The sequence below is a fragment of the Kogia breviceps genome, chromosome 3 (assembly GCF_026419965.1).
Source record: "Kogia breviceps isolate mKogBre1 chromosome 3, mKogBre1 haplotype 1, whole genome shotgun sequence".
Classification (NCBI taxonomy): Eukaryota; Metazoa; Chordata; class Mammalia; order Artiodactyla; family Physeteridae; genus Kogia; species Kogia breviceps.
The window spans coordinates 110,039,107-110,327,464 of NC_081312.1; the positions used below are offsets into that span (position 1 = coordinate 110,039,107).

The following is a 288,358-nucleotide window of genomic DNA, read 5'->3' on the forward strand; positions in this document are numbered from 1 at the left end:
AAAGTTGGACACATCCTCTTTTTTAAAAGACACTATTGTGGGACAAACACCAATGGGATTATCTATGAGATGCTGAAAATGAACATCTCCAGCTGCAGTATGCCTGTGCCCTTAAAACCAGTCCCCACGTGCTTGGCATCACCTCTGAGAGGATGATCTCCTTGGTGAAAATGTTAATCCCATAGCTGGACGGTGAGAAGTGTCTTGATGTCAACGACTGAACGTGTCCAAAGTTCTGGGTGCTGGCATTAGAAACACATGGTACTACACATATACATGGACAGGAACATTATCATGATATACACTGAGGTCACTTAGATCAGAGGAAAACGAGTGGGTCATGGTATAGACAGTGAAACCCCCTACAGTCCTGGAGCTGGTGAACAAGAACAATACTTGTTTTAAAGATTACTCCGTGTTATCCATCTTTCTCTGTCGGGATTTTATGTAGTAGGGCTCTGGGATTGTCTTGAATATACTTATATTTGAATATGGGTAATAAACTCATAACAAGATTCTTCTGTATGCTTTGAGCCCCTGTGAAGCATTTTGGAAAGACAGGGCTATGTAGAAAATCAACTTTTTATTACGTTCAGTTGTTGAGAAAGAGATACCATTAGATTCCAATTTCAACTTTTCTCTCCTTACTCAAGAGGTCTGGACAAGGGTAACAACCACCTCACATTATGCCAGGGGTCCACGTTCAGATTCATCAGTATACCACACTCACTGGCTCCAGGAACTACTGTGCAGTAATGAAAGGGCATCGTAATAGAACAGAGAGCCAACCTCGACTCTCTTCTGGCAGCACAGAGTTCTGCTTCTCAACATTTCTCACAGCTTTTAAAAATGGAGAAGCTATAAAATAATTTTATTAGAAGAAGAGTAATTTTCTTCTAAAATGGAGTAAAGCAAACACATACCCAAGGATCTCAAAAAGGTTTTTTTTTTTTTTTACAGAATATATGTATGTAATTGTGTGTGTGCACGTGTGTGTGTGTAGTTACAAACACTATAGTATAGCTATTATGTTTAACGTCATTGCAGTGTCTACAAAGTTGTGGATCCCAGTCTCGGTGCCAAATGCATATAAAAAGCTCAAAAGCTATTATGACTATACCATGCAAATTTATATCCAGAAAATCTTGGGACGTAGACTGCAGTTCTTCTGAGCCCCATGGGGTCTCTGCTTTTGACAGTTGGGTACCTCAACTATGCATCAAAAACATTTTGAATCACTTTTCTCCCAGAAAGAATTAATGTCACAGTTCTGAATATATAAATTGTACATTTAAATCAACCGTTGACACTTTTGTCCATGTTCATTTGCATTTTGGGGTCCCTCTTCTGCATGTGGAGCTCACTCCTTGAATCACTGATACAGAAGAAGATACCTGAAGTATTGAAAGGGATAAGGTCTTTACAATGTCCTTTTTTTTTTTTTTTTCTTTAACATGTTAACAATGATAAGGCCACTTACAAGGTTTTTCCCAATCTGTTTAACTTTTAGGGTTCCCCCATTGTTACCCATGAAAAAAAAATTGTCAGAAAAAAGCCAAGGAACAAGAAGTCACTGGCTAGTCTCCAGATAAAAGTAAAACCAGAGAGCAGAGGTTGGGAGAAGATGCTGAAGAAGGATAAGAATGAAAGAGGGGAAAGGGTATAAAAATTGGTCACTGCTTCTAGCATGAGACTTTGTGGTCTGTGTATTACCTGATGGTGGGTTTGACCTGTTACAAACTCTTACAAATTAAAGGTTGTCATCAGCCACCAAGGTAATTCAAGTAGTGGTCAGCTCCTGGGGATAGCCCACAGCACATACACCCGCAAGGAGGGTGGTGCCCCTACCAGTGGGGAAAACTGGGGTCAGCTCTGAGAATACTGGGCAAGACTCTGGTCATTGGTTTTGGACAGAACAGAGAGGGTGAGGCATATGTGGCATTTGGGGATAAAGTATTAATTTAGCAGTTCTTTCCTGAATATTTTGCTTTTTTGTTTCTCCAAATGCTTAACTTCACTGTGACATCTGTTTGCACAACTGTAGTCATTTCAGTTTATGGATGCCTGTGATAGAAATATTGTTTACAAAAAATATATCATCTCTTTTTTTTTCTTTAGAAAGATCTCATCTAAATAGTAAGTTAAGGTTGCATCTATGAAACCGGTGCACCTTGTCTTGTTTCTACGAGCTTTAAAAAGTCCAAATACTGATGAGGCTGTGGATCAGAAGGAACCAAAAGTGACTGTGTTTGTTGTCATGTTGCTCTCCTTTGCCTCAAGAGAACGGTCATGGGTCCCTGGGTGATGCATGGTGTGGACTGGTCATGTTCCTGCAGCATCCTAGTTACACTAGGAGTAGTTGGATGTGCTTGTGAAATATGTCAGATATAGAAATAAAGGCATGAGGATGTTTCTTGGTTTCTGAAATTGAACAGAAATGTTTTTGTTTTGATCTTAATTCTAGAGAACAGAAAGTAGTTACATCACAGAAAGAAAATATGACATCGCATGCTGCCATGATAGCGAGCGTAAGAAAGAAAATCTTGGTAAATATACATATATATGCATATTATGCAAATATATTTGATATTAACATACAATGTTATGAGTGATTGATAACTTAAAGACAAGGGGGAAAATCATCCTAGATGGTTTTACCTTAGAGTAACAAATAACCTGAGACGTCTAAGCTTTCCGTTAGATACCAGGCCTAGAAATCCATAAGAGATGTAGAGCACGTGTTCACTGATTAAAATGTCAACTCAACTTTGCCAAAATGTGCTGCCGTGTCCCACATGATGCGGAAGCTGGATCCACTCCAAGTGAGCAGAGAAATACACTGTACAGCAGAGTACTTACAATGAGATGCCATCCATCCCTGATGGGCTTTCAAAAGATGGACGTGCAGACATCAATGTGGGCTCTACCTATGTTTAAGAAACAGGTGAGCGCATACCAGAGGCTCACCCCACCCACGGAACCAGTACAGAAAAAGTCTGCCCCACAAAAACAAATCCCATTACTGAGAAAGCCGAAAAGCCTTCACTTAATAAACTGAAAGAGAGGGTATGAAGTGTGACTGGTTTTAAACTAGCAATACCATTGTATGAGTTTTCGAAGAATAACTAAGTTTCTTTCTGATTTTTAAACTAAAACATCTAACTAATGATAGTAAAAGACACATTTTGGGATGATATTGTGTTTCACGCCCTCATTCTCAAGGCATAATATTTAGACGATGCTTGTCCCTTTCAATTAAAAAAGAAAAAACTATGACTTTCTTTAATATGCATCCTGTGTTAAATTGTCCATAGCTGCAAAATGTATATATGTATGTGTATTTGTTTGACATACACATGGGTACTTACACCTGTGTGTATAAACATATACACATACATCCTCATATACACGTGTATTTTATATATATGCTGAGAAAGTTCACATATATATACAATTGCGTATGTATATATGTGTGTCTGTGTGTGTGTGTCTGTGTGTGTACAGGTATAAAAACTTGACAGGCAGAGTAATATTTCACTCAGTGTTAAATGAAGTCTTTGAAAAATCAAGTACAGTCACTCAGTTAACATAGTACAGCCAGTAAATTAAGTTGAAAAGAGAAAAAGTGAATGGAAACACGATCCGGGACCATCTGTCTATGGCATTCACATCGGTTAGATCAGGGATTTTAATTTTGAGCTGTGAAGACCTCCTCCGTAGATGGGTCTTCTTGTGCGGGATGCTTCTGTCCCCCATGTGTCGCCCATGCCCTTCCCGAGGCATGCTCTGTTTCCTGTACTGGATTCCTGAGTTGTCAAAGGATATTGCTGAATTCCTGGTATCACCAATGCCACCTGTGACCTCATTCATTTCATTGTGAACCTCTAGCGATGTTAACAGAATATTTCCATGAGCATCCACCTAATTGGAAGAAAACACACATTATTAGACAGCTAGCATAGCATGCCAATAAGTCTAATTTCTACATACAAACCCAGGACAGACTTACATCATGCAGTCATGTCACATATAGTATGAGAAATTGCACATCTGTCAAAGCCAGCACTCTATTTTAGTGGAAAGTGTCATTTTGTGGGCTTAACTTCAGGTTAGAGGGGTTTTTTGTTTGTTTGTTTGTTTGTGTGTGTGTGTGTCTGTGGTATGTGGGCCTCTCACCGTTGTGGCCTCTCCCGTTGCGGAGCACAGGCTCTGGGCGTGCAGGCTCAGTGGCCATGGCTTATGGGCCCAGCCACTCCATGGCATGTGGGATCTTCCCGGACCGGGGTATGAACCCGTGTCCCCTGCATCGGCAGGCAGATTCTCAACCACTGCGCCACCAGGGAAGGCCTGGGTTAGAGTTTTGATTTCCTTGATTTAAAAATTCCCATGTAGAAAATTAGATAAAATAAGGGGGCCCTTTTCAAATTGAAATTCCACATTATGGGTACAAGTCCTTATTGAAGACAAGATTAAAGTACAAATGTCTTTCAAGATGTTAACAGGTATTATAACCATTTTTCACAACTATACACTGGATAGAAACTATACTCTCCCATTCTTCTTTGGAAGCCGATTTGTCCCCTTTTCTGATGGTACAAAAATATCCAAATTACCACGAAGAAAGAAATGAGTACTGTGATGAATGGACACACCTGATGACCTTGGTGGATTAGATAAAGACCCCCACCCAAATATGATCTCCTCACTCAATCCTGCTCCTGGCAGGAGACCTCCTTTTCAAGAGCTATATTTAAGATAGGCTAAAGTCCCTTCTTACATTGGAGCCAAACTTTAAAATAACATTTTATTCTGTGCTAAATACAGCTTCAGACCTTTCATGATGACACCAATGGTCCATTTTACTTATTGGTCTGCCACTAAACTTTCATGGAGCATGCCTGAGGCTAGGCCTTAAGGTAGATGTACAGGAGATGAGGTTGGGAGAGAAGACTCCCAACATGAAGAGTAGGGGCCTGTGCAGATCTCTGAATGGTGTTAGGACCACAGGTAGGATGGCCCCAGACATCAAGGTTGTCTAGACACAGGAAGGGCTGCCAACATCCTGGGACCACTCAGGCTCTGGCACAAAGGCACCAAAAAAGACTCAGAGGTTCCCCCCTCCTCTACCATGGTTTGAGAATACCATTCAATTACACTTGGGGAAGGAAAGGTGTGATCATCAGGATGTCACCCCTTTCTCCCAAGACCTTTGAGTATGTTAAGCAAAAGGGACTTTGCAAACATAATTAAGGTCATGGACTTTAAAATAGAGAGAGTAGCCTAGATTATCCAAGTGGACCCAATCTAATCACAAGAGACCTTAAAAGCAAAGAATTTTCTCCAGCTCGAAGCAGAAGAGAACGTCAGAAAGATGTGGCAGAAATTGAAAGCCAGAGGAATTTGAAGCGTGAGGACTGGATTCACCCTTGATTGAGAGAACTTCAGGGAAGGCCTGAGAAGAAAGGGGCAGCCTCTAGGAGAAAAGATGGGCCCTGGCCAACAGCCAGCAAGGCAATGGGGACCTCAGTCCTACAACCACAAGGAAACATGGTACCCACTGAGCTGGCCCCACTATACCCAGACTTCTGACTGACCCAACTGTGGGATAACATTTGGGTGTTGTTTTAAGTGTTAAGTTTGTATGGCTGTAATCAAAACTACTACAGGACAGAAAAGGGAAGATTTCAGAGGGGTGATGAATTTGAACTGGGCCTCAAGAATGAGTAGAAATTTCTCAGGCAAAAAGCCAGAAAAACATACAGACAAAGCCTTGAGGACTGGCTGAAGTGTTTTGAGAAGGGCAAACTAGTTGAGTGGGACTCAAGTCCTGGAGAGAATGGATGCACACGCTCAACTCCTGGCCCATACTCAGCTGGAGATAGAGGAGGTGACTGTCATTCTCTTCCCTGTCATCATCTACCTATCACCTTATCATTACAGGAAAGAAAACCTGGTGGTGAATGGGAAGCAGATGAGAGTCAAGCCATTAAAGGAATTTCACCTTTACCCTTTAGGTAATGAGAAATAAAAGTGATTTCTAAGTGAAATAGTGACACATTTCTGAAACCCAACTTAAGTGGCAGAATAAAGAATAAAAGATGGATTTGAAGGGAGAAAGTGAAGAGACAGGCCCAAGTTGGTGTGCACTGCACTGGTCTCTGTTCCTTGAGGGCAGTCTGGGAGTGAAATGCCAGGAGGTGGTGAGTAACTGCTCCCCACCAGCTGCTGCAACCCATCCCAGTATTTCCTCTAGGCCACGCAGGACACTCAGAGATGCTTCACCACCACCTGGTCATTTCTGCATCTCTGCAGTTAAGAAGGTGGGAAAGGAGTGGAGAGAGAGTTACTCACCTTGCTCCCACCTGGCCTCCCGGCCCTTCCTGAGCTCCCTGAAGAAATACTTGCCATGTGGACTCAGGGTGCAGCAGCTGGCCCATGTTAGCCTGGGTTGGGCTCAGTGTTCATGTGTGATGAGTGAGAAGGGCCAAGGTGGGATGGACTGTGGTCTATGGCCTCCTGAGAATGGAAGACAGCCCACCTGGGGGTGCCGGGAGACACGAATAGACCAAGATAATACCATACATACTAGGGAGAAGGCTTTTCATGGAGACCCATTATTGGGGAAGGAGCAGAGCTCTGCCAGAAGAAAATTAAAGTTTTATTATTGTTTTATTCTAAAATGGAGGTAAAAATTCTAATGGGGCTTGTATCTCAAAAGTACCAGGAATAGTAGACCTTTATAAGGACTTGTGTTCTATATCTGTTCTTTCCACCATCTCTCCCTGGAATGATTGGCAGTAAAATCCTTACAACAAAAAAGTCTATTTTCCTGTTTAGGGGATCAATGAGGCATCCATCCAGTGGTTTGGAGTTGAGTCATGTGGGAGAAGCAGCCCAACAGGTAAATGAAGGTGTGGTTGAAACAGGAGGAGACAGCAAAGGAAAGGCCAGCAAGAGACTGGGCAGTAGCATGTCCTCCGTAGAAACCACCTAGGAACTGGGGGTGTGCTGGGGCCACTGGAAGTCACCACCCTCCCTAAGAAGGGGGTGATCTGGACCTGCTTTGGAAGTTGTGGGCAGTTGGCACTAAGGCAACAAGGAGGTGAGGGTGATGGGTCAGATTAGCTGTCCTTTACTGAGATGCATGGAGGAGTAAGAGAAGGTCCTTGCCCTCAAGGGGTAGAGCAGGTGAGAGCTTCAAATAATCAGCAAATGCATTTTAGAAGGTACTGCCTATTGCCCTTAAAGCACATTTTAAAATACATGCCAACAATTCCATCTATTTTCTAGTTATCAAAAATGCCATATGCAAATTTCTTTTATCAAAATCTAGGGGATTATGATGAATGACTTTGTAGAATAAAATACCAATAAAGGAATGTCTATTCTTAAAGAAGGAAAGGAGTATTTTGTGATATGTTTATTAGGTAGAACTTTGATGGTTTTAATGATGCAGAATTTCACCTGGCTTTAAAGGTATGTTTATATATTTTATATATAGTAGCGTGAAGTAATAACCTATAAGGGAAAAGAATCTGGAAAAAATTCTTATGTATATATACATTCATATATGCATGTATAACTGAATCACTGTACAGTATACCTGAAACTTACACGACATTGTAAATCAACTATACATCAATAAATTTTTTTAAAAAAAGATGTAGTTCTAATTAGAAAAAAAAGGTACATTTATGAACCATCCCCCCCTTCCCACTAGAAGAGTGAGAAAACACGTGGCTTCAGTGGAACCAAACAGATGACAAATACTACTCATTCATGGACACACATTCCCTGAGCCCTTAGCACATCCAGCCCCAGTGTGCACCTTTTGGTAGATGCAAAGAATGGGACGCTGTCTAGGACAGAGGGCACAGTGGCCACATGAAATGTGACCTGCTATCTATTTCCAAAGCATACAGCATGTGCCCTGGAGGTTAGAAGAGGGACAAGACCACGTGCTTGGAGTGGGGATTGTCAGAGGCAGGATGGGAACAAGTGGTAGACAAAATCAGGAAAACATCATAGAGAAGAGCATCTGAGTTAGGTCTTGAAGGAGGGGAAGATGTGGACAAAAAAGATGGATTCTAGGAAGAGGGAATCAAAGGCAAAGAGATAATAAGGTGTATGGTGATTTCAGGAAGCCCACAGGGAGAGTGAAAAAAAACATAAGAAGTAAGGTCAACTGGATGTTGAGTTGATTTTTCAAGATTTAATGACAAATCTGTATGAATCAGTATACTGCCTTCCCTTATCTCTTGTGGCCAGTTTTGTGCATTTGGAAAAGAACTTCGGAGGGTGGGTCTAAGTCTGCACTCTTGGATTCCAGTGAAGGAAACCCACCCTGAGGGAAGTCGAACCCGATATTGTCAATGTTTACAAAGTTGGTGTGCCTGGGTGCTCTGACACCTGTGGCTTCCTCAAAGCTGTTTGAGAACCAATATGGTTGCATCGCTCCATTTCAGAGTGGGGTGAACAGATACAATGGAACAATCATGTCAAAAGGAACTTGAACACATACATGGAATTAATACGAGCTTAGAGTAAATTAGTTTGGCTGCTTTTGACATAGTTTTACATTTGCATAGTTTTCATTTAAACGTGAACCAGTGTGTAGAAAATTTACACTGAAACTACTAGAAGGTATATTTTTTTCTGCAAGAATTAAAGGGTTACTAAAATCTATTAAATCTTAGAAATCAAACATTTAAACAAATATTTCCAGAAGAGATGCTAATCTTTTCCTATCATCTAGAATTTATATCTTAAAACAGATGGGATTGTAAAAATGTCCTGTTTAGAATGACAGTGATGACTTGTAATTTCTGAAGCATTTCATGAATACTACTTATTTTGAGGAGTTTGTCTCATATCTACTATAATTAGATTCATTGATTTCAATGTAGTTTTTCTTCCTGCTCCATAACCTGGACAGGCAGAAACATTCAGAGACGAAAAACATCTCATGTGGAATGTATCCTAGAGGGATTTTCATTTTTTCCAAGAATCTGTCACCACATTGGCACACTGTTGACAGCTCGTTCTCTACTTACCTTCAATCTTCAAAATAAGTAAAATACTCTAGTTTCAGGAAAATAAGGAACTATTTATCATGTGAGAAATGAAATCTTGCTCTTTAGTAAGAGGAATGATGTCAAGCCTGCAGCTCTGATTCCTTGGCAAGACTTTCTGCCACTTCATGAAATTTAAATACCATTTGGTCAACTTGCAAAATATCACAAGGCTTGTAACCATAATACATGCATTACAACCAAAGACTAACTCTTGGGTATAGAAATAACTCAGGAACAAACAGAGGTTAAACACAAATAAATTAAGGTCAGGATTTTCATTGTACCACTGGTCTGAGGAGAAACTAAGTGACTATGTGAACACTGCCACTAAGTTAAAATAGAGTTCAATCACTAAATTTAAGGAAAATCTCATGGTCTGACATTAGGTTCAATAGCGTCATGGTCATGTTGGTGGCCTGCAGAGCCCCTGAGGACACCACCCTGAGATCTCTAACAGGACACAAGCAAAGACAATGACAGTACAAGTCCTTGCTGTCACCCAGTGTCCATCAGTCCAAGGAAAGCTTCAGCCCCCGAGCCTCTTGGCTCCCAACTATGACAGAGGGGCTCCTTGAGGCCATTGCTGGCCACACTGATAAACAATCCCAAGAGATATCACTGAAAATGAATGAGTGAAAAATTATAATTACAAAGGACTCTTGAAACTGTTGGCCTGTGCATAGTGCCATTTCTGTTTTGCATTACTTTTTTTATTTTTTACTTTCTTTTAATTCATTCAGATCATGTGATATGAACTTTTGGGAGGTGCATTTCTACTTTAAAATTATCACTAAATTCTTAGGTGTGGTCAGCAACAATTTTTTAAAATTGAACTATAGTTGATTTACAATGTTTCCATTGTATAGTGAAGTGATTCAGTTTTACATATATATACACATATATATGTATACACATACACTCTTTTCCATTATATGTTATTACAAGTTATTGAATATAGTTCCCTGTGCTATACAGGTTCCTGGTGGTTTATCTATTTTACATATATTAGTGTGTATTTTTTAATACCAAATTCCCGATTTATCCCTTCCCCCACTTTCCCCTTTGGTATCCGTAAGTTTCTTTTCTATGTTTGTGAGTCTATTTCTGTTTTGGAAATAAAATCATTTTATCATCCTTTTTTTTTTTAGATTCCACATATAAATGATATGATATTTGTCTTTCTCTATTTGATTTACTTCACTTAGTATGATACTCTTGGGTCCATCCATGTTGCTGCAAATGGCATTATTTCATTCTTTTTTATGGCTGAGTAATATTGCATTGTATATATGTACCACATCTTTATTCATTCATCTGTCGACGGGCACTTGGGTTGTTTCCATGTTTTGGCCATTGTGAATATAGCTGCTATGAACACTTGGGTGCATGTATCTTTTCGAAATAGAGTTTTCATCTTTTCCAAATATATGCCCAGGAGTGGGATTGCAGAATCATATGGTAACTCTATTTTTTGTTTCTTAAGGAACCTCCATACTGTTCATCATAGTGGCTGTACCAATTTACATTCCCACTAACAGTGTAGGAGGGTTCCCTTTTCTCCACACCCTCTCCAGCATTTGTTGTTTGTAGATTTTTTGATGATGGCCATTCTGACCAGTATGAGGTGATAACTCATAGTTTTGATTTGTGTTTCTCTAATAATTAGTGATGTTGAGCATCTTTTCATGTGCCTGTTTGCCATCTAGTCAGCAATAGCTTTTAATGTTTACCTTTAAGAGCATCAAATATGCATTTAAAACTAGCATACATGCATTTGTATGTATGAGCTGATGTCTATAATTACAGATTTTTTAAAGCCTTAATGCAAAGGCTTTAAGAAAACTGCTGGGAAAACAGAAACAAATTTTCAGAAAAGCAAACAGTAAAAATGGACTCATGAATTTTCCTCTGCATCTGATTTATAATATATTATTTCTACATTCTGCTTAATTTCATCTGTGGATTTAGAGATTTGGGGGATTTTGTTTCTTTCTGTTTTAAATTTTAAGCTTCACACTCAAAAAGATATTTCTGTAGCAAAACAATTTAACCTTTCTGAAGAGCGTCATTTAGAAGAAAGGAAATAAAATTTAAATCTGTTTAAATTATGAGGGAATTTGGAAAAACAGCATTGTATGTGTCTGCGTGTCTGTGTAATGGAAAAAATAATGATGTGATGAATTCTAGTTTCCTTGGAAACAGTATTACCAAAGTATATTGTGTATGCATAATATATATAGGATATGGACTAATTTAGAAACACACCAGTATGGTGCTAAGTATACTTTCCAGTAAGAAATTCAGGGTCATGTTCCCTGTGGAAGCCTGATTTTATTCACAGATCCTAGTTTCTCTGACCAAATCTATTTATGTGTTGCTGAAAGGACAGGAGCCATTTACAGTCATTTACCTTCACTCATTCATGAACATCTGGGGACCTATTCTGGGCCACTGGTAGGCCACGGGCACAGCACTCCTCCAGGGAGCTTCTGCATCCCTATGAGCAGCTTGGGCCGGCAATGCACCAAGAGCGCCAGAAAGAACAAGGAAACCTCACAAGCTTGAGAAATAAGTAAGTTTAGTAAGAAGAATTTAAAAGTAAAGAAATATAGGAACAAGTCCAGTATGTAAATGGGTGGAGGTATATTTTTGAGGACTTGAAGGGATGCAAGGGGTAAAAGGATAAAGATAAAAATTTTATAGAAATGACAATGTGCTTTCACTAAAATAGTATTTATAATTGCAATAACATTGCTTTTATTAAAAAAATAAACTGAAATGACATCTAACTGCAAAGTTTGTAATTGGAAGGATCTAAGTGTGAGATGAGGAGGGCTGGAGAGGGACCTGATTGGTGCCCTCTCTCTGGGTTCAGAGCCCACGGGTCCTAGAGCAGCTCCCTGATTGGCCCTTGCTGTCCTGGGCTGCTTATCTGGCATTTTGCAGAACACAGACAGCAGGGCTGGGCCAGGACAGATGCACGAGACCCCTGGGACAATGCACTGCTCCTGCCCTGCACTAGGGACCCTGAACCAGGGCAGATGAGAGAGGGGGCTGTCCACCCCATGCAAAGAATAGCAGCACGCTGGCTATCACATTTGTAATCTGACCACTGAAGGAAAACTGCAGCATTGTTGAAAATGCTTTTGCCTGTCAAGTTCGGGCCCCACACTCCAGAGATCCATTCATTCCGATATCTTTCCGTTTCTTTTCACAGGAAACTGGGAAGCTTTTGGCTTCTCCAACTTCTGCACCAATTTTGCTTTTCTATAAAATTCAGTGACTTGCAGACGTCACCTTTCAGGCTACGATCAACAAGCCTGCATCACTCCTACTCAAAGGCCATGATGCCACGGGGTCTGTGGGTCTGGGAAAGGCAGAGTGGGGGCGGCCGAGGCCGAGAGGCCTACCCGGTTGCTGTCACCCTTTGAACGGTCATTCTTTGCCTTGGCGGTCTTTTCCGCAAGCTTCTTCTGCCTTTGAGGGCCTCTTCCAAAGAAAATGTAGTTGACAAAGGCATACTCCAGAAGGGCCAGAAACACAAAGACAAAGCAGCCCATGAGGTACATGTCAATGGCTTTGACATAGGGGATTTTGGGCAACGTCTCCCGAAGATGTGTGTTGATGGTCGTCATGGTCAGCACAGTGGTGATCCCTGTAAAAGAAGCGGGAGCGTGAGAGGCTGCAGGTCCACTGCTCAGTTCCTCACTTTCCACTTTCCTGCTTTATTTTCTCAAACAATGTGAAGTAGTTGAAAATCATGGTTGAATATTGTTGGGTGATCGAAACACAACAGAATATAGAACACACAGTTTGGGCGGCAGGTCACACCTCCGGCTGGGGAGTTAACACTTCTTCCCTCCCCGCCCCACCTGGGAGGTGCCTCCCACTGCACCTGGCCCGTAGATGGAGGTGGATGGAGAGGGGTCGGGGACAAGGCAGAGGCTGCCCTGCATGAAAGCTGGAAGAAATGAAAATAAACCCGGAATTTATCATAAAACACTAAGTGTCTGGGTGAGAAGCTTCTAGGAAGAAGAATGAACCTGGGGAATCTAGGAAGGCCATCTGTGGCCGCTGGTGAAGAAAATGATTCTTAGCACAAGGCGTTAAAGCAAAGGGAATGAGGCAATGACTTAAAGCTGCTAAGGACGGGAACCAGTTCTGAGCTCAAAGAGAGGGAATGTTCGAGTGTAGCTCCGGAGAACAGATTACCTCACATAGCAACTTCTCGCCCCAGCTAAGAAAGAGGCTAATAAGCTGTGCAGCACATGCTGACTGTGGGCAAGGGCTAATGATTTTACCCAAAGTATAGTATCTTACCATGCTCTGGGGCAAGTGACCAGATCTCTGTTGGGTTTTTTTTTTTTGGTTAAATGTCATTATTTTGAATTCTTTAGATACTATCAGGTGAATAATACCATTTTCCCCTAAAGGAGCTAAGTTTAGTCTCTAAAAACATGTAAGGACCATATTTTGTAATTCTCCCATAGCAGTGGGCATGTTCTTGGTGTACAAAGTTTCCATATGGGATGATTTGAAGCCACAGAGAGAAGGGGACCCATTGGCTCGTGACATGACCAGAGCTGCTGAGCTGAATGAAGCTACATGTGTGGGAATGAACTGCATTACTCACTTCTCAGTGGCACGGGCGTTACTGTGGCTGACTTGCTCTCTTTGAAACAGTACTTTTGAAATATTAAGAAGCCTCAGAAAAGTAAGGCAGCTCCAAAGAGCCAACTCTTTTCTACCCATGTGACTGGTACCAAGGAATGTGATTACTCATGTGTGTTCCAGGACCCAAAGGAGAGGGTCGTTGCCACATGAGGACTTCTCTCAAGGAGACTTGCAAGGTGAGAGCCTCAGCCATGGTCCTTCAGCCGCAGTAACCCAGAAAACCAATGATGTCCCCTAGACCAGCAGGTGGTGCAAGCCCAAAAAGCTGACCACCCAGACACATCGTCCCACCAGACCACTTCTCTGACCCCACTGGACCCCCACTCAACTCTCTGGGGAAGGGGCTGGGTTTGTTAAGCGTCTTAGTCTGATGCCCTCTGGACTCCCATCCCATCCTTGGATGAGTGCCAGAGTGTAGGGCTCCCCTCACTAGTGACCACCTGGAGAAGACGGAAGAGAGCCCAGGCTTCCACCTCACACATGCTGAGCTGCTGTTAGCAGGAGACGAGGGAACCGAGGAGCAGAGAGCCTATTTTCATGTCTGACTGCAAACCAGAGCTGATGATGAATATATGGAAGTCAAAGATGTCAGGATATTTTAAGACTCCCCTTTAACATAAAATTCAGGTGTACCTGGGGACTTTTAAAATTTGAAAATGGCAATGGGATAATTACAGTTTACAAAGAAGTGCAAAAACACCATGCAGATGCTACAAAATTAGGTGTTCTCACTATTATTCAAAAATTTTGTATTGTTGCCACAACTTATTTTTTTCTTTCTAAATGGACTTTGGAAAGTGCTCTGCTTTAGTCGTTGCTTTGGCTCTCCAGCTGACTATTCTGAATGGATGTGTATAACACAGGCCTCAGTAGATGTCCCCAGAAAATGGGCTAAAGTAACACAAAACAGGGACAGCCAGCACATGTCAACGAGCACTCAGCCTGGCAAAGGCGAGGAAAATGGGCAAGGATGCTGGCTCCAGGCCCATCAGTGCCAGCTCAAGGAGTCCCTTAAGAGTAAGGTTTTGTGGTGAGTGTTCCCTGGCTTTCCAGCTTGGGATCACATGACCTCTTAGCTTGAAAGGCCATGCATTCTCTAATTCTTTGTATCGTTTTCCTTCCTATCAAGGTAACTGTGGAGAGTGGTGGATGCAGTGGTTCACGGCCTGGATAGTAGAACCACATGGCCCAGGCCAAAAGTCCCACTCCACCACGTCCCGGCAGCAGGACCTGAATGAGCTTGATAGGTCCACAACTCTTGTCTAAAGGTGTTGTGAAGTCTAAACACCACGGTGATGGGCTACTGGTAACTGGCATTAACACTTGCGACAACAGATGTTATTGTTATCAGTATCACAGAAAAATACATTTTCTGGTAGCCTCCAGTTTCTTGGCAGGAGACCCAGATCTGGCAGCCTCGCTTTGAACTTCTGATCTCTAAAGAGGACCCCATCCAATGGCAGAATGGGAGACTGAGTGGTGCCTTCTGTGTTCTTCATACATTTACCAAGCTGTTAAGTCTTGCTAACTATCAGCCTCAAATTATTTCTCACTTATATTAAGGAAATATTATGCTTGAAAAACTGCATTTATAAAGATGGTTGTGAAGTAAAAATAAAATTTTATCATTTAATCAAAAAATATATTTAATTTTTCTTCTTTGTGACCCAAATAATGTGGCTTAAATTATTTTAGTGTAATTTTTCATTTTCAGAAGGACCAATACTATTATTCACTGATAAGTGGACTTCGGGATTTTTGAGGAAGACCATGTAATTACAACTCCCAACTTTGTAGTCTGGTGGCTTCTAACACTAACAGTTCAACGGATGTGGGGGTCAGACCCTGGGTGGCAGAAGCATAAGATCCTGAAACACACAGAGCATCTGTGCAGCACAGCTGGGTAAAGAACCAGCGTTTCCCTTCTCAGCAGAGACAACCCCTGACAATTCCAGGTCCAGCAGTGTCTTGAGCTGGAGGGACATGCCAAGGAGGTCTTCACTGAGCACCCTTCTGTGCAGACCCACACCTCTCAGACCTCATTTAGAAGTGGGGAGAACTCACCACTGTGCAACCATTCAGGATGAAGGCAAACAGCACTCTAAGCATTTCAAAGGGTGTAGTTCATGACAAGACACATGACGTGAGCTGGGGGAGGGGGAGTTCTCCAATTAAAGCCCCCCAAACCATGGCCATATCCTCTCCAAGAGGCACTGAGCATATTAGCATCTTAAAGGTTCTGAGAGATTCCTTAATAAGAATGGTTAATAATAATTCTTGCTGAGCTTTTAAAAAAATCCATCATTTTTACAATGCAATAGACCAAAGAACCCTTCTGTGTATTGTCTATTGACACTGTAGAAATCACCTGTAGTGGTTAAGGGCCCTGGAGTCAGACAAACTGGATTAAAATCTTTCTTCTGACACTTAATATTACCTGACTTTGCACCAGTTATGTAGCTTCTCTTCACCTCACTCCGTTCTCTGTAAAATGGGAAAAATAACACTGCCTATTGTGCTATGGATCTTCTGCACCATGGATCAGGTAACCACTTTCCAATGACCTTGCACAGAACTTAGAACCTGAGTATTTGGTAGGTTTCAGCCTTAATGATTGTTGTTGTTGTTGCTGTTATTTAGGGTTCATGACCCGATGATACACTTTTCCTTAGCCAATTGGAGCTGCTGTGCTGTCACTTCCCAAGTCCTGCAGACCCAGGCTCAGAGACCATGTCTTATGCTGAAGCTGGGAGAGGAGTGAGAGGACTGGGGTCCCACGCTGAGAGCAGGACCTGCTGGACGTCAATCTGGCGTCCCAGCTGCCTTCTCGACCTCCAGGCCTCAGGTCCACCCCAACACTGGCAAATGCCTTCAATTCTGCCTCCCAGACTTCTGATATCCATCAAAACCTGCACACCTCCAGTGGTAACGCCTTAGCCAGTCTGGACAGACCACTCCTCTATCCCAGCAAAACATGAAGCATGAAGTATGTTCATGTTTTCATGAACATGAAAACATCCTAGAAGCATGATTGAGGTTTATAGTAACAATACTGGGTTGACAAGAAAAAGTGGAATCTACTTTCATACGCTGTAATGAGGCTATGTTGACTCTAATCCACTCCAGATAGATTATCTATTTAATATTGTGGAAGATGATGTTTACAATTTAGGAGCTATAGCATTTGGATCATCCAGAAAATTGAGAAATTTGCATTTTCAGTACACCTCACTTCTGATGATGCCAGATAATTCTGGTTCTTTGGTACTCATATTTCTCTAATTACCTCAAAAATAACAGATTCTCTGAGGCAGATTCCCTGGAAGCTCATGAAGCTTCAGCTTCTGATCTTCTCTAATACAGGCCTCTTACAGGATCAGGAGGGGTTCCGGAAATTCTGTATTTATGTATTTTATATTCTTTTTCTTAAAGAGAGCTCCTGAAGTTGTATAAGCTAGCAGCTCCACGAAATTTGGATCTACCCTAGCAAATTCATTTTAGCTGTGAATTTTCCAGGTGAGAAGAGAAAATAGTTTAACAAAGAGCAATCTAGTAACAACAAAAAAGGCAAAACCTACAGAAAGGACTGATGTTACAGGGTAACCTCTGCAGGTGGTAAAAAATCCTGAAGGTTTTTTCGAGAGATTTTTCCTTTACCAAGCCGATTAGAAATAGATTAACAGCATTTTTGATTTTTTGATACCTTATTCTGCTCAAAGTGTTTTTACATTCACCTAACACTTTAGAGATAACTACCTAAGTTTCTTAAGTCACTGTTAAATGTTATTTCATGAGAAAAGAAATCTAATCTTGAATCAGTGCGAGTCAGTCACCTGTCTTTGCGTCTAAACCAGATGTCCACTTACGCACATGTACACACATTCTCCCGGAAGCATGATGCTAAGCAACTTATATTCCTGGGAAGAGATGGTAAATAGAAAAAGTAAGAAAGAGGGACAACCAGATCCCTGAATTCTTATGCTTCTCTGCAGGCTTACCAGCAGATGTGCTGTAATTCTTTCCTATCAATTTTGAAAGGTATTATTGATGGCTTCACTCCCAGGAATTAAATTCAACCCTACCCAAAGAAGGGATAAACTGGACAATTGCTCTTCAGCTCTAAAAGCTCAGTACTTACCTAAAATGTATTTAAATAATTATTTTGTCCATGCAGTTTCATAATAATTAGTTCAGTTAAAAATAATGTTTCTGAAAATATGCCTTCCCTTAATAATTAAAAGATATTAGAAATCATACTGGAACATATAATGTATATTGTACGTCAACTAATAATCCAGTTGTCAAGTGACCAATGGCCAGAAGAGATCACTAGAGTTCTTGGGAACCACTGAGAATTTAACATCACATATTAATGCTCATTAATTTGTGTAATTACAATTATATGGTATAACATTTGACTATTTTTCTGACTTAAAAGAGAATGCACAATTAATCAATCTTCTTTCTGGCCATAGAATAATTTTGAACAGGCGATGTTAATCCTTGCTTTAAAATTAGTGTCAAAAATAGTTTTATTATGCAAATATTCGGCAAGCATATTTTCCCTTTCATGGGCATGAAAATTCACATTTGAGCCTTATAATTAAATTAACACATCAAGAGAATCATGCATGAAATTAGTGTTTCAAGATAAAAAGTGGCTATATGGGCAAGACTGGTGTCATGATGTCAAAAAATTGTAGTTGAACTATAGTCTTTGAACTCCCTTAATATGGTAATGATATGGTGACTTTACATTTTAGGTATCATTTAAAAATAGCACATACCAAGGGCAACTCTAGCCGCAGATGCATCATAATTGATCCAGAAGGACACCCATGAGAGAATTGTAATTAGGATAGAGGGCATGTAGGTCTGGAGAATGAAGTATCCAATGTTTCTCTTCAACCGAAAGCTCAGTGAGAGCCGAGGGTAGGCACCTATGGTAAACAGACAGGAGTTACAATGGAGATCAGACACAGCAGACAAAGAGTTTGCTTTGACTTCCAGGGGTCAACAGCATGCATTTGAAAAGTCCAGAATGGAGGGGTGGTCCACAACCATGCAATCTGCCTCCATGTGCCTAACAGTACCCATTGAGAACTTGGGAGAGGAATGATTTTCAGTCTATGTATGAGGTCATGACAAGGATACTCTTCTAAGGTTAAATACTCAGCTGAGAACTGTCCCTGAGAAAACTTTGGGGGAAGTCTTTAGCTTAGAACACAGAATAGTGCCAAATATCTCATTTAGTTTTCAACTAATGGTCCCCTTCTTCTCCATTGTAGATAGGGGAGATTTGGCTCAAGGCTTTACTGAGCAAAATGGTTTTTATCAGTTATCCCCTGTCAGTCTATCTAGAGCAACAGTGCACTGACCCTGGAACACCTGGGATAGCTCAGGGACCCCCCCCACCCGAGGGCTGGAGAGGCACAGAGGGCAGGAGTGTACTCTGAGATGCTCTGCTCCAACCACAGGAAAGGCATCAAGGAGAGCTGAGGAGAAGTACCCAGTCTGCTTTCCTGTATTTGAATCCCAGTGCTAACCTCCTGATGTGCACATCCCACTTAGACGGCCTTGAACCCCACCACCACTGCCAGTGCAGAGTGAGAAAAAAGCCCACTGCTTATGCCACCTATAGCTATATATTTGCCTTTTCTGTTTGATTTTGTTTCTCTTGGAGCAAGGCAAGTGTGGCTTCCATTTCCTCCTGTCCATTTCAATAGCCCACTTTATCAGTTTCAAACTTCTTAGCTCTTAATTTTCTGGACTCAGCTGAGGTTGCTGGAAGGTCAACCTTCTCTAATCATCAACTTCCTTGTTGCCTCCTCTCCTGGCTTCACTGATGGGTGGTGCTCTGTTCCAGAGATTCTTCCAACCAAAGCTTCAGGAGGCCTCACTTTTCTTGTCTACCTCCTACTCCAAGCCTGACAGGCTCCTGTTCTCCTCCTGCCTCAAAGTATATGCATTTTCCTGACTTTACTGCACATCCCTTTCTGGTTTTGTCCCTATATTCTATCCCTTTTCCAGTCTGATTCATTCGTATGACAGTTTCTTCTACATAGTAGATGAAAGACTTTAACCTCTAGGCTCCTACTTTAGCATCAACCACATTTTCAGCCAAATTATATAAAGGAGAAAAGAAATCACCTAATGGACCCAGCATTTAAAAGCTGACAATCTGGAAATTTCCTCCAATCTTTTATGTGCTTGTGTGTTTAGAGTTTCTTTTATATAACTCTGATCAAATGCATATATCGTATTGTCACCATAGCATAAACATTTTCATCCTTATTACAAATTACTTATAAATACAATTTTAAATTTTTCCTAATTTTCCATCAAATACATACACATGTATTCTATAGATTATAAATACATTTTCCTGAATGTGATACATTTAGAGTATTTCCATTTTTACAAAAATTTAAGTAATATTCTTAGGGATACCTTTGAGTAGAGTCCTTTCATTATGTTTAAACTTACTGCCTTAGGATGAATGTGCCAACAGAGGAATTGCTAAGCCAATATTGAAGGCTTTTGATACATATTCCCAAATTACTTTGCAAAAGAACCACACAAGCATACATGCCACTATAAGTACTTTATAGAAGTGCCTATCTCATTTTGTAAACATAACAGTATTACATAGTATTTCTTAAAAATAACTTTTGTTAATTTCCTTGGGAAAATTTGTCCTTTCAATCACTTTCTTTAATTGATCACTTCCTAAATGTTTGTTTTTCCCCTGATTTTAACTTTATAAATAATCTAATTATACTATTCATTCATCTTTCCCATTTTTTGTTCCTCTTACTGTTTTTACCTGTTCATTAAAGTTCTTTTAATACTAATACTTGCTTGTATCCTCTGCAAGCATTTTCCCAGTTATTTGTTTAAAAACCTGAATAGGGTAAAGTGGGGGACATATAAAAACAAGTTTTTGTATGTAGTTGAGTCTATCCATTTTATTTTTTTCCCTGTGATTTTTAAAACCTGTTTTAAGGTTTAGATAAGTTCACAACAGAGAGCTAACCATAAACCTATTTTGAGGGTTGGCAATTTGATATGAAGTGAACATGCATGTTGGTTTTTGTTCCACAAACAATGAACCAAGTTTTCCAACACCTCTATGAAATAAAGCTTCTGCTAACATAGATTTGATACACTCTGTTGTTTTATAGTACATTCCATGTCTATGGACATGGACATGTCCATAGACATGAGCCAAGTCAGAGCCCTGTCTGGGCTTTGACACCTCTGGGTCCCCGACCCATATGTTTCAAAAGCACAGTCATCCCGTGTTCAACAACTTCTAAGGCTTCATATAAAGGTCAAAATAGTGATCCAGGAATTTTAGTTATTCCAAAATGTTTTCCCAATTTAACGTTAGTTTTATTTTCCACCATGTCTCTGCATTAAGCATAACATTTTCTAGCCAAGAAGTATCCTCATTGCCTCAAAATAATTGTCCATATTTCTTGCCTCTGCTGATTCACACCCACTGTTCTCCCCTTAAGAAATGTCTTCCTTTAACCATACTTCAAGGCCTTGGTCAAATGCCACATCTTCCATAAATCCTTTCTTTTTTTTCCCCTCCAAATGTAAGTAATTACCCTCTTATGCCTTTCCTCTTTAAAGTTATAATTATTAATATTTACCAAGGTAAGATCTTCCTTAGTAAGCTGTACATACCCCTAGGCAGAGTTTGTGAGGTACTGTATTTTTCATATACTGTCATCTGTGTACTGAAAGAAAACAGGCATATTTGGTTTATTTATGTGACTCTTTAGCAAGTTTAATACTCAAAACAGTCAGTAACTCTATTAAATATTAGTTTGAAATCCCATAGCAACTTCAACATTTTTTTAAAATAAATTTATTTTATTTATTTATCTATTTATTTTGGCTGCATTGGGACTTTGTTGCTGCGCGCGGGCTTTCTCTAGTTGCGGCGAGTGGGGGCTACTCTTTGCTGCGGTGCGCGGGCTTCTCATTGTGGTGGCTTCTCTTGTTGCGGAGCACAGTCTCTAGGCACATGGGCTTCAGTAGCTGTGGCACACGGGCTCAGTAGTTGTGGCACATGGGCCCTAGAGCACAGGCTCAGTAGTTGTGGCCCACGGGCTTAGTTGCTCCACGGCATGTGGGATCTTCCCGGACCAGGGCTTGAACCTGTGTCCCTTGCATTGGCAGGCAGATTCTTAACCACTGCACCACCAGGGAAGCCCACAACTTCAACATTTTTACTGAAGTAACTTCAAAATCAGATCCTAGTTTGCAGTTTCATGGCAATCTCATGCCTTACTTGTCATTTGCTATTCTATGCTCCAGATATTTGTCACTATATCCACTCTACTTGGAATGTTGTTTGATTCCATCAGGATAGACTGGCTCATGTTGTAGTAGCAAAAGACCCTTCAAATCTCAGTAGCTTTACAACAAAGATTTTTTTTCTTTCTTGTGCTCCATAGCCACTTAGCTTCCTCTATCTGGAAGAGAGCTGGACACTGTGGAAGAAGTGTCACACATACTTCCCGTCACATTTCATTGTCCAGAGCAAGTCTCACTGTCAACCTTTATGTCCCTGGAGTAGGACAGTTCAGTCCTCTCCCAGGGAAGTGCAACAAATATTTTTTGAATGATAATGCAATCTACCATATTCCCCAACTTTCCATTTTCTGAGTCAACTTAGCTTTTTCCAAAGTACATCTTCTTTAGGGAAACTGTTCCCTACAGGGCAAATATTGATACTTATGCAATGAAGTACAACTGATACTCTTTTGAGAATACTTGCCCCAGGCAACATGGGGACCAATGATACAATTGCATAGTCAAACACTTGGAAAGTCATTAGTGACCCTGAAAAAGGGAATATTACTCAGATTTCAAAACTATGTATTCACCAAGGTACTCATTAACACAGAACATAGAATTAAGAAAATACACTATTTTCTTATGTATTTGTTTAGTAAATACATTCTATTTCTTAAATGTGAAATATACCTTCAAATCAACAAAATTTTTAGGCATTCACCATGTGCCGCACCCCCAATCCCAATCTCTTGATCCCACAGGTGGGAATGTTAGTGGAGGAAACAACAAAGATAAATAAGAGGATAGTCTATGCTCTCAACTAGCTCCTAATCTGTCAGAGAGACTCATACAGAACTGGCCTCGGTAAACCAGAGGGAAGGGCTACACTGGATATTCTAGGGCACAAGTTTAAGAAAGGTTTCATGGTATCTGAACTGAGATACTACTGGTTGAATAAGAGTCTTTACAGGCAGAGAAACAGAATAGCCTTCAAGGTAAAAGATCCACCAGGGCCAAATGAAGAAAAGCCTTTCAAGACACCATGAGACAGAGAACTCAGAATGTTAATAAACAAGAATCTTCAGAGGTGTCAAGACCCATTCTTCTAGGCAAAGACTTTTGCCATTTGGTGTGCATCTTCAAGAACACATAGAGTCTTTGTGTAGCTCTGTTAGATAAAGTCCTGACACTGGTACAACAGATGTCCTGATGTATCCTGTATCTATGGAGAAACTCCTCAAATGATCATAATGAGTGACTGGTAACTTAAAGTTGAGAAGTAGTGAGTCAGATGCACCAAGACATAACCTTCAAAAGAGCAATAGAAGCTTACAAATTACAACAGAAAGGCACAGAAGCCCTAAAGTCTGTGTGCCAGTGCAGATGTGGTCAGGTCCACAAGTAGATGCTGAGTAAAAAGACAAAGGTACAGTCCCTAAATACAAGTGCATTGTTCTGGTTCAGGGCTTCCTTGGCAAAACTATCTATCGAAGATGCTGATCTCAACCCTTTCTCCCCAGGTGCACTAAAAGTTGTAGCCAGAAACAAGGCTCTGGATCTCTCCTCCAGCCTCAATTAATAGCACTTTCTAAGGCATTAATATTGTTGAAGAACTCATAAAAATGTGTATGCAGAGTATCATGTCACCTTTGCGGAGTGATAAGAGCCACTCAAATGTATCTATAAAGTAACAAGCTGATATTTTAGCAACTGCAGCAGAGCTGGCCTATGTACATACACCTGTCCCCCTCCAAGGCGGCCACTGTGGGGGCTCTCCCACAATTGCCTAGGAAGCTTTGTGAGCTCGGTGCTGCTCTTGGGGTCTTTATGATGCTGTCTCATGCAATATCTACCTTTTTACTTTATAATACAACCTAAAGTTCAAAATGGTGTTCCTAATTTTCTCGCCTGCATTGCTAGTCACCTTAATTAATGTATGTTCAAAAATTCCATAAAGGAAAGGAGATATATGAAATAGGAAAGAGAGAAAGAGGAAAAACAAAACTTTTTCAAAGACTGTCTCAACCAGGCAATGATTCTTTTTCTGATCCTCCACAGCAAAGCCAGAATGTTCTATCCTATGATTCTGAAGCAAAGAGCAGGGGCATCTGAGTGATCCAGGTTCAGGCTCAGGGTTTATTTGGGATATTCCTTTAGGAAGCTGGCTATCCTCTCATACCTTTAGTTTCCCTGTGTGTAAAATCAGGGCAAGAATATCACAAGTGAAAAAAGAAAAAATATAAATTATACTCCATTGATTATAAACTATTATTCTGAAAAGGAAACCATCAAGAAAATGAAAATACTGTCCACAGAAAGGGAGAAAATATTTGCAAATCATATATCTGATGAAGAACTTGTATCTAGAATATATAATAAAGGTTTACAAAAAATACAAACAGCCCAATTTAAAAATGGGCAAAGGACTTGAAAAGATATTTCTCCAAAGAAGATAAGACCAGTGTCTAGTAAGTACATAAAAGATGCTCAGCATCTTACTCATTAAGGGAATGAAAGTCAAAACCACAATGAGACGCCATTTCATACTATTAGGATGACTACGATAAAAAAGAGAGACAATAATAACACATGTTGGTAAGGATGTGGATAAATTAGAACCCTCATGATTGCTTATAGAACTTAAATGGTACAGCCACTTTAAAAAACAGTTTGGCAGAGCTTCCCTGGTGGCACAGTGGTTGAGAGTCCACCTGCCGATGCAGGGGACACGGGTTCATGCCCCAGTCTGGGAAGATCCCACATGCCGCAGAGCGGCTGGGCCTGTGAGCCATGGCCACTAAGCCTGCGTGTCCGGAGCCTGTGCTCCACAACAGGAGAGGCCACAACAGTGAGAGGCCAGCGTACAGCAAAAACAAAACAAAACAAAACAAAACAAAAACAGTTTGGCAGTTCCTCAAAAGGTTAAACATAGTTATTGTATGACCCAGCAATTGCAATCCTAAGTACATATGTAATGCAAATGACAACTTATGTCCACAGAAAAACGTGTGCATGAATGTTCATAGCAGCTTTATTCCTGATGAGCAAAAGGTGGAAACAGCCCAACATTCATCAACTTTATGTATGGTTAAACAAAACATGATATAGTCATACAATGGAATATTATTCAGCAATAAAAAGGAATGAAGTATTGATAAATGCCACAAGGATGAACCTTCAAAACATCATGCTGAGTGAAAGAAGCCAGACATATAGGACAATATAGTGTATGATTCCATTCACATGAAATGTACAGGATAGGCAAATCCATAGAAACAGAAATTAGATTAGTGGTTACCCAGGGTTAGGGCTGGCAGATTGGGGGAAATGGGGAGTGACTGCTAATGAGTACAGGGTTTCTGGGGTGATGAAATATTTGGAAATTGATTGTGGTCATGATTACAAAACTCTGTAAATACACTACAAACAATTGAATTATACACTTTAAATGCTTAAATTTTAAGGTATGTAAATTACATTTTAATAACTCCATCATAAGAAAAAGAATACTTATTATGTGTACTTTACTGGAAATTAAATGGCTTAATTCATTCATATCAAGTACCAAACATACTATCTGGCCCAATAAAAGCAAGTTCCTTCTTCCTTTCCTTTCTCTCTGCTATGGTGACTTCTGTGCTCAAGATTCTGTAATCTAAATATTTTTACCATTGAGCATATTTTAAAAATTGTGTGGAAGTCTTAAAAGCAATTCCAAAAGATGAAGGTAGATGAGAGTTAGTTTTGCAAAGGAGGTGTGGGACAATGAATTTCTGAGGAAATCTGGCTTCTGTAGAGAGACACTTTTCATAGGTCAGGAGCCCTTAAAGGAAGATGATTCCACAGCAATAAGATGAGATAGTTAAGCTCTCCTTTGGCACTGAGAGTAAGTTTGCTCTAGTTCTGCCATTTTGCACTGAGAGATTAGTAGTATTTGGCTAGTAAGCACAGGTGACTTGTCTCTAAGGATATTTCTGAAAACAGTCGATGGGGAAAAAAGAATGGGAATTTGTCTCTGGAATTTAAAAGACAATGAGATATAGATGATAATTCCTTCTTATAACCTTTCATATAATATTGGCTCTAGACCTATAGTAGATGTTATTTAGAGACCCAATGAGTAACAATTTTATCACAGGGCTTTACTTCAGGAAAAAACTAAAGCATAGAGTTCACGAATGGACTCTAGAGAAAATTAAGTGCATGTATTAAGGGTGTGACATGCAGACTTTTAAAAATTTTGTAATTTGCTTCATAATCATAATTGAAAAGCAAAATAGTATTTTGAAAGTTGATTTTTGAAGAATAGAAAATTCAGGTATCTAATAGAAATGTATCATCATCATTTATTTTTAGAATCTTTTCTTTTTCTTTCTTCTAATCTTGGCAGAAGTATTTTGAAATGAAGTCAGAATGTATCAGTCCAAATGTACCCCGGAAGAAAAGGAGAGAAATAAAAACATCACATAATTAAAGAGGCATATTAAGTAACTTGTTCTCCATGAATTTATCAAAAATCTCAGTCTTTTGGCTCAAAGAAAATGAAAAAGTTAGGAGTAAATTTCAGATTTGGCAAAAACCATATATACCAAAGTTTGTGGGTCAGCAGAAGTACATTCAAGACCAGTACAAAAGCTGAAGTCCCAATGAAGTGATCCTGTGTCCAGAGTGATATTTAAAGGGCTCTTTGATTGTTAGCTGGATATGCTTGTTGAAATAAATTTAACACAGTATTTCTTTTAAACTAATTCTCTTACTATCTGCCATTGAAGTGCTTTGCTCACATTTTCACAGCTTTGTATTGCTGCAACCAAGGACCCAGATCTCCTGACTTTGAGCTTTACAGCACTTTCCTCAATAGTACACTATTATGGATAAGTGTTTCCTCTCTATAATGTTATCGGAAAAATACTGAATTAAATGATTTATATTTACTGAACTGTGATTATAAAAAATATATCCCAAATTTTCTTCTTTTTTACTCTCATGTAATTAAGTCCAAGCTAAATAAGAATTAAATATTGAAACAACTGTAAATTTTTCTGAAAAAATAAAGAGGAGTGAAAAATAAGCTATGGTGTTTGAGTATTGTGGAATAGGTAATGCTTCTATTGGAAACAACTGGGAAAAATGGACAAAACTTAAGATACATCTCCTTAGAGGCACAGGAGGGATAACAAGCCAGTAAGAATCTGAGCTAAGGTTTGGGAGAAAAAGTAAATTGGGAGGGGTGAGCTCCATGTTTCAGATAGCTTTAGTTTCTATAACAGAAAGATGAGAAGCTAAGTAGAACATCTGAGAGACTCATGGAACAAAGGGAGTAAAAACTGGAGATAGACACCATCAAATAGGGATTCCAAAGAGCTCTGTCCAAGATATAAAGATAAATCAGAAGGATTCAAGCATGCACAAGGAATGAATCTGAACTCAGCATTATCCAAATCCCAGAAAGTAAATGAAGCTTGTTCTAGATTACTAATGCCTCTAGATGCCTGACAGAGGCAAGCATAAATTCTCTCTGAAGAAAGAAAACATCATCATAGATTCTGAATTATATCTATAATTTTCCCATGTACAATAGTAGCAGATTAGACACAGATGAAGAAAGAATTGTTGAACTGAAAGATAAACCAGGAGAAAATTTCCAGAGTGAAGCATGAAGAGAAAATAAAAAATTCAGAAAGCAAGGTGAAGATATAGTGACAAGATAGAAGATATAGTGACAAGATCCAATGTTGGAATTGTCAGAATTGAAATTGGAACCCTCAAAGGAGAAAAGCAGAGAGAAAATGGAGGAAAAGCAATGGTGGCTGACAGAACTCTAAAACTGCTGAAAGATGTCAAGCCAAAGATTCAAGAAGATCTACAAACTCCAAGAAGAATAATTAGAGAGAAAATTATATCTTGGTACATCATAAGTACCACTGAAATCAAAACAAAGAGAAAAATTATAAAAGGATCTGGAGGGGGAGGAAAAACAGATTAATTTGAAAGTAGACCAATTAGACCAACAACTGTCTTCTCAATGGAAACAATGGACACCAGGGAAAATGAAGTCATATCTTCAAATGGAAAAAGAAAAAATGCCAACCTATCTTTCTGTAACCAGCAAATTTATCCTATAAGAATAAATATGATATAAAGTCATACACAGGTTGTTTTTTTTAAAAAAAAAAAAAAAACCCTAGAAGAAATTTGACCAGGAGACTCACACTAAAGAAAATATTTTAAAAATATTCTTCTTTAGGCAGAAGGAAACATTCACAGACAGACTTGGTGGTAAAGGAAAGAATGAATAACAAAGAAAAGAGGATTATTTATAATTCCATCTAAGTGAAAATTTCCTGCATCTAATAACAATAATAATATGGTACAGGGTTTAAAATATACATAAAATTATAATACATAATGACAATAGAATATATGTCAGGATGATGAAATATGGAATCCAAATGTACAAAGGCCCCTCCAGTGCTCAGGAATAGGTAAAAATACCATCTCAGATGAATTAATCGAAGTGATAAATACTTTAGCAAGGTTGTTCAATACAAAATCATTGTGTTCTTATATACCAGCAACAAATAAGAAATTATGTTAAGAAAAATTTACCATCTATAACATCAGAAAATATCAAACATATAGAAAAGTTTAACAAAGATGTACAAGTTTTCTACACAGAAAACTCTAAATGTTATTGAGACAAATTAAAGAAGACCAAAATGAGAGATAAAATATATACAGATTGAAAGAATTATAACAAGGTCACTTTTCATTAAATTAACTAATACATTCCCAATAAAAAGCCAAACCATTTTCTAAATGAAAATTAATGATCTGATTATAAAAGTTTTATGGAAATGTAAAGGGCCAAAAATAATCATCAATAGTAAATAAAAAGAAAGGGAAGGAAGGATCTGTTCTACTTAAAAGCTACAGTAATCCACACAGTGAGGGAAGTGTACAAAGATGGATAAATAAACCCATGGCACAGAATACAAAGTCCAAAAACAAATCCATGCACATACAAACAATTTATGACAAAGGTGTTGCTGCAAGAGCAATGATGCTGTGGAAAATAATGAAACTTCCATACCTTTCACCAAAAAATGAATTCCAGGTGGACTGTAGGTCTCAATGTAAAAAGTACACTTTGTAACACATTATAACCTGTATAAGCTTGCATCCAGAATTTATAAATAACTCCAATAAATTATTGACAGGAAATTCACAAAAAAAGACTTGCATAGGTAATTCACAAAAGAGGATCTCTAAAGAGCCATTAGGGAAAGATGCCCAGTCCCACTAGCACTCAGAGGAATGGAAGTTAAAACCACAAGACATCACCCAACACCCGACAGGTGACTTCCATGTGAAATATTAGCAAGGTTGTTGTGGGGCGAAAGGAACACTCAGGCATTACTGCTATGAATGTAAGTTAGTAAAACCACTTTGGAAAACAGGTTGGCATAATCATTAAGCTTGAACATTCACAATTACACTTTTAAGCATATTCTCAACATTTATGTGAGCATTTATTCACAAAAAAACAAGTACAAGAATGTTCACAGTGGCATTACTCATAAATCTCCACCTGCAGTAGACTGGAAAAATAAATTGTGGTGTATTTACACAGTAGTATAGCAAGGAAAATAAATGAACCATAGCGATACTGATGGATTTCACAAACATAATGTTCAGTTAAAGAAGGTAGTCACAAAATAATTTAAACTCTACTATCCCATTCAATAAAGTTCAAAAACACAAAATTAACTATACTGTAACAAGATAGTGGTTTCCTTTGAGAAGGAGGGATGTAAAGAAATTAGGAGGGCTCATAGTGTGGATCTTGGGAGTGCTCACAGCATTCTACTTTTTGACCTGATGGCAGTTACACGATTTTCATTTTCTGATAATTCACTTAGTACTATATTTATATTTTAAATATTTTTCTGCATGTACACATACAGAAAAGTTATAAAAATTATCCTTAAAGTCATAAAAATCTATAAGTCTTTGTATTAAAAATAAAGCATGAGAAAAATTCTAAACCTTCCTAGGAGTGTCTTGCTTTAATTAATTACATTCTATTAGAAGGTCCACCAACTGCTGTTTGACAATTTACATAAAATTTTCACATATTTCTTAATGAATTGAGATCTGTTTGCTTTAAGGTCATTCAACTTGATATTTCTGGCACATTCCAAGTACTTCAGCAACACATGTATATTTATTATGTTTAACTAAGTAGAAATTAGATAAAAGAATGAAAATATTTCCTTCATTGAGATTCTGCTTGAGTCACTGGCTTAATTTCAGTAAGCAGAAAATAACGATATAATATTTGCTTTGCTAAGTTTTTTTGAAAGACGTTTTCAAACCCCAACATTTAAATAATTACGGCTTGCCTATCTAGAACAGGTTTAAAAGCTACGTTCAGTAAAAATTTCTTACATGATTCCCAAAGCTTGTATAGAAGGACAATATCTTTTCAGGTTTCAATCAAAAGATTTCAAAGACTAATCTCAACTTGCACTTATTTTTAAAAATACATTTTCAGTATTTCCTGAAATTCAACCATAAACCACTAATGAGTCATACAGAACTAGATTGCACTTTAAAGTAGAAATCTGTGAACTGCAGTAAAAACATACTTTATTTGTAGGGTTAAAGCAGAAATGAAACATCGGGTAATCTCACATCTAGGTGACAGCAAGCTGCTCCCTTCTTTCATTGTTTATCTTTAATCTGATCTCCCTTTTCCTTCTTGGAAAGACTTCCCCACATGTGTTTTCAGGTTTGGCTTAATTCTGTAGACTGTAGGTGCTAAAGGATGATCTGAGTATTCACTTTATAAACTCTTTCCTTAAAACATATAGCTCTGAATCAAGAAGGAATATTGGTAATAGATTCAGGACTTTCCAAGAAATCCAGTGGATTTAAATAGTGAATGATATACCATGGATCTTATGAAAGCTTTCTTTTTTCTCTTCTCTGTTTGACTTTCAAGCACAATCTGTAATTGAGTTTTCGGTATTTTGTGGGAATCCTGAACATATGGTTATGAACAAATGAATTAATTCAGAAGATATTAAATGAATGCCAGATGAGAATAATAACATATGACAATTGATAGAGGAATGATACAGTCAGACTGTGACTCAAAGCTTTCCAAAGGAAAAGGATAATTGGAAGAGATGCTCAAGGAAGGCCAATCAGAGGTGTTGGTGTTTAAACTGTCCATTGGTGAATGTACTGTATATGAATAGAAAAAAGAGGAAGAGAATACATCAAATGTGGGCTGTAATAGGAGCAAAAGTCTTTAGGCAGCATGCAGGAGTGAGTGGAGGAGAGAAGAAGAGCTGAATGCAGCAACTAAAACAAAGCTTTGTGTCGGGGATGTTTGTGAGCTAAACTGAAGAGGAGAGGTTAGAGCTAGACTTGGATCCACATTGAAGAAGACTGGATTCCTTGTTGCTTCAGGAAAAGGCAAGTCATCACAGGTTCTGGAGCTGAAAAGTGGCTTCATGAAAACAGTGTTGCATGACCACTATTTACAATAGCCAAGACATGGAAGCAACCTAAATGTTCATCTGTCCACAGATGAATGGATAAAGAAGACATGGTAATCTATCTATCTATAGATATCTATAACTCTACACACACACACACACACACACACACACACACACACACACACACACACACAGGAATATTACTCAGCCATAAACAAGAATGAAATAATGCCATTTGCATTAACATAGATGGACCTAGAGATTATAATACTAAATGAAGTCAGACAGAGAAAGACAAACACCATATGATATCACTTACATGTGGAATCTACAATATGATACAAGTGAACTTATTTACAAAACAGAAATAGACTTACAGACAGAGAAAACACACTTATGGTTACTAAAGTGGAAAGGGGTTAAGGGAGGGACTAATTAGAAGTCTGGGGTTAACAGATACACACTACTACATACAGTCCTACTGTATAGCACAGGGAACTATATTCAATATCCTGTAATGAATCATAATGGAAAAAAATATGAAAAAGTATAAATATATAACTGAATCACTTTGCTGTACACCAGAAACTAACACAACATAGTAAATCAACTATACATCAATAAAAAATAAAAAAACCAAACAGTGTTGCATAGCTACTAATTTGCCAGCAAAATGCAGGATGGACTGGAAGGCAGAGGCATATTTCTTGCCATTAAGGATTTCTGGACATTGGATGAATCAATTCTAGGTCCCTGGATTAAGAATTTGGAGGCCTCCAATCCTGACATCTGTTTTTAGAAACTTTCATAAAAGCACTGCTCATCAAGAATGTACAGCCCATAGGAACTTCCCTGGTGGCACAGTGGTTAAGAATCCACCTGCCAATGCAAGGGACACGGGTTTGAGTCCTGCTCCAGGAAGATCCCACATGCTGTGGTGCAACTAAGCCCATGTACCACAACTACTGAGCCTGCGCTCTACAGCCCGCGTGCCTAGAGAGCCTGTGCTCCGCAACAAGAGAAGCCGCTGCAATAAGAAGCCCACGCACTGCAACGAAGAGTAGCCCCGCACTGGCCGCAACAAGAGAAAGCCTGCGTGTAGCAACAAAGACCCAACGCAACCAAAAATAAATAAATTAATTAAATTTTTTAAAAAAGAATGTACAGCCCATTAATACTGGGAGGTAAGGGAAGGAATGACACAGATGCCGTGGACAGGCACAGTAGACATTGTTTGTCATCCCAACAGTTACATGCTGTGTAACAACCCTTATAACATTAATATATAAAAGTATGGAAAATAATCATTTAAATAAAGCTTAAAAATATTAGTTTTTAAAATCTTTGTCAAAAATATATCAGGGTTTCCTATTTGTCAGGAACCTTGTGGATTAATTTCTGTCCTTTCTAGTTTTACTGTGTAAATTTGGTCAAATCATTATCATGCTTGAACATCAGTTTTCCTATACTTTAACTTGGGCTAATTTATTTGTCAAGTACCAGTCTCCCAGGGACATTAGTGAAAAATCTCGAACACAAGGTGCTATGAATTATAATGTAGCACGCCATTGTTATGGTTAGAAATCACAGTGAGTAATAAAGTTTTACTTCATTTTCTTTCGAGTTGTAAGGGGATCGAAATATTTTTTCCAAAACCTATTTGCTGAGTCATGGCAGAAATGGAATAATTATTTGTTGAGGTGAACTAACTCAGTTATTTCTTTAAAATGCACTCATGGAACAAAGCTCCCTCCTTCTGGGCAAAGGCATACTTAATTTCCTCCCCAGGTACAAAGAGGTTTTATGTGGATTTTTCTTTTTAAAACGTCATATTTTGGTACATTAAATATTTGAACATATAATGTTATTAATTTATATAGTATCTCTTTTGCAGAAATGATTCATTTGATTAGGGTTGAATACATACTTAGTAATGACAGTCAAACTTCCTCTTGTAATTCAACAAACATGCAGTTTTCAGACTATTCAGTGGGCTAGATGCTGGGATATGTATTAGGGATACAAATATGAACCCCAAACAAGCCCTATTCTTAAGAAACCCTCAGATAAGGAATTAGGAGTCAGTTACATCATGCTCAATAATCCAGGAGAATAATGTCATGCATTTTCTAATATTTAAAGCTCTGGGCAGCCACTGGAGTGTCTATTCTCAGACTCCTCAAAATATGCCTCATTCCTGGACCCACACAATTTAATTAATGAAAGCTAATCAGTGCTCACCCTATTCTAGGCTCTTTATTTATATTAACTCATGTAATCCTCTACAATCCTACCAAATAGATATTATCAATGTCCTCTTTTTTTCAGAGAGATCACCACGGGTCACCCTGCTAGAAGGTTCCAGAGTCTGGACTTAAGCTCCGGCAGTTCTGGCTCCAGGGTCTGAGTCTTTAAACCTTGTACATACTGTCTCTTGAACTCGAGCTCTCTTATTGTGGCTCAATTCCTGCTAAACACCCCACTAGGTAAGAGGCTACCTGATGTCATCCAGGGCACACTGCTGAATGTTTGCAGGGTGTGAGCAGTCCCACTGGACTAGACACTCCCTGTTCCCTCTCTGACCCAGGGTTCAGCCCCATGCCTAGTTCATGCCAGTCATTGAGTGAATATTCATGACTCCTTTTGTATGTATTCCCTGCCCTGCAGCCTGCAACCTCTTGTTACCCAGGAGATGGATTAGGACTCTACACCTTGGGAAACCACAGCAAGAAGCCATTCACAAGGTCCTCAAAGAGGCAGGACAAGGGACAGATGGGCCAGCCACAGAATTTTGCTTGCATGACCCTGAGAAGGAGCATCTCCAGAAAGCTCCAGAGTGTTGTGTCTTTCCTAATCCCTTTTCTGAGAATTCTCTTTCAGGCTAGAGAATCCTTCAGTCCAGTTTACTGATTGAAATCTCATTAATTCAGAACACTTGTGTAAAGGAAAATAAATTAGTATAATATTTAATTTTGAAATAGTTTTGTAATAATGTGGCTTATGACGTTTCTACATAAGTAAGCAAATTAGAATAATTTTAAAGCGCAGGGTCTTTGAAGGATGGGAGGTTTATAACTGAATGATACGGAGCTCCTGGTGACACCCTGCGAATGCAGAAACTTGGTGAGCACAGAAAAGAGGACTCAACACTGCATTCTGAGGGCATGATCACTCTCAGCAGAGTTTAAGTGTTTGCACCCATTTCTGCAGCGTGTATCTTCTCCAGATGTGTTTAGGATATGTTCTGCCATATACATAGTTAAAAGAAAGACAGAGACTGCACCTAGAAAAAAGTGGCTCCAGTGCTTTTGAGCAAGAGGATTCAGGAAGGCCATTCTATGTGGTTGCAGTTTCCCATGGAAGCACCACACCCTCCACAGATGCCTCATCAGGCTTTCAAGGAGGTTGCATGAAAATGCAATAAAAGGGCCTCCTGGCAGTGCCCTAACAGCCCTATCTGCAATATTCTAGACAAAGGCAGGCATGGGCAGGACTCCTACACCAAGACAAGACTATCCCTATGTTCTGAGCAGACCTCTGCTCACATCATTTGGAGCATGGAACAGTTTGAAACCCAGTTTTAAAAGCAATAAATCATTTTCTGCAACACATCACAGGGCAATTTTCTTGGTTGTGGAAACTATTCCTTAGTGATAAGCCCATGTGCCTTTTGGCCACACCGCCCACCGGAGGTGAGCACGTCTTTGCGTACTCTACAGACTGCAAGCATATTTGCAGGACGTCTTGCAACACAGGAGAAGGTGGCACCGCATGAAGATGGACCTTAAACATTCAGGCTTCTGTCTCTACTTGCACGTCCCTTTGTTCTTGAGGCTGAGGTAGAGAGGAGAGAAACTGGCCCAGTGCGGACTGGCTGCATGCCCGCAGCATGGCAGGCATCCCACAAGGAGGGGACGGGGAGTGGGGTCAGCCGTGCCCAGGACAGGCCTCTCCTATGGGAGGGGTCTCCTTGAAGTTGCAGGCACTGGTGGTCAGTGTAGCACTGAAGGAATGCAGAGCTGTCACCTAAGCCATCCTGGTGAGGCAGTGTGTGGGTAGAGCAGGGGCCAAACCTTCACCGAGGAAGAGCATTTTGATTAAGCTGAAGAATGAGTAGAAGGTGGCCAGGTGAAGGGATTCAAGGTGGCCATGGGTCACAGGCATTCAAGCTAGAGGGTACAGGCAGAGAGTGCAGGTCACGGGCTTCATGAATGCTGGCACAGGACCAGGGCTAACCATCACCCACTTGGTGTGGTTTAAGCTACATTGTCAGGAGAAAGCCAAGATGGGAGATCCCAGCTCTTCTTTCTTGAGAATTCTCCACCCAGAGTTTGTGGTCTTCAGAATACCCTACACTTTACAGAGAGCTTTTGTTTATTCTCTCAGCTACAGCACAGCATTCAGTAAGAACACCAAGAAAGCACTACCTATTGTGAGAGACATGGTTGGAACTTAATAAAACCTCAGCAAGTACAGACAGGAGAGTAGAAGATAACTACTCTGTCTTTGGACAGTTGAAACAAAGATGATGATGAAACCCAGGCCAGGGCAGCCTCCTAGATGATATTAGGAGCAGATTACCATGTCTGAAGAGGCATCACTAACTGTAGGTGCCCAGGTTCCTGGACCAAGGCTGACTGCCAGCCCAGAAGTGGGGAGAAGGTCTCTTACTTTTGACAGCACAGCATTTGCCTCCTCGAGTCTTCCTCTCTCTCCTTCCTGCCTGCCTCCAAGGCCATCAGTGACCTCTTGTCTGCCCAGAATGAAAGCTGCTTATGTTCTCAAACAAGCGTTGGTTAAATTCACCCTCAGTCTTTTAACCTTTCAATAACCAGTACAGAGAGCATCTCCTGGTCAGGTGCTCCTTCCCACCCATCAAAGCTTATCCATCCCCTCTAGATACAAAGAAAAGGGTACAGAAAATGATGAAATATTGATGATAGTCCTTTTTTGGATGACCGATCACTGTGAATCAGCAGCAGTGTATTTCACAATGATAGCATCATGGCCAGGCAGCCAGTATCCCTCCAGGGAGTATGAGGGGATGCAGGACTCACCTGTGGCAAAGACAACATTCCTGGAGACCAGACGATGCTCCACGATGGAGAACTGTGGGAGCTCAATTCTCTCCACTCCAGTAACAGCCTTATCACCACCGCGCCAGTAAAATTCAATGTCATCTGTGGTGTAGCCATCTGCCAGGAGACAGAAGTAAGGACATGGCAGAAATGAACTACTATTTTGTCTAAAGAAACTGTCACTAATAAAATGGAAGTAACAACTTGCCCATGTTTGAAGTAAATTTGTCTGATGTGCTTGTCTATGAAAGGAAGCATCATCAAAGAACTAACTTTCGAATATTCTGTTACCTCTGCTGTCTGATTTGAACCAGGCTGAGAAACTGTGGAGGCAGAGTGCTCTGACCAAAGTTCTGTCTGCAAAGCCTAATTGTAGGGCTGGCCTCGACTTTGCACAGAAATGAATTAAAAACATATTCATAGCACTGAATAAGATAGTTGGAAGAAAAAGTAAGAACTTGAGTATGAAGAATTCTGGAAAGGCAGCTCTCTCAAAAACTATTAAAAAGTTAAAACACTGAGGGTAAATTTGACCAATCAATGTTTGATAAAATTAGGCATTTTTGGATGGTGTCAAGAGGTGTTCCTGGCCACGAGCTTGGCCATCCTTAGAAATGCCTTTTGTAGGGACCCTCTTGGCCCTTAGAGATTTGAGCAGTGGTCTCAGCAGAAAGAGGAGTGGTCACTTGCCAGATTATAGCTCCAAAGCCAACTCTTGGCATGGTCTCATGCTCGCTCGGTAATTAATCAATGCTTCTTGAGAATGACTAAATAGGACAATAGTGTCTGATGTTATTTGTAGCACCCAGGAGTCTTCTAAAGAATTAGGTCAACTTTAGCAGTAAGGAAAATTAAAACTCACACCTGTAGAAAAATAGCCTATGAATATAACAGACTTTTTGATTTGAACATATAACACAACAAGAGGCAGATACTAAATATCTGACATTAGACAAACTAATAGACCAAAACTGTGGGGATGACTGCCCCCCACAGCCCCTGCTGGCTCCCTGGTCCCATCTGCTGTCCTACCTCCAGGATCACGGTGGGCACACCTTTTGTCTCTGCCCTTCCCTCCGACTGCTTTACACTCCATTCTCACCTAGTCATAGCGATCGCTAATAAAACACACATCTTACCAAGTCACTCTTCTGCTTAAAGCCCTCAAATGTTTCCCAATGCAATTAGCAAAACAAGTCCAAAGTCCTTAATAGGACCCCAAGAACCCACAAGACTGGTCACTGTGTGCGCTGTTAAGTACATCCATGCCCACTCCCTTGCCAACCCAGTCCAGCCCCTCTGGCCTTCTGGCTGTAGTTCAGATCAGCATGCCGTGCCCAGTGCTTACATGCCCCGCAGAGGGACATCCAGATCTTCAAGTGGCTAACTCTTCCATACATTTGCATCTTGACTTTAATAAAAACTTTTGCACACGTGTATAGTCAGGTCACCAGAAAACTGGGAGAATCCCTCTTCTGTTTAACTGCTTTAATCATGAATTCTCTGAGGGGGAGGGACCTCACACACTGAGGAAATCTCTTTGACAACGGACCTTCCTGCCCATCCTCCACCTTGGTTAAACATCAAGGAAACAGAATCTACACTCTTCAACACCATTCATTACGGCTCACAGTTGGAATAGGGGCTGCTTCCTCACTTAGATCCCAAATTTGCCTTCCTGAAACTCTCATCAACTCATTGGAGTTGTGTCCTCTGGCCACAGAGAATCTACTTAACTTCCTAAAGTTAAATTAATACTTCCTAAAGTATTGGGAAACCATCATCTTTCTCCTGAGCCTTCATACTAAATATCCTATGCATCATGTCACATGATCTCACGTCCCTCAACTTCTGGAAAGCACAGCTTTCAGAAAGCAGGGCTGTGATACCGTGTGAAAGTGAGGGGCACAGTGAGGGGTCTAAACACTGGCTTGCCACCAGTGCAGCTTCCCAGTGTGTTCATTCACCAAGGCGTCCACTTCTCATCATACATGCATCGAATGCACTGCAAAGTCAGTCATTTGCCATCCCCCCAAAATTTAATAGAAATACCGACAACCCGAAATCCAACTGAGGCTAATGATAAACCAGTCTACGGTGGGTCATGAGAAGATACTACAGCAGCAGCCACATACGGATATGCCAGGACAGCAGGTCAGGGAGCAGGACATTTGCTTCTTAGATTACGTGGCTGCGGCTCTTGTCCCTCACAGAGAAGTATCACTCAACACTGAATTATCAATAAGGCATCTGAATGTTCTTCAAATTGAAGAAAATTGCCAAGATGTAGAAACAGTTGGCTTGTAAAGCTGAGCTCCTAATGGGAAATGAGGTTTACTCCAGCTGCAGAGGGTCCCAGGAGTACAGCCACTTGTGCCTGATGAAGCACATCGTGAGGGACTGCCTCTCGGAGTCTGCTCTCGTCTCACTGAAGGGGTCGAGATGGAGAGCATTTGTCTTCTTTTATTTCAGCAAAGCAAACAGACTCTCATAGTCAGATCAGAGTGGAGGACTCTTTTATACTGAGCCTCTGCCTCTGTCTCTCTCTTTCTCTTGCCCTCTCTCTGTCATGAAAGTGATATTTGCAGAATGGAGGATTTAAACCTCTAATCTTTAGGATAGTTAAAAACTATGTCAAGAAAATTATATATGCCATGCCAAATAATAAGAAGGCCTAAAACACAAAGTGGATGAAAAAGAAATACAGATACACACAGCTTTCAATCTCCAGAGTGCAGTTCTGCTCATCCAAAGGGTATCTTCTCAGGTCCATCATGCATGCTGCGGTCGTGGTGATTCTGAAACACACAGAGTGAGGGCAGATATTAAAGATGGGATGAGAAATACAGCCGAAAAACCGCTTCTAGATAAACACTGAGTAACCCTCAGGTAGGACCCCTTCCCCAAAGCACACCTGATTAAACATATTTCATGATATATACTAAATGGACAAGTTTTCATTATACTGTAGGCCAGCTTTATCCAAAAAAGCAATACATATATAATTTTAAAATTATTCATGCAAACTTGTTGACTTTGGATAATCAAGGGCAGAGAAAGGGGCTTCTTAGGAAGCTCTTGTCTTCAATTTTTATTCTGCTTCCTTGTCTAGTGACGCTCTAACTTTTGTAGCCCAGAGAAAACTTACCTATGGTAACAATATTGATTAGATTACAATTGAATTCTTTGACTTTCAGTGTGAAGTGTTCAAGTAGCTCCCAATCCACAGGCTGCACTCCTGAAATGTGAGCCAAGCTTCTACTTGATTCTATTTTATTATAGTTGCCTCTTGGGCTAATGCTCCAGGGCTTTTCACCACAGGATCATCTACTTTTTCAAAGAGAATATTTGGTTTCTATGTTATTGATTATGAATCAAAACTGATTGGGTTAGCTTCCCTTGAGGTCAGCTGCAGCTATGGAAAGAATTTATATCATGGCCTAAGGAGAGTTAAGCCTCTGCCATGCAATGGTTAAACCCACTGTACATGGAGATAAAACACTTCCAGAAATGTCAAGTTCATGCCTACTCTGCCGAAAGCCTCATTTTAGGGAAACCAACCTACCCAAAGCCTCTGTTGAAAATGCAACGATTAGGGTACCATGTTTTATTCTCTTTCTCAAAATCCCATCCCTTCTGCACCACAGTCCCAGCTAACCAGACTGGGCTGGGTCCCTGAATAAAGCACAGCCAACCATTAGTTGATCAAGAATATAGGATGTGGCCTGAGTTAAAAGGTAGAATGGAGCTAAAGGGATTCTCTTCCATGGGAATGAATTAAAGATGAGAATGGAGATAAACTTGCAAGTTCATGAATTAGAGGCTTGTGATGCCATTTTCAAACTGGAGAGTCAGGCATGAGAAAGCATAACAGAGGTGAAGACAATGCAGAGAGTTGATGGTTTAGGAGACAGCAGAGCTAAGGCTGGGCCACAGCGCACAGCCTTGCAGGACATGTACGACACATCTCAGGGAGCAGCATCTCAGAGCTGATGTGGAAGATGTGTAAATGGAGGCCCGGGCTGTGCTCATTAAAAGGTGAATCTTAAGAAGGAAGAAGTGAGAATGTCTTCTCCTGAGATCCCTAGATTTACCTTGAAATACCAGCCACATTCTAGACTCCACCCTTCTCGAAGCCCAGTATTGAGCTTTCTACAGACAGCTTTCCATGTGAACATTCACAACAAACCTTCTACCACTCAGGCAACATGAGTAAGTTCTGCTCCAAAACACCCATCAGACACCAGTCATGTGCTAATTATGTTGGACTTGTCTCATTGAACCTAAGTGCTGGTGCCAAAGGAATAGGAGTAAAGCATGCCCTTCTATTAGCATTGGGTTAAGCTGCAGGTTGAGGAAAGTTCTACTTTTCAATGGCTGAGAAGAACAGTGAGGGAAAATGTCAACCTATTTGCCAATCATGGGACAATGCTAATTTTTTCTCTGCAAATAGCACGCAAGTGCCGTGCAGACATATGCTATAAGATCCACACCAGTGATGAAACTGTGTCCTTTCCAAATGTCGTAACACTTCCAATTATCATTCCAAAGAGTGGATTACATTCTATCCAAAGTCAACACACAGCTCTTTGGTATATTTTTCTACATCATCTGACTTCCTAGCCAACTGAAGAACCAGCCACACACTTTGAAATTCTGGCATGTTTTATGGCAGGTGGTCAACCCAACATCCATACAAGATGCCTATAAGGCAAAATTAGAAGAAAGTTCTGCTAAAATTACAAATTTTTGTAAATAAGAGAAAAAGATCTCTACTGGAAATGTTCAAAATTTTAAATTTTCCTACATGTTTTAGTACCTATTCACTTGAAGACTCAGTAACTGAGATCACCATTTTTTGTTTGTTTTTCCTTATTTATTCCCAATTATCATCATTAAAATACATACACACAAGTGCACACACACACACACCCAAATTGTTTGGAGAATTACATGTATTGTGATATTATGTAGAGTATTTCATAGGAATCATTGGAAGTGGGAAGCATGAAGCTAGTAGAATTGGTGAGTATCTTTAGTACAGCTGCTGTCCTGTCTTCTCGTTCTGGTATCATACTGGCTATCATATGGAGCCCTATTCCTATTGACTTGAGGAATAAGGTATAGACATCTATGTGCTACCTCTTCTTCCTATGGAAGAAATACACAGAAAACCCTCTTATGGTGGAAAGTAAGTCATAAGAGCCTACTCATGACACAGTGGAAGAAGGAAAGTGGTCTTTTTGCCACTGAGACAGAAAGGCAAGAAAAAAAGAAAGGGGGAAATAAAGAGATCAAGAAGGGGACAGCAGGCCAGAACCCCTCCCTGAGCCACAAGGCCATCATTCACATTGGCTAAGCTCATGACAGGTTTGGGGACTGGACCTTCTGAGTGAAATGACCAAATTTTGCACCCCTGAGACTTTGTAGAAACCATAGGAGGGTATTTCATAGTCTGCAGAATGAGAACTCAAGCCTAGTTAATGGAGATGGACCAAGGGCAGGGAAGCCCCAATGACATTTGAGCTCTAGTTGCATAATCCCCAACACGCACACACACACCTTTTGTATTTTTTTCTAATCAATTTTATTTGTCCTGAGAAAAGACTTTAACCAACTTCTAGCTCCAATTCCATCTGAAAGCTGAGAATTCCACTCCTATTTCTAAGAAATAGTGGCGAAGTCAATAAATATTGAGTGAGGAATTCTCTCCAGTAGATCCATTGTTTTTAGTCATAGCATGCAGTCACATCTGAACTTTATGTAAGGCTGGTTGTGAGTTTGCTTTGGGCCCAGCTCCGTGCTCAGCACTTGAATACTCATGCATTTAATCTCACAACAATAGAGAAATATGTTATATATATATACATATATGATATATATGATCACACATATATATACACACAGAGATCATATACATGTATATGTCTCATATGTATGACAAATTGGAAATATACTTTGTAAGGGGAGAAAATAAATATTTTAAGGCTACACTTGCTGCAAAAGTAGTGATATTTTGCCCATTGTGGAATAGGGTAGAGTTTAGTAGGTAGTCCTGCTATTATAAGTGATATATCACTAAAGATATGTTTAAGAGTCAAAAGTATGAAAATTCAAGGAATAAATGTGAAGTTTATAAGGGCAGCATCATCCCAACAAGTTTAAAATCCTATTATGAGACACCTGCCATCTTTGGACACCATCTACAAACTACTCCTGGGAAGAATGGCTTTTAGCAGGTCAAAGGGTTCTAACTTTGTCTCAATTATATCAAGCTTATGAGATGTACTTTGGTATCAGGACTTCCATTTAAAAATTTCCACCAATTAAAAAGACTATTAAGGGCAGATGCAAACTCTTTGTGTCATCCCACAAACACAGATTTCTCCACAGACCGCCTGGAGAGGCTGTGGTGGAAATATCACTTTTGGCTGCTCAGGAACACAGCTACTGGGTTGGGGTGGTATGCCTGCTTGTCAGCCAAGGTTTGACAGTGCTCTCTGTCCTTGCTGGGAAAGGGGGACTCTGGGCAGAGCCTGGGACCCAAGCTTACAGTGAATCACAAGGCAATGCACACACTCTCTTCCCCACTTATACAAATATTTTAGATTCATAGTAAATGCCAGAGAGAACAGAGGTTAAAATGCCCTTGACTAGCTTTCTCAGAAGCCTTGTAGAACTAAAGTATCTCAGCCCCACTATCTCTCCTTTCATCACCCATTTTAGTATTGTCATTATACTTAGGACCATCTACCCTTGGAATGTCCTTCCATTTGCTGACCTGCACGCCCTTTGCTTGTCCTCTGGGGAGCCTGGGGCAGGGCTTGGTCCCCTGCAGTCATAAGGGCCTAGAACCGCAGCCACGTGCACATGGCAGGTGTCCTGGACTAACAGACAGTGTGGAACTCAAGCAAAATGTGGAAAGGAAAAGAGGTGGCTTGGCCCTTCTTGGTTTCAGTCCCCCAAATCTAAGAGCTAGAGGGGATACCCACCCTCCTGCAAGCACTCCCAGCAGGAGATCTCACTTTGAATGTTTACTGATCTTCTGAGAGCCTCCCTGGGCTCTCTGGTCAAGATGCTTGGATGTCACTCTATGTGCTAATAGCCTGGTGGTCTCTGAATCCTTCCACTGCAGAATGAGTCCTCAGCAGGCTGAGGTTGATGCCCATAAGCTTTACAGTTTCCATGGCTGTGAGGACTGCCGTAAAATGCAGCCATAGGCGGCGTTCTGGACCTTTGATCACAATCTTGTCAAACTAGCAGGACCGGGAGCAAGTTAGCAGCACCTCCTGTGTGACTTCTGGCTTGTGCTGGGGATGTCCAAATGTCCGAGAACCCTGGGCAATGGTTGTTACCCATGGCCCCAGGACAGCAGCAGACCTGGGGTACTGCCTTTCAGGTAATCACTTAGCCCTCTGCAACTGCTCCCAGGTAACTTACACTCATCTCCATTCCTGGCTTCACCCCAGGTGTACCAGGCAGTGGAGGTATCTATCATTTTTCCAAGAATAGAAATTCAGATGCTAGGATTAAGGACCTAATCAAATAATTCAGACTGACCAAGCATCTTTCTAAAGCAAGTGCTTATTATTCAATGTGGAGAGGGCAGAGGACATAAGCCAACATTGAAGTTGCCCCAATTTTTGTTTTATTTTACAATAAATATAAGAAGATACATGCACAGAAATGTCCAAAGGCCTCTGCTATGCAGATTCATTGAGGATGTTGCTGGGAAAATTGCTGTAGAAAGTTGATTGTGTTGGCAGCCCCATTCCTTCATCTTCCCCAGTATCCACTCTCTTTGCCATGTCATTTGCAGCTCTTCTCACTAAAGAGGAGCTGTCTGCCCCCTTCTGAACATGGGCCAATTTTGTGCCTTGCTTTGTCTGATAGAATGTGTGTACTAACAGTCCCAAGCTTAGCCCCAAAGTGACATTCTGTGTTTCTGGTCCCCTTGTACTTCTGCCTTTGCTGTGAGAAAACCACGCTCCTATAAGTCTGCTATTTCTAGGAGGAGTACGGACATAAGGGGCAGAGACCACCCATCCCTGGGCCTGTGGGTGAACAAGCCAGAATCTGCAGAGGTGCTGATTAATCACCCAGATTCACAAGCAATGAGCACTTATTATCATTTGACATTGAGGCTTTCCAGCTGTTTGTTATGAAGCAATGTTGTGGCCATAGATAACAGATACAACAATCAACACAAGTAACTACACACATAGAAAAGCATAAATTATCTTATAAATGGACATCACAACCTGATACTTCTTAGGGGTGCCATAAGATAGCAAAGCCCTTAGTAGATAGTGTTTTCCTACAACAGGAGCATTTACTTCTGGATTTCAGCATAAATCCACTAACATTATAGGAACATAAATCTTGGTGAAATGAGTAGTCACATTAGGCAAATGAGACGGGCCACCTCCTGATTTTCAAACAATATGGTGATAAAGCAATTCAAAGGCCAAAACCAGCAATAATGCTAAAAACCAAAACCAAAAGAAAAGCATGTGCCAGATCCTCAGCATCTGACAGGAACAGAAATGTCAGGGTGGATGACTGAGGGAGTCTCAAGGAAAATACTTAGGTTCAACTGTCTAAGAGGAAGGATGGAAATATTTTGAAAGAATCAAAAAAGTACTTTGAGACTTTGAATCTCCCCTACCATCTGGATCTAATGATGGTACTTGGGAGGTGTGTGGGGGGTTTATATCTAGAAAAGTAGCCACTAGCCACATGTGCCTATTTATAATTAAATTTTAAATTAATTAAAATTAAAAATTTAGTTCCTCTAAGGCACTAGCCAAATTCTAAGTGCTCAATAGTCATCTATGGCTAGTGGCTATTGTACTGGATGGTACAGATTTTAGAACATCTTCATCACCACGGTAAGTTCCATTGGAAAGGGTGAGAAACAGCGTGAGCCAGACAGGGTGACAGACCTGGCCCTGCCTGCTAATGCAGCCTGCCAGCTCCTCTCCCTCCCTAACTCTCTCTCTCCTCTCCTTTCCTCCCCCTCCCCTTCCCTCTCCCCCAGCCTCCTTCTCCCTCCGGCCCCCTCAACACCATAGCTTTAGAGGACACACTCCCTAGTTGAAAGTGGCTGGGCGACACAGTCAAATGCACACAACCCATCACCTCAAAGAAAAGCCACTGCAGCCAGAGGCAGATATCCACAGGGCATGGAAACAAGCAGGCCAGAGTAGAAGGTGTCATTCAAGACTATTCAAAGTATCATATCATGAATTTGACTTCATGGCTCAGTGGCTTAGCCAGCAGTCTGAGGGGAGGACCTACCCTAAAAGAATGGCAGTTAGGGATAACAAAGGGAATGCATTAACCCAATCCTCAGATTTGTATCCTAGGGATTCAGGCTTCCAATGTGAGCGTGAGACAGAAGGGGACCAAGGTTGCCATATCCAAAGTCTCATTAGAATATCACTTTGTCTCCGCGGATCAGCTCATCTAAGGATAAACATTATGAATAAAACAAAGAGCTGTTCTATGAAAAGTATGCAAGCATGCAAAACGAAAGTTGAAAACTTGGGAAGATGTTGGTCTGGTTGTCAAAAGGCATGAATTCTTTTTAAAACAAGGACAGGAAGACATAAGGAAAGAAAAACCTGAGATGAAGGCATAGACAGATTATGTAAAACTGAGAAAAGAATGCGAAGAATCCGAGCATAGGTGCTGAACTGAAATCTGTACTGAACACAGAGACAGCAGAATTACACAACTGAAAATCATTTAATGATGTGAATGACTTTGTATACTCTGAGGGGACACAAGTTACTGAGGGATTTTGTTGAAATGCAGATTCTGAGCAGGACATCTGGGGTAGGTCTGTAGTTCTGAATTTCCCAGATGATGTTGCTGCTGCTGGTCTGGGGACCACAGCCAGAGTGGGAAGGAGAGGGCCAACTTGTAAAACCTTCCTAAGGGCAGAGGAAGAAAACAAAGCTTTGAAAACACAGAGAAGATGATAGGTACAGGACAGAAAATCGGTATGAAACTGAGCTCTATTAAACAGAGCAATAACAAACAGCATCCAAGTAAACAAAATAGAATTAAATATGAAACAAAGAATTTTTTTAGTTAAAGTAAAATATGCGTAACACAAAATTTACCTTTTTTCACTATTTATAAGTGTACAGGTCAGTGGTATTAACTACATTTCACAACCATCACCACTATCCATATTCAGAACTTTTTCATCATCTAAGAAAAACCCCACTATACCCATTAAACAATAACTCCCCATTCTCACCTCCCCCAAGGACTTGGTAACCTGGCAACTTCTATTCTTACTGATACTAGGTATTTCATATAAGTGCAATCACACAACATTTGTTCTTTTATGTCTGGCTTAATTCACCTACCATAATGTTTTCATGGTGTAGCATGTACCAGATTTCCAAACCTTTTTTTAAGGTTTAATAATATTCCATTGTATGTATATACCACATTCATGTTTTAATGGACATTTGGGTTGTCCATTTGAGTTTTATACTTTTAGCTCTTATGTTCTACATCTTTGATCAATTGCAAGTTCATTTTTGTATATGGTATAAGGTAGGCATCCAACTTTACTCTTTTACATAAGGATATCCAGCTTTCCCAGCATTATCTGTTGAAAACACACTCCTTGATGCATTGAATAGTCTTGCACCCCTGATGCAAATCATGTGATCATATACTCGAGAGTTTATTTCTAGGCTTTCTACTTTATTCCATTGGCCTATGCATCTGTTCTTATGCAAATATAACATTATTTTGATTACCGTGGCTTTATAGTAAGTTTTGAAATAAGGAAACGTGAAACCTCCAACTTTGTTCTTCTTTTTCAAGATTGCTTTGAATATTTGGGGTCCCATATGATTACATATGAATTTTAGAATGGAGTTTTCCATTTGAAAAAAATATGATTAGGATTTTTAAAGGGAATGCATAACAACTGTAAATCACTTTGGGTAGTATTGTCATCTTAAAAAAATATTAATTCTTCCAATCAATGAACATAAGATGTCTTTTCATTTGCTTATGTATTCTTTAAATTCTTTCAGCATGTGGCCTCTATCCTCAAGGTCATCTCTTGATTCAAAGTGGCTGCTGCAGCTCCAGCCATTATATCTACCTTCTACACAATCAGACAGAAGAAAGTGAGGAGCCAAAGCTCGCTTACCCCCTCCCTTTTACAGAGATATCTTGGCAAGAATCCTGCCAAAGTTCCTTTTATAGCTCTTGGGCCAAGTCATAGTCACAGGGTCTTATAGTTTTATAGTTTTACTCTTTCTTTTATACTTTTAGTTCATAAGTCTTTTGCCTCTATCATTAAATTTCTTCCTAAGTATTTCATTCTTCTAGATGTTACTGTGAAAGAAATTGCTTAGTTTCCTTTTTGTATTGTTAATTGGTAGTACATAGAAATGCACCTGATTTTTTTTTTTTAAATAAAGGTTGTCTATTATCACTTTTTTCTCCATATCTCTAAGGATGATATTTTAACTGAAGTATTCTTGACGTATAATATTATATTAGTTTCAGGAGTAAAGCACATTGATTCAGTATTTTTACAGATTATACTCCATTAAAAGTTATTACAAGAATATGGTTATAATTCCCTGTGCTATACAATATATCCTCATTGCTTATCTATACATAGTAGCCTGTATCTCTTAATCCCATACCCCTAACCTACTCCACCCCCTTCCTTCTCACCACTGGTAACCAGTGGTTTGTTCTCTGTATCTGTGAGTCTATTTCTGTTTTGCTATATATACATCATGGTGTATGTTTTCTTTTTTTTTTAGTTTTTCTTTCTGGTAGTTTATTAATAGTGTATAGAAAAGCAGCAGATTTATCTAGCAACCTTGCTGAATTCATTTATTAGCTCTAATACTTTTTTCAGTGGAAACTTTAGGGTTTTCTATGTAAAGTATCATGTCATAGGCAAATAGTGACAGTTTTACTTCTTCTCTTCCAATTTGGATGCCTTTTATTTATTTGTCTTGTCTGATTCCTGTGGCTAGGACTTTCAATGCTATGTTAAATAGAATGGGCATCCTTGTCTTATTCCTGAATTTAGAGAAAAGACTTTCAGGGCTTCCCTGGTGATGCAGTGGTTGAGAGTCCGCCTACCGATGCAGGGGTCATGGGTTCATGCCCCGGTCCGGGAAGATCCCACATGCCGCAGAGCGGCTGGGCCGGTGAGCCATGGCCACTGAGCCTGCGTGTCCGGAGCCTGTGCTCTGTAGCAAGAGAGGCCACAACAGTGAGAGGCCCGCGCGTACCACAAAAAAAAAAAAAAGACTTTCAGATTTTCACTGTTCAGTATGATGTTAGCTGTGGAGTTTTCATCGATGGCATTTTTTATGTTGATACATTTTTTATGTTGATACATGTGGAGATACATTCCATCCATACCCACTTCAATGAGAGTTTTTGTTATGAACAGATGCTGAATTTTGTCAAATGCCTTTTCTGTGTCTCCTGAGATGATGTGATTTTTATCCTTCCTTTTGTTAATGTGGTGTATCACAGTGATTGATTTGTTAATGTTGAACCATCCTTGTTGCACTGGAATAAATACAACTTTATCATGGTGTACGATACTTTTTATATGTTGTTGGATTTGGTTTGCTAATATTTTGTTGAGGATTTTTGCATATATTTTGCATATGTATTCCTCAAAGATTTTGGCCTGAAATTTTATTTTTTGTAGTGTCTGTCTGGTTTTGGTATCAGGGTAATGGTGACCTCATAGAATGAAGCTGGGAATGTTCTTTCCTCTTAATCTTTTGGTATAGTTTGAGAAGGATAGGTATTAGTTCTTTACATGTTTGGTAGAATTCCCCTATAAAGCAGTCCAGTTCTGGACTTTTGTTGGGAGTTTTTTTTTTTTTTTTTAATTACAATTCAATTTCACTTCCAACACTTGGTTTCACTGATCTTTTCTATTGTTTTTTTCATCTCTACTTTATTTATTTTCTCTCTGATCTTTATTATTTCCTTCCTTCTGCTCACTTTGAGCTTTGTTTGACCTTCTTTTACTAATTACTATAGGTGGTAGGGTAGGTTGTTCATTTGAAATTTTTCTTGTATTGCTATAAGCTTCCTTGTTAGAACTGCTTTTGCTGCACCCATAGATTCTGGAATGTTGTGTTTCCATTTTCATTAGTCTTGAGGTATTTTCTGACTTCCTCTTTGATTTCTTCACTGATCCATTGGCTTTGCAGTCACACGTTGTTTTTTCTCCACATTTGTTATTTTCCCATTTTTCTTTCTAAAATTGATTTCTAGTTTCATAATGTTGTGGTTGGAAAAAATGCTTGATATAATTTCTACTCTCTTAAATTTTCTGAAAGTTGTTTTGAGGCCTAGTATGTGACTTATCTTGGAGAAAGTTCCATGTGCACTTGAGAAGAGTATATATTCTGCTGTTTGGGATGTAATGTCCTATAGGTACCATTAAGTTTAACTGGTCTATTGTGTCATTTAAGACTGCTGTTGCCTTACTGATTTTCTCTCTGGATGATCTGTCCATTGACATCAGTGGGGTGTTCAAGTCCCCTACTATTATTGCATTTTGTCAGTTTCTCCCTTCATGTCTGTTACTATTTGCTTTATATATTTATGTGTTCCTGAATAGTGCGCATAAATGTTAACAACTGTAACATCCTCTTCTTGTATGATCACATTATCATTATATATTTATATCTTTGTCTTTCCTTAGAGACTTTTTTTTTTTTTTGTGGTACGCGGGTCTCTCACTGTTGTGGCCTCTCCTGCTGCGGAGCACAGGCTCTGGACGCACAGGCTCAGTGGCCATGGCTCACAGGCCTAGCCGCTCCATGGCATGTGGGAATCTTCCAGGACTGGGGCACGAACCCGTGTCCCCTGCATCGGCAGGCGGACTCTCAACCACTGTGCCACCAGGGAAGCCCTAGACTTTGTTTTAAAGTCTATCTTGTCTGATATGAGTATTGTTACCCCCACTTTCTTGCCCTTTGCATTTGCATGAAATATCTTCTTCCATTCCTTCACTTTCAGTCTGTGTGTACCTTTAGCTCTGAAGTGAGTCTCATGAAGGCAGTATATGGAAGGGGACTTTTTTTTTAATCCAATCACCCATGCTGTGTCTTTTGATTGGAGCATTTAGTCCATTGACATTTAAAGTAGTTATTAATAGGAATGTACTTATTGCCATTTTATTACTTGTTTTCTGGTTGTCTTTATAGTTATTCTCTATTCATTTCTTCTTTTTGTTTCTTTCCTTGTGGTTTAATGATTTTTTTTTTTTAGTAGTATGCTTACATTCCTTTCTTTTTAGTTTTGTTTGTATCTACTATAGATTTTTGATTTGAGGTTGCCATGGGATTCACATATGTGGACATACAACTGTATTTACTTGTTTTAAACAGATAGTCATTTAAATTCAGGCACATTCTGAAAGATTTATGTTTTTACTGCTCTCCCCGAAATTTTGTGTTTTTGATGTCATATTTTACATGGTCATGTTTATCCCTTAACTTTATTGTACTTATAGTTGCTTTTACAATTTTTCATTTTTTAATATTTTTACTAGGTTATTTAAGTGGTGGATCCTCAGTTCTTACTATACAATTGCCTTTCTTAGTGGGATTTTCCCTTTCCTATAGATTCTAACTTCTTTTCCACTTAGGGAAGACCCTTCACATTTCTTTTAGTGTAGGTTTAGTGTTGATAAACTTTTAGTTTTTGCCTGTCTGTCTGGGAAGTTCTCTCTCCTTCTGTTCTAAATGATAATCTTGCTGGCTAGAGTATCCCAGGTTGCAGGTTTTCCCTTTCAGCATGAATATATCATGCTGATATATTCATATATATCATATGAATATTGATATGATATTGAATATTGAATATGATATATGATATTCATATATCATATATTCATATATTCTAGAACTTCTGGCCTGCGAAGTTCCTGCAGAGAAACCAGCTGGTAGCTTGATGGGGATTCCTTTGTATGTGACTTTTTCTCTTGCTGCATTTAGAATTCTCTCTTTATCTTTAACTTTTATGAATTGAAGTATGATATGTCTTGGTGTGGCTCTGTTTGGCTTCATCTAGCTTGAGACCCTCTGTGCTACCTGTGCAGAGGATATCCATTTACTTCTTCATGTTTGATAATTTTTAGCCATCATTTCTTCAAATACATTTTCAATCTTTCTCTCTCTCTTTTCTTTCTGGGAGCCCCATAATGCAAATTTTGGTATACTTAATATTACCTCAGAAATCTTTTAAATGCTTTCAATATTTAATTTGTGTTACTTTTTGCTGTTCCAATTGGGTGACTTCCATTATTCTATATTCCAGATCACTTATGCCTTCTTCTGTATCTCTTAGTCTGCTATTCATTCCTTCTAGTGTTTTTTATTTCAGCTATTGAACTCTTCATTTCTAATTGGGTCTAATTATCACTGTGTTCATCTCTTATTTTCCCTAGTTTAGTTAGCCAACTTATTATCAATGCTTTGAATTTTTATACGGTAAATTGTTCATTTGTTTCATTTTTATTTTTTCAGTGGTTTTCTCTTGCTCTTTCAATGGAGAGTAAGTAGTTCCTCTGCCTTTTCATTTTGCTTAACTTTCTCTGCCTATATGAATTTAGCTGAAACAGTTACCTATTGCAGTCTTAAACGGGTGTTCTTATGTGAAAGCATCCCTATAAAGACTGTGTACAATGCCTTTGATGGGAGAGCTGGATTTGAGCTGGGTGCAAGGCACGTCTTTCCTCAGGGCAGGGTGTGCTGGCAGCTATCATCTAGGTAGGTGGTGGGGTCAGAGATGGAGGGACTAGAGCTGGCACTGGGTGTGTGGTGGAACTTCCCCTCTACTCAGCAGTCATCACCACCCTATCAGGGGCCAGCTCAGATCCCAAGTTACTGGAGCGGAAGCCCCAAGGGTCATACCTGAACTAGCTCTGTTTCATTTATGTGTGTGCGTTTACCTTTTCTTGCACAAGGACCTTTGCTCCAGAGCCAGGTAGTGCTGAAGCAAGTAGGGCCCATGCACAGACAGAAATTCAATATGTTGCCTGTGCTCTGCTCAGATGCAGCCTTGTGTGCAAGTCCCCTTTGTCCCTCACTGCCAATCACTGTCCCTAGCTTCTGCCACCTCCACCCTCTTGTGGAACAGCTCCACAGGATTAGTAAGGCCCATGTGGACTCTCAGGTGTATGGAGAGGTGAGCTGTGGTAGAGGGGCCACCATCAGAGATCTGCGCTACTTCTGATGCTCTGCTTGAATAAGTGCAAACAATGGTTGCTGCTGCCCCACCCAGGCTCTTCCCTGGGACAGGGTTACCTCTGCATCCCACAGCTGAGTCTTTTCCCAGTCATGGCTGCCCCAGATCCAGTGCCATATTGCAATATGGAAAGAGGGGAGCCAGAGTGTTCACTCAACTAGGAGCATGTGTCTTGGCAGTTGCAGGAAACCCAGCAACCACTAGAGCAGATCTCTCTCTGTCCTGCCTTGAGAGCAGGCCAGCATACGAGCTCCTCACAAGTGGAATCCAGGCTTCCCACCACTTTCTTGTTAGTCCCAACAGTCCTCCAACCAGCCAAGAGGGCTTGTCTCCCCAGCATAGGGCCCCAGGACTGGGACACTCAATCTGTGGCTTGAGCTGCTCACTCCCCACGGTGGATGTCAATGGCTTTTCTTTCCTTCCTACCTGATTACGTGTGTATCTTTCTTAGTCTTGGTTATACAAGAGTCCTTCTGCCAGTCTCTAATTAGTTTTGCATGAGAATTTTCCACATATAGATGTATTTTTGATGTGTTCCTGGTGGGAGATGAGCTCCATATCCTCTTACTCTGACATCTAGATCCTTCCCCAACCCCCATACTCTGCAACTGATTTTTCACATGTTGATTTGGAAATCTGCAATTTTATTGAATTTGTTTTTTAGATGTAACAGTGCTGGGGTAGGGGGGTTGTATGGAATCTTTAGGTTTTCTACATAAGATCATATTATTTGCGCACAGGCAATTTTACTTTTTACTTTCCAGTTAGAAAAAATATGGCATAAGCAGGAATCCTTGACTTGTTACTGATCTTAGGTGAAACCATTTAACATATTCACAAATGAATATGATTTTGTATGTTTTTCATATATAGCCTTTATCTTATGAGGAAGTTTACTTCTATTTCTAGTTCTTTGTGCCTTTTCATAATAAAAGGGTGATGAATTTTGTCAAATGCTTTTTCTGCTTCAATTGAGATGATCATGTGTTTTCTCCCCCTTCATTTTGTTAATGTCCTTTTCCCATATTGAACCATCCTTGCATCCCAGGGTTAAATCCCACTTGGTCATGGTGTATGGGGCTGATTTCATTTTCCTACTGTTTTGTTGAGGATTTCTAAATTAGCATCTGTAAGAGATATTGGTCTCTGGTTTTCTTTTCTTGTAATATCTTTGGTTTTGGTATCAGGGTAATGTCAGCCTCATAGAATGTGTAAGGAATAATTCTTCAGTTTTTGTGGAAGAGTTCAAGTTTGCATTAACTGGGTTTAATTATTCTTTACATGTTTGGTTGAATTCACCAGTGAAACCATTTGGTCCAGGGCTTATTTGTTGGGAGGTTTAATTACTGACTCAACACACTAGTTATATGTCTGTTCAGATGTTCTACTTCATTATGATTTAGTTTTGGTAGGTTGTATAATTTCTAGGAACTTGTCCATATCATCTAGGTTATCCAATTTTCCAGCATATAATTTTTCATAGTATCCTCTTATAAAGTTTTTTATTTCTATAAAATTGGTAGAAATGTTCCGCTTTTCATTTCTGCTTTTAGTTATTTGCATCTTCCCTCTTTTTCCTTCATCCAGCTAACTAAAGGTTTGACTATTTAGTTGGTCTTTTCAATGGGCTAAATTTTGGTTTCACTGATCTTTCTACATAGTTCTATTACTTTATTTTATTTATCTCTATTCTACTCTTTATTATTTTATTCTTCCTGCTAGCTTTAGGTTTAATTTAGTCTTTTTTTTTTCCAGTTCCTTAAGGTATAAAGTTGAATTATCGTTTTCAATGGGTGTGTAGACAGGTATAAGTTTCCCTCTTTGCACTGTTTCCCAGCATCTCATAAGTTTTGGTATTATTGTAGAACTGTCCATTTCTCCTTTCAATTCTGCAATGTTTGCTTCATGTATTTTGGAGTTCTGACGTTTGGTGCATATATGTTTATAACTGTTTTATCTTCTTGTGGAATTGACTCATCAATATATGATGTTCTTCTTTGTCTCTTATTAGTCTTTGACTTAAAGGATATTTCTTCCATATTAGTATAGCCACTGCAGCTCTCTTCTGATTACTATTTGTATGGAGTGCATTTTTCCACCCTCTCACTTTAAATTTATTTGATCTTTAGATTTTTAGATCTAAAGTGAGTCTCTTATAGATAGCAAAGAGATAGATCCTGTTTTAATTTTTATCCATTATGCCAATCTCTAGCTCTTCTATGAGGAGTTTAATTCATTTACATTTAATTACTGAAAAGCAAAGACTTCTGCCATTTTGCTATTTGTTTTCTGTATGTCCTAGAGCCTTTTGTTCCTCCATCTTTGTTTTCTTTTCTGTTTAGTTGAGTTTTTTGGTTTTGATTCCCTTTTTATTTCCTTTGTGTATATTCTATAGATATTTTCTTTGTGGTTGCCATGGGGATTATATATAACACCCTAAATTTATAACAATCTGATTTGAATTGATACCAGCTTTACTTTAACCACATATACTCAATTTGCTTTGCACCTTCCATGTTATTAACATTACAAATTGCATCTTTATACATTATGTACCTAATAGGATAGATTTATAATTATTTTTATGCACTTGTCTTTGAAATAATGTAGAAAATAAATAAGTTACAAACAAAAATTAAAATAATACCAGTCTTATTCACCTGTACTGGAGATCTTTATATCTTGATACAACTTCAAGTTACTGTCTAGCATCCTTTCATTTCAACCTGAAAGACTCCCTTCAGCCTTTCTTGTGGGCCATGTCTAGTGGTAATAATCAGCTTTTGTGTGTGTTTGTTTGTTTTTAATTCCTTGCTTGGGCCTTCCTTTTTCTTTTTCTTTTCTATTGAAGTATAGTTGATTTACAATGTTGCAAGACTTTCAGGTGCACCCTTAGGTTTTATCTGAGAATTTATGAATTCCTTCTATTTCTTATATTGAAGTATAGTTGCTGTACAAGTTACAGGTGTACAATATAGTAATTCACAATTTTTAAAGGTTATACTCAATTTATAGCTATTATAAAATATTGGCTATATTTCCCATGTTGTACAATATAGCCTTGTACCTTATTTTATACCTAAGAGATTGTACCTCTCACTCCCCTACCCTATATTGCCCCTCTCCAATTCCCTCTTCTCACAGGTAACCACTAGTTTGTTCTCTATATCTGCTCCTCACTTTTGAAGGACACTTTTGCCAGATACAGAATTCTCTCTTGACAGGTTTGGCCTTTCAACAGTTATTAAATATTTAATCATACCACTGCCTTCTGGCCTCCAAGGTTTCATATGAAAAATTGGTTAATAATCTTTTGTGAGGCTCCCTTATATGGGACAAGCTTTTTCACTCTTGATGGTTAAGATTCTCTCTGTGTCTGTGTCTTTTCACAGTTTGATTTTATGTGTCTTAGTGTGGGCCTCTGGTTTCATCCCACTTGGATTTCACTGAGCTTCTTGGATTTGTAGATTCATATTTTTCATCAACTTTGGGAAGTTTTTGGCCAATATTTCTTCAGATAATCTCTCTGCCTCTTTCTCACTCTCATCTCTTGGGACTCTCATAATATATACATTGGTGCCCTTGATGGTTTCTCACAAGTCCCTCAGGCTCTATACACTCTTCTTAAATCTTTTTTCCCCCCCTCAGACTCAATAATTTTAATTGTCCTATCTTCAAATTTGCTGAGTCTTTCTTCTGCCTGTTCATATCTGCTCATAAACCCCTCTGGTGAATTCTTCACTTCAATTATTGCATTTTTCAGTTTCAGAACTTTTGTTCCCTTTTGTAATTTCTATCTCTTTATCTTATTTTGTTCATTTTATTCATATATCATTATCCTAATTTCCTTTAGTTCTTTGTCTATGTTTTCCCTTAGCTCCTTTAGTATAATAAAGATAGACAATTTAAAGTCTTCATCTAGTAAGTCCAATGTCTGGGCTTACGCAAGAATACTTTCTGTGAACTTATTTTGTTCCTTTGAATGGGTCTTGTTGTCCTATCTCTTTGTATATCTCGTGATTTTTCTTAATTGAAAATTGGGCATTTTATTATTATAATGTTGTTTAAATCTGGAAATCAAATTTCCTCCTTTCCCCAGGGTTTGCTGTCTTTTTTGAAGGCTTTAGTAGTCCACTTGTTTTGAGATATATCTAAACTTTTTTAAAAAAGACTATTTCTTGTCAAGTGTAATCAGCAAAGTCTCTGTTCCATTAGTTCATGTTCAGCTAATGCTTTAACAAAGATTTCTTTGAATTTCAGGAGCTAAAACAAAACAAGCCCCCATCCCCCCAACAACATACACACAAAAAACAAAGAAACAGAAAAGAGAGAACAGCTACCTCTACCAGTCTTCCAGTGGCACATTCCTTTACCACTCAGATAGGATAGCTCTCAGCCTAGCGATCAACCAAGGCAAAAACTTAAGGTCTACTCAGGACTTTTCTGAGCATCTGTCTTGCCTTGCCATATGCATGGCTTTCTAAATTCTTCTGTATCCATGGTTGCTTTTTAAAAAATTTTTATTGGAGTATAGTTGATTTACAAAGTTGTGTTAGTTTCAGGTGTACAAGAAAGTGAATCATTTACACACATATATATATCCACTTTTTTTAAAGATTCTTTTCCAGTATAGGCCATTACAGTGTACTGAGTAGACTTGCCTGTGTTACACAGCAGATTCTTATTAGTTACCTATTTTATATATAGTAGTGTGTATATGTCAATCCCAATCTCCTATATTATCCTTCTCCACCCCTTATCCCATGGTAACTATAAGTTTGTTTTCTACATATATGACTCTACTGTTTTGTAAATAAGTTCATTTGTATGCATTTTTTTAGATTCCACATATAAGCGATATCATACAATATTTGTCTTTCTGTGTCTGACTTACTTCACTCCGTTTGACAATCTCTATGTCTATCCATGTTGCTGCAAATGGCATCATTTTGTTTTTTTCTTTTTTAAGGCTGAGTAATATTCCATTGTACATATGTACCACATCTTCTTTATCCATTTGTCTGTCGATGGTCATTAGGGTTGCTTCCATGTCCAGGCTATTGTAAATAGTGCTGCAATGAACATTGGGGTGCATTTATCTTTTTAAATTATGGTTTTCTCCAGGTATATGCCCAGGAGTAGGATTGCTGGATCATATTGTAGTTCAATTTTTAGATTTTTAAGGAACCTCCATACTTTTCTCCATAGTGGCCATACGAATTTACCTTCCCACCAACAGTATAGGAGGTTTCCCTTTTCTCCACACCCTCTCCAGCATTTATTGTTTGTAGATTTTTTGATGATGGCCATTCTGACTGGTGTGAGGTGATACCTCATTGTAATTTTGATTTGCATTTCTCTAATAATTAGTGATATTGAGCATCTTTTCATGTGCCTCTTGGTCATCTGCATGTCTTCTTTGGAGAAATGTCTATTTACATCTTCCACCCGTTTATTGATTGGGTTATTTGTTTTTTGGATATTGAGCTGCATAAGCTGTATATTTTGGAGATTAATCCCTTCTCGGTTGCTTTGTTTGCAAATATTGTCTCCCATTCTGAGGGTTGTCTTTTTCTTCTGTTTATGGTTTCCTTTTCTGGGCAAAGGCTTTTACGCTTAATTAGATACCATTTGTTTATTTTTGTCTTTATTTTCATTACCCTAGGAGATGGATCAAAAAAGATCTTGCTGTGATTTATGTCAAAGAATGTTCTACCTATATTTTCCTCTAAGAGTTTTATAGTATCCAGCCTTACATTTAGGTCTTTAATCAATTTTGAGTTTATTTTTGGGTATGGTGTTAGGGAGTGTTCTAATTTCAATCTTTTACCTGTACCTGTCCAGTTTTCCCAGCACCACTTATTGAAGAGACTGTCTTTTCTCCACTGTATAGTCTTGCCTCCTTTGTCATAGATTAGGTAATCATAGGTGCGTGGGTTTACCTCCGGGCTTTCTATCCTGTTCCATTGATTTATATTTCTGTTTCTGTGCCAGTACCATACTGTTTTAATGATTGTAGGTTTGTAGTACAGTCTAAAGTCAGAAAGCCCGATTTCTCCAGCTCCGTTTTTCTTTCTCAAGATTGCTATGGCTATTTGGGGTCTTTTGTGTTTCCATGCAAATAGTAAAATTTTTTGTTAGCATTCTGTGAAAATGCCATGTGTAATTTGATAGGAATTGCACTGAATCTGTAGATTGCTTTGGGCAGTATAATCATTTTCACAATATTGATTCTTCTAATCCACAAACATGGTATATCTCTCCATCTGTTTGTAACATCTTTGATTTTTGGGTCTATGTTCATCAGTGATATTGGCCTGTAGTTTTCTTTTTTTGTAGTATCTTTGTCTGGTTTTGGTATCAGGGTGATGGTAGCCTTGTAGAATGAGCTTGGGAGTCTTACTTCCTCTGCAATTTTTTGGAAGAGTTTGAGAAGGACAGGTGTTAGCTCTTCTCTAAATGTTTGATAGAATTCGCCTGTGAAGCCCTCTGGTCCTGTACTTTTGTTTGTTGGAAGAGTTTTAATCACAGTTTCAATTTCATTACTTGTGATTGGTCTGTTTGTATTTCCTATTTCTTCCTGGTTCAGTCTTTGAAGGTTGTACCTTTCTAAGAACTTGTCGATTTCTTCCAGGTTGTCCATTTTATTGGCATATAGTTGCCTGTAGTAGTCTCTCACGATCCTTTGTGTTTCTGCAGTGTCAGTTGTAACGTCTTCTTTTTCATTTCTAGTTTTATTAACTTGAGTCTTCTCCCCTTTTTTCTTGATGAGTCTGGCTAAAAGTTTATCTATTTTGTTTATCTTCTCTAAGAACCAGCTTTTAGCTTCACTGATATTTGCTATTGCTTTCTTCATCTCTATTTCATTTATTTCTGCATTGTTCTTTACGTTTTGTTTCCTTCTACTAAATTTGTGTTTTCTTTGTTCTTCTTTCTTTAGTTGCTTTAGGTGTAAGGTTAGGTTTATTTGAGATTTTTCTTGTTTCTTGAGGTGAGACTATATTGTTATAAACTTCCCTCTTAGAACTGCTTTTGCTTCATCCCATAGATTTTGGGTTGTCCTGTTTTAGTTGTCATTTGTTTCTAGGTATTTTTAAATTTCCTCCTTGATTTCTCCAGTGATCTCTTGATTATTTAGTAGCATTCTGTTTAGCCTCCATGTGTTTCTATTTTTTACTTTTTTTTTCCTGTATTTGATTTCTAATTTCATAGTGCTGTGGTCTGAAAAGATGCTTGATGTGATTTCAGTTTTCTTAAATTTACTAAGGCTTAATTTGTGACCTAAGATTTGATCTATCCTGGAGAATGTTCCATGTGCACTTGAAAGTGTTTTCTGCTGCTTTCAGATGGAATGTCCTATAAATAACAATTACGTCTATCTGGTTTAATGTTTTATTTAAGGTTTGTGTTTCTTTATTAATTTTCTTTTTTAAATTTAATTTTATTTATTTATTTATACAGCAGGTTCTTATTAGTTATCTATTTTATACATATTAGTGTATATATGTCAATCCCAATCTCCCAATTCATCACACCACCGCCCCCCCTTATTAATTTTCTGTTCATTGGTGTGAGTGGGGTGTTAAAGTCCCCTACTATTATTGTGTTACTGTTGATTTCCACTTTTATGGCTGTTTGCATTTGCCTATAAGGTGCACCTTATATTGAGGTGCACCTAAGTTGGGTGCATATATATTTACAATTGTATGTCTTCTTCTGGGATGGATCCCTTGATCATTATGTAGTGTCCTTCCTTGTCTCTTGTAACAGTCTTTATTTTAAAGTCTATTTTGTCTGATATGAGTATTGTTACTACAGCTTTCTTTTGATTTCCATTTGCATGGAATATCTTTCTCTATCCCCTCACTTTCAGTCTGTATGTAGCCATAGGTCTGAAGTCGGTCTCTTGTAGACAGCATATACACGGGTCTTGTATTTGTATCCATTCAGCCAGTCTACGTCTTTTGGTTGTATCATTTAATCCATTTACATTTAAGGTAATTATCATTATGTATGTTCCTACTGCCATTTTCTTAATTGTTTTGGGTTTGTTTTTGTAGGTCTTTTTTCTTCCCTTCATCTTTTGTTCTCTTCACTTGTGTTTTTTGCCTAGAGAATTTCCTTTAGGATTTGTCATAAATCTGGTTTGGTGGTGCTGAATTCTCTTAGCTTTTGCTTGTCTGTAAAGCTTTTGATTTCTCCATTGAATCTGATTGAGAGCCTTGCTGGGTAGTGTGTAGGTTTTTCCCTTTCATCACTTTAAATATATCTTGCCACTCCCTTCTGGTCTGCAGAGTTTCTGCTGAAAAATCAGCTGATAACCTTATGGGGATTCCCTTGTATGTTATTTGTTGCTTTTCCCTTCTTGCTTTTAATATTTTTTCTTTGTATTTTATTTTTGTTAGCTTGATTAATATGTGTCTTGGTGTGTTCCTCCTTCGGTTTATCCTGTATGGGATTGTCTGCACTTCCTGGACCTGCTTGACAATTTCCTTTCCCATGTTAGGGAAGTTTTCAACTATAATACCTTAAAATATTTTCTCAGGCCATTTCTGTTTCTCTTCTTCTTCTGGGACCCCTATAATTCAAATGTTGTTGTACCAGAGGTTGTCCCAGAGGTCTCTGAGACTGTCCTCATTTCTTTTCATTTTTTTTCTTTATTCTGTTCCATGTCAGAGATTTCCACCATTCTGTCTTCCAGGTCACTTATCTGTTCTTCTGCCTCCATTATTCTGCTATTGATTCCTTCCAGTGTATTTTTCATTTCAGTTATTGTCTTATTCATATCTGTTTGTTTGTTCTTTAGCTCTTGTAGGTCTTTGTTAAACTTTTCTTGTATCTTCTCAATCTGTACCTCCATTCTTTTTCCAAGTTCTTGGATTACCTTTATTATAATTACTCTGAATTCTTTTTCAGATAGATTTCTTATCTCCTCTTAATTTAGTTGGTCTTCTAGATTTTCATCTTGCTTCTTCATCTGTGACATATTTCTTTGTCTTCTCATTTTATTAAAAATGTGTTGTGGTCTCTTTTCTGCAGGCTGCAGGATTGTAGGTCCTCTTGCTTCTGGTGTCTTGCCCTTGGCGGGTGAGGTTGGTCCAGAGGCTTGTCCCATTATCCCCTTGATAGGGGTTTGATTTGTGTTGTAATCACAGCCTGCCCTGGGTATTGAGCGGGGCTTCCCCTTTCCCTGTGGTTGTCACTGACCTCTCAGGGGCAGAGTCTGCTCCCTAGCTGTTGGGGTAGATGCCCCTAGATCTGTTTCTTAGCTTTGATTCTGATCTGCATTGTGATTTAGGCAGGATTGGAGTACTCCCTCTGGGAGAGAATCTACTGTGTATTCCTCCTCTGCAGCTGTTCACCTGTGAATGTGCTCTGTCGTGTCCCCTTTTGCTCGTTGTGTGGGCTCACATAGTATAGTGCTGCTGGCACTGCTCTTGGTCCCACCTTAACTGTGGGTATACCACCAATTGGCCCTGGTGACTCTCAGGAATTGTTTTCACCTGACCACCAGCACAGGTCCACTGAGGTCAGGTCCCAGGACTGCAGTAATCACGCACCTGGACCCTCTGTGGGAACAATGGAGGCAGCTCAGACTCTGCTCTGGCCCAACTGCCGTGTGTACATGCCCACAGAGCCCACAGCTGCTAAATCAGGAATCCCAGCTGTAAGAGCATTTGTTGTCCTTTGGACGTTTTGCAGACACTGAATTTAGGAAGATGTCAGTGGAAGTGTACCTCCACAGTTCACACAGCCGAGAGGAGAGATTTCAGCTCTTCTTCATTAGTTACACAGCCCCTGGGGCTCAGCTGTAGTTTCTGTCCCTCTTCTGGGCATATTTACTAGTGGGGAGAGCTATCTGAACCCTCCCAGGACAGCGGGGTGGGTCCCTGCATCCACTGGCAGATTTCCTAGTAGTGAGAGGTTTCTGTGCACTCCCAGCACAATGGGGCAGGTCCTTGCACCCACTGATGGATTTCCTAGGTGTGGAAGCTATTCATGTCCTCTCAGGACAGTGTGGGCAGGTCCTGGGGCTTGCTGGCAGAATTCCTAATGGCTAGACCTGTCTGCGCCCTTCCGGGTCAGTGGGGGCAGGTCCTAAGACTCACTGGCATTATTCCTCAGTGGCTAGACCTGTCTGCACCCTTCCGGGTCACCGGGGGCAGGTCCTAAGACTCACAGGCAGTATTCCTTAGTGGGAGAAGCTGTCTGTGCACATCTAGGTCAGAAAGGGTGGGTCCTGTGACCCGCTGGTGGAATTCCTAGCGTCAGGAGCTGTCAGTGCCCTTCCAGGTCAGCAGGGGCAGGGCCTGGCATCTGCCTGTGTGCCTGGAAGAGTCAGCCAGTGCCCACCTCTGTAGCCCAAGATGGCGGTAGCGACTTGTGCCTGCCTCCCGAGCTCCTGTAGGCGGTTTCCTGTTGCCTGAGAGTGCTCATAGGGAAAGAATTTCTTATGGTGGGCCTTCCCCTCTCCTTGTGTGCCTCCCAACAATGGTTCCTTGTCTCTCTGGCAACCCCAGGCTTCTTTCTAGTACACCCTCAGTTGCCATGGCCCAACCTCTTCAGGCTGTTTCTGCACCTAACCCTGCTCCCCTCTCTGGGACTGAGCTTAGGAGTCTGAGCTTCAGCACCCAATGCCCAACCTCAGTGACAGAGGAGTATCTCAGGTTGGAGAGTGCAGGGTGGCAGTGCCGACCCTCTGTGCAGTTTACTCTCTGTTTTGCCTTTCACAAACCAGTTGCTGCTCTCCCCCTCTTAGGTTCTGAAACTCCCCCTTTCCAGTCTAATTTCTCCACTGGTGAGGAGCCTTCCCAAGGTGCAGCAACCTTTCCTCCTTCACAGCTCCCTCCCCAGGGTGCAGGCCCCATCCTGATTCCTTCTTTTTCTTTTCCTTTTGTCTTACCCAGTTACGTGGAGGTTTTTGTGTTATTTTCGATGTCTGAGTCTTCTGTTGGCCCTCAGTAGCTGTTCTGTGTGAATCGTTCCACTTGTAGATGTATTTGCAATGTTTCTGTGGAGGGAGGTGAATTCTGCTTCCTACTCCTTGGCCATTTTGATCCTGACTCTGCATGGCTGCGTTTTGAATGACCTAATTTTCCAAAGAGTCTCATCCTAGCTTCTCCTTTGGGCCTCAGATGCTCTATTGTATATTTCCACTCAGAATCTCTTGCTTTAGATATCTGTGGATCTGCAGACACGTTGAAGTCTTTATGAGTAGTACCTGCCTCTTTTCCTGTCTGCTTTCTGAGTCATGCAAAATAGAGATGAGCATCTTTCTTCAGTCCTTCAGGTAGTCTCCAGACAGTTTAGAACAAATGTATATAATGCTTCATAAATAAGGTCTGTTCTGCTTCCTCCAGTGCCAGAGAACTGGTAACTGAGCTGCCACTTGCTCAAGATAAAAACTGCCCCTGCATCAGGGAGGGGATGGGGAAATGGCAGGGGAAAATGCCACAAAACTTTCCTACTGTTTCGAATATAGATTTTTCTTTATTTGGCATTTGGTTGGCTGCTATAAGCCTTGGAATATTTTCTAGAGCTCCTACAAAGTGGTTCAGACACCTTCTGCTTGTTTTTTGATGTTTCTGTGGGGAAATAAGAGCTTAGAGCTTCTTAGGCTGCCATTTTTCTGACAACACTCCCCAATAGAGAGCTTTAAAAGCAAGAGGAGGATGTTTATGAAGATAAGGCAGAAATTAATTAACAGAATTATGATATAAAATTAAAGGATAGCTCTTTAAAATATATATATATATAATAGATAAGTATTTCTTGATGCTACTGAACAGAATTATAAATGAAGAAGGGAATGTAACAATGTATTCTAGAAGGCAATGCATACATGCATGTTAATGAATTAGAATGTCTAGATAAAAAGGATGTTTTCCTGAAAAACATGAATTTTCAAGATTGATATAAGAAGAAAATCTAGAGAGACCTGTAAGTATAGCAGAAATTAAAGCCATGTTTGCCAGAGTGGAAAATGTCATTCAAGAGCCTATTCAAAGTCCCATGCATCTATAAAAAACATTTTATGTATAGTACAGTTGACCCTTGAACAATATGGGTTTGAAACATACAGGTCCACTTACATGTGGATTTTTTTCAATAAATACATACTATAGTACTGCACGATCCACAGTTGGTTAAATTCACAGATGCTGAACCAAGGATATGGAGGGACGATTGTAAAGTTATATGTGGATTTTTGACTTGTGGAAGGTCAGTGCCCCTAACCCCCCACATTGTTCAAGGGTCAACTGTATATGTCTATAGGTAAATTTTTAAAATACTTACAGGAATATCAACTCATTCTAGGAACAGATATTTACTATATGATATAATCTATTACAGAATATACAAAAACACACAAAAAAGATCAAGAGAAATCTTCTTGATTCATATTATGTCAAAACGCAGAGAAATTTAAAGATAGATATAATCTATTAATATATTTAATAGAATCTATATGATATACACCACAATTGTGTAAAAGGGCCCTACATTACCACCTCACCATTGGATAATTTACTAGTGAATTTCATTGAATTGGTTCATGGTTCTTGGAATCTTCAGCCAAGTTGTGAATGTTAATTCAAGTCAGAGTAATGAGAGAGAGGGAACTAACTTCAGGATAGATTCTTAGTAGAGTTTCTAGCCATCACTAAGGGAGATTAACATTTTTCAGCTGGGTCTCTAGGAGGAATGGTAGATGCTTCACACCTGGTGTGCAGGTGGCGGCATAGTGGAGACTGAATAGGACTTGGATGTTAGACTAGGAATACAGGCAGATTTCCTGTGTATCACACACGGGCCCCATGGGAAAATGGAGGACCTGCAGATTTCTTGGATCCTCTACACTAGGGCTGCATGGATGGGTGGAGAGATGGAATGTGTCCATGAAGGATCGAGTCCTAGAGCTAAGGAAATTGTTCCAAGGGACTCCATGGAGAAACATATCCTACTCTCCCACTCTTCCCATCCCCAGTGCCGGTCAAGGGGCCACCTGGAGAGAGCTGCCTGATGGTGAAAGCTCTGAGAAGAGCCAATTCTGCATGTCTTTGAGGTCCAAAGAGAATGAAGCCACCAGGAAATGTTACAGTTCAAGTAACACTTTTCTTACTTATTTTCCCTCCACCACCCAAAATAAACCTTCAAAACCAGAGGAGATCATATGTAGGCCATCAAGATGGATTGGGAGGGGGTAGAGGAGAAGCAGAAGCACAGAAGTTGAGAAGTCAGCTACACTTCCTTTGCCACGATGAGCTTCCAGCCTGAAATAGGGCTGGCCTGTGGAAGGGAAAATATTAATTCTGTATCTGCATTTAATATTAGACGTTGAACTGAGAATTCCTGTGTAACATAAAAATGGAAAAAGACTACTATTAAAACACTGGCAGAAAACCATGAAATCTGCCCAAATTTTTACCCAAGGCAAAGAAATTTCATACCTCACTTAATAGTGTTTAGGGGGATAGTGGGGGACAAATAAGATTGCATTGACTAGATCGCAAGGTATGTTGATTACCAATAAACCGGTTGTCGACAGATTTTTAAAAGAACAATTATAAATTAACCATGAGCAAAGCAAACTTAATAATTTCTTAAGAGTATTGCCCACCATGATAAAATAGGATTTATCCCAGGAATTCAAGGATAGATTACAGTAGGAAATTAATACATCATAGTTACAGGTTAAAAAAGGAAAATGAATATATAAAGAGAGGTTGAATCAACAAAATCTATTTCTATTTCTGATATGTAAAAAAGCCATCTAGGGTCAGTCATCTGATTTATAATTAGTTCCTGAATATAAACTCCATAAATTGGTGATATCTGTTATTCAACTCATGCCACAGTTCCCAGAAAATGATAGTGTGTATGTATGTATATATTTAAAGGAAGTAAAAGAATGAGTCACAACTACATAAAAACTAAGAGTGCAAATCATCCTTCATAGTGGGGCACAAGAAGCACTCTTACTATAATAAAGAACTAGGGGATGCTGTACATTGTTATCCCTACTGTTTTTCATTTCCTGTAAGTTGAAACCATTGCAATAAAACAGAAAAAAGAAATATGAATAAAACCAATAAAAATGAAGATTAAAAAACCATCATTATAAGCAATATGATTGTAAGACTAAAATCCTCAAGAGTATTAACTAAATTATTAGACATAGTAAGAGAATAGCCTGGCTGGATATGATAGTGGACAAATGCATAAGCAAAGACAGCCATAAACAAATACATCAATAGATTCCCCATGTATCAATGAGAGCTAGAAAGATAATGTAAAAAATCCCATTCCTAATGGTACCACACTTATAAAAGACAGGAATAACCTTATCAAGAAATGAGCGGTTGTCTATGAAGAAAATGACAAACCTTTACTAAAAGCCATGACTGAAAACATTCATGAATGCAGATGTGTCACGGTTATGTAGGAAAGACTGAATATCATATAGCATTTGTTCTTCTCTTAAGTCATATTTCTGAGCAAAACTCCAACATCTTACATTATATTTTTAGGAATTTGATAAAACAAATGTTTCTAAAGCTCATATGGAAGAATAAACTTATGTATTGGAATAAACAGCTAACCATCTGACAAGAAAAACACTGGACAGCTACCTTACATTGTACACCAAGATAAATTCTGATGGATTAAGACTCTAAATAGAAAATATGAAAATAAAGCACTATAGAAATAAGAATTGGAATTTAAACTTAATCCTGATACAATACTTTTTCCTTGTGTTCTACCCAGCACTACTCTAGATTTGAGGGAGGTAATAATAAACAAGAAACAGGTTCTTTTCTCAGAGAATTTATATTCTGATGGTGGCCTCCCCACCATCATGGATGGGAACAGAGTCAATAAATTAAGAAATGCAATAAAATGACAAGATCATGTCAGATCTGGATAAGTGTTATGACAAAAATAAAACAAGAAGGTGTAATAAAAAGGGAATAGGTGATCAGAGCAGGACCAGGTGAACTGTCTTCAATTACATAACTACACTGTGATGCTAAAAACATGAATATCTAGAAACAAAGTATTGCATCCAGCAAAAAGCATGTGCAAAGGCTCTAAAACAGAGACATCCTTAACTATTTCTGAAGTGCAGAAGGAAGGTATGCATACCAGAAGCATGGTGAGAGAGGAGAACAGTGGTAAACAGAGAGGGGTTAGAATTTCAGGAGCCAAATCCTCAAGTAGAGAGAGGATACCAAGGGGAAGCTGACTCTTGAAATGCTCAGGGACACACTTTGCACTTTGAGAGAAAAGGCAAAGTATGAGTAGCAGGTATGTGGAATGGTCTCTTTGTAAATAGCAAAATGAAGAAGTTACTGTGTTTTCAATTAAAGTATAAGGTAATATCATCAAATGAGAGTGAAGAGAGATGCCTGAAGTGAAGGTGTGAAAGAGCTCTTAAAAGTATGGGAAGAATGAATGTGACTGGGGAGAATAGAGGATTTTGTGAGCCTGAATTTAAAGTGAGACAGGTGATTTTCGCCAGCCTCAAAAGGGATGAAGTAAATAGGTTATTTACAGTAGCCTAAAAAATGATGAAACCCAAAGCAGGTGTCACAACCCTGAAGCTAATATGTAATATATTGCTGTGGGAGTAAACATTGGCATAATCCTTTTGGAAAGCAATTTATCAATATGTTTTTTACTTACGTGAAAGTAATTGGGAGGCAGTGACAAAACAAGAGTTTGGGAGTTAAACACACCTGCACTCAAATCATGTGGGCCTTATTAATTCCATGAGCTTACATCTTTTCTGGGGGAAAAAGGTGTTTGGCCAGAACCAACTTAAAAATACAGTTTTGGAAAAAGATGGCAGCCAGACCAATTAGATGACTTAATTTGAATCTTCTGAATGAAGTTCTAGGTTCATTTTAATATTGCGTCAACCATTTAAGTATGGGAATGGCAACTTTAACAATTTCAAGCCATTTTTGACAGCAAGTGGGAATTTTACAAGATATTTTCCAACAAATTTTGCAGTAATCTTCTCAGGCACGTTGTTTTGATGAAGATGACTCAACCTCAGACTTCCAACTTCTTTTTGGAGCAAATCAAATACTATTTTGTGAACCCATTACCAATTCCTAGCATCAGAAAAAAGGTCCGAAGACACAAAATTCATGGCCTGAAGATCACATTACAAAGTATCCTTAGTGGTGCAGGTAAGATATTCAATGATATCAGGTGATTGGCTGACTTAAAAAGAAAGATGGGAAGACAGAATAGGGACAGACAGCAGAAAATTTCAGCCTGGCACCAAAGGAAACAAAAATGCTGTCATGGGAACAGGACCAAGACTTGTGAGCCTCTTAGGCAGCCAAGATCTCCCTACTTCCTGAAAAGATTTGGCTGCCCAAAGGAAATTTTCAAAGAGCCCATTTTATTTCAAGATGGTGTATATGCTCCATTGAGAGCATTTTCTTACACCACACGGTGACTTGGACCTGTACAAGAAGCTTGGTTCACTGTCTCATTCAGCCGAGCCCAAGCAGGTAACATCAAGCTAGTGTTAGCCCAAGTTTCATACTCAGGGGCTGTAAGAATCATTGAAAAAAGAGTTTGTGATTTAAAACAACCTTTTATCACTACGTGAACATGATCCCTCTCCAGCATCTTTATGAGCAGCCATCAACCACTTCTGCAGAGTCATCAGAGTAATGGATTAATGATTTCCCAGAATAAATCTGAGATTATGTACAAACCTACATCATGGAGAGCTCATCCCCAGCCAGAGATCCTCATCTACTCTTGATAAAGCAAAACCAACCATTGATCCTGTACTGAGATGGCTGGACATGCCTGGAAAAAGTAGCCCAGAAGAGCTAAATGGTGACTGACCTACCAGTGTGGGTGACTGCATGATACTTGGGGTGAAGGCCAATCCTAGTCTCCAGTGGTGAGACTAATTCGACCATAAGGTCCCAAGGACACAGCCAGGTCAGCTAGCATCTTAAGGATACAGCCAGTAGGAAAGTAATCTCTGTTGGGTTTAGCCATCATGAGCAATATCTTACAAGCAGGAGACTGACAATGACCCCAGTGCTCCATGAACATCCTTGGGGAGTTTAACACACTTAAGCTCTCAGCTACACCAGATCCCCTCCAGGCCCAGGCCCTGGTACCTATTTACCAAAAGGATACAATGTATCACTGAGGTTACTAACACTGGCCATCCTTGTCTTGCCCTGTCACCAACATGATCCAGCAAGTACAACAGTAAAACAAGAGCAGAGGGAAGGTAGGGTTTGGGGCCAAGGGGAGGGTGGAGGGTGGCACTCATACTTTGTTATCAAAAAACACAATACATATAGTGTGCGTGTGTATATCTTGTGGAATATATATAAATGGTACTTCAGTTCACACAGAATGACACAGAATATGTATTTATATGAATTTAATAAAATTACCAGTATTTTGAAGCACTAATGTGCTTTTTGTCCAAAAATTCAAATTACTTCAAATTCAAATTAATCTCTATAGCTATGTGTGGGTTTTTTTAAATCTGAAGGCAGAAATTTCTAGAATAGCTAATGTCAAAAGGAATTCAGATGGCACAGTGTAGCTGATAAGCACATGTGGAATATGGTCTGCTATTTAGATTTCCTTTCTGACAGCTTGTCCAAGTCCAGATGGAAGAATTGTTTAAAAAATATGAGGTTCTTGGGACTTCCCTGGTGGTCCAGTGGTAAAGAATCCGCCTTCCAATGCAGGGGACGTGGGTACGATCCCTGGTCAGGGAACTAAGATCCCACACACTGTGGGGCAATTAAGCACACACACTACAACTACTGAACCTGAGTGCCTCAACTTGAGAACCCGCATGCCACAAACTACAGAGCCCACGCGCTCTGGAGGCTGCACACCACAACTACAGAGCCCACATGCCATGGAGCCCTCACGCCACAACTAGAGAGTGAAAACCCGCACTCCACAACTAGACAGAAGCCTGTGCCGCAATGAAAGATCCTGCATGCCACAACTAAGAACCATGCAGCCAAAAAAAAAAAAAAAAAAGAAAAAAGAAAAAAAAGTTCTAAATAAAGATCTAAGGGGTATATTGAGACAACATTTGAATAAAAACAGCTACTGATTTAGAAATTCATTTACTGATTTAAGAGGCTAAGATGTATAATGAATATAAATTTCGTTAGAGAGATTCTTTTTTAGATTATTGTACAAAGGTTATTATTAAAAGTATTCCATAGCTTATTATTACATTATTATTTAACTTTTATATTAAAATTTACAGTCAGAGTATTAGCTAAGTTAAAATGATACAGTTTTAATCTCTTGGTTTCTCTTATTCTTGCCTGTTTTATGGTGTGAAATCCAACACTTTCAAGTGGAGTTTGGAAATTTATTTTAGTTCTTTCATTCACATTGTATCATTTTGTCTGCTATGGTCCAAATGTTTAAGTCCTTCCCCCAATTCATATTTGAATATTTGAACCCAAATGTGGTGGTGTTGGGAGGTGAGGGCTTAGCTCATGAGGGTGAAACCCCATGAATGGGATTAATTAGTGTTCTAGTAAAAGAGACACCACAGAGCTTCCACCATGTGAAGACACAGTGAGAAGGCACCTGCCATGAATGAGGGCACAGACCCTCCCTGGACAGTAAGTCTGCCGGCACCTTGATCTTGGACTCTCAGCCTCCAGAGTATGAGAAATAAGTGTCTGCTGTGGGTTTTTGCTACGGTGGCCCAAGCGGACTCAGATGCTATCCTAACAGAATGAAAGCTCTTTGTCTTAGACAAACTAACATACTCTAACTCTGGTGAGAAAATAAAGAATGCAAAGCTAAAAAGGGAAAGAACCCAAATAGCAAGTTTTGTTTAAAAAGCCAAGAAGGGGCTTCCCTGGTGGCGCAGTGGTCGAGAATCCGCCTGCCGATGCAGGGGACACGGGTTCGTGCCCCGGTCTGGGAAGATCCCACATGCCGCGGAGCGGCTGGGCCCGTGAGCCATGGCCGCTGAGCCTGCGCGTCCGGAGCCTGTGCTCCGCAATGGGAGAGGCCACAACAGTGAGAGGCCCGCGTATCACACACACAAAAAAATAAATAAATAAAATAAAATAAAAAGCCAAGAAGGCCTAGCCTAGTTTTTATTGCTATTTGCTTCCTTTTCCTTCGCCCCCACTATGTGCATGCACACACACACACACACACACAAACATACACACATTTCTATTCACTTTTTTTGGGGTGGGTAGGTAAATGAAGGACCTGACTCCTCATTTTATGCTCACATGGTCTCTGGATAATCTTTTTTTTTTTGTGGTACGCGGGCCTCTCACTGTTGTGGCCTCTCCCATTGCGGAGCACAGGCTCCGGATGCGCAGGCTCAGCAGCCATGGCTCACGGGCCCAGCCGCTCTGTGGCATGTGGGATCCTCCCGGACCGGGGCACGAACCCATGTCCCCTGCATCGGCAGGTGGACCCTCAACCATTGCACCACCAGGGAAGCCCTGGATAATCTTTTGAACAACCTATTTTTGTACTTCTCAGAACTCCAGATCTTTTCAACCACATCTCACTTCCAGGAAAAAATACAAAATGCTGAAAACATCCCAAGGAAACATCATCTAGACTTTTTTCAGAGTAACACCATGGCTTAGTTGACACGTGGCACTTTTTTTCTCTTACAGTTAAAAAAGTCTGATTTTTGCTAAAATTCCAACTCTCATTCTATATGCTGCTGTTTTGAGGAAGTCACTTAACATTTTCCACTTAAGGCAATGTTAAATAATTCCCTTTACTCTCCCTGAAGCATTAAAAGTTACAGTGGTGTGTATTTAAGCTTACATTGTTATGATTACTCTTTAGAATTGTAGGAGTCTCAGTTAAAGATTCACAACATTTTGAGATAAACCTTTTCTCTAAGATATCCACCTGTGCCCCACTCCAGACTGTGAGCCCCTCCTGGGAGGCCTCTGGGCACTTTCAGGCCAGGAGATCAAGAAAGACACAGACATACTTACTCTAAAACAAAACAAAACAAAACAAAAACCAGTGCTAAATCAACACAAGAGACAAAGATTGCTAAGGCTGCCGTTCAGTGAAAGTCAAAATCACTAACCACCAGCAGTGGTGGAGCATCATGGGAAGGCCTAGTGGTTTCCAGTGTAACCAGGGAAGCCCAGGGCCTCCTTAGGGTTCCAGACAGCAGTCTGGTTTCCCAATTCATGTGCCTTCATTATGAGACCTGGTGAGAGATGATTCTCACCAGGAAGCCTCACATTTACTCATTCCCATAAATATTGGCAGCACCACCTTATAAAGCTCCATGGAGACTATACTATATGTCGGCATAATTAGACATTTTTTTCAACTCTGCAAATGGCTTTGGGAAACTTCACTGAAAGCCTCTGAAGTACCAGGGTGATATTAATTACAGGCCTTTGTGGCTATGATATGGGAAATCCACCCCAAGAGAATCTGTGTTCTTAGATACAGCAGCCCAATTATATCAACTCAATACGAGGAGGCTGTTTTTCACTTGTTTGATGTCTATGTATAGTAACAGTAATGCCCCAAATCTTAGATTTATAAGATTTTTTTTTCTGCAGAGCTCCAAGTGTTCCATGGGTATCTCTTAACTTAATTTGAGGACACGGCCTCACTTACTGTAATCACCTCCAGTGAAAACTCAAGGCCAGTGCACCATGCAACCATGAGCCCAGCCCACAGGGCAGACAGACCTGAGCCCATAGAGCACCGTCCCGTCTGGGTGGAGGCGGATCATGCGGTTCTTCACTGTCACTCCATGCACAAATGACTTTTTGTCATTTAAGAAATATGTGTCAGGCACCCAGAGCTGGTCAGCCACTCGATTGTCCAGTGTGAGGTTGAGAGGGATCCCAGAATAGGCGAGCCTTTTATCTCTCCAGTATTGTTGAAAATACATGGTCAAGGTGTAATCCTGGGGAAAAAAAAAAGAAAAGAAAAAAATGAGTTTGTGCTCAGCCACAGGTCTGTTTCCTCCACAACTGGCCCAATTCAGGTTGGAATCCAGGAGAAATGGATGTTATTTTCAGATAGAGTTAGGAAGCAGTGGTTGCTTTCTTGTAAAACACAAATACCAGTTTTAATAGGTGTACATCATGTCTATAAGTTCTTTGTTTTATTTAGGTAAGAAGCAGACTACACAAATTGGCATTTAAGAGATAACCTAAAAATAAAGGCCCCCAAAAAGTCGTCATAAAATCAGGGTGCTAGCAGAGAACCCGTGCGCTGGCCTAGGTCCTCCTCCTCCCACCAGGCAAACCTAGGCCTGAGCCGCCCACGACAGGCCAGGCCTGGCTACGAATTGTCTGCAGCTAGACTCCTCCTCTCTTTCTGCCCTCCACACAGCTGTAAATAGAAAACCTCTGGAATAGAAACACCAGTTGGAGACGCCATGGCCTGTGGGGGGGGGTCTCTATACCTCATGCATCACATTTTCCTTTCCTTCTAGGTTACCATTTTACACTACACAGCCATTTCTACATGAACTGGGACATTCATCACCTCTAGAGGATGACATCTAGAGAAAATGGGACTAAAACCGGATATGGGAAGAGAGGGTCAGGGGCAATTCAGCCCCACAGGCTTGCCAATGAAATAAGAGCAAAACAGGCAGATGACCCCATGTTTTTGTTTTGCAGAGAAGTTAGTGCAGTAAGAAAGTGGGAAAAAAGACAAATCAGAGGCTGAGCATGGAAATTCTATTTTTAAATTTCTATTCTTTTTGGCAATCACTGTTCAAGTCTAGAACGATCAGGTCTAAAAATCTGGTCATAGTCACTGGACATCCTAAACCCTGTCGTGGAAGGATACAAGCTGAAAATCCAAAGGTGAGGTGGTAAACTCTCCAACCAGGGAAGGAGAAATCACTGCTGTTACAGGCAGGAGCGCCTGAGCTCACACACCAGCAGAGCATGTCTGCAACACCCTTGCTTTTCATGCAGTGAGAGGCGGGATGACAAGTCAGCTAAAGAATCCATCCCAGACAGGCAGACTCTTCTTGCTGCCTCACAGGGCAGTTCTCAGAGCTTGCTAACCCAATAACACCCATCTGTTACTGATTGCAAGAGTGCTGGGGCACAGGAGCCTCCAAAATGACAAAGTACACTTGTGCTCCTCTCCAGGTGCTGTCACAGACAAGGAAGTGACAAAACCAATACGTACTAAACAACTACAAACAAAAGAAGTTTTAAGCTATAGGGCCCATAAAAAATCAGAGAGAGGGAAGCAAAATATGCAAATGGTCTGGGGAGTCTATTGACATTTTACCTGCAACTTGAAGGAGAGGCAGCATTTGAGTGGATGAGAAGAAACGGGAATTTTTTCCTAGTCACCTACATGGCAGAGGTCTGTGCCTGGTATTAACTGTGTGAAACCCCCTACACACAAAAAAACCCCACCACCAATTAAAGATTCTCACAAAGCAGGTGGTATTGAAGATAGGCCTTGGTCAGCTAGACACAAGGTAGGGGCATGAAAAGTCATACAAAGACCATTGTTTTTACTGAATTGACAAGGAACCCCAAGGAGTGCAGTTTTGCTGGAACTTGGTGTGCAAGAGGAGGAAAGTAAAGAGTTGTGGGCAAGGCAGTACCCTGTGGCAGTGACCATAAAGTGGAAACACTCAAACACCAGCTCCAAAGCCAATGAATACTGAAGGTTTCCAAGTAGCAAGTGACATAACCGTGTGTATTGAACATGTCATTTATTTTCTGATTTCTCATGCTTTAATCTCTGGGCCCTGGAGGGACTGCCTTCCCTCCCTCTAGTTCCTAGAGAGAGCAAACAACTCTGCCAAGCGCTGGATTGTACTTTTCATATGCAAACCAACCACCCCAGAGCTCATACCCCTAAATGCCTTCTTTATTATGTTCTCACACTCCAGGCCAGTACCTCATTCCACGTTCAGGTACTAGGCAACTAAGGATAGACTAGGTCCCAGGGCCTACTTTAATTATTCAAACTAGCCAATCCTAAGCCTGCTTACCCAGCCTGGCCATGCCCATTCTTTCCATGGAAGCTACAATAAAGGCTCACTCTCTGTGACCTGCCCTAGTGCTTCCCCAGGCATCCCCTCCACCATGGCATGGCATGCCCCCTTCTCTTGGGGTCTGTGGGTGACAAGCTCTCTTTTCATTGGCTGCTGTCTCCTGATCTGTTGGCCTTGCCATACCTGAAGAGTAATAAGACTGTGTTTTAAACACAAAGCTGTAGGTGAGGAAGATCAGTTTTGCAATGGTGAGTTCAATGGGTAAGACGTATGATGAGCAAAGGCCTCAATGAGTGGGACAGCTTGTTGATTGGTGATGAGGGAGGACAGAGAAAAGGAGTGCTGGTTAGGAAGCCACAGATAGTAGGCTTGATGTAGACCCTTGGGATGCAAATGGCCTGTAAAGTTCGAAATCATGCCCCCCTGCATTACCATTAACAAGTTAATGTAGGTGATGCATTTTAACAGAAACATGCAAAGTTTTGGTGGCATAACAAGATGGAGATAAATTAGCAGGAGCAGCTAAAGGATTTTCAATTTAAATATAACCCTCCAAATTGCATTCTTATTGAAATAGAAGAGTTTCATCTTTCTCTCCTGGTTTCTAAGCTCTCATCCTACGCCCGAGTTGTGAAGTCTAGCACTGCTCTCCCATCTCCCTTCCAGCTGGCATTCACATGGGCTGCCATGAGGGTGGAGGTACTGCCGTGTGTCAGTTGGCCCTGGGAACCCAGTTGTCATTCACAGTCTGCAGCTCAGGATCAGGGTCTAATTTTGGATTCTGCTGCTCTCCACAGCATCAGCAGCACCTCTCAGTTTTGGTCTTGGGTGTTTGCTGAGTGACTTGAGTGGACTGTGGTAGGGGAGAGCTTAGGTAACAGAGAGAGAAAAAGTAGTATTACTTAAACCCAAATCTGCTGCATGGGCTGTGCCTTGGAAAGCAAGGGCATCATGAAATCAGTGGGACACTAGTCAGTATCCCACTTCATTCTCCCACAGAGAAAGAAAAGGCAGATGAAGGAAAGGTGACTCTATAGGAACAAGCCCCCTCTGTTCTCTTGTGCAGTTGGGGGGCAGCTAATGGGAGACTGTGCCACTGGGGGGCCACGGTGCTGAATCCTGGGAGGGGTAGTGAGAAGCATCGCACACACTACCAACAGCAGCTAATGTGGGCTGGCAGCAAGTGCCAGGCCTCATGCTATAATCATCTTATTTAAATACAAGGCAGAGATTACTGCTGTTCTCATTACCATCCCCAATTAATGAAGAAAGAAAAATTTAGAGAGCTCAAACAATTTGCCTCCCCACCCCCTATCCCATTAAACACAAGTAACTGGGGGATGTGGGGTCTGAAGTTGAGGCTGCCTCCCTCCGGGAGCAGGTCTCAGCCTCACAGCTCTAGGGCGAGGTTTTATGCAGCCAAATAAACCAGTCTGGTGGGCGAGGTCTGCAAAGATGCCCCTGAGAGTGGAGGATGCAGCCACGTACAGTGACGTATTTTTGAAGGGGAGTAATAAGAAATGTGGCACCACCAAAGCCCCTCATCCTTGCAGACACTGAGGACAGCTACTCTATAGACAGATGCCTTGTGAAGGTCTGTTTCCTCCAAGGAATCCCAGACAAATTGCTGGTTTACAGGTTTGGAGTGATGTGGCGGGGACCAAGGAACACAGCCATGAAGAGATGCAAACTGTATGGATTGGAGAGTATGCCAGGGTTGGATTTGAGTAAGTCCTCAGAAAAAGAAGAGACCTTGAGACTGTAAAATTTCCAGGAATCCACCGAGATCTATATGGCAGTGGACTAGGGGTGGAAAGCAGGAATCCTGGACTCCTCAGGGAACATAAGGTAGAGGTGGGGAAGTAAGCTTTTTGGTCTTTGACCTTAGCACTGGAGGTGGACTCAGGTGCCATCTGCATGGAAACCTGCTGGTATGAAAATCAGCAGAGAGATGAGACAGGGCTGCGAGGGGTGGAGCCTCTCAAATAACAGCCAGGCAGAGGCCCTGTGCTGCTGGAGCTCGTGCTAGGGCACTAGACACCAAGATGGGACAGACGGGGTGCTGCTCACAGAATCAACCACCACACCACCCAGTGCTAGTGGGCCCCAGGATAGCACAAGGGGAGGAAGAGGCAAAGAAGGGGGTGGCCCCATAGGGCCATCTTGAGCCTTCCTTGCCGTCTTCCTTGGGCGTCACCCCCAAACATGGTGCAGCTGAGGGAGACTCGAGAGGGAAAGAAAGGGGACACAGCAGAGACCCTGAAGTGGCATTTCTCAAAGAAAGGGCTTTCGGGGGCTCCAAGCGTCCTAGGGATTAGAAGCAGGCAGCACTGGTTTGATGGCGATGGTGAGGATCTCCATTCCTGGGCCTTTGTTGAGCTTACTGTGTCCCTTTCATCTTTTCTGCTCTGTGGCGTGATCCACCTGGGTACAGGGAGGAGTCTGCAGGTCCACGGCATGTTGAAAGGGACACCAGGTTGAGAGGAGCTCGTGCTTGTCCCCTCCTTCCCCACCTCCACCCTTTGCAGGGAGACTGCAGCTCCAGTAGAGACAGTGGGGAGGAGCAGGGAGTATGGAGGAGAGGCATGGGGGAAGTGGAGGTCTGGGAGGAGCGGGCAGGAGTGGGTAGTGGGCATTGAGAGCAGTGGGTGCTGGGGACCAGCAGGCCCCTCTCTGGTGCCAGGGGCTTACTTAGATTCGCACACACAACGAAGAGACAGTGGTCTCCATGTACTGATTCTTGGCTGTGGCACATCCAGCCATATCAGCAAATCTAGACAGAGTATGTTGGCAGAAGAAAGAGCAGGTACCAGCCCAGAGATCAGGGTTTACAGAAACAGCAGCTGCCAGTGGGGCTGCAGTAACAGGGCCCTGTGTCCCAGAGAAGCAGAATCTCCTCTTTTGCAGGTGGGACCCCCATAACCTCCACTCCGCACACCACCCTCACATTCTTCACACCTGCTGCAGAATCTAGCTCACAAAGCTCCTTTGGTTATAATCTGATATCATTTGATTTTAGAAGACTGTGCTTTGGGTGAGGGTTGAGATTTGTAGTACTTCAAGCATTTATAAAACACCCTCCTATAAATTAATTAATTGATATACTGGTTGTATGTGCACGAATACTGACTCACACCCACTGTGTTAGCAGATGTGTCAACAGCCCTGGGCACCCTGAGAACACCCGGCTTCTGGTTTAGGTGCAGATCCAACCATGGAATGGGGCTGGCACCGGGTACGTGGGAGGCCCTGAGTAAAAGTGTTGATTTCCTAGGAGATGGGATTCACTGGAGAGAGGTCAGGCAGTGAGAGGGAAAATGCAAGTGTATCTTCATCCAGAATTCTCCAGGCCACCGACAACTGGGACTTTCTGGGGTATTATGCAAAAACGTGTTATTCAGTTAGAATTAGTTTGAACTAAGATAGTTCATCAAAATCACTAGGTAAGATAAAATGCCTGGAACACCTCTCTCTCTCTCTCTCTCTTTCTCTCTCTCTGTATTATAAAAGGTTTAGGATGAACTTGGAATCAGCATGAAGAAATATTCAGGAATTGTATTCAAAACAAAGAACCTTTCTTAAAAAGAATCTCACAAACAAAAGCATTCAATTAAAGGGCCATTTATTCCTGGGGCTTCTCTTAGGGATGGTAAAGCTCTTTGATAATTAAATGAACTCAGGGCCCTCTCCACTCTCTCCCTCTCTTTACGTGTGTGTATCAAATCAAACAGCATGAAATTCTGAAGTCCAGTTAGGCCTGTCCCTGAAGTCTTTACAGTGCCTTCACAAAGGGACAGCAAATACTAGTAGGTGGGGTTCCATATGCTTGTAAGTCATTTGTTTAAAATTTGTGTCATATTTTCTCATTGAAAAAACATGACACAAGGGTTGCTAGGTTTTATGCCAGATTACAAAATTCCATTTCATGCAAAAGTCAGACAGCACAGTTTCTGGGTAAGACACCAGCCCAGCCCAGGGTCCCGTGGTTGGGAGCCAGTGGGCTGAGGTAGCAGAGGATGGGGCAGGGAGAGATGAGGGGCAGGCAGGAAGTCTGAGGCAGCTGGGAACAGGCATTCTTGATTATGAGGCATTCAGGGGGCCAAGCATTTATGTATAGGTGACTGTCCTTTTAAAATCTCCTGAGAATATACGAACAGCAGTGGTAACAACAAATAACAACAAAATAAAACCTTTAGGTGTATAACTCAAGCAGCTCAAATAAATTTCAATAAGAGATAAACAATAACGTTTCTTGCTGCTTGTGGAAATTTGTTGGTATTTATCGCATTAAAATGACAAGAATACATATTCGAAAGTGGAAACACTGCTCATTATTCTGCAATTAGGTAATTGACTAGATTTCCTCAACACAGGAAATGAAAAAATTTACTAACCCTGAGAAAGAAATGCAATCTCCAAGCCAAATTTAAATATTTAACTGCAGCTGTGAAAGCCACAGGACACCTGCATTTGCTTCTGGTTCAGCAAGTTTAGGAGACAAAAACTCACAGGTAAGTTGTTCTCAGGTCAGGGAGGACAGAAAATTATTTTGAGAAGCTTATATAAGCCCTGGATGGTGGAGGCTTCCTTTGCAGGCATTTCTGCAACTAAAATTAGGCTGAGGGAATCTTAGCACTTCTGTTAACAAGATTTATTTAGAAAATCCTAATCCATTCCTTTTAATGGCCTAAAAATGAGTATCCAACACTGCATCCATCTCCCCTCCTACAACAGACTTCGCTGGTACCTAGGTTTCCATTTGCTGAATCCATGTGGTTGGAACCCAGCAGAACCCTGCAGGCCACCCCCCTGCCGCACCAAGAACAAAGGCTCCTCTGCGTGCCCTGCCTTTTGTTTGTAGAAAAAACGTACATCTGCCAGGCCACCCTGAGTCACAAAAGAGCAGGCTCAAGCAGTTACTGATCAGGAAAATAGAGTCACAGAATCCTTCAGTTTCTGATGCACATTTCTGAGTTGTTGTAGAGATACTATAACTGCCACCAGAGGGAACAAGCTAACTGCATGATGACCAGACTGTAGCCATGACATAAGCTGCTCATCTTGAGCAGTACTAAATCTATGGCTATCACAATTCCAAGAACTGGCCTTAAGAGAATGGGATTAACATTATTGCTCATAATAATCTACATCTTTGTGGGCATCAAAATATTATAGCTTGTTCTGCCCATATATGTAAGCAGGCAACTAAAATTGTCAGTAAAGAGATTGTACAGGGCTTCCCTGGTGGCGCAGTGGTTGAGAGTCCGCCTGCCGATGCAGGGGACGCGGGTTCGTGCCCCGGTCTGGGAGGATCCCACGTGCCGCGGAGCGGCTGGGCCCGCGAGCCGTGGCCGCTGAGCCTGCGCGTCCGGAGCCTGTGCCCCGCAACGGGAGAGGCCACAACAGTGAGAGGCCCGCGTACCGCAAAAAAAAAAAAAAAAAAAAGAGATTGTACAGACCCGTGTCTCGACATCCTCCACTCTAAGAATACAGCACCCTATGTCAGCATGAAGAAGTTACAGAAGACAGACCTTCATCCCTAATCCCTTAGAAATGGAATGATGTCTGACAAGTGGAAGCAGCTCTTTTGCTCCTTTCCTGTTTGCCCATTTCTGTTTTCCTCAGGCCTTAATTATAAAAATGAGATCACTAGGTAACATTTAACCTAACTCCTGATTTTGCTCTATTGAAGGTATACAATGCCTTGCCTAATCTGTTGATTACTTTCCTGGATTAAATGGAGTAAGAATGAAGAATTAAGTAGTTAAAGAATGACTGACTCGGGGCTTCCCTGGTGGCGCGGTGGTTAAGAATCCGCCTGCCAATGCAGGAGACACGGGTTCGTGCCCCGGTCCGGGAAGATCCCACATGCCGCAGAGCGGCTGGGCCCGTGAGCCATGGCCGCTGAGCCTGTGCGTCCGGAGCCTGTGCTCCGCAACGGGAGAGGCCACAACAGTGAAAAAAGAATGCCTGACTCTTTGCGCCCAGCTTCTCCCTTAGCAAATTTGCAGGCGGACCACGTGGGCAAGACAGCTTCCACAGGAAAATCAGGAGAAGTCAGCAGCTCTGCACACAGCGGAAAAATGATGAAGAATCTGACCTCCTAACTTAATGATTAACTGTGATTTTTTTCCCCTTTTAACCTTTAAAAATTGTCATGACTGAGCAGAATCTTTGGAGTTGGTCTCAGAACATGAGTCCACCTTCTCCCCAGATTGCTGGCTTTTCTGATTAACTTTCCTTTCTACCAACACTTGCCTCTCAATTATTGGCTTTTGAGTGGCAAGCATCCGAACCTGAGTTTGGTAACATGGTGATCTATGAGAATAAAGCAGGACCACCTCCTTCTGATCCCTTCTCCTCCTCCCTCCCTCTGCCTCAAGCCTTCATTGAGTATCTACTACAGGCCAAGAACCTTGCTGGGTGCTATGGACCCAGAGATGAGGAGGATATCATTTGTACCTTTAAGTAGCTCACATTCTGGTGGGGTATTCATCAAATCAAATCAAGTAAAACTAAAGTGATTAAGAGAAGGCACTTTGCACTCAAACATGCCCAAATCTCAAGTCTACTTCCTGTTGGCTGGGCAAAGGTAGGTGAACATTTTCACTATAAGCCCATTTACCCATCTGGGAAGTCTGCCTGTCACACACTCTGAAGTGATTAGCATCACAGAGGGCACACATGAGGAAGTGTACAACAATGCAAAAGAAGTGTTTATTTAAGGAATTTCTACTGAGTCTGTAGCTGGCAGGGAAGGAAGCTGGTGTGCAAATGCAGAGGAAGATTGCTGAGGCTTTCTGGTCTTCATATAGCTATTATAACTGCCGAAAGGCTCATAGTCTGTAATTTTTATTCATCCACTTAAATGCTAAATATATTTAGATGAACTAGTCACCCCTGTATGAAATCTGGATGGGCTGCTGAAAATAGTTACAAGTTCCCCAGTCCTCTATAGCCATCTGAAAAACTGGCATAGGACATAAATTATTTTGAAAATTTGGCTTTCTTTTCATGTATGAAAAGATACCATAGCTATTTCTCTGGAGTCCAGTGAGTTTGAAATGCAAAATGATTATACTGACCTACATTCAAAGGACAAAAAACTATGTAGTATAAGAAAAAATCGAGAATTCAACCTAAACCAATGAGAACCAGGAAAATTTAAGAGAGATGTCCTTGGCTAAATAAATCTCCAGCAGGGGCTAGTTTGCAGGAGGTGGTGCAGCAGGACACTTTAGACCACCAGGTCAGCTTCTTGCCCTGTGCCTTACCTGGAAAAGTTACCTAATCGCTCCGAGCCTCAGCAACCTCATGTGGAAAAATGAAACTAAAAATGCTCATTTTACAAAAATGCTCTAACAATTAATTGAGCTAACAAAGCTTAACACAGTGCTTGACTCATAATAGGCATTTGGAAAATTATACATTCTCTTCCCTCATCCTAGAGCAGCTCCAGTCATCCTCCCAAAAGCCCCACAGCACCTGATGAAAAAGGATCCTCTTTATCAGGTGGGCCCCCAGCCCATTGCTCCATGCCAAGTACATGCCAAACTGTAAAAACAACAAAAAAAAACCCTTACTGTTCTCTATTATCCCAAGATGCCAGAAAGAAAGACTCAGCCTAATACTTTGGTGTAGAATTCTCAACACCACCTGAAGCAGGCCTCACTCTTTGCTTCTAAAATCCCAAGTTCCATCTTCTACTCAGTATCCAAATGCAAAAGATTCAAGATTGTTTCCTGAAATGTATCAGGTTACTAGATTTTCCATAAAACATTTTTTCTGTTGTGAAATATGTTGAAATTACAAATTTAAATTAAACACAAATTTGTAAAACAGCTACAGCACTAATAAAAATAACAAACTAGTCACCCTGCCAGGCCTGATCTGCTGTGGCTAATCTGACCTTCAGGTGCTCCAGGGCTTACCTCCCACCTACCCCTCCCCATTTTATAATCAATTGACGACTCTGTATACAAAGAACATTTCACTAAGTGTCCCTGCACAGCCCCCTTTAACTGTAAAGTTGATTCTCCCAAACTGAGCATCAAGGAACCAGGAGCAAGAAGCATCTCCTATTCTTAACTCCAGCCTCCAGGTTTTGTTCCTCCATCAGTGTCTCTGGCCTATTTCACTTTCCTGAGATGTCCATGTATGGATCCAGCACCTTCTGAATCTTTCCATCCAGATGCCCTACATGTAAACCAAGTTCAATGTGTCTAAAATTAACTCATTATCTTTCTACCCCAAATCTGTTCCCCATTCTCTGCTAGCATCTACCCATTTCTGAACCAAACCAAAAACAGGCTATACACCCAGCCTCTTCTTTCTTTCACATCTGAAATCCAGCATTCCTTCAGTCACTGGGTTCTGTTGATGCTATTTCCTAAATACCTTCCACATTTAGAACTGGATCATGAGTCAGCAGCAGCAGTAGGAGGGTGGGCAGTGTTTCCACTAATGTCCCCAGGACAATGGATTAGAGATGAGCTCCTGGACTCCCAAACTGCACCTCAGAAGAATGCTTACCTATGGTGTCTGGAGTACGCTGAGTCCAACACCAGACCTCAGGTATATTATGGGTTAAATAGAAGAATATACAAGATGACCAAATGTCTCACACTCCATATGGGAACAGATGTTCGAACTCAGCACAAACATTGTATGAATGAGCTTTTGGAATGTATTATAAACTGGGGAGGAGTCATTTCATATTCTGCTTTATTTTAAATGAGTATTTATCTGAATAACATTCATTAAAGACACCAAACCGTTCAGGAAATTATACACATATATAATATATATATATATATATATATATATAGTCTGCAACATGTGTGTGTGTGCGTAATCAGATACATAGCTTTATTTTCCAGCAACTATCTTTTGTTTTGTTTTGTTTTGTTTGTTTTTTGTGTGTGGTACGCGGGCCTCTCACCGCTGTGGCCTCTCCCGTTGCAGAGCACAGGCTCCAGACACGCAGGCTCAGTGGCCATGGCCTATGGGCCCAGCCGTTCCGCGGCATGTGGGATCCTCCCGGACCGGGGCTCGAACCCGTGTCCCCTGCATCGGCAGGCGGGTTCTCAACCACTGCGCCACCAGGGAAGCCCCTCCAGCAACTATCTTTGATTAATAGGTTTCCAAAGAGGATGCAATGACTCAAATATGTCATTTATGCAAAGGTGCTCCAAGAACTGGCTGTGAGAAACAGCCATACTCCTTGTGCAAGCTGCCTTCAATACCTTTATATTTGAAAGATACTCAAACTGGGAGAATATTACACCTGGAGATGTGAGTGATTTGTCCATGTTCTGGTTGTGTGGCATTTCTCAAGACTCTGTGCTCTTCCCTTGCTTGAGCACAGTGCCTACGATGACCATGAGGTTAAGAATTCTACATCCTAAAATAGTCATGGTCATCTCTTGGGTTACATGGCTTATAGAGTTCTCATTATTAGACCTGCTGAACTGAGTGTCACTCTGAATCCCTTCAAGAGAGCAATAAGGCCAAAAAAAAAAGTTTCAACAGAAAAAAGGGTATCTATTTATCATAAAATAGAGGATGAATATTTCCATTTTAAACCAAGAACCCCTCCTATAAACTTAAACTGTGGGTATTCAAATGCACTTTGATTTTATACATGTACCTCTATATCAAGATTTAACACTGGATTTCCCCTCCTCAAAGACAAGTCATGTGGACTAATGATGCCACAGATTTTAAAGTACTTTCAGTTTCTAAGAAGACATGCTATTTTTAGATAGCAAGTCCATTCATTTATGAGATGATGTGTATTTCTGGTTTCTACCCAGAACTTGTTAGGTTATTGCTATTAGACAAATCACAATATTAACAACATCATACTTCATATAACTGAAAAATATTGGCTTGATAGGGTTTTTTTTAATTATTATTAATTTCAACAGAAATATTTGGAAGGGCATCTCTGCAAGGAATTACATGAAGAAATCCTATCCTCTGGGATATTATAATCATAGCCTGGGTAGCTGGAAAGAAACCATAATGTAGGGTTTCATACAATTAATGAAGTATAGTGCCCAAGGAGGGAGAAACCAAGTGCTATCCTTTAGATAGGAGACAAATGACACTTTGTTCCTGCTTTTTTTAAACTTTTTAAAAATTGAGGTATAGTTGATTTATAATATTATATGTTTCAAGTGTACAACATAGTGATTCACAATTTTTAAAGGTTATATTCCATTTGTAGTTATTATAAAATATTGGCTATATTCCGTGTTATACAATATATTCTTGTTGTTTATTTTATACATAATAGTGTATACCTCTTACTCCCCTACCCTTATCTTGCCCCTTCCCACTTCCTTCTCCCAAAGGGTAAACACTAGTTTATTCTCTATATCTATGAGTCTGCTGCTTTTTTATATATTGACTAATTTGTTGTATTTTTTAGATTTTACATGTAAGTGATATCATACAGTATTTGCTTTTCTCTGATTTATTTCACTAAGCATAATACCTTCCAAGTCCATCCATGTCACTACAAATGGCAAAATTTCATTCTTGTTTATGGCTGAGTAGTATTCCATTGTGTGTGTGTGTGCGTGTGTGTGTGTATGTGCGTGCGTGCGCACCACATATCCTTTATGCATTTGTGTTCCTGCTTTTTGCACTGGGCCCCACAAATCATGTAGCCGACTCTAGTTGTGAGCAGTCAACTGTCCTTTGTCTTTGACTCATGAGATTCGTGTCTTCTTCCAGCATCCATGAAAACTGTGGGCAAAATCCCAGACCCATCACTGCTTTTGACACACACTCTCCTGCTTTTCTCCTGCCCAACTGGACTATCTCCTTTGCTACTCCTTCCAATTCTTCCTTTTCTTCCTAATGCTAGAGAGCCCAGGACTGCTCTCCCTGTGCCACCATCTACCCACTCACTTGACCACACCCTGGTCCCTCCTCTTCTCTCTGCACTCACTTCCTTAGTGATCTCTTCTAGCTGCATGGATTTACATTCTACCTATATGCTTAGAATTCCCAAATTTATTCTCCAACCCAATTTTTAAATCAAACTCTAGAATCAAGTCAACACATCCAGCTTTAACTGCTAATGCTATCCGTTTTGAGGGCAAAACGATCCACTTATAATCTTTCCCATTCACTTGGTGCTATTCTGTCCTTACAGTTACTCAAGTCAAAATCTCCAGTCATTTTCACTCATCTATTCTCTCACATACTATATCAATCTGTATGAAATTCTGTTGACTCCACATGAAAAGCAGACTGTGGTCCAGCTACGCCTCATCACTGCTGTGGCTGCCCCCCTGGTCATACACCCTTCCCTGGTAGCCTACAGACCAGTTCCCTGCACCTGTGCTCTCCAATGCTCCAATTCTCAACAGGTGACTATTTAACAATTTAAGTCAGATCATTTGCTTCTGTGTTCAAAACCATACAATGGCTCCTTATTTTATGGAAGTAAAGCCCAAGTAGTTGTGCTCTGGCCCACTTACCACCTCTCTGACCTCATCTCCTTTGCTAACTTCACCTCAGCAAGAATACCCTCTTGGCTGTTCCTCAAACAACCCAGGCTCTATCCCACCACAGGCCCTTTCATTAGCTGTTCCTTCTGCCTGGGACTCTCTCTCCCCAAATAACCTTCTGGCTGACTTCCTCACCTTAGTCAAGTGTTTACTCAAATTCACATTTTTAATGAGCCTTCTCTGACAATGGCAACCTTCCTCCCTTGCACCTTCCCTTCCTGTCAACCCTGATTATATTATATTTGATATATTTATTTATTATGCTTACTTCCGTTCTCCCTTGCTAGAATGTAGGCTGCATGAGAACAGGAACGTTTGTCTGTTTTATTCACCGATCTATTCCCAGTGCAATGCTAGGACAGTGCCCAGCACATGAGAGAAATTTCATAAACACTTGCTGAATAATAAGCTGAAGTTCTATGTAAACTGGGTTGTCAGTGTGTCCCTTTATAAAAGATCTGCATGTGCTTTCATCCAGTGTTCCAGGTTGGTTGATAACTTTGGATCACTTTCAGTGAAAATTTCTCCGCAGTTTTAAGTCAAACCCCAAATCGAGATTAGTACAGGTATACAATACAAATTCTCAGGGCAGATGTTTTCCATGCTAACTGAGGCCCAGGTGAGACAGACATTTCCTTATCACCGTTTGATGGTTGGGGAATTTTTTTCTAGACCACCCTTCCAATGGGTGTGTAGCCCCTGAGTGTGCTGCTCTATAAAGACTCAATTTTAACTCTCTGCTTTGTGGAATTCTTTAGTCTCTCTGTTTCTGCCTGACCACTAACCTCAAGCCACTTGGTTACATAGGGCAAATGACCCAAGGTCTTCAAGTGCAGCTTACAACACTTTCATCCTCAGCTTTCTCTCCAAATTGAATCTCTGTCCTTTTTTGTGGCTCCTGGGGCTTTCTCTTATTTTTCTGTGAATTAAATGACACATTTAAATGATGTTTATTATGATTTCTTCACCCTTTCAAATGGTTTTATACTGAGAGTTCTTTAGAATTTATCCCTTCATCATTCACCTGGGACTTGCTTCCATCTCCAGCCCGGTCCCAGCAAGGTTGCCTAACGACCTCCAGAGGGCACTCTTTTGCCCTCATCTGACTCTATCTAAGCAGCTTGCAGCAAGGCTGAAGCCCATTCTCGGGACACTGTTCAGCCTCTGAGACTCTCCTGGCCTTTCTACTGCACTGGCTGTGGGCTCAGGACTCCAGTGCCAGCCCCCTTCATCCACGTCTCAAGGCTCGCCTGCCTAGGCTCATCCCTGCCCTGCCCCCTTCCTCCTCTCTTCCAGGGTGAGCTCATTCATTCCTAAGATGTTTAACTCTTCATTTTTACCTGCAGGCCGAGTATTCCTCTGAGCACTGACTTTCTCCTCAGCCACCTGAGCTCCTGACTTCTCCGTCTGGTTGTATCTTGTCATCTTTATTCTTTCTCTTTCTCTTTCCTTATGCCCCATCCAATTCCAGGGCCCACCCCAGTTACACTGAATCAGAATTGCAGGAGGTAAGACCCAGTGCTGGTAATTTTAAAAAGCTCCTTGTGCAATTCTTATTTTTGCATGTTCATATTCTGATCATTATTTTGACTTAAAAATTATACTGAACCTTTTAATTTCATTAAAATCAGGAAACTCTACTTCTATATTTAGAAAGCAGGCACGTGTGTACTAAAAGGCAGTGTGTGGACAGGGGAAGCGGCCTTCTCCCATGAGTGAAAATGTTAGGGAACTAAAGGCAGGGGCCGTTCTGGGAACTGGATGACTTCTAAAAACTGGAGGATGAGCATGGGAGCAAGGCCAGGGCCACGACAAGGGAAATCAGCACTGTCCTTTGGTAGAGAGCTAGGGCACGCACGGCCCCAGCACTGGGACTCACCAGGGGCCTAGTGATATTCTGTGTCCTCACACCCCTTCTTTCCCTGGGAGACTGGAAAGGCTCATTTTCTTCAACTCCCCCTACCCTGCCAACTCTGGGACTGAGAGCTTCCTTGGCTTTCTTTGTGTCTTATGTGTTTCTGTATATTAAAGCAAGTGATTTTAAATGAAAAAAAAAAAAAAAAAAAAAGAAAATGCACTACTGTGCATTTAGAATTTATGCATGCACATGGAAAGCAGAGTCTGTGCTGGGCCAACTGCAAGAACACAATCTTCCCACGTGCTTTCAGATTCAGGTGGATGCTAGGACAGTCTCACTGCAAACCACTACAAGAAGATCTGAATAAAACCCAGCAACTCCATGGCAACAGCTGACATGACAACGGGGAGATATGGGTCAGGGCCCTAGAACCACAGGTCTCTGACGGGGCTGCAGCATTGGTGTCTGAGGGCTGCCTCAGAGCATGGATGTTCTGCCTTGTTCCAGGCCCTGATGCCATAAATAACTACAGCCATCAACCCAACATGTGCCATTACCTTCAAACACCACACTGGCGGGCTGTTCAGTAAATTAATAATAGAAATGAATATTCCCGAATACTTATTTAGTACATGTTAAATTTGCTTGCTATTTATATCATTTAATGAAAGATCTTTTTATGTCATTTAGTGTATTCACACAGTGATACATTCATATAGTGTATTTATATAGAAATTTATATAGCACTCTCATGATATTCAGACATTGTCATATATTGAGTTTTTTAAGCTGTTTTGTGATGATTATGCTTATTTAAATTCCTTTAATATCTGCTCCTGGTAAATGTAAACAGATGTTTCTAATTATTCCCTTTCAATGCTCGTGCACACAACCCAGGCATGCACGTGGAAGGTTTAGAATTAATGAAGAGAAGGTGAAGTGTCTATGGCGCCAACAGGAATCGTGAAAGGGTGGTTTTGATTGTTAAAATGCCCATGTTTTGCTTTGGAAGTTGGTAACTAAATAGTAAATAAATAAGAACTCTTAAAGTATTCCTAAGGAAGAACATTGTTTGAAGAAAGCAAGTGCTCTCCCTCCGCTGGCAGTGTGATCTTGTTAAACATAATATCTGACACTATTCATATTCAAATGAGTCCAAAGGAGTCATGACACAGAGCTGTGTAACAGCCAACCTGACTCTAGCCATTGAAAGCAAATTTTTTTGTAGCAGCCAGATGGAGATTTAAAGTAGCAAAAGGTCTGTGTTCACCAAGGTGCTGGTTAGAACATCAACTGTCAAGTTAATTGTACATTTTCCTGATTTTGTGAGTAATGTTGGATATTAAAATACAGGTTTTCCATACGTGACTTGCTCATGTTGGATAGCATCTAGACTATTTTTAGTGCGAGACAATAAGTCTAAGTGTCCTTTATGTTCCTCTGCAGGCTTTCTCAGAAATCCCACAACTAGGATTCGGCCACTATGTTACACAGCTTGTAGACATTTTTCCTTCCCAGGAGTTTGGAATTGTGCGTGCCCAATTCAGGTATAACGTAACCAAAGATGTCGATCAATTAGTTGCTGTGTTAATCAGAATTCGAGTTTATAATTTATAACTGGCAATATAATTAACAGCTGGTAATTTAATCAGTTGTGATCCACTTGCTTTACATTCACCTTTAAAGCTGTGAAATTGTTGTCACTTAAAATGTACAGGGTGTGATGTCACAAAAGCTACTCTCCTTTTGGTTTTCTCCTGCTATGTTCTAACTCAAAATTCAACCCCACAACCCAAAGAGGCCATCTGCACCAAGTTAACCAGAACAGTACTGTGACCTAAAAGATCCTTAGACTTACTTCTCAGCCCATTATCAAATTTACCTTTATGAATGACTACTGTGATGATCTGAGTGCCTTCCAGTGAGGACAGGAGCCAGAGAACTAACATCTGAACTTGGTCTCTGCACAGGATGACTTCTCAGAACTGCAGCGGGTCTCAGGAGGTTCTGTGGAGCATCTTGACAGAGCCATCAAGCGACCTCACTTTTCAGGTGTTCCTTCCCTCTGGGTCTGGCCAGATGAGGGTAAGAGAGTAAAGAAGGAGGAAAGGAAATGGGCATAGCTGAGGTTCAAAGATTACGCCAAAGGACAAGGGCACTGGGGTATAGGGCCAGAATGTCCTGTGGAATACAAACTGGTGGTCAGAATTAAGGTTTCCAGAATTATATTTTTGCCCCTCAACTGCCCATGACCAAAACCACTGGATCTGTGAGGGAGTTCACCTCCCCTTCTGGTCAGTTTCATCAGCACAGGCTGGGAGCCACACCTAAAGAGCCCAAGGGTGGGTGACGATTTCTTCATCCTACTTGTCCACCAGTTCATGGCAGGGCCAGTGCAGGTGAACTTAGCCTCCCTGGCTGACAGAGAACAGCTGACAGCAAGATGCACATACAAAAGGAACAAGAAACATAAAGGACACTTTGGATCACTAACTCACACTAAAAATAGCCTAGTTGTTATTCTATGTCTATTTACATATATATGGATGTGTCCCCCAAAGCAGTAATAGATAGCCATACCAATATGTAATTTTTAAATATTGTGGGTTATTTGCAAGAAAGATTATCAGTTAGTCAGTGGACAGGCATTTATTAAATCAATTCATTTATTCATAGAATTATTCAGTCACTGTATTCATTCATTCATCATTTATATTCATTTATTTATTACATTTGCCTCATCAAGCTTATAAAAATAAATAGTTATGGATTCAGTTCACAAGACATGCAACATTTTTATTTAGAGTCTCTGTTCAAGCCCCATCTTTTCTCTCATCAAAATCTTTCAACGGTCTGTCTTTCCTTTTCTATCCTTTAAAAAGAGATGGCCAGCCCATTGTGAGCACATCCACCAAGCAACCCTAAATCCTTAAGCACAGAATCACTCATTAGAGCAAACTCTGAAAACAGCAGCTTTAGGACTCAGCCAAAGTGTAGTCTTCAGCTGTGGGCAGGAGTAATTTTCTTCCCATGGTGTCTTCTAACTCCCTCGCAGTACACTGAGGTCAGTGCTGTTGCCATTGCACTCCCGCTGAGCATGGGGACATGCTGGAACCAACATGGGACCCAACACACATCCCCTGGGTCTAATGATGACCAGCAAGTGTGCTGCGGAGGTTCACCCCGCAGGGATGAACAGGCTGTGGGCTGGGAGCAGCCTGTGGGTAACTCGGTCTGGACTCCAAGGTACAACTTTCTCACTCCTTTGTTACTTTTTCATGTATTTATCCAACAAACATTCCTGTATGACACTGCCCATACACAGGAGAGGGAATTCAAAAGGATAATAAGACACTGTCAGTGTCTAATATAACTGGTGCCCTTATAAAAAGGGGAAACTTGGACACAGGGGGAACAGCTGTGACCATGAAGGTAGAGACGGGGGATTCTTCTACAAGCCAGGGAACACCAAAGATTGCCAGTAAACCATGAGGAGCTAGGAGAAGGGCATGGAACAGATTCTCCCTAACAGGCCTCAGAAGGAACCAATCCTGCTGACACCTTAATCTTGGACTTCCAGCCTCCAGAACTGTGAGACAATACATTTCTGTTGTTTAAGCCACCTGGTCTGGTCTGTGGTGCTTTGTAATGGCAGCCCAAGCCATTACAAGCAGAAAAACATACTGCCACAGTCCATGAAGGATGGTGGTGATGGCAAGACAAAATTATGAATGCCATTAGAATACCCATTATTTAAAAAAATGAGATATCAAATGCTAGCAAGGATGTGGAGAAAAGAGAACCCTGGTGCACTGTTTGTGGGGATGTAAACTGGTACAGTCACTATTGAGAATAGTACAAAGGTTCCTCAAAAAATTAAAAGTAGAACTACCATATGATCAAGCAATCTCACTTCTGGGTATATACCTGAAGAAGATGAAGTCAGTATCTCAAAGAGGTATCTGCACGCCCATGTTCACTGAAGCATTATTTATAACAGCCAAGATATGGAAACAACTTAAGATTGAAAGATGAATAGATAAAGAAGATGTGGTGCACACACACGTGTGCACACACACACAGGGTAGAATATTATTCAGCCATAAAGGAGGAAATCCTGCCATTTGTGACAACATCATGGACCTTGAGAGCATTATGCTAAGTGAAATAATTCAAGACAGAGAAAGACAAATACTATAAGGCCTCACTTATACGTGGAATCTAAAAACTTTGAACTCATAGATACAGAGAGAGCAGACTGATGGTTGCCAGGGGCTGAGGGATGGAGCAAATGGGGAGATGTTGGTCCAAGGGTACAAACTTCCCATTATAAGATGAATAAGTTCCAGGGATCTAAGGTACAGCATGGTGATTTTAAAGAATAATAGTTAATAACACTGTACTGTGTACTTGAAAATTGCTATGAGAGTAGAGTTTTAGTAGTCTCACCACCACAACAAGAGAATGGTAACTATGTGAGGTGAAGGATGTATTAACTAACTTTATTGTGGTAAACATTTCCCAATATATATGCGTATCAAATCATCACATCATACAACTTAAACTTACACAATGCTATATGGGGAGGAAAAAGTAAATATCCCCCGGCCATTTTAAATACACTTTTAAATAAACAAAATGCCTCCCCCCGCAAAAAAAAAAAAAAAAAAAAAAAAAAGAAAGAAAGAAGTGAATGTGTTTGGGAGAAATTTAGGCAATAAAACAACAGCATCTTCGTGATGGTTTGTATGGGGTAGGGGTGGGGTGGTAAAGGAAGCATTAAGTAGAAGGCAGGCCAACAATGAGAGGCCATTCTGTCTAATCAGCTTGTGATGGCATCTGCAAGACAATTTTAATCTATAGATTTATAGTAAAACTAGAAAATGAGCTAAAAAGGAAAAATTTAAAACACCTCTGATATCTCCAATCAAATGTCACGCTTGGTCACAACATTTTCATCAAACAAGGAATACATAACTGCTTTATGTGTGTTTCTATTTTCTTTTAATTACTATTTTATATTGGGGTATAGTTGATTAACAATGTGGTATTAGTTTCAGGTGTACAGCAAAGTGTTGTGACCAGAGGCTTGCAGGTACCTAACCTCTATTTCCTTTAGGATCAGTGGTTCAATATTCACTAATTCAGTGTTTGTGGCAACTTTATAGAAGATAACTACTGTGAATAATGAGAATTGATTGCATTTTCTTTTTCTACTTCTTTATTTCTCCAATAAAACATAAACTTATGAGGACAAGAAAAAAAGTCACCCTTGTTTCTCTTCTGAGGCACAGACTCTCTGTTGTTCTTCTGCTCTGGAGTGTGTGTTTGTGTGCACGTGCGCGCGCACGCACGCACATGCGAGGATGTGTGTACCAAAAGATAATTACTTGTTAACAGAAACTAAACCACATTTACACACCTGATATTTTCATTAAGAATTTGTTTAAAGTTTATTTCCACATTCCAAAATTACCCTACCAAATAATGAGATATACTTTAATAGCTTTAAGTGAGATATAATTTACATACCAAAAAATGCACTTGTTTTAGGGTACAATGAAATATTTTTAAGTAAATTCACAAAGTACACCACAGTCTAATTCTAGAACAGGTCTGCCATTCCCAAAATAAACCATGCGCCCATGTGTAGTGGCTCTCTATTCACAGTCTGTTACCCTAAGCAGGCAATAATCTACCATCTCTATAGATGTGCCTGTTCTGGACATTTCATATAAATGGATCCATGCAATGTATAGTATTTTTACCAGGCTTCTTTCACTCTTCATGGTGTTTTTGAGGAGCATCTATGTGTAGCATGTATCAGTGCTTCATTTCTTTTTAGTGCAATTGAGGAGCATCTATGTGTAGCATGTATCAGTGTTTGATTTCTTTTTAGTGCAAATATTTATTATAAGTATGGATAAGCCAGTTTGTTCATACATTTATCAGTGAATGTTTGGGTTATTTCCACTTTTGGTGTATTATGACTAGTGCTGCTATGAACATTCATGTACAAGCGTCTGTGGACAAATATTTTCATTTCTCTTGGGTATATACCTTGTAGTGGAACTGTTGCATCATATGGTAACTGACATGGGAAACTGCCCAACTGTTTTTCCAAAGTAGCCACATTGGTTTACAGTCACCCCAGCAATGCAGGAGGGTACCAATTCCTCCACATCCTTGCAAACATCTGCTATTTTCTTTTTAAAAATTATTGACATCCTAGTAGGTACAGAACAGCATGTCATTGTGATTTTAATTTGCATACCCCTAAAGATTAATGATGCTGACTGTCTCTTCTTTGGCTTATTGGCCATTCACTAACTTCTTTGAGATAGGTCTGTTCAGAATCTTTGCCAATTTTTTAAAGTTTGTTTTTCTTCTTCTCATTAGGATATAAAAATTATTTATGTAGTCTAGATATAAGTTCCATGTCACTTACATGCTTTGCAAATACTTTTTCCCTGGCTGTGGATTATCTTTCGTTCTTGTTGTAGTATTTCAAAGAGTGGAAGTTTTAAATTTTGACTAAGTACAAATTATCAGTGTTTTCTTTTATCACTTGGATTTTTTATGTCACATCCAAGAAATCTTTACTGAACCCAAGATCAGGATGATATAGTCCTATGGGTTTTTTTTTTTTTTCCTCTAAATGTTTTATAGTTTTACCTCCTACCTTTAGGTCTAGAATCCACATGAGCCCATTTTGTATGCAAATCATATTTGTATAAATTTGCTTATCAAAGAAAGGAGAAAGGGCACTCATTCCTGGTAAGGAGAAGTGCAGGTACAAAGGCTGGGCATTCTACAGAGGCAGTATAATTTGAATTTGGGGGATGCAACGTATAGGGCAGAGATGAAACCAAGACACAGGCAGGAGCCAAAAAGGCTGTAAGGAAAGGCAGGACACATTGTGCTGGCTGGGCCAGCAGTGGAGCCACAGGAAGGAACCTAGGAGCTCAAGTGCCTCCACAGTGCTAACTGGGGAAACTGGACAGCTGCATACTCAACATGGAGACCAAAGGAGTCTTCACCACTCAAGAAGTAGGTAAATCAGAAGAAGAAGATCCCACAGAGAGACCAGGTGCATGAGAACTGTAGTCCTGTGACCTGACCTCAGTGGACCTCCGCCAGTGGCTGGGTGAAAACAATACCTGAGAGTCACCAGGGCCAATTACTGGCATACCCACAGTTAAGGCAGGACCAAGAGCAGTGTCAACAACAGTGTACTTTGTGAGCCCACACAGCGGGTGAAAGGGGACACAACTGAGCACATTCACAGGTCAACAGCTCCAGAGGAAGAACACTCAGTAGATTTTCTCCTAGTGGGAGTGCTCCAATACTGCCTAACATGCAACATAGATCAGAATCACAGCTAAGAAACAGATCTGGGGGCCTCTACTCCAACAACTAGGGAGCAGATGCCACCTCTGACAGGGCAGTGACAACCACAGGAAAAGGGGAAGCCCCGCTCAATATCCAGGGCAGGCTCTGATCACCACAATGCCAATCAACCCCCTTATCAAGGGGATAATGGCACAAGCCTCTGGACCAACCTCAGCCACCAGGCAGCAGACACCAGAAGCAAGAAGAACTACAATCCTACAGCCTGTGGAAAGAAGACCACAAACACAGTAAATATGACAAAATGAGACAACAAAGAAATATGCTGCAGATGAAGAAGCAAGATAAAAATCTAGAAGAACAGCTAAATTAAGAGGAGATAAGCAATCTATCTGAAAAAGAATTGAGTGATGATAGTAAAGATGATCCAAGATCTCAGAGAAAGAATGAAGGCATAGATTTAGAAGACACAAGAAAAGTTTAACAAAGATCCAGAAGAACTAAAGAACAAACAAACAGAAATGAACAAGACAATAACTGAAATGAAAAATACACTGGAAGGAATCAATAGCAGAATAACGGAGGCAGAGAACACGTAAGTGACCTGAAAGACAGGATGGTGGAAATCTCTGCTATGGAACAGAACAAAGAAAAAAGAAGGAAAAGAAATGAGGACAGTCTCTCAGAGATTTCTGGGACAACATTAAACATACAAACATTCAAATTATAGGGGTCCCAGAAGAAGAAGAAAAAGAGAAAGGGCCTGAGAAAATATTTGAAGAGATGATAGCTAGAAACTTCCCTAACATGGGAAAGGAAATAGTCAAGCAAGTCCAGGAAGTGCAGGCAATATGATACAGGATAAACCCAAGGAGGAACACACCAAGACACATATTAATCAAACTAACAAAAATTAAATACAAAGAAAAAATATTAAAAGCAAGAAGGGAAAAGCAACAAATAACATACAAGGGAATCCCCATAAGGTTATCAGCTGATTTTTCAGCAGAAACTCTGCAGGGCAGAAGGGAGTGGCAGGATATATTTAAAGTGATGAAAGGGAAAAACCTACAACCAAGAATACTCTACTCAGCAAGACTCTCATTCAGATTTGACAGAGAAGTCAAAAGCTTTACAGACAAGCAAAAGCTAAGAGAATTCAAAACCACCAAACCAGCTTTACAACAAATGCTAAAGGAACTTCTCTAGGCAAAAAACACAAGTGAAGAAAACAAAAGAGAAAGAGAAGTAAAAAGATCTACAAAAACAAACCCAAAACAATTAAGAAAATGGCAGATGGAACATACATATTGAAATTACCTTAAATGTAAATGGATTAAATGCTACAACCAAAAGACGTAGACTGGCTGAATGGATACAAAAACAAGACCCATATATATGTTGTCTACAAGAGACCCACTTCAGACCTAGGGACATATTACAGACTGAAAGTGAGGGGATGGAAAAAGATATTCCATGCAAATGGAAATCAAAAGAAAGTTGGAGTAGCAATACTCATATCAGACAAAATAGACTTTAAAATAAAGATTGTTACAAAAGACAAGGAAGGACACTACATAATGACCAAGGGATCCATCGCAGAAGAAGATGTAACAATTACAAATATATATCATAGGTGCACCTCAATATATAAGGCAAATGCGAACAGCCATAAAAGGGGAAATAGACAATAACACAATAACAGTAGGGGACTTTAACACCTCACTTACACCAGTGAACAGAAAATTAATAACTAAACACAAACCTTAAATGACACATTAGACCAGATAGACTTCATTGATATTTGTAGGACATTCTAACCGAAAGCAGCAGAATATACTTTTTTCTCAAGTGCACGTGGAACATTCTCCAGGATAGATCACAATTTGGGTCACAAATCAAGTAAATCTAAGAAAATTGAAATCATATCAAGCATCTTTTCTGACCACAACACTTGAGATTAGAAATCAAGTACAGGAAAAAAATGTAAAAAAAAACAGAAGAGGAGGAAAAGATGTTCTGGGTTGTTTTTTAAAATCATGGTATAATAAACTTAACATAAAATTTACCAGCTTAATTTCACAATATATACATGTATCAAATCATCACAATGTATACCTTAAACTGACACAATGTTATGTATCAATTATATCTCAATAAAGTTGGAAAAAATTTTACCAGCTGACCCATTTTTAAGTTCAGTAGCATTAAGTATATGCACACTGTTGTGAAACCATCACCACCCCCCATCTCCAGAACTCTTTTCATCTTGCAAAATACATTAAACACTAACTCCTCATTCCTCCCTACCCTCAGCCTCTGGCAAATACCATTCTGTTTTCTGTCTCTATGAATCTGACTCCTTGAGACCGCCTATAAGTGGATGCATGCAGTATGTGTCCTTTTGTGACTGGTTTATTTCACTCAGTATAATGTCCTCCAGGCTCATCCATGTTATAGCACATGTCAGAATTTTCCTCCTTTTTTAAGGCAGAATAATACTCCATTGTAAGGACATTCTGTTTTGCTCATAGAAATCTGGAAGTGTTAGTGGGGCAAGGTGGTGAGGAGCAGTTAATATGTCATGGAAGAAAGTGTCTAAAGCTTAATCATTAAAGCAGGTGGAGATTTTGAAGTAGATGAAATAACTAAAGAGAGGGTGTGAAGTGAGAGCTTTCTGATCCCTAAGAAAGGGGCAGAGAATAATCAATCAATTAGAAAGTATGAAAAAGACGCTCTAAGAAAGCAGCAGGAAAGCCAGGAGGTGGAACTTGCAGGTAGTCAGGAGTTTATATAGCGGCAGAGAATGTGAGGCAAGGTGGTCTGGAAAGAGGCCATGGGTGTGGGGAGCCCAGAGAACATGGGCCACCACAATGATAACAGCTTCTGCAGAACAATTAGGCAGAAGTCCAAAGGTGCCCTGGCAGGTTGAGGATGGAGCGAGACCATGGTTCCTCTCTGGGCAGGAAGGGAAGGACAGTGGCTACTGGGCGGAAAGAAGGGAGGAGCCTTCAGAATGAAGGAAATTGATGGGAGGTACCATAGAAAGACAGGAGCTGTGTCCTGGAGAAAGTAAGAATGGAAACAGAGCAGAGTAAAAGAGCTAAGAGGCAGGAGAAGATACAGGAGTCTAGATGGCAGGGAAATGGCAGAACTGTCAACTTCTCTCTCTTTTCAGGGGTCTTTTGACAAGATGAGAAGCATGAAAGGAGGTGGCTTAAAGAGTGAGGTTCCCCAATGGCCACTATAGCAAAAGGTGATGAGGAGAAAGGGAAATTTGCTGAGTCCACAGAAGGAAGAAAGATAAAAGACTGTATGTATGAAAAATACAGCTAGATACGTACATATAGACATAGATATAGATACATATATACATACAGAGATAGATACATACATACATAGATATATAGATATAGACACATACATACATATAGAGATATAGAGATAGATCAATCAATAGATATGAGAGATACATACATGTATACATATATACATATAGATAGATAGAGATAGCTAATACACTAAAAATATGCTAAAATGCAGAAATATCGGAGTATTGCTATCTCTGTGGGGGGGTGGGATCACAGGTTTTTAATAATGTTTTATAATTTCTAATTTTTCTATAAAGGGTTACTTTATTAGCAAGATAAAACAGTCCAATTCTATGTTTAGAGATAACTGGGCACAAAACCAAAACAAAATGCTGAGCAGTTTGGAGGATCCAACAGAGACTAAAACTATACATTTGTCGTAGAGCCAGTCAGCAGGTTTCTATGGCTTTTTTCAGCTACCCTCAGCAGTCCAACAGTGATGAACTTGGAATAATAACTCCACCATGACTGCACATTTCTGAGACACTCATCATTTCAGTTACTTTCCAAGGCTCACACTGTTGTCATGCCAACTCTCAAAGAAAACTGAGGCCTGGGTTAATGAATCTGCTTAATCCTAAGTAATTAAAAGGCAGCACCAAGTAGGTCCAATCCCAACGCCGTGCCCTTAAACCCTATCAGACAGACAGGGAAGGATAGGATGGAGGGAGTGAGGTCAAGGGAGAGACTGAACCTGGGAGGAGGGAGAGGTCAGGCCTAAAGATACAGCGGGATTGAGGGAGAGATAAAGGTGGAAGAGAATGGAGAACACAGAGATGCTGGAATTCCTGATTCAAGACTACAGAGCAGCGTCCTGTGTTTCTGGGGTATCTGATTGTTCTCACGGTTCAAAATGAAGTATATAAAGCCTTTACCTGTATTTCAAGCCTAATTAATATATTTATGTTGTATTCATGCTTATAGTCAAGCTTAGTTTTCTTAAAATACTATCATTATTACAGGACTTCCTAAAGTCACCCTTACTGTTTATCAAGTCCAAATCAGCAGAGTATATACTAACACAATATTGTAAAGGAACTATACTACAATAAAAAAAAAGAGAGCTTAAAAAAATCATTTATTTAAGATACACTCAGGTTTAAGTCGAGACTTCAGTTCTTCATTTATTTCTATACAAGCCTTTTCTCCCTCGGGACTCACACTGGATAGAGGTTCTCCATGGTGGGGAGAGACTAACACTAGTCAATCACCATGGGAACTGGGGTAACTCATCGGTTGATTAGAGCAGAATAAATGGGGGCGCTCTGGGCATGGCTCCTTGCCCTCTCTCCTTTGAAGCCAGTTTCTAAAGCCTGCAGTTTCCCACTGCTTTTGTGGCTGGGAGGAGCATGAGGAAACCATGAACCATGCCTGCAATTCAAAGACATATTCTCTATGCTATGTCTCACCAGTAATAAACCTGATATTTTTATTTCTACCCCGTTGACTTTATCTCTTTCTCAATTGGTTTCAAGAGGGGAAAGGGGGATGTTTTATTGACCTCTTAATCCCTTGGTAATATCTGAACCACCAATTTCACATGGCTCATACATTTCCTTACATCATTACTCAGTGTGTGTGTGTGTGGGGGGGTATTTGTTTTATCCTCACTATTACTTTCTATTCTCTGTTTCCTCTCTTCCTTAAAATATGCCTTTTTCCTTATTGCTCAAAGTGATATTTAAGAAGTCAACTTGGGGAGAAAATCTATGCAAATGCAAATGGACTCAATACACAATCCTAAAGAACTCTTTTGGTCATTGCCCTAGAAAAGATAATCCTGTATTTACTCAACATTGCTCCAAGAGCCGGGGCTCTGGGGTTAGATCACATGTCATGATTTCATCACCTCTAAGTCAGGAAACTTGAAACATCTACCTCTATTTGGATGCCTCCAACTGCAAGCCACATTAAAACCTATCTCCACTGGCTTGTTACATAATTAGGAAAATGACATCCTTTGGTAGACTGTGCTGTTGCTCCCAATTTTTCACCCCTCAGTGCATCCATATCCTTCTTCATATGACTCTGCAGAGACTTTCACCAGGCTTCACGTGCCAATGGATGGTGGGCTTGGCCATGGCTTGTTTTGGCCAGTGTGACACTAGGGACTTGGCATAAGAAAAGACGTGAAATGTGTTTGCATGGCTGGGCTTGCTCCCATGCACTTCTGTCCTCACATGCCCCAGCAAGTACAATTGCCCAGGGGATGAAAGATACATGGTATAAATCCAGACCAAATTTGCTGCTTGAAGCCAAACCCACCTAAGCACAGTCTAGATCAGTCAATACCCAGAGAACCTGTAGACATGTGAAGTTGAAAAAATGATTCTGGTTTTGAGCCACTGCACTTCAGCATTTAAACTGAAATATAGTTAATTTATAATGTGTTAGTTTGTATAGCAAAGTGATTCAGTTATAAATATATATATATTCTTTTTCAGATTCTTTTCCATTATAGGTATTATAAGACACTGAGTATAGTTCCCTGTGCTATACAGTAGGTCCTTGTTGATTATCTATTTTATATATAGTAGTGTGTATATGTTAATCCCAAATTCCTAATTTATCCCTCACCCCAACCTTTCCCCTTTGGTAACCATAAATTTGTTTTCTATGTCTGTGAGTCTACTTCTGTTTTGTAAATAAGTTCATTAGTATCATTTTTTAGATTCCACGTATAAGTGACACCATATGATATTTGTCTTTCTCTGACTTAGTTCATTTAGTGCAAGTTCATTTAATGCAATAATCTCTAGGTCCATCCATGTTGCTGCAAATGGCATTATTTCATTCTTTTTTATAGAGCTGCTACTGTATTTTAGGCAGATTGTTATGCAGCATAATAGTGGCAAAAGCTAAGTGATACACCTCCAAAAGAAGCCTTGAAGTAGGACTGCTTCAAAATTTTTTCATTTAGTGGCTCAATGATATCATGAAAAGACCTGAGATCATTTTTTCCCATAAGTTGCCTCAGGCTAGCATCCCTTGGTTGCACTGTGGCCATGGAGAGCCAGACATCACACCACATATGACACACAACAGCTTCCTGTACAGTATGGTATCTTCTTCGTGACTCATGTTAAAAAGACAGACAAATTTCCCAGGCCACCCATCAGACTGCTCACCTCTCTGGTCAAAACTGGATCATGTGGTCACCATCTAACCAAACACCAGCAAGGGGAATGGGGTGCCATTACTTCAGAATTTATACTTGAGGTGAAGACCGAGTTTCTTCATCCAAGTGGATGAAATGAACAAAACTGGGATTCTATGAATAAATTAGAAGGGGAGGGAGATGCTGCTGGGTAGGAGCCAACACTGACACCTTCACATAGATATTGTGAGAATAATACATGCTGAGTGCTTAGAAAAGTAGCTTGCACAAAGTAAGCACATACTATAAGCCATTTTTAGTCCTTTCGTTAATTCTAATAATGAAATATGATAGAGAGGGCAAGTAAAGACTAGACATATAGTAAAGGGAGCTAGCTATAATGGGCAAGAGAGCTTGTGTAATCCTTGAGTTGCACTGACTGCCTTGTCAACCAGCTGCCTCACAGCCTTACATTTTGTGCTGTACAATTTGATATACAGTCACAAGACACCAGGGGATATACGCATCAAAAAGCATGTTACTTTTGATACATATATCTGTGTGTGTGTGTGTGTGTGTGTGTGTGTGTGTGTGTGCAGGTAGGTACACACATATGGAATATGTATTTATATATAATATTATATATTTTATATATAAATATTAAGTACCTTCCAAATAAACCTGTAACATGCTTTTGTCACTTAATGTACATGAAGCATATATTATATGTATACATAAATATATAAAAATTAATATATGATATTATATATACACAAGTATATATGCTTATAAAAATTAGTATATATAATTATATATAACAATATAATACTGTATATAAATTAATATATATTATACAGTAAAATAATAAAGTATATATGCTTATATAAAGTAGCATATAATATAATACAAAACATCATATATAAATTAATATAATAAATAATATAATATACAAGTATATATGCTTATATAAAATTTTAATGTACAATATAGAGTATCATATTTTATATACTGTATAATACTTTATGTTTATAATATGTATAATATTTTACATATATTTACATACATATTCATTTATATATAAATATGTTGTATATTATATATTATAAATATGTATTTTTACATATAAATACATACATATATACATGTAAATATATAAATATAGATTTATGCATATATCAGTTTTTTTAAAGCTACTTACAGGTTGCTTTGGAAGGTTTTCTTAATTTCACAGTGGAAGTAATCACAGATGTGAATTGATGCTTAATTCTGCTCTTTACAGATAGTTCTCAAAATCCAAACATGAAGTTAATATGTGAAATTAATATCATCAGCGGCTAGTTTAGTTGTCATACTAGTGAAGAAGTAAGGCTCTGGGAGTAAAAAAGACTCTTTTCTGAGCTGCTGTTCTCATAACCATATTAATTCAGCAACTGTGCTGGTATACTCTCCTAGTTCACCACGATCCCTGTCTGCAGGGAAGATAAATCCCATCACCCCCGGAGCACCTGTGCAGACAAACTACAGAGCACAGAGCCAATCCACATGCAAGAGGTCCAGGGGACCAACTCCTGAATCAAAGCAACCCCGGTCTCCTTGCGTTCAGGACATCTCCTGGCTGATTCTGAGCTCCTAGGGGAGACCCCACGCAGCCCCCCACAGAGCAAGCTTGGTGCTTGGAGGAGGCTGGCCAGGACCAAGCCACATGCACAGAGGAAACTGGGGCTGGGGCTGGAAAGGAGCTCAGAGTGAAACCAAGAGGAAAGAGAGCCACTCTGGGTGGAGAGAACTCTGACCACAAAGTCATCAGGGAGAATGCTGGGCTGTGAACAAGCACAGGGGCAAGGCCGCCACGGGCACCACTGTCCCAGCAAGTAGCTTCGGGTGGCCAGGTGGAAATCAACCAAGCCAGGTGAACCGCACCTGAGGCTGCGAGACATTGGCCAGCCGGAGCCGCACAGGAGAATGAAAATCAGGCACAAAGGGGTAGTGGCCCCAGCGGTGACCAAGAATAGGCCATGTCCAGCCTTATCCTCAGAGATGTATCCCACTGTGGTCTTGCCATTTGGCTGGTGTTCTGCTTAGAAAGGAAGGAGAGAAAGGCAGCGAAGGACTGATTCAATGCTGGAGGTAAAGGCCTGTGCTTCTCAAACTAGGGTGCCAGCCAAGTCACCCCTGTGCCTTCCTCACTCACTTCTCACACCTGCACAGCTTGAGTCCGGCCTCCTATGCACTCCTCCACAGAGATCATGAACTTCACAGCCCCAAGTCCACAGGGTGAGTTTCTGTTGTTCCCTCACTGGTCTTCTTGGATGCATTTTACTGCTGCACACACTCTCTGTAGTATCAGGTCTCCATCAGGCTCTGTGACCTCTCTCCACCTCCTCTCTGCCTCTTCTCAGAGACCTCATCTCTCTAAGTGCCCTTAAAGATGGATGTTGCCCAAACACATTGCGTCCCCGATGCTGTGCTTGGATCACCAGTCCAGGACCCCACACCACCCCATATTAACAGACACTTATAACAAGTCCACACTGACCTCTTCCGAGAGCTGGACTTCCCATCCCCAACAGACACAAAGATACATATTTGGATGAGCTAGATACACTTAAAACACAACCTCACCAAAAATGAAGCCACTGCTTGCCCTGCTGAATTAACTATTTTCATCAGTTAACTACTTTCGTTAGTGGGATACCACTTGCTTCAACCACAATTTCAAACAACTAATTCTCATGAGTTTTCCCCTTTTCATTTAATCCAATCAAGTCCTTCTCTTCCATACTTCCTCTGCGCAGGCCCCTGCCGTTTTCACCTGGACCACTCCCAGAGCATTCCAGTTCACTGCCTGAAACAACATCCACCCTCCACACCATGTCACCATGAGCTTTCTCAAACAATAGTTGAACCGGTTTTCCTACTTAGAACCCTTTCACAGTTCCTTATTGACCAAGCTCTACATCTGTACCTGCTGCAAGTTTCTGAAAACCCACCTTCTTTTCCAACTCAAAACGTTCACTTGTACTCTGCCTTCTGCAGGAATGGCTCCTGGCTTAACTCTGTATAGCTAACTCCCGTATCTCCTGTGAGCCCCAGCACCTCTTCAAGATCATTCTTAAATCTCCAGTTCAGTTAGGACCCTGTTGTTACCTCTGGCAGCCCATGAGTTTTGGACCCCTTTCCCAGCTGGTGATTATACAGAGTACTTTGAACAATGCAGGTACCTCAGCTCCCACTGTCCACGTTGCTGGACACCCAGTCTGTTCCTTGGCTTGGTTACTTCCCAATCGTCCTGAAACAGCACAGCATCTTCACTCCCAGGACTGTTTTTCCAAAATCCCAGGTTGGACTCAAGGGCCTCTTTCCTTACTCCCTTTTCTAGAAACTAGGAAACACCCTATGCATATCTTGATTATTGCATTTGGCACATCCTTTGAACTCATGTGTTTGACGAGTCCCTGAACTGTGAATTCCTCCAGGAAGTGACTGTGTATTCATCCTTTTAGGAAGCTAGACCTAGCACAGTGGTCAAGAAATGTGTGTTGGACTCAAATGATACTCATGGGAGCAGCAGTCCTCAGTTTCATATCATATTTTGGTGGTGGTCCAGGCATGTCAGTGGTTACAAGATGAGCCTGGAAGAATCCCACATTCTCAGATGCCCGCAGAAAAGCTCCAGGTTAGACCTTCAAGTCACAAATGTCATCTTGGTGTCTGGCACACAATCTGTCTGACACACAATTTTCACCTCTGCTAAAATAACTCATTCTGCCCAACAAAGAAGACAGGGCAGCAGGCACATCATACTCTCCAGGATGAAGGCCCTTCAGGAGGGGTCACATCAGATAAGGGTCAGGTGGGGCGATACACCCGAGGTGTGAAGGTTAGGAAAGAATTGCTTCAATCAAGTCAGCATTCCCAGAGGTTGATAAATCTGAATTAATGATGAGTAGGTGGTGCTTGCAGCTCCAGGGATGGGGGGTGGGGGATGGTTATAGGTGTCATAGAAAGTATATGCAGGTAGAAGAAGAGAGCTGAAATGGAAATGGTATAGATCTCTTTTTTCACTAAAGCTCCCCTTTCCCACTGTTTCCAGAATGTAGCCACAGTATTAACAATGATCTCATTTACTGGTTATGAGCCATTTACATATATTATCTTTAATTTTTATAACACTCTGCAAGGCGAACCTTATTATTATCCTCATTTGCAGAAGAGAAAACCAACTATGACAGTCACATAACTTGCTCAGGGTGGCCCAGTCAGTCACCGCCAGAGCCAGAATTGAACCCCACTCTCCAAACCTCCTGTTCTTTCTGTTCCAAGATGCTCCCCATTCACAAAGTCTGAATGGCTACAGCATCCATGTGCAGAGCGGAAGGAACTGTGGCCATAATTTTTTCTCAAAGCAAAGTAGGGACATGGTCTCAGTGTATTTCAAAGTTAAGTGTGAAGATGTGGCTAGGAATCTACCCTAATCATATTCAGACAAGCAGCACAATAGGCCACAGTAACTAAAAACAAACACAGATACAGAAAACAACTCAAATGCCATCCCACACTGCTCACAAGGCAAAAAAGACTTTGGGAAAGGAAAACAAATGTAAATATTCAAGTTTAATGAATATTCCTGTGATGAAAAGAGAGCACTTTCAGCAAGTAAAAGTGACCTCTATTGGGCCAAGGGCACATATAGGAATGATGCTGAAACACGGCAAAACCAAGAAAGAGGCAACCAACAAGTTCACTGCCAAATTCCTGCAAAGCCTCAATCAGCCCAAATAAGTATTGGCCATAATATAAACTTTTTTCTTTTATGTCAACAAACTGCCTTTAATAACTACAAATGTCTCATGACTTGCCTCCTTCTAATCTTTCTTAAGACTTGGAGTACGTAATGAGGTCTATGACATTAGGACTCTTTAAAGTGTTTTACTGAGGTATAACTGATATAACAATAAAAATGCACAGTTTGATGAGTTTGGGCATATATATATCATATATATATCATATATATATGATATATATTGACCATAAAATTATCACTACAGTCAAGATAATGACCTTATCTAAAATCTCCAAGTGCTTCCTCATCCCCCTTTGTAACCCTGCTCCCACCCTGTATCCAGTTTCCCATGATGGTTACATTTGGCAAAACTATAATTTCACTACCTGGATATTGACACTTAAACAGTCAAGATAATTTAGCATCTTTACTTTATATTACTCCCAGTATACATCCAGTCTAACTTACTTTCATCACACAAGGATGTCTCACATCAAGCCCTTTGATAGCTTTCCATGCCTCAATCCCCCCACCCTGTCATTCAGTAATCTGTTCTCCAAATCTATAATTTTGTCATATAGAGAATATTATATAAACACACTCATGCAATATATAATCTTTTGAGATAAACGCTTTTCACTCAGACTGATTCCCATGAAATCCATCCAAGATATGCATATGTCAGTCGCTTCCTCCTTTTTATTGCTAAGTAGCATTCCAAAGTATGGTTATATCAGAATTTATTTAACCATACACTCACTGAAGTACATTTAGGTTGTTTCTACTTTTTAAAGCTATGATGAATAAAGCCTATGAACTGGTTTCTTTGTGAACATAATTTTTAATTCCTCTGAAATAAATGCCCCAAAGTGCAATTGCTGGGTTATATGGTAAGTGCATGTTTAGTTTTTATTATAAGAAACTTCAGGGCTTCCCTGGTGGCGCAGTGGTTGAGAATCCGCCTGCCGATGCAGGGGACACGGGTTCGTGCCCCGGTCCGGGAAGATCCCACATGCCGCGGAGCGGCTGGGCCCGTGAGCCATGGCCGCTGAGCCTGCGCGTCCGGAGCCTGTGCTCCGCAACGGGAGAGGCCACGACAGTGAGAGGCCCGCGTACCACAAAAAAAAAAAAAAAAAAAAAAGAAACTTCAAAATTATTTTACAGAGTGGCTATATCATTTTACATTCCCACCAGCAATGTATGCATGACCTAGTTTCTCCATATCCTTGCTAGCATTTACAGTTATCATTATTTTTCATTTTAGCCATTCTTATAGGTGTGTAGCGGAATCTCATTTTGGTTTTAATTTACCTTTTCCTAATGGCTAACATTGCTGAACATCTTTTCATGAGCTTACTTGCAACCTATACATCCTCTTCAGTAAAATGTCTGTACATGTCTTTTGCCCATTCTGTAATGAGATTTTTTATTATACACACACACACACACACACACACACACACACACACACACACATCTTTTGCTAGATATTTGGATAGCAGTGTTTTTCTCTTGGTCTATATTTATAATTTCATCCTTTTCACAAAGTCTTTCATAGAGCAAAATTTTGAATTTTGATGACGTCCAATTTATCATTTTTTTCCTTTTATGGTTTGCACTTTGGTTTCAAATATAAGAACTTTTTGTCTAGCTCTGTCTGTGAAGACTTTCCCCTTTGCTTTTTTCCTAAAGTTTTACAGTTTCACATTTAAGTCTGTGAATGTGAAATGTGAGATACTGTTTGTAGAAGGCATGATATTTAAGCAGATTTTTTAAAGTTTATGGATATTCAATTGCTCTAGCACCATTCGTAGAAAAAAGCTATCAATCTTCCATTGAATGGTTTTTGTACCTTTGTGAAGAAAGTTGGGCACATTTGTGTGGGTCTGTTTCTGGGTTCTCTACTCTGTCAAAGATCTATGTGTTAATTCCTCTGCCAATACCACACAATCATGATTGCTGTAGTGTGTGGTAGGCCTTAATACTGGATAAAGTAATTCTACCACATTATTTCCTTTTTAAAGAAAGGTCTGTGCATTTCCATATAAATTTTATTATGTTTATCTATGTCCACAAAATACCTTGCTGATAGGAATTGTTTTAAACCTACAGAATCATTTGAATGGTGTTTACATAGTCACTGTGTTATCTAATTCATGAAGACAGTATGTCTTTCCATTTATTTGGATCATCTTTGGTTTCTTTCCTCAGCATTTTGGAGCTTTCAGATGCAGATCCTGTATGTGTTTTGTTAAGCTACACATATTCTGCTTTTTTTTGAGTAATGAAATCCAAATGATATTCTGATTTTATTTTCAGTTTCCATATGTTAGTTCATATACAGAAATGAGATTGATTTTGGACGTTGTATCCTGTGACTTGCCAAACTCACTTATTAGTTGTAACAGAATTTTTATAGGTTCCTTGGGATCTTCTACATAAACAATCATGTCATTTGCAAATGGGGACAGTTTTATTTTGTCCTTTCCAACCTGTATGACTTCTCTTTCCTTTTGTTATTTTATTGCAGTGGCTAGAACTTTCGATAGTATGTTATAAAAGAGTAGTAGGACTAGATATCTTTGACTTGTTCCCAATCTTTTTTTTTTTTTTGGGGGGGGGCTCTCACTGTTGTGGCCTCTCCCGCTGCGGAGCACAGGCTCCGGACGCGCAGGCCCAGCGGCCACGGCTCACGGGTCCAGCCGCTCCGCGGCATGTGGGATCCTCCCGGACCAGGGCACGAACCCGTGTCTCCTGCATCGGCAGGCGGACTCTCAACCACTGTGCCACCAGGGAAGCCCTGTTCCCAATCTTAATAGGAAATCATTCAGTCTTTTACCTTTAAATATGATGTAACCTGTAGGTATTTTGTAGATGCTCTTTATCAAGTTAAGAAGTTTCCCCTTGATTCCTAGTTGGCTGAAAGATTTTATCATGAATGAGTGTAGAATTTTGTCAAATGATTTTTTTTACATCATATTATATGATGTTATGATTTTTCTTCTATACCCTGTTGATATGGCAGATTACACTAATTTATTTTCAAATATTAAACCAGCCTCGCATAGTAGGAATAAACCCTACTTCATCATGGTGTCTAATCTTTTCTATATATTGCTGGATTAAATTGGCTAATATTTTCTTGAGAATTTTACATGAGAGTTCATGAGAGATATTGGTGTCTAATTTTCCATTTCTCTCTCTCTCTATCTCACACACACACAAACACACACACACACACACACACACACACACACACACTTTTTCTGGTTTGGGTATCAAGTCAATACTACTCTCATAAAATGAGTTGGGAATGAAATAGATATGTTCCCTCCTCTTCTATTTTCTGGAAGAGATTGTATAGAAGTGATGTTAAATTTTCTTTAAAGTTTGGTAGACTCCTCTGACAAAAGCATCTGGACCTGACAATTGGGGGGTGTACTCCTTACTACATATTAAGTTTCATTGGTATTTACAGGAGTATTGGGTTGTATATTTCACTTCAGCTGAGTTTTGGTAGTTTCTGGTTTTCAAGGAAAGTAAAGTTGCTTGTATTATTCCTTTATCATCCTTTTAATAGTAGCAGGATCTATAGTTATATTTCCTTTTCATTTGTGATATTGATGGTGTGTGCCTTTGTATGTTGGTCAGTCTTGTTTATCAGTTTAATTGATATTTTCAAAGAAACACCTTTCTATTTCATTGATTTTTCTCTATTTCTTGTTCTCTATTTCATTGGGGTTTGCTCTTACCTTTATTATTCCTTTCCTTCTGCTTGTTTTGGGTTTATTTTTACTATTATTTTTTTTTTTTTTAGCTTCCTGAAGTAGGAACTTACATGTTTTTGTGATGTAAGCATTTAGTGCTATAAATTTCATTCTTAACACTGCTTTAGCTGCGCCCTACATGTGTCAATATATTGTTTCATTTTTATTCAGTTCTATGCTTTATATTTCTTTTGAGACTTCCTTTCTGACCCATGGATTATTTAGAAGTATGCTGATAAATTTACAATTTGAAGATTTCCCCATTATCATTCTGTTATTGGTTTCTAGTTTGTGGTCAGAGAACATACTCTGTATGATTTCAATTCTTTTAACTTTGCTGAGGTTTGTTTTATGACCAAGAATATGGTCTACCTTGTTGAATGTTCTATAGGCACTAGAAAAGAGTGAGCATTCTACTTTTGCTGGGTGGAATGTTGTATATATGTCAACAACCATGATCATGTTGTTCAGTTCTTCTGTATCCTTGCCAATTCTCTGTCTAGTAGTTCTACCAACTATTGAGAGTGAGGTGTTGAAGTCCCCAACAATAATTGTGGATTTGTCTGTTTCTCCTTTTTGTTCTGTCAGTTTCTGCTTCTTATATTTGAGGCACACACATTTAAGAGTGTTGCATCTTTCAGGAGGATTGATTTTGTAATAGCCTTCTTTGTATCAGATAGTTTATTTCCTCTAAAGTATACTTTTTATTATATTAGTATAGCAAATCCTGTTTTCTTTCTTTATTAATGTCTGCATCATATATCTTTTCCATCCTTTTACTTTCAACCTAGCAATGTAACTATATATAGGAAACAGTGAGTTTCCTGTATAGAGCATATTATTGAACCATATATTTTAAAAATCCATCCTGTCAATTTCTGTCTTTTAATTGGTTTATTCAGACAATTTACATTTAAAGTAATTATTGATATGTTAGAGCTTAAGTCTGCCATTTTATTATTTGTTTTCTCTGCTTCCTGTTTCTCTTTTTTTATTCTCCTTTGAGTTATTTGAATTTTTCTAGCATTCTATACTGATTTATTTATAACATTCTTGAGAATATCACTTTGTATTATTTTGCTAGTAGTCGTTCTAGATATTAATACGTAAATGTAACTCATCACAGCCTACTGGTGTCAACATTTTACCACCTCAGGCTGAGTGTAGAAACTTCAGTTTCATTTAGGTGCCATGATTCTCCCACTTTTAAAATTTAATTTTCTTCAGTATTTATATACATTGAGCATCATATCAAATGATTTACAATTTTTTGCTTCAGCTATCTAATATGATTTAAGATAGTAATGACAGATGGGATAGTCTATGTTCTCTTCCTTCTGAATTTCCATGACTTTTGTTATCATTTCCTTTTTATTTCAAGAATTTCCTTTAATCATTCTCAAAGGCTAGGTTTGCTAGCAACATATTCTCTTCGTTTTACTTGGTCTGAGAATGCATTTATTTCTCCTTCACTACTAAAGGATATTTTCACTGGGTATAAAATTCACAGCTGACAGTTTTTCTTTCAGTACCTAAAAACTGTTGTACCACTTCCTACTGGCCTACAGGGTTTCATATAAGAAATTTACTGTCATTCAAATTGGTGTTCCCCTATAAGTAATATGACATTTCTCTCCAGCTGCTTCAAGATTTATTTATTAACTCTAGTTTTCATAAGTTTAATTATGATGTGTTTTAGCATGGATTTCTTTGGGATTATTATATTTGGAGTTGGCTTAGTTTCTTGAATACATACATTTATACCTTTTGCCAAATTTGGGAAGTTACAGCCATTATGTCATCAAATACATTTCACTTTCTCTCCTCTCCTCTTCTGCTGTTCCAATGATATGAATGTCAGTTCCTTTGTCATTGTTTCACAGGTCCCTGAGATGCTGCTCAATCTTTTTTCTAGTATAGTTTCTCTTTGTGCTAAAGCTAGGTAAATTCTGTTGAATTATTCTGGGTTCACTGATTCTATCTTTGTCATTCCCACTCTACTACTGAGCCATCTAGCAAGTCTTTACATTTCAGTTATTATATTGATCATTTCTGTAATTTCTACATTTTAATCATGTGTTTCTTTGGTTAGCCTGTCTATTTTCTCATTTGTTTTAGAGTGTCTGCCATTGCTCCCTGAAGCACTCTTATGATAGTTGCTCTAAAATCCGTTTTGGCTCATCTCACTATTTTATCCATCTCAGTATTGGCAACTGTTGATAATCTTTTCTCATTTAAGTTGTGATTGTCCTGGTTCTCAGAATGATGAGTGATTTTTCCATTATATCCTGGATATTTAGTGCATTATGTTGGGAGACTCTCGATCCCATCTAATCTTTTTTAGAAGGTAGTCCCCATGTACACATATAGCTTGAAGCCCAGATGGGTGTGAATGTTCAGTTTCCCTCTGGCCCCACCTACAGCATCCCAACAAAGGTACTGAGTCACACTGCCTCATCAAGGGTAGATAATGGTAGCTGTTCAGCTCCCTCCTTGGTCCCACTAAAACCTTCCTGGGGGAAGGGGGGAATGGAGTCACACCACCTCATCACTTCTGAGTTGGGGTGTAAAATCAGAGTCCTGCTAGGACCCAATGACACTAGGCAGAGGGAAAGCAGAGGGCTCCTCAGTTTGCTTTATTGTTATAGGGTGGATGTGGAAGCTCAGCTTTCTAAGCTGAGAGCTTAGGGGCCCCACTGGCACAGTGTGGGGAAGAACAAGCAGCAGAGTGGCCACTAGCCTTTACTCCCATAACCTTGTTCTGTCTCATTGATGGTCTCTAGCAGCTCAGTCTCTTCCTTCTACCTTTCAGAGCCTTCCTAGGTGTCTTACAACCAGAGACTTTTAGTTGTGATGGGGAAAACCTGAGAGGAATGGGGCTGCTCCAACTTGGTCAGAACCAGAAGGCCTATAATAACTGTTTTAATATACTTGTTTGCTGATTCTAACATCTGTCTCAATTTTGATGGATCAGTTTCTCTCCTTATTATGGCTCTTATTATCAGGCTTTTGTCTATTAAACTGATTGGATTCCAGACATTACAAATTTTACCTTGCTGGGTGCTGGGCATTTTTGTTTTCCTATAAATACTCTTGAGCTTTGTTCTGGAATGCTGTTTAGTTATTTGGAAAAAGTTTGAGGCTTCTGGATCTTACTTTTATTATTTAGTAGATGAGACCAGACTTGGGTTCATTCTGTGGCTAACCCAGTCAACATTGTTGAAAGTGAAACACTCGTCGACCTGATGGTACTGTTCCTGACACCCCATAAGTCATGAGATTTCCAGTCTGGCTGTACGAACAGGCAGCTCCCAGCCCTAAGTGAGTTGGGAGGCTCCTTTTAGGCGATTCCTCCTCCAGCCTCAGGTAGTTTCCTCACATGTACGCACTATTCTGAACACTCTGTTGAATGAGGGGGATCTTCTGTAGATTTCCGGGCTTCTCTCTGTGCAGCTCTCTCCTCACTGGTACTGTGTCTTGCGAACTCTAGTCACCTTGGTCTCCTGCCCATTCTGCCCCCAGGCTCTACCTGGGCTCCCATCCCAGCGTTATATCCTGCAGGCTCCCAAGACAGCAAGCTGGGGCAACTACAGAGCTCCCTCCTTTGCTTCTCATCTCTCAGGATCACAGTCTTCTATTGTTTGACATCCAGTGTCATGACTTCAAAATATTGTCTTACATATTTTATTTTTTGGTTTTTGTGATAATGAAGGACACAAAAATATTTGTTTCAGATGGAATGGTAAATCTTATCCATGTTATCCCTTCTTGTCTATAACCAGAATCATTATAATTTAATTATGTTCTTCCTATTTTTAGCAGATTCTGCATTTTCTCCAAACAGTTCTCTATTTTCCATCTGATCTGATTCCCATTATCACCTGTGAGGTTAGTAAAGCAAGTGTTTCACAAGTGGACAATGCCATGTCTCACTCCCCACTTAACAGTCCTAAGGGGGCAGGCTTCACTTTCCTGCCCAGAACACAGTCATCATCAATATTGTCTCTGTACTGTTTGATCACTGTGTATAAAATGTAAGTAACTGTTTTATACTTTTTATAATTTTCCTCAATCTTCTGACTGGATCTTAGTATTTCCAAGTTTTTCACCAAGTGACTTACTCATTAATTTATCCTGCTAGGCACATGTGAGCACTCATTGCACGCCTTTCAAGTGTATATTATAGACGAACAAAAAAAGGGACTCTCTACAGTAAAGTCCTATATTTCTAGGTATGGAAGTTACCCTGTTTAGAGGAAACTAAGCATCTCTAGGAGAGAAGAGTTGGGAGAGGGCTGCCTGGTCTACCCCATTCCCTCACACATTCCACATAAATGGACAAGCTGATAATCACATTTCCATAAGCATCTATTTTCTTCAGTCAAACACACTATTTAACGTTCTGTTTAGTATTAATGATCTGAAATCACCTGGCTTACTTATTCAAGTCATTTACTATTGGCCAATTTATATTAGGCCAAATATGTACACTATCCCTTGAATTTGGAATTGTATGATTATCTTTGAAAATCACTACTCAACTTGGATGTTGAGTAAAGACAACCATTCTCAGCTTGCTTTCTTTTTTTCAAATAATTGTTTTCAATCTTTATGTATTCTTTTTTTTTTAACATCTTTATCGGAGTATAATTGTTTTACAATGGTGTGTTAGTTTCTGCTTTATAACAAAGTGAATCAGTCATACATATACATATATCCCCATATCTCTTCCCTCTTGCATCTCCCTCCCTCCCACCCACCTTTTCCCACCCCTCTAGGTGGTCACAAAGAAACGAGCTGATCTCCCTTTGCTATACAGCTGCTTCCCACTAGCTATCTATTTTACATTTGGTAGGGTATATATGTCCATGACACTCTCTCACTTTGTCCCAGCTTACCCTTCCCACTCCCTGTGTCCTCAAGTCCATTCTGTAGTAGGTTTGTGTCTTTATTCCCATCCTGCCCCTAGGTTCTTCATGACCTTTTTCTTCTTTTTTTTTAGATTCCATATATATGTGTTAACATATGGTATTTATTTTTCTCTTTCTGACTTACGTCACTCTGTATGACAGACTTTAGGTCTATCCACCTCACTACAAATAACTCAACTTCGTTCCTTTTTATGGCTGAGTAATATTCCATTGTATATATGTGCCACATCTTCTTTATTCATTCATCTGTCGATGGACACTTAGGTTGCTTCCATGTCCTGACTATCGTAAATAGAGCTGCAATGAACATTTTGGTACATGACTCTTTCTGAATTATCATTTTCTCAGGGTATATGCCCAGTAGTGAGATTGCTTGGTCATATGTTAGTTCTATTTTTAGTTTTTTAAGGAACCTCCATACTGTTCTCCATAGTGGCTGTATCCATTTACATTCCCAACAACAGTGCTAGAGGGTTCCCTTTTCTCCACACCCTCTCCAGCATTTATTGTGTCTAGATTTTTTGATGATGGCCATTCTGACTGGTGTGAGGAGATACCTCATTGTAGTTTTGATTTGCATTTCTGTAATGATTAATGATGTTGAGAATTCTTTCATCTGTTTGTTGGCAATCTGTATATCTTCTTTGGAGAAAGGTCTATTTGGGTCTTCTGCCCATTTTTTTTTTTTTTAACATCTTTATTGGAGTATAATTGTTTTACAATAGTGTGTTAGTTTTTCCTTTACAATAAACTGAATCAGTTATACATATACATATGTTCCCATATCTCTTCCCTCTTGCATCACCCTCTCTCCCACCCTCCTTATCCCACCCCTCTAGGTGGTCACAAAGCACACAGGTGATCTCCCTGTGCTATGCGGCAGCTTCCCACTAGCTATCTAATTTACATTTGATAGTGTATATATGTCCCTGCCACTCTCTCACTTCGTCACAGCCCACCCTTCCCCCTCCCCATATCCTCAAGTCCATGCTTGAGTAAGTCTGTGTTTTATTCCCGTCCTACCACTAATCTCTTCATGACATTTTTTTCCCTTAGAGTCCATATATATGTGTTAGCATACGGTATTTGTTTTTCTCCTTCTGACTTACTTCACTCTGTATGACAGGCTCCAGGTCCATCCACCTCATTATAAATAACTCAGTTTCATTTCCTTTTATGGCTGAGTAATATTCCATTGTATATATGTGCCACATCTTCTTTATCCATTCATCTGTTGATGGACACTTAGCTTGCTTCCATGTCCTGGCTATTGTAAATAGAGCTGCAATGAACATTTTGGTACATGAGTCTTTCTGAATTATGGTTTTCTCAGGGTATATGCCCAGTAGTGGGATTGCTGGGTCGTATGGTAGTTCTATTTGTAGTTTTTTAAGGAACCTCCATACTGTTCTCCATAGCGGCTGTATCAATTTACATTCCCACCAGCAGTGCAAGAGTGTTCCCTTTTCTCCACACCCTCTCCAGCATTTATTGTTTCTAGAGTTTTGGATGATGGCCAATCTGACCGGTGTGAGATGATATCTCATTGTAGTTTTGATTTGCATTTCTCTAATGATTAATGAGGTTGAGCATTCTTTCATGTGTTTGTTAGCAATCTGTATATCTTCTTTGGAGAAATGTCTATTTAGTTCTTCTGCCCATTTTTGGATTGGGTTGATTTTTTTTTGTTATTGAGCTGCATGAGTTGCTTATAAATTTTGGAAATTAATCCTTTGTCTGTTGCTTCATTTGCAAATATTTTCTCCCATTCTGAGGGTTGTCTTTTGGTCTTGTTTATGGTATCCTTTGCTGTGCAAAAGCTTTTAAGTTTCATTAGGTCCCATTTGTTTATTTGTGTTTTTATTTCCATTTCTCTAGGAGATGGGTCAAAAAGGATCTTGCTGTGATTTATGTCGTAGAGTGTTCTGCCTATGTTTTCCTCTAAGAGTTTGATAGTGTCTGGCCTTACATTTAGGTCTTTAACCCATTTTGAGTTTATTTTTGTGTGTGGTGTTAGGGATTGTTCTAATTTCATACTTTTACATGTAGCTGTCCAGTTTTCCAAGCACCACTTATTGAAGAGGCTGTCTTTTCTTCACTGTATATCCTTCCCTCCTTTATCAAAGATAAGGTGACCATATGTGTGTGGGTTTATCTCTGGGCTTTCTATCCTGTTCCATTGATCTATATTTCTGTTTTTGTGCCAGTACCATACTGTCTTGATTACTGTAGCTTTGTAGTATAGTCTGAAGTCAGGGAGCCTGATTCTTCCAGCTCCATTTTTCGTTCTCAAGATTGCTTTGGCTCTTTGGGGTCTTTGTGTTTCCATACAAATTGTGAAATTTTTTGTTCTAGTTCTGTGAAAAAATCCCATTGGTAGTTTGATAGGGATTGCATTGAATCTGTAGATTGCTTTGGATAGTATTTGAAACTGGGAAAACTGGAAGCAGATGAGCCTCAATTCCTTGGGACGGGAGACCTCTAACTAAGAATTCCTTCGTAAGTTGGTTAAGGAAAGTTAAAGAACTAAAAAGATGTTCCTTAATTCCTGTTTGTTGAGAGTGATTGCAAATATATACAGGTTTACAGATCGTTTTTATTCACTGCTTTAGGAAGATTATGAAAGAAAGAGAATTTCAATGTGAATATTTTTGCATTATTAATTATGTAAAGATTAAGAATCTTTACATATTCTGATGTGAAAAAAATTAATAATGCAAAAATATTCACATTGAAATTCTCTTTCTTTCATAATCTTCCTAAAGCAGTGAATAAAAACGATCTGTAAACCTGTATATATTTGCAATCACTCTCAACAAACAGGAATTAAGGAACATCTTTTTAGTTCTTTAACTTTCCTTAACCAACTTACGAAGGAATTCTTAGTTAGAGGTCTCCCGTCCCAAGGAATTGAGGCTCATCTGCTTCCAGTTTTCCCAATTTCTAATTGCCAGAATACAACTGGGCAATTTTTTCCCCTCACTGCATTGGAGAGAGGGAGGTGGTGGAATGCAGAGCCCTGGAGCCATCAGGTGTTATATCTAAATTTCTGTAACACACCTCATAGGTATGATTTTTTAAATTCAATATTCAAAATAAACTTTTTTTATCAAAAAAAAAAAAAAAGGAGGAGAGCACATCAGTGGAGACGCATCCCTCCTGGTCTCATTGTGTGGAGCTCCAACCAGGAGCACATATCTGATCCATTCTGGAATCTCATTATCAATGTTCCTACAATTGACACAATTTGTGTCACACAATCAAACGCTGTAAACCAGAGGGAGGCTCGAGCTTGTCATGGAAGGACTTGTGCTCAGCCTCTCCACTGACCCAGCTAGAAATTCAAGCTGAAAAGCACCCATACCAAATCATCGTTTTCCTTGTGAATCAGTAGGTGTGTGTATCTGGAGTTGGCAAGTAGGGGTCTGAAACCTACACAGGCACCTGGCCTCACTCCTCTGGGTCCCAGTGGCCCAGGCTCCCCAGGTCTGCTTGGGAGCCTCACGGGCGCAGGCCATTCCGTGCCGAGCCGACCTTCTCCTGCTGCTGGTTCCCTGTCCCGCATGGTGACTGATATCACCTGGGAGCAGAGCGACCCTGGCTCAGGTCATCACCTTCCAGATGCTTCCAGACCTTCCCCAGGCACCTCCCCCCTGGAGCCTCCTGCCCCTGCTCTGCACCCCCCAGCTGGTATCACACCCAGAGGTGCACACCTTGGGCACTCAGTCCCCCTCCAGGGCCCACACATGACAGCACACACCTTCCTCTGTTTTGGCTGTGGAACGCCACACAACTGTTGTGGATGGAATTAGCAGGGAGTTTTTATGAAAAATGATTTTAAGAGTTAGACACAGGCTCCTTCACAAGGATGGTAAACCTGAGCAGGCCTGCGAGATCTGCATGAGGCACCTGCCGAGTGAGGGGCTCCCTGTGCTAACGTGTCTCTACTGCTTCCATCATGAAGGCACCAAAGCTCCTTGCATGGGACTCCCTTCCATGGCCTTTGCCAAGTGTAAAACTGTTCAACTATGTAACTGGAGCAATGTCTTTTCACTGTAACCTTCGGCCTCACTCCACTGAGCTTGTAGCTGTCAGATCCTCATGCCAAGCTTTCTGGGACACAGGCAGCCATAGCATTGCCTCAATCCGGACCCCAAATATCTTATCTGGCACACAAAACCCCAGAGGTGAAATGTTTTGGGAGGAGAAGAGAATGAATAAAATAATAAATACATTTTTTCTGATTTTATACAAATGAAAGCAGATAATTTCATTTTTTTTAAATACAAAAAATAGGTTCCCCTCCTTTTTTTTATTTTTTTAATTTTTTTAATTTTTTTTATTTTTCGATATGTGGGCCTCTCACTGTTGTGGCTTCTCCCATTGCGGAGCACAGGCTCAGCGGCCATGGCTCACGGGCCCAGCCGCTCCGCGGCACGTGGGATCTTCCCGGACCGGGGCACAAATCCGCGTCCCCTGCATCAACAGGCGGATTCTCAAACACTGCGCCACCGGGGAAGCCCCCCCCTCCTTCTATATGCAAAAAAATAAAACAGCTGAGTCACAATGCACGTAATATTTTAAGAGACTTTCATATAATATTGCTCATCTATTCATTATAAACTAAAATATTTCTGTGAATATTTAAAAATCTTCCATGAGGTGATGTTTCAGAAGACTCAAGATCATTGCTTTCAGTCTAAAACAGATATTCAGATGTTACAAAGAGGGAACTCAGAGGAGATTAAAGGGTCTGCTAATGTATAAAAATAATGAATTTAAAGTCAAGTGTTCTGTCACTTAAATAAAACACAGGACTGAATGAACAACACAAACATCTACAACATATATACAACTTATCTAACACCTCAAAATAGAATCAGGGAAAAGAGTCATATTTCTTTCATCAAGTCATGGTTATTCCAAAGCATGTTCTCAAACAGAATCCTTATTGCTCTGTTCAAACCACCACACGATACTCAGGAGCTCTACGGAATCCCTCAGCCTGTGTAAATTGCAGAGGATGGCTCTGTTTCCTTAGCTTCCTTCCAAAATCTCACAGCTACTTATTCGAGCAGAACCATATAGACCTTTACTTCCTCAAATATGTGTCCTTGCATCCCTTAAGTACCAAAGAACCACATCATATAAAATCACTTTACATACCATTTCCTTTTTCAACAAAACTATCACTAGTAATACACATACACACAGACACAGACTGTAACATTTCCTAGGTTTCTACCATAGTCGATTACATTTTAACCATCTAATCTGGCTTTATAGTGGATTCTTGAAAGGATATTTAGGAACTAAAATATCTGATATTGGAGGCTGCTTACTATCCTTTCTGGAACAATTAGACATACACCCATGAATAAAATAATCCCAGAAGACAGTCTTTGATAAGCATGTACTGAGGGCTGCCATTTACTGACCATCCATCCTGAGCTCACAAATTCGTGGGGTGACAGTCTTAAATATCTGAAATATTTAAGACAGATTAGGACCAGTGCTGAAGGGAGGAGCAATTCATGATTTTTTTAATGAGTTTTGAAAGGTCAGGAAAAGACAAAAACAGTGTGGGGATGGGTAGTTCAGAATGCTCCAGAGAAGAGAAATCAAGCTCAACCAGCTTGTGGGTGTTTATTCAAAGAAAATGAAAATAATAACTGGAAAAGAATCTGTACTCCCATGTGTACTGTAGCATTATTTACAATAGCCAAGACATGGAAACAATCTAAGTGTCCATTGATGTATGAATATATAAAGAAGTTGTGGTATACACATACACACACACACACACACACACACACAGAGGAATCTTTTTCAGCCATAAAAAGAATGAAACCTTGCCATTTGTGACAACATGAATGAATCCTGAAAGCATTATACTAAGTGAAATGAGTCAGACACAGAAAGACAAATACTGTATGATCTCACTTATATGTGGAATCTAAAGCAAAACAAAGAAGCTCACAGCTACAGAGAGCAGACTGGTGATTGCCAAAGGCCGGGAGTGGGGGGATGAAATAGGTGAAGAGGGTCAAAAGGTGAAAACTTCCAGTTATAATAAATAAGTCCTCAGGATGATAAAAAACATTTTAATGAGTTCTGAAAGGTCAGCAAAAGAGAAAAACAGTGTGGGCATGGGTAGTTCTGAATACTCCAGAGAGGAGGCAGAAATCAAGCTGGATTTTGAAGTAAACGAGTTAGTGGCTCCATCATCAAGGTACCCTTGTGCAGAGGACACACATAATTATAAGACAAGCCAGGAAGGGAAAAGTGCTCTGAGTGAGGGTGACCTGGGCTAGAGGAGATGGGGGCCGAGAAGGGCATGCATCTGGGGAGAGCCGTCGGGAGCCTTCTGAAGTGGGTTAGGCTGAGCCTGAAGGAGAGCTGACTGTTCTGACAGAGCAGATGAGGACTGAAGGAGAAGACCAGGCAAAGCATGGGGACTGAACAAACAGAGAACATCTATTTGTCATCCACAAGTTGTCTACCTCCACATCAAGCATGAAAGTGGGGCACAAGGGAGGGGCAGGCATGACTAAAGGAAGACCTGGAGACAGGAAGACCATGCCCTCTGCTCCTGACACCTCCTCTGGTAGCTTCCATGCCTCCCCTCTACTGACTTCTTCCCTCTACCTGCAAACACCCTCAGATCCCTCCATCCAAAGATGAAGTCAGCGCTCTCCCCTGGTGAGGCATCATGGTGCATCTCAGCTTTTTCAGGTACACTGAGAAACTCCTAAGGAACGGAGGGAATTGGACAACTAGGGATTGGGCCTGCGTCAGTGGAGGAATCAGAAAAAGGTGCCCTGGAACTTGGCAGTAGCAGAAACAATGATGGGAAGATGGTCCAACTGGACAGTGTAAACTACAAAGCAACAGAGGACCCTGAACCCATGCATTTCTGCAAGCCACTTGGTCAGCCTCCTGTGGAGCCTGAGTGTCAAGGAAAAGGCAACAAAACGGCAAAATGTGGTTACTTACATCCAGGAGAGCCAGGTAGAAATGAGTTAAGAAGAAGGTACAAATGCAATTTTTAAAGAAAATTGATGACACATTATGTAGAAGACATTATACTTCATTTAGCTACTAGCTTATGGAGACTTCCCCTTGATCATCTACTGCTGTAAGAGCGGTGCAAATATAGCACAATGAAGACCCTCATCGGGGGCACACAGACAATTAGAAACAAATGAAGAACTGCAAGACATGCCAGGTGCTTCAAAGAAAAATCAAGTGGATTGAAGGAATAGAGAGTAATGGTGCAGAAGAATGCTATTTTTGATGGAATGGAGAGAAAAAGTCTCTGAAAAGGAGACAGTGAAGGACAGACCAGAGTGATGTGATGACGGGCTCTCAGGTGGTGCTGGAGGGGAATGTCCCAGGCAGGGAGATGAGGACAAGTCAGGGGCTCAGGTAGGCACAGAGTTAGATGCACCAGACCAATTAAGAAGACAAGAGTCAGTGAGCCTGGAGAGAGGGCAGGAGGGTGGCAGATGCAATAGGTTAGGCCAATTGTGTGAGCTTGGGAAGCCGACATGGGCGTTTACTCTGAGGCGGCCATCCCCAAGGAACAGAGTAAAGGTCTGATAGGTTGCTGGAGGGCAGGGAGGACTAAGAGGAGAGGCTCATGGATCTGGATTTGAAGGTGAGGGTGAGGGTGAGGGGTAGAATTTCTACATGAGGAAGGAAAGCAGATTAGAAGAAACTGAAAAAAAAAGCAGATGTAAGGGGAATTCCCAGAGACGTAAAATCCAGTGAAAGCTGTGCCCTCAGTGCCCTCAGTGCTGCCAAGAGCTGTCAGCATCTTGGAGCTTATACATTTTTGTCCACAGATTTTCTCCCACAGCTGTGGAAGCGGGGATGGCAGGCTCCCTCGTGAGCTGTCCCAGTATTCAGGAGCTATCTCCTTCCTGGAGGACGGAGATAGGCAGTAAGGGGGACAAAGGATAGACAAGGGGGACAAAGCCTGAGCTCAAAACTCCAGTCTTCTTCCCAGGGCACATCCACCTGAGCCTGTGTCCCCTTGCCTGCTCTCACAGTACTTCCTGGATCTGGGGGAAGTCCTGCCCCTATGACCCATGCTCAGGCAGAGAAGGGGTTCAGAGCAAGCCACTCCGAAATGTGCCCCTCTGTACCAGTGTTATTTTGAGCTGAACGCAACTAAGAAAGAGCAGACACAGGAAAAGCTCTCTGCCCTTCCTCTACTCACCCGAAGCAGAACACACAGTCCCCTTTTGAAGGTGTCCGCCTCCCCCAACATTCAGAACCAGAAAGAGAATCAACCTTATCATGGAAGATGAGATGGCACCAAGAAAGTGTCTATACAAACAACCTAGCTAGCCCTTATCTACCATTAGTTTCTCGCATATTTGCCCACATCTTGCCATCCCTAGAAACTCTTTCCCTTATCTTACCCGGTGGACCTAATGGTATGTGTATGCTTATAGTATTGACTATATTCAACAGCACAGCCTGACTTTTGCAGATGAAGGTGAAATTTCTTGATTAACATTTTTTTTTTTTTTTTTTGTGGTACGCGGGCCTCTCACTGTTGTGGCCTCTCCCGTTGCGGAGCACAGGCTCCGGACGCACAGGCTCAGCGGCCATGGCTCACGGGCCCAGCCGCTCCGCGGCATGTGGGATCCTCCCGGACCGGGGCACGAACCCGCATCCCCTGCATTGGCAGGCGGACTCTCAACCACTGCGCCACCAGGGAAGCCCCTTGATTAACATTTTTTAAACTCCTTGATTATGTAAGCTGTTAGACAAACTGGAATGAATGCTGCCTTTCTGAAAATAAAATCTAATCAAATGCAAAAAAAATTTCTCTACAAATTTATTGTTCTTTTGTTAAGATGCTATATGAGCCCAAATTCCAACCACCTTTTTGAGTTACTCATCACTGAGATTCGAAGCATGCATTAACACACCTCTGCTTGTTTTTCTGTTGCTAATCTGTCTTTTGCCAGGTTAATTTGCAGATTCCTAGACACTGACTATAAGGTGGTTAGAGGAAAAAGGAAAAAGAATTTTTTCTCCCTTACACTAGGTACTGCAATCTCACTCCAGCAACCCCCAGTTCTCAAACACTTAAGATTCCCACTCAAGCATTATTTGGTTATATAATTTTCCTTTCCAGAGCCTGAGATATTGTGGAAAAGTCCTTGCTGAGGAAAATTCACCTACCAAGAAAATATGGCAGTGTTGTCATAAAAACAATATTTTATAATGTGTTCTTGTAACAAAGGAATTATTTTATCCCTTTATTTATTATCCCCAAAGAATAATTTGATTAACTTCAAAAATAGGAGGCAATACTACACCATCTCAAAGTTTTATTCAGCAGAACAACTGCTTAATAGTGAAGCATTTTATATTTATCAAAGATGAAGACCTTCAGAACAAAAAGGTCCTTTGCTTCAGCAGTTTAAAAGAAAATTACTGAGTCATTCAAAATCCTTTGAGAATCAGAGTTCTCAAAGAGGAACCATATTCAGTATGCCCAATTAGAACATGTAGGTTAAAAGCAAATAATGATCATTCCACTTAAAAACTAACATCCTCCAGGCAAGTATAACTTAGCAAAAATGCTCTAAATCATGCTGACTGATATTTCACCAGTACCAGCTCCTACTACATCAAAATCCTAAAAGGACTTTGCAGGGATAAAAGGAAAAAAACAAAAAGAGTAGGAGAACCATTTTCCTTTGTTCTGCATAGTGAACACTGGTATTTTCCAAACAACTCTTCAGGCAACAAAAATCAGAATATTTGAAATGATTCAATTATTTCTCAGTAACAGCATTAGAAGTATAATTAGTCTTAGTCTCTTGCTCAATGCACTCATTTTGCAGACTGGGGAAACTGAGGCTTCAGCAACACCTTCTGGGTAGATCCCTGTTCCGCCTCTAGCCCTGGATCCTTCCACGCTGCCATCAGAGAGGGCTGGCACTCCAGAGGAAGCCTGTCTCAGGCGATCAAAGTGAGCATGCAGGATCTGTCAGTAAAGCCTGGTAAATCTGCTTACAACCTGATATCCCGCGAAGGAGCTTGAAAATCCCAGTGGAGAGCCAGAGGGCTTGAGACAAGCCGAATATATATCAGATCCAAGTGTGAAAACTGTCACCTGTTCCTTATACGTGGTTTTCTCTAGAGCCATTTTTATTTTCTTGTTCATCACCTCACCATTTCATCCTAGAGGCATCTGTTCCCTTGCTTTATTTCAGTCAGGTGCTCCCTATGTGCCCTTCCCCCAATGCTGCTAATGGGGTTTGGTCTTGAGCAAGCCTACCTGCAGGGTGAGGGCCTCGGCCTGTCCTCCCATCCCCAGCCTGCTGCAGTCACCCCCAAGCAACACAGTTCACAGGTAGACCATCCCCCCCACCCCCAGGAGGCTCAGTTCCTGAGGCACTGCCTATCTTTTTTCTTGGCCTTAGCAGTTTTCCCCTCCCAACTCCCAGCCCTGGAGAATCTTCCCAAATCTACCTGGACCCTTGGAAGTGCATTTTTCTATTACTCAGCTATGATAATATGCTTTTAAATAACTGCAGCACATCTCATCACAATGAATTTCAAAGGAGGGTAAGGTCACAAAATTAATTTGCAGAAGGAAAGGATCTAGAAGCTTTCTTAGCACCACAGCCCTCAAATCTATCTACACATAAATCAGTTCCATGAGGAGGCACTGTCAATTTTTAGGACATTTGATGAGAAAGCTGCAGCCACAAAAAAATAATAAATAAAGATATGGATTCCAACTTGAAAAGCAGAAACTGTGCTATGGGTAACTGCTCCCCCAACCCATGGGAGTTACATTGTTACCTAATTAAGTCCTATGGAGCCTGCTAGGTCCCCAGCCCAGCCAAGGCTCTCGGCCTCGGCAGGGGAAGATTCTTTTTCCACTGGGGTTTGAGCAGCCAAATAACGAAACTGAAGCTGAGATGGATACAACACAAGCTTTATGCAGTGGCCAAAGAATGGAGAAGGGGAACTAAGTTCACATATCAGGATTTAACTTTAAAAAGTAAAGACAGGGCTTCCCTGGTGGCACCGTGGTTGAGAGTGCGCCTGCCGATGCAGGGGACACGGGTTCGTGCCCCGGTCCGGGAAGATACTACATGCCATGGAGCGGCTAGGCCCGTGAGCCATGGGCACTGAGCCTGCGCGTCCGGAGCCTGTGCCCTGCAACGCGAGAGGCCACAACAGTGAGAAGCCCGCGTACCGCAAAAAAAAATAATGATGTGGAAGCATATTCATTAGTCTACCAGGGAAGGGACAGGGCTTTTTTATCCTTTTTTTGGTCCTTATTGCCTTGGCCTTGGCCACCAGTAGGTGTGTCATTTAATACGCTAATGAAGTAAGATCAGTATATATAATGAGACCCAGGGTCTGTTGGAGGTCAGATTCGTGGCCATCTTGGTCCCAGCTGGTTCCATTGGTTCTGGTTGTTTTTTGTTTTTTCTTTTTTCCGTTTGTAGCCTCCCTTCTTATTTCTGGACCCTTTAACTTAAAGATTTATGTTAACTCTTGCTACAGGTGGGGGTTGGCGGGTTTTGAGCAAAGAGCTGAGAAGCTCCGGAAACAATGTGAACATACTTTTCTATAATCAGTGCATTTAATTAAAAACCTATCAGCAAATAGGGGTTTACACTTCACCTAATTTTACTACCATCTGTATACTGCTTTTGTATGATGACGTAAGGGAAGAAGTGAACTGTAAGAGGATTCCTCTGTCTTCAGAAATAAATGAAAATAGTTCCTTTAATAGCAGGATGAGTATTAGCCCTCTGTATTCAGCTATCATTGATAAAAATCAGAGGGTGTATTGACTTGTGAAAACATTTAAATATATTCAGAACTATGAAAAATCTTATTTAAAAATCCCCTTTATCTGTGGTTTCCAACTAAAGAAATGTTGGCAATTAGAGCCCATTCATAACTGCTGAGGGAGATAATGGCAAGTAATCATAAATGGAAATAATTCTCACACATGGTGTTACTGCTCCCAAGGCTGGTACCTTCCCAGAGACAAAGAAAATGACCCATAAAAAAAAAAAGAAAGTCACCAGAATTTTCACTGGGTGATACCATAGAAATAGATGTCCCCATAATCCCATAAAAATATAAATTTATATCTAATGTAAACATATTAAAATATAAGCATATTAATGAAAATATAGATAGAAGCCATAAGACTTTTTTGGCAACAGTCAACAGAAAGGTGAACATTAGCCTAGATGAAAGTTCTTAATCATCTCCAATTGATGGGTTGAAAACCCAAGGCATGCACTTTCACAATTTCCTAGGCCGTTGAGTCGGACCCTAAATGAAGGGCAAATCTAATCATTGTACAGTGACAATTGAAATATTTTATTACACTTATTTATTCTAGGCCCAGGATACAGAAACTTGGAAATGAATGGCATGAAGCATGAAAGGGAGGGAGAGCCAGCCCAAAGAATAAAGCTCTTGTGGCTGCTTTTCTCAACTTTAAGATAGGATCACGTGAGAACTAAATAAAACCACGTATGTAAACACTGAATAAGTGTTAGTCATAAGTCTCTTTTTTATAAGAAATATGTAGATGTTGAGAAGGAATAAACTGTGGTATCTGAATATTTAGGTAAGTTCCTTTTTTCAAGGATTATGGAAAATTTGGGAAGAAGCTGGGAAAAGTACTCAATCAGATCATGACTATATGTATTAGAACTAATCAACTGTTTGAATGTTCAAACAGTAGATCGCAGATGCAGAGAATGCCTTGTAATTATACCATTATGAGGTATGAGAGAGCCATTTCATGTGATCTGCAGAAGATGCATCATGAACATATGGGGTGTGAAAATGCCAACATTTTAAAATTTATGGCTAATGAAAACACTCTTAAAATGGGTTTAATTTTAATTTAACTTTGTAAATTATTTTTAAATAAGTGTATTCCTCTTTCTGGTTATAAAAATAATGCCTATTTATTGTAGAACATTCGAAAAAAATAAAGACAAAACCCCTTCTATCTTGAGATAACCACTGTTAACATTTGGGTGAACTGTCTTATATTTCGATGGTATACATGTGGATTAATTTAATATAATCAGGATCATGCTTATGTTGAATTGTGTGTTATGTGTTTCATTTCACGTAAAACTGCATTTTGAACATCTTTCTGTAACCAAGCAGGACTCTATGGAGCCTTTCTGGGACAGACACCTCCCCCATTTCCTCTGCTGTAGCTCCTCTCTGAAGTACCCAGATAATAGTATCTGATGTACACTTCCTTAGTTGTCTTACAGATGCTAAAACCACCACCAAATGGAAGAAATTAACTACTTGATGATCATGAGCCCACAGACCTTCTGGTGCCTAAGGATTCATAATGCTAACCCCTGTGACCTCAAAATCTATCAGTCAGAGAATTGTGCAGGAGCAGATCACGTACCCTGGGATGGCCCTCCTTCACTTCGCTTTTAAAAATGCTTTGCTGAAATCCTCAGGGAGTTCAGGGTATTCTGAGCACAAGCCACCTATCTCCTTGCTTGGTCCTGCAATAAACCTTTCTCTGATCTAAACTCCAACGTTTTGGTTTGTTCAGTAAAATTTCTACATTCAAAATTCTTTGAAGATCACTTTATTACATTCATAAACTATTATATGGAAGTATCACAATTTATTTAACCTGCCCTCCTTGTAAGTGTTATAAATAATATGGTGATGAATACCTTCATAAACACAGAGATAAGTTTCCACTCTATTGACTGTTTGGCGAGATACACAACAGTCTGAGGTGAATGTACGTTTTCCAGTTACACTCATGTGGATAAACCCACCAAGTGTGGGTGCCTGTGTACCTGTTGGGCCCCTGCTATGAAGCCTGGACTCACCAATCAGGCACCTGCATTTTTAGTTGGTTTATTAGACAGACCCAAATAAAGCTCTATATTGTTTTCATTTGCAATTTTTGGATTATCAATTATAAGTTGCATCACCAGTATTTCTTCTTCTGCAAGTAGACAAAATGTGCCCTTTGCCAAGATTTCTTTTCAGATTTGGGGTTATTCTTATCACAGCACTCTTTGTCTATTACAGTTATTCAACCTCTGACTGACAAATCCTGGCAAGTCAGTTTTCTATTTGTGGTGTCTTCCTTTCATCTTTTTGACATGCATGTTTCAGCAGACATCAAATACAGCAGCCTGTTGAGGCAGCATGGCATAGGGGACAGCCCAAGCTAAGCGTCTACTCTGCCATCACTAAGTGACTCACCCACTTGAGCTGCAGCTTCCTCATCTGTAAAATGAGGGAGCTAGCTGTCCACCTCTCTTATCACTTCCAGCTCCAAAAGTATAAATTGTGTCATGGCTTTAGTACAAGAAGCAAGACTCAGTTCATTCTTCCTAAAAACAAATATTGTCTATAAGAATTAAATGACTCATAAAAGCAGATCCTTCAGAAAACCTCAGAGGCATGATTATGTCTGCTTCAAACTTAAGATTTTTCTTTAAGTACCTTAAGTATGGGTTAACATTTGTTAATTTTACTCTGAATAACCTAGAGCACAGGATTTTCAGAAAGAATCATCTGGACTTTGAGATCCTTGTGATCTGGGTCCCAGCACCAGATGTGCTATGACAAACACTGATAATGATACTGTTACCCAGGAGCACTGGTCTCAAAGCAGGAAGCAACACCCTCCCTTTTGTATTTAGATGGAAGGGAAATACAACCCACTATTTGGGGGACTTATATAGCCTTTGGTGTATTCTTAAGCTTTTTCACTGTGGTCTTTGGGAAGCAATTATTTCTCTCTTCATCTGAACTCACACCAGAAGTGCTGAGTTTGCTGTGGGCAAGAGCAGCCCTATGACCAGCTGAACTTCATTTGTGGTCGACCTTCTGTCCTCTGTGGAGAGGCATATCTTCCTCCCCTTCGTAGTGTTAGTATCCAATGGTGAGTGGCCTCTCTTTCCTCACTACTTTTCAGAGGATTTCAGAGAAAACTGGTAGTCATTGGTTTGTAATTCTCCAACTTGAATCCCAATTGTGGAATGGAATCCAAAGTGATTTTGACAATGAAATGTGGCCTTTTAATAACTTGCCCTAGTTTAGTAATTGAGACTTGTCTGGGAAAAACTGGGCATGAATATTAGTTAACAAACTAGCCACCCATAGATCCAACTGTGAGTAAAATCCCAGATGAAGACAGTGAGCTATCGGCCAGAAAAGGGAATATTAAAGACAACATGATATGTCCAAGACACCGTTAGTTACTTATATAGGTGATCTCATTAAATTTTCACAGCAAATGTATGAAGAACAGAGGGTATCATCTATAATTCATAGATATTTGAGTTTCAAGGAGCTTTTTAACTTACTTACAATACAGCAATAATAAATGCTCAAACCACTGTGTGTCTGTCTCATTCCAAAGCCCATATTCTTTACATTTCATGATGTTGCCTCTTTAGGTATGCACACATCTATGAACTAATGCTAAGACTTCCTTCCTCTCGAAGTATTGATTGGCATCTGAGTGGAAATTGGCTGTTTTGCTCTCAAACATCCCCAGGAGTGCTATGTTGCCAACTGAAATGGAACACTCAAAACTAGAATTCAACAGCACAGAAAGTCATAGGATACCTATTTGGACAACAGGTCATCAGTGAGAATAACTACACTAAAATAAACTGATCAAACTGTTCCTACAAGCAATTCCATTTCTGCCCCGAAATACATTTTTACTTTCTCATTTAGCCAAATTAACATATGCTGTACTTTGCTCATAAGACTTGGGGGGTGGGGACTTCCCTGGTGGCGCAGTGGTTAAGAATCTGCCTGCCAACGCAGGGGATTTAATCCCTGGTCCGGGAAGATCCCACATGCCGTGGAGCAACTAAGCCTGTGTGCCACAACTACTGAGCCCGTGTGCCACAACTACTGAAGCCTACACACCTAGAGCCCATGCTCTGCAACAAGAGAAACCACCACAATGAGAAGTCTGCACACCACAAAGAAGAGTAGCTCCCGCTTGCTGCAATTAGAGAAAGCCCGTACACAGCAACAACAAAGACCCAGAACAGACAAAAATAAGTAAAATTTTTTTAAAAGACTTGGGGGGTGGGATTTATCATACTTTAAAAAGCCTGAGATTCGGGGAAAGGTGAGTCTGGGAGGATCACTGCTAGATAGAGTGATCCAATGGGTCCACTGTTACATGTTTCAAACGATACATTATTCTTTAGTTTGCTTAAGGCACTGCTATATTTAAAATAGATAACCAACAAGGACCTACTGTATAGCACAGGGAACTCTGCTCAATACTCTGTAATAACCTAAATGGGAAAATAATTTGAAAAAGAATAGATACATGTATATGTGTAACTGAATCACTTTGCTGTGCACCTGAAACTAACACAACATTGTTAATCAACTATGCTCCAATATAAAATAAAAATTAAAGAAAAAGAAAATTTAACAACCAAAAATAAATAAATAAAATAAAAACAATTTCAGTATCACGATGATGGTGAAATGAAAAGCTGATCATCTTCAAACTTAATTGTTAACAAAGCTGATTCAAGTGTCACATCTTCCATCGTGGACACCTGGTAGTTTGAATAGAGAAAGAGTGGAAAGAGGAAGCTGGAAATGAGGGAAGAATAAATCCCCTTTGTCAAGAGAATGGTTCATCAGCAAAAAAGGCACCATGGGCTTCTACATATAACACAGGTACCCCCTGAAGGAAAGTGCCACAGCCATGGGCATCAGCCTGCATTCAGGAGACTGACAGGGAGGGCAGCAAGTGCCTTTTGCCAGCCTTGTGGGGGAGGGAATCCCTTTAAAATGCACACAGGAAACTGACAGGAAACTTGAGGCTCAGGAGGGAAAATGTACATGTGAATAGGTGAATGGAGCTAGGACCCTCCCAACATCTAGCTGATTACAAGACATGTGATTATGTCCATAGCAACAGAAAATTTGTAATAAACAGTTATGTTATATTGTAGTGAAAGCCACCTGATCTCAGATGGTGAGGGAGTTCTGAAATCCCTCATCAATTTCCTCATCTTTCTTCTGAACTATAAAGAGGATAAATATATCAGAGTTAATAGTTGCCAAATTTAGAATGGAAATCAACTGGCAACTGCCCAAAATGCTTTGACAGTGAGACCTATTCTCAACATCTGGCAAAATTCCAAGCAGCAGTCAAATTCTGTGGAATATCTGGAAGAAAGCACCCAGTACTGAGACCACCTGAGTTCTAGGTCTAGTTCTGCCTTTCTAGCCATAAAAGTCACCAGTCTTGTGGGCATCAGTTTCCTAACTTGCAAAGTGAAACAAAGCCTGTGACACCCACCATGCACATCTGTTATGATGTCAAGATGAAATGCCAGCACGACCACACTACGTGAATGGTAAGGAACTCTAAAAGCATTTAGAGGAATATTACCACACTGACAATTAGTGCAGGTAAAAAACAGGTAGACTGAGTAGTCTAAGATTATCACAATTAAGGAAACTTGTGGTTCCTGATTACCAGCTGAATCCTCAAGCAGTGAGATGCTCAGAAGAAAACTATCGTACACGCACACACACACATGCATGCATGTGCACACACAAACACTTAACTGTTTGCAGCATCCTGATACATTTTAAGTAAGACACAGGATAAAATGATACCTAAGATCCAAACCAAAGTAAGGTTTCTTTTTCATCCTGAGCACCTGTATGCAGGAGCCCTCTAGGCATCCACACAGGGCATCCTACTCACAGTCAGTTAGCATTGTTTATTGAGCACTCATTCTGGGCCAGGCACACTGCAAGGCACTTGGGCAATGCAGAAGGAAACAGCACACATGTGCTCACACAGCGGTCATGGCAATAAAGAGGAAAGGTTCACACGCCCAAGGTGTGGCAAGGGAAATGCACACAGGATGCAGAGAAGATGAGGGTGGGGATGGAAGAGGGCCACTCCATGAAGACAGAACAAATACCAAAGGAAAAGGTGCTGTTCATCCGTCAGACTGGAGAGGATCGCAGAGGTGTGAGCCTGGACCTGCACAGAGCAGCCTGAAATGTACCCCCCAGGTTCTCCTGCCAAAGTATTGGCTGGGAAAGTATTTAGCTATTTACTTTGGTGCTAAGCTCTTAATATAGTTGTCACACCTAACATGTAATCACTGACTGCCACAAGCTACATGAAAAACATTTTCTCATATAATAGATGTTGAGTTTTCAAGTAAATTCAGACAAGTTAGTCAAACTGATTAATATATACCCTCAAATCATGTCTCCTTTATAACAACATTGATGTTTTAAGTCAATAACCTATGTAGTCATTCATCTCCATTGTTTCTTAACTTTAATCAGAAGTCATCTTTACTATTTATCAAAACATGACCCATTTTTATGAGCAGAGGTTTTAGAACTTGTAAAGTACATAAAAGGATGTGTATTCATTAGAAATATATCTCTCAGGTGATTTACTTATGCCTTTTAATCTTTATCCACATTTCACAACAAAAATATACATTTCTATTAACATAAAAAAGCATTAATAATATAATTTTTAAAGATCATCAGCTTTCACAGATAGCTCTGAAAAAGAGCTAATCATATACAAATGGTTAACTTTCTCTTTGTTTGGACATATAAGAATTTTTTATCCAAGTGGGGATGTTTGGCCACAGTCACATCCATCAGTAGATGTGTCCAACCAGAGGGTCTTCCTCACCAGGCTTGGCTCCCCTTTCACAGCCAGAGCATTTCCCCAGATGTTACACCTGCATCAGGAAATAAATGGCCCTATTTTTAACTTCTGATGCTTGGAGTAAACCTGACAACAATTAGGTTTAATTACTACGTGCAGCACCGTTGCCATGGTATCTCTCTCCAGATGGGCTGGGAGGGCCCCGGCCTCAGGTCCCAGACGCCCCATGGCCTAGTCCCCACACGTGCAGCATTGCCTCTGCAAGCACAAAAGGAGGGCATCTACTTTCAATTCACAAGACAGATGAACATATTTCAGGGGCAGAGTCATTACAAACCCAATCCAAATCAGGTCAAGACACAGGAATATATTTGATGACAGCAAAAGGATGAACGCAAGTACAGACGCAACTCCAACAAACCCACAGGCATACAGTGGTGTTACCATTCTTCTTCATTTATTTGTTTTAAAGTTATTTTGAAATAATTATAGAGTCACAGGAAGTTGGAAAAAATATAGGGAAGTTCCACATGCACTACACCCAGTTCTGCCAAATGCTACCATCTTGCATAATTCAAGTACAATATCAACAGCAGGAAATTGACCCTGGTAAAACACACAGAGTTTAATCAGATTTCATCACTTTTACATGCAAGCATTTGTGAATGTGGAGTTACGAGCAATCTTACCACACATGTAGATTTGTGTAACAACCATCACAATCCAGATACAGAACTCCCTCAAGAACTCTTTATAGCTACACCAACCTCACCCCACTCCATTCATAATCCTGGCAACCACTAATGTTTTCTCCAATTTTGTAATCTTGTTTAGGAACATTACATGATTTTCTGCCTAGTTGTTCTACAAGCTGCTGAGAGTGGGGTACTAAGGTTCCCAATGATAACTGTAGATTTGTCTATTTCTCCTTCCAGCTATTAGTTTGTATTCATGTGTTCCATGTTTTTAGTGCATGCACATTTGGAATTGCTTTATCTTCTTCGTAGAGTGCACTTTTAATTGTTATGTAATATTCCAATTTTCTTTGTTCTTTCATCTACTTTATCTGATTAAATATAGTCAAGTCTGCTTTTTTATAATTATTGCTTGCATAGGGGAGTGGCCTAGATGGAGGAGTAGGAAGACCCTGAGCTCACCTCTTCCCATGGGCAAAACAAAATTACAATTATTTACAGATTAATTATCAATGAGAATAACCTAAAGACTAGAAGAAAAGATTTTCCACAACTAAAGATATAACGAAGGAACCACAACAAGACAGGCAGGAGGGACAGAGACACGGTATAGTCAAGATCCACACCCCTAAGAAGGCAACCCACAACCAGGAGGATAATCACAACAGCAGAGGTTCTCCCCAGTGAGCAAGGGGTCCGAGTCCCACATTGGGCTCTCCAGCACAGAGGTCCTGCACCAGGAAGACAAGCCCTTGGAACAGCTGGCTTGAAGGCCAGTGGTGCTTGCTTGGAGAGTCAGAGGGCTCCAGGAAATAGAGACTCCACTCTTAAAAGGGCGCACACAAAATCTCACACACTCCGATACATAGCACAGAGGGAGTAATTTGAAAGAAGCCTGGGTCAAACCCACTTGCTGATCTTCGCCTCCCAGAGAGGCAGGAGGTAGCTGGGACTACCCCTGGGGACACAGACACTGCAACAAGAGCTTGTTCTACCACTAGGACACTGGTGTTGGCAACTGCCATTTTGGAGTCCTCCCTCTAGACTACTACAACCAGGACCAACCCAACCCAGCAGATGGTTGCCCGAGTCCCAGGAACCCCATCCCCCAGGCCAAGCAGCCAGTTTCATGGGAACCCAGCTTCACCCACCAGTGGGCTGACACCAGGTCCAGCCTACCCCAGGCCTCCACAGCAAAACAGCCCTGGGACCCAGCACCACCCAACAGCAGTCAATAGCCTCTGCACAAGGCAGGGCCTGGCAGTCAACATACCTGGGGACCAGCCCTGCCTACCAGCACTCCCACGGTAGTCAGCCCACCACAACAGCAGGGGCCACAGAGCCCACATAAGGACATGCCTAGATCATACAGGTCTGGTGAAGTCCTAGCCACATCAATCAGACAAGAAAAAGAAATAAAAGGAATCCAAACTGGAAAGGAAGAAATAAAAGTACCACTGTTTTCAGATGACATGATACTACATTATAAAATCCTAAAAACACCACCAAAAAAACCATTTTAACTAATAAATGAGTTCACTAAAGTTGTAGGACACAAAATTGATAATACAGAAATCAGTTTTGTTTCTATACAATAATAATGAACTATGAGAAAAAAATAAGAAAACAATCCTACTTACAATTGCATCAAAAAGAATAAAATACCTAGAAATAAATCTAACTAAGGAGGCAAAAGACCTGTTCTTGGAAAACTGTAAGACACTGATGAAAAAAAACTGACAACAACACTAGACTTATCCTGGAGATCATTTTGTAATATAAAGAAATACTGAATCGCACCAAGAAGTTCATAGTGTTGTAGGTTATACTACATAAAACTTATAGAAAAAGCGATCAGATTTGTGGTTACCAGAGGTGGGGTGAGGGGAGTGGGGGAGTGGTCAAAAGGTACAAACTTCCAGTTATAAGATAGATAAATACTATAGATGTAATGTACAACATGATAAGTTTAATTAACACTGCTGTATGTTATAATCAATCAATATTTTTTATTGAAGTATAATTGATTTACATTGTGTTAATTTCTGCTGTATAGCAAAGTGATTCAGTTATACATATATATATTATTTTTTATATTCTTTTCCATTATGGTTTATCATAGGATATTGAATATATTTCCCTGCGCTATACAGTAGGACCCTATTGTTTATCCATTCTATATATAAAAACTTACATCTGCTAACCCCAACCTGCCACTCCATCCCTCCCCTAAACCCCTCCCCCATGGCAACCACCAGTCTGTTCTCTATGTCTGTCATTCTGTTTCTGTTTCACAGATAGGTTCATTTGTGTCATATTTTAGATTCCATATATAAGTGATATCATTTGGTATTTGTCTTTCTCTTTTTGACTTATTTCACTTAATATGATAATCTCTAGTTGCATCCATGTTGCTGCAAATGGCATTATTTTGTTCTTTTTTATGGCTAAGTAGTATCCATTATATGTATGTGTATATATATACCACATCTTCTTTATCCATTCATCTGTCAATGGACGTTTAGGTTGTTTCCATGTCTTGGCTACTGTGAACAGTGCTGCTATGAACTATTCACAATAGGAGTGCATGTATCTTTCTGAATTATAGTTTTATCTGGATACATGCCCAGGAGTGGGATTGACGGATCATGTGGTAATTCTATTTTTAGTTTTCTGAGGAAACTCCATACTGTTTTCCACAATGGCTGCACCAACTTACATTTCCACCAACAGTGTAGGAGGTTTTCCTTTTCTCCACACCCTTTCCAGCATTTATTATTTGTAGACTTTTTAATGGTGGCCATTCTGACAGGTGAGGTGGTACCTCATTATAGTTTTGATTTGCATTTCTCTAATAATTAGCAATGTTGGGCTTCCCTGGTGGCGCAGTGGTTGAGAATCCGCCTGCGGATGCAGGAGACACGGGTTCGTGCCCTGGTCCGGGAAGATCCCACATGCCGCGGAGCAACTAAGCCCGTGAGCCATGGCCGCGGAGCCTGTGCGTCCGGAGCCTGTGCTCCGCAACGGGAGAGGCCACAACAGTGAGAGGCCCGCATACCGCAAAAAAAAAAAAAAAAAAAAAAAAAAAAAAAAATAATTAGCAATGTTGAGCATCTTTTCATGCTCATGCTTTTCATACAGATGCCTACTGGCCATCTGTATTTCTTCCTTGGGGAAATGTCTATTTAGGTCTTCTGCACATTTTTCGATTGGGTTGTTTGTTTTTTTGTTGTTGAGTTGTATGAGGTGTTTGTATATTTTGGAAATTAATCCTTGTCAGTCACATCATTTGCAAATATTTTCTCCCATTCCAAAGGTTGTCTTTTCATTTTCTTTATGGCTTCTTTTGCTGTACAAAATCTTGTAAGTTTGATTAGGTCCCATTTATTTGGTATATGTTATATATGGAAGTTGTTAAGAGAGGTAAATCTGAACAGTTCTCACCAGAAGGAAAATATTTTTTTCTTTTTCTTTTCTTTTGTATCTATACGAGATGATGGATATTCAATAAACTTACTGTGGTAATCATTTCATGATGTATGTAAATCAAATCATTATGCTATATACCTTAAACTATACAGTGCTATATGTCAAGTATATCTCAATAAAACTGGAAGAATAACAGATTTTAGAATATGTAAATGGTAAACATAAGCCTATAAAAATAAATGTGTACCATTAAAAAAATTTAATAAAAATAAATAAAATTAATGCTTGCATGATATGTATATTTTTTACAGTTTTGTGAATTTTTTAAAATTTTTATTAGAGTACAGTTGATTTATAATATTGTGTTAGTTTCTGCTATACAGCAAAGTATATCAGTTATACATATACACATATACTCTTTTTTAGATTATTTTCCCATATAGGTCATTACAGAGTATTGAGAAGAGTTCCCTGTGCTATACAGTATGTTCTTATTAGGGAACATTCTTATTAGTTATCTATTTTATGTATAGTAATGTGTATTTGTCAATCCCAGTCTCCCAATTTATCCCCCCCACAAAGCATGATATATTTTTTTCTGTCATTTTACTTTTAACCTACCTATGTTGCTATGTTTGAAGTGTACTTCTTGTAGAGAGCATATACCATATTTGGATTATTTTTTTCATCCACTTTGAAAAATCCTTGTCTTTTGATTGGTATGTTTAGACCTTTCATATTTCAGATAAATATTGATAGGTTAGGGCTAAAGTCTGCCAATTTATTTCTTGTTTTCTATTTGTTCTGTTTTTTATTCCTGTTTACCTTTTCTTGCCCTCTTATGTCTTATGTTTTAGAAGTCTACTTTGATTTATCTATCATGCTTTTGATTTTTTTCTCAGTATAGTAATTTAATGTTTACTTTAGGGTTTTTTCATATATGTAAGTAACATATCAGAGTCTACTGGCATCAGTATTTTACCACTTTTGAGCAAAGTATAAACATCTTACATCTTTCTGGGTCCTTTCACTCTTCTACCTTTTTTTAGAAATATCTTAAGAATTTTCTCTCCATTCATTGAGCACCACATCAGATGATCTTATAGTTTTTGCTTCAATCTTCAAACACAGTTTTAAAACCTCATGAAGAGAAAAACAGCCTGTTATATTTACCACTAATTTATTCCATCCATTACTCTATCTTCCTGATGCATCAGGCTCCTTCTGTTTCCATTTCTTCATTGTTTAGAGAATTTCTTTTAGGTATTCTCTGTGGGTAGGTCTTCTGATGACAGATTCTCTTATACTTCTTTGCTTTAGAACAGTGGTCCCAATCTTTATGGCACCAGGGACTGGTTTCGTGGAAGACAATTTTTCCATGGACCGGGGGCGAGGAGGAAGGTTTCAGATGATTCAAGTGCATTACATTTATTGTGCACTTTATTTCTATTATTATTACATTGTAATGTAAAATGAAATAATCATACAACTCACCATAATGCTGACAGGAGGCAAAGCTCGGGCAGTAACGAGAGTGATGGGAAGCGGCTGTAAATACAGATGAATCTTCCCTTGCTTGCCCGCCACTCACCTCCTGCTATGCGGTCTGGTTCCTAACAGGCCATGGACCGCTACTGGTCCACGGCCCAGGGTTTGGGGACCCCTGCTTTAGAATATCTTCATTTCCTCTTCATTAAGGATATTTTTGCTGGATATAGAATTTACAGTTGACATTTCCTTCAGAACCTGAAAAGTGTTGTGACATGTCCTTATGTCTTCTGTGGTTTCAAATGAGAAATTCATTGTCATTCATTGTCAAAATGCTTTTTTCCTGTAGGTAAAGTTTCATTTCTCTCTGGCTGCTTTCAAGACTTTTTTTTTCCTTTGGAAGTTTGATTATGACATTTTTTGGCATGGATTTCTTTGGGTTTATCCTGTCATGATTCACAATTTTCCTGAATCCAATCTGTAGGTGTATGCCTTTTGCCAAATTTGTAGAAATTTCCAGCTATTATATTTTTGAATTTTTCAGCCTCACACTCTTTCTCATTTCCTCTGAGACTCTGATGATGCAAATATTAGATTTTTTGTGATTACCACACATGGTTCTGGGTTTTTTTCAGTCTATTTTTTCTTTATTATCAGATTGGGTAATATCTATTGATTTGTCTTTCAGTTCATTGATTCTGCTCTCTGCTATCTCCAATCTCCCATCTAGTGAGATATTTTTTATTTTGCTTATTGTACTATTGTACTTAACAGTTTTACAATTTTCCTTTGAGTATTTTTTTATCTTCTATTTCATTGCTGAGATTTTCTATTTTTCATTTGTTTCAAGACTGATTATAAGTGCTCATCGAAGCATTTTTTTTATGACTGATGATTTAAAATCATTGTCAGAAAATCACAACATCTGATTCGTCTTAGCATCGGCATCCGCTGACTGTCTCTTTTCATTCGAGTTGTGATTTTCCTGGTCCCTTTCAATTGTATGCTGTGCATTTTGGACATTATATTGTGAAACTCTGGGCTCCACTCTATTTTAGTTTTTAGCAAGCAGTCACCCTGTTTAGGTGTAGCATGCCAGGTGGAATGAATGCTCAACTCCTCAGGGAGCCCCACTGACCCTACCCAACAAAGTTTCCACTTGGCCTGATTATCTGACTCACGACACCTCACTGCAGATGGGGGGTGTAAATTCAGCTTCCTCCTAGACCTGCCAACATATTCCCAGTAAAAGCAGTGCACCCACTCCTTGCTGGGCACACTGACTCCAGAGAGAGAGGGAAACAGAGGGCTGGTTAAGTCACTTCACTGCTGTAAGGTAGGGGTGAAAACTCATTTCCCAGTAAGCCCCACTGACCCTGGGGGTCAGGGGCAGAAAGACTAGCGCCACGTTGTACCATGTTCCACATTGTCAGTGCAGGGATGCATGGAGGCTCAGCTCTCTGAAGGCCCCTTCAAAACCCAGGGTGGCATGGGGCAAGTGAAATGCTGACTAGTCTTGCCTCACTCAATCTGTTGTTGAGTGGAGTTGAAGACCCAGCTAATGTCTGGGGGTGGGAAGCCGGTCGATCCCAACTTACAGCTCCTGTTCAGTCCTGTCGCTACTCCGTGCTCAGGTCCCACTGAGGCCAGCTGCCCCTGGAAGCAGCAGCGTGCAGATTAGCCCCGTCACCCTGGTTGCTCCTGGGTCAGGGTGCAGGTTTAGTTCCCTGTTTGAGTTTGCTGTCACTGCGCCACTGGGGGAATCTGGGATTGAACTCTGCTGAGCCCGTCCACAGCATCCTGGCAAGGAGCACTCAGTTTGCTCTACAGGCGAGGGATGGTGGGCCAGCTTGCTCATCAGCATCTGGGAGGAATCGGAGTTGCTGCTGCCCTAGCCCCTGTGTAACCGTGAGTGAGAGAGGCAGTTTTCCCACTGGTGTTTGGCTGGATGAGGGCAAATGCTGTCAAAAAAGTTTTCTGTTCTGTTAGGCCACCCTTTTTCTGGTCCTCTGCCTGAGGAACAGACTTGGGTTGTATTTCTCTGTCTGTTGGTACTTCTGTGTTGTAGCCTTCTCCAGCACTGTATCCGGGACATAGAGGAGACAAAATAACCCTGGGAACTCACCACTGTGTTGTTAGCCAGTCCTGAGGTCAAAGGCCATCTGTCTTCTTTCTCTGCCTTTCAAGTCTTTCCATGCTTCGTTGTGTTATGTTTGGTGTTTTCGTTGTAAGAGACAGGAGTTGGAGGAATGGGGCTGCTCCATCTTGGCCAAAATTGGTCTTCATTTATATATTTGTTCAATCTCGGTAGTGTACCACTCAGTGTGGGAAGAAATACTACAGATCATGGAACTAAGTCCTCTAATTTTATAAACAGAAACATAACAGATAATTGTAAAGGTAGTATAGGTTAGTCAAACTGCTACTGAGAGGCAGGATGTACATATAAAATTAGAGAAGTAGGATCAGAGGACTAAGAGCATCTTTTAAGTAGTAGTACTTGTAGTAGTAAAGTGAATGCTTTCATTTGGATAGTTATGCTATATTCCACCTAAAGTGACCTTCCATTTCCCACGCATAGCAAAAGGAAGAATAGGAAATAAGGTGTTGGAAGGGGAAGGTGTCAGATCAAAGAGGACCCTTAACACTCATGCAAATACCCACCTGAAGGGGCTGGGGACTTCTGACAAGTCCTTTAGTCTTTCTGGGCCATAGTTTCCTAATCTTCAAAACCTTCTCTGACTGCTGCACAAGGTTTTTTTCTTTTTGAAAGTGCCAATAAGCTACTTTATGTGAACAGCATTAGGATAAATTGCAAAGTTGTATACAATAAAAAACATAAAACATATTTTCAATGGATGAGAATAATAACAGGTATGCGTGGGTGTTAAAATGTTATAGCATCACAGGTACAGTAAACCCTGTGACAAGCAGGTTTACGAATACAAAACCTTTCCCTATTTCAGTTAATTCAAAGTTGAAACTCTCTGACCTTAAGACTGTTATTTTATCAAGTGCGTGCGTGCCCACACGCACACACACACATTCACACAGTGCTGCTTTTCAGACTGAAGCCACCGCCTAACAGAAAGCATGCTTACGTAAGGACACAGTATTGAAAAATGGCCTCTGTGAAACTCCTCAATCATCTATCCAAGTGTGATGCTATTTTTAGGCTTCAGGGGAAAATGAATTGTTCAGAGAAAAGCATGACTCCTCAACTCCACCCAAGTACCATATTACGTATGGTCGAACCATTTTTAAGGCACCAACTGAGTAGTTTATTTCTATTACTTGGCAGATGGGAAGCAAGAACTGAATATTTTTATTGGGACTCTTTTTGAAAAGTAAAGTGTTAGAGGTGATGTGTTCTCTACCTGCCAGCAGCACACTGGGCTTCTCATGTGTGCAGCGCTGAAGGCACTCAGGCTTGCAGAGGAGGGGGAGGCTGAGGGATGCACTAATCCTTATGGTTTGTCATGGGTCTTTTGCTGAACTACAGGAGGCAGTTCAGAAGCAACAGGCAAATGTGCAAGGATGTGAAATGGTCTGTGAGCCTCAGAGAGCCTGAAAGTTATTTACGCATGTCAAAGATGGTACCAGGAGGCAGAAACTAGGGAAGCAACCCAGTATCTTCTTGGGGACTCCTTAGACCGCCCACAAGACTTGAAGTATCTGTGGGACTGCACACCTATGGGGTTGAGACACCTATGTGACTCTAAGCCAAGGGTGCCCTACTCCCCTGAAGGAGAAAGGGTTTTGGCAGAGACAGCATTCCATGGTCCTAGAAAAGATTTAGACGCCAGCCTGCCCTCAAAGGAAAGACATGTCAGGAAAAAGAAACGCAGGACTGGTCACTTCATCACCCAGAAAGCAGCAGGCAAGAGGACCAGGGCTCACCATTTCCAGTACAGTCGCCGCCAGTTCAGAACATGCATCTCTGTCCTCTCCCCAGGAGGCCAAAGATAGTCCACTTCCTTTGAAAATGACCTTAGCAGGATAAATATGCATGCTTTTGTCCCCTCCCCAGCACACTGTTTGTGGATTTTAGATGCTTTCAGTGTGAAAATAATGGGATAATTTTTACTGAAGGCACACTGCTCTGTTTCATGAACATTCCCTTACATCACCCTCCTAAAACATCATGTATTACTATTTCCATTTTATAATGGAAGAAAATGGAGGGTCAGAGTTGCAGGTTTCACACTAGGTCAGAACAGAGGCAGGGTTTGAGCCAAAGCCTCCAATGCTAGAGCCAGAGGAGTGAACCACTAAGCAGAACCAGCTCCCAAGATTTTAGGAGACCAGGGGTGTTTGCAGCAGGGTCCACACATCTCTTGGAGCCTCTGGGGTATGTCACACTCCAGGCCTTTCACCTGTCTCCTTGTGTCATAACTGCTCTGATTAATGCAGTGGCTGGACGGAGCCCAGATTCCCCATGAGGGACCTGCTCAGGATGGTAAATTCCTGACACACATCACAGACAACGCTGGAATGTGTGGATCCCCACGACAGGGCATCAGCACTGGCTGTTTTAAACTGCATTATTCCTCTAAAAAAGGTATGATTTCATCGGGTTTATTTCAAATTCTTAAATCCACAATATATTCTCTTTAGTATTAAAAATGTGACCTCCACTAACCATTTAGTTAAACAGTCTTTTTTAAATTCTTTGTGCTATGGTCTAAGACAGTGATTCTCAACATGGATTCAAATCCTGGCTGTACATTCCCTAGGTAGGTGACATCCCCAAACTTAAATTTCTTCATTTGTTTATTGGGGATCATAACTGTATCTTTCTTCCTCGTTGATTTACTGTGAGCATTAAATTACATAACCCACCCAAAGCACCTCCCTCGCTGTCTGCCATGGGGCAAGTGTTCAATAAAGGCTGACTATTATCACGTGACTTCCTTAATTATTGAGGAACCACAACCTGTCTTTCCCTGGAGAAGGCAGTGGTCATGGCCTCTTTCCAAGACTTTCTGCAGAGTACTCTCTTTCTGTTTATTTCAGACTTGTATTCCCTCCATATTCCTGTTCAGACATGAAAATTTCCCTCACTTGGACATTTTCTTATCTTCTTAAATCTTGGCCCAAGACTTATTTTCTGTTTTCAAACCATATCTCCCATCTTTCCTACAACCACGCATCACTGGGTCCCTGTAAGAGTTCTGACTTGTCCTAAGACTCTCTGTCCCTTATCCTGACCCCCTCTCTGCCCCGGGTCAAGAACCTTTCCTGTGACTCCCCTCCTCAGGTAGGTTGCCATTCTCCCCAGTGTGTCCTGGTGCCACAGGAGGCACCATTGGCATGAATGTCCAAACCCAATGAAGTGCTTCCCTAGAGGGCTGCTCAGCCTCTGCTACATCTCCTCACCCTGTGCAAGAGGAACCAGGGCCCAGAGCGGGGACAGACGCCCGGGTCCACACGGCTGAGGCAGGGAGAAGCTAACCAGGGCCCAGAACGGGGACAGATGTCAGGGCCACACAGCTACAGCTAACCGGGGTCCAGAAAGAATTCATGAGGGACTGAAGCAAGTTTATGTTCAATATTAAATCAATGTGTTATTGGAGTTTTATGTTACATTTGGAAGCAGGGTAACATTTAGACTCTCCTGCAGCCCAACTCTCCCCTCATTAGAGAGTTCCTAGGTGAAGTGGGCATTTGGAAATACTCCACAATGCCATCTAAGTTGAATTTAAGTAGACTTCTGCAAGCTTATCATAAAACATGATTTTAAAACTTCCAACCTAATGTAACCTCACTCTTAAATGCCTAAACTTTTTCAAAGGATTTTAAGTGGGGCAGAAAGATTAAGTTTGTGTTGATTTTCCACACACAATTTTGTGATAACCTACCTAAATTTCTAGGTTGACTGTGCAAACTTATTACAAAGCATAGAAAAAGCAAAGTAAGTTATTACACAAACAGAAGCAAATGATAATCCAACAATTGTCATTTGCCAACGTTGAACCCCTGAACAGAGGTGGATTGGAGTCTTTACTAATCATAATAGATACAAGAAAACCTCAAGTAAAACTTTCCTATACGTTTTGGTGCCAAATGAGGATGGTCTGGCTAATTCCAAGCACCCTGAGGAGAGAACTGATTTTCTCTCTCTTCAGCCTCATTATATATCATGCAGCACGTGCTTCCCATACAGCCAGTGTTCAGAAAATACAGGCAACTCTCACACAAAGAAATATTTGAAAAAATCTCAGTCAAGAATGATCATCTTTTCTTTAATTTTATTGCAATAACTAAAAGACTAACTTCAGTCATTCCTTCCGCTGGAAAGCAGAGTAGGGAGAGGCCAGCAGGAAGAAGACAGGCAGAGGTGCCCAGGAGGTGAATCTCCTTTGGGAAGAGGAGGTGGGCGGGGAAGGAGCCCTGTGATGGAGCCCACAGCAGAGAAAGCAGCGAGGCAAAGGGGATGGACCCCATCTGGGGCACTTGTCAGTCCCTGCAGGAGGCTCTGGCAAAGCAGGTTTGGAAGATGTCACCAGAAAACAGAGAAGGGCAGAGAGCTGGAGAGAAGCCCTGTCATGCAGTGGCACCTTGGGGCCCAAGTAATTACACCAGTGCCCCAAACTGTGTGGCAGTAGTAAGGACTGATTCTGTGGCTGCTTTTTCTACACCCACACCTCCAGCTTTTCCAATAAATATGGACATAAAACAGTAAAATTCTGAGATTTAAAAGGATAATAATATTGATACTGAGAAAATTATGAAGAGTGACTATTTTGAGAAATTTGATGAAATCAGTATGTGTATAATCAAGACACAGCATAACTTTTAAAACGTGTGTGGATTCCCAGAGACTGTGGGTGTTTGCATCAGGTTCTCCTGTCTCCATGTGGCCTTCCCTTTTTACTTTCAAGCCTTTCTTTTTCCTCTGAAGACCATTCACTACTAAGATCCCTCTCTGGCAGTTACTCTATGAGATATCTGACTGCTGAGGGATGAGGCCAAGGCCACATAATGAAGGAAGAAATAAAGCAATGCATAAAGAAAAGACAACAAAAATTTTCCCAAATCATGCTCATCAAGAAAAATAAGGGCCTTTATTTTCAAAAATGTCCCCAGAACAAGATGCAAATAACCAATCATTTTCCTTTCAGGTTCTTGATATCTCTTAAAATTTTTCCATAATAAAATAAATTACACAACACAGAAACAGACTCACAGACATAGAGAACAGACTTGTGGTTGCCAAGGGGGAGGGGAGTGTGGGAGGGAAGGATTGGGAGTTTGGGGTGAGCAGACAAACAACAAGGTTTTACTGTATAGCACAACGAACTATATTCAATATCCTATGATAAAGTATAATACAAAAAAATATAAAAAAGAACGTATGGCTGGGTCACTTGCTGGGCAGCATAAATTGACACAACATTGTAAATCAACAATACTTCAATTAAAAAATAAAAAAGATTAGAAAAAATTCCATCACTAAGTGGTTTGAAATAAACAGAATTCATTATGCTACACAAAGCATCTCACAAATTCATAGTAAAATCCAGATTCATTTTCCAAATACATCTAAGGAAAAATGCTATATCAATAGGCTTCAGAGGTCATCTCTGTGTTGGTTGTATCTGGGAGACAGAGAGGCGTCGAATTAACGTTGAATCAGGGACACATTCCTCCGAGTTCAAAGACTGAACCAATACTGACGAAAAGACTCTCAATGAGGGCTGCACCTTTTCTTTGCTGTTTTTAGGGTGCTTTAAACATTCATCAAGAGATCAGCAGATTTTGTAACAGAGAAGTGTGCTTTACAAATGTTGGGGCTGCTTTATGGATGAGTCATATAAAAGAATAATACATTTCTTATTTGATTAATTTGGGTTGGTTTTACGGCTAGAATCTCAGAATGGCTTTATTGTGTCTCATTAATTTTATGGTTGACACGTTTTCGATTTACTTTTTACTATTAAAAAACTTAAATGAGTTTTTGAAAGGAGATGCTCAATTCTCCACTCCCCACGCCCCCCTGCCCAGTGCCACTGGGACAGGTGGGGAACTTTCTAAGCAGATCCTGTGCCAGGAGCTTTGTTTGTTTTCACAGTGACTTTCTAGAAGAGTTTGATTTTATCTCGTCTAAGGGAAAATGTTAGTTTTCATTTTCACATGTACACATTTCTTAATTCACTTTGATACATATCAACCAATGTTTGCACTGTGGGAAGTATGGATAATATCAAGATAATTTTGGAATAATTACCCCGCATCCCGCTTGTTACTAATCTTTTTTCTCCTTTTCTGTAGTTTTCTTTTCCCTTCCTCCTTTTCTTTGGATGCTTTATATATAGGCTGTCCAATACCACTTAATTTTTTTTTGGCATAACTCTCCATTTTACACAGGTGAAATTTTCATAGTGAGAAGAATCCTTGGCCCTACAGCATGATCCGGGATGTTTATGAAGACAGATGAAAAATATGTGACTGGAGGAGAAAAGATAAACTGGGCTTAAAGAAGAAAGAAAAACACTCAAGGTAAAAGAGGGAGAAAGAAAAAGACGGTTCTCTTAGAATTCAACAAAATTATTTCATGGTGTCTTAAACTCTATTTCACACACACAAAAAATTATAAGTGATTGCCATATTTACATCTCTAAAAATACATAAAATGATAGAATTTGCATTTTAACCAAAAATCAGAGTATGTCCTAATTGAGCTGAAAATTGACTTCCTATGGTGTTTTCCTGGGGCAGCTCTCCCTGAGATTAATTTCTCAAACTCAACATCCATAATACTGCCAGAAAAAAGTTCAAATTGTAACTGTGTCCTTTCTTTTTCATTGGGTGGGTGCAGGAAAATTGGTGACAAGGTTCTTTTAAACCATTAGAAGAGTGAGTAGCAGATTTCAGATTCAGGCTTCAAAATTGAAGCCTGAACTCTTCACATTGTCTCTTAGGAAAGTGAGTTCTTGTAGCTACCCCATTTATCTCAGTTACTTACAGCCTTACCTGTTCGCCTAAAACGCTGCTTCGTCTCCTAAGGCACTTGGAGTATTAAGATGATTTGAGCTGAATGATGCCCAGGGCCACCATCAGCCTCATACACCACTGGAGGAGAAAATTACTCTTCAACTCTTAGGAAAAGCGGCAGCAAAGACCCTACTCAGGATGTGCATATAAGCAGAGACTATGAAGGTCACAGGAAACATCCTCATTCAGAGCAAATCAGACAGCTTTGTGCACCACGCCAAGACGATGGGTCCCAGGCAGGAGGGGGCAGTCTGCCCCACACACTCTTTTTAGCTGACACCCAGCACATAGGAATCAATCTAGAAATGCACCAAAGTATTACACACTCTGTCCAAAGCTTTACTTCTCAGGATAGAAGACAGAATGTGACAAGTTAATTAATGACCCATTACAGCAAAAACTCCAATTAAAGCATATTTTTCTGTTTTTATCTTTTGCCTTCATAAGAGTTTTCTGTTAAGTCCTCTCTCAAAGACACATATTCATAACACCATTAATATATAAAATATGTTACCTGGCAGCAAAAGCCAAATCAGGTTTCAGGAGTGGATACATTAATATATTAATTCCCTCAATCATTCATTCAGTTTAGCATTTTTGTTTGACAGTATTTCCTGAGACAATGTTTTAAATCCTGTGAGCATGGCAGAAAGGAATATCTTTCAGCTCTTCTGGGATTGAAATTCTGAAAAACTAAAAATCCATACACCTATAATGCCGTGATGGAGACTGGTAAGTGTTGTGAAGAAAACCAGAGCCCTGGGAAGGGACAGTGATGTGACAAGGCCTCTCTGGGGAGATAACTTTGAGCAGAGAAATGACAAAATGTACTCAAGTGAGGACCTAAAATAGTGAAATTAGAACTAGGGTGTAGCTGCAAAATTATGGGCAGGGATTTCACTGGAAGATTACCAGCTTCAAGGAGGGCAAGGCTTACAGGACCAATATTACTCTCCTGCACAACAGAGAAAGTGGCTTGCTTTTAGACCATGCACTGTTTCTCCTAGAAGTCAAGGGTATAACATATTAAATGGAACCAAGTTGCCTCAAAGAGTTAACTGCATGCAGTCCACACCTCTGCCTTCCTTCTCACTGGGATAGGCAGGAACCAACTTACCAAGCCTTCTTGTGAAATAATTACTTGTAGTTTCAGAAATCTCAGGAGTCCCTGGGTCTCTTAATGAGGCACTGAATATTAAATTACAATGGAGAGCCCTGGGTCCAGTTGCAATGAAGGACTTAATTTCTCATGGGACCACAATTTCTTTTTCCCCATTTTCTGAACAACAACAACAAAAAATGTTACAGATCCTTTGCAGCTTATAAAACCAAAGCTTTGGTTTGATTCAGTGCCTTGCCGTATTCAAGAGCAGAAGGTTGGTACCAAAGAAGCTGCACCCGGACGGCTTCACTTTGCCACCACTCTGGGCCTCCAAGAAGATGCTGTTCATCAGAAAGCAGCTCTGAACCCCTTCACCTCCTCCTGTGCCTGCCTGTGTGCCTCTGTGTGTGGGGGATGGGGTGGGGTGTGTTTTATGGGAGGTCAGAATAAGCAGAAATAGTATGAAAAGCATCTTTGCAAAAAAAAAATCAAGACAAATTAACTACACCAGTTACGGAGTCACTGTGAGACATAAACATGGAGCCCACCTCTCAAAGCTGCCAGGTTGGTAAGTAATGAATCCTTTAGCACCTGCTCCCACCCATTCTGTTTCAACATACCTTTAGTTCTCTTTGTGATTGGTACTTAAGTTACATGAAATCCAATTTCTAAAGATCCGCCCAGGTTTCACTGCTCTTCTCTTATTTCTGAATCTGTTCCTGGCTTGCCTGTGATGGTGGAAGACTGACTCACAGCCATTGGCTGTCCATCTGATAAGACCGGAGTGGACGGGCTCCCCCAGGGCCACCTGCCTAGAACTAGCAGAGGCAACCCTGCAACAACACAGAACCTGGGGGAACCAAAACTACTGGACAGACCAGAGAGACTCAAGGCACTGTGTCTGAGTGCACACACACACACTTACACACACACACACACACACACACACATACACACACCTGCCATTCCCTTACAAGTGTGAAATTCATTACCAGAAATGGGTCTTAAGCTCAATCTATTAAAATAAAAATAAAGCAAACTTATTCTTGGTGAGCTATGCAATCTTGGCATATTGAGTTTCAATTTCTTAGGCATACCCTCCCAACTTCTCCATGGTTGAATATCTCTAACAAATAAAAATAAATAAAACTTGTTAGTATCATCCTTTACCTTTCACGTTCATGCTTTACTAATAAATGTAGGCACAACTTGCATTAATCAAATAATAATAATTAAAGGATGAAATAAATGTTTAAGATTTCTACATTATACCACACTATATTTAAATATTTTTCTTCTAATAGATGGGTTACTTTTCTCTCAGAAATATCTTTTACATTTATATAGTGACTTTGGTTAAAGATACATTTTAGTACCTAAATAACATTAACCAGATAATTGGCTCACACCCATTACAGTTAGGCTTGCCTCCTTGGGCACACATGGTGGTACAGGTCCAGCCCTGCTCTGGGAAGGATGCTGCCCTAACTGGGCCAGCAATGCAGGGAATAATTAAAACATCTAAAAGTGAAGACATTTCCTTCAAAGGGCTTGGTAGGAAACAGCCATGATTTCAGGGATAGAAAGGCCATCCTGCCCTCCAAATATCGCCACTATCCCCACTACCTAGCTGGAAGATGCTCCAATTCCCCAGTTAGAGTCCCATTCCTTTAGCTGATTTCAAACATGGACTATTTAAATGTAAGTATCCATAGAAGGGATAATACAAACACTGCTCATTTATTTAGAATTGATAACTTTTTACTTCTTCTTATTCACTGACATGTTAGTGACAGTGCATTTATCAGAGCCTTTCCTAAAAGTGTGTTTTCTAGGATAAAGGAAAATACCCCAAAACGTGAAGCCACATGCTCCGGCCTACTAACCATTCCTCAGCCCAGGGAAAGCGCTTTCTCCCCAAAACTTCAGAGATACCACTAACACACTTACCTGAATTCCCAGGCTCAAACTGTAAGTTAAAATACCCACCCAATCTCTTGGGATCCAGAAGAAGGAAGGAAAGGTAGAACAGTTTTCTTTCTTTATTCCAAGGAAGGAAAAAGACAATTTATAGTAAAGTGAACCAAAATGGAAACGGCACATTAATATGGAGTATCATGTTTTTCTGAGCTGTCTCTTTGTTCTTTGCTTATTTACTTTGAAGTTGACTCATGAAACTGCTTGAATAATTAATAGTTTGTGTTCTTTTTTTGTTAGCATTTGAGGGCTATAATGAGGTTCTCAGAAGCATTTCAAACAGGGAAATAACATCCTCCAACTTTCACCCAGATATCAGCACACAGGAGGGCGACTAGGGCATCAGGAAAAGTATCTACCAGCCTAAACCACCATCAGTACATGGGTAGGTCAAGAATTTATTTTCCAGTTAAGCAATAGGGTTTGCTCTCACTGAGCATCCCAGCAATTTGATCAAGTGGTGCTGTTAACATATCTAAAGAAAAAAAACAAAAGAGGTCTCGAACCAAGGAAAGGGAGTCCAAAACAAAAGTAAGAGCAGTTACCCAGGGGTTGGCAAAGCCACGCCTGGAACAGACAGTCCCCGCAAACTCTGACTCTTGTAGAACTTTTTCACGAGATCCACTCAATTCCTTTGGTTGCTTCACCCAACAAAGCAATGGTCTCATCATGATACAGCTTCTTGGAACGTTGATCACAGGGAGAGAACCAGCTGGCCATGTGGACTTCTAGGCTTAGTCTACCAACAACTTCTTATTTTAAATTAACTGGCTCACAGTGTGGTACCCCATGCAGACTCCAGGGAATGTTACTGTATCCAGTGTTAAGATCTCAGTGTGTTGACAATGAACTGACTGCAGAGTGGAGAGATCTCGGCAACATCCTGCCCAGGCTTCTCCAGACCCTCATTTTATTTGAGAAGGAGAGGACAAGAGAGACAGACAGATACAGCTGGGGGAGGGGAGAGAGAGAGAGGGAAACATCGAGGAACTACATTCCCCCACACAGTGGGTCCTGCAGCAACACCAGGGTGTGCACTCTGGGGAAATGGCTTTTTAGGAGCCCTGGTTCCTGGAAGCAAAGGGCCAGTTCCAGGGCACTTGGGCACTCATGCTGCTCTCTATCCCAGATGGAACTGCACCTTGCTGAGGCCAAGATCAACAACCGGATGAGCCCAGGGTTTATAGAATTTCCTTAAGTGGAAACCAACATGAAATGCTGGTGTGACAGGAATAGTGGCACGAGTGTCGGCTTGGAAGCAGAGGAGGGCAGCTCTGCTGAGACTGTTTTATCCGCTGCAGCAGGATCCCACACAGAGGACCCACACGGAGGCCAGCATCCACCCTTGCCAGGCCAGCACCTCTGCATCCTTAGCAATGCAGCCAACGCCACTGCACAGGACATGGGGTGTGATTACTGATCTTGTTACATGGTCTAAAAAACAGAAATGAACACATAAACTCTTTCACCTGGGAAAGTTCCCTGCCTTCTGGTAACTGCTTCTAAGCCCCTTACTCACTGATCACTGTGGCTACAGTGTCCACTGCAATCTCATTTTCTAGCCTCATTAGGATAAGTACTGGCTGATATCACATTTCTAAAATAACCTCTCTGAACTTTCAGAAGAAAACAGTGAGAATCGCACTCCCTGGCTCTTGAGAATTCACACATACACATCAGAATCTCACTCTGATTTGGTTAAGCATATTGCCATACGATGTAGCCTCTATTGCACATTCACCCTGTTTGCCCCCAACTAACCTTGCCTAGCCATTTTAAAATCCAGGTTTGACCTATTTATTGTCTTTGCATTTTTGGTACACTGACTCAGGTTTGTTTTGGAAAGACATCATTGAATTTTTGATGATCACAAAATCTCAAGCAAAGTATTTTCAAACAGTAGAACTGGATCCAGGACCATCCAGAGCCACAAACAGTTCCCTCCACAAAAGCCCAGAGCCAATCTCACTGTTTCCAGAAAGCTTCCCAAGCTGAGGACAACACCCTGTCCAGGGCACAGGGCAGCAAACCCTTTGACCTCAGACCAACATCTGCCCCTGTGGTCTGCACCCGTCATGACTGGTTCTTTGCTCCAGAGCCCCACAACACAAACAGAGCTCCCCGTCTCTTAAGATGCATGTCAAACGTGTGGAGGAAACAGGCCCTGCCCCAGCGGCCAGCCCATCTCATTCTATAGGGTAATCTTCTTAGCCTCCTCCTTCCATTCCTTTGATAACATGGTGTGATGACTGATTCTGTGTCAACCTGGCTAAGCTGCCCAGATTTATGGTCAAACACCAGTCTTGATGTTGCAATGAAGGTATTCTTCAGATGAGATTAACATTTCAATCAGTAGACCTTGAGTAAAGCAGATGACCCCCCATAACGTGGGTGGGCCTTGTGAAATTAGTTGAAGACCTTAAGACAAAAGACAGAGGTCTCCTGAAGAGGAAGCAATTCTGCCTCCAGAAGGCCTTGGGACTCGAGTTGCAGCTGGCAGAGGATGTTTCCTTTCCAGACTGAAATGCCCTGCATTTGTTCTTTTCCTCATTTACAGCATGGTGGTTAAAAGCAAGGCCTTAGTGGTCAGGCTGAGTGGAGAACAAACCATGTACTAGCAGCTGACCCTTTTTAGCAACTGACTCAAACCTTCCCTACAATTGGACATGGGGAATGTTCAAGAAGCCATCATTACGATCATCACCATCAGCTTTGTGAGGACAGGATTTCCTGCTTCGGAAGCCAGGGCAGTGAGGTGTGGAGGCGCAGCAGGCTGGCCTCTTTAAGGGGTCCCACAGAGGGCTTCCTCAGGCCTCCAAGAAACCACACTCTTATGGAGTAGCTGGCCTGTCTTCTCTGTGCTGCTCGTTAAAAAGAACACTGCCAAATGCCTGTCCTTCCTCCTGTACCTGTGGCAGCATGAACGCATGAGGGTTAACAATCAGCCTCCCCCTTGGCTTCATATCACTCTTCCTAAACTTGCTTTCCTTTACACCCAAATTTTTGTAAGCTGCCTTAAATCTTTTGGAGGCAATCAAAATCAATCAGAGGCCAACCATCAGCATTTCTAATATTAGACTACTTGAATCCAGTCATCCTGATTCATTCATCACTTGGTCCAGAAATTAGACTTTTAAGATGCATGCACCCTAAGTGAATTAAGGTGATAGGAGGATATTTTGCCTTCCATTTCATCTCCACGGAGAAAATCAATATAAGTTTCTAAATGCCAATTTCTCCTCAAAATCAGATTCTTAAAAACATAAATAACATCCCAAGTGATATTCTGACTCCCTATATGGGAAATGTGAGCATATTATCAGATCCAAGTTGTTACATCTGACCAGCAATGTGATTCCACTTATTTTGTGTCCACACTGAGCATATGTGAAGTCAGAACATCTAACAGTCCTTTTGTCTCAACTATCCCAGATAACAGATTACCATCCATGTTTATGTTTTCAAGTGTCAGGATACAGGTAACGTTCTACATTACAAAACAGAAACCATTACGTTTATGTTGGTTCTAATTATTGTCAGACACTCCCAGGCCTTGCAAATTGGGAAACATATTTCTATTAAAGTAAAAGTTTTAAAACCATCACAGCATCTGGAGAAATATCTACCATCAAAATTACTCGCTACCTCACTTTGGTTTTTCCTGAACACTTTCTGAGTCCGTGTGCTTTTCTTGGGAAGGCATACTAAATCACTGGCTCAAATATTTTACCCTTAGGTTTGTCTGTATAATGTATGATGCTAATGTCTAATCTCTGGTTTCTAACATTCCTCTCCTATTGCTCAGGTGGTAGTGACTCATCTGTAGTATATGAAAGCCTGTCACTACTGCCATTATACTGACAATGTTCTCAGGAAGGTTTGTATTAAATCCTGGAATGAGTGTTTCCATACCCTCCTCCCACTTGCCATTCCCAGGAAAAGTGACCATTTCCCCGTTACCTTGGAGAAAATGTCTAGGTGGGTTCCCATAAGCTTCCCCATTATTTGCTGGCAGAAAGCAGATAAAGTCTTTTTTAACATCTTTATTGGAGTATAATTGCTTTACAATGGTGTGTTAGTTTCTGCTGTATAACAAAGTGAATCAGCTATACATATAAATATATCCCCATATCTCCTTCCTCTTGCGTCTCCCTCCCACTCTCCCTTTCCCATCCCTGTAGGTGGTCACAAAGCACCAGCTGATCTCCCTGTGCTATGCGGCTGCTTTCCACTAGCTATCTATTTTACATTTGGTAGTGTATATATGCCCATGCCACTCTCTCACTTCGTCCCAGCTTACCCTTCTCCCTCCCTGTGTCTTCAAGTCCATTCTCTATATCAGTGTCTTTATTCCTATCCTGCCCCTAGGTTCATCAGAACCTTTTTTTTTTTAGATTCCATACATATGTCTTAGCATACTGTATTTGGTTTTCTTTTTCTGACTTACTTCACTGTGTATGACAGACTCTAGGTCCATCCACCTCACTACAAATAACTCGATTTCATTCCTTTTTATGGCTGAGTAATATTCTATTTTATGTATGTGCCACATCTTCTTTATCCATTCATCTGTCGATGGACACTTAGGTTGCTTCCATGTTCTGGCTATTGTAAATAGAGCTGCAATGAACATTGTGGTACATGACTCTTTTTGAATTATGGTTTTCTCAGGGTATATGCCCAGTAGTGGGATTGCTGGGTCGTATAGTAGTTCTATTTTTAGTTTTTTAAGGAACCTCCATACTGTTCTCCATAGTAGCTGTATCAATTTACATTCCTACCAACAGTGCAAGAGGGTTCCCTTTTCTCCACACCCTCTCCAGCATTTATTGTGTCTAGATTTTTTTGATGATGGCCATTCTGACCAGTGGGAGGTGATACCTCATTGTAGTTTTGATTTACATTTCTCTAATGATTAGTGATGTTGAGCATCCTTTCATGTGTTTGCTGGAAATCTGTATATCTTCTTTGGAGAAATGTCTTTTGGGGTCTTCTGCTCATTTTTGGATTGGGTTGTTTGTTTTTTTGTTATTGAGCTGCATGAGCTGCTTGTATATTTTGGAGATTAATCCTTTGTCAGTTGCTTCGTTTGCAAATATTTTCTCCCATTCTGAGGGTTGTCTTTTTATCTTGTTTTTTTTTTTTTGGCTGTACGCGGGCCTCTCACTGCTGTGGCCTCTCCCGTCGCGGAGCACAGGCGCCACACGCGCAGGTGCAGCGGCCACGGCTCACGGGCCCAGCCGCTCTGCAGCAGGTGGGATCCTCCCGGACCAGGGAACGAACCCGCGTCCCCTGCATCGGCAGGCGGACTCCCAACCACTGCGCCACCAGGGAAGCCCTATCTTGTTTATGGTTTCCTTTGCTGTGCAAAAGCTTTTAAGTTTCATTAGGTCCCATTTGTATATTTTTGTTATTATTTCCATTTCTCTAGAAGGTGGGTCAAAAAGGATCTTGCTATGATTTATGTCACAGAGTGTTCTGCCTACGTTTTCCTCTAAGAGTTTTATTGTGTCTGGCCTTACATTTAGGTCTTTAATCCATTTTGAGTTTATTTTTGTGTATGGTGTTAGGGAATGTTATATTTTCATTCTTTCATAATTCATTGCCTCTGCTCTGACAATGTACAATTCATCCTTTGTGCCAGCCCCTAAACTGACCATTCTTAAAGATAACTAACTGGTGCTCATTTTCATCATTATCCACCTTAAAGTGATAATCCTTGTCGGCCTTTAGTTCACAACAGAAAAGATAGTTCTGGGGCCTCAGGGCACTCAGATATGTCGATGTCCACCGAATCTTCCATGGGTTGGTGGCACACACTTAGGTGGGAGAGAAGGTGGACGGAGATAAAAGACTACTCTTCCAGGGAACAGTTGCACAGGATGGAATCACAACAGGGCAGATAAAGTCTTATAATGGAGCAAGATGAAATATGGTCAGGGGCTGGGACAAAAGCAGGATGAACTTGACCTACAGCGTGACCTCCTGATGCTGACTGCCTCACAGGAGACTCCCAGCTCCCACCTATGAAGGAGCATAAACTCCATGTTCTAGAAACAGCCCACAGGAGCACGAAGCTGCAGGGGGCTGTGAGGTCTGGGTCCCAGTTTAACCCCTAACTAGCAGGGAAACCTGGGGAGGGTCCCATCCTGTACCTTAGTGTATGTGATTCAAATGTTAATCTCAACCACAAACACCCTCAGACACACCCAAAATAATATCTGACCAAGTATCTGGGCACCTTGTGACCCAGTTATGTTGACACATAAAGTTAACCATAGCAGCAGGGTTTATAAAAGACCTTTAATAATCTGTCCCAAACTTAACACTCTTCTGCAGAACTGGCAACACAACTCATGGGGCTTAGTGAAAATTGAAATACAGTTCAAAAATTATAAAGAATTTCAGGATGGTGACAGCACAACAGTAAAACCAAGTGTGGAGCCCTTCTGAGCACAGGGCTCAGGTGACATCACAGGTGGCACACCCTTGAGGATGGCCCTTTTCTTCAGCTTTCTAAATTCACAGCTCAATGATAAAAGCCGTTTTCCCCACACTTCCACATTTGTTCTGCAATCTTCTCAGCCCAGGGTGCCCTTCCACAGCCTGGCCAGGCTCAGTGGTCTGCTTTCCCTGGGAAGTCTTGAACCCAGGTCTATATGAGGCCCTCAGTCCTCACTCAGACAGAATGCTCGTCCCCTTCCTGCTGGTGTCCTGGCACTCCCCACTCTGCTCTCTTCACATGCCTGTCTCCCCACTATATTGTAGGTTCAGTGAGACCATGGAGTTAGCCTCTGGGGTTATCCTCAGATGGAATGGAGTGTCAGCCTACAGTTGGCATTCAGTAAACTTGTACTGCTCTTAGAAATAGCTATCAGGGCTTCCCTGGTGGCACAGTGGTTGAGAGTCTGCCTGCCGATGCAGGGGACACGGGTTCATGCCCCGGCCCGGGAAGATCCCACATGCCGCAGAGCGGCTGGGCCCTTGAGCCATGGCCGCTGAGCCTGTGCATCCGGAGCCTATGCTCCGCAACGCGAGAGGCCACAACAGTGAGAGGCCCACGTACAGCAAAAAAAAAAAAAAAAGAAAGAAATAGCTATCATACAACTTCATAGTAAATCATTAGAATCGCTAGCAGATACCAAGTGCTTTACCATGTGCCAGGCCCTATTGACTCAAAGTATCTCCCACATGATGATGCTTTTATTCCTTACGACAACCTTACTGTAGACAATTGTCAGTGCCTCACTGTATACTGTGCATCTTCCATTTCTCTTGGGTGAGGTAATGCTGAAGTGTGTGTTTTATGCCTTTTCCCACCATTTACCATGGAATTAAGCTCCAGCCACTCTCAGTAGTTAGTGGATTAATAACAAATCTTATACGCTGCCTCTCCATCCTAAATCACTGCCCCACTCCTCTGCCAGCTTTCAAGTCCCTTCCCACATAAAAGCACTTTCTCTTGGATTCAGGGTCTGCTTCTCGGGAAGCCAAAGTAAGACAGTTAATATTATGGAAACTTGAGACCCAGAAGTTAACTGATCCTCTGATGGGATAATGGTAGTGATGAAGGAACGGACACATGAATGATTTTTGAATAGAATGGTGGAAGACAGGAAGTTACGATCCATGTCCATAAGAGCACAATTTGCAAGGGAAACATGAATTTGGGTTTGTTTTCCACATTCTGAAAATAACTGACTATGTGTTACCCCCGAGTATGAGTTTACAAGATATAATTTAGGGAAAATGATAAGCAGTATTAGGTAATGAGCAGGTGAAGTTATCTCAAGAGGTAATTCAGAATGAAACAAGAAATTAGGTTCAAGAAGAGTTAAAGTAAGTTTCTGAAATAATTTATCCAAAATAAATTATTAAACGAAGCTCAAGATAACAGGAATAGACTTCTAACTTGTCAAGATCATTGCTATGAAAGACTCACAAATGTTGGCTGTTGGCTAGGATATTGGGCTGGATCCACCATTTCTCAGTAAGTATAGTGGTTCTCATGTTCCTAAAATATGGATGAATGTCACAAAACAAGAAAGATTATCAGCTATTTTGAAAAAGGACAGGATGTAAAAACAGCAGATTTTCAACAACAAGCAAGGATGGGTGCCACTGGAGTCTTCAGGCCATTCTCACCTTCACACTGTTGTTAAGAATATTCCAGTCCCCTCAGCAAGAGTGTTCATATTGATAAATAACAAAGTAGGATGTCTATTACTATACCTAAAGCGCTAAAAAACATACAACTTTGATTAGAAGTCAAGAATAGATGTTGACAGCTCCGAAACATTTGGATGGTCACACTTTGGCTTTAACATTTAATTTGAAAATAGCTGAAAAGCTCATGAAAATATCCAGAGATCAAAGGATTTTCATAAAGTTAAGATAAAATGTCAACAGTGCCTTGTCAATACCCCAGGAAAAGTGCTGAAACAGCACAAGCTCCCGCGTCATTAGGGCACTAACACGGTTACGCTCCTGGACTCAGCGTGCTTTGCCTGCGTACCACCGAGGAGTTACTGTCCATCAGAACTCTCATGAAGCCTACTTTGGAAGTTTAATAAAGCTCTGCCTAGAGTGTTATACTTCACCAAATGGAAGTTCTTTTCTCCACAGTAGTGCATCTGGGAAAGTGCTGAGGTGGAACCGACAACCTCAGCAAAAGAGGCATAAACTTGATGACCAGGCAGCTCTCCTGCACCTGCGGCACCGCACAGCTCTACCCCACGGGGCACAGCAGGACCACGTGGCTGGGCCTGTGGGCAGTTCCCCTGCGGGGCTGAGTGCGTGAAGGTAAAGGCTCCTGGGTATGTGGCTGTCGCAGCCATGTCATGGCACTCACCTTCCCCCTTCATCTTAACTTTCATCATTTACTCTGAAGATATTTCACGAGAAATGTATCGATGCCACCTTCTGAAAGAGCAAGATTTTATATGTGTATGTGGGATTTAGAATTCAGGGAGGATTTTCAAATTTTAAAGGGCTTTGTTAAATGAATTCGTTCATACGTACGGCTAACTGATAACAGAAGCAACTCTCTATTTACAAAAGGAAAAAAATAAAGGGTGCTGCCAGAAAAAGAAAAAAGTTCAAACACCATGTCCCAAGTGGGAGTGACCTGGAGCACCATGGCATCATTTCTCCTTTAATCTTTGCATTTTCTCTCCTTCCATCCTCCCCCTTCCATCACTCTTTTCTTCCTTCCCAATTTTTTTATCAGAATGATGGAAAATTATATGACATAAAACATTTACAACCATCATATCCTATTTTTCTGTTTTTCATTTAACTGATAGTCTGACAGACAAGAGCAAAATGTGGCATGTATTACATTTTTCATACAGATTTGTCTCTGCTGCCCTGTAGGATGTCTCGTCCTGTCTAATTGTACCTGCTGACTGTGAATTTAAATAACTATTTCAATGATGAATGTTCTTTTCACATCATTAGAGAATATATATTTAAAAATAATCCCTGCTTCAAACCAAATAATTACCTAGAATAAACACATATTATTTTAATATTTATTAGGTTACAAGTTGCTGAATTTTTTTTTATTGGAGTATAGTTACTTTACAATAATGTGTTAGTTTACACTGTACAGCAAAGTGAATCAGCTATACATATACATATATCCCCTCTTTTTTGGATTTCCTTCTCATTTAGGTCACCACAGAGCACTGAGTAAAGTTCCCTGTGCTTACAGTAGATTCTCATTAGTTATCTATTTTATACATAGCATCAATAGTGTATATATGTAAATCCCAATCTCCCAATTCATACCACCAACCACCCCCTTTCCCCCTTGGTATGTGGTACATATATACAATGGAATATTACTCAGCCATAAAAAGGAATGAAATTGGGTCATTTGTAGAGACATGGATGGACCTAGAGACTGTCATATAGAGTGAAGTAAGTCAGAAAAAGAAAAACAAATATTGTATATTAACACACATATATGGAATCTGAAAAAACTGGTATAGATTATCTTATTTACAAAGCAGAAATAGAGACATAGACATAGAGAACAAGTTGCTGAATCTTAAAATCACTTTCATCTTTACAGAACATTCTTTTTGTGTCCAGTGGGAAACCCACTACTGAGGAGGACATGTGGACTTTATGACATGTCATCTTTAGACAAAAAATAAAAGAAACTGAAATTGGTAATGAAATTGGTGCTCTAATTACATAATGACCACAAGACTTTTCATTTGAGTTAAACACTCAAAATTAGCAATTAATTCTCATAAACTAAAACAGACACAGGGTATAGTTTAAAGACAAAGATAAATGCACCCAATACCTATTTTCCCCCTGAAAATCTTGGTTGCAAACTATAGTGCTAGGCACAGGGCAAATATCAGCCACGTGTCAAGTAGCCAGGCATGATGAACGCCTGCCTGCCACGTGCACTAAGTTGCCAGAAATACAGCCATACCCCCAAGCCTCGGCTCCCCCTGCAAACCTCAGTTGGTGTGCTTATCTGAAGTGAAGTGCTATACTAGTGGCTGTCTCACATATCCCTTTGTGGATTAAGCTTCCAAGGCTCCATGCCAATGCTAGTTTTTGTTGTTGCTGTTTGTTTTCATTTTATGTTTCTTTGGAGAATGGGCATGAGACAATCAGAGAAGTGGAAGATGCTTCTAATGGCATATTAACTGACTATGTGTGCCAGAGGTGTGCCACTGATGTCAGCTATGGAGTTTCTGTGACTGAGCTTCCAAGTTACTGTGTATTTCAGTCCAGATTTTAGTAATAACAGTTAAAATCTGTAGTGAACCATGTTCACTGTATGTGTTCAACATGTCGGGAATTACACCAGTCCCTTTCAAGGAGCTGAAAAATTCTGATGATATGTAAAAGTAACCACTGGTGGTTGGCCACTGATGCTGAACATTTTAATACTCAAAGAATCCTAAAAAGGTTTACAAAGACAATTTTAACTGTCTAGATATCATGAACAAAGTCCCATTACCTTAGGATCTAGCTAAGATGCTGATAAGACTTTCAAGCACAAGCATGTAATAAAACTTTAGCTGCTTCTGTATTTTCAGGTTTATTTAAGCCTCATTTTCTTTTCACATCCTAAAGTCGGAATCAGACTCTTAGAATTTTCTTTCTTTAAAAAAGTTCACAGAGATTTCAACTCCTATTTGTTCTCACAATGTTCCTGTAGAAAGTGAGACCATCAACTGAAATTCTTGTACAAAAGCAGCTACAAAGACCTGGGGACAATCAATTGGAAGAAAAGCTAATCGTTTTCATTCTAGGCAAGTAAGAAAAAAAAATGGTTTCTTGAGGAATATTAAGGTTACGACTTGAGCCAAGTACAAATCATCCTTTGAGCCTGGCATTGGTCTGCTGGTGTCAGCACAAACCCTGGGACACAATGCTGACCAAACTTTCCCTGAAGATGAGCAAAGGGGATGAGCATTTTGACCTCTGGTGTGAGGCATCACACAAAACCTCTCATTGTCACACACAGGATCACATCAGAAATAACACCAGAGTTCTGACCAATTGTGTTTGTTCTGAAGACCCTCTCAAACTCCAGCATCATCTAGCCCCCTCCTCCACACTCTCCATCTGCCTTTTCTCTGTGTGTCTTTACTTTCCTCTTCCACTCTTTACCCCTCCTCCCTCCCTTCCTTCTTTCTCCAGAAATGTTTTAGCACTGGTTAGATAACAAGCACCTTTTCAGCAGGTACTGAGACCCTAAGATTCTGGCCTTACTCTTTCGATTTGCCCTTCTTTTCTATTCTCTCTCACAAGCTTTGTGTTCCTCTGTCACTGGTTTGTTTTTTCCCTCTTTTCTCCTTTGTCTTACGTATGAGTTTTAAGACAACAAAGGGCAAGGGATGATTTAGTTACACATGTCCTTAATAGGGAAGGAAAGAGCACATGAAAAAGGCAAAGAGGCGGAAAGGAGGACAGAAGCCAGAACTACAGAAACCGAAAGGGACAAGCAGAATCCACATGGACCAATCCCCAAAATGTGGCCCAGGGTGCCTGTGGCCCCATCAGGAGTCACTCTGCATATAGGCAGCTATCTCAGCAGGGCAGGAGCCTCCCAGAATGAAGAGAACCTCAGAAGTAAATGACCCTTGGTGCTTCAGGGGAGAGGATGAAGAATGAAGCTAAGCACAGATTGTTTAATGACCTAAACTCTAGGAGATAGAAATTACAAGGAATAAGGTTACTTATCTGCCTAAGGTTATGTGTCAGTCCAAATGGCTTCAATTAGAACTTACTGATTCTTCCCAGTAGTTTGTTGTAAATGAGTCCAGAGTAAATTGAGCTAAAGAAAATGTAATTATAAAAATGAGAGTTGGAAATAACTCAGCAGATCATTCTGTTCCAACCTCTGCTTGAACACCTCCCTCACTGAACAGCTCCAGATGACTGGACTGAAGTCCCAAGTAGCTCCCTTGCCTTCCTCTCAGAGAGAATCCCTTTCTGGTTTATCACAGTGCAGGTGAGAGAATATCCAACCGAAATAAATTTTAACACTAATGAGAAATAATAGTTCAAGTGGATGGAGAGCAGGAGGAAGGTTATAATGGGGAATTAAACACCTTTTCTCATTGGCTAGTGTGACCATTGATTTCTATTCTCACAGGCCATGAAGACCTAAGGATTCCCTGTTCCTATCACAAGTTTACCACAAGGAAATGAAATGAGCACATTAGTATCTGAGCAAGCATTTTTTCATGAAAAAATAACAAACATGTCATAAAATGGAGCATATCTTATTAAGTATATACTGCCTGGTTTATATCCATTTTTTAAATTCCACTTTTAATTTACGACAAAACACTGCCATTTGCTCAACAAGGGTGTGATGGAAGGATGCCGCACTGGGCTCTCACTGGCCCTCACTGGTACCCAGACAGTTGGGCTATTCACTGTGCCCCACAGAAGCCCACGGCCTTGTCTAAAAGAGTGGCAACTGCGCGCAATCCACACATCAAGGCAATGGGCTGGTGCAAAGGATCAAGTGATAGTGACAAAAGCAAAAATCTTTTCAGAGATAATAGTTCCCATGCCTAAATATCACCAAGCTCTCTTCTACATTTCTTTGAAATATTTAGGGAAAAGTATTTGGTGAAACAACAAATCCTTATAATCCAAACATTGTTTTCTATCCCTCCAACATTATAGTCAACTCAGAAGAGTGTTTGGCTCTAGCTCAGAGCAGGATGGTATTAATTTATGATTATTAATTCCCTACTTTTGCACTTGAAGCAGTTGAAGGCCTATGTTCTGCATCGTACAAGGAGGATGGTTATATAGGTTCATTGCTAAGGATACATGCATATTTACTTTAGTCACCAGGTTTACATGTAATAATGGCAACAGCTTTTTCAATGAAGGCATAGAAAAAAACCTTGAAGATCTTTTCCAGATTGTCTACACTGTTTTGATAGTGGTACAGTATAAATGCACATACACTAAGGTGCTTTGTGAATCACAGCTAAACATGATCAAAGTAAGAAATCTCATGTTATTTAACCCATTTCTAATGTTTCCAATTTTGAGTAATGTCCATTTCTTTTCTTTTCTTCTTTTTTTGGTTTAAATTTTCCCTATGGAGCAAAGGATTTAGACTGAAACTTTAAGAAGAACTATTAGGTCACAGGAGAATACGTATTACAAAGGGAGACTAAGAAGACCAGGGCTGCACAGGGAAGTCTGCTTGTCCCCAAATGCACATACATTTCAAATGTTTAGGAGCTAATGCCATGATAGTTCCAGCTGCCAAACTAAATCAGCACAGAAAATTCCACAGACTAAGATTTCCAATTTTATTTTATTTATTTTTTAACATCTTTATTGGAGTAAAATTGCTTTACAATGGTGTGTTAGTTTCTACTTTATAACAAAATGAATCAGTTATACATATACATATGTTCCCATAACTCTCGCCTCTTGCATCTCCCTCCCTATCCCAACCCTCTAGGTGGTCACAAACGACCCAGCTGATCTCCCTGTGCTATGCGGCTGCTTCCCACTAGCTATCTATTTTACATTTGGTAGTGTAATACATGTCTATGCCACTCTCTTACTTTGTCACAGCTTACCCTTGCCCTCCCCAAATCCTCAAGTCCATTCTCTAGTAGGTCTGTGTCTTTATTCCCATCTTACACCTAGGTTCTTCATGACTTTTTTTCCCCTTAGATTCCATATATATATATGTTAGCATACGGTATTTGTTTTTCTCTTTCTGACTTACTTCACTCTGTATGACAGACTCCAGGTCTACCCACCTCACTACAAATATATCAATTTTGTTTCTTTTTGTGGCTGAGTAATATTCCATTGTATATATGTGCCACATCTTCTTTATCCATTCATCCGATGACGGACACTTAGGTTGCTTCCATGTCCTGGCTATTGTAAATAGAGCTGCTGTACCACATTGTGGTACATGACTCTTTTTGAATTATGGTTTTCTCAAGGTATATGCCCAGTAGTCGATTGCTGGGTCGCATGGTAGTTTTATTTTTAGTTTTTTAAAGGAACCTCCATACTGTTCTCCATAGTGGCTGTATCAATTTACATTCCCACCAACAGTGGAAGAGTGTTCCCTTTTCTCCACACCCTCTCCAGCATTTACTGTTTCTAGATTTTTTGATGATGGCCATTCTGATCAGTGTGAGACGATATCTCATCATACTTTTGATTTGCATTTCTCTAATGATTACTGATGTCGAGCATTCTTTCACCTGTTTGTTGGCAATTTGTATATCTTCTTTGGAGAAATGTCTATTTAGGTCTCCTGCCCATTTTTGGATTGGGTTGTTTGTTTTTTTGTTATTGAGCTGCATGAGCCACTTGTAAATCTTGGAGATTAATCCTTTGTCAGTTGCTTCATTTGCAAATATTTTCTGCCATTCTGAGGGTTGTCTTTTGGGGTCTTGTTTATGGTTTCCTTTGCTGTGGAAAAGCTGTTAAGTTTCATTAGATCCCATTTGTTTATTTTTGTTTTTATTTCCATTTCTCTAGGAGGTGGGACAAAAAGGATCTTGCTGTGATTTATGTCATAGAGTGTTCTGCCTAGGTTTTCCTCTAAGAGTTTGATAGTGTCTGGCCTTACATTTAGGTCTTTAATCCATTTTGAGTTTATTTTTGTGTATGGTGTTAGGGAGTATTCTAATTTCAAACTTTTATATGTATCTGTCCAGTTTTCCCAGCACCATTTATTGAAGAGGCTATCTTTTCTCCACTGTATATTCTAGCCTCCTTTATCAAAGATAAGGTGACCATATGCGCATGGGTTTATCTCTGGGCTTTCTATCCTGTTCCATTGATCTATATTTCTGTTTTTGTGCCAGTACCATACTGTCTTGACCAGATGGCTTCACAGGCGAATTCTATCAAACATTTAGAGAAGAGCTAACACCTATCCTTCTCAAACTCTTCCAAAAGATAGCAGAGGGAGGAACACTCCCAAACTCATTCTATGAGGCCACCATCACCCTGATACCAAAACCAGACAAAGACGTCACAAAGAAAGAAAACTACAGGCCAATATCACTGATGAACATAGATGCAAAAATCCTCAACAAAATACTAGCAAACAGAATCCAACAGCACATTAAAAGGATCATACACCATGATCAAGTGGGGTTTTTTCCAGGAATGCAAGGATTCTTCAATATATGCAAATCAATCAACGTGATACACCATATCAACAAACTGAAGGAGAAAAACCATATGATCATCTCAATAGATGCAGAGAAAGCTTTCAACAAAATTCAACACCCATTTATGATAAAAACCATGAAGAAAGTAGGCACAGAGGGAACTTTCCTCAACATAATAAAGGCCATATGTGACAAACCCACAGCCAACATCATCCTCAATGGTGAAAAACTGAAACCATTTCCACTAAGATCAGGAACAAGACAAGGTTGCCCACCCTCACCACTCTTATTCAACATAGTTTTGGAAGTTTTAGCCACAGCAATCAGAGAAGAAAAAGAAATAAAAGGAATCCAAATCAGAAAAGAAGAAGTAAAGCTGTCACTGTTCGCAGATGACATGATACTCTACAAAGAGAATCCTAAAGATGCTACCAGAAAACTACTAGAGCTACTCAGTGAATTTGGTAAAGTAGCAGGATACAAAATGAATGCACAGAAATCTCTGGCATTCCTATACACTAATGATGAAAAATCTGAAAGTGAAATTAATAAAACACTCCCATTTACCATTGCAACAAAAAGAATAAAATATCTAGGAATAAACCTACCTAAGGAGACAAAAGACCTGTATGCAGAAAATTATAAGACACTGATGAAAGAAATTAAAGATGATACAAATAGATGGAGAGATATACCATGTTCTTGGATTGGAAGAATCAACATTGTAAAAATGACTCTACTACCCAAAGCAATCTACAGATTCAATGCAATCCCTATCAAACTACCACTGGCATTTTTCACAGAACTAGAACAAAAAATTTCACAATTTGTATGGATACACAAAAGACCCTGAATAGCCAAAGCAATCTTGAGAACGAAAAATGGAGCTGGAGGAATCGGGCTACCTGACTTCAGACTATACCACAGAGCTACAGTACTCAAGATTTCCCATTTTTAAAAGCGTCAGTACACTGGGTTTTTTTCCTTTTTCAATCCTCACAACAATCAGGAGAACACATGTATCGGTAACTGTTTCCACAGGTGAGGAAACCAAAAGCACAGATTGATTACCAAGTTGCCCCAATTCACTCAACCAATTAGTGGCAGAGATAGGCCTAGAACCCCAACCTGACCTGGCATTCCAAACGTTCTCAAGAAAACTGAAATAGGAACAAAAAACACACAAAAGGAAATAGAAGTTCACTTCTCCTATTTGGATCATGCTAAATACACAGGCTCTTCTGGTGCCCTTGTAGGTGTGGGAAGGGGAGGCCCACTGGAGTCACATGACTACAACAGAAGGCTGTGCTTTGTATCCTTGGGGGAGGAGACTCTACAACCTACAGGGAGCTTTTGGTTTCCACTCCAACATTAAAGAGCTTAGAAGTTGTCCCTCTTGTTATCACAATGAGAAAAAAGCTGACCACACTGAAATTCAACAACTCTTCCATCTGAGAGTTGAGGTCACAGGGCAAGCTACTACTTGAAAACTGGAGAGACAGAAAGTTAGACACACAGAATCACAGCTCATTGGAGTAGAAGCTACTGCTGTAGCCAGCAACAAGTTAATGGACTAATTGCTAGAGGTTGGGCATAGACTACCTTGAGCATGAAAAATTCTTGGGGACCCACTCTTAGGAGTATTCCCACACTTTTGTGAGATTTTACCATCAGGAGCTCCAATCAGGCTCTCAGTGTGAAGACTATAGAAAAATTTCCTTGTGCTTTTAGTAAGGGGAGGAGAATAGAAACCATCCCTTTCCCCTTAACAAAGGCATGTCCTCAAGGAAAACTTTTACCAGAGCCTAGCCAATGTGAGGGAGGGGTAAAATACCCAACTCCAGCCCCTCCAGCCTTCCTGTCTTACTTAAGGTGGAGAAGAAGGCTAAGAAGCACTTAAGAAGGTCACAGCCCAGGGGCATGGGCCACAAAAAGCCTGAGACTTAATCAAAGGACTATGGAATGCTTCTTTTTCCCCATGCCTCACCACCACACCAGCAGGACTCATATATTAATGAGAGACTACAACCCAAAGAACTGAAAGGCTGAGCCTCAGTCTAAGAAGGAGTCCCTAGGGAAACCTAGACAGTGGACAAAAACAAGGACACTACATGAAATTTTAGCCTCAGAAAGCTACAGCAAAGAGTAAACACAGCTTAACTCTTAACCAGATAAACATAAAACCTCACACTACAGGCCAGTTTACCTTAGTTCCCTTTAACAACACATCATGTTTAGCTTACAACAAGAAATTATAAGATATGTTAGGCCAAAAACACAGTGTGAAGAGACAAAGCAAGCATTAGAATCAAACTCAGAGATTTTGGGACTTTCAGACAGGACATTTAAAATAACTATGACTAATATGCTAAGAGTTCTAAAAGGAAAAGTGGACAATATGCAAAAAAATATGGGTAACATAAGCAGAGAGATGGAAACTAAGTAAGAATCAAAAGAAAAATGCCAGAAACTAAAAACATAACGACAGAAAGAAAGAATGATTTTAATGGGTCCATTCACAGACTAAACAGACTTGAGGAAAGAATCACTGAGCTTAAAGAAATGTCAGTAGAGACATCTTGAACTGAAAAGCCAGGAGGAAAAGAGTGAAAGAAACAGAACAGACTATCCAAGGACTGTGAGATAATTACAAAGTGTATACAATACCTGAAGTGGGAAAGAAATATAATATTAAATAATGGCTGAGAATTTTCCAAAGTTAGTAACAGACACCAAACCACAGATATAAGAAGCTCAGAGAACGCAAAGCAGAATAAATAGGAAGATATATATATGTGTGTATATATATATATATATATATATATATATATATATATTTACACTTAGGCATGCCCTATTAAAATTGCAGAAAACCAAAGACAAAGGGAAGATGCAGAAAGAAGCCAGAGGAAAAGACACCTTACCTATAGAAGAACAAGGATAAGAATTACATCAGACTTTGTTTCAGAGACCACAAAAGCAAGGCTAGAATGGAATGAAATATTTAAATTGTTGAAAGAAAAAAATACTAACTTAGAATTCTCTATCTAGTGAAAATTATCCTTCAAAAGTGAAGGAGAAGCAGACTTTCTCAGACAAATGTAAATGCAGGGAATTTGTTGACAATAGACCTGATTTGCAAAACGTATTATACTTCAGAGAAGAAAACTGACATAGATCAGAAACTCAGATCTACACAAAGAACGGAAGAAAGAATAAGAGAATAAAATCTTTTATTTTTCTTATTCTTAATTGATCTAACAGATAAGTTTTGTTCAAAATAATAGCAGCAACAGAATTGGGGATTACAGCTTATAGATAAGGGAAATAGATAAAACATCCTGTGTCCTAGACCCAAACAGCAAAGTCTGATTCTGAGACAACAAATCCAAGGAACCTGTCTTCAGGCACTGAAAGGCAAGTTTTCTTTTCATGGTACTTATTAAAACTCTCGATAGTCTTTGCTTTCATGGTAGTTTAAGTAAGAAAGTAAGAAGTAAATTCTACATCAGGAACCACAAAACAAAACAAAAACAAAAATGAAATGCAATGGTGTTTGAGCTTGTATTATTTCTCCCTGAAGTGGAAATTTTATACTATTTGAGGTTTCTTCCCACAGCAAATTTTCAGGAGTCTAAGTTATTGACATCCCTCCTTCCCTCAATACCCAAACTGCTTTCCACGGGCTAATACATTCTGATAAAGTAAATGGTGCATTCTTTGGCACTCTGTTATGGGTTTATCATGTCTATCACGCATGGGGCAACCACATGTACTGAGTCAAAATGGACTCTCACCTCGGCCCTGGATCAGCCATTACCTGAAGCTACCTGGGGACCTGTCTTTGCAAGGCTCTAGTCAATCTGACTCTCACCTCCCCAGCAACCTGCAGACCCACACTGTTCTGTGACAAGTCAGCCCATTCATCACACTCAGCATGAACCTTACAGAGGGTCCCACCAGAGTTCCTGACCACCACTGATGGTGGGAGCCTTAGATATCAAAACACTCTCAAGAAAAGCCTGCACATGGAGTATCTGACCATGGAGATCTCTGCTGAAGTTCTATTGGACTAACTCTGACAATGCAATATTGCACCCCAGAAACTGGCCAATGAGTAATGAATTTGAGGGAATGTTGACATAAGTAATAAAACCAAATTTGGGGGATTGGAAAAGAGATGGCTCAACAAAACACGTTTAAAACACATTCCTATCCAAACCCACATACATTTTTAAGACTCCTTGTAACATACAAGGCTCTTCTGGAAGCAGATGGCCTTGCAGTTTTCAGATCCCCATAGATTCTTCAGAGTGCTAACTGCATGGGAAGTATAATTCTGTTGATAAAAATTCAATTACTTGTGTAAGCACAAGGTTGGGAAAAATACTTCTGAAGAACTATGTTATCCTACTTAAATAGGATAAATAATGGTCTATTCTAAAAGTGTAAGCATTTATTATTATTAAAATAATGTGATTCTCCTTTGAATTCCTTGGAAATAAACATTACTTACATATGCTTCTTTTTAAAAAATCACACTATTGGGCTTCTGCTTGAGAATGAAAATCTTGGGAAAGATGCAAAGTCTATACAGCATGATCCACTAAATAACCAACTAAGTTTTCAATGCCTGAGCCTAAAAAGTGGCCTGTCTCCCTCTGTATTTCCACTCGGACCTGGCTGTCTAGCACACTTTCCCAGGCACTTCTCAAATCCTACAGGGAAGCAGGAACTCAGACAAAACAGGAAACTGGGAGCAAACATGTCAGCTTTAACTTTCATTCCGGGACTCTCCACTCCCCCAACCCAGAGTTTCAGAGAGGGCATACAGAAAGTTCTGTCGATTCCCTTGGGTTGAAAACAGAGACTGAACTATCTCACCCCACTTCCATGACAAGCACTTTCAAGCGACTGACTTAGTAAATCACACAAACACTAGCTAAAGAAAACTGGCCCTAAATATAAGCTCCTTGAAGACCAAGTAACAATGCTCTCCTCACATTTTATCTCCATACCCACCATTCCTTTCAGGTTCAGGGCCTTGATCAAGGTAGGAGCCATCATATGCTTTTATTTTTCTTTGAATGACAGATCTAGGAAAGGACTTGGATATCATCTGCCATTTCATTCACCCCACCTCCCTCATCACCTTAGTGCTGATCAAGAGTCCCAGCTCATCAGCTAAGCAAGCCTCTATGAATCACACCTAGCAGGGGATGAAACAGCCCAATTCAATCTGCACAAAGGACAGATGCAAAACAGGCTGCCAGGTTAGCCTCTCTGACTGCCAAAGAAATGTCAACTGATTATATCCCAATAGCAAAAGGGGACAGATGGATTGACGTGACTAATGTCATTAGGCTATTTGCCTCTGAGAATTAGAAACAGGGAGAAAACACAAGAGTATGTACCCATATGCTTCACAAAGGTAAGGACTGGGAATATTTCAGCTTGTTTCTTGGTTAAAAGAAGTATTTATTCTCTATTACATACTCTTCTATTTCTTTCACAACCTGGCTATGAATGTCAGAGTGAAATCTATTAGAATTCAATTGATCACCATATGACCACACTCAGGGAATCACAATTATAACACATTTATGGGGGACTGTTCTCCAAAAGGATAAAAATGGAATACAAAAAACTTTTTTAACTGATGAAAAATATACATATTCAAGAGATAAGAGGTAAATAGAAGGAGAATGAAAGGGAAGGGAAGAGAACGGTGAAGAGAAGCCCTAATGGGAAGAGAAAAAATATACTTATGGGGCTAATTCTCCCTCTTTCAAGCTCATTACTGCCTTTCCCCTCTATCTCACCCCAAACTCCCGCTTCACTTGTGTTCAACAGATGCATGTTTATCCTCCCAACACTCAGCTGTCAGAAAGTTCATCTGTTAAAACGTTAGTTTTGAGGACTGTGAAAAAGAGAGCTGATATAGTAAATCTGATCCAACAACCACCACCACCATAACAAAAAAAATAACATTTATCTTTGAGTGAGGTATATTGAACCTCTACAATAGAACATAATTGCCAAATTTAGATTAAATAAACAAAATTTTAATAAAGCGACAGAAAAAATGAATGTCATTCTTTATACAGTATGATGAGTTTCTGAGTTTACATTAAACTAATATATCAAAATAGTAAAAAAAAGTAAAAGCAGATTCAAAAGCCAGTTGAGAAGCAGGAATACAAATATTCAGATGAACATTTTTCAGGGTTTAAAAAGAAACTAGGAATGAGTTTCTTTTTAAATTCAGGGCTAGGAATGAACAGTGCCTACTCCACCAGAACAAGATTCCACAGGGCATGAGGTGATGCACTCACAAGGCCTTGCCTCCGTAGTGGGGAATAATTAACCTTAGACTCAACTGTGCTCCAATCCTGCCTAATCAATAGTAAAAGCAAGACTCTGAAGGATAAAGCTGTTTTCAAAGAACTTAACTGTGTCCCAGAACAAAGCCCAAGAATATTTATAGAAAGACAAAAATATCAAGTGTTAAAATTCATAATGTCCTGAATCCAGTGATTACTGGGCACGTAAAAAAAGTAGAAAATACAACCCATAATGAGGAAGTATCAATGAATCAAAAGGAGATAGACCCAGAACTTACAAAAATGCTAGGATTAGCAGAAAAGGACGTTTAAAAAGTTATTATAACACTATTGTATATGCTCAAAAAGTTAGAGATATGAAGGATATAAAAAGGACTGAACTTTCTGAAATGAAAACTACAATATCTGGGATTAAATATATATAGATGGGAATAACAACAGCCTACACACTGCAGGAGAAAAGATTAGTGAGTTTGAGGACATAGCAATAGAAACTACAGAGAGAAAAGTTAGAGAAATAATAAAACGTATAATAAAGCTTTTTGAACTGAATGAAAATGAGAACATAACATATTAGAGTTCTGGGTGCTACTAAAGAAGTACTTAAAAACATTATAACACTGAAGGTCTATTTTTAGAAAATAAGTTTTCAAATAAATGACCTTTGCTTCTACCATAAAACTGGGAAAAAGAAAGATTAACTGAGATTAATCTCTCAAAGTAAGTAGACGAAAGAGAATAATAAAGATTAGACTAGAAATCAGTGAAATACAAAACAAAAACAAAATAGAAAAATCAATGAAACCAAACACTGGTTCTTTAAGAGGTTCAATAAGTCTTTACCAGACTAATAAGGAAAAACTAACAAACAAACAGAGAAAGCAATGATTATCAATATTAGGAATGAGAGAAGCGACATCATTTCAGGGTCTACACATGTTTAGAAAAAATAAGGGAATGTTATGAATAAATTTATGCTGATACATTCTACAACTCAGATGAAATGGTCAAATTCTTCAAAGACACAAACCATCAAAGCTCACTCAAGAAACAATAGATAACATGAAAAACCCTACACCTATTAAGGAAATTAAATTTTAGTTAAAACTTTCCCACAAAGATTGTTGTTTCAATTGTGAACTCTACCAAACATAAAAGGAAGGAGTAATATGAATACTATGCAAACTCTTCTAGAAAACTGACAAGTAGGGAATGCTTCCCAGCTTATTTTCTGAGGTCAAAATTACCCTGATACCCAAATCTGACAGAGAAATCACAAGAAAAAACTACAGATCAATATCCATGTTGAAACTTCATGTGACATTTTCAACCAAATTTTTAACAAATCAAATCCAACTACATATGAAAAGGGTAATACACCTTGACCAAGTTGAGCTTATCTCAGCAATCCAAGGTAAGTTTAATATCTTTTTAAATTAATCAATATAATCCAACATATTAACAAAAGATAAATCATATTATCCTCCCAATAGATAGAGTGGAAAAAATTTTAACAAATTTCAACATCCATGTTTCATTGAAAAAACTCAGCAAACTAAGAATAGAGGAGAACTTCTTCAACCTAATAAACAGCATCTATGAATGCTTACTATAAACATCATAATTAATTGTAAAAAGACCAACTGCTTTCCTTCTAAAGTCAGGAATATGATAGGATAGTATTGTTACCACTTACCAACACTGAACAAGAGATTCTAGCCAGTGTAACAAGGCAAGAAAAAGAAATAAAATGCATCCAGATTGTAAAGGATAAGGTAACACTGTTTTTATCTGCAGATAACATGATTGTCTCTGTAGAAAATCCAACAGGATCTACAAAAAAGCTACTAGAACTAACAAATAAGTTTAACAAGACTGCAGGATACAAAATCAATACAGAGAAATGTTTTATTTCTACATAATAGCAACAATCAACTGGAAATTGCAGTTAAAAAACCTCCATTGACAGCATCCAAAAATAAGAAACAGAGGTGAATATGACAAAAGATGTGAAAGCTCTGAACATTGGAAACTACCAAACATTGTTAAAAGAACTTTTAAAAAACTAAATATATGGATATATATACAACATTCATGGGTTGTAAAACTTAACATGGCTAATATATCCATCCTCCCAAATGGGATCTGCATATTCAAAGCAATTCCAGTCAAAATCTCAGCATTTTTGTAGAAACTGACAAATATATTATAAAATTCATATAGAAATACAAAAGACCTAGCAAAGCCAAAACAACTTTTAAAAAAGGACCAAGTCATAGGACTATCACTACCTTATTTCAACAATTATTATAAAACTACAGTAGTTGTGATAGTGTGGTATTGTCATAAAGACATACAAAAGAGCAGTGAAACAGAAGAGTATCCAGAAATAGAACCAAACACAACTGATTTTGACAAAGGTACAAAGGTAATTCAGTAGAGAAGAAACTTCTCAACAAATGGTGCTATAACAATTGGATATCCACAGATAAAAAATCCATTTGCAAAAAAAGAACTTGGATCCTTATCTTGTACTATATACAAAAATTAAGTGAAAATAGATCATAGACCTAGATGTAAACCTAAAACTCTAAATTCCCAAAAGTAAACATAGGAGAAAACTTTGTGCCCTGAAGTTAGGCAAAGATTTCTTAAATTCAACACAAAAAGCACAATCCAAAAAAGAAAAAACTGACAAATAGGACTTGACCGGAGTGAAAAACTTTGTGAAAATTTTTTGAAAGATACTGTTATGCTGATAAGAGGATGAAAAAAACAGACTGGGAAAAAAGCTACAGATCAGGAGAAAACATTTGAAAGCATATATCTGATAAAGAACTTAAAACCAAATTATATAGGGGACTCTCAAAACTCAGCAATAAGAAAATAAACAACTCAATAAGATAATAGGCAAAATATCTGAACAGATGCTTCACCAAAGATGATATCCATCTAGAAAATAATCACATAAACACATGCTCACCATTATTTGTCATTAGAGACATGCAAGCTAAAAAGCACTGCACATCTAGTAGAATGGCTAACATTAAAATGACTGACCATACACATATAGAGTTTTGCCAGAGATAAGAAGAACTGAAACACTCACGCTGCTGATGGGAATATAAAACAGCACTAGCAATGTGGGAAATATTCTGGTTATTTCAGAAGAAGTTAAATGTACACCTATCATAAGTTCCAGCCAATACACTCCCAGGTATTTACCCACAAGAAGTGAAAGCTTATGTACATACAAAGACTTGTAAGTGAATGTTCATATCATCCTTTTTTATTAATAATCAAACCTGAAAAGAACCAAAATAGCCATCAACAAGTGAATGGATAAAAACACTCTGGTATATCCATACAATACTATTCACCAATAAAACAGAAGAAACTATTGATACACACTTTACTATGGATAAATCTCAAAAAACTATACTGAGTAATAAAATCCAGATAAATAAGAATACACATTATATGATTTATGTATATAACATTCTAGAAAATGCCCATCAGTGCAGACAGGAAATGGGGGTGCAAGTATGGGAGGAGGGAATTACCAAGAAGCCCAAAGGAACTTTTGGGGGTGATGGACATGTTCATTTCCTTAACTGTGGTGATGGTTCCACAAGTATGTGCAAGTCAGAATTCATCACGTGGTATAATTTAAATATGTGTCATTATATAGGTCAATTCTATTCTCAGTGGAGTTATTAAAATCACACCAAAAAAAGGAAGAGAGAGTGAGAGAGAAAGTACTTGGCTTCCTCACGAAAAAAAAAGATGTTTAAAACAAAACAAAACAAAAATACCCTACTACACTCAATGTTAGTGTATTTCAATCAAAAAAATGTTTCAGATGTCACTCAGGCTTTTCTAACCATCTTCACACAGCATGGGGTCTCAGCTCAAAAAGTGAGCCAGGCACCGCCACTAAAGAAACATCCACTGTGTGGGAAGAAGCCACTCAAACCCCACAGATCTACTTATTCACTAGATCTCCCCATCAGAGTTCTTCACAGGGAAGTGTTACAAAAGCCTAGAAAACTTTCCTTGGAAATTCATACTTAGCTGTTATTTTTCAAGAAGCCAGATAATATTCATTTATGGCTTTTTTTCTTGTTCCTTTTTATTTTAAGGCACAGTATCATTTGTTAACATGTTCACCCCTTCACCAAGCATTCATTTAGCATCTGCTGTGCCCAAAGAAATGTACTAACTGCAGTTCAGAAGAAAACAGGTTCATTCCCTTTCTGGTGACACCTGTATTCATCTTTTTTTAAACAACCCAAATTAAAACAAGTAGAAAATAAGAACAAAGGCATGAGGAGAGGAAACATAAATATCAAGCACAAAGAGACCTGAAAGTAAGAGCAATGAGTGAGGTGGAGTCATCAGCAAGGGTTTTCTGGGAAGAAGAGAGTGCCGGGTTCACTCATTCATTCATCAAGATTCTTGAAGCCAGATCTCTGCATGAAACTAAAAGGGATTCTCAGCCTCCCACCCATCCTCCTTTACCTTCAGTGAGTCTGTGAGGAGGGGATGTGGGGGTGCAAGTTCAGAGGGGAAAGAGAATTCACATTTGACAATCAGTGCTTAGGCTACGGCTCTGCCCTGGGTGACATGCCACATGTTACCTAGAAAGGTGGGGATGTGGTTTCCAACCAAGAGGCATTCATAATTTCAAGGAGAAATAAGCACAGAAATGCATGAGTGCACACATATGATAAATATTTTAACAAAAATGTAGCAGATGATATGAGACCATAGAAGAAAGTATCTTTGGAAGCCAGAGGGGCTTCTTGGAGAAAATATTTGCACTGAATATTGTGGATGAGGCTTTTATTAGAGAAGCAGGACAGACATACTTCTAGCAAATATTTTGTAAGGAAGTTATACGATTTATATTAAAGGAATATCATATTGTCAGCATAGAGGATCAATGGTAAGATCAGATGCAAGGAAACCAGTTAGGAAATGACTACAAAGATCCAAGTAAGAAATGGCAATATGCTGAATTAAAACAGTGGCAGGATGAAAAAGAGAATGGAGACTTAAGTATCAAGGATACTGAGTCCATCCAAGTGAATGACTAATTAGAGGTGCAGGTTGAGGGGGAGCTGGAGACAAGGATGAACCTGAGCCTGTCCTGGGTGATGGAAATGGCAGGGGTATTGCTTCCCTCATGATTTCATTCATTTCGGAGATGCGTTCATTATTGGGAATGGTGAATTTGAGATGTTTCAGACACAGTCACATGGAGAAAGACACATTTTTCCACTGCAGATGGAATCGGAGTTCAGTGCCACAGACTGAGGTGTCAAATGAGTATTGAGAAGGCACTTGCCCAGTGCAGACAGGGGACGGGGAGTGAGAAGACAAGTGCAAGGCCTGAGGGAGACAGAGCAGAATGCATGGGTGGAACATCAGAATGGCCAGGAAATCAGAGTCCTGGGCCTGGGGAGGAGGGGGGCGGTAGGACAGGACAGGAAGCAGGACAGGACAGGAAGCGGGACAGAGAGCAGGGCGGGAAGACATAAAGGATCAGAGGATTTAAAGTAGGGAACATAATGCTTGATTGCCAATAGTCACTCTGGCTACCATGTGAGGAGAGGGAACAAGAGGGGAGGCAAAGAGGTCGAGTCCAGATGGAGATAATGAAGTTGTGGGGGAGGATGGATTGGCAGAAGACCTAATCTGTACAGATGTGGCAGCGGCACTCTGAGGAATCTCTGTTGAGCAAGGAACAGAGTATGTGGAAGCCAGGAGCCAATGACTCAAGAGCTCTGCTCCAGACATTTCATACTTGCAAAGCTCAACCCCCAGTAGTTGTTGAGAATGGGGATCTGGCCCTTGGGACAAGGGTGGGCTTGCACTATACATTAGTGGTGTTATCAGAGTGCCTATGACATTGGAAAGCCTAGGAGGGAAGCAGAGGGCCGGCACCAACCTTAGAAAGGTTAGGGGGAGGCTCCTTGCGTGCACAGACGTATAGGAGGTGGGCAGGGAGGTGGTGGAGTTCTGGCTTCAGAGGAAGCCAGGCCCTGCAGGCTATACTCCAGGGGCTGGCTGGGACACACAAAGGAAGTCACACCAGGGCCACAGACATAGCAGGAGACCATGGAGAGCTATGTGGAATAGGCGTGGGGGATGGATAGAGAAAGGGCTCTGCTGGTAGAGGTGAACTGGCCTTGAGGGCGTGAGTGGGGAAAGGTCCAGAAGGACTCTGGTAGGAGACGGTGGTGCTCAGTCCCAAGAGCAGCTGAAGGAGGGATGCAGCAGTGAGAGGGGGAGGAGCGCTGGGGTGAAGGCATGTTTGTGGAGGACATGATGCTGTGAGGACAGCCAAGCGGATTCCCTCTTGAAACCCTTTTTATTATTTGTCCAGATGTGAGACAAGAGGCCATCTATTGAGGCCGCAGCCAGGAAGGAGGTTCTGAGCACAGATGGAGGGTGGGAAAGCGAGTGGGTGGCTGTGGATTGGAGGTGAGACAATGCCCGGTCCATAGCACTGGCAGCCGGATCATCGTGGACAGTTCCTCATCTCCCTTGGCCCTGAAATGTGGTGCTACGGTTCCCAAGTGTGGAAGGGGGAGGCCACAGGCAGGCTCTGGTCAGGGGTCTGTAGGGTGCGTGGGAGTGGATAGCAGAGGGGCAAATCAAAAAGTTTCTCCAAGAGAGGGATCCACGTGATGGCCACTTCAGGAAAGAACTAGTCCTGGAGGCAGGAGTGCAGAAGCTCCGGGAAAAGCCACGCAATCTGCCCTTTCCATCAGTGTGGGGGGTGGGGCTGAGAATACTCCCTCTTTGACGGAACCCTGGTGACAGGAGCTTCTGCGTATGTGACCATTTGTCAAGTTGCACACTTGATGTGTGCACCTCATCCTCTTTATTGCAGGTATGCTATACCTTAAAAAAAATCAGGTGAATTGGCCAAAAAGGGAGAGAAGCACAGCAGAAAAGTACGAGTGTCTGTTGATGACAAGGTCTGAAGTGCCCTCCCAGGCTGGCTTGCTGTGGTGGGGCCAGTGGCGGGGGGTGGGGGGGGCATCTGTTGACAGGCCCACTAGCCCAGAAGGAAACTCTGACACAGGTCAGCAAGGCAACTGCACCAGGGAGCATGTGCTTGCCTTTCATGCAACACATGAGAACTCCATCAAGGGAGATGCATGACCTTGGGAAGCTTATGTAACTCTTTCAAGCCTCAGCTCCTCCACATGTAGAACAGGCTTCAGAACAGTCCTGCCCACAGTCCTAACACCTCTCATTATGACAATTAAATGAGACGATACATGAAAACTGCTGTTTGCGGTGTATTTTGTGTCCAGTGTTGGACACACAATAATCCCCCAATAGCTCTCTACTCTTATTCTTGTTGTTAGTCATGATGACACCTGTGTTTGAAATCACTTGAGACTGTCGCTGGTTCACAGGAGAAGTTCGACATACACTTGTCAAAGACAAATCTGAACCCAGGTAGAACAGGAAGATCTTACAGGACACACCATGAACAGAGAAAGGGAACCATCACCTGCCTCAAGGGGAGATAAAACACATCCCCAAAAAGCAACATGCAAAAAAGTACAAAGCCACACAGTTAGGTATAAAAACAGAGTCCTGGTTAAATGTACGTGAGCTAAAGGTGTGCAAACAAGAGAGCAGACAGTGGGTGGAGGAGACCAAGTGTGAGTGACCTGAAGGATAAGGTGCATGTGGCCTGGGGAGAGGCTATTGCTCTCCAGGACCAGCCACTGATGGACACAGGTAGGACAGAATGCGGGGGACTTGGGCCAATTAATAAAGAGATAGGATGTCAGGAAGGTCTGAGGAAGGGCAGAAGAAACAATTGCTTGAAGGCTCCACTTCTGAGCTGCTGAGGGGATTCAGAAAAATAAACACCAGAATATGTCACTTTGGCCTGTCGATTATTTTGAGCTGAAGACAGTCAAGACCCAGAAGACTCAGGAAAAGCTTTTTACCTTCCCTTTAACCACCTAAAAGAAATTAGAGGGCTTCCCTGGTGGCGCAGTGGTTGAGAGTCCGCCTGCCGATGCAGGGGACACGGGTTTGTGCCCCGGTCCGGGAAGATCCCACATGCCACGGAGTGGCTGGGGCCCTGAGCCGTGGCCGCTGGGCCTGCACGTCCGGAGCCTGTGCTCCACAGCGGGAGAAGCCACAACAGTGAGAGGCCCACGTACCGCAAAACAAACAAACAAAAAAAACAGAAAAAAAAAAAAAAAGAAATTAGAAGGGGGCCTGCACCAGGAAGAGAGCTATTGCCAGAGATAACTCTCCTCTGAGAGACTTATCTGCATGGCAGGGCAACTCTACTTACCAAATATTTGTTCTTCTCACTTCCCAATGAAGGCCCTCCTTCCCTTTGAAGCCCCACAGCCCTATCCCTTTCCTTAGCTCAGATGGCACATAAGCCTCAATCATCTGGCTGCTTTTGAGACTCATTTCTTTGTAGGAATTCTGTACATATGAAATTAAATTTGTTTTTCTCCTGTTAATCTATCGATGTCAATTTAATTATTAGACCAGCCACAGAACCTAGAAGAAGGGAAATTTTTTCGTCCCCTACACTGCAAAGTCAACTTTGAGTGTGGAAGGTCCGCAGAAGCTTCTCTAAGAACCAAGCAGAGAACAGGGCAACAGATATGATGGTCAGAGAGGATTTTCCTGCAGCTGTGTGTGGGATGTGCTACATCCCCAAAGACAGAGGCAAGAAAACCCACACGATGTAATAAGACTCTCACAAAGATGCCACATGATGGAAGTAAGCCAAGTCAGGAACTAGGAGGATATGACTTACCATTGGTAGTTATGTTGACCAAATGGTGAAACAATTACTATTATAAGCTCAATTCTCTTACCCATCTTGAGCATACACAATATGTTCTTGATAGTGAAATGTTGGAAAATGTTAAAGTGCATGAGTTGGTGTACTGGTCCTGTGATAATATGAAATATACTAACAGCAGGTAGATTACTCTGTCTTCATTGCCTGAATCTCATCTGCTGCGTTGTGTGCAAAATGGGTCCTTTGACAGTGAACTATTAAAAAGGTCCATGGCCTGGCATAAAGTCTTACTTTATTGCCAATCACTTACAACCTATAGAACATGACCTTGACATTCCAGAGATTGCTTTTTATAAATATCCAGAGTTGCTGCCTCTTCCAGACACTAAAAGCAAAACACCCAGGGAGCAAGCCATGGTAAGAACACAAACTAAACCACTGTGAAAACAGAGGCTGGTTTTCAAATAGAATGGGAAACAGTCTTGCAGGAATTCCCCACATCTCCTAATGGAAGTCCACCCAACTCATGTACATGAATAGCAGCTACTCAATACCCTTACTCTCAGAAGGAAACAGAAGTCTCATCTTCAAGACATAAGATTCTGATTGATTTTTCTCCCAGGGTCCCAGAGGATACAAACTGCAGAATAGCTTTCAGCAACTCAATGCCCCAGGCTGACCCTCTTCCCCTGAATGTGCGGGGGTGTGAGGGAGTGCATGTTGGAGTGGAGGTGGAAACTGCCCCAGGAATTAAAAACAGGTAGGATGATGCGGCAGCAACGATGCGATGCTATTTACAGAGCCAGAGGCGCCTAGAACCCAATGTCTGCACCACTGCACACTCAGGCGCCCCCTCCTTCCATCTCCTGGAGACCCACCTCCCAGGTGTGGCACTCGGTCCTTTCTGCATCCTCCCTGCATGTACCACACTGGCTCTGGACAGCACAAACTTTGCTCTGGATTGTAGTTATTCTTGCTGCCTGCACTACAGCCCATGGTCTTTGCTCTGGGTACATGGAGGCAGCACAGAGTTGGGGGCAGAGCAGGCTGGACCACAGAGGGAGCCGAGGAACAACCCACTCAGTGTGGACTATTCTAGGACAACCACACTCACATGGACAAGTACAGGGACCTTTCTAGGAACTCAGGTTGCCACCCCCACACAGTGAATGTGCTTTCTTCCAATTTCACACTTCTAATCAGGCATGAAACCATTCTATGAAAATCCATGGCATGGGGATTCAAGCAATTGTAGATAATTATTTAAATTGCTCATATAAAATTTTATTCATACTTTAATATGCTCCATTTTGCAACATTGTTAGTAAAAGCTAAATTTAAAATATTCCAACCTTGAATTGACTGACAACATTAGATAACGTATATTTACTATCTTTCAAACACTGTTGTAAATTGCCTCAAAGTGTGAACATACGATTCCTATATTGCATCTTATTACTCCAAACTGACAGCTGTTTCTGTCATGAAATACGTCAGGTTATCAGTCTGGACACAGCTATTCTCAGGAAGGCGAGACCTGATTACTAACTTTACAAACTAGTTCAGGAAATGAGGATGGTCAGAATGACAAGGGAAAGGGTTAAAAGCAAAATCTAACCTAACAGTTAATATCATAACCCAAATCAGCAATCCCCAAACCCGGCAGATCATCAGACTCTGCATTATCTGTACCCCATACCAGCTGCCGTCAGTCATTACTGATCTCCTAGCTATCAGATCACCTTCACTCACATGGATGGTAGAATCTGGGGTCTTAAATAACAGTGTGATGAGACACAGTACACTGTGACTCAGAGCCCAGACGGCAAGCAGGCATTTAGAACAGAGTACTGGGGGACCCACAGAGAAATATTTATAAAAACTAGCAACTGTTCAATGTCCTTTCTCCTGCCCCCTCAAAAGGTATCAGGTTTCCCTTAAACCACAAATATTTTTTCTTAAGAATTAGAGTTCTCCAATTCATGAATTTTTTACATTATTTCTTTCCAAACCATTTTACACTCATACAGATAGCTAACTATACAGTCCCAGAGATTTTTCTAGTTATTTCAAAAGGAAGAAAAATTCCTCAAATTGGAAACTGAAATAGAAGCTGGGAAATGGAGATAAAGCCTAAGACTGAAACATGAAACCTATAAATCCAGTGAAATATCCCTGCTGATATTTCAAAGATTCTATTTGCTTTCTTTTATCATAAAGAGTTCACAGAATTTCAATTTCATCACTGAATCAAATAAAGCACTCAAAAGTCGGCTTCAAACTGGATCCACCAGGAAAAATTTTAAAAACATGCCAACATTTGAAATGTTGAGCGAGGAGCAACCATGTCATTTTGCAAGGGCTTCATCCTCCTTCCATCCACCAGAAAGTCTCCACCAGCTTTCCCGAGGCCACGTGTCCACATGGCCTTCCAGCAGCCGGAGGCCTGGAGAGCTGCTGGATTCAGCAGGTAGGGCCAGAAAAATCTAACGCTCCTGAAAGATGCTCGAGGGCCCACACCCCAAATGCCCACAGAGACCCTGTTCCTCAGTGTGATTACTCAAGGCTCCTTGGTGAGCCCACTGAGATGCCAAGGAAGAGCCAAACTGGCAGATTTTGGCCGCACCCTCCACGTCCTGGAGGATTTTGCAGGAATATCTCAGAACGTTGCAGAAGACTGGTGTCCACAGCAGTGGTTCAATTAGTGCTTCCTGCATAATCACAGGTGATCTCTCCAACTACAACTCCGCCCCAAGCTGCGGCTACTCAATCTTACTCGGAAAAGAAGTTTGCATTCTTTAAATTAGACTGCAGTATTTTTTAATGAGCCCCCCAGTGTATGCAGGCCCTAGGCAATACTTCCATACTCACCCCATCGAACTTCATTTTCCCTTGGCTCAATTTGCTCCATCTAGGAAAGAAGTCCTCAACAGGAGTAGCAGGCCAGCTTTCAATCAGGCCAAGGTCCCAGCTCAGACTTTACTCAGTTGGGTTGGGATAAGGGATAAATGGGGTTGCTGGGATTAGTTCTAAGACAGTTTGGGGAGCTGCAGAACTAGCCCACAAAACACAGACTTAAGAGCCACTTTATGAAATCTCTGGGTGACTATTTGGATTACTAGTTTATAAGAGACAGAATTGGGGAACATGGTGTTGCACGAAAAAATGGGGTGCAACAGTGGCTAAGAATCCACCTGCCAATGCTGGGGACACGGGTTCGAGCCCTGGTCCAGGAAGATCCCACATGCTGCGGATTAACTAAGCCCTTGCACCACAACTACTGAGCCTACACTCTAGAGCCTGTGAGCCACAACTACTGAGCCCATGTGCCATAACTACGGAAGCCCACGTGCCTAAAGCCTGTGTTCTGCAACAAGAGAAGCCACCGCAATGAGAAGCCCGCGCACCACAATGAAGAACAGCCCCCGCTCACCACAACTAGAGAAAGCCCGCGCGCAGCAACAAAGACTGGACACAGCCAAAAAATTAATTAATTAATTTTTTTAAAAGATGGAATAGTTTCTGGTTCAAACAATAAAATGTATATACAAAGCTTTAAAAAAAATGGGGTGCAAGAGGATGGTCATGTCCCAGGTCTCATGGAGTCCCTGGGACAGGATGTCAAATGAGGGTCCTTGGCTTTGCGCAGGAAGGTATTCAAGAGCTAACCAGAATAAAGTGAAAGCAGGTTTATTTAGAGAGATACACATTTCCATAGACAGAATTCAGTCCATCTCAGAAAGTGAGAGCGGCCCTGGGAGAAACAGTCCACAGAGTGTGGGCCATCTCAGAAGGTGAGAGGCCTGGAAATATGGGGTGGTTAGTTTTTATGGGCTGGGTAACTTCATAGGCTAATGAGTGAGAGGATTATTCCAACTATTTTGGGGAAGGGGCATGGATTTCCAGGAGGACCACCACCCACTTTTTTTTTTTTTTTTTTTTTTGTGGTATGCGGGCCTCTCACTGTTGTGGCCTCTCCCGCTGCGGGGCACAGGCTCCGGACGCGCAGGCTCAGCGGCCATGGCTCACGGGCCCAGCCGCTCCACGGCATGTGGGATCTTCCCGGACCGGGGCACGAACCCGTATCCCCTGCATCGGCAGGCGGACTCTCAACCACTGCGCCACCAGGGAAGCCCCACCACCCACTTTTTGACCTTTTTTTAGTCAGCCTCAGAACCATCATGGTGCCTGTGGGTGTGTCATTTAGCTGATGTATTCCAATGAGCGTATAATGAGGCTCAAGGTCTAGTGGAAGCCGACTCATCTGCCATCTTGGACCTAGTTGGTTCTAACCAGTTTAGGTCGTGTCCTCAATGGCTATGTCATTCTTTTAAAGGTGGTGCCCTGTCCCCTTCCTGTCTCAAAGGGACTCAAAGATTTCAGGGACTCTGAGGCCTTCTGGTTGGTTATCTTTCTGGGTCACTTAGGGTCTTGGTAAAAAAGGCTCTCAGGTAGAAATAAACCACACGATGAGCCGTGAAAATTTAAAGTGGCTTCTCAACTTCACTTCTCACATGTGATTTGGGTTGAAGAGGAAAATTCTAAGGCAATTTATTCCTTGAACTTTAACATTCAGCCCTCTTATCTGACAGAATTTCAAGGCTGGAAGCATCTTTACACATCATCTTGGCAACTGGTTTGATTTTATAGGTGAGGACACTGAAGCCCAAGGCAGAGTTATTCATTCAGAAATACTGGGTTGGCACAAAAGTTCGTTCGGAAAAAACCCAAAAGAACTTTTGGGCCAACACAATTCAGTGGCTAACTAGAGAAAAAGTCACAGAACTCAGGATTTCTGCCTCCATTCAAATGCAGTCCGTGGATCCAAAAGGCCTGCCTTTGATACTCTGCCTATGTGTGTGTCAGAACTGGCCTGGCCCCATGGGGCTTCCCACTCAGAGGTAATCTTACTGCCTTTCTCTGCCCACTGCTTTGCCTCAGGGACCTATCAGCTTCACACTATTTTAGATATTAGCATTCATCTCCCAGGGAAATGACTTCATTTTAATAATAATACAAAAGCTCTCAACGCTGAGACTTTCAGAGTAGGTTCCAAAATGTCACTCAAAAGGGCCTTAGTACTTCCATCTAGAACATTTCAAGTTCTGCCCAGGATAAGCACATTAATAAGGGGAGGAAGGGATCTTGAAGTGACACAAATCAGAGAAAACTCATAAGAAAACCCTACTCAATTTGCAGAAGAAATCTGTCACTAACATTATCATTAGCATCTTTACAAGGTCACAATATAAAACTATGTGTGCTTTGAGCAGGCTTATACACATCATTTACCTTTTCCTATGATAAAATAATTTGAGTCTTTGGAATGTTGCATCCTGCTTTGCTGTAGACATTTTTTATAATTCTATATCCTGATAAGTATAGACTATCTTAGAATATAATCCCCACCTAGGGTAGCTGTTCTCACACTAAGAAATCCCACGTTTTGGCATTCATCAGCTATAATTTTGCAAAGAATGAGCTTCTCAGGTTTAATTTAAGCAAGTAATTATCTCTACACACATGGAGACAGTGCCTGTGAGTGCAGACACAGAGCTGAACACTCACGGGGCATGGAAGCGGCCGATGTGGACACACACCTGGCCTCCAGCCATGGTCCCTGTACCCGTGACTTTGGGGACTGAGGTTATGACTGCCTCCCTCTCTTTCTTCCTGCCCATTAGGCAAACCAGCGCCCACAGCTCCTAAAGCTCCACTGGTTACTCGCAAAAAGAAAAGAAATTGATCTCAAACACTGTACCAGTGTTCCTCCCCGCATTTCTTTTCAATAAGAAAGAACGTCAGAAACAGACTCGTTAGCCACAAGGAACGAGCAGATTCCTTAGCGGCACATCTTGCAATCTGGAAACACCCTTTCTGTGTTTTTGTTTTATTCATGTTGTCCTCTGTTGCCACGCCCACATGTTCGTCACTCAGTTCTCCTGGCTATTCTCCAATAAGCCAAGCTTTCCTATTTGTTTGTCTTTACTCATGCAGAGCTCTTTTATTTTTTATTTTTTGGCTGCGTTCGGTCTTCACTTCTGTGCGCAGGCTTTCTCTAGTTGCAGCAAGCGGGGGCTACTCTTCGTTGCAGTGAGCGGGCTTCTCATTGTGGTGGATTCTCTTCTTGCAGAGTACGGCTCTAGGTGCGCAGGCTTCAGTAGCTATGGCACGTGGGCTCAGCAGTTGTGGCTCACGGGCTTAGTTGCTCTGTGGCATGTGGGATCTTCCCGAAACAGGGATTGAACCTGGGTCCCCTGCATTGGCAGGCAGGTTCTTAACCACTTTATGCAGAGCTGTTGACTGAGAACACTCTTCTCCCAGGGAACATTCTGCCCATCTTCCTGAAATGTCACTTGATTTGCAATCCTTTCTCTTCTGCTTGCAAAACCAATCTGGTAACATCAGTGGCTCCCCCCACTCCCTTCAGGGCTATCCCAGCACAGGTAGCACACAATACACACTGCATTGAAGTTGGCCGTGACCTGCCAAATGCAACTGGGAACAGGTAACCTCCTTGGACAGATGCCATTCCTTATTCATCCCTGTCCCTTACAGAGCTGTGCCTGGTACAAACGTTCAACAGATATCTGTAGAATGAATTCGTTCTTAGGAAGAGGCACCTGGAGCACACACAAGAATAAGTCTGTATTCTTGTAGGCTTGTAAAGCATTTCAATGGGTCGTATATTTTCCTGGGAAAGTTTAAATGGCTGTAACTTCAGCTGTCTTCCCAGGTACCATGCAAGACGTTCAGATAAGTTCACGCATCCAAAGTGAAAAAGAGCCTTTACCTCATAGCAAGCAATGGGTAATAATGCTTACATGTGAATTATTTCTAATTTCTTTATGTTTTGAATTCTTTATTTGAAATAGTTTCAGACTTACAACACTGCAAAAGTAGTACAAAATACTTCCCATATAACATTTGTCCAGCTTCCTCTGTTAACATAATACAAAACCAGAGTAAAATGATCAAAATCATGACATCAACAATGGTATTCTCACCTACAGACGTTATTCACGTTTCATCTACAGATCCTCTAATATCCCTTTCTAGGACAGGATCCAAACCAGGATCACATGTTGCATTTTGTTGTCTTCGCCCCTTAGTCTTGGAATCTTGAACCCTTCATTGATCTTTCTTTGCCTTTCAGATCTTGATACTTTGAGGAGTACTAGCAAGGTATCTTGTAGACTATCTGCAGTTTGGTTTTGTCTGAAGTTTCCTTGTGATTCAGTTCAGGCTCTGTGTTTGGGGCAAGAACATTACAGAAGAAGAATGGTGCCCTTCTCAGTGCATCATATCAGAAGATGTAGGATGTCTATCTGTGCCAAGGCTAGAAAGGTAACTTTCATCACTTGGTTAACCTGGTGTCTGCAGAGTTTCTACACTGTAAACTCACCATTACTTCCTTTTATAATTAAAACGTATCTTGTAGGGAGACACTGTGAAACTATGCAAATACTGTTTCCCATAAAAATTTCACCCACTAATTTTAGCATGCACAGGTCACTCTTGCCTGAACCAGTTGTCGCTATGATGCCTACCAAATGGTGATTCTCTAAATCCATCGTCGTACAGTGTTGGAGGGTTGTCCTTTCTTGCTTATTTACTTACTTATTTACATTTTTATTTACTAAATTATTTATTTGTACCTGTGTGAACTCATGGATACATTATTCTGTGGGTTACTTTTATTCTCTAGGTTATATCCATTACTGTCCTTCTTTCTTGCTCAAATTGTCCCAGACTTGGCCACTTCAACTTGGTTCCCATGTTTTTTCAATAGGTTCCCATCACTTTTCAGCACTTTCTTACTCTCCGATACAGAAAGATATTCTAGGTTCATCTTGTTCTTTTCCTGCCCCAGCCCTGCAATCAGTCCAAGGAACACTGGTTTTTATTGGAGAATATTTAGAAACAAAGATCTGGAAGCTGGGTGTGCTCATTGCTACTGAGGTGTCACTGTCTCCTGGGCTCTCAGTGGACAGGCCTGGGACATCCAAGTGTATGCACATAGAACCACATCTCGCTCATCTGCATCCATTCCTGTATCTCTCTCTGTGTCTGTATATTAAAAACCCAAGTGCTCACAGATCACAAGGTTCATTCTAGTCTTCGTCATCCTCATTTGTCATTCCTTTCTCTGACAAGAAATTTGGCCTTCATTACCCACAATATATTTACCTATTTGTTCAAAATTATAATACACATAGTGTCAGAAATTCTAACCTATACATGTGTGAGAAACTAAAGTACAATATTTGTACTAACTAAAATACCATCTTCGAGCAGAGTCGTTAAGTCTATGGTCAAAACACAAAGTTACCCAGATTGATTCTTACCCCCCTCAACCATATACCTAAAGATAAGACTTAAATAGAAAAGAGAGACATTCTTATGCGGGAGAAGCTGAGGGGCGCTCTGTCAAATGGTTTATCATACCTTGCTTATATTAGGTTAGGCTAATTAGTTAGGTTAGCTGTATTAATGAGACCCCAAACCCTAACACCATCAAAGCTTAATTCTTGCTATGTGACTGCACTAGGCAAGTGGTCCCCTCCACTCATTTGGGTCCCCAAGTATATGGAGACTCTGTCACCTTCAACACACAGCTTCCAAGTTTAGCCTGGGCACTGTCTCCATATAGCATGTACACAGGGTGTATATATATAGGCCACAGCTAGAAGGGGCTTACTTCCAAGGGACTCAAGCACAAGGTCACACCTGACTCCATGAGAGGCTGGGGAATGTAGTCTACTGCAGGTCCAGGAGAGAAGAGACGGTGGATTTTATGAGCAAGTAACCACCTTAGCCACACTGCACATGCTGGCAATGCAAGATATTCATAAGGGAGAGATTAGTTCATACTACCAAAAATTTCCAAAAAGGCTCTGATATAGTAATCTAGAAGAGTCATCATTAATTTATTTCAGATCTCATCACACAGGTGCTTTAGGACTGTTCCCAATCTTTCAAATTCAAAGAACTCTCATGTTTCCATTTGTGTGCCATTTTTCAGAATATCTCAGACCTTCCTAGATATATTAGCCCATATCACACCAGCAGGTGACTTTTATTTTAGCTCTTTATATAGACCAGGCTTTGTGCTAAGCAATTTAAATACATCTGGTTATGTAAATTTGCTCACATGACACTGAAATATGCAGTGAAAATGTAGCTTCCTGTGTGATTATCCTCAAGAAGGTTCACACTTCAGGTATCACTAATACTGAGTATGCATGAGTAAAAGAAGTCTGATTCAATAATTTACCTATAAGATACATACTTATAGTCTTTTCTAAAAAAATCTAGTCTTTTAGATCTCACCTGCCTTTCCATGTCCTCTCCAAGATGGTATCTGTTGGCTTAGCAGTAGAGGGGAGGCAGTGATGGGACAACACAGGGCCCCTGCCTTCTCAGGGGGTGGGGGGTAGTGATAGGACAGCACGGGGCCCCTGTCTTCTCAGTGGTCCCAGCTGCACAGTGTTCAGACTGCTCTACTCCCCATCCTGGAGACTGCAGAGCGCAACTCCCTACAACTGGTCTTCAGAAGTGATGTGTAGGCAACAACCCTGGAGCCCCCAGTCTCACAGCTCTACCTACCACCCCAGTCCAGAGGCCCCCTCCTCCGCATTCCCCTCCTTGGGATACACAGACCTGGGGAGGCCAGGGAGCAGGACAGTGCACCATCGACGGCCACCTGGCCCCATCTTTCCAATGCCCCATTAGACAAAAGCACAGAGCTAATGGCCGGGGTTCCCGGAGGCCTGCAGCCTTTGTGTATGGCTCCGGTGGAAGAACCATCAAGGTAACTGGGGGTTTCTAAAGCCTCCAGGGACAAGGCCCCAAAGTGCCCTGTGCATGACTGGGGTACTTTCCGCTTTCTCAGCATCTCATTTCTCCCCACAACCACTTGGGCCAAAAATGGATCCGATGGTTTCTGCTCTCTTTCCTCAAGCAAAAGTTTGTACTCTCCATCCCCTCTACCCAAAGTGTCCTTCCTCCAGGCATACCTGCTCCCTCACGTCCTCCAGGTGCACACTCAAATTCAGGCCTCGAAGCGGGGCCTCCCTGACTGCTGCCCCCAGGCCCTTACTCCTGCTCTGCTCAGCTTCTCCAAGCTCTAGAGCAGGAGTCCCCATAGGACACACAGGGCTGTATTCACATGCTTGCTTATTCTCTGTCTCTCCACAGGCTGTCAGCTCCAGCACAGCAGGAACTTGACTCTCTTCCCTGATATAACCCTAGATGTAAACCTAGAATGAGGCCTGTAGCATAAAGGCATTCACTAAATATTATAAAACAGATGTGTAAACTGAACACATAAATGGCCTAGCCATGTAAAGCAAAAGGAGTATTTTCTCTGTCGTTATGGAAGGAACACCAAGATACCCAAAAGGAAATTAGAAAAACCTGGCTTTCAAATCCACTGAATTCCTGAAAAGCCTAGTAAATATCTGCTTTGACAGTCCAAGCTGAGAAAATGTATTTTTCTTCTGTTGGTGATGTCCCATTTCCTGAAACCCTAATACCCACTGACTCGGTGATGAGGAACATGTAGAAAAATAAGATTTACAGAATGAAAGCTACAGTTTCCTAGTGTACACACACACACACACACACACACACACAGCATCCCACTGTACAGAGAAGGACACTAAGCTAAAAGGCTAGAGAGCCTGGTCTGAGGCCCTGGGGGGCAGGGAGTGGGTGCAAATGGCAGGGGGGTGGGGCTGATCCCACCTTCATCTCACTCACAGTCAACAGGACACTCATGGACATTGTTCTTCCCTTACATTTTAAGGCCATTTTATTTTTTTGCGATTTTTGCCTGGGTTTTACACACATATTAATGACTGACTTAATGAGAAGTATGATCCAGAAGGTAAGAAGAAAAATTCAGAGATCAGAATTTCTGAACTCAAATCCTCATTTACTTTTTGCTGGCTGTGTGAAATGGCAAAAATTACTCAACCCAATTGCACCTCTGTCTCTTCATCAATAAAAAAGGGTTAATACAAAAAAACAAACAACCGAAGCCAAAAATGTGCAGAAGACCTAAATAGACATTTCTCCAAAGAAGACAGATGGCCAACAGGCACATGAAAAGATGCTCAACATCCCTAATTATTAGAGAAGTGCAAATCAAAACTACAATGAGGTACCACCACACACTGGTCAGAATGGCCATCATTAAAAAGTCTACAAATAACAAATTCTGGAGAGGATGTGGAGAAAAGGGAACCCTCCTACACAGTTGGTGGGAATGTAAGTTGGTGCAGCCACTACAGAAAACAGTATGGAGGTTCCTCCAAAAACTAAAAGTAGAACTACCATGTGATCCGGCAATCCCGCTCCTGGGCATATATACAAATAAAGTCTATTCGAAAAGATACGTTCACCCCTGTGTTCATAGCAGCACTATTCACAATAGCCAAGACATGGAAACAACCTAAATGTCCATGGACAGATAAAGAAGATGTGGTATACATGTATAATGGAATACTACTCAGCCATTAAAAAGAATGAAATAATGCCATTTGCAGCAACATGGATTAACCTATAGATTATCATACTAAGTGAAGTCAGACAAAGAAAGACAAATACCATATGATATCACTTATATGTGGAATCTAAAATATGACACAAATGAACTTGTCTACAAAACAGACTCATGGACATAGAAGAACAGACTTGTGGTTGCCAAGGGGAGAGGGTAGGGGAGGGAAGGATTGGGAGTGTGGGGTTAGCAGATTCAAACTATTATATAGAGAATGGATAAACAACAAGGCCCTACTGTATAGCACAGGGAACTATATTCAATATCCTGTGATAAACCATATTGGAAAAGAATATGAAAAGAATGTATATATATGTATAACTGAATCACTTTGCTATACAGCAGAAATTAACACAACATTGTAAATCAACTATCCTTGAAAAAATAAAAAATTTTTAAGTATTAATAATAATATACTTTCCTCATAGGACCTTTGTAAGCAGTAAATGAATTCACACATGCACCACACTTACAAAAGAAACTGGTAAATAACTCTTGTCAAGCAATCATGAATAAAATTTGGGTACAACATTTAGCCTTACTGACATCATTCTTTATTCTCAGCAACACTAATATGAATGATGCAATCTCTCTTTTTAAAATTTTTTAACAAATCCATAATACTATTTTCATCCAAAAGGTATGTTTGTGATCGACACTGATTTTGCAATTCTACTTGGTTTAAAAATGTAAGTATTTGCAGGAAATATGTGACCTATTAAATAAAAAATAACAGAAATCACCAAACAACAATAATAAATCAAAAATATAGCATAAAAAAACAAACAAGTAGACATATACAAATAAGCACTGCTTACTACAGCAAACCTTTCATTTCAACTTAAGTTTTCAAAAGACTTCTTCCCACCAGTGAGAGAATGATTCTCTCACCAGAATAATATCCTTGTTGAATTCTCAAGTTGAATAAAAGTTTGAGCTTTGCTGGCTCCCTGGACTTCACTCTGGAGTTTAGACAGGGGCTTATTTTAATTTCACAGTTAAATAAGTTCTTTCCAGGGACACACATGTGAAGCAGGGTAGACACAAGCCCACACTTGCATTCAAAGACCAGGCCAGCAGGAGGACTATTTCTACACCTGCCTGTGAAATAGCTCATAACATCATATCCTTTTTCTCCCCATATTGATATCTCGACACTCTGTATTTCAACTTCTGCATGAAATGTTACACACAATAATACTAACTGCAAACAGTTAATGGGAAAATTCAGTAAATAAGCAGAAGACACAAGTGGGAGGGCTGTGAACAGGGGAAGGAGAGTCAGCACACCACTTAGGGCTGTTCTTACAGAGATGCACAAAGTGGCTAAAATGGGTAGTTAATGACATTTGTGTGTTGGGAACGAGGTCAACACTGAATTTTAGTTGGTTATAAGGAAAAATCAACTTCTGATACATTGATCAATAGAAAGATAAATAGATCTAATTATTCATTAACACAAAGACTTCCATCATGTTTGAAGGCCCTTCAAAAATAGAAGATACTGGGCTTCCCTGGTGGTGCAATGGTTAAGAATCTGCCTGCCAATGCAGGGGACCCAGTTTTGAGCCCTGGTCCGGGAAGATCCCACATGCCCAGGAGCAATTAACCCCATGCACCACAACTACTGAGCTTGTGCTCTAGAGCCCGTGAGTCACAACTACTGAGCCCGCGTGTTACAACTGCTGAAGTCTGCATGCCTAGAGCTTGTGCTCCGCAACCAAGAAGCCACCACAATGAGAAGCCTGCGCACAACAAAAAGGAGTAGCCCCCACTCACCACAACTAGAGAAAGCCCGTGCAGCAATGAAGACCAAAATGCAGCCCCCCAAAATAATAAATTTTAAAAAAATTAAAAGAAAAAAATAGAAGCTACTTACATAAGCCTTGATGGAATTACAGAAAATTATTTCTTCATTAGTATAAAGCAGGAGAGAAATATGCTATCCAGCCACATGATAAAATTACAAGGCAACTCTTATACTTTGTTTTAAAGTGAGGTATAACGGAATTTCCTTTATCAACAGTTTATCGGGAAGGAAATAATAAAACATGATGGGAACTGCTGTCTTGAGGATTACTCCCTCTGAAATTATTAGCTACATGTTTCTACCAGACATCTTCCACCCAGAGTGTGATGAAAACACTATGCCACCTTCATTATGCCTGGGAAAGTCCCAGGCCTCTGGGAGGAAGGCCGATTCCCCCAGGAAAAGGCCAACAGCTAAGGGCTGTGGGTCAGGAGCACAGGGTAGCTTTGGGACCTAGAGCAAAGTAATTAACTAGTTAGCATGTTTTTCCATTTGGACATCACACGGTTCCTCTGAGGACTGGCAGGTAGCAGGTGCTCGGTGAATACTGACTGAAGGACCGGATAACAAGATAACAACAGGCCTCGATCTGGAGGGAGGACCGGCCTGAAGACGCTGGGTGCCTGAGACACCCCCAGACACACAGATGCGGTCGCCAGTGTTCACCAGGTTAGGTCTGAAGAGAGTGCATTTTCCAGGAAGGACAACAACTGGCAAAGCACCCTCTTTTCCCTTTGTGTTTGACCTCCTTGATTTCCTCAGTTAGCCTCCTGTGTCACCACCAGGCCTCCAGGGGCAGTCACTGCCCTCTGACATTCTGGGTCATGTCAATGTGCTCACTCCAGGAGGAGCAAAGAAACGCTGGACATTTATTCCCATTAACACAGCTGAGGCAATGGGCGCTTCCTTGTGGAATGTTTGACTATAAAAATAATCCGTGTCTGTGTGGTTTCTGCTGTCTGCTTCAAAAGGCTGGGACCTCCAATGCAGTGATGACGGGACAGCCCAGGGGAAGAAGAACGCACTGTGCAAAACAGGACTGGATAAAGAAAATAAGAGTATAGCAAGATCAATCATTTAAATGTTCTGAAATAGAGATAAATTTTATTTCTTTGGCTAGGTCAATGTAAATATTTTCATCAAGATAGAAACTGAAAGCATAGATGAATTTTGCAAGCCAACGGGAAGAGATTCTTCTGGTCAGTTCTCATGTACCGGCTAACATAAATATTTTGATTTACTGAAGAATAAAGATAGATAGATGATAGATAGATAGATAGATAGATAGATAGATAGATAGATAATCTAAAATTGGGATCAGTTAGCACAAGGAAGAGTTAACTTCTAAAAAAATCAAAATAGCTTTATTCTTATTGAAAGAAATTCCTTGTTTACAGTATTTGGTTGTTCCAACATTTTTCTGGGAAATCAGAAATCTATTATGGGGTCAGCAGGTGTACAATCAATATTTGTTGAGTAAATTAATGCATTAGTTCATTCACTTTCTATACCAACCAGACAGGCAGGATGTAGGGGAGATGTGAGCACCAGGATGGACGGAGCTCCCTTTTCTCACCGACCAGGTATTTCTCAATAATAAATACTTGGTGTGTGTAGACCATAAGCTGGGAAAAGTAGTATATGGGGATTTACTTGGAAAAGATTAAGAGAAATTTATAAAATAGAAAGGGGGAAATTGAGGTTAAAATAAGATCTATTCTTTACCTTCAGAAAATAGAAGGGGATGTACACAAGAGCAGTTGTCCAGCGGTTCATCTGAATACACACCCTGCTGCCAACTGCTTCCACACCTGCACAGGAGGCTCACCTGTCTCTGTCCCCAGGACTCCCCTGTTTTAAATCACCTCACCAACAAAATAATCTTCCTATAGGTCAGTATTGGTATCTTCACCTCCTCACTCAAAGAGCATTCGGTAGCTTCCTGGGACTGACCAAATGACTCGTGTCTCCCTGCACTCACCACCTGCAGGTGTGCCAGGTTCTGGGCTCGAGCTGCCAGCTGGGGACACTATGCCGAGGTCTCTGCAGAAGGCACACTGGTCTTACAAAGACCAAAAGATCTCCAAGCAGATAACGGGGAGGTGCAATGGGGACCTGAGGATAGGGCCACGGTCCTGGCAGGAGAAACAGTAAGGAAAGGTCAAAGGTGCCACCTGTATCTAACGTCCCCTCACGAGGTCCATTTCCCATCTCTCATCTGTGGCACCCAGGCTGCCCCTCCTGCTCTGTGTGCCCTCTGCCAGGACAACCTCGCTGCTGCCTCGGGGCATTCCACAAAGCCCCTCCTTTTCCTAGGCTCTGCTCTCCCTCTTCTGAACCCTTCTGAGGAGGGCACTTTCTGACCTGGGCTATGAGACACACCTCATTTGATGACAGTGATCAGCAGTCCCACTTTTCCCAGGGCAGCCTTGGCTCACTCTTGCTTGTCCCATAATGGTTACTAACAATGCCCTCTTCCCCTTTCAAAGCCTCCCAGTTGGATGATAAGCTATAAGGAATCTTCCCAGTTCCTGAACATGCACACGTGCATTCCCGGAGGTACTTGGAGGGTAGAGGTAGTGGGAGAAGCAAACAGCCAAGGTAAGGAATGTATAGACTCCCAGTCGAATCCCAGCTGGCTATGGGTCTGCAGCAATAAAAATCTCATGGATGCCTTAGTTTCTTCACCTGTGAAATGGCATGATGACATCAGTACTTACTTCATAGGGCTGAGGGCAGGGTGAGTGTGTGGACTCCAGTACGTTATACGAGTACCTGGCACATAGCAAGCACTACATATACGGTCTTCATTTCTTGCTACTTTTTTTATCTTTTATTCTTTGCATTTCCAAGCTTAGGGTCAGAATGAAAAATACATAAGCCTTGGGTGAACTGACCTGAATTCCCTGTAACACAATGAATACTTGCTTCAGTGATTTCCATGTATTCTTATCAGAGAAAGAAGGAGAATAAATATTGCAGACATTCCACTGGGTAAGTGCTGTTACCAAATACTGAGACATAAGACCCACCAGTCTGCTGCCCAGTACTTCTAATCTCCACTCAGAAAACATGTCATTCAGCCATAAAACTAAAAAAAAAAAAAATTATAAATGAAATTATCCTATTATCCCATCTCCCTGACATTCTCCAACAATGTTAAATAAAACACAGTATAATTGATGAATATCCTTCCTGACCATGTCCAATGTATATACATATCTCTTCCAAATTTATCTTCATACTATGCACACTGTTTCGCAAGTAATTGTGGACCACATCATGTGGATGCACCTCATTCTTTGAGGAGTCTTAACAGTATTCAACTGTCTGAAAGTATCCACCCCTATTTAACAACCTCCCCCACTGGGGCATTTAGTTATTTACCAGTTTCTCACTGTTGTAAAGAATGGTACAACTATCACTGTAACAATTATACGAAAGCTTCCAGAGGAAAACTCTCATGATGCAACTTCTCAGTTAAAAGTATGAAAGTGTTAAAATACACTATTTCATGTCAAACTGGCCGTTATTTAACGTACCCTCATGTACTCCTACAAGTGCTCAGAAGTGCTCTTCCCTACAGCCTTAGTAATGCTGGATTAATAATAATCTGTCCCTCCTGCTTCCCTGTTTTTCCCCTAAGCATTTTACCCATATTGCCTGCCTCTCCACTACACTATTGACACCCATGTTTCTTCTATAGCTTGTCTGTTGGGTCATTTACCAAAATCAGCTCTCTGATGTCTTCTAAGTCTAGGAGTCCTTTTACTACAATGGATATTTACTGTTTGCCATGGGTATTGTACATACTTTACCCAATTTTTAGTTTTAACTCTTTCTTCTTTATAGTGTGGGGTCTTGATGTATTGCTTAAAAAAAGAAAGAAAAAAAATTTTCTACCCTAGGATTATAACTTAAATTCACAAATGCAGTCCAAATATACTCTTATATTTTTCCCAAGTTTTAAAACATGTGAAAGATTTTATAAGGCAGATCTTTTATAAATGGCATGAGGTAGAAAATTGAGTAAAGTTTTTACAGCAAACCTTTTGCGTCTGGTTTGAAACATCATTTTCCATATATGAACATGTCTCCTACTGGACTTTCTCTTCCCTTCCATAATTTACTACATCATCCTTGCTGCAATTTACCTTTTAAATACCTGGTAAGGAAAGTTCCCATAATTAATCTTTTTCTCCCAATCTGTTATTGTTGTTCTCACCCATTTATTCTGCTACATAAAAAATTTATCGGGGGCTTAAAGATGGCGGAAGAGTAAGACGCGGAGATCTCCTTCCTCCTCACAGAGACATCAGAAATACATCTACACGTGGAGCTTCTCCTGTAGAGCACCCACCGAACGCTGGCAGAGGACCTCGGACCTCCAAAAAGGCAAGAAACTCCCCACATATCTGGGTAGGGCAAAAGAAAAAAGAATAAACAGGGACAAAAGAATAGGGACGGGACCTACGCCAGTGGGAGGGAGCCGAGAAGGAGGAAAGACTCCCACACACTAGAGGCCCCTTCGCGGGCGGAGACTGCGGGCGCCGGAGGGGGAAGCTCCGGAGCCGCGGAGGACAGCTCAGCCACAGGGGTGCGGAGGGCAAAGCGGAGAGATTCCCGCAGAGGATCGGTGCCGACCGGCGCTCACCAGCCCGAGAGGCTTGTCTGCTCGCCCGCCGGGGCGGGCGGGGCCGGGAGCTGAGGCTCGGGCTTCAGTCGGATCCCGGGGAAAGGGCTGGAGTTGGCAGAGTGAAGACAGCTTGAAGGGGGCTAGTGCGCCACGGCTGGCTGGGAGGGAGTTCGGGAGAAGTCTGGAGCTGCCGAAGAGGCAAGAGACCTTTTCCTCCCTCTTTGCTACCTGGGCGCGAGGAGAGGGGATTAAGTGCGCCGCTTAAAGGAGCCCTAGAACCGGGCGCGGAGCTGCCGAAGAGACAAGAGACTTTTTCTTGCCTCTTTGCTTCCTCGGGTGTGAGGTGAGGGGATTAAGAGCACCGCGTAGAGGAGCTCCAGAAACGGGCGCGAGCCGCGGCTGTCGGCACGGACAGTAGAGACGGGTGTCGGACGCTAAGGTTGCTGCTGCCACCACCAAGAGGCCTGTGTGTGAACACAGGTCACTCTCCACACCGGCCCTCCCGGGAGCCCGTGCAGTCCGCCACTGCCGGGGTCCCGGGATCCAGGGACAGCTTCCCCGGGAGAACGCACGGCGCGCCTTGGGCCTGTGCAGCGTCACGTCGGCCTCTGACGTCGCGGACTCGCCCCGCCCCCGTGCCACTCCCTCCCCCCAGCCTGAGTGAGCTGGAGCCCCCGAATCAACTGCTCCTTTAACATCGTCCTGTCTGAGTGAAGGGCAGTCGCCCTCGGACAACCTACACGCAGAGGCGGGACCAAGTCCAAAGCTGAACCCCAGGAGCTGTGCGAACAGAGAGGAGAGGGGGAGATCTCTCCCAACAGCCTCAGAAGCGGCGGATTAAAGCTCCACAATCAACTTGAAGTGCCCTGCATCTGTTGAAAACCTGAATAGACAACGAATCATCCCAAGTTGAGGAGGTGGACTTTGGGAGCAAGATATACTATTATTTTCCCCTTTTTTTTCTTTTTGTGGGTGTGTATGTGTGTGCTGCTGTGTGAGATTTTGTCTGTATAGCTTTGCTACCACCATTTGTCCTAGGGTTAGACCGACCCATTTTTCTGTTTTTTGTTTGTTTGTTTGTTTGTTTTTTTTTTTGTTTTTTAAAAGGAAATTTTTCTTCTTAATAATTATTTTTTATTTTAATAACTATACTTTATACTACTCTGTCTTCTCCCTTTCTTTCTTCCTTTCTTCTCTCCTTCCCTCCTTTCTTCCTTCCTTCCTTCCCCCTTCTTTCCTCCCTTCCTCTCTTCCTTCCTCCCTTTCTTCCTCTGCACCTTCCGTCCTTGCTTTCTTGCTTCCTTCCTTCATATCTTCCTTCCTTTCTTCCTTCCTTCCCTCCCTCCCTCCTTCCTTCCTTTTCTTTCCTCTCTATTTATTCTACCTTTTATTTTGAGCCGTGTGGATTAAAGGTTCTTGGCGCCCCAGCCAGGCACCAGGGCGGTGTCCCTGAGGTGGGAGAACCAACCTCAAGACACTAGTCCACAAGAGACCTCCGAGCTCCACCTAATATCAGACGGCGAAAATCTCCCAGAGACCTCCATCTCAACACCAAGACCCAGCTTCACTCAAGGACCAGCAAAGAACAGTGCTGGACACCCTATCCCCAACAAAGAGCAAGACAGGTCTACAGCCCCATCCATTAGCAGAGAGACTGCCTAAAATCATAATAAGGTTACCAACATCCCCAAACACACCACCAGACGAGGACCTGCCCACCAGAAGGACAAGATCCAGCCTCATCCACCAGAACAGAGGCACTAGTCCCCCCAACCAGGGAATCTACTCAACCCACTGAACCAACCTTAGCCACTGGGGACAGCCACCAAAAACAACAGGAACTACGAACCTGCAGCGTGCAAAAAGGAGACCTCAAACACAGTAAGATAAGCGAAATGAGAAGACAGAAAAACACACAACAGATGAAGGAGCAAGATAAAAACACACCAGACCTAACAGATGAAGAGGTAATAGCCAATCTACCTGAAAGAGAATTTAGAATAATGATGGTGAAGATGATGCAAAATCTTGGAAATAGAATAGACAATTTGCAAGAAACAGTTAACAGGGACCTAGAAGAAATAAAGAGGAAGCAAGCAACGATGAGCAACACAATAAATGAAATTAAAAATACTCTAGATGGGATCAATAGCAGAATAACTGAGGCAGAAGGACGGATAAGTGACCTGGAAGATAAAATAGTGGAAATAACTACTGCAGAGCAGAAGAAAGAAAAAAGAATGAAAAGAACTGAGGACAGTCTCAGAGATCTCTGGGACAACATTAAACGCACCAACATTCGAATTATAGGGGTCCCAGAAGAAGAAGAGAAAAAGAAAGGGACTGAGAAAATATTTGAAGAGATTATAGTTGAAAACTTCCCTAATATAGGAAAGGAAATAGTCAACCAAGTCCAGGAAGCACAGAGAGTTCCATACAGGATAAACCCAAAGAGAAACACGCCACGACACATAATAATCAAACTGTCAAAAATTAAATACAAAGAAAACATATTAAAAGCAGCAAGGGAAAAACAACAAATAACACACAAGGGAATCCCCATAAGATTAACATCTGATCTTTCAGCAGAAACTCTACAAGCCAGAAGGGAGTGGCAGGACATATTTAAAGTGATGAAGGAAAAAAACCTACAACCAAGATTACTCTACCAAGCAAGGATCTCATTCAGATTTGATGGAGAAATTAAAACCTTTACAGACAAGCAAAAACTGAGAGAGTTCAGCACCACCAAACCAGCTCTACAACAAATCCTAAAGGAACTTCTCTAGGCAAGAAACACAAGAGAAGGAAAAGACCTACAAGAACAACCCGAAACAAGTAAATGGTAATAGGAACATACATATCGATAATTACCTTAAATGTAAATGGATTAAATGCTCCCACCAAAAGACACAGACTGGCTGAATGGATACAAAAACAAGACCCATATATATGCTGTCTTCAAGAGACCCACTTCAGACCTAGGGACACATACAGACTGAAAGTAAGGGGATGGAAAAAGATATTCCATGCAAATGGAAATCAGAAGAAAGCTGGAGTAGCAATTCTCATATCAGACAAAATAGACTTTAAAATAAAGACTATTACAAGAGACAAAGAAGGACACTACATAATGATCAAGGGATCGATCCATGAAGAAGATATAACAATTGTAAATATTTATGCACCCAACATAGGAGCACCTCAATACATAAGGCAAATACTAACAGCCTTAAAAGGGGAAATCGACAGCAACACAATTATAATGGGGGACTTTAACACCCCACTTTCACCAATGGACAGATCATCCAAAATGAAAATAAATAAGGAAACACAAGCTTTAAATGATACATTACACAAGATGGACTTAATTGATATTTATAGGACATTCCATCCAAAAACAACAGAATACACATTTTTCTCAAGTGCTCATGGAACATTCTCCAGGATTGATCATATATTGGGTCACAAATCTAGCCTTGGCAAATTTAAGAAAATTGAAATCGTATCAAGTATCTTTTCCGACCACAACGCTATGAGACTAGATATCAATTACAGGAAAAGATCTGTAAAAAATACAAACACATGGAGGCTAAACAATACACTACTTAATAACGAAGTGATCACTGAAGAAATCAAAGAGGAAATCAAAAAATACTTAGAAACAAATGACAATGGAGACACAACGACCCAAAACCTATGGGATACAGCAAAAGCAGTTCTAAGAGGCAAGTTTATAGCAATACAATCATACCTTAAGAAACAGGAAACATCTCGAATAAACAACCTAACTTTGCACTTAAAGCAATTAGAGAAAGAAGAACAAAAAACCCCCAAATTTAGCAGAAGGAAAGAAATCATAAAGATCAGATCAGAAATAAATGAAAAAGAAGTGAAGGAAACAATAGCAAAGATCAATAAAACTAAAAGCTGGTTCTTTGAGAAGATAAATAAAATTGATAAACCATTAGCCAGACTCATCAAGAATAAAAGGGAGAAGACTCAAATCAATAGAATTAGAAATGAAAAAGGAGATGTAACAACTGACACTGCAGAAATACAAAAGATTATTAGAGATTACTACAAGCAACTGTATGCCAATAAAATGGACAACCTGGAAGAAATGGACAAATTCTTAGAAATGCACAACCTGCCGAGACTGAACCAGGAAGAAATAGAAAATATGAACAGACCAATCACAAGCACTGAAATTGAAACTGTGATTAAAAATCTTCCAGCAAACAAAAGTCCAGGACCAGATGGCTTCACAGGCGAATTCTATCAAACATTTAGAGAAGAGCTAACACCTATCCTTCTCAAACTCTTCCAACAGATAGCAGAGGGAGGAACACTCCCAAACTCATTCTATGAGGCCAACATCACCCTGATACCAAAACCAGACAAAGACGTCACAAAGAAAGAAAACTACAGGCCAATATCACTGATGAACATAGATGCAAAAATCCTCAACAAAATATTAGCAAACAGAATCCAACAGCACATTAAAAGGATCATACACCATGATCAAGTGGGGTTTATCCCAGGAATGCAAGGATTCTTCAATATACGCAAATCAATCAATGTGATACACCATATCAACAAACTGAAGGAGAAAAACCATATGATCATCTCAATAGATGCAGAGAAAGCTTTTGACAAAATTCAACACTCATTTATGATAAAAACCTTGCAGAAAGTGGGCATAGAGGGAACTTTCCTCAACATAATAAAGGCCATATATGACAAACCCACAGCTAGCATCGTTCTCAATGGTGAAAAACTGAAACCATTTCCACTAAGATCAGGAACAAGACAAGGTTGCCCACTCTCACCACTCTTATTCAACATAGTTTTGGAAGTTCTAGCCACAGCAATCAGAGAAGAAAAAGAAATAAAAGGAATCCAAATAGGAAAAGAAGAAGTAAAGCTGTCACTGTTTGCAGATGACATGATACTATACATAGAGAATCCTAAGGATGCTACCAGAAAACTACTAGAGCTAATCAATGAATTTGGTAAAGTTGCAGGATACAAAATTAATGCACAGAAATCTCTGGCATTCTTATACACTAATGATGAAAAATCTGAGAGTGAAATTAAGAAAACGCTCCCATTTACCATTGCAACAAAAAGAATAAAATATCTAGGAATAAACCTACCTAAGGAGACAAAAGACTTGTATGCAGAAAACTATAAGACACTGATGAAAGAAATTAAAGATGATACAAATAGGTGGAGAAATATACCATGTTCTTGGATTGGAAGAATCAACATTGTGAAAATGACTATACTACCCAAAGCAATCTACCGATTCAATGCAATCCCTATCAAATTACCACTGGCATTTTTTACAGAACTAGAACAAAAAATTTCACAATTTGTATGGAAACACAAAAGACCCCGAATAGCCAAAGCAATCTTGAGAACGAGAAATGGAGCTGGAGGAATTAGGCTCCCTGACTTCAGACTCTACTACAAGGCTACAGTAATCAAGACAATATGGTACTGGCACAAAAACAGAAATATAGATCAATGGAACAGGATAGAGAGCCCAGAGATAAACCCACACACATATGGTCACCTTATCTTTGACAAAGGAGGGAAGGATATACAGTGGAGAAAAGACAGCCTCTTCAATAAGTGGTGCTGGGAAAACTGGACAGCTACATGTAAAAGTATGAAATTAGAACACTCCCTAACACCACACACAAAAATAAACTCAAAATGGGTTAAAGACCTAAATGTAAGGCCAGACACTATCAAACTCTTAGAGGAAAACATAGGCAGAACACTATACGACATAAATCACAGCAAGATCCTTTTTGACCCATCTCCTAGAGAAATGGAAATAAAAACACAAATAAACAAATGGGACCTAATGAAACTTAAAAGCTTTTGCACAGCAAAGGATACCATAAACAAGACCAAAAGACAACCCTCAGAATGGGAGAAAATATTTGCAAATGAAGCAACTGACAAAGGATTAATCTCTGAAATTTATAAGCAACTCATGCCGCTCAATAAAGAAACAAACAACCCAATCCAAAAATGGGCAGAAGAACTAAATAGACATTTCTCCAAAGAAGATATACAGATTGCTAACAAACACATGAAAGAATGCTCAACCTCATTAATCATTAGAGAAATGCAAATCAAAGCTACAATGAGATATCATCTCACACCGGTCAGATTGGCCATCATCAAAAACTCTAGAAACAATAAATGCTGGAGAGGGTGTGGAGAAAAGGGAACCCTCTTGCACTGCTGGTGGGAATGTAAATTGATACAGCCGCTATGGAGAACAGTATGGAGGTTCCTTAAAAAACTACAAATAGAACTACCATACGACCCAGCAATCCCACTACTGGGAATATACCCTGAGAAAACTATAATTCAGAAAGACTCATGTACCAAAATGTTCATTGCAGCTCTATTTACAATAGCCAGGACATGGAAGCAACCTAAGTGTCCATCAACAGATGAATGGATAAAGAAGATGTGGCACATATATACAATGGAATATTACTCAGCCATAAAAAGAAATGAAACTGAGTTATTTATAATGAGGTGGATGGACCTGGAGTCTGTCATACAGAGTGAAGTAAGTCAGAAGGAGAAAAACAAATACCATATGCTAACACATATATATGGACTCTAAGGGAAAAAAATGTCATGAAGAGGTTAGTGGTAGGACGGGAATAAAACACAGACTTACTCGAGCATGGACTTGAGGATATGGGGAGGGGGAGGGGTGGGCTGTGACGAAGTGGGGGAGTGGCAGGGACATATATACACTATCAAATGTAAATTAGATAGCTGGTGGGAAGCTGCTGCATAGCACAGGGAGATCACCTCTGTGCTTTGTGACCGCCTGGGGGGGTGGGATAGGGAGGGTGGGAGAGAGGGTGATGCAAGAGGGAGGAGATGTGGGAGCATGTGTGTATGTATAACTGATTTAGTTTGTTGTAGAGGGAAAACTAACACACTATTGTAAAACAATTATACTCCAATAAAGATGTTAAAAAAAAAATAAAAAAATAAAAAAAAAAAAAAATTTATCAATTTTTCATGTTCTTTCCCAAAATTCAGAGCATAATTGAGATTTTATTTCAATTACATATTAATTTGAGAATAACTAACATCTATAAAATATTAAGCTTTTCCATCACCATTACATTGTCATTGGACTTTATTTTCCTCAAAAACAGATGGTAACATGGAATGGATATCCTTTCCTCTTTCCTCTCATCTCCACTCCTCCCATAATCCTTAACCCAAGCCTCTGTACCCAAAAGGCATTCAGTTCCATAGTAGAAAGATTTCAGGTTGGGGTTGAATCTTGGCTCCATGCAAACTATGTGGGTTGGAGAAATTAAACTCTCAGTTTCCTTCTATGTCAGCTGGCTATTAAAGTTTATCTGTACAATCTTTTACCTATTAGAATTGCAGGTGCTCAATTATTGGTATTATTATAAATGTTTTCTGATTCAGAAAGATGCCAGTATATAATTTGGCATTCCTATAAGATTTCATTAGCTCCATGAATATTCTATGCTAGAACAAAAAAGTTCAAAATTGTGGGAAAAGTGAACATCATTTTAGTTTTTCTGTCTGTTTCATTACCAAGCAAAATGCAACATGACAGCCTTAACAGGAAATGGCCATTTTCTGGCATGACAATGATTCTCTGCCAATTCACTCCTCCCTATGAACATCTACGTTGTACGTCTTAACAAGCGACTGGATTATCACCAGAGATGAATGACAAAGCACACTCACATCAACAGGAATGTGGACACACTGAGCACTCATCTCTAGCACATTTCAGGTGTCTGTGAAAGAAAGTCCTTTCTCAGCTCTTCCCACTAAGTAGGAAGAGGTTACATTTACAAATTAGGAAGCTGAGGGGAAAGAACAGTGCTAGTCACCAAAAGTAAAGTCCTGTGTACTTAATTCCTCTTCTCGTGTTCCTGAGATCATCGCCCACTTAAAAAACCAGCAAAGCTCAGCACAACCTGAAGAGAAAGGTTTCTACGCAGGTGAGGTTTTCTGAATGAGGCATATAAAAATAGCACAGTCTGCATGCTCTTCTCCACTCAACTTACTACGGCTCAGGGCCTCGCCATTTAGTAACCGCATTTGTTATTTTCTTTTTTTTTTTTTTTTTTTTGCGGTATGCGGGCCTCTCACTGTTGTGGCCTCTCCCATTGCGGAGCACAGGCTGCGGACGCGCAGGCTCAGCAGCCATGGCTCACGGGTCCAGCCGCTCCGCGGCATGTGGGATCTTCCCGGACCAGGGCACGAACCCGTGTCTCCTGCATCGGCAGGCGGATTCTCAACCACTGCGCCACCAGGGAAGCCCTAGTAACCGCATTTGATACTAAGATTAAGCATGAAAATTCTCAGATATTTCACTTAGAAAATTAGATAAACTGTATGGACAGATGACGACTTTTGTTATTCCCATTTCTTTTCACTTTTTTTTAAAATTTAAACTATGCTCCCTTGCTGAGATACAGTTATCAGGTACAGTGGAAATTATTTTCAACATAACTCAACAATAACAGAAACTTTGATTAAAACTTGAATAACCAGTATCAAGCCCACGACTTTGAAACTCATATTTTCAATTCTCAAGTTATATTCTCAAGAAACATTTCACTTAATAAATAAATAAAAGAAACATTTCACTTATTTATTTATATTTACATATGTATATTTATATGTGTGCATATATACACAGTCTTCAGAATTTTTAAAATTTTTATTTTGAGATAATTATAGATTTATAGGAAATTGAAAAAAATGTACAGGGAGGTTCCATGTACCCTTCACCTAGTTTCCCCCAACAGTAACATCTGGCATAACTGTGGTGTAACAGCAAAACCAGGAAATTGATATCAGTACAATCCACAGACCTCATTGAGATTTCACCAGGCTCACATGCACTCAATTTGTGTGTGTATTGTGGGGTTGGAGTGTGGTGGTTATAGTTCTCTGCAATTGTATCACATGTGGAGACTTGCGTAACCACAATCAAGATACATATGTGTTCCATCATCACATACCACCCTCCCATCCCCCTCTGTAACTGCACGCACCACCACTCTTCCCTCTCCATCTCTAACCACTGGCAACCACTAATCTGCCCTTTTTGTCTACAATTTGTTTCAAAATTGTTATGTAAATGGAATCAGTGTGTAACCTTTGGAGATTAGGCTTTTCAAAAGCATAACTCCATGAGATCCACCCAAGTTGTGTGCATTAACAGTTCATTCTTTTTTATTGCTGAGTAGTATTTCAAGGTGTGGATAGAGCACAGTTTGTTTAACCATTCACCCACTGGAGTCTATTTGGTGTGTTTCCCATTTGGGGTTATTACATATAGAGCTGCTATGAATATTCATTTACAGGTTTTTGCGTGACAGATTTTCATTCCTCTGGAATATAAATGCTGAAGAGTGCAATTGTTGGGTTATGTCGTAACTGCATATTTAATTTTACTGTCAACTTATTTTCTGGAGTGGCTTTACCACTTTACAGTCCCACCAGCAATGTATGATTATCCATCCAGTTTCTCCACACATTCTAGTCATTATTGAATGTTGCCACTTTTTTTTATTATAGCCACCCTGATAGGTTTTAGACATTGAACATCTTTTCATGTGCTTATTTTATGGCTTGTCATCTCTTCTGCCCATTTTCTAATTGCTAATTTATATACTCTAGATCCAAGTCCCTCGTCAAATATAGTTGGCAGATATTTTCTCTGAGTACGTAACTTGTCCTTCCATCTTCTTCACAGAATCTTTTGGGGAGCAAATGTTTTAATTTTGCTGAGGTCCAATTTACCAATTTTTCCTTTTATGAATCATGCCTTTGGTATCAAGTCTAAGAACTCTTTCCCTCACCCTAGGTCCTAAGGATATTCTGTGTTTTCTTCTAAAGCTGATTTTGTGTGAATTTTTATATATATCTGATATTTAGGTCAAAGTTCATCTGCTCCATCACCATTGTTGGAAAGGCCATCTTTCCTCCACTAAATTGCTTTTGAATCTTGTTAAAAATCATTTGGGCATATGTGTGTGGGTCTATCTCCATATTAACTATTCTATTCCACTGATCTATATGTCTGTCCTTCCACCAAAACCCACTGACTTGTGGTTACATAGTAATCACAAATATTGTAGAGATTGTTCCCTCCCACTATTTTCCTCTTTTGTGAAGATAATTTTATTTAGCTCTCTTTGCTCCTATGCCTTTCCATATGTGGTTTAGAATAAATTTATCTATGTCAACAAAAGTCTTTCTGGGATTTTGATAGGAATTGCATAAAACCTAGACATCAATTTGAATCAATGTCTTACTATGGTGAGTCTTCCAATTTATCAAACAGTAGTTTTCCCCATTTATTTAGGTCTTTTATTTCTTTCATCAGTATTTTATAATTTTCAGCATACAGGTTCTGTGCCTGTTTTATTAGGTTTATACATAAGTATTTAACTTTCTTAGAGTGAGTTTGAAAGTTTTTATTTTAATCTCAGTTTCCATGTTTGCTGTTACTATATAGATGTGACTGATTTTTGCGCTGACCTTATATCCTAAGACCTAGAACTAATAAGTTCTAGGACTTTCTATGTAGATTCCTTGGGATTTTCTACATAGACAATGGTGTCATCTAGTAATAGGGACATTTTCATTTCTTCCTTTTCAATCTGTATGCCCTTTCCTTCTCTTTCTTGCTTTACTGAAGTAGCTAGAATAAGAAAGGTGAGAGTGGACATCTTTGCCTCATTCCTGATTTCAGTGGGGAAGCAGTCAGTTCTTCACCATTAAGCATGATGACAGCTGTAGGTTTTTTGTAGATTCTCTTTACAGGTTAAGGAAATGTTCTATTCTTAGTTTGCTGAAAATTTTTATCATGAATGAGTGTTGTATTTTTCAAATGCCTCTTCTGTCTCTATTGATATAACATGTGATTCTTTTTTCTTATTTAGCCATCTGACAAGGTAGTTACTAATTGATTTGTGATTACTGAACCAGTCTTACATACCTAGAATAAATGACACCAGGTCATGGTGTAGCATTCCTTTTATACATTGCTGGATTTGATGTGCAAATATTTTGTTCAGAATTTTTTTTTTTTTTTTTTTTTTTTTCGGTATGCGGGCCTCTCACTGTTGTGGCCTCTCCCGTTGCGGAGCACAGGCTCCGGACGCACAGGCTCAGCGGCCATGGCTCACGGGCTTAGTTGCTCCGCGGCATGTGGGATCTTCCCGGACCGGGGCACGAACCCGTGACCCCTGCATCGGCAGGCGGATTCTCAACCACTGCGCCACCAGGGAAGCCCTTGTTCAGCATTTTTGTGCCAATGTTCTTGAGAGATTTTGTTCTTTAGTTTCTCCTTGTGCGCTGTCTTTCTCTGGGTTGGTGTCAGGGCAATACTGGCTTTATAAAATGAGTCAGGACCTGTTCCCTCTTCTTCTGTTTTCTAGAGAAGATTGTGTATTACCAATATTTAATTCTTTAAATGTACTCTAGAATTCTCCAGTGAAATTATTTGGGCCCAGAGATTTCTTGTTCAGGAACCTCTAGTTACAAATTCAATTTCTTTAGTCACTAATGGAATATTCAGATCTCATTCATTTGGGGTATGTCTTAGTAATTTATGATTTTTAAGAAATTGGTCTTTTTTTTGCTAGGTTGTTGAACTTCTATGTGTAAAGCTGTTCGTTCATACTATTCCCTTATTTTCCTTTGAGTGCCGGACATGGAATGATAATTCCCATTTCATTCCTGACATTGGTGATTTGTGTTTTCTTGTTATTCCTGTCCAAGATTTAGCAATTTAATTGATTTTTTTGAAAATCCAACTTTATATTTGATCAATTTTTTTCTCCTGTTTTCTTGTTTTCAATTTCATTTATTTCTGCTCTTATTTTTACAATGTCCTTATATCTGCTTGGTTTGGGTTTATTTTGATTTGCCTTTTCTTGTTTTCAAGGACTTAGATTTGAGAGCCCTCCTTTCTTTAATGTAAGCATTTAGTGCTATAACTTTCTATCTTAGCACTGCTTTAACTGTGTCCCACAAATTTTGATATGATGCATTTTTGTTTTCATTCAGCATTATGTATCTTTTTATTTCCTTTGAGACATCCTCTTGGATTCGCAGATTGTTTAAAACTTTATTGTTTAATTTCCAAGTATTTGGAGATTTTCCTGTTGATTTGTTGTACTGATTTCTAGTCTGATTCCATTATGGTTAGAAAACATAAACTGTATGATATGAATTCTTTGCCTTATGACTCAGAACATGATTTAACTGGGGAAAGCTCTGTGGGCACTTGAATGTGTATTCTGCTGTTGTTGGGTGAAGTGTTCCTCAAATGTCAATCAGATCCTATTGACTGAGGTGATGTTCAGTTCTTCTTTATCCTGTTTTACTGGGTAGCGGGTAGATGATTAGCTCCCTGTTTGGCCTTGCTGAAATCATGGGGAGGGAGGTATGTCCTTTTTTGATTGGTGTTTGGCTGAAATAGGATAGGTATTATCAAAAAGTTTCTGTTTCTGTTAAGCCAGCCTTCTCCTGATCATTTGGCTAAGAAGCTCTTTTGGAGTTTCTTTTCTCTGTTGTTGGCAGTTCTAGGCAGTAGGCTTTCCAGTATACTCTCTGGAACCCATGAAAGGCAAAAAGAAGACCTAGGGAACTCAATACCAAGTCACTGCCCATGTCCTGAGGTCCACAGGCAATCAACCTTCTTTCAACCTTCAGAATCCTCCTGTTTTTGGATTATGATCCGGGTTTTTCAGTTGCAAGAGGGAAGACTAGGAGGAATGAGGCTACTCCATCTTGGCTGGAATTAGAAATCTGTTTAGAGGTTTTTTAAAAACACAGTTTCATTTAATTCTTCCCTTCTGTCTTCACTCCTTTTAGTTGCATTCTTGCCTATTAGCACCTATACCAGAAAGAAGGCAAGGAAATAGAAGGAGCTAGGATTCAAAATCAGTCCATTTGCTACTCATTAGCAACTCTGGAAGAGGTCCAGTGAAAGAACTTGAAACTACTTACTAACATGAGGTTTTCAATAATCTATGGATGGGGGCTTCCCTGGTGGCACAGTGGTTAAGAATCCACCTGCCAATGTAGGAGACACAGGTTCGAGCCCTGGTCCAGGAAGATCCCACATGCCGCAGAGCAAGTAAGCCCATGCACCACAACGAAGAGTAGCCCCCACTCACCACAACTACAGAAAGCCCATGCACAGCAATGAAGACCCAACACAGCCAAAAATAAATAAATAAATTTATTTTAAAAATAATAATCTATTGATGCAGATTATTCATTCAATCCAAGCCCTCAGTTAGCAGTAGTAGAATGCTAAGGCTTAGACCCCATTCACTGCCTAGATATTGCCCTTTAAATTCTTTCTAAATGAAACTGCTCAGAGAACAATAAGGTACTGCCAACACAGACTGGGAAACTACATGACAAAATGGGAATGTGAATTTATTCTCTTATGAAAAATATAAACTATGCCTTTAAAAATTGCTTTGCTTTCTACCAAGTGAAGGAACTAGCTGGCATGGTACCTATCTTTGCAGCATCCCAGTTAAATAATAAGAGGCAGGCTGAACACACAGAGACAAGTGAATTCAAGATTAACTAAAATATGGAATTTTCATTAGATTTAAGGAAGCTATTGTTGATTATGAAGAGAAAAGTTAACATAAGGTGCTGTTTTAGAGTAAAATGACTCTATTAAGTTGAAGAAATAGAATTTCATGAAATGCTTACCTCGTGAATGGGAGAAAACTGCCAGAGATGTGACAACCTATATTTTTGCTAAGAATATACTGAAGCTCAGAAATATTATGAATTATAAATGTTTTCCAAAGCTTGTTTATTTTCAGATTTCTTTATGATAGACCAACTTTTTTCTAAAGTTCTACTCATAACAATGAAGCATTTTGCCCTTTTTTTCCGCAAAAATTATGTTTTATAAAATGTAATTAGCATCTGGGAATAGGGAAATCTCTAGTTTTTCAAAATCTTTCTAGATTACGGAAAATTCATGAACTACTAATGTTGAAAGTTATACAATGCATTTTGTAAGAGTTCTCCAAAATCTGTGCATTTGTATTCATTCTAGCAAATTCAAAAAAAAAGTGTTTGATAATAAAGTTATCCAGAATTCATGGGATTCCTTCCTTTCTTTCCTTAACAAACCATAGTTTATGATTCATGTTAATCAAATATTTAAAATATCATAATAACCTTTTAACTATCAACTGACAACACTGGCAACAATGTAGAAATTCAAACTAGAAATGCACCGGAATGTGTCCAGAACAATTGCAGATGGAAAGGTGCATTGTTCCAAAGTCTATGGTTTCCAACTCCTGGAATAAGGCCCAACAGTAATAATAGAGCAGTGATCAGATTCCCTTCAGTGTAAAAGAGCTCTCTAGACATAGAAGGTCATGAGATAAAGGATCTTAAACTAACCACCTCTCCACCTCCTCCTCCTAATTTGGAATTTGATGTTTGGCTCCTAATTTTCATCATATCCCAATATTATCCAAGTTCCCTGAAAAAATAATCACTGATATATCGAACTCATTACTTCTTGAGGGTCTGTTCTGCTGTTGATTCAGCACCCCAGTAAATGAAATTTGGCTAGAGCACTAATCTCACCACCACTTCTCTAGATTTGAAACTGTCAATTTTGTTTCTTTTCTAGCTAATTTCAGCTTTTTACTTTCTTAGAAATAAAAACTATGTTTTTACACCACACTCAGAAAGCCTTATCTCCATCCCTAATTGACTGATAGGCTATGTAACCTGATTTCTACTTGGTACTTAGCAAGAAGAGAGAGTACACATTAAATGTGGACTTTTAGCGGAGACAGCCCCCCTGCTCCTCCTAAGAAATACAATTTTCTGTATAAAAAAGCATGCTTTGAAATTTTTTTTTAAATTCAACAACACAGTGTTACTTAACTAGCAGACCAAGAACCTCTTTCTAACACCCACTCTTTCTGTCCATCTCTTATTTCTGAGATTCTCCTTTTTAACCATGTAGTTACCCAGGGTAAAAGTGATGATTTAAGGTGGAGAAGAATCCATGGACTGTGTCCTGCTGACTCATGATTTCATAATTACTCCCTCCCACTCATTGTGTGCTCTCTGTAATGAGTGTTTTTAACGGTTCCATGTTTGCCCCACAGCATTCTTTATGGTGTTGGTATCCTTGGAGAGAATAGGTCCTTGTCTGCCTCTGGCCATCTCCACAATCAGAATAGAATCACTATCAATACTCACTTTTTTTTTAATAGCTCTTTATTGGAGTATAAAAATACTCAGTTTTAAAACATCTATTTATGGCTGATAGTATGGAATATATGGAAGTAAAGGGATACATAACATGGCAAAGGGAGGAAATCTACAAGTGAAACAATTTGAGACCAATACCTTAACACTGTGCTAAGGATTAGAATAAACTGAAGTTGGGTAGACATAGGGCTAATAGGGCTAATGGGGCTTATCAAGGTAGGAGCTTTGCTCTTCAACTCTGTGAGGCCCCAGTGTCAAGCCCATACTCAACACAGTCATCCAGGGCCATCACTTCTTTTGTTCTTGCACTTTCTCAGGAAGAACCCTAAATCCTGCCATTTGTACTAACCAAATGGCAAAGGCTCTGATATGTACTGAGAACCTCAAAACAGCTCCAATCTCTTCCCTTGAGGCTGAGAAGATGTCCATTGACACAGCCCACAGGAACTTTCCCCCAGATCCTGGAGCTGGTTCTTAATCTTGGTGTCCCAGCCACGGTGGACATTAACTCTAGTCACCCCATTCTACCACACCCAGCAGCCACTCTGGAGCCATTAGGGGTTCCCATCCTGGAAAGGACAGGAAGAACCGAGTGGTCATACTGCACAAGTGGAACCAGAACAGAGGATAATAACAGACTTAAGACAGATCATACATCCCTGCATTTGAGGGCTCCAAACTAGGGTCATGGAAAAAAAGGAGTCTTCAATACATTATCAAAATTACTGTGCAAGACTTGATGAATAATTAGATACTAGAGAAAGAGTAAAGAGATGAAAATTATCTTCAGTATTCAATGACAAGGTGGAAAATTACAATTCACGAGGCCTAGCTGACCAAGATTTGATATGCAGGAGAGTAATCCCTGATCACCACATTTACACACACAGCCCCCAGCACCCACCAGCGAGGATAAAGGCAAGGGCTACAGGTTGCTACTCATCCCAGAAACAGTGTCCAGAAACATACGGTTGAGGAAAATGGCTGTAAAAGAGAATTCAACAGTTAGGGGCAGCACAGTCAAGGGAAGGGCTTGGAGTGTCTCTCTTATATACAGATACTTCCTTTTTCCCATAGGAAGGCTACAGGAAAAAGCCTAATGAAGAGGAAGATATGTTGCAAAGGAGACAGCAAATGTGGGCACAGGAAAAGCCAAAATGCAGAGCACAGAGAACAAGAATAATTTCTGATGGGAGGAGAAACATCTTCCTCTGAGAAAGACACGGGGGAAGGGCCCCTGCATCCTGCAAGCCCACACTGTAATCTTCTGAGAGAAACAAAATTTGAGTTCAACAGCAAGGAAAGATGGGAAGTGAGAATGGAGGCCTTAAGGGGAGAGAACGCTCTGCACAGAGAAGACAATGAACATTAAATAATAAAACTACTGGGAGACTTCCTGTGGTCAGGGACATTTCTGCTAGTAGATAGGTTTGTGACACTTTGACCAACATCGTTTGGAAGGCTGGGCAAGAGCTAAACACAACCATGATGTTAAAGGGCTAAAGAAACTTGAAATAGATTTCTTTGTTGTCTAGGATGAGAGGTAGAACCAGTGCTTAAGGACGAATAAAACTAAAATTGCTGACAGGGCAGAAGAATGGGAAAGAAAGACAAGTGGACAGTGAAAAGAGTCTTCTCAAAAACAGATGGCTCCTTTAGTCAAATGTGTGACCTTCATGTAAAAAAGAAGATTAAAAAAAAAATAAAGCTCAGGGGTAGGTGAAAATTTTTATATATTTTTATAAATATGGGGCTGTTCCTGAATGACTTTCACTGAGATGCTATTTCTGGGCATGATGGCAGGATTCAAATCAGGGCAGTGAGGAAAAATGGTTACCCATTCATCTCATAATCGATGTGGAAAAATCCAAATATAATTTGGATTTAAATTATCTTCTGATTAAATGTTAATGATCATTTAAATTTTTTCCTCTGCATCTGTAGAGCAAACTTTGGATCAGATTAAATTTTATCTGATTTTTTCCTCATTAACTATGGAAAACAGTCCCCTAAAAATGTTACCCATGTAGGTAAAGTTAATACTTCATTGAACAAAACCTCAGATTAATCAGATGCACCCTTCCTATCAGCCTCACTGCACTCTGCACACACAAGGTCCCACCCATGCCACACCAGCCATGCCCACACGAGACCCGTCAACTTCCCCACACTTGCCAGGGGCCCCACATACTCTAACACCCAAAGGATCAAGGCTCTGCCTGGTTATTGAGATTAAATATGGGGCTATGTTGAATTTTAAATGTCTTGGTAAAATCTGATAATGTGGGCTTCCAGGTAAAAATGGTCAACTGTGACCTCAAAACCCCTAACAATAATTTTTTTTCCAATTTCTTAGGCATGATTTCTGAGAAAATTCTAGTATTCAAATGTAAAAGTTATTTGGAGAAATTAGAATTTATTCTATTTCATTCAAAACAGTGACCTGAACTTGTGCTGTTCCTTACATATATATCAGAATACCAAATATAAAATTAAGATAAAGTCAATTTTAATATAAAGCCAAATTATTTGTATATTTTTCTTGTTAGATGATGTTGTGTTGGAGTCATGGTAAAGTTAAGAATAGTTTTGGGGTTTAACTCAATTTTGAGCTATTATTCTCTTTCCATTTACCAAAAGATACACTTATTCTAGAATATTATCTATAAAACATTTTTTAGGCAAATCAGTGGGACCCCAAACCAGCAGATCCTTTCTTGAAAGCTACTCAGTTATGTGTCTCAAACACCTTAAAAATATTCATACTATTTGACTTAGTAATCCTACTTAATGAAATGTTTCTCAAGGAAAATATGCATAATAATTCATGCGCAAGGATATTCATCAAAATACTATTTAGTCTAGCAAGTAGCCTAAATATTCAATAGGAAAATATTAAGTATATTATTCAGCCATGCAAGGAAATACCATACAGTTTTTTAAATATCAGTAAAATATGCTCAGTAGCATGGAAGTGTCTATAACATAAAGTTACATGGAAAAACATGATAATAACGTATGCATACAGTGTGTAAAAGTAGTACATACATATCATATGTGCATGAAAAAAACAAAAGAAGTACATCCAAATGTATTTTTCTATCTGTTCTAAATTTTCTCAGTGGGCAACTAATTTTTTTTTTTTTAATTTTGGAGAACAGTGGACACTTTTGTGAAAGCAGTAAAGGTACAGTGAGTACCTAAGCTCTCAACAGGCAGTCATACTGGCATCTCCAGCCACGTGGGCCTTCTTTTCACAGTATAAAGTCAGAGAACACTCCTGCACCTGACCCAATGTTAAACAACATGGAATGCAAACACAAAGTCATCTGTGTTATGTATAAAAATCCATGGGTGTTCTGATCATTTACAGCTGGATAAGGGAGAATTTCTGCCTTCCTCCCATCACACCTGAAAAGAACATGCATCAAAGTATCCGGTAAGGCCTGCAGCTCTGAAAACACCTGGGGTTTCAGCACAAGTTCTGAGCAGACTGTAAACCCTCTTAGTGACTCTGTACCTTAGGCGGCTGCCCCGCAGGAGGATGATGGGCTCCAATTCAGGGACTCAAACACCCCCAGTGGTTCCAATCTTTCAAAGTAAAATGTAAGAAGAGCAGAAGTAAACAATTTAATTTTTCTTTTGCAAAGTACAAACTGGCATATATCTACTTTTTAATTAAACATGACCAAATGTCCCAGTATCTCAAGTATTTAAAGAATCAAAAATCCAGTTTCTTGTAACACTTTTACCATGTTTTGCTATTTCAATCCCACCCATAGCTCCCTTATGTCTTTTCCATGCCATCTAGTCCTATTCACTTTCCTCCAAACTGCTTTTCAGAACACTCTCAGCGTCTCCTCTTTCCTCATCCCCACCTTCACTGTCACTGTCCTCCCACGTCTGCACAGGTTGATGATTATTGAGTGACTCATTCCTAAGCTCCAGGCAAGCACCCTCTCCTCCTGAGTTTCTGCACAACTTCATGAAGCGCTGAGTGCCTGCCAGAGTTTCAAGTCTGAAGTGCCAGAGGCAACATGTGAAAAGATGTGCTAAACTGGAGACACGTGGAAAAGCCCAGACTATTATCATTTGGATCTGTGATGCTGAGTGTTTCTTTGGCGTATGAGAGCAGTTATACACTAGTTAAGTCACCTCTTAAATCTGAAGTATTTAGAGTGAAGGAGACAGCACAAGAATATGCTCATCAGCACAGAACAGGTGAACCAAAAAGCCATGAAAGACAACACAAGAGGAATTATTAAGTAATATTAGTTATTTTGAGAATTAAAAAAGGAAAAGTTCATTGCATTGCCTCCCCCTGACTACTTCCAGAGTTGACTTACGAATGCAAGGTGCTTTGATAATCCTGGAACTTTAAAAATCTATACATACAGCTTATTTTGGACTAACCTATTAGAATAAGTGTAAATTAGATATAGCACTTAACTCTGAAGCAGCGAAAGTAGTGTTCTGCCATATTCACAAAATCGGCCCCTTACACCCCTCTTTTCTACCATCGCAGCAGGCTCTACTGTCAGTGTGATAGAATTCTACGATGTTTTCTATTTCAGAGTTTTGTCATAATTATTGGTCTCACCATTTCTATTACAATGTAGATAGTCACACAAAAAAATCTCTACAGAAGTGTGATCTAGAAACACTCACACTTACCTGACAGAAAATATTGGGTTGGCCAAAAAGTTCATTCGGGTTTTTCCATAACATCTAACAAGATAAGATGTTATGGAAAAACCCGAACAAATTTTTTTGCCAACCCAATAGTTCAGTAACATGTGAAACTGATGTCTGAGTCCTTCCACTGGGTAACTGACAGTTTCTATTAATACTATAGCATGAGTAAATTCTGATTTTCTGTTTGCATGTTTGCACATTATTGCATAATCAAGCAGTCTTGGGCAAAGGTTGGCATATCAGGAAATTGGATGTCAATTAATAGATGCTTGCTTTCCTGTCAGCCTTTGTTTAACAAATTTCATTCTGCTTTCTTCTGAAGTACATTGGAGGAAAAAAAAGAGGCTTTTCCTTAATGGTTTTAGAAACTGAAAGGTATGACAAAAGGAGAGAAATTACTGAGCCAATTTGATGCTTGGGGTACCAAAATTTTTCATTCAAAATCCCAGAAAGATAAATGGAGAGAAAAACTGGCAGGTACGACCCCCATTTCTTATCTCATCAGGGGAGATGTCATTCAGATAGGTAGCCAAGAGACTAGGAAGGACATCTACCCCCCTTACTTGACCTTTTCACCTTAATCTCAGTAAACCAGCTGATGCCCAGGACCTATATCCTCACTGGTCCTCAGAGCTGGTGCTACCCAATGTGCACTAATTCAATTACACTTGGAACAAAGTGTCTCCCCTTTTAATGTCTGAACTTTGCTAGTCCAGACTAGCTGCTATAACCCTCTTGCTCTGGGAGAGAAAGAAAGGAAAAAAAAAAAAAACTTTGAGGAACATCTATGCGTGGGGCTACCACTGTAGATAAATTATTTCTAAGTGCTAAGTTAGGAAATCAGTTATTTACTGTCTTTACTGTGCTACAATTTCTCCTAACCAGATACTACAATCCATTATTAGCAGGATTTCACCTACAGTAAATAAATATAAAGTAAACACTTTGAAAATTATTAACATTTTTTTGGTCATTGGTTACATCCAAGTTTGAGTCACACTATACATTTTGATCTATATAATTCTAAATAGGTAATTTCCTAGTTATATAATAATTTGCACATCCACATTTTTCCTATTTCAGAATAAAATTAAACAATTTTACATTATCTCATTTTGCAATCTCTAGTTCAGCCAAGCCCAAGTCTTTATCCCTATATCCACACAGGTTTTCTTGCTTGGATTTTATGTATAATAATTTTGCTTTAAATGAGGCAAGGAATCAAGAAAGAGGTAGAACATAGTAAAAACTTTATTTTTTGTAAAGAGCCCACAATATGCAACTATCTTTGAGGTCTAAGCTTGCAGTTATATTCACGAAATGCTGGCTAATCATCCCAAACTGACTGAGGGCAGTACAGGTAACTCTGACTCAGCCCACACCCTCTTCCTTTCAGACTGGACTATGAACTCAAGCAATATTAAAATTATGTCACAGAAATACCACAGAAGACTCAAAACTGTTGCATGAATTACATTCATGTAGAATTTTCGAAAAATCTGAATATGGACAATTTGGTATCCAGTAGCATTAACTGACATTTCCAAATTGAGTTATTTTTCTTAGATGATAATGGAAAGGTCATGGTTTGGATAAAACAGAAGCATTTTAACAGCCCGCTAGTTTTCACTCATAAATTAGTGACTCTGAATTCAAACCAAAAACTAAACATCACCATGTTTGAAACACAAAAATTAATAACCATGTTTGAAACACAAAAATTAATTTACAGACTGTAAATCCCACTGTTTATGTACGACATGTTCCAGGCTTGCAGCGCACAGCACAGATAACTTGGGGAAAATGGGCCAAGCTCTGACTACACGGTTGCAAGCTGCCAGATGACCACCATTAGGATACCCAATTAAACTACAGGCAGTATCAAATGATAAGAAGCAGAGGTCTGTGTAATGCAAACAGAAGGTCCCTTATGTTTTTAACTGCTCACAGACTCTAAGAAACCACAGAAATCAGAGCTAGAAGGCAACTTAAAGAATCAATTTGAATATACTTGTTTAAAAAAAAAGATCAGATCGAGGACCACTGAGTCTGAATGACTTGCCAAAGTTAACACAAACCCTTCTGGAATCTGAGAGTTCTGACAACCAATTCTTTTCCACTGCCAAGGGCAATCTTGAGAGTTAGACCCCCTGTGGTCTCTAAAGGTAAAATAGCCCTGGAGTACTGAGGAAATTACCTAGATAATTAAAATTCCAAAGAGTTTGCTCAAGCTTTGAGACTAGCTTTTCAATCATAAACACAAGCTTTGGGGCAACAGAATATAATGATAAACAAAGCACGATTTAGGGGAAAAAATATCTATAGATATATAACATTTCCAAAACAAGAGCCCTCCTTTTTTAAACCAGCTCCCTATGCTTCGAAATGCCAGAAACAAACAAACAAACCCTATTATCCTTATAATCAATTAACACTTTTGCATCTCTTTACATTTCTGGATCTACTTTGGTTTCCTCTCCCATTATTACCAGTCAAGCCCAGATCCCCAGTGGGGCCTCCCCAATGCTGACTGAGCAATACTGTCCTCTTATAATATTCCTGTGGTTCTAGAACAGTCCAGAAGATGCATCTGCCCTCTAGGCTATTGTCACTGACTATTCATGAACATGTATAGAATCTTCATAGAACTATAGAGAATTAGTCATACAGGGAATTTTAGAGATGTCTTACTCCAGGCGATGTTAAAATGTTTATCACCAGAAACTTTCAACCAAAGAGAATCTTATTTTTAAAGAGAATCTTATTTTACCTATAAATATGAATAACATAAATTATATAATATACAGTGTACTATATAATTTTATTATATATAATATGTATTGTAGATTATAATAAATATCTGTTTATGCAATGTAATATATTCAAAGATACATATCAGGCTTCCCTGGTGGCGCAGTGGTTGAGAGTCCGCCTGGTGATGCAGGGGACGCGGGTTCGTGCCCCGCTCTGGGAGGATCCCACGTGCTGCGGAGCGGCTAGGCCCGTGGGCCGTGGCCACTGTGCCTGCGTGTCCGGAGCCTGTGCTCCGCAGCGGGAGAGGCCACAACAGTGAGAGGCCCGCGTACCGCAAAAAAAAAAAAAAAAAAAAAAAACAGATACATGTCAACCGTCCCTAGCGAAATGCAGAATCACAGCACTGCCTGTTCTTCCTGCCCCAAGAAGGAATCTCCAGCCTTTCAAGAAAGCACTGGTCAAGCCCAACAGCCTCAAAGAGACATATTTTGTTCTCAAAATTAACCTACTATTGTTGTCCCAAGAGCCTTTTTTGCATCCTCTCTTGCTCAACACAACTCTCTCTTCTTCTAAATCATTTACTCTTGTAATATTTACAAGAAAACAAGAAGGCTTGAACACAGATCTACCTTCAGTGAGACATAGAGTATTATTATAGAAGAAAATCTTTGTGTTTTTTATCAATCTAATTATGAAATGCTTAATCTTCATTTCCAGAAAATATTACCCATTCCCATATGCACTGATACATTTTTTGTCTAAATTGTATCTTCTGTGCTGTTTGGATATGGTCACCAGAAGAGGCTTTTTTAATGCAGTAATTTTCTCAGTTATCATTCCTGGGGACTGGCCATATTAAAGCTCATTCTAATTCAATGGGTTAGTCCCACATTTCCTAAACTGTGTTCTACAGAAAACTTCATGAATAAGTGTTAATAAGGTCCACCATCCCCTCACAAAGAAAAAAATCCCCAAACATATATTTTAAATATTGAAATATTCACCCCTCTCATTGAAGATTTACAAAAATCATTAGCATATTAAAGGGCTTGACAGTTCCTACAGTAAAGAAACCTATTTTACATCTCTAACATAATTTCCAATATTATTTGAGCAGAAACACTGATTATAGGGCACACATATACACTCTGTATAACAGCGTTCTCTTAAGCAACCATTATTTTAGTCCATACCACAAGAAATTACATTCTCACAGGGAATTTTGGTGCCCAGGGCCAAAGAAAAAATTCAGAAATGAAAACTCACTCAATGGCACAATCAAATATAGCTTCACACCAATGAATTATCCACAGAATGTTCAACAGCATAAAAAGGAATACAGCACAATCAATCCTGCTCCTCATACACTCAGTTATTCCCAGCCTCTTTCTAGTATGTACACTGCTTTGGAAAGGCAAAGCACAGACTACACCAATGATGAGAAATTTTGCTTGGAGGGCACTTATCTGTGTCAACCCCTGCAATCAATCCAACACCACAGAAGGTTTCTTGGTCTATACCTTTCAAACTATGGTCTATAGTCTAGACCATAGGAATGGCACTGTTTTCCATAATTCAGATGTCTTTTCTGTGACAAGTTCACAGGAATCCTCCTGTTTAAAGCTACGGTTAATTTTATGTGCTTGACAAACATACAAATAAGGGAATCTCTCCGATAAAACAAACACAACGTACAGCTTTACCACAAGGGTCATGTGCTACACAAATGCATTTAACAAGTATTTACCAAGCATATTCTACATGACAGGCACTGCGCTTGGTGACCAGTTTAGTCTTTCAACCTGATATATGGATGTATCTCTCAGATGGATTTTTAGAGTCATAGGATTGGAAAAAAATCAATGATATTACAATGAATTAGTCAAATTGTTGTTTCTTTTAAAACAATTTTTGGTTTGCATGGATTCATAGATTCACACACACAAACAACTTGTAATGATGGGTGACCCAGAAAAGTTGTTCCCTCTACTCATTAAAGTTATCAATTGTAAAAACTAATTCAAAAAATTAAATTTTAAAAGAAGAGTGATGTAATGTTGAATTAAGTAACAAACATTTTATACATACGTATCAAACACAGAGCTATATAGCTTTAAACCAGTAAATTTTGTTATCCTTTTAAGTCAATTCAAAGTAAAACAAATGTATTTCATGTCATGAATCATAGCATGAGGATTTAGCAAATATTTTACATAAAAGGAATTCTTTCATTGTAGAACTGAGGTAAAATATGATGATGTCGTAATCATTAGAATCCATATCCTCTCTCACATTGAATGGACAAGCACAAATTAGAGTTTTTAAAGAACTATGACATTCTCATCTTAATCTTATTCCTATTCATCTGAAACGTTAGTTCCATTCATGCCAAGGTTTTTGTTAATTATATTAACTCTTCTGTGTGATACTTAAGTTCAATGGAAAAATGTAAAAAGGGATACATGCATTAATGCTTACAAATGGCTTCTATTTCTCGATGCAGTCTCTGGGTAACCAAGGGAATAAGAGAATTCTATCAGTACATCCCCCACCACAGAGATCAGAGGCTAGCTCTCTGTCTTGAATTGACAGGACTGAGCAAAGTGCCAAGAGATGAAACCTATTTTAGTCCTAGTCTTCCCAATTTTGCAAGAGACTCTTCTTAATGGTTGGCATAAATGGCCCAGAAGTAAACTGTGCTGGAAAGCTAGCAAACGAATGAAAACCAATGCAGCTCCACTGCACTGCTGAGCGGCCATCAGAAAGGGAAAGCAGAGTCCTATGAATCCCAATATAAGAAGAACCACCAAAACTTCCCAATCATATAGAAAAGCTCGAATCACATATACTTCCAAGTAGACACAAAACTTTGAGTGTACAAAGGCACTAGTGACTGGTGTTTGAAATATACACACTAACCCTTACACAGGCTGTACATCACAGAACCACTGCAATACTTCCCTCTTTCCCGCTTGGAAATCAGTGTAAAAGCTCTCCAGTGAAGAGGGTAACTGCTATAGAACACTTGACAGCTTGACAGGCTGTCACTTGACAACACTTGACACTTGACAGTATTATACTGTGTACAATTATACAAATTCTGATCAAATTAAGTCCCCTAAAGTAAAAACTATATATATCACATTTAGCCTATAAAAGGTTCTTCTTGGTCATAAGCTCAAATTCTGGGTTATAAAAATATTTCATTGGAAAGCTACCTGCCTATTTATTCATGCACTTACATATTCATTCATTCATTCATTGTTCATTCATATATTTTCTTTCAACCAAAATCTAATAGATGCTATATATATATAGACATTAGTGTATATTAGATATTTGTTGAAAGAAAATATATGAATGAAGAATGATACCTATCATGTGTCAGGCACCATGCAAGGGCTGTTCTTAGACACAGATCTGCCTGATGGAGCTTACAGTCTTATGGGGGAGAAAAATGGAGAAGAAAGCCTCTAAGCAAACAAGCACACCAGAATCATATTTAACACTTTAATAGTGTTATAAGGAAAGACTAAGAGTTCATGGAAAAGTAAATTGGAAGATCCACTTTAGATGGCAATGAAGGTCATGGAAAAAGGTAAAATCTCATGAGGGCCTAACAGCATTTTTTTATTGCTCTGTAGCATAATGAGCTAGAAAGAACAAAGAAATAGGACCAAGTCCCAGCTTTCCCTTTGTAATAAGTCAGTGCTATTCCTGAGGCTATTTGCTCACCTGAACAATGGAGATGAGATTAACACCTACCTATAAGATATACTTCACTAAGCTGATCATGTTTGATGATCAAATATGACAAAGTACCTGAAGTATTTCATCAACTGCATAATGACATAAAACTGTTGTTAGCTGTCATTTCCCTAAGTTACACCTCAACATGTATTATAAGAAAATTTTAAAGATTCCAAATGGTCAATAGGCTTCATTTATTTAAAACAAACATTCAGTAGGCTTCAAAGTACAATGACAGTATATATGATATGATACAGAACCCATAAGAGAAAGAAGCATTCTGCTACCAATGGAAGAAAAGGAGAGCTATTACAGATAACAGATTGTACAAATCAAATATAGAGGGGCTTCGCTGGTGGCGCAGTGGTTGAGAGTCCGCCTGCTGATGCAGGGGACAACAGGGGTTCGTGCCCCGGTCCAGGAAGATCCCACCTGCCGCGGAGAGGCTGGGCCCGTGAGCCATGGCCACTGAGCCTGCGCGTCCGGAGCCTGTGCTCCGCAACGGGAGAGGCCACAACAGCTAGAGGCCCGTGTACCGCAAAAAAAAAAAAAAAAAAAAAAAAAAATCAAATGTTGAATTCATACTGCTTTACTGGTAAGAATCATAAAGTTTTTAATATGTAAATAAGCAGATTTACACCATTAATTCAAACGAAATACCTACTTCTATGTGCAGTACAACATAGGATCCCTCAGCCTGGCACAGGCTCTAGGAAGAGGTTGCTCACAAGGAAATGTGTGTAAGATCCATCTTTTAAGAGATGCAGCAATGTAAGCTTTACAACCTCCCTGAGGGGAAAGACAAAAAGCATTCTCTTTGCTCCCCATACTATTCCTTCTAATATTAAACACAAACCTCCCTTCATAAAGAACATATTATGTAAGGGTTATTCTCATCCACCTCTGAAGTTCATTATGCTTTCTTATCAGTGCCCAAGCATTGATATTTGATCATAACTTAGGCACGAAACACACTACCAGGGAAAAGTAATGTCCTCAATAAACAATTTTACCTCCTAAATGCAGCAACCTGTAACCAAATGCCAACATGCTCATTGTACCTTACCCATGGAGTGCCTTCCACATAAGCAGTTTTCCAAACCCAACTGTGTCAGAGAAACACTTTCCTTTCTGCTGAGTCATTCCCCAGCTTACTTGGTAATAAGAGCATTAGCACATTTCCAACCTTTAAAATGCTAGTAACAATTCATATGCAAACTCTGAATGCAGCCAGAGCCTCTCTAGAGAAACCAGTAAAGGACAGTTCTCTAACGTTTACTTTGGCAATTTTGTGGGGATGCCATGGGCATCTGGGAAGCCTGAGACTGAATTACTGAGTGTTAAATGACTTGCCTAAGGCTAGATGTTCCCATAAACCTGGAAACAGGAGAAACTCCCAATCCCATTAGGCTCTTTTCAGCACACAGCTGGACTCTTGGGATTCAGCTCCTCTTCCTGAGGACCTGGCCAGGTACTGGGCACTGGGTACCCCTTCAGCATTCACTACAGGCAGAGCAACTCTAGATTCTGCAATAAGAGGAGGGGAGTTGATTAACATAAGTTTGATTGAAAATGCCTAAAGCTGAATTCTCCAGGTGATCCCAGCTCACTCTATCCAAGGAAACCCTCTCTTTCCCACTCTTCTGAAAAGGGGAAAGACAAAATGAGTGCAAATGTTTAAGTGCTGTATTCGTGAGTAAGACTGCACCCATTCTACAGTGATGCAGTGCCAAAGCTGCTTGCTGAGATGTGCTAAAACCATGTTCTTATGTACCATACTTATTTTACACTGAGACATTAGAAAACAAGTGTATTTTATAAGAAGAAAATACAATAAATGACAAAGCAATACAATACAACAAGCATAAGGGACAAATCTACTTCTCATAATAACTAAAGACACATTATATGTCACCTAAAAGGAGCTCACAACTAAAAAAAAAGAGACAATAATTTATGATTTATATGCATTAAATCAGAAAAAAATAATCCTGTAGTTACATTTTCATTGGGATGAGCTTTTTTTTGTTGTTTTGCTTTGGCTGCATTGGGTCTTCATTACCACACGTGGGCTTTTCTCTAGTTGCAGTGAATGGGGCTACTCTACATTGCAGTGCACGGGCTTCTCATTGAAGTGACTTCTCTTGTTGCGGACCATGGGCTCTAGGCACACAGGCTTCAGTAGTTGTGGCACACGGGCTCAGTAGTTGTGGCTTGCGGGCTCTAGAGTGCAGGCTCGGTAGTTGTGGCACACGGGCTTAGTTGTTCCACAGCATGCGGGGTCTTCCCAGACAAGGGCTCAAACCCATGTCCCCTGCATTGGCAGGCGGATTCTTAACCACTGTACCACCAGGGAAGTCCCAGGATGAGCTAATTTTAACAGATGAATTAAGTACAGAATAATAACAAAATACAAGTTAAATCATAGAAAATTAGTATTTATATTACTAGAGTTTGAGTCTAGCTTTATATTCTCAGTACTTTATAGTTAATTAAGTAGAAATCAAGTATGTGTAGTTTCTTTCTGAATTAACAAATCAAACAATGGCTTCTTCTAATTATTCAAATTAAAAAAGAACTCATATGACTACTTTAAAATACTGTTTTTATTTTTTAACTAATTGATTTTTTAAAGCGCTCTAGACCTGCTTCACTCTCTCAGTAAAAAGTACTATTTTTAAATTAAAATTTCCTAGTTGTTTTACATTTTTAGTATTTCCTTATATTTCCTATATTTTCAATAATTTTTGTCCACTTATTCATCCCTCCATCTATCTATTCAACACACACTTGGACCAGTGCTAAGCACCAGAATTATAACACATGCATATAAAAGTTTTCAGTAGACAGTGTTCTTCCATAAATACAATCTCACTTAATCCACCTGCCAGTGCAGGGGACACGGATTTGAGCCTCCTCCGGGAGGATCCCACATGCCGCTGAGCAACTCAACCTGTGCGCCACAACTACTGAGCCTGCGCTCTAGAGCCCACAAGCCACAACTACTGAGCCTGTGCACCACAACTACTGAAGCCCGCATGCCTAGAGCCCGTGCTCTGCAACAAGAGAAGCCACTGCAGTGAGAAGCCTACGCACCACAACAAAGAGTAGCTCCCACTCGCCACAACTAGAGAAAGCCTGCACACAGCAACGAAAACCCAAAAATAAATAAATAAACTTAAAAAAAAGAAAGTAATATGTAAACTAAATCTCAATAATTACTTAACCATGCATAGTTTTAAAAGATTGTCTGAAATTTTAAAACAGAGCTAGAGAACAAGGGAAGTTATGTAAAAGAAAATGGTTTTTTGTTTGACTTCTGTCAAGTCAGCTAATTAAAAAGTAAGAAGTGGCAAATTAGGAGTTTGGGATTATCATATACACATTACTCTATATAAAATAGGTAAACAACAAGGACCTACTGTATAGCACAGGGAACTATACTCAATATCTTGTAATAACCTATAATGGAAAAGAATCTGAAAAAGAATATATATATGTATGTATGTATATACATGTATACATATATATGTATAACTGAGTCACTTTGCTGTACACTAGAAACTAACAACATTGTAAATTAACTATATCAATTTTTAAAAAGTACATGAAAAGCAAAATTAGAAGATTAGGAAAAATGGAAATGTAGACTATCTCCATTATCAATGAAACATGTTACGGCAAAATAATGTTAAGTATTAAAATACTAAAATCCATTTTTAGATTGTTAATACAAAACACCAAAATGCACAATGACATATATATGTATATTCATAATATATCTATTTATTTAATTCCTTGAGGTCAGAGGCATTATTTGGAGGCATTATCTATATGCACCATCAATAGATAAAGACTGTGCTTTATAATAGTTTAAAGAGAAAAGTAACAATATTCTTTACATTCATCCCCAACATGCTCACTGACAAGCACATATCTGTCCCATCTTGAGATATACATGTTTTGCATATCTTTATTTCAGATATTAATGAATCTTTATTTCACTAAATATATGTTTTCAAAAGCATATCTATGAAATTTTGAGAAGAAAATTTCAAAGAACAACTTTCCATGATCATTTACCCTGAATTTTCTAGTGAACTTTGCTCTTCTAACTCATCATTCTCACTCCTCTATCTAAATTAACATTTTGGCCAAAATATTCATCCTAAACCACATCTTAAATCATGTCAATCACCTGCTTAAAAACATTTACAGGCTCCTTAATTTTTGAAAATTAACATCCGAAACCCTTGGCAAGGCAGAGAAGGGCCTAGGTGAACAGGGGTTTGTCCTACTTTTCCAATTTCATCTTTTGAGTCTCTCCTTCACAATCTCTTATCCTGCAGATCTATCCATCAGTAGTTTTGCCACTTTCTTCCCTAACCCAGAACATCCTCCTCTATCTATGCCAGTCACAATTCTATTCCCCACTATTCACCCACCCAATTTAGATATCATTTCTTAAGTTCTTTCATGAGGCTTTCCAGAAGTAATCTCAATATCTCTCTCTCTCCCCCTCCCTCTTTCTGCCTCCTTCCCTCCCTTCTTCCTTCCCTCTCTCTTAGGCCATACCCCTTTCTTTTGTTCCTCTAAATGGGACTCACCTACTTTTGTTACAACTATTTGACACATCTCCTCTACTAGCTGAAGCATCCTTAAAGCAAGACCATTTCTTATTTAGTTTCATAAGCTAACAACACTTAGTTTTGTGCAACTAGTAAGGTGATTAAGGAAGCTCATAAATATAATTCATTGTTTTTAAGCAACATGATTGAGTGATGGGTTTAATCTTATGCTCACATACTCTCTGTTTTTTTCCCTATAAAATGTTACCTCCAAAATGATACTAAGTCAGTACTATATTTGAAGTTCTTTCAATTAAAAAAAATCAAATATCATAGCTATGATCATGAGCTATGATCCCGATCATGAGTTAAGGGAAATCAGATTTTTCTAGCGAATGGTTTTACCAATCCACTTGTGGAAGATATTTCAGATGCCGGTCAGTACATCTGTCCAATGGCCTTCAATCTCCCATCCCATCAATCCCCAGTTTTTCTTTATAATAAACTTAGTGTAGAGAACCACAAAAATGTCCATCACGAGAATGCAAAAAAAAAGCATACAAGTATACTATGGCTACATTATGCATAGTTACTGGCTTTGGGATATGCACTTAAAGATTATCAAATATAATGGCTTGTATGCTCGATTTGTCTTTCTATTATCAGGTCCAGAGAAAATTGGGACACCGCAATTCATGTGCATGAATTAGGCAATTACTTATGAAGTTTTTAAGGTACTAAGTATCAGCATGATGTCTAAACAAGTGGATAACTAAGTTTAAAAATTAATTCAAAGAAAATGTGCAATTATCTGCAACAAGACATTCTCCCCATTCCCCTGGTTGTTTTAGTGCTATACAAAGTTCTTAAAGCACCACATCAGTATATTCTCTCCATCATTTGACATCCAATATAATTTTTGACATAAAAATCCACTAAATAAGTCGATTAACTTCTGTACAAAACTGTCTTCTCTATAGAATGTGCAGTTGCCAATAAAGGAAATCACAGACTACAGAGTAAATCTTGAATATATTAACTTGTTTCCCTAAGGTCATAAAACAAAACATATTTTTGACAGAATTATTTTTACAAAATTACAAAAAGTACGTGATGTTTTTAGTGTAATGTATGTAAAGTCTGTTTCTTGCTAACGCTTTTATTAACACTTTATTTATTTATTTATTTATTTACTATTAACACTTGTATATAAATGTCCTTAGTGATATACATTGAAAGAAAGGTACTTTTTTTTAAAATCACACATTATAATTTTAAAATCTTTAGGTTAAGATTGAAAAATTGATAAAAAATATAGTTTCGTGTAGTCAGATTTCTTTCTACAAAATCCATACTAGGATATATTTTTAAATATATCTTGTTAAACAGTCTATTTAAAAATCATGGTTTTAGTTTATTTGTAAACAACCACATTTCTATGTTATTGCAATGTTTCTCAAAATATTGCTCACAAAACACCTGTTTAAAAAAATCTGGAGCACTAGTTTTAAATGCAGAGACCCCAAGATTCCACTCCACACCACTGGATCAGAATCAGAGCCTGGAAGTATGCATTTAAAACAAGTTTGCCCATGTGGCTCTGATGTCCACCAGACTCGAGAAACCTATAGAGTCTATCTCATGCCTCATTATATTCTCGGTGTTATATTTTAGGAAAAAAAGTTGCCAAACGATTTCTTCCAAAAAATATACTTTTTCCAAATTCTCATTCTTATAATTTCTAAAGTGTCACTCAACAGAAACTTAAACCCGTTTCCAAATCCCCTGGTATTTCAGCTCAATTAACAAATGAAAGGGGTCATTTTTCTCCTTACTGCCTGTTGTCTTAAAGGATCCTGAGCAAAAGCTCGTGACACCCACTTCGCACCTCGGGACACGGACCTCCACTTTCCACAGGTCAGAATACTGAATCCCGTCACCGTTAACATAGCCCTAAGGGACACTTGGTTCCCTCGCCTTCGACTCTCCGGGCAGAGAAAGCCCGTAGGCTGCCCAGGCCCTCCAGTTCTCAGAGCCGCCCGGGCTGTCAGCACCTCCGACAGAGCCTGGTGGATGGGGTCCGGGTTTCACTGTCACGAGCCTGCCCTCGGAAAAGCCACTGATAACAAGGAAACTGACCCGAGACAGCCAGGAACACACAGACCCACCGCCCAGCGCGCTTTCCGGCGGCCAGCACCTCTTTCCAAAAGACAACAAAGGAACCCGTAAGCAGCTCTTACCTAGAATACGAGCCACCCCCACAACTCTCCTCTCCTCCCCCGCTCCCCGGCGCCTGTTGCTAAGGAGGCGAGAAGACACTGGGGCAGCCTCAGGACCAGGGGACCGACGGCGGGAGGAGCTGGCAGCACCAGGGAGGCGGCGAAAGCCCAGCCTCGGGTGAGCCCAGGACCCCTTCCTCCGGCGGGAAGGGTGCGCCCTCCGCGCGGCTCTGACGCCAACGACTACCCCCGCGCACTCAGGCGGGCGGAGGGAGCCTCGCGAACAGGAGACCTGCGCCCGGGAGCGCCGCTCCCTCTGCGGGCCCGGGAAGCTCAGCCCGGCAGAGGAGGCCTCTGGCCCGGTACTGTGGACGCCTGTGGGCCCAGACAGCAGGGCAGGGGCTCGGGGACAGCCCTGGGGAGGGCAGGCACTCACCATGTTGACTTCGGAAACCATGTCTATGCTGGCGATGTCGATGTTCATCCCCACGCAGACCGGGGGACCTGCGGGAAGCGCACGACACGGTGATCAGCCTGGCTCGGGCACCGGCTGCAGCGGCTCTGAGGATGGGGGGCTATCCGAGGAGGGGGCGCAGGCGAAGTGCCCCCCTCCCCACCCCGCCGCAGCTCGGCGGAAGCGGCCCCCGCCTCCCTCCTCCACCCAGGCCGCCAGCGCGGTGGGTCGCGCTGCCCGCAGCGGCCGCGCACACCCTACTTACCCCCGAAGTCGGGTCTTAGGCGAATGTCGTAGCCTTTCAACAGCTTGTCCACCGTCTCCTTCACAAAGGACATGTTCCCAGGATCGTTCACGCTGCGGGAGGGACGGGGGCCAGAGAGAGCGGGGTCAGGCGGCGGCTCGCCCGCCAGCGCCCAGCGCGCACACCCGCGCGCCCTGCCCGGCGCCCGGCCCGCTTCCCGTCAACCCACCCGCGACCCTACCTCTGGGCGCAGCACACCACCGCCACCAGCACTGGGGCCGAGAAGATGCCGAAAAGCCTTCCTCCCGCAAAGCCCCACATCCCTCCGCCGCGCCCCGGCACGGGGGAGGGGGCGCCCCGCCGCCGTCGCGACCCGCAGCCGGGGCTGCTCCTGCTGCTGCCGCCGCCGCCGCGCTGGCCCGGAGCGGAGGAGGGCGCAGGGGGAGGGGGATGGGAGGAGGAGGAGGAGCGGGCGCGGGGAGAGGAGGAGCAGCGGGCGCGGGAGCTAGGGGAGGGGGGAGGAGAGAGGGCGAGCCGGAGGCCGAGCCGGCGGAGCCGGCCGCGCAGCGCCGCGCACTCGGCCCTCCCCCGCGCTCGCCGCGGCTGGTGAGCCCGGGCCCTTAGCGCTGCCTCCTGCCTCGGCGGTTGCGGAGCGAAACCCGAAGCCCGGCCGGGGACAGCAAGCCGGAGCCGCGGCTGCGCGGCGCGGGGCAGAGCTGGCTCTTCCAGCTCCTCTGGGCTCCTTGCGACCCAGGAAGGAGAGGATCATCGGCGACGGCGACGTGGGCAGAGACCGCGAAGGAAACGCTCTCCGCTTCCCTCCGCCCCCTCCCCGGCCCGACCCCTTCGCTACGACCCCCGCCCAGCTGCGGCTCAGGCCGAGCCTATAAGTGCAGCGGAGCGCCTCTGCCCGCGGGACTGCGAGCTAGGGAGCCGAGAGTGAGGCTGCGTGGCCCGGGGGAAGCCCCTGCCTCACCTGCGGGGCTCTGAGCCTCGCGTCCCCAGGGTCCAGGAGAGCCAGATGGGCAGCAGGAGAGCCAGGAGCCCGGAGCACATGGCGCTGCTCCTCTGACCTAACCTGGGTGGAATCCGCTCTCCCCCACAGTCACCGAGCATTCTAACAGCGATGCGGGGATCCCCGCCCCTGCCCCCACCCACGGGCTTTCCCGCCTGACCCGTCATCCAGCCCCTTGCATGGCGGCCCGATTAATTATTTACGCAATATAAAACCATTTTTTAAATTGGTTCTTTAAACTATTTCTCTCACTCTCACCCCCTGAACATTTCATGTGAGCACTGGGCCCTCCCTACTTACATAAATACATTTTTAATGAGTGTTAAAGAGAGGTCTGGATATGCACGTTTGCTTTATTATCGGGAAGCTGGAGTCCGAATTAGACGTGGAGACCCTGGACTATCATCCCAGGAATGGGAAAATAATGTGACTTTCCTGGTGCAGCCTGGAGCTGTCCGTGGTCCTTAATATAAGGCAAGGAACCTCGTTTTCGCTATGACTGGCCCCCATTCTTTGGTTCTCATCTTAGAAGAGAACCTCCTGCACCTTGGCCAAGAAACAGACCGATGTGCACCACGGTCCACTCTGCCCTTTATGTCACCGCTGTGTACTTGAGGAATGTCTGCTCACCCAGAGTCATAGGTCATATATTTTTCTTTACTGAATGGTCCTCTGTGCTTCAGACTTCTAATACTGAGGAAGATAATTACACATTCCTACTTGTGGTCAACCAACAACACTTACAAATCAAGTCCATTTTCTGCTTGATAGACTACCTTGGGCCATTCCAGGACCTAATGAATGGTTAATTATAGGTAACTGCTTCTTCTGTATTAATTACTTTTTCTACAAAGGTTAAGGTTTTCTTTTCTATTGTCAAGACTTTATATGGGTAAATATCTAAGTCTAGGCCCTGGTTCTCAAGGTGGCATGTTTCTGACATTAATTTTAAATATCATTGCCTTTTTTAAAAAAAAATCAACACTTTTATTTTTGGAACAGAAAATGTGACCACAGAAGTTGAATGGTTGGTATTAAGATAAGGTTAAGAGATAAATTTAGCTCCCTAATTATTTTCTGGAAAAGTCTATTTACAACTATTTGTATTCTGTGTCCTGTTCATGTGCAATGGAATATCAGGAAAATTAGATTTGCATTATCATACCTTCCCCTCCACATTCATGTTTCAGTCTATTTCTCCTGTTTGCATGTACCTCTTAGAGAAATGCCCTGTTGGGGATCATGGCTATAGAAAACAAACAGTGAGAAAAAGGTGCTTGAGAAAAGCTAACAACATCACAAGAATGATCGCCCTTTCTACTACTTTATATGTTCTAAAACTTGAAAACAACATTACAAATGTTATTGTCATCCAACCATGTAACATCTCAGATCTTGGCTTCAACAAGTCTCTGAGTATCTTGGCCTTATTTTTCATTCCAGTTGTTGCTTCACCATGCAGTTCTGCAAGAGCTCTGATCAGCTTTACATGGGAACAAATCCACACGCCTCACCACCTGTCCACATTGCTTGTCTCTCACCTCCCACCTTCAGGCTTCTCAGTTAGCAATGAGGTCCAAATGCAACAGGACCTACTCAGTACTCACAAATGTTCAATCTGAAATTACTGTAGCGTTTGCCATCCATGGGGTGGACCTTAGATGAACAGAAGATGGGAGCCAGGGGATAAATGATTCTCCCTCTATTTCTCCCTATGAAATGTCCTGAGACACCATAGTAACTCCTTTCTTTTCCCTCTCCTTCCATGCCTGGATCCCCTTTTCCTTCACTCCTGTTTTCATCAGTATTACACACCCTAGAAAAGCAATAGCACTTCAATTTTGCCTGAGGATATGTTTTCTGGTGAACCCAGGCTAAGTCATAAACCCACTGGCAAATCACGAAAAGTGTCACCTAAAATGCAGTCTTTTTCTAATATGAAGGCAAAATCTAAGAGAAACATTGCAGTAAGTGCACACTGGTATAATCAAGATACATTGGGCCATGAAGCTCATCACAGTTGCTGGCCAACTTGCACCTACATGAGTAACAAAGGTTGGGCGTCCAACCCTTGGCTGTCCTCCTGTCTCAGCTCCTCCCACAGCCTTCTTGGAGAGTTGGATGTGCCCTGAACCCCAGGTAACCCCATCCTTCCACTCTCTTGCCAGGATTCCTGACCATGAATATTTTCTTATCTTTACTAGATGATGCTAACATATTAACCAAATCAGCTGGAAATAACTGATGCAGTTCTTTATTTTCTACAGAAAGAGAAAAAGGCTTTAGGGGTCTTACAAAGGATAAATTTTCATGTCAGAAGAAAAAGGAGATGAATGCAATTTTGTTCATAGTAAAGTGGTTTTAAACAGGCTAGAATAACATTTCGGGGTCCTTAAGGTAAGAAGCAGGAAAGGGAGGAAATAGATGAAGAACATCATATGATCACTTAACCTAGTCCATGTTTGTGCATTTGGGCTGAGCAAAAGAAAAGGCCTTCACCAAACTGTGTTTTGTTCATAGTTGCCCCTTACTTATAGAAAATCAAGTTGTCTTTGTAAACAGTATCAAAGTTTCTGACAATATATTTTAAAGCTCTTTAAAATAACTCAATTAATTTGAAGTATGACACATGAAATTAAAAGTTAAATATATAATTAGATTATTTTTGAAAATGTGTAGACCAGTGTACATTTCTATCATCCCCAAAATTCCATCTCAACCCTTTAGCATGCATGCCATTCCGGATCCAGATAAGCACTGACCTAACTTCTGTCAGATTTTTTTTTTTTTTGCCTGTTCCAACATGACATATAAGTGACATTACACAGTATATGTTATTTTATGGCTGGCTTCTTTCTTTCAGTATAATGTTTCTGACATCCGTCCTTGTTGCAGATCCATAGTTCGTTTTACTGCTGGGTAGCATTCCATTGTGTGGTTATTCCACAATTTGTTTATCCATTCATCTGTTGATGGAGCTTTCTAGTTTGGGCCATTATGAATACAAAGTTATGTACAAGTCTTTGTGTGGACATATGGTTTCATTTCTCTTAGGTAAATACCTAGGTGTGAATGGCTGAATCATATAGTAGAGTGCATGTTTAGCTTTATAAGGAACTGCTAAAATATTTTCCAAAGTAATTGAAGAATTTTACATTTCAACAGTAATGCATGAGAAGTGGCTCTTCCACATCCCCCCCATCAATCCTGGTGGGTGTGTAGTGGTATTTCATGAGGTTTGAATTTGTATTTTCCTGATGACAGGTAAATGTATTTCATTTGCCTACTGGCCATTCTTATCTTCTTTTTGAATATATAAAATTTTTCCCATTTTTAAATTGCATTCTTAGTCTTTTTTATTGAGATATGAGTTCTCTATATATTTTAGATACAAATCCTTTATAAAATATATGTAATGAGAATATTTTCTCCTATTCTGTGGCCTTTCTGTTTGCTTTCTTTGATAATGTCTTTCAAAGAAAAGAAGAATTTAATTTAGATGAAGTTCAGTTTATCAATCTTTATCTTTTATGGGTCAGACTTTTGATATCCCACCTAAGAAAACTTTACCTAATCAGAAGTTAAGATTTTCTCTGGGTTTTCTTTAAAAAGTTAGCATTCATATTTACACCTTTGATATACTTAGAGCTAATTTTTTGTGGATAATGTGAGTAAGGGTCAAGATTCTTTTCTTCCACGTGGATGTCCAGTTGTTTCAACACAATTTGTTGAAAATATTATTCTTTCTTCCATTGAGTTACTTCTACATTTTTGTTGAAAATCAATAGACCTTATATATGTGGGTGTATTTGGGGGGATCTATTTCATTTATTCTGTTTCATTGACTTACACATGTATTCTTTCACCGATTCCATGTTGTTCTGATTAATGTAGCTGTAAAGTAAATTATCCAACTTTGATCTTCTTCTTAAAAAATGTTTTTGACTATTTGAAGTTTTATGCATTTTCATAGACATTTTAGAATGATCTTTTCAATTTCTATAAAGAAGCTTCATGGGATTTTAATTCATATTACATAAAAGCTATAGATTAATTCAGGGAAAATTGGTATCTTAACAGTATTGAATCCTCCAATCTGTGAAAACTCTGTATCTCCCTATTTATTTATAATAGATCATATTAATTTTTCTCAGAAATACTTTGTAGATTTCCATGCAAAGTCTTACATTTGATTCAGTAAATATATCCCTATTTCATATTTTATGCTGTTATAAATGCTACTTTTAATACCTCATTGTCCAATTGTTTGTTGGTAGTATTTAGAAATATAATTGATTTTAATATATTCACTTTGCATCCTATAACCTTGCTCAATGTACTATTATTTTGATTAAAATTTTTGTAGATTCCTTAGGATTACATCAAAAAATCAATCATATAATCTCTGAATATAGATATAGATAGTTTTACTTCTTCCTCTCCTTTCTGGATGCTTTTCATTTCTTTTTCTTGCCTTATAGCCCTGACAGAGACCTCAGAGCAATGTGGAACAGAAGTGGTGAGAGTGGATAACCTTGCTTTATTCCAATATTAAGGGAAAATATTCAGGTGTTTTTTGTTGTTGTTGTTGTTTTTACCATTAAGTATGATGTTAACATCTTCCTCTTATTTTTCTTCTGTTCTCTCTACCCTTTCCTCTTTGTCCCTTTTTGAACATCTCTGAAAATTTCAGTCTTAAGGGCAGGGCAGTACAAGATATGCATCTGGCATGGAATGAGGAGCCCAGGCAGTGTGAGGAGAACATGAGGGTTCATAGCTCAAGTGGATGAAAAAAGACATCTTTTTGGGTGGAAAGCTGAGTTTGGATGTTACAGCCAAAGCAAAAAGTAAGGAGGGTATCACTGGGGACGGACAGCCTGGCATGGGTGTCAGAGCGCATGGGATATGAGGAAGGCATTGATGTGGACAAAGCAGCCTGTGTTTGACATCAGAGCCAAGACAAAGGTGAAGCCACATCCCAATGGCAGGAGGCCTCATGTGGCAGTAAGGGTCTCAGAGGGTAGGAGAATATCCAGACATAAAGACTACCCTGAGTGTGGGTCTAAGCCCAGGCAGGATGAGAAAGGCATCTACTAATGTGGGCCAGCCTGGAATAAGGAATTGGAGCCTAAGCAGCATTAGGAAGGCATCCTAACACTGTGCAAGGGGAGAAGATGTGGGCATCCATGTGTTGGGGTGACATGTTATGGAAACTCAGAACTCGAGAAGAGTAAGGATGGCATCCACACTCTGGGATGGCCCAAAATGAGATTCAGAACCTGAACAAGGAGAGCAGAAAGTGTGCAGGGTAGTGGCAGCAACAAGAGATTTGTTATACAGTGGGGCACTTATCAAATGAGTAAGTATATTAAAGATAATGGAAGGCAAATTTCTCTCTTTGGAGATGGGAGTTACAAATACTAAAAGACAGAGAAATAATCCCTGCGGTGTGAGATTGCGGTCAAACATATTTGTGTGAACTAATGATTTTCAAAACACATAGATAAGTACAAATATGTACATACACATATATATGCATATACTGTATGTATATTTTTCTGTACACCTACATATATACACATATGTACATATATTCTCAAGTTCTATCCACCAAGGATGCCTAAGAACAATGACAGCCCAATAGCAATCAGTTTTTGCACCCCTGCACCCGATCATGGATTCTATGTATAATTTTCTAACTAAAAGGAGCCATGGCTCTTTGGGAAAAGGGTTGACCCTTGAGATGGGCCAGGAAAGTACAAGGTAAGATTGAAATATCTTGTGCCAGAAAACAGGAAGTGTTTAAAGAATGATGGGGACATGTCAAAGAGACACAGAATCCAGCTTGAATGTGTTTGTGCTGCCCAATTTTGGAAAAAAATTTGAGCATAAAAATTAATAATGACAATAATGAGCTACAACCCATAGAAAACTAACAGGAAAATATGAGTTAATGCATAATAATCAATTAACTAATGAAATGTTTAATCACAAATGGCATATTTACATAGCTTTTAATTACATTCCCCACAAAATACTAATTATGAAGAAGAAACTTTACAGTATAGCTGGCAAACACCACCACAATCAAGTGACAGATAAATACAAATAAATTAAAGAATGAAATAAATCAAAATAATGTGTCCCATGATATAATACATTGAGAAGAATATTGTATCAGTTCTATGACATGCCTAACAACGATGTATAACCTGAATGTAATCATGAGAAAATATCAGATTCCAATTGAGAGACCAAATAAAACCCAACTGCCCTGTAATATTTGGAAGTGCCAATGTCATCAAAGTCAGGAAAGATTGAGGAACTACCCCAAACTGAAGGAAACTGAAGAGTCAGGGATTCTTATGATTCTGAACTGTAAGAGATATTAGTGGGGCAATTGGTGGATCTTGAATGGGATCTGAAGATTGCAGAGTAGTAATTTATTATCTATTTCCTGATTTTGAAGATTGTATTGGAAAGTCTCCTTGCATGTGTGAAAAACACTCAGCTCTTTGAGGATGATAGTCATCAGCTTTGCTTCTTATATGCAAATGGTTCAGGGAAAAGTTCATTGTGAAGTCCTTCAAACTTCTCTGTAAGTTTATGAGGGCTTTACATTTTTTAAAAAAAATCAAAAAACAAAAAGTTTTCTCTATGTACCCTTCAACAGATTAAGAAATATGCCTTCCGTTCCCAGTTTGTGGAAAATTTTATCAAGAATGAAGTGGAATTTTGTCAGATGCTTTTGTTATTGTGTATCTATGGAGTTAATCATATGGATTTTCTCCTTTATGGTTTTAATGTGGTAGATGACACTGATTTTCAAATGTTAAGCAATCTTTGCATTCCAAGGATAAACATTACTTGGTCATGTTGCTTACATTTTTAATATATCTGTGGATTTGACTTCCTAATATTTTTGATGAGGATTTCTGTCTAGGTTCATGAGTGTTTGCTGTATAATGTTCTTTTATTGTCTGGTTTTAGTTTCAGTGCACAATGAGGCTACAACACACTCACTCATTCTCTAAGTTTTGAAGGATTTTTTTGTAGGATAATTATCACTTCTTACTTAAATATTTTCTAGAATTCATCAAAGAAGCCATCTGCCCTTGAAGTTTCCCTTAGATTTTAATGATAAATATAATTTCTTTAACAGGCATAAGGCTATTTAGATTTCTATTTCTTCTCGTGACAGTTTTGCTAATTTATGTATTTTGAAAAGTTTGTCCATTTCACCTAAGTTGTCAAATTTAGTAACAAAACTGCCTATAATGTTCCCTTACTATAATTTTGAAGTCTGTAGTATATGTAGTTATGCTCCATCTTTATTTCCTGATATTGGTAGTTTCTGTCTTTTTGTATTTTCTTAATAAGTCTACAAAGAGGTTGATTGCTCTTATTAATATTTTCAAATAATCTGCTTTTGGTTTCATTGATTTTTCTTTATTATTTGTCTGTTTTCTATTTTATTAATTTCTGCTCTCACCCTAATTATTTTCTTTACTTACTTTGGGTTTACTTTGCTCTTCTTTTTCTAACTTCTTAAGATGGAATCTTAGATTATTGTGGTTTTTTTCAATAAATAATACATTTATTTTTGTCCACATGCACCTGAAACCTTTTACTACCTAAGTTTACCAGAAGCATTCTACTTATACCATAAATGCCAAATGGAAAGAACTTAAACTAGGGATGATGTATGTGCATTCTGAGGTATCACTGTAGAGAATAATACATTCAATAACAATGTCCCTAAAAATCTATCAATTACTTGTATTTTACAAAAGCACCATTAATTTCTTCATGTGAATCACCTTCCTAACCTTGACTGTGTAACAGTGCTGACTGAACGTATGAAAGAGATGGTAAAATACTCACTAGAATAAATTGGGTGCAATAAGAGACAAGGTAAAATGAAGAATTGTTTTAATGTTTTAAGAACATAAAATAGGAAATTTGTATAGTTTTTCCTGTTAAAACCCAAAGTAGTAGTATTATTGTACTATTGTCAATTTCTCTCTTTATGTCTGTTAGTATTTGGGGTTTTTTTGTTTGTTTGTTTTAATTTTATTTATTTATTTATTTATTTTTGGCTGTGCTGGGTCTTCATTCCTGTGCGTGGGCTTTCTCTAGTTGTGGTGAGCAGGGGCCACTCTTCATCATGGTGCGCGGGCCTCTCACTGTCACAGCCTCTCTTGTTGTGGCACACAAGCTCCAGATGCGCAGGCTCAGTAGTTGTGGCTCATGGGCCTAGTTGCTCCGCGGCATGTGGGATCTTCCCAGACCAGGGCTCGAACCTGTGTCCCCTGCATTGGCAGGCAGATTCTCAACCACTGCACCACCAGGGAAGCCCTAGTTTTTGTTTTATATATTTAGGTGCTCCTGAATTGGGTGCATATATGTTAACAAGTGTAATGTCCTTGTCTTGTATTGATCCCTTTTACATCATGTAATGGCCTTCTTTGTCTTTCATTATAGACTTTGTTTTAAAGTCTATCTTGTCTGATATGAGTATTGCTCCTCTGCTTTCTTGTCCTTTGCATTTGCATGAAATATCTTTTTCCATCCCCTCACTTTCAGTCTGTGTGTGTCTTTAGCTCTGAAGGGAGTCCCTTGCAGGCAGCATATGGAAGGGTCTTGTTTTTTTTTATCCAATCAGCCAGGCTATGTCTTTTAATTGGAGCCTTTAGTCCATTGACATTTAAAGAAATGATTGTAGCATGTACTTATTGTCATTTTAGTACATGTTTTCCAGTTGTTTTTGTCATTCTTCTCTCTTCATTTCTTTTTCTTTTTGTTTCTACCATTGCAGTTTGATGATTTTCTTTAGTAGTATGCTTGAATTCCATTCTTTTTTGGTTTCATGTATCTATTGTAGGTTTTTGATTTGTGGTTATCATGAGGTTCACATATGTTGACCTATAACTATATCTACTTGTTTTAAACTCATAGCCATTTAAGTTCAAACATATTCTAAACAATCTACATTTTTTACTCCTTCCGCCACATTTTGTGTTTTTGATGTCATATTTTACATCTTCATGTTTATCCCTTATTTGTTTACTGTCAGTATAATTACTTTTACAACTTTTTGTCTTTTAATTACATGCTGGCTTATTTAAGCGGTTGACCCTCTGTCTTTACTATGCAATTGCCTTTCTTAGTGGAATTTTCCCTTTCCTGTAGATTCTTAATTCTTTTCCACTTTGACATTTTTTTAGGATAGGTTTAGCATTGATGAACTCTTTTAGATTTGCTTATCTGAGAAGTCTTTATCATTCCTTCTATTCTAAATGATAATATTGCTGGATAGAGTATCCTAAGCTGCAGGTTTTTCCCTTTTGGGACTTTGAATACATCTTGTTATTCCCTTCTGGCCTTCAAAGTTTCTGTAGAGAAATCAGCTGATGGCCTTATAGGGGTTCCTTCATATATGACTTTGTTTTTCTCTTGCTGCCTTTAGAGTTCTCTCTTTATCTTTAGCCTTTACCATTTTAATTATATGTCTTAGTGTGGCCTTTTTGAATTCATCTTGTTTGGGATCCTCTGTGCTTCCTGTGTCTGAATGTCTGTGTCCTTCTACAGGCTTGGGAATTTTTTAGCCATAATTTCTTCCAATACATCTTTTATCCCCCTTTCTCTCTCTTCTTCTTCTGAGACCCCTATAATACAAATGGTGATATGTCTAATGTTATCCTAAAGATCTCTTAAACTGTTTTCATTTTTTAAAATTTGCTTTTCTTTTTGCTGTTCTGATTGGATGATTTCCATTATTCTATATTCCAGATCATGTACACCTTCTTCTGTATCATTTAGTCTGCTATTCATTCCTTCTAGTGTGTTTTTTAATTTCAGCTACTGAATTCTTCTTTTATGATTGTTTTTTAATATTTTCTAGATCCTTGTTAAAATATTCACTGTTTATATCAATTCTTTTCACTAATTCATTTTAAATTTTTTTTTTTTTTTTTTTTTTTTTTTTTTTTGTGGTACGCGGGCCTCTCACTGTTGTGGCCTCTCCCATTGCGGAGCGCAGGCTCCGGACGCGCAGGCTCAGCGGCCATGGCTCACGGGCCCAGCCGCTCTGCGGCATGTGGGATCTTCCCGGACGGGGGCACGAACCCATGTACCCTGCATCAGCAGGCGGATTCTCAACCACTGCGCCACCAGGGAAGCCCCCATTTTAAATTTTTATAAACAATACTTTGAATTCTTTACCTGGTAAATTGTTTATTTTCATTATTTATTTTTTTCATGAGTATTCTCTTGCTCTTTCAATTGAGAGCAGTTTCTCTGCCTTTTCATTTTACTTAACTTTCTCTGCCTCTATGAATTTAGGTGAAACAGTTGCTTACTGTGGTCTTAAGTGATGTTCTTATGTAGGAATATCCCTATGTAGACTGTGTGTGCCCAGTGTCTGTGGTGGAGGTGCTGGATTTGATGTGGATGCCAGTCATGTTTTTCCTCAGGGTGTGCTGGCAGCTATCACCTTGGTAGGGGTGGGGCTGGAGTTGGAGGAGCTAGAGCAGGCTCCTGGTGTGAGGCAGGACTTCCTCTCTGGCCAGTGGCCGTCTCCACCCTATTGGGTGTCTGGTCCAATCCCATGTTACTGGAGTGGAAACCCCCTGAGGTTCAGGTTTGAGCTGGCTCTGTTCCATTTATTTGTTTGTTTATTTATTTATTTATTTATTTATAACCTAAGAGTATTACCCTGGGGGTTCACAGTGAATGTGTCCCCTTTAAATGTGTGTTTTTCCCTCTTCCTGCACTGAGACCTCCCACCCAAATGAGGGGAGTGCTGAATCAAGTGGGGTTTGTGCACTCACAGAGTTCCTATGCTCTGCCTATATTGGATTCTGCAGCTCCACTCAGACACAGCCCACAGTTTCATCCTTTTCTGGGATGTGGTTCCCCCAGATCTAGTGTGGTGCTATGCCATGGAGTGAGCAGGTTGGAGCCTTTGCTCAGCTTGAATATACAGCAAGGCAGTCATGGTAAATCCAGCAGCCATACTGCTGTCGGAGATCTGAGCTGATTCAGGGGTGCTGCTTGAGTAAACAACAGTGGCCACTGCCATCCCACCTGGGCTCTGCTTCAACTGGGTCATCTCAGCTTCTGAAGAGTCTTTTTCCATGTTCTGGCCATCTTAGATCCAGTGCCACCTGTGGCATGAAGTGAGCAGGGCCGTGGCATTTGCTCAGCTCAGACTGGGGAACATGGCAAGGTGGTTGTAGGAAATCCAGCAGCCACCAGAGCAGTCCCCCACCCCCCACCCTGCCTAGGGGCAAGCCATCACCTGCACAGTCCTCATGAGTGGAGTCTAGGCTTCTCCAGCCTTTCTGTCTTTCCCGGTGGTCTCCAAGGCACAGAGGGGGCTTTTCTCCTATATGTAAGATGTCTAGTCTGTGGCTTGACCTACTCTCTCCCTAGGGTGAGAGTCCACCTATGTGATCTCCCTTTTCCTCTGAGACTCTTCAGAGGAAATTGGTCCCAACCCAATCACTTTTCTTCCCTTCCTACCCAGTTACATGTGTAACTTTCTTATAGCCTTGGTTGTACAGGAGTCCTTCTGCCAATTTCCAGTTAGTTTTCATTGAGAATTGTCCACATGTAGATGTGTTTTTGAAATGTTCATTGGGGGAGGTAAGTTCCACATCTTTTTACTTGGGATATTCCTCCCCAAGTTTCCTTCTTTTAAAGAGAATATCCTTTAGCCTTTTTTTTTTTTCAAATAGATCTGCATCTGAGATTGTCTTGATTTCTTCTTCATCCCTGAAGGGTTTTTTTTACCAGATATAGAATTCACAGTTGATAGTTCTTTCAGCACTTGGAAGTACTGCACCATTTTCTTATGGCCTCCATCATTTCTGATGAGAAATTTTCTGTCACTTGAATTGTTTTTCCTTTATTCATAGTGTGTCACTTCTCTCTGGGTGCTTCCAAATATTTTTCTTTATCTTTTGTTTTCAGAAGTTTGATTATGATGTACCTTTCTATGGATTTCTTTGGGTTTATCCTATTTTGAATTTGCTCAGATTCATGAATGTCAGTTCATGTGTTTTGTAAAATTTGGGGATATTTCAGCCATTATTTTCTAAATACTTTTCAGCCCCAACTTCTTTCTCTGGGTCTCTGGAGTTTTGGAACTCTGATTGCATGAATGCTAGGTCTTTTGTTATAGTTCCACAGGTCACTGAGGCTGTGTTCAGTACTTTTTCTTTCAGTTTATTTTCTCTCAGCTGTTCAAATTGAGTGATTTCCATTTTCAAGTCACTGCTTCTTTCCTCTGTCCCCTCCACTCTGCTGTTGAGCCCATCCATTGAGTCTTTTATTTTGGTTATTGTATTTTGTAACCCTAAAATTTCCATTTATCAACAGTTTTTCCCTATATCTTCTATTTCTTTGCTGAGACTATTGTTTTCATACATTTCAAGTGTGTTCATAATTCTTGTTGAATTTTTATAATGACTGCTTTAAAAATCTTTGTTTGATGATTCTAACATCTCATTTATCTTAGTGCTGGCATCTATTCATTGTTTTTTTTATTCCATTCAACATCTTCCTTGTCTTGGTATGATAAATTGTTTTCTACCAAAACCTGGACGTACTGTGTATTATGCTGCAAATATCTGGATCTCCTTTAACTCTTCTGTTTTATCCAGCACCCTCCAATTCCATTCTGGTAGGGAAAAGGGCCTGCTTCATTACTGCCAGATAAGGGTGGAAGTCGGGTTTGCCCACTCTGTTTTCATTGACTCCCAGGGAGGGAGAGACCCCCTGCTGGTTGACGTGGGGGTTCAGGAGCCCCAGAAGGCCTCCGCTGATTATACTTGGGGAGAGAGAGAGAGAGAGAGAGAGAGAGAGAGAGAGAGAGAGAGAGAGAGAGAGAGAGAGAGAGAGAGAGAGAGAGAGCAGTGTCTCATTACTGCTCCTCATATGTCCTCCACTGACACTGCAGGAGGGTGGTTTCATTACCTCTGGGTCTTGGTCAATGACTTTTCCACTAAACCTCCTCTTGCACCACACCTGTGGGGAATGAGGGCTCCTCATCACTCTGAGAAGAGGAAAGGCCACGCTCCCCACATGATCTCCAACGAGTAGGTCTAGGAGCTTCTGTTACCATCCACTAAGGATGAAAGTCCTGCCTTCACACTCTTCCTGCTTTGGCACCACCCCTGGCGGGTACTGAGTTCCTCTTACAGCCAGACGGAGCTGTTGTTAGTCTAGACACCGCTTAGCCTTGAAGTGGCTAAGGAGTGGGACAGGTCACAGTATTTTCAGTGGTGTTTGGCAGGAGTAAAGATGTTATTGTCTAAAACTTTTCTGTCTTCCTGTACTGCCCTTTCCTGGTCTTTGGCTAGAAAGGGCAGACTTTTCTTAGGGTTCCTTTTTTTCTGTTTGTACTTGCTGGCATTTCCAGATTGCTGGCTTCTATAGTACTCCGTCTGAGATATATGAGACATAAAGAAAGCCCAGGTAATTCACTGCTATGTCACTCCCATCTCCCTCGGCCATCTGCATTTTTCTCCCCACCCTTCAATGTCTTCTTATGTTTGTAATTTTCAAATATATAACTTCTAGTGTTTTTATCTATACTTAGCAGAAGGAATAGGAAATAGCACATTTACCTTTTCCCTTATTCTTTCTGTACAACACTAAAAAAAATTTTTGTCAACAGAAGACAATAAAGAGGAAAGATAAATGATTAGATTTAATCTGCCATGTTTAATCCTCAGCCCATTAATAAATTTCCCAATGTTATATTATTCTTTCATTCCTGAAATAAAATAATTGTTCAGTCCTTATTTTAATCTGTGCCTCATATATCAGTGTAAGTTTCATTATTATTAATATTAAAGACTATGTTGAGAATTACTGCCATGTTTAACAATTTCTTTCTTGTCATGTTTCTTGCATTTCCATTCTTTTCTTCTCACTGCTCTTCCTGATTTTTTTTCTTTTTCAGTGAGACCCTGTGAGTGGTAAACTCTTTCATTTCTATTTATTTGAAAATTGTATTGATTTTGTGTTTACTGTAAGGCCTTGCCTAGCTAAATATAGACTTCCAGTGTTCTGGATTGTCAAGATGGAAACAAAGGCTTTGGCCCCAAGATGTCAAAAATGAGACTTATTTCTAATATTGAATATTACATGTGACATGGCTTGTCTAATGTCTCAATAGTTAACATTTTCTATTAGTATTTTGATGAAAATAGCTCATTGTCTTTGGGCCTCATTTTTGTTTCTGTGAAAACTGATATCAATTTCATTGTTCTTTCTCTTTGTGTCTTTCCAAGGATTTCTTTGAGTTTATCCTATTTGGAATTTGCTCGGATCCATGGAAATTGTGATGTTCTACATATTTACCATGAAGAGCCTGGCTATGGATTTCTTTTTGTTTATCCTTACTTTTGTGAATATTCAATCTGAGAATTCATGCATGAAGTTCTAGAAATTGTATCACTTAGACTGTTCACCTGCCTGTCCTCTTTGATGCTCTTCTCTGTAGCTTATCCTTGTAGGACTCTTACATTGGACATCAGGGTTTACAGTAATCATTTCTTAAAGTAACATTGACTGTGAAAATCCCATACTTTCCACCCCATTTTCTCTCCATGCTGAATCAGGAGTAATTTTCTAGATCTAATCTCTAGTTCATCAATTATTTGGATATGAAATAACATGTTTTACCATTTGACCTAGTAACCATTCAGTAAATACTCACTGAATGAATCCATGAGTTAATAAGTTCCGCTAATCATCCAGATATAGGCATCTCCGATTTCAGGTCAGTAACCTGTTCTTGAATTGGTCACATTTAAATGTTTGGCTTGAACATCATAACCAGAAGCCTCTTTCTTATTATTTTAAACAGGGTAGATTATACTGTAGTACATACCCGCCTGAAACTCCCGATTAATTTCCTAACCATCTCCATGAATATAACATTGCTTCCTGTGCACCAAACGAGTGTGTTTTTTAACTACAGCTGTTTTGCACTCAGTCACATGGCATCTCTCTAACGTCCACCCGTTTTTGATTCTTGGCACTTGTTTCAAAACATCTCCATAGGATTTTAGTGTTCTGCGCATTGTAAGTGGAATGTTACTTAAAAGTTTTGACCACCTATCATTTTGTTAAAAATACATACTGTCCTTGGGAACATAAATATATTTTTCCTATGCAAACAGCAACAGGAAAGTTGTCTTTTAATAGATACACATATTGAGGACTCCAGCTCCAGGCCAGAATTCCATGTGTGATTTTTCAGGCCTGACCACAGGTAACTACAAAGCTCAGAAGGCAAGCCTCCCAGGAAGCTGCTTTCCCCATACCAGCGTGCTGAAGTCTCTGGGGGGCTCTGTCCAGGGCTCAGGCCCTACTGACCATGCTCTCTGGCATAGCAGTGTTCCCAGCCCAGGGACCTCCACTTGGAGGCCTTCCCTTGGTGCCTCCCCTGCTCATCAGGAGTGGGTGACTTTGAGAACACTTCTTCACCCTGACTCAGGGCTCAGTACTTTCCCACTTCTAGCCCTTCCTGCCTCCATCTTCCTGGACTCTGGGTACATACACAAAATATCAGGAGCCGCTTATTTGGGGGTCCTTGGGCAGAGATGATCCACCCGTATGAGCTGATCTACCCAGCCCTCACTTGGCACTGCTGCGGGGAAAACAAAACCTGGGGGACTGGTACTTCTCCTCTATTGCCTCTTGCTTTATGATCAATCTCAGTTTGTTGTTCAAGGCTTGACGGTTACTTTCACTGTGGTTTGTCTTAATCAACTGCTTGTCTTAATCAGCTGCTTCCAAAACTAGCCACCCAGGTCTCTCTAGCTCTGCTTAGCTCTTGACATATACCCTGTAAAGATAAGGTATTAAAAACCAAGTGGCCTTCTACTAAGAAAATGTTAGCTGTCAAGACATTAGACAAGGCATGTCATATTTAATATTTAATATTATAAGTAAGTCTCATTTCGGATATCTTGGGGCCAAAACCTTTGTTTCTATTTTGACACTTTCCTTTTGAAACATCTCAAGAAATGGAATTACTTAGTCAAATGGTATGTACATTGTTGGGGAAAAAATATCTCTGTAAATATCATCAATTCTTTTTCCCAAAAGATATAACAGTTTTCTTCACATGAGCAGAGTATGATAGTGACCAATTCAGAACACCAACATAAATGTTAGTTATATTATCTAACCTGTGAGTATTTGGTGAGTTAAAAATATTGTCAGTTGTTTTTTAAATACAATATGTTTATTAAGGTAAAATGTTTCATAAATGTTGTGAAACATTTCTAATTTTTTCTTAAATTATCCAATCATGGTTTTAAATTGACAGAAAAATTTTATAAAGGGTGTAGAAAGTCCCAGTGTAAACCACACCAAGTTTCTCCTATTATTAACATCTTACATAGTAGGTATATTTGTTACAGTTAATGAGCCAACATTGATTCATCATATAAGTAAAGTCCACCCTTTGCTCGGATTGTCATAGTTTCATCTATGTTCTCTTTCTGTCCCAGGCTTCTGTTCAGAATACCACATGATGTTTAGTTTTCATGTTTCCATAGACTGTTCTTGGCTCTAAAGGCGGGGAGTGTTATGTCTTGGAAAACTGACCTCTTTATCATTATATAATCCCCCTCTTTATCCATGATAATTGTCCTTCTTCTGAAGTCTACTTGCCTGAAATTACTATAACTCCTCTAGGTATATTTTAATGATGGTTAGCACATGTATCAGTTTCCTAGGACTGCTGTAACAAATTACTACAAGCTGGTGGTTTCAAACAACAGAAATATATTCTCCCACAGTTCTAGAGGACAGGAGTCTGAGATCAAGATGTCAGCAGGACTATGCTCACTTTACTGGTGCGGCTGGCAATCCGTGGGGCTCCTTGGCCTAGAGCTGCTTTGCTCCCCTCTGCCTCCATCTTCACAGGGTATTCTCTGTTTGTCCCTGTGTCCTGTGTATCCACATGTTCTTATGAAGATACCAGTCTTTGGATGTAGGGACCACCTAATCCAGTATAGCCTCATCTTAATTAATTACATCTGTGAAGACTATTTCCAAGCAAGGTCATATTCTGAGGTTCAGAGTGGATATGAATTTGGGGGGGACACTATTCAACTCAGTACAGCATGATATATTTTTCTCCATCCCTATACTTTAATCTGTGACTTTATAGGGATTTTATTTATTTATTTATTTTGGTAGACAACATATAGTTGTGTGTTTTGTTTTGTTTTTGTTTGTTTGTTTTTATTTTTTACTTATTTGGCTGCACTCGGCCTTAGTTGCAGCACCCAGGATCTTCATTGCAACATGTGGGATCTTTAGTTGTGGCATGTGGGATCTTTAGTTGTGGCATGAGGGATCTTTACTTGCAGCATGCAGGATCTTTTAGTTGCAGCATGTGGGATCTAGTTTCCTGACCAGGGATGGAACCCGGGCCCCCTGCATTGGGAGCATGGAGTCTTAGCCACTGGACCATGAGGAAAGTCCCAGTTGTGTGTTTTTTTTTAAACATCTTTATTGGAGTATAATTGCTTTACAATGGTATGTTAGTTTCTGCATTATAACAAAGTGAATCAGCTATACATATACATATATCCCCATATCTCCTCCCTCTGGCATCTCCCTCCCACCCTCCCTATCCAACCCCTCTAGGTGGTCAAAAATCACCGAGCTGATCTCCCTGTGCTATGTGGCTGCTTCCCACTATCTATTTTACATTTGGTAGTATATATTAGTCCATGACACTCTCTCACTTCGTCCCAGCGTACCCTTCTCCCTCCCCGTGACCACAAGTCCATTCTCTACATCTGCGTCATTATTCCTGTCCAGCCCTTAAGTTCTTCATAACCATTTTTTTTTAATTCCATATATGTGTATTAGCATACGATATTTGTTTTTCTCTTTCTGACTTACTTCAGTCTGTATGACAGACTCTAGGTCCATCCACCTCACTACAAATAACTCAATTTCGTTTCTTTTTATGGCTGAGGAAACTTTTTCCTTTTTATATCCATTGTATATATGTGCTACATCTTCTTTATCCATTCATCTGTCAATGGACACTTAGGTTGCTTCCATGTCCTGGCTATTGCAAATAGAGCTGCAATGAACATTGTGGTACATGACTCTTTATGAATTATGGTTTTCTCAGGGTATATGCCCAGTACTAGGATTGCTGGGTCGTATGGTAGTTCTATTTTTAGATTTTTAGGGAACCTCCATACTGTTCTCCATAGTGGTTGTATCAATTTACATTCCCACCAGCATGCAAGAGGGTTCCCTTTTCTCCACACTCTCTCCAGCATTTATTGTTTGTAGATTTTTTGATGATGGCCATTCTGACTGGTGTGAGGTGATACCTCATTGTAGTTTTGATTTGCATTTCTCTAATGATTAGTGATGTTCAGCATTCTTTCATGTGTTTATTGGCTTTTTGTATATCTTCTTTGGAGAAATGTGTATTGCTTTTTAAGCCAACCTATTTTTCCTTGTCTTTTACTTGGTATATTTATACTATTCCCATTTAAAGTGATTATTGACATATTTGGATTAATATCTATGATCTTTGTAACTATTTTCTGTTCATTGCATTTGTTCTTTGTTTCTTTTTTTTTCTCCCTTTCTTGCCTCTTGTGCTTTGAGCATTTTATATAATTCCATTTGTCTCCTTTCTTAGCATATCAATTATATCTCTTTTAAAATGTTTTTATGGGCTTCCCTGGTGGCGCAGTGGTTGAGAATCCGCCTGCCGATGCAGGGGATACGGGTTCGTGCCCCGGTACGGGAAGATCCCACATGCCGCGGAGCGGCTGGGCCCGTGAGCCATGGCCGCTGAGCCTGCGCGTCCGGAGCCTGTGCCCCGCAACGGGAGAGGCCACAACAGTGAGAGGCCCGCGTACCACAGAAAAAAAAAAAAAAAAAAAAATGTTTTTATGGTTTTCTTTAAAGTTTAATATATATTTTGACTAATATAAATAAATTCATCTTCAAATATAAATATATTGCTTCACAAATAATGCAGGTATCTTATAACTTAATATTTCTAATTTCCTTATGACATTGCTATCATCCACTTCATTTATCCATGTGCTATAATCATTCAATACATTTCTACTGTTATTACTTTAAATAAATAGTTATCTTTTAAATCAATTAAGGATAAGAAAAATAAAATATTTTATCTTCATTTATAACTTCTTTGATGCTCTTCTTTTCTTCTTGTCACTCCAAATTTCTGACCTATATAATTTTCCTTTTCACTAAAGAACTTTGTTTAACATTTCTGGCATGGCAGGCCTGTTGCTGATACATTTCCTTAGTTTTTGTTTAGCTCAAAAGCATTTTATTTCTCCTTCACATTTGAATGATAATTTCACTGCATGTGGAATTCCAGGGTAATGAGTTTTATTCTCTCAGAGTGTTAAATAGTTCACTCCACCCTCTTCTTGCTTACATGATTTCTGACAGAGTATCCTTGTTTCTCTATGGGAAAGGTTTTTCTTTTCCTCCTTTCAAGATTTTTCTCTTTGTTTGTTTGTTTGTTTGTTTTTGCTGCAGTTTGAATATGATATGCCCACATACAGTTTGCCTTTGGTTTTTCGGCGTTTATACTTCTTGGTGTTCTCTGAGCTTCCTGGATCTGTTATGTGTTATGTCTTTCATTAATGTTGGAAACTTCTCAGACAGTCTCACTTCAGATATTTCTTCTGCTTTGTGTTCTCTTCCTTCTCTTTCTGGTATTTCATTTATGTGTATGTTACACTTTTTGAAATGGTCCCACTGTTTATTTTCATTCTCTTTACATTTCAGTTTGGGAGGCTTCTGTTAACCTCTCTTCAAGCTCACTGATCTTTTCCTTGACCATGCCTAGGGTGCTAATAAACCCATTTAAAGTGCTCTTCAATTTTGTTCTTATTTTTAGCTTTCTAGCATTTCCTTTTGATTTTTTCTTAGAAATTCCATCTTTCTGCTTACAGTCCATCTGGGCTTGCATGTTTCTACTTTTTCCATCAGAGCCCTTAAACATATTAATCATAGTTATTCTAAATGCCCTCTCTAATAATTCCAACATCTGTGTCATACCTGAGCCTGTATCTGTTGCTTTTATTCCTGCTTTTTGGCATTCCTTGTACTTTTTTGTTGAAAGCTAGACTTGTGTCAGGTAATAGGAGCTGAGGTAGCTAGGCCTTGGGTGTGAGAATTTATATTAAACTAAATGGAAGTTGGCCAGTATTTAATGTGTGCTCTTGCCAGTGCGGGGTGGGGGGGAGGGGTCAAGGGTTTCAAATTCCTCTCGTGTCCTTGGTTTTGTGTCCTCTTTTGATTTGGGGCTTCCTGTTTAAGATTCTTCAAAGAGTCTGTGATTTTCAGATTTTTCCACTGTAATTCACTGTTGTTCTACAGAGGCCCTATTGGTGTAGTGGTCAGGTATGGGAAAGGGAAGCATTTTATGATATCATGATTAAATCTCAGTGCTTTACCAGCCTGTGTCTCTGGGCTATGATCTGCACAGTTGTCTTTTTTTTTTTTTTTCCAATGACAAAGCCTGTTTTCTTTTGTTTGTTTCTTTTGTTTTGTTACTGTTGTTTTTAACCCTGTTATTGTGATACAGGAAGGCTAGAGGGATCTACAGTGGGAGGAACAATTTTCACCAGCTGGGATAAGGCCCAGGTAAAATCTTCCTTGGAGAGTAGGTCTTCCTTTATCAGAGAGGGCTCTGGGAGTAATTCATCACAATTAATACCCCGAAACAGACCCTCCACTAGAACCTCTAGGGAATCTTTCTCAGATCTTTATCATGAATACCAGGTGATGTTTCTGGAGGTAAAATGTACAAAAGTATGAGTCACTCCAAGACGACATCTCCCTCAACATTCCCTTGATTTCCTGCTATTCCACACTCAGCCTCCAGCAATTTGTCAAAATTATCCTTTGAGTGTTCTGACCAGGTTATGTCTCCAGCAGCTTCTGCTATTGAAAGTATAACTCAGGTGTTTCTCTCCATATTCTCCTGTATCTCCAGACTTTGGTATGGCTTGTCCTGTGGCCTCAGTTCTCTGATGTGTCCAAAAGAAGCTGTTAACTTTCACTTTGTTCAGATTTTTCTTCTTGTAAGGATGGCAGTGACTACTTCCAAGCTCCTTTACATGTCAGGGCTGAAATCAGAAGTCTGACATTTTTAAATTAAAAGCAATCTACAAATTTGCTTATATGTCTAAAGATATCCTTCCCACTTTTTTCTTTCTTTCTTTTTTTTTTTTTTTGACCAAGCTGTGTAGCTTTCAGGATCTTAGTTCCCTGACCAGGGATCAAACCTGGGCCCCTAGCCATGAAAGCCCAGAATCCTAACCACTGGACTACCAGGGAATTCCCTCCCCACATTTTTATATATTAGTATGATTCCAAGTGAGGTCCTTAAGTCATGTATCATTAATATAAGGCATTAATCCACTGATGTTGCTCATTATGTTTTGGGGAATGGTAATCAAGAATGAACTATCCAAATATTTTTACAATATGACGATTTGGTGTTACTGTAGTGGTCATCATGCATTTTATGCCAGTGACCTAAGTGTGATAAAAATTTTAAACATGTATCATTTTACTGGTAATTGAAAGACAAGTAATGAAATGCAAATATTATATATTGAAACCAATAATTAACGATGTGTATAGATCCCTTATCTTTTTTTTTAGGCTTTTAAAGATGGGCTTTGAAACTGCAGCTGCTTTTTTTATATATATAAATTTATTTATTTTATTTTTAGCTGTGTTGGGTCTTCATTTCTGTACGCAGGCTTTCTCTAGTTGAGGTAAGCAGGGGCTACTATTTGTTGTGGTGTGCAGGCTTCTCATTGCGGTTGCTTCTCTTGTGGAGCACAGACTCTAGGTGCGTGGGCTTCAGTAGTTGTGGCTTGTGGGCTCTAGAGTGCAGGCTCAGTAGTTGTGGTTCACGGGCTTAGTTGCTCTGAAGCATGTGGGATCTTCCTGGACCAGGGCTCAAACCCATGTCCCCTGCATTGGCAAGTGGATTCTTAACCACTGTGCCATGAGGGAAGCCCCTCCCCTATCCTTCTATATAATCTTTTCCTTATTTAGTCTTTTTAAAATTATACAAATTATAAATATCACTGTAGAAAAAAAAGAATACAAAATTGCCCTTATTCCCAACACAAGAATATAAAATATTTAAATATGCTGTTGTCTCTTAAAGCATTTTAACCTCAGTCTCCTATCTTTGTCATCCACATGAATTCTGGTCACCACATCTTTGAACCCAACAAGAGACCCCAGACACTTCAAACTGTGGACCATTTCTTATCTGTTTTTGCAGACATGGTGAGAGTATAGAGGCACAGGAGAGGAAGAAGTCAGGTATATGAAGAACAAGGCTTTACTCTGTAGACTGTTTGTTGCCCAAGTATTCTCAAACACCGTCTTGAATTATTTTTAATACCATACATGAAAAGGAGCAAAAGTGCATGTTATTTCATTTTCACATGAGTTTAGACACTTGGAAGTCTCAAGCTGCCTGTCAAAGAATATATTAGGAGGTATCTTAGCACTAAGTGACAGAAAGTAGGACTTCTTAATAAATGTGTGGAGCTTAATATTGATTAGAGTTGCCATCGAAGTAAAAAGTATATAAACTATATTTCCTTCTAGTTTACTTTATGATTAAGCTAACCTAACTACCGACCCAACTCAAATACGAAACTCTGTCAAAGAAGCCAAGATTTCTGTGTTTCACAGGATAAAATAATAACCAAGATTCATGTTTTCTGAATTAAAATGCCATGGAGATTTGAGTTCTCTTGATTTTAATTGTAGTTTCAATTTTTGTTGTAACATTATTTGTTTATTCACTTATTTGTTATTACATGCTTATTATGTACACATTTCTCCATATGCTTATACTCAATTTGTCCTTTTTTTAAACATCGTTTTTGGAGTATAACTGCTTTACATTGGTGTGTTAGTTTCTGCTTTACAAAAAAGTGAATCATTTATACATATACATATGTTCCCATATCTCTTCCCTCTTGCATCTCCCTTCCTCCCACCCTCCTTATCCCATGCCTCTAGGTGGTCACAAACCAACTAACTTATCTCCCTGTGCCATGCGGCTGCTTCCCACTAGCTATCCACCCTACATTTGGTAATGTATATATGTCCATGCCACTCTCTCACTTCGTCACAGCTTACCATTCCCCCTCCCCATATCCTCAAGTCCATGCTCTAGTAGGTCTGTGTTTTATTCCCATCCTAACCCTAGTCTCTTCATTACGTTTTTTTTTCCTAAGACTCCATATATATGTGTTAGCATACAGTATTTATTTTTCTCCTTCTGACTTATTTCACTCTGTATGACAGACTCCAGTTCCATCTACCTCACTACAAAGAACTCAGTTTCATTTCTTTATATGGCTGAGTAATATTCCATTGTATATATGTGCCATATCTTTTTTATCCATTCATCTGTTGATGGATACTTAGGTTGTTTCCATGTCCTGGCTATTGTAAATAGAGCTGCAATGAACATTTTGGTACATGATTCTTTTCGAATTATGGTTTTCTCAGAATTTATGCCGAGTAATGGGATTCCTGGGTCGTATGTAGTTCTATTTGTAGTTTTTTAAGGAACCTCCATACTGTTCTCCATAGTGGCTGTATCAATTTACATTCCCACCAGCAGTGCAAGAGTGTTCCCTTTTCTCCATACCCTCTCCAGCATTTATTCTTTCTAGATTTTTTGATGATGGCCATTCTGACTGGTGTGAGATGATATCTCACTGTAGTTTTGATTTGCATTTCTCCAATGATTAATAATGTTGAGCATTCTTTCATGTGTTTCTTGGCAATCTGTATATCTTCTTTAGAAAAATGTCTATTTAGGTATTCTGCCCATTTTTGGATTGGATTGTTTGTTCTTCTGTTATTGAGCTGCATGCATTGTATATAAATTTTGGAGATTAATCCTTGGTCAGTTGCTTCATTTGCAACTATTTTTTCCCATTCTGAGGGTTGTCTTTTGGTCTTGTTTATGGTATCTTTTGCTATGGAAAAGCTGTTAAGTTTCATTAGGTCCCATTTGTTTATTTTTGTTTTTATTTCCATTTCTCTAGGAGATGGGTCAAAAAGGATCTTGCTGTGATTTATGTCATAGAGTGTTCTGCCTATGTTTTCCTCTAAGAGTTTGATAGTATCTGGCCTTACATTTAGGTATTTAATCCATTTTGAGTTTATTTTTGTGTATGGTGTTAGGGAATGTTCTAATTTCATACTTTTAAATGTACCTGTCCAGTTTTCCCAGCACCACTTATTGAAGAGGCTGTCTTTTCTCCACTGCTTATTCTTGCCTCCTTTATCAAAGATAAGGTGACCATATGTGTGTGGGTTTATCTCTGGGTTTTCTATCCTGTTCCATTGATTTATATTTCTATTTTTGTGCCAGTACCATACTGTCTTGATTACTGTAGCTTTGTAGTACAGTCTGAAGTCAGGGAGCCTGATTCCTCCAGCTCCATTTATTCTTTCTCAAGATTGCTTTGGCTATTCTGGGTCTTCTGTGTTTCCTTACAAATTGTGAAATTTTTTGTTCTAGTTCTGTGAAAAATGCCAGTGGTAGTTTGATAGGGATTGCATTGAATCTGTAGATTGCTTTGGCTAGTAGAGTCATTTTCACAATGTTGATTCTTCCAATCCAAGAACATGGTATATCTCTCCACCTATTTGTATAATATTCAATTTCTTTCATCAGTGTCTTATAATTTTCTGCATACAGGTCTTTTGTCTCCTTAGGTAGGTTTATTCCTAGATATTTTGTTCTTTTTGTTGCAATGGTAAATGGGAGTGTTTTCTTAATTTCACTCTCAGATTTTTCATCATTAGTGTATAAGAATGCCAGAAATTCCTCTGCATTAATTTTGTATCCTGCTACTTTACGAAATTCATTGATTAGCTCTAGTAGTTTTCCGATAGCATCGCTAGGATTCTCTATGTATAGTATCATGTCATCTGCAAACCGTGACAGTTTTACTTCTTGTTTTCTGATTTGGATTCCTTTTATTTCTTTTTCTTCTCTGATTGCTGTGGCAACAGCAACATTCAAGATATTTCCAGTTTCTTAAGGTAGGATTGTGTTGCTATAAACTTCCCTCTTAGAACTGCTTTTGCTCCATCCCATAGGTTTTGGATTATCGTGTCTCCATAGTCATTTGTTTCTAAGTATTTTTTGATTTCCTCTTTTATTTCTTCAGTGATCACTTCATTATTAAGTAATGTATTGTTTTGCCTCCATGTGTTTGTATTTTTCACAGATCATTTCCTGTAATTGATATCTATTCTCATAGCTTTGTGGTTGGAAAAGATACTTGATATGATTTCAATTTTCTTAAATTTACCAATACTAGATTTGTGACTCAAGATATGATCTATGCTGGAGAATGTTCCATGAGCACTTGAGAAAAATGTGTATTCTGCTGTTTTTAGATGGAATGTCCTATAAATATGAATGAAGTCCATCTTGTTTAATGTATCATTTAAAGCTTGTGTTTTCTTATTTATCTTCATTTTTGATGATCTGTCCATTGGTGAAAGTGGGGTGTTAAATTCCCCTACTATGATTGTGTTACTGTCTATTTCCCCTTTTATGGCTGTTAGTATGTGCCTTATGTATTGAGGTGCTCCTATGTTAGGTGCATAAATATTTACAATTGTTATATCTTCTTCTTGGATCGATCCCTGATCATTATGTAGTGTCCTTTTTCTCTTGTAATAGTTTTAATTTTAAAGTCTATTTTGTTTGATATGAGAATTGCTACTCCAGCTTTCTTTGGATTTCCATTTGCATGGAATATCTTTTTCCATCCCCAGTGGCTAAGGTTGGTTCAGTGGGTTGAGTAGGTTTCCTGGTTGAGGGGACTAGTGCCTGTGTTCTGGCAGATGAGGCTTGATCTTGTCTTTCTGGTTGGCAGGTCCATGTCTGGTGGTGTGTTTTAGGGTGTCCGTAGCCTTATTATGATTTTTGACAGCCTCTCCGCTAATGCATGGGGCTGCAGTCCTGTCTTGCTAGTTGTTGGGTATAGGGTTTCCAACACTGTAGCTAGCTGGTCGTTGAGTGAAGCTGGGTGTGTGTTGAGATGGAGATCTCTGGGAGATTTTTGCCATTTGATATTACGTGGAGCTGGGAGTTCTCATGTGGACCACTGTCCTGAAGTCGGTTCTCCCACCTCAAAGACACAGCCCTGATGCCTGGCTGGAGCACCAAAAGCCTTTAATCCACATGGCTCAGAATAAATGAGAGAAAAAATAGAAAGGAAAGAAAGAAATGGAGGAAGGCAGGAAAGAAGGAATGAAGAAAGGAAGAAAAGAATGAAGAAAGGAAGGAAGAAAGGAAGGAAGGAAGGAAAGATAGAAGAGAGGAAGGAATGGAGGAAGAAAGGGAGGAAGAAAGGAAGGAAGGGAGGAAGGAAGGGAGGAAGAAAGGGAGGAAGAAACAGGGGAAGAAAGGAAAGAAGAAAGGGAGAAAGGAAGGAAGAAAGAAAGAAAGAAGATAAAATAAAGTAGGATAAAATAAACTTATTAAAATAAAAAATAATTATTTTGAAGAAAAATTTTAAAAAGTAAAAAAAAAGGGGGGGGATGGTCAGAACCCTAGGACAAATGGTGAAAGCTATACAGACAAAATCTCACACAGCAACACACACATACACACTCACAAAAAGAGAAAAAGGGGAAAATAATAATATATCTTGTTCCCAAACTCCACCTCTTCAACTTGGGATGATTCGCTGTCTATTCAGGTATTCCACAGATGCAGGGCACTTCAAGCTGATTGTGGAGGTTTGATCTGCTGCTTCTGAGGCTTCTGGGAGAGACCTCCCCCTCTCCTTTTTGTTCCCACAGCTCCTGGGGTTGAGCTTTGGAATTGGCCCCGCCTCTGCACGTAGGTCGCCCAAGGGCGTCCGCTCTTTGCTCAGACAGGACGGGGTTAAAGGAGCAGCTGAATCGGGGGCTCTGGCTCACTCAGACCTGGGGGAGGGAGGGGCGTGGATGCGGGACAAGTCTGCGGCAGCAGAGACCAGCATGATGTTGCACCAGCCTGAGGTGCAGCGTGCGTTCTCCCGGGGGAGTTGTCCCTGGATCCCCGGACATTGGCAGTGGCGGGCTGCACAGGCTCCCAGGAGGGGAGGTGTGGAGAGTGACCTGTGCTCGCACACAGGCTTCTTGGTGGCAGCAGCAGCAGCCTTAGCGTCTCATGCCTGTCTCTGATGTCCACACTGATAGAAGCGGCTCATGCCCGTTTCTGGAGCTCCTTTACACGGAGCGCTTAATCCCCTCTCCTTGCGCTCCAGGAAGCAAAGAGGGAAGAAAAGGTCTCTTGCCTCTTTGGCAGCTCCAGACTTCTCCCGGACTCCCTCCCGGCTAGCCATGGTGCACTAACCCCTTCAGGCTGAGTTCACGCAGCCAACCCCAGTCCTCTCCTGGCTTCTTACCGAAGCCCGAAGCTCAGCTCCCAGCCCCCTTCCGCCCTGGTGGGTGAGCATACAAGCCTCTCGGGGTGGTGAGTGCTGGTCAGCACCGATCCTCTGTGTGGGAATCTCTCTGCTTTGCCCTCCGCACCCCTGTGGCTGCACTCTCCTCCGTGGCTCTGAAGTTTCCCCTTCTGCCACCTGCAGTCTCCGCCCATGAAGGGACTTCTAGTGTGTGGAAACCTTTCCTCCTTCACAGCTCCCTCCCATTGGTGCAGGTCCCGTCCCTATTCTTTTGCCTCTGTTTATTCTTTATTCTTTTGCCCTACCTAGGTACGTGGGGGAGTTTCTTGCCTTTTGGGAGGTCTGAGGTCTTCTGACAGAGTTATGTGGGTGTTCTATAGGAGAAGTTCCACGTGTAGATGTATTTCTGATGTATCTGTCGGGAGGAAGGTGATCTCTGTGTCTTACTCTTCTGCCATCTTCTCTCTACTCTCCTGTCCTTTGTTTTTGAATTGTCATGCATTTGCTCAGTTTTCTTTGATGTGTTTGTATATTTTTAATCCTTTTAAGACAATTAAATCTTTATCATAAATGCTTTGCATAGTTTATGGGATTGATGATTAACATTTATTAAGTGCTTCCTTCTGTCCAGAACTGAGATAATGCTCTTCATGCAGTCTCCCATCTCACATAAACCTTCTAATGATGTATAAACGGGCTGCATTTATAATACCACAGCACATGTGAAGAAACTGAGGTTTAAAGAGGTGAATGCTTCCAGTGCAACTACTCAGTACCCAGACTGGCTCTCCTAATCAGCAAATTACATCTTCTCCTCTGATAGTCAATATCTTAACTAATTATATCCATGTTCTCTTTGTGCTATTTTTCTGGAGAAAAGTAAATTTTTAACATTTATGAAAAGTAAAAGTAGACTATGAAATTTTGCTAACTCTCTCTCTCTCCCCCCCCCCCACACACACTCATACACGAACATATATTTCACCCTTTTAGTTGTGACCATTTTCTTCTTCATGGTCTATTTATAAGTTTTAATACTTTTTAAATTTGGATAATTGATGCCTTGTTTCCAAGATCACTAAGAGTTTGTCTAAAAAATAAGCTCTGTCTTTATAGATAGATTTAGATACAGATATAGATGTAGATATATCTTGGAAATGAGTAATTTGCAGCATGCTCTTGTAAAACAGATTCTATTTTCTCTTTTATTTCTCTAATGATGTTAATATAGTGTGAGTATAAAACAAATAATAAAGATAAATAGAGACGCAAGGAAAAATTGACAAATCCACAAAATTAATGGTAGACATTAACACAGTTCTCTCAGAATAATTATGATATAGGAGATTTGAATACAAATTTAAGTATATTGGAGAAAATACAACATAATATATGCATATACGTATGCATAACTAACATAATCTTTGCAAACACATACAGAGCAGTCACAGAAATTGATTATGTAAAAGGAAAATGTCAAGAAAATGTTTAAAAGTGGAAATCAGTATGCAGCAAACAGTGTAATAAAATTCCAAATTACCAACTAAAGTCAAAATATCTCTTCACGTAAATATTAAATCACTAGGAGAAATTAAAACTAAAATAATCATATATTTAGAAACATGAGAATATCATAAAATTATGCCCCCCCAAAGCTTTCCCACTTATATAAAATTTTTGCCTTAAATCAATTTATCAGAAAAAAGAAAGAATAAAATTTAGGAACGAAATATTCAAGTCAGTATGGTTTTTTTAAAGAACAATAAAACTAAACTAAATGAGGTGGAAGGAAGGAAGGAAAAAAGAAGGAAAGTAGTTACATTAAAAAGTCAATCAAGAGGGAGTAGTCAAGACAGAAGAATAGGAGGACGTGGAATTTGTCTCTCCTCACAAGTACATCAAGAATACATCAACGAATGGAACAATTCTCAAAGAGCACCTGCTGAACATTAGTGAAAGACTTTGGACACCTAAAAGGATAAGAAAAATCCCCTCACCACTGGGTAGGATGAAAGAAAGAAAAAAAGAAAAGAGGAATCAATAAAGGGACCAGCAACCCTGGTACAAAACTGAAGGTGAGGAGAGGTTCCTGCAATTAGAAAAAAACCCTCATGGGGGGGAAATCAGCTGGGAAAGAAAGGGACCTTCAGGGGATCAAAGGAGAATGCAGTGGATGGTCTGTGGAAGGCAGGACAAAGTAAGAACTGTGCATGGTCTGTGCCACAGCACTGCAGACCCCAAGCTGAGTCGTGTGTCTCCTGTTGCAGAGGGGAGCTGGGTGCTGGAAAGTGGGGTTTGGAGCATGGACCCAGGGAGGGGACAGCTGTTGGCTGTAAAAAGACAGCCTGAAGGGACAGGAGCAAGGAGCTCCACAACTGGGAAAGTTTGCAGAAAAAGCCCAGGACACCATAGAAGCAAGGCATCATTTTTGAGTGGTGCACAAGGGGAGGGACCACCATTGTAACCCTCTTCCCCACCCACAGGCTTTGGCCTCCACAGGCATTGGGAAGGGCACCCATCTGAGCAGGCTCACTGGTGCCTCAAGCTAAGGCCTCCTCCTCCCCTGTAGGCTCCGGGGTCCTGAGTGCCACCCATCCCAAAGCCTCCTCAGGAATCAGCCCTGGGCCCCCTTGCATGAGACAGGAATCTACCAATGCTGGTGGGGGCTGGGTGCTAAAGTGTGGGGTTAAAAGAGCAGATCCAGAGAGAGGACCACTGTTGGCTGCATGGGTACAACAGAGGAGATGGGAGTGAGGGGCTTCATGGCCAGGAATGCTCCTAGAGGAAGCAGGATCTGTCTAGGAAAGGAGGTACCATTGTTGAGTGGTGTGCAAGGGGCAGGGCTGCCACAACCCCAACATGCCAGTCCCTGTCTCTGCAGGAACTGGGAGGGACTCCTACCAGAATGAGTGCAACCCAGTCTGTTGCAACTCCCTTATGGTCTCCTCCACCTTCATGCACACCCCATTTAGGCCACTGTACCCATCCCTGGCTTGAGTAAGTGTGCTCCAATCAACTGCTGCTTAGGCTCTCTCTCACCTGGGCAGAGAACAGATGCTTGAGGGTGGCACACACACAGAGGTGGGGCCAAAAACAAAGCTGAGCCCCAGGGGCAGTGCAACTAAGGAAGAGGAATGGAAATCTCTCTGTGCAGCTGCATAAGCTGAATATTAAATCTCCATGATTGGCTTGGTAAATCCTGCATATGTGGAATATCTGAATAGACAACAAGTGTTCCCACAACTGAGATCAGTCTAAGTTTAGCAGTTGTGGACTTTGGGGGCAAGTACACATAGGACTTGGGCCAAGTCAGAGTATGAGCTGGCCCTACAGTGCCCACAGCAGGTCCAGAGACCTACCTTGAGGTAGGTATTGAAGAGGTATTGAAGGACCTCCTGGGGAGGCAGGGTTTGGCTCTGGCTCACTATGGTATCAAGGATACTGACAGATGAGGCCCCAGGAAAAGATTCTTATTACTATTATCCTTTTTGTTTGTTTAATTTTGTTCAGTTGATGTTATTTTTATTATTTTTTTTAATATAGTTTTCTGTTTTTACTTTACTTTTTTGTTGTTTTGTGGTTATTTTCTTGTTTTTGTTCTTTTTAAATAATTTTACGTCTTTGCTTTATGTTTTCTTTGCTCATTTTTTTCTTAGTTTGCTTCTGTTTTTGTTTTGTTTTTCATTTCTTGTTTTTGTTAGTTTAGTCCTTATTGATTGTTTTCATTTCTGTGTTCTTCGTTTGTTCTCTTGTTTTTTGTTTTCTTTCTTTTCTGACTGCTTCTTTGTTTCTGTTTGATTTTGTTTTTATCATTTGTCTTGGGTTTGGTTTGTCTGTTTTCTTTCTTCTTCTTTTTTTTTCTGGCTGTGCTGCATGGCTTGGAGGCTTTTGTTTCCCTGACAAGGGATCAGGCCTGGGCCTCCAGGGTGGGAGCATTAAATCCAGTCTGCTGGAGTGCCAAAGAATTACTTGGCTAAGGGAATATTAATCAGCATGTGCACACCCAGAGGTATCCATCTCAACACCAAGACCTGGCTCCAGTGAACTGCCTGCAGGCTCCAATACTGGACACCTCACACCAAACAACCAGCAAGACAAGAACACCACCACACCCATCAGCAAACAGACTGCCTAAAGTCATATTAGGTTCAAAGACACCCCAAAACACACCACTTGATGTGGTCCTACCCATCAGAGGGAAAAGACTCAGCTCCACCCACCAGAGTGCAGGCACCATTCCCTCTCACCAGGAAGCTTACACAAGCCCCTGCATCAACCTCACCCACCATGGAGCAGACAGCAGAAGCAAGAAAAACTATGACCCTGTAGCCGGCAGAAAGGAGACCATAAACACAGTAAGTTAGACAAAATGAGACAACAGAGAAATATATTGTGGATGAAGGAGCAAAGGAAAAACTCACAAGACCAAATAAATGAAGAGGAAATAGGCATTCTACCTGAAAAAGAGTTCAGAGTAATGATAGTAAAGATGATCCAAGATCTTGGAAATAGAATGGAGGCACAGATAGAGAAGATACAAGAAATGTTTAAAAAGGACCTAGAAAAACTAAAGAACAAACAAACAGTCATGAACAAAATGATACCTGAAATGAAAAATACCCTTGAAGGAATCAATAGCAGAATAACTGAGGCAGAAGAACAGATAACTGAGCTGGAAGATAGAATGGTGGAAATACCGGCTGTGGAGCACAATAAAGAAAAAGAATGAAAAGAAATGAAGACTGCCTTAGAGACCTGGGACAATATTAAATGCGTCAACATTTGAATTATAGGGGTCCCAGAAGAGGAAGAGAAAGAGAATTGGTCTGAGAAAATATTTGAAGAGATTTTAGTCAAAACTTCCCCTAACATGGGAAAGGAAATAGTCAAGCAAGTCCAGGAAATGCAGAGTCCCATACAGGATAAATCAAAGGAGAAACATGCTGAGACACATATTAATCAAACTAACAAAAATTAAATGCAAAGAAACAAATATTAAAAGCTGCAAGGGAAAAGCAACAAATAACATACAAGAGAATCCCCATAATATTATCAGCTGATTTTTCAGCAGAAACTCTGCAGGCCAGAAGGGAGTGTCAGGATACATGTAAAGTGATGAAAAGGAAAAACCTACAACCAAGATTACTCTACCTGGCAAAGATCTCATTCACATTCGATGGACAAATCAAATGCTTTACAGATAAGCAAAAGCTAAGAGAATGCAGTACCACCAAATCAGCTTTACAACAAATGCTAAAGGAACTTCTCTACATGGGAAGCACAAGAAAAAGACTCACAAAAACAAACCCAAAACAATAAAGAAAACGGTAATAGGAAGATACATATCAATAATTACCTTAAATGTAAATGGATTGTATTCCAATGAAAAGACACAGACCAGCTGAATAGATATATAAACAAGACCCATATATATGCTGTCTACAAGAGACTCACTTCATACCTATGGACACATACAGACTGAAAGTGAGGGAGTAGACAAAGATATTCCATGCAAATTGAAAGCAAGAGAAGCAGGAGTAGCAATACTCATATCAGACAAAATAGACTTTAAAATAAAGACTATTACAAGAGACAGAAAAGGACACTACATAATGATCAAAGGATCAATCTTAGAAGAAGACACACAACAATTGTAAATATTTATGCACCCAACATAGGAGCACCACAATATATAAGGCAAATGCTAACAGCCATAAAATGGGAAATTGATAGTAACACAATAATAGTGGGGGACTTTAACACTCTACTTACACCAATGTATAGATCACCCAGACAGAAAATTAATAAGAAAACACAAGTGTTAAATGACACATTAGACCATATAGACTTAATTGATGTTTATAGGACATTCCATCCAAAAGCAGCAGAATACACTTTCTTCCCAAGTGCACACGAAACACTCTCCAGGAGAGATCACATCTTGGGTCACAAATCAAGCCTCCATAAATTTAAGAAAATTTAAATCATATCAAGCATCTTTTCCGACCACAATGTTATGAGACTAGAAATCAGTTACAGGAAAGAAACCGTAAAAAACACAAACACGTGGAGGCTGCACAATATGCAGCCAAATAACCAAGAAATCAAAGGGGAAATCAAAAAATACCTAGAAACAAATGACAACAAAAACACGACAACCCAAAACCTATGAGATGCAGCAAAAGCAGTTCTAAGAGGAACGTTTATAGCAATACAATCCTATCTCAAGAAACAAGAAAAATCTCAAATAAACAGCCTAACCTTACACCTAAAGCCACTAGAGAAAGAAGAACAAGAAAAACCCAGTTACTGGAAAGAAAGAAATCATAAAGATCAGAACAGAAATAAATGAAATAGAAATGAGAAAACAATAACAAAGATCAATGAAACTAAAAGTTTGTTCTAAGCAAAGATAAACAAAATTGATAAACTCTTAGCCAGACACTTCAAGAAAAAAAGGGAGAGGACTCAAATCAATAAAATTAGAAATGCAAAAGGAGAAGTTACAACTGACACTGCAGAAATACACAGGATCATAAAAGACTACTACAAGCAACTTTATGCCAATAAAATGGACAACCTGGAAGAAATGGACAAATTCTTAGAAAAAGTACAACCTTCCAAGCCTGAACCAGGAAGAAATAGAAAATGTGAACAGAGCAATCACAAGTAATGAAATTGAAACTGTGATTAAAAACCTTCCAGCAAACAAAAGTCCAGGGCCAGATGGCTTCACAAGGGAGTTCTACTGAACATTTAGAGAAGAGCTAACACCTATCCTTCACAAAAGCTTCCAAAAAGTTGCAGAGGGAGGAGCACTCCGCAGCTCATTCTATGAGGCCACCATCACCCTGATATCAAAACCAGACAAAGATATCACAAAAAATAAAATTACAGGCCAATAGCACTGACGAACATACTTGTAAAAACCCTCAACAAAATACTATCAAACAGAATCCAGCAACACATTAAAGGGATCATAAACCATGCAAGTGGGATTTATCCCAGTGATGCAAGGATTCTTTAGTATATGCAGATCAACCAATGTGATACATGGTATTATCAAAATTGAAGAATAAAGCCATATGATCATCTCAATAGATGCAGAAAAAGCCTTTGAGAAAATTCAACACTGATTTATGATAAAATCTCTCCAGAAAGTGGGCATAGAGGGAACCTATCTCAACATAATATAGGCTATATATGACAAACCAACAGCAAACATCATTCTCAATGGTGAAAAACTGAAGCATTTCCTTTAAGATCAGGAACAAGACAAGGGTGTCCACTGTCACCAGTATTATTCAACATAGCTTTGGAAGTCCTGGCCACAGCAAACAGAGAAGAAAAGGATATGAAATGAATACAAATTGGAAAAGAAGAAGTATAACTGTCACTGTTTGCAGATGACATTATACTCTATGTAGAAAATCCTAAAGATGCCACCAGAAAACTACTAGAGCTAATCAATGAATTTGGTAAAGTTGCAGGATACAAAATTAATAATGCACAGAAATCTCTTGCATTCCTATACACACAATGATGAAAAATCTGAAAGAGAAATTAAGGAAACACTCCCATTTACCATTGCAACAAAAAGAATAAAATACCTAGGAATAAACCTATTTACAAATGCAAAAGACCTGTATGCAGAAAACTATAAGGTACTAATGAAAGAAATAAAAGACAACAGAAATAGATGGAGAGATATACCATGTTCTTGGATAGGAAGAATCAATATTGTGAAAATGGCTATACTACCCAAAGAAATCTACATATTCAGTGAAATCCCTATAAAATTTCCAATGGCATTTTGCACAGAATTAGAACAAAAAATTTTACAATTTGTGTGGAAACACAAAAGACCCTGAATAGCCAAAGCAATTTTGAGAAAGAAAAACGGAGCTGGAAGAAGCAGGCTCCCTGACTTCAGACTATACTACAAAGCTACAGTAATCAAGACAGTATGGTACTGGCACAAAACAAAAATATAGATCAGTGGAACAGGATAGAAAGCCCAGAGATAAACCCATGCACCTATAGTCACCTAATGCCTGACAAAGGAGGGAAGAATATACAGTGGAGAAAAGGTTGTCTCTTCAATAAGTGGTGTTGGGAAAAGTGGACAGCTACATGTAAAAGAATGAAAGTAGAACACTCCCTAATACCATACACAAAAATAAACTCAAAATGGTTTAAAGACCTAAATGTAAGGCCAGAAACCATAAAACACTTAGAAGAAAACATAGGCAGAACACTTTGACATAAATTGCAGCAAGATCTTTTTTGATTCATCTCCTAGGGTAATGAAAATAAAGACAAAAATAAACAAATGGGATCTAATGAAATTTAAAAGCTGTTGCACAGCAAAGAAAACCATAAACAAGATGAAAAGACAACACTCAGAATGGAAGAAAATATTTGCAAACAAAGTAACTGACAAAGGATTAATCTCCAAAATATACAAACAGCTCATGCAGCTCAATATCAGTAAAACCCCAAACAACCCAATCAAAAAATTGGTGGAAGACCTAAACAGACATTTCTCCAAAGATACACAGATGGCCAACAAACACATGACAAGATGCTCATCATCACTAATTATTAGAGAAATGCAAATCAAAACTGTAATGAGGTACCACCTCACACCAGTCAGAATGGCCATCATCAAAAAATCTACAAACCATAAATGCTTGAGAGGGTGTGGAGAAAAGGGAACCCTCCTACACTGTTGGTGTGAATGTAAATTGGTAGAGACACTATGGAGAACATTATGGAGGTTCCTTAAAAATCTAAAAATTGAACTACATTATGACCCAGCAATCCCACTACTGGGCTTATAACCAGAGAAAACCACAATTCAAAAAGATGCATGCACCCCAATTTCCATTGCAATGCTTTTTACAATACCCAGGACATGGAAGCAACTGAAATGTCCATCCACAGAGGAATAGATAAAGAAGATGTGGTACATATATACAATGGAATATTACTCAGCTATGAAAAGGAACAAAATTGGGTCATTTGTAGAGACATGGATGGACCTAGAGACTGTCATACAGAGTAAATTAATCAGAAAGAGAAAAACAAATATTGTATATTAATGCATATATGAGGAATCTAGAAAAATGGTGAAGATGATCTTATTTGCAAAGAAGAAATTGAGACACAGACTTAGTGAACAAACGTATAAATACATAGGTGACAGGGTAGGATGAATTGGGAGATTGAGATTAACATATACACTACTACATATAAAATAGATAACTAATGAGAACCTACTGTATTGCAGGGGGAACTTTGGTGCTTTGTGGTGACCTAAATGGGAAGGAAATCCAAAAAAGAGGAGATATATGTATATGTATGGCTGATTCACTCTGCTGTACAGCAGAAACTGACACAGCAGTGTAAAGCAACTATACTCCAACAAAAAAAGTCAACCTAAAAAATTATTCCTATATACCTTTAGAAAGTGTAATAGAAAACAATGTCACTAACTATAACTATGAAAACTATAAAATTCCTTGGAATAAAACTAACTACAATTTTTAAACTTATATAAGGGAAAAGCTAAAAGAAAGGAAATAAAATGACATGTAATATTCCTGTCTAGGAAGATTCAATAATATAAAGATGTTAATTTTTCCCCCATAGTTTATTTATCCATTTCCTTACAGAAGAAAGTTTAAGTTTTTTAAAGAAAATTTATTCACTACTTTCACTATTAAATACTGCTGAAATAAACTATACATAAATTTCTTTAGAAATGGAATCACTGAGTGTGTGTATCTCTAAATTTACTTATTTATACTCTCACCAGCTCTGTATAAGATATCTCATTTCCCCACATCATTATCATTCTTGGCATATGAGTTATTAATTTCTAAAAAATATAATGTGTATGAACTTATAATACATTACTGCTCAATTTGTACTTACTTTATTATTATGAAATTTTAATTATGTTTATATGCTTTTTAGCTATTAGTATGTTTTCTTAAATTCATGGACTCATCATACATATCCATTGCCCATTTTAATATAAAGGAGTTTTTTTAAATGTATGCTGGATACTATTATTTATGTTTTAGTAAAAGTTGCACATTTCTTCTTCCAATTTAGGGCTTGCCTTTTGTATTTGTGAAAATGTTTTCATTTAATGCTTTATTATTAAATTTAAATTAATAGTAAATTAATTAATATTCATTAAATTAAAATACATATTAAATTCAAATTTATCCATTTCTTATAATTTGTGCTTTTCATGTGTCTAGTTTAACAAATTCATATCTTCCACCACTATCATCACGATAGTCTCCTGATTTGTTCTACTTAAGATTTAAGTAAAATTTTTTCCTCATTTTTCTGTCTTTAGTTCATCTGATTCTAATTTTGAATTAGGTGTGAGATAAAGACCTAGCTTTATTGTTTTCCAAATGTATAGCCAGTTGTCTCTAGCATTGTGTGTTAATAAGTCCAAATTTTCCTCTCTGATTTGTAATACCATTTCTCTCTGGTTCCATATTCGTATATTCTTGTTCCTTCATTTTTAGTATTTCCATCCTGGTCCATTGACTGATCTGCCTTCCCTGTACCACATTTTTATTTACCATAGCTTTGCTGTAACACCTGGTATAGGGTAGGATGGGTCCTTCCTTATTACTCTTCTTCTTCTGTTATCTTTTCCTGGTTCTGATCTTCTCCATATAAACTTTAGTATTGCCAGGTCAAGTTTCATAAAGATCCCTGTTAAGTATCTAAAATTATGTTGAATTTATACATCACTTTGAGGAGAAACACCAGTTTCATATTGCCAACTATGAACATATCTTCCCATTTATTTAGGTCTTCCTTTAAGCCTTTTAGTAAAATTTTAACTTTTTCCTCAAGATTTTCATGTTTGCTTAATAAAATATATTCCTCAGTACTTCCTCAGCACAAAACTTGGTGGGGTTTTGGTTACTATAAATTGTAGCTTTAAAAAAAATATATTTCCTAATAAACTGTTGCTACAGAATTTAAATACTCTGGAGTTAAACTCTTGAGTCTGAATCCCTGATTTGCTATTATTAATGTGTGACTTTACACATACACAGTGATTATGGGTGAAAAATGAGAGTTTTAATTTTTTGTCTTATGTCCTGTGAACTTTAATTTCTTTCTATTATCTTAGAAAGATAAGTGGTGGTTAGGAATTCTAGTAACTAAGAAACTAAGAACTAGTTTCCTAATGTTCTTAATATATACCCTAAACAGAACTTTTATTTTCAAACATTTTGGTGCAAAATTTACAGTTGGATAGGTAATGGGGAAAAGCCAGGTAAGAAAATGAGGGTAATTACAAAATTTTTGCTTAATCTGAACAACAATCACATGCAAACTTTCAAGTTAGGAATAAGCAAACGTCTTAGGATAAAATACAGACCTCTAAGGTTGAGACCAGACATTCACCTGAATCTTGTCTGTTTTTAAACACTCAAAAGCCTGGAATGGAGCTGAGGCTATTTTCTCAATGTCCCTGCATCCTTGTTTGAGGATAACTGTAAGTGTTCTCATTCTAGGATCTTGGTGATATCAAATTATCAGGAGTATGGTATTAATAGATAAGCACCAACAATAAAGATAAATGAGTCAGAAGCTACCTGGAGCTCTCCATTCATTTAATGAGAAAAGAGTGCACCGCTGTGCTTCTCATCTTCATGGATATTTACAAGAATCCTTGGTAAATACAGGGGATCCTCACTGGATTCTGCATGTGGTCAAAAGGACCACAAGTATTGGTGGCTCCTTCATAGTGTTAGTCCTGTTGTTACTATTGATGCCAACATGGATCATATGAGAACTGGATAGGAGAAGCTTAAAAACAAACTTCCTTTGGAAACCTGAGATAGTAGTTATAGCTACCATCAATAGATTTATTTTTCTTCCAATGTAACATTAACTGCAAAAGTCTATATCAGATTTTGACTCATCCAGTCTGAACAATGTGATCTGAAGTCATATCATACCTCATTTCTGCTCTAAGTAAAATTAGATTGAATTGCATCACAGCAGATAGAAAATTCACCCTTATGTTGTTGGGTGTTGTACAACACATACAAATACCTCTGCAGAGCCAAAGATATATTGCATGTAAGGTTTTGAAGGCAAATAAACTCTCAGTACAAGCTCAGGATTTCTTTGGATTTGCTCACTGGAAACTATACTAATTCTCTAAATATTCCACTTCAGTTCAAAGCTGCTCATTAAGTATTCTGCTTACAGGGCTTAGTTAAGCTCCTCTGAAATTAGATTCTGTCCTGGGGGAAGCTAGGACAGAATCAATGATCGCATCCTATGGAATTTGGCACACTCTGGTCTCTGCTTGTTGTCACTTTTACCCAAGGACTGACCTTGGGCTGCCCTTGCAATGGCACTCTTTTAGTTACAGTGTCTTCAGGTTTCCTGGTACCTGTTTTTCTTCTTGTCCATATTAATGTTTCCACAGGAAGTCAACAAGATACTCCACTGCAGGAAGGGAATTAGAGGGTTTCACTGACATTAAAAAAACTCATCTGCATTAATACATTTTATAAAGAGCTTAATGTATATATGGGTTATATTGAATTATTTTTACTGTTAGTATGTGTGATCAGAAATGCATGGTGACAACTCCATCCTTAATCTACATTCCCTGAACTTGCCATGATAGCTGCTCATCTGGTGGTATGCTAACCCTTAACAGTCCACAAAAACTCTGTTTTGAGTCCCTGATTGGCATCACAGTGCTGCTAGCATTGTGTCAGGTGGTGAGCAGCTTTCCTGGGGAACAGGGAAGTAGCTGAGTGGCAAGAGTCAGTGACAAGTGAAAATGTACCTTGACACTTTTCACTCACTAGCAAAACTCAGCCATAACGAGGAAATGCTTCATGGAGCATAAAAACTGACACCAAAAGCAGTACCTGAAAGAGAAAGTGAACTCTCAGCAAGTTAGAGTCCAGGATCCTTCAACAGGGCACTACTGTGGTCTGGAATCAAGCCTGGGAACATTAGAATTCTGCAAACATAAACAATACAGATGAGGAAAAAACTTTCCTCTTACTTAGCATTTTTCATTTTGTTTTCAAAGTAATTCTATCAATGAATCGTGTGGAAAGATGATATTAAAGAAGAAGCTTACTCTCTTTAATCTTTCGTGTATAATCACTTATGAAAAATAACAAGCAAATATAGAACAAGATCATTTTAACTGGAAAGTACATTCAATATATCACTCAAATAAGGAAATGAGTTGCCACTAGATCCACGTTTGTTGAAAATTGTTTGACTTAAAAAAAAATACCTTAATTTAACTGGTACAAATTGAATAAGAGTTATTCACCTCCCAAATCAATAAAAAGATATTTTAGTGACAAGACTCATCAATCATTCAGTAAAATACTTTTTAGCATACAAAACATAATAACCTAGATTTTTCACTGTCAGCTATGATTGACTATCTTTTGGGAGACCAATCCCCCTACTTAGAACAAGCAGGAAAAAATGGATAAAAATAGAAAAAAATATATGAGGTGGTATTAAAAGGCTATTAAGGTAGCCAGAATTTGAGGGGCCAAAATCCTGGAAAGAAAACAAGTTCACTGAAGTGAATGTGACCTTCTATGTCACATTTGTTCTGGTCTGTTCACTAGCTGTTTCATTTTCTACAGCAGACATCCAATTGCCAGTGTGTGCATTTCCAAGTCTGATAACCTGTTTTTTTTTCTGGAAGCTCAGAATGCTGCTCCAAAAGGTGTCAGGCTATATACTGTGGGGAGGATATGTTACTGACTCTGCCTCCCTCCCAAATCAGCCCTTGGGAGTTGGTATAAAAACATTTCAGAACTCTCAACTGCTGGGTCAGTATATCTGAGATATATGTTTTGCACCATTTTCGAGGCTTCTGAATCCTGAAGGATTCAGACCCAATTGTCTAGTATGGTAACCAGCTTAATAACTTGACTTTTATTTGCTGCTTTCCTTTCTCTGTATCACTTCTCCATGGCACTAATAGTGTCCCCTGAACTCCCCAAATAACTCACTTTTACTCTAACACTTATCTCAGGGTCTGATTCTAAGACAACCCAACTAATTATTCATAAACTCTGTGCAGGCAGAGGCTGTGAAGTTGAACAGAAATCAGCTGCTATAAGGCAGAGAAACTGAAAAGAGATTTCAGACATCTCACAAGGCTAATGAGATAAAAATTGAGGTTCAGAGCTACCAAAGAGTCAGGACATGAGAGGTTCCTGGAAAAAAGAGAAACACAGAAAAGTGATCCTGAGAGTTTGACCTGCTATAGTCCTAAGGCATTCACCAATTCCTTAGCACAGGAGAAGCAAGAGGGAGAGGGGCTGAGCAGAAAGTAGGTAATAGCAGGTTGGAAAGCTAAGGAGAGCTACCAGCACTCTCCCTGGTCTGAGGAGACAAAAATTGGAACTCAGAGCCAGCCAAGATGGAGAGGCCCAGGTAAATACACTAGACTCTCATTTGTGGCACGTGAGAACTGCAAACTAAAAGGAAGGGTGAACCAGAAATAGAGCAACAACTTAGTGACACATGGCCTTATGCCTGATTGCATTAAAGTGATCTCCTTCTACTCTAGCTACTCACAAGGAGCTGAAGAAGAAATATCAAGTGGAAGAAATATCAGATAGAGAACTTGCAATGTTGAATACACAGTGCCAGGCAAGAAACTTTATCTAAAACTGTGCTGTCCAATATGTTAGTCACAAGACAAATGTGGCTATTTACATTTATTAAAAGTAATTAAAGTAACACATTACTTCATCAGTCACACTAGTCTTATTTCAAGTGCTCAGAAACTGCATGTGACTAGCAGCAATCATACTGCACAGTACACATATAAAATATTTCCATATTCATAGAAAGTTCTATTGAACACTGCTGATGCAGAGCTTTTACATTTTAAAACACGTCTGGCATTTAATCAAATTTAAAAGGCATATCAAGATGCAAAACCAACAAAAAAAAAAACAATAAAAATAAAGCCATAGTGATCCAGATATTGGAGCTATTAGATGCTCAAGAAATAGATGACAATATAGAGAAATATTTCAAAGAATTGAAATCAATATAAGAGAATTAAATGGAAACTCTAGAACTGAAAAATACGATGATGTATTAAGAACGAGTCAAAAAGCAGAGGAGATACAACGGAAGAGATGATTAATTACCTGGAAGATATGTCATTTGGAAATAACCAGACCAAAGCACAAGTATGAGAAAGTCAGAAAAGAGAGTAAAAGACATGTGAGAACAGTAGAAAGGTGTAACATAATAGTAATAAAAGTTATGGAAGGAGACAAAAGGTATAATGGTGTGGAAATAATATTTGTAGAGATTATGGCTGAGATGTTTCTAAAACCATTAAAAAGAGATTAAGCCACAGATTCACAAAAACTTTGAAACCAAAGTGAGATAAACAAAAAGAAAACTGCACTTAAATACATCATAATAAAACTTTTGGAAATTAGAATCAGAGAAAAATATCTTAAATGCTTGTCCAAAACTGTAAAAATCAACATCAAAAAACAATAAGACTGGGCTTCCCTGGTGGCGCAGTGGTTGGAAGTCTGCCTGCCGATGCAGGAGACAAGGCTTCGTGCCCCGGTCTGGGAGGATCCCACATGCCGAGGAGTGGCGGGGCCCATGAGCTATGGCCGCTGGGCCTGCGCATCAGGAGCCTGTGCTCCGCAGCGGGAGAGGCCACAGCTGTGAGAGGCCCGCGTACCGCAAAAACACACAAAAAAACAAAAAAACACACAAAAAACCACAATAAGACTGAGAGTAGATTTCTTAATAGAAACCAGAAAACAAAGAAGGCAATTAATGACATTTTAAAGTGATGAAAGAATATAGTTGCCAACAAAGAATTCTATACTTATTATAAACATTCTTCACTTTTGAAGGAAAAATAGAGAAATATAAGACAAAAAAAAATTAGAGAAACTGGTGCCAGCACACTTGCACTGAGAGATATATACTAAAAAGAGTCCTTCCAATAGATAGAACATAATTGCTAAAGAAACATGGCAAGGATTTTTTTTTTCTCAGAGAGAAGATGGCGGAAGAGTAAGACGTGGAGATTACCTTCCTCCCCACAGATACATCAGAAATACATCTACACATGGAACTGCTCCGGTAGAACACCCACTGAATGCTGGCAGAAGACCTCAGACCTCCCAAAAGGCAAGAAACACCCCACGTACCTGGTTAGGGCAAAAGAAAAAAGAATAAACAGAGACAAAAGAATAGGGACAGGACCTGCACCAGTGGGAGGGAGCTGTGAAAGAGGAAAGGTTCCCACACACTAGAAGCCCCTTTTCGGGCAGAGACTGGGGGTGGCCGATGAGGGGGGGAGCTTCGGAGCCACAGAGGAGAGCACAGTAGCAGGCTGTGGAGGGCAATGCGGAGAGATTCCCGCAGAGGACGGGAGCCGACCAGCACTCACCAGCCCGACAGGCTTGTATGCTCACCCGCCGGGAAGGGCGGGGGCTGGGAGCTGAGGCTTGGGCTTCAGTTGAAAGCCCGGAGAGGAGTGGGGTTGGTGGTGTGAACACAGATTGAAGAGGTTAGTGCACCACGGCTAGCCTGGAGGGAGTACGGGAGAAGTCTGGAGCTGCCAAAGAGGCAAGAGACCTTTTCTTCCCTCTTTGCTTCCTGGGGCGCGAGGAGAGGGGATTAAGCGCACCACTTAAGGGAGTTCCAGAGACGGACGTGGAGCTGCCGAAGAGACAAGAGACTTTTTCTGGCCCATTTGTTTCCTGGTGCGAGAGGAGAGGGGATTAAGCGTGCCTCATAAAGGAGCTCCAGAAACGGGCATGAGCCGCGGCTGTCGGCGCAGACATTAGAGACGGGTGTGGGACACTAGGGCTGCTGCCGCCGCCTCCAAGAGGCCTGTGTGCGAGCACAGGTCACTCTCCACACCGCCGCTCCAGGGAGCCTGTGCAGCCTGCCATTGCCGGGGTCCCAGGATCCAGGGATGGCTTCCCCGGGAGAAAGCGCGGCCCACCTTGGGCTGGTACAGTGTCACACTGGCCTCTACTGCTGCAGGCTTGCCCTGCATCCACACCCCTCCCTCCCCCAGGTCTGAGTGAGCCAGAGCCCCCGAATCAGCTGGTCCTTTAACCCCGAAGTGTCTGAACGAAGAGCAGATGCCCTCAAACGACCTACGAGAAGAGGCGGGACCAAGTCCAAAGATGAACACCAGGAGGTGTGTGAACAAAGAGGAGAGGGGGAGGTCTCTCCAAGCAGCCTCAGAACCAGCAGATTAAAGCTCCACAATCAGCTTGAAGTGCCCTGCATCTGTGGAATACCTGAATAGACAGAGAATCATCCCAAATTGAGGAGGTGGACTTTGGGAGCAAGATATATTATTATTTTTGCATTTTTCTCTTTTTGTGAGTGCGTATGTGTGTGCTGCCATATGAGATATTGTCTGTATAGCTTTACTTTCACCATTTGTCCTAGGCTTCTGACCGATCTGTTTTCTTTTTGGTTTTTTTAAATATAATATTTCTTCATAATAATAATTTTTTATTTTAATAACTTTATTTTATCTTCTTTCTTTCTTTCTTTTTTCTTTCTTCCTTCATTTCTTCCCTCCTTTCTCCTTTCCTTTCTTCCAGTTTTCCTTCTTTTCTTCCTTCCTTTCTTCCTCCCTTCCTTCCTCCCTTCCTTCTTCCCTCCCTTCCTTCCTCCCTTTCATCCTCCCTTCCTCCCTCCCTTCCTTCCTCCCTTCCTTCCTTCCTTTCATCCTCCCTTCCTTCCTCCTTTTCTTCCTTCCTTCTTCCTTTCTCCCTTCCTTCCTTTCTATTTTTTCTCCCTTTTATTCAGAGCCCTGTGGATTCAAGGCTCTGATGCCCCAACCAGGCATCAGGACTGTGTCTCTGAGGTGGGAGAAACAACTTCAGGACACTGGTCCACAAGAGACCTACCAGTTCCACGTAATAACAAATGGCAAAAATCTCCCAGAGATCTCCATCTCAAAAACAAGACACAGCTTCACTCAACCACCAGTAAGTGACACTGCTGGACACCCTATGACCAACAAAGGGCAAGACAGGATCACAGACCCATCCATTAGTAGAGAGGATGCCTAAAATCATAAAAGGCTACTGACATCCCAAAACCCTCCACCAAACATGGACCTGCCCACCAGAAAGACAAGATCCAGCCTCATCCGCCAGAGCAGAGGCACTAGTACCGCCAACCAGGAAACCTACTCAACCCACTGAACCAATCTTACCACTGGGGACAGACACCAAAAACAACGGGAACTACGAACCTGCAGGCTGCAAAAAGGAGACCCCAAACACAGTAAGATAAGCAAAATGAAAAGACAAATAGACACACATCAGATGGATGAGTAAGGTAAAAACCCATCAGATCTAACAAATGAAGAGGAAATAGTCAGTCTACCTGAAGAAGAATAATGATAGAAAAGATGATTCAAAATCTTAGAAATAGAACACACAAAATGCAAGAAACATCTAACAAGGACCTAGAAGAAATAAACAGGAAGCAAGCAATGATGAGCAACACAATGAATGAAATTAAAAATACTCTAGATGGGATAAATAGCAGAATAACTGAGGCAGAAGAACGGATAAGTGATCAGGAAGATAAAATAGTGGAAAAAACTACTGCAGAGCAGAATAAAAAAAAAAACAATGAAAAGAAATGAAGACAGTCTTGGAGGCCTCTGGGACAACTTTAAATGCACCAACATTCGAATTATAAGCGTCCCAGAAGAAGAAGAGGAAAACAAAGAGACTCAGAAAATATTTGAAGTGATTATAGTTGAAAACTTCCCTAATATGGGAAAGGAATTAGTTAATAAAGTCCAGGAAGCACAGAGAATCCCATACAGGATAAATCCAAGGAGAAACACAACAAGACACATATTGATCAAACTATCAAAAATTAAATACAAAGAAAACATATTAAAAGCAGCAAGGGAAAAACAACAAATAACACACAAGGGAATCCCCATAAGGTTAACAGCTGACCTTTCAGCAGAAACTCTACAAGCCAGAAGGGAGTGGCAGGACATATTTAAAGTGATGAAGGAGAAAAACCTATGACCAAGATTACTCTACCCAACAAAGATCTCATTCAGATTTGATAGAGAAATTAAAATCTTTATAGACAAGTAAACCTGAGAGAGTTCAGCACCACAAAATCAGCTTTACAACAAATGCTAAAGGAACTTCTCTAGGCAAGAAACACAAGAGAAGGAAAAGACTTACAAGAACAAACTCAAAGCAATTAAATAAATGGTAATAGGAGCATACATATAGATAATTACCTTAAATGTAAATGGATTAAATGCTCCCACCAAAAGACACAGACTGGCTGAATGGATACAAAAACAAGACCCATATATATGCTATCTACAAGAGACCCATTTCAGACCTATGGACACATACAGACTGAAAGTGAGGGGATGGAAAAAGATATTCCATGCAAATGGAAATCAGAAGAAAGTTGGAGTAGCAATTCTCATTTCAGACAAAACAGACTTAAAATAAAGACTATTACAAGAGACAAAGAAGGACACTACATAATGATCAAGGGATGGATCCATGAAGAAGATATAACAATTGTAAATATTTATGCACCCAACATAGGAGCACCTCAATACATAAGGCAAATACTAACAGCCATAAAAGGGGAAATCGACAGTAACACAATCATACTAGGGAACTTTAACACCCCACTTTCACCGATGGACAGATCATCCAAATTGAAAATAAATAAGGAAACACACGTTTTAAATGATACATTAAACAAGATTGAATAATTGATATTTATAGGACATTCCATCCAAAAACAACAGAATACATATTTTTCTCAAGTGCTCATATAACATTCTCCAGGATAGATCATATCAAGATATGATATCAAATTTTATCAAGGCTAAATCAATCTAGCCTTGGTAAATTTAAGAAAATTGAAATCGTATCAAGTACCTTTTCCAACCACAATGCTATGAGACTAGATATCGATTACAGAAAAAGATCTGTTAAAAATACAAACACATGGAGGTGAAACAATACACTACTTAATAACCAAGAGATCACTGAAGAAATCGAGAGGAAATAAAAAAATACTTACAAACAAATGACAGTGGAGAAACGATGACTCAAAACCTATGGGATGCAGCAAAAGCAGTTCTAAGAGGGAAGTTTATAACAATAAAATCCTACCTTAAGGAACAGGAAACATCTCGAATAAGCAACCTAACCTTGCACCTAAAGCAATTAGAGAAAGAAGAACAAAAAAACCCCCTAAATTTAACAGAAGGAAAGAAATCATAAAGATCAGACCAGAAATAAATGAAAAAGAAATGAAGGAAACAATAGCAAATATCAATAAAACTAAAAGCTGGTTCTTTGAGAAGAAAAACAAAATTGATAAGCCATTAGCCAAACATAAAGAAAAAGAGGAAGACTCAAATCAATAGAATAAGAAATGAAAACAGAGAAGTAAAAAAGGACACTGCAGAAATACAATAGATTACTAGAGATTACTATAAGCAATTCTATGCCAGTAAAACGGACAACCTGGAAGAAATGGACAAATTCTTAGAAATGCACAACCTGCTGAGACTGAACCAGGAAGAAATAGAATATATGAACAGACTAATCACCAGCACTGAAATTGAATCTGTGATTAAGAATCTTCCAACAAACAAAAGACCAGGACCAGATAGCTTCACAGGCAAATTCTATCAAATATTTAGAGAAGAGCTAACACCTATCCTTCTCAAACTCTTTCACAAGATAGCAGAGGGAGGAACACTCCCAAACTCATTCTACAAGGCCACCATCACCCTGTTATTAAAAGCACACAAAGAAGTGACAAAGAAAGAAAACTACAGGCCAATATGACTGATGAACATAGATGCAACAATCCTCAACAAAATACTAGCAAACACAATCCAACAGCACATTAAAAGGATCACACACCATGACCAAGTGGGCTTTATTCCAGGAATGTAAGGATTCTTCCATATACGCAAATCAATCTGCATGATATACCATATCAACAAACTGAGGGAGGAAAACCATATGATCAACTCAATAGATTCAGAGAAAGCTTTTTACAAAATTCAGCACCCATTTATGATAAAAACCTGCAGAAAGTAGGCATAGACAGAACATTCCTCAACATAATAAAGGCCATATATGACAAACCCAAAGCCAACATCACCCTCAATGGTGAAAAACTGCAAACATTTCCACTAAGATCAGGAACAAGACAAGGTTGCCCACTCTCACCACTCTTATTCAACCTAGTTTTGGAAGTTCTAGCCACAGCAATCAGAGAAGAAAAAGAAATAAAAGGAATCCATATCAGAAAAGAAGAAGTAAAACTGTCACGGTTTGCAGACGACATGAAACTCTACATAGAGAATCCTAAAGATACTACCAGAAAACTACTAGAGCTAATCAATGAATTTCACAAAGTAGCATGATACAAAATTAATGCAGAGGAATTTCTGGCATTCTTATACACTAATGATGAAAAATCTGAAAGGGAAATTAAGAAAACACTCCCATTTACCACTGCAACAAAAAGAATAAAGTATCTTGGAATAAACCTACCTAAGGAGACAAAAGACCTGTATGCAGAAAATTATAAGACACTGATGAAAGAAATGAAAGATGATACAAATTGATGCAGAGATATACCATGTTCTTGGATTGGAAGAATCAACATTGTGAAAATGACTCTACTAGCCAACGCAATCTACAGATTCAATGCAATCCCTATCAAACTACCAATGGCATTTTTCACAGAACTAGAACAAAAAATTTCACAATTTGTATGGAAACACATATGACCCCAAATAGCCAAAGCAATCTTGAGAACGAAAAATGGAGCTGGAGGAATCAGGCTCCCAACTTCAGACTATACTACAAAGCTACAGTAATCAAGACAGTATGGTACTGGCACAAAAACAGAAATATAGATCAATGGAACAGGATAGAAAACCCAGAGATAAACCCACACACATATGGTCACCTTATCTTTGATAAAGCAGGCAAGAATATACAGTGGAGAAAAGACAGCCTCTTCAATAAGTGGAGCTGGGAAAACTGGACAGCTACCTATAAAAGTATGAAATTAGAACACTCCCTAACACCACACACAAAAATAAACTCAAAATGGGTTAAAGACCTAAATGTAAGGCCAGACACTCTCAAACTCTTAGAGGAAAACATAGGCAGAACACCCTATGACACAAATCACAGCAAGATACTTTTTAACCCAGCTCCTAGAGAAATGGAAATAAAAACAAAAATAAACAAATGGGACCTAATGAAACTTAAGAGCTTTTGCATAGCAAAGGATACCATAAACAAAACCAAAAGACAAGCTTCAGAATGGGAGAAAATATATTCAAATGAAGCAACTGACAAAGGATTAATCTCCAAAATTTATAAGCAACCTATGCAGCTCCAAAACAAAAAAAAACAAAAAAATCAATCTAAAAATGGGCACAAGATCTCAATAGACATTTCTCCTAAGAAGATATACAGATGGGCAGGAAACACATGAAAGAATGCTCAATGTCATTTATCATTAGAGAAATGCAAATCACAACTACAATGAGGTATTACCTCACACCAGTCGGAATGGCCTTCATCAAAAAATCTAGGAACAATAAATGCTAGAGTGTGTGTGGAGAAAACGGTACACTCTTGCACAGCTGGTGGGAATGTAAATTGATACAGCCACTATGGAGAACAGTATGGAGGTTCCTTGAAAACTTAAAATAAAACTATCATACGACTAAGGAATCCCACTACTGGGCATATACCCTGAGAAAACCATAATTGAAAAAGAGTCATGTACTACAATACTCATTGCAGCTGTATTTACAATAGCCAGGACATGGAAGCAACCTAAGTGTCCATCAAGAGATGATTGGATAAAGAAGATGTGGCACATATATACAATGGAATATTACTCAGCCATAAAAAGAAATGAAACTGAGTTATTTATAATGAGGTGGATGGACCTGGAGTCTGTCATACAGAGTGAAGTAAGTCAGAAGGAGAAAAACAAATGCCGTATACTAACACATATATATGGAATCCAAGAAAAATAATGTCATGAAGAGACCAAGGATAGGACAGGAATAAAACACAGACCTACTAGAGCATGGACTTGAGGATATGGGGAGGGGGAAGAGTAAGCTGTGACGAAGTGAGGGAGTGACATGGACATATATACACTACCAAACGTAGGGTGGATAGCTAGTGGGAAGCAGCTGCATGGCACTGGGAGATCAGCTAGGTGGTTTGTGACCACCTAGAGGGGTGGGATAAGGAGGGTGGGAGGGAGGGAGACACAAGAGGAAAGAGATATGGGAACATATGTATATGTATAACTGATTCATTTTGTTGTAAAGCAGAAACTAACACACTATTGTAAAGCAATTATACTCCAATAAAGATGTTAAAAAATATCATATGTCATCAGGGAATTGATGAAATTAATTAAAACAACCATGAGGTACCACTATGTAACTATTAGAATGTCTAAAATCCAAAACACTGACAACACCAAATGCTAGAAAGAATGTGAAGCAACAGGAATTTTCATTCTTTGCAGGTTAGAGTGCAAAATGACACAGCTAATTTTGAAGACATTTTGATGGTTTCTTACGAATCTAAACATACTCTTACCAAATGATCCATAAGATAGGAAGCGATAAATAGGTGAAAATGGGGGATTTTTAGGGCAGTGAAAGTCCTCTGTATGATAATGTAATGGTGGATACATGCCATTATAGGTTTTCAAAACCCATAGAATTTATAGCACTAACAGTAAATTATAATATAAACTGTGGACTTTTCTTTTA

At 40.1% G+C, this 288,358-nt stretch overlaps 1 protein-coding gene across 2 annotated transcripts; it reads right to left on the reverse strand.

The window, feature by feature from the left end:
* Nucleotides 1-972: 972 nt before the first annotated feature.
* Nucleotides 973-237,009, reverse strand: GABRB3 (gamma-aminobutyric acid type A receptor subunit beta3). 2 transcript variants are annotated; one of them, XM_059056933.2, is made up of 9 exons: nucleotides 236,873-237,009; nucleotides 235,918-236,009; nucleotides 235,635-235,702; nucleotides 73,671-73,891; nucleotides 39,367-39,449; nucleotides 36,631-36,768; nucleotides 18,536-18,688; nucleotides 12,485-12,729; nucleotides 973-3,921 (listed from the first exon to the last, which is right to left on the reverse strand). In XM_059056933.2, the coding sequence occupies exons 1-9, from the start codon at nucleotides 236,950-236,952 to the stop codon at nucleotides 3,580-3,582; spliced, it is 1,422 nt and encodes a 473-aa protein (XP_058912916.1). In that variant the 5' UTR covers nucleotides 236,953-237,009; the 3' UTR covers nucleotides 973-3,579. The 2 variants fall into 2 exon arrangements, with proteins under 2 accessions (XP_058912916.1, XP_058912915.1); XM_059056932.2 differs by lacking the exon at nucleotides 236,873-237,009 and adding an exon at nucleotides 236,138-236,316.
* Between the last annotated feature and the right edge of the window lie 51,349 nt (nucleotides 237,010-288,358).

Coding starts and splice junctions, on each gene's coding strand:
- GABRB3 (XM_059056933.2), bottom strand. CDS start 236,952: ATGTGCTCCGGGCTCCTGGCTCTCCTGCTGCCCATCTGGCTCTCCTGG. Junction 36,769..39,366: donor CACTCTGGAGATTGAAAGCT/GTGTGTATCTGT, acceptor GTCTCCTGGCAG/ATGGCTACACCACAGATGAC. Junction 12,730..18,535: donor TGCGGCTAGAGTTGCCCTTG/GTATGTGCTATT, acceptor CTTCTTTTACAG/GGATCACCACTGTGCTGACC.